The sequence below is a fragment of the Orcinus orca genome, chromosome 20, assembly GCF_937001465.1.
Source record: "Orcinus orca chromosome 20, mOrcOrc1.1, whole genome shotgun sequence".
NCBI classification, from domain to species: domain Eukaryota; kingdom Metazoa; phylum Chordata; class Mammalia; order Artiodactyla; family Delphinidae; genus Orcinus; species Orcinus orca.
Genome location: NC_064578.1, coordinates 19,442,463 through 19,711,970, shown reverse-complemented (window position 1 = coordinate 19,711,970; position 269,508 = coordinate 19,442,463). Strand labels below are relative to the sequence as shown.

Below are 269,508 nucleotides of genomic sequence, written 5' to 3'. Positions count from 1 at the left end.
TGCCATGCCCTAAAGAAAAGTAACCTTGCAATAACCAACTTCCTTGTTCTCGCTCCCTTCTGCCTATAAAAGTCTTTCATTTTGTACAGCTCTTCAGAGCTCCTTTCTATGTTAGATTGGGTGTGACACTTAGCAGGATCCTGTGGGGCTCCTGGGCACAAAAGCCTTTCTATGTGCCCCATCTCTTTGATTACAGGAAATAGGCTTCATTCAGCCTCTATGACCTTCCCTAAATTCCATCTGGCATATTCAAGCAGCTGCTAATTAGGGAAGGGAGGGGATGCAAGACAAAGGAGAAACAAACAGTCAAGAGAAACAATAAAAGAAAAAGAGAGAGAGAGAGACAATTAAAAAAAGAGAGAGAGGGAGAGAGAAACAATAGTGCAGACTTGGGGCAAGGTCCTGGCTCCCCATCAAGCGATATACACGACAGTATCTTTGAGCTGTTTTGCAGATACTGAAACCCCCATCAGATGGGAGAAGTCAATGGTTAAGGACGGTATGCTGCCCACAAGCACGCAGACCCCAGACACCTTGGAACCAGAAGGTTGATGATGCTGACTCCCACTTACCACCAACCAATCAGAAGAATGTCCAGGAGCTGATCACGCCCTCTTTGAACAATTACTGTAAACCTTCTGACTAACCTCTCCAAGTTGGGACACACAGTTTTGAGGGCATTAGCGAGCTGTGGCCCCCTTTGCCTGGCAAAGCAATAAAACTTTTCTACTTCACCCAAAACTCTGTCTCCGAGATTAATTCGGTGGCAGGGTACAGAGGCCGGATTCAACTTCAGATGCCACCCGATTTGAATCCATTTTTGTTCAAATAAAATCTTAAAATTTTTAATATGCCTCAATTTATCTTTTAACAAAGGCACAACCAACGTTCCCACTGGACAGACAACTAGGGTGTGGGGAGGAGCTGGCCTGCTTGGCTCCCCTCTAGGTCTGAGGAAACGCTGCGCGCGAACCCTGGCTTTCCGCATACCGGGGGCCACCAGTAGGTGGCGGCGGACAGGGTCAGGGTGGCTGCCGCATGTACCCAAGTGCGGGCCGAGGTGAACTGCGCATGCGCGCCGCGATGGCGGGACGCCTTCAAGAGCGGCTCGAGGCCACAGTGGCCGTTGCAGCTGTGGCGTGAGGCCTGGCAGAGCTGTCCGCTGAGGAGGGGAACTGACGGAGAAGTGCTGCTGCTGGGTCTTTAGGCGAGATGCCGACGGTGAAGCTGAAACCGAGGCACCGCCCCTTCTGCTTCAGCGTGAATGGCCACGTGAAGATGCTGCGGCTGGTGAGGGCGGGGCCTCGGGGTGAGGGACGGTGTCCCAGCGCGCTCCCCCGCAGGGAGGTAGGGCTGCAAAGCAGGAAGCCGATGCCCTGTCCTCTCTTTCAACCTTGTTGAACCTCTGTCAAGGCCTTCCTAGAGGCAAGGCATTTCGCTCTGCACCCTGAGGGTAGGAGGAGAGAAATAGGGCGCTGTCCTCCCCCATCAGGGGCTTTACGGACTCACTCATAAAGCAAAATCCGCACACCTACATGAATGGCCCACACTTGGACCCACAAACCAGGTACCCAGGTTACCAGGGGAGGCAGCTGCAGTTGTACCACTCAGATGCCAACAAGATTAAAAACAAAAACAAAAGCACCGAGGGGTTTCAGTGGATGCTGTGTTTACTTGCTAGAACTCAGTAGTTTTGATGTGTGAGCTCAAGGCTGATATAGTCCAGAGCAAGGACGGTGGAACTCCTGGTTCCTGGGGTGTCAGACATGCCAGGAGCATTGCAGCCAGTTCTGGCAGAGGTTGGGAGAGAATGAATCGTCATTTGGAGGAAGGCGACCTGGCTAGTTAGAGAAGAGGAAATTATCATAAGAGAATATGTTGAAGGAATTCAAGAAGAGAAAAGGGGAAGGAAAAAAATAATTCTTAAAATTTAAAGAGGCGACATATAAGGAGAGGAGGTGGAAAGTTAGAGGTTACAGGGAAACATTCCTGCTTATTATGAGGAAGAATTTTTTATTGGGAAAGTTGCCAAAATTAAGTGGCCACTTGGGAAGGCAGTACATTCCCAGACAGAAAAGGTAGCAGGCGCAGATGAGCACTTCGCATGTTGTGATGGCGATTTCAGCTTCAGGTGAGTGGGCAGAACAAACTGCATGCAAGGTCCTTCTCACACCAAAGTCTGTGATTCTGAGAAATAACTATGACGTAATGCAAGTCAGAATGCATGAAAGAAGTTTAGAAAACTACTCTGGAGTTCAGAAAACGGAGAGATTAGCTTGGGTTGGAAGTAAATAATCAGGAAAGAAGTGACCTGAGGGTCTGGGGTTTTATGCCAGGTACTGAAAGCTTTGGAACACTGGAGGAGAAATGGGATTTTGTGAGAAAGGTTCCATTTTTTTTAATATAATTATAAATCTTTATTATCATTTGTATATGCTTCAAAGTATTCTATAGTGTGAATGAAACACATTTATCATTCTTCTATTTCTGGTTTTATAGTCTCCAGAAAGGTTTCATTTTTGATATATTAATTCCCTCAACAAAACTTTGAATACTTAATGTATTCCCAGCCCTGAGTTAGGACTTGAAACAACAAAGACACCCAAGACAAAAGTTCCTGACTATGGAGTCCTTCAGTTTAGTCAGAGAGAGGCACACAAGCAGATAGCTGTGATGTGTGACAGGATGAAGTTAGAGCACAGAGTGAGGCATCTAAACAAGGAGGTGTCAGGAAACGTCCTAGGGGGACATTGGGTAGGGTTTAAGGGACAGCCACCTGAGCAAAGGCGTGGAGGCAAAAAAAAAAAAAAAAAAACCCAGCATGATTTATGAGCAAACCATAAGAAGTTGAGTTTTACCTTATTTTTTTCAGCCAACAGATATTTATTGAAAGCCTGCCATGTGCCAGGCACTGTTCCAGGCTCTTGGGAGATATCAGGGGACAAAGCAAAGATCCCTGTCCACATGGAGTTTACATATTGGGGTGGGAGGGCAGGGAAGACAAACAATAAACACAATAAATAAATAAATGGTGTAATATTCTAGAAGGGAGTAAGTGCTGTGGAACAAAGAAAACTAAAGCCAGCTAAGAGAGTGTAAGGGAAGGTAGGGTTGGAGAGGAAGATTGCAGGAATAGAATGGTCAAGTTAGGCCTTGTTGAGGTGACTTCTGAGCAAAGCGTTGAGTGAGATGAGGGAGTTAAGCTATGAATATCTGAAGGAAGAGTGTTTTAGGCAAAGGAAAATCCAGTACAATGACCCTATGGCAGGAGTGTACCTGAAGGGTTCAAGGAAAAGCAAGGAAACCAGTATAGCGGGAGTGGACTGACATAGGGGCACAGTGGGAGATGAAGAAGGTTTTGAGTAAAGTTGTATATGATCTGACTAACATTTTTAAAAACTACACCAGCTGATATGTTGACAATAGATTGGGAGGTGGGGGCTGGTGGGGACAGGAGGATTCCTGCAGAGGCAAGGGTAGAAAAAAAGGAGATGAGTTGGGGCTATTGCAGTAATCTGGGCAAGAGATGATAGCGGCTCAGACCAGGCTGTTAGTGGAGTAGGCGATAAGAAATGATCACATTTCGGATATATTTTGAAAGTAACCCCAACAAGATTTGCTGATGAACCAGATGTGGTGTGAGAGAGGGAGGAGTCCAACATCACTCCAAAGTTTTTGGCCTAAGTAGCTGGAAGAATGGAGTTGCCATCCACTGAAAGCCTGTGGGTGAAGTAAATGTAGGCAGAGGATCAGAAGTTCAACTTTGGATTTCACTTTAGAGATGTCTATTAGACATTCAAGTGGCAATACTGAACAGGCATTTGGAATATACAAGACTGGATTTTAGGAGAGAGATTGGCACTGCAGAAATAGAAGTACTTAAAGTCACAAGACTGATGAGATCATCAAGAGATGAGTGTACATAGAGTGGAGAAGAGGACCATGGATGGAGCCCCAGAACACTTCAACATTAAGAGATTGGGGAGGGACTTCCCTCGTGGCGCAGTGGTTAAGAATCCGCCTGCCAATGCAGGGGACACGGGTTCGAGCCCTAGTCCGGGAAGATCCCACATGCCACGGAGCAACTAAGCCCGTGCGCCACAACTACTGAGCCTGCGCTCTAGAGCCCGTGAGCCACAACTACTGAGCCCACGTGCCACAACTACTGAAGCCCGCGTGCCTAGAGCCCGTGCTCCACAACAAGAGAAGCCACCGCAATGAGAAGCCCAGACACCGAAACGAAGAGTAGCCCCCGCTCACTATAACTAGAGAAAGCCCGCGCGCAGCCAAAAATATAAATTAATTAATTAAAAAAAAAGAGAGATTGGAGAGAGAAGGAGGAATCAGCAAAGAAGAATGAGAAAGCACAATTAGGGAGGCAGGAGAAACTAAAAGTATGGTGTCCTAGAAGCCAAATGAAAACTCTCTCGATGGAATGATCAACTGTGTCAAATACTGATGATAGTTCAAGTAAGATGAGGACTGAGAATTGAGCATTGGAATTATCCTGTGGATAAATTGTGAACAACTCTTTGTTAGAGAAGTAGACAGGAGCTGAGTCATGGAAGACTTTGAATACCATGGTGAAGGTGGGCTCTATTCTAAAAACCATGGGGAGCCATTGAAGGGTTTTAAATAGGTGAAGAATTGCACACATTTTTATTTTAGAAATTTTACTGTAACATCTTTGTCATGGTAATTCAAGGAAAAGATACTGAAGGGCAGTGGTTTTAGGGACAAAGTGGATTCCCAAAATGCTTAAGCATTAAGTCAGCAGGACCCGATGATTGGTCAGTTGTAAGGAGTAAGTTGGAGCGGTGACCTTAGGTTTCCAGGGGCAGGTGAAAAGATAGATGGTCATATCACCAATTAAGATAGTGAATACAGGAGGAAGGAGCAAGGTGACAGTTTTGCACACGGTGAATTAAAGATTCTAAATGGCTATTTATGTGTGAGATGTTGAGGATAGACCTGGGACAGAGACCCAGATTTGTTGAGTGGGTTGTGGACAGAATCTAAAGGAATGCCATCATTTTAAAGAGATGGGCAAAAGGAAACCCACCGAGAGAATAGTTTCAGAGGTATAAGAACTAGAAAAGGTGACATGGGAGCCAAGGAGTAGAAAAGTAGGAAAAAGCCAATGGCAAATAAGTCATGGGGGTCTAGTAGGATAAGGATTGAAAAATGTTTGTTAAATTTAGTAATTTTGCAATCATTGATGATCTTGGCAAAAGCAGTCTACATAGAGTGGTGAAGAAATGTTTGAGGTATTAGTGGAATATTTAAAAGCTAACTGAAAACAAAAGCCAGGAGTTAGGAAAGATATGAGCTGTTAGTATGGATTAGGGGAGAACCCAGTGTGACTGAAATCGTGGGAACTGTTAAGAAAATGGATTGATCACCAGTGCCAAATTCCAAGGTTACAGAAGATGGGGACTGAAAAAGTGACCCTTGATTTCATAACCCATGAACTCAAGACCCTGGTTCAGTAAAGTAAATGAAGTGATTTGAGATGACATGTTGCTGATGGTAATTATATTAATTATAAAGAATGAGTTATTTAGTAACTAGTTATATTTACTGTGTAAGCAAACTAACCAATTTAGAAGTTTAAAGGTAAGCTACTTTTATACTAATAAAGTAATTGAAAGAATTATTAATAAGTAGCCTATATAGATCTAAGGTTAAAAAGAGAATGTGGATGCTGACAGACTGATCATAAAAGTCTAGCCAGGGAAGACTCTTGACAAAACCATTTTCCAAGAACACAGAGACTTTGGATAGAGCTGTATCTCCTAAGAACATCATGACATTGACAGACCCCCAGCTTATTTTTTCCTTTAAGTCACTTTTCATTTCTGTTTTCTATATCTTCATTTGGAAATGAGGAGATTGGATTAGATTAATAATCTTCAAGGGTTTTTTTTCCACTTAAGTTTTTGTTAATTCTGATTGCATTATGTTTAGATAAGAGGAAGTGTGTTAAAAAGTGAAGCATCAGAATTGTTGGGGTTTTTTTTTTTCTTTTCTTCCTCACAGGATTCTTTAGAGAATTGTTTTTCTCTGACAATTTGTTTTCAACTTTCCTCCCCAGTATTTTTCATGGCAACATTCTAAGTTTAAATTTGACAGCAGATTCCAGATTGGTAAGAGTTAAGGAGTGATGAGTGGATGATAAGGAATTATATCAGCCAGTATACAGACTTTTTGGAGAAGCATTACAGGGCGAAGTAGAAAATGGGAATTTCTGTGGGGAGCAGGGTGAAAGGAAGGTATGTGTGTTTTAAGAGAAGATAACCTTAGATATGTTTAGAGGATGATGAGGAAAGGAACTAGTGGAGGAGGAGAGATTGAAGGTGCGAGAGGGAAAAGGAGATATTTAGTGGAAAAAGATCAAGGGAACAGATGTGGGAAGTGATGGTATTAGGTATACAAGCGGAGTAATAGACTTAAAACAGAGAGGGATACCTAGTTCTCTAAAACACAAAGAGACGTCAACATCCATACATTTTAGTCTTCCTCTTTTAGATGTGTGTGTATATGGAAGAAACCCATTTATTTCGTTATTTTAGAAATGATCATTTTTACAGCTTAAACTTGTATTCAATAATCACTGAATAAATCATGTTTTTTTTTCCTATAGGCGCTAACTGTGACATCTATGACCCTTTTTATCATCGCACAAGCCCCAGAGCCATACCTTGTTGTCACTGGATTTGAAGTCACTGTTACTTTCTTTTTCATAGTTTTATATATACTCAGACTTGATCAATTAATTGACTGTATATTTTGGCCTTTGCTTGTAAGTGTTCAGTTTCACTGTTAAAGTTAACTACTTTTTCCTGCCATAGAAAGACATTTTAATAAACTCTGTTCTTTAGTTTTCTTAAGCCTTTAAGGAATCTCTGACAGGCTTAGGAAGAAGGAACTCTACCCACTGCTAACGTGCTCTGGGGAGATTCTCAGGGAACCAGGGCAGCCACGGAGCATAAATTCTCCTCTGAGCTCTATCTATCAGTAGATGTGGCTGACCTTTCAGACCTTTCTTTCTAAGGAGAATTCACGTAGGTGTAGATCTTCAAAAGAAATTTAAATTCAAGGTCATGGTTAATGAAATTATACGGCATTCTTAATCTTTACCTCCTTTTTAAATGCACGTTGATATGACCTCAAAATTGGGGAACAGAAATGGAGACAGATACACAAGTATCTACATCTTACACATCCCTGATCACTAACTGGAAAATCAAAATAATTTAGAGGCTAAATAAAACACAACATTTTCTTACTTCAAAATGTCTGTTGGGCCTCCCTGGTGGCGCAGTGGTTGAGAGTCCGCCTGCCGATGCAGGGGACACAGGTTCATGCCCCGGTCCGGGAGGATCCCACATGCCGCGGAGCGGCTGGGCCCGTGAGCCATGGCCGCTGAGCCTGTGGGTCCAGAGCCTGTGCTCCGCAACGGGAGAGGCCACAACAGTGAGAGGCCCGCGTACCGCAAAAAATGTCTGTAATCATTAATGCCACATAATTTTTAACTCATCTTGTAGAACCTTATTTAGTAGCATATGGACTTTACCTGCCATACTCACAGCATTAGGAATAACTGCCCAGTGGAATGCCCAGATGGCCTGGAAACTTTCAAAAAAGGCAAGTTGAAGATACTAACTAAGGGATACTTGGCCCTTCAGCCTGGACCATAAGCTGGTTCTAGGAAGGACTGAGTGACTTCACTGCTCCTCTTTCAAGTCTTATCCCCAGAATCCTATGTCCATAGGTCTCCTTTCTGAGACCCCTGCTGCCCTTCCACCCTTTGGCTGGACTGGTGAAAGCACTTGTCTCATCCTCTTGGATTCCAGAGTGCTGATATCCAAGCTGATAACCCGTATTAAGAAGGGAGGACTTTAGAGCTATTCTCAAATCATAAGCATCCCTTAACGTGGTGCCTCCTGGAACCACTTTTGAAGACCAACGATGAGCATTTCAGACTAATCACAAGCTGAGCAAGCCCCCAGAGTGGAAGGCTGGGAAATGGATAGGATCTTCATGGTGCCTCTCCAAAATCCTCCTTGATCTACACTTTGGAGCTGGACCTGACTGAAGTATAAGGTCTGGGACAAGAGATTACAAAGCCTTCCTCAGTTGGCCCTCAGGGTATGTAATACCATTTAGTGGCAGAAAGGACGAAGCTAAATTGTCCCAAGGATTTCTTCAAGGAGATGATGAACATGGTCCACATCCTGTTAATCTTGTACCCAAAAAGTCGCATAGTTGCTCTTCACACTCTGCTTTTCCAAAGTTAATGAAACTAACACATTTTAGCATTTATTTTTCCTCAAACTGTAGTAATTCTCTGCAGCTTCTTACACGTCCCAGTAATAAACTTGGAGTCCTAAAGTTAACAGAACACACTGAGAAGGAGCGTGGCCTATGTATAGCATGTCTCCAAATCTCTGAGGCTCACACCTGGCTGATACTGTACTCTTAGAAATGGTGCTATATTGGTCAACTAAGTTATTACTCCATCATGAAACCCAGATTCCTCTATGCTCTTGATCTCATGAAATCATTTATTCAACAAATATTAAGTATCTGCTAATCCCAGATTCTATACTAGCTTCTTCGATAAAACAAGACACAAATCTTGCACCTTAGAAACTTTCAATGTAGCCAGAAAGTAAGATAGGTGAGCAATCCGGTATAACAGGTGCTGTGACAGGTGTATACCCGGATGGTGTGGAAGGGAAGGGGACCAAGTCATAACAGGCTTGCCTGAGGAAAACTACGCCTGCGTTGAGGGCTGGAGGATGAAAAGTAGTTAGCCAACTGATAGGGGCTGAGAGAGCTTTCCCAGTACAGGGAGCAGTGTGTGTGAGGGTCTAGGGGGAGAAAGAGCTGGACCCTCAAGGACCTGCAGGAGTTCTGAGTGGCTGTGAAGAAGAGAGGGGCAAGAGTGGAGGTTTGAAAGGCAGTAGGAGGTCAGAGCATGCAAGGCTTTGAATGCCCTGAGTTTTAATCCAAAGGCTGCTGGAAGCTTTGGGAGGTTTTTAAGTAGGAGAGTGATATGATTAGCTCATATCTGAGGAGATCGCTGGTGGCAGTGTCGATAATGGCTTGAAGAGGAGCAAAACTAGAGTTAGGTCTCAGAGACCGCTTAAAAGTCTCTTATCCTAATCCAGACATGGAAATGAGAAAGGCCTAAATTAAGGTTAAAACGGTAGCTGGTGAGAAAAAGTGTTGATGAAAACTGATAGGACTGGGTAACAGGAAAATCAAGGATAACTGCCATTTAAAGAACTGTCTTAAGAGGGTAATGAGACAGGAAGTATAGGAGGAAGGACAGCTTTAAGGAAGGGCCAAGGAGAGTGGTATGTAATGAGTTCAGTTTGAGAAATAGAAGGTTTTAGTTGCTTATGGGGTATTCAGATGGAAACGTTCAGGTCTGAGGCTTAGGGGAGAGAAGTCAGAGCTGCAGCTTTGGGAGTCATCACCTCGTGATGGTAAATGAGCTCTGGGAGAATGACTTGGAGGGAGAGTAGAGGACGATAAGGCAAGACTGGGAAATACCAACATCTGGCATGGAAAGGAGGAGTGGCCTGAGAAGGACAGGAGAGGACCCAAGGGAGACCCACGTCCCAGAAGCCAAGAGAAGAGAGCATTTCAAGAAGAAAGAAGTGGTGAATAATGTCACAGGTAAAGGAAGAAAGCCCAGAAGAAAAAAAAATCTATATTTACTGACTGTATTAATAGAGGCCCCCAGCGGCCTTTCCCAGAGTGGTTTGCCTTGAATGGACAGGTGACAGCAAAGCAGTGGGATTGTTAGACTGAGCAGGGAAGGACACAGCTGTAACTAGAGGGGCCACCACTGAGTTGAGGAAACCTGGCCAGGGACAAAGGAGGGTAATAAACAGTGAGGTCCCAGCAGAGTGGTTGATGGGAATGGGGCCAGAGCACAGCTGGAGAAGTTGTCGGTGGCTCTTTCACTATAACAAAAGTGAAGGACACAAAGATGCCTGAAGATTCCAATTAATCTGTAGGTGGGGAAAAGGTAACCTGCAAATACTTCTATCTGATGGCCACTGTCTTCACTGATTGGGAAAGAGCTTGGTCATCTGCACACAGATGTGTGATACGTGTCATTGTCGCAGAGTTGCAGTAACTAACACAGTTTGTAGAGCAGGCTTCCTCTGACTGTTCCCCTCAAGTGCTCCAGGGACAGAAAACACACAAAGTGAGCCAACCCAGGGCTTTGTGGTGATATGGAAGTACAGGTTCAAAATTTCTGTGAAATCTCCATTTTTGTAATTAAATTTATATTCTACTCCATGGCATACTGATGTTTGGTTTTAAAAGAAAAGCAATGCTTTAAACCACCATTAAGGATCACTGATGTTCTGGGGCAGGTGCATCCTTTTTGTCCCCCCCCCCGTGATTCTCTGCACTCCCTAGAACACCATTTTTATCTGAAGCCATTCACATACACTTAGCCAAATTACTAACAGGAGGCAGGGCTGCCTGTCTGAAGCAGAGGTGTGGTCTATTGCCTTGAAGCAGAGAAAAATACCCAGCACAGAGGAGCATTAACCTAGAACTCACTATCTCCTGCAAATGAGGACTTTTTTTCTGCCTAAATGTATCTAATCTTACCCTGTCCCTGTTGAACCTCTTCCTATTTTCTTTGTAATAACCGCTTTCCTAAGTTACCAGAGTTTTGAAGTTTGATATTTCTGTGTTAACAATTCCTTCTTGCTACCGTTATCTGCAAATATACATAAACCTTTCCAGAATAAAGACAATTTAACTTTCCCACAGTTTACATCCATTCAAAATGTAAGCTGCACCTCTTAAAGCCACAGTTCAGAATGAAAATGCTTCATTTCAGGAAATTATTAAATGAATGAGCTACATCATCAAAAAATAATTGCATACTTGGCCAGCTGTTGCATACAGATATATGGGAGCTTTTTCCCGAAAATTACCACTTTCTCCAGCTCTAAGTTTTATTAATTGCATTTGGAGTAACATTATAAAGTTGTTTATTGTATGGTGTAGAGCACTCCACACTTTCTCTTATATTATTAAAATTCAGCATCCTGACTTCCCAGTGTACCATTCTACTTTAAACGTTCCGCATAATACGTCATCCACTCCTAACCAGATGAGTTCTCCCTCCAACTACATTTAAATAAAAAAGACATAAGCCTGTTAAGGAGTTAAATGATTGGTGTATCATAGGATAAGAGACCCATTAGGCATCATTACAGGCCAAATACAATATATGTGATATTTTACTGCAGCAGTTTGACTTCCTAAAACTAAATAAAACTATTTAAACTAAATAAATTTGTTTAATAAAATGGAACTTTCGAAATCTTTAGGGAGCTGATTCATTTTGTTGGTGATCTTCATGTAAAGCTGACCTTTCTATTCTGTGTTTTCAGGATATTATCAACTCAGTGGTTACAGCAGTATTCATGATAGTTATATCTGTGTTGGCACTGATCCCAGAAACCACAACATATATAGTCCTTGGAGGGGTAAGTGGAGGTCTTTCTGGTTTCTTCCTTCAGGTTCGATCAGAATTCAAATGTACTTGAAGAATAAATACAAGAACAGAAAGCTAGACTGTATTCATCCTTGAGGCTTCTATACCAGTACACAGTACCTAATGGCTTAATACTTCTCTGTGTGAACACGTGCCCTGATTAATGTCAAGGAAGATGATTTCACGCTAAAATTGAAGTTAACCAAATAAAGAGATTCCTCCATATTTCTCATAGATAGGTAGGGCTAGACTAGACTGAGAAAAGCTACTGGAATCAGTTACAGTACTAAACTCTCAGAAACCTGATGTCAAGAATAAAACAAACCATGGATGGATTTCAGAGCTCTCCCTTTTCAAGAAGAGGATACATCCCACTTGCTAATGTGAGACAGACTGTTCTGAGCTCAGTTACTTCTTGTCCAGATCCTGCTTCAGATGGAATTTAATAGAAGATGTGTCATCGTAAGGGAATGGTGGTAGGAAGCCTTGTAACTGAAGGATTATTTTGAACACTGCTTGAAGAGAAGCAAATCGGTTTAATTTGGAAGGCAAGCCCAAACAAACGAAGAGTCAAGTAATTTAGTTACAGTTCCATCTGATATTCTTTTTAGATTTCTTACAGGGGGTTCAAAATCATTTGGCTTTTCTAGGTTCTGATCTAGAGAAGTGAATTATTAAGTTCTTCTTAAATAAATCTCCCTCCTACTTCCTTGTCTTTTCAAAGTATGGGCCACTTAGGAGAACTGGCCACATATGTCAGAACCCATGGCTTTTCAACTCCTTCATTAGGCCCAAAGCAACTTCATGAGGGATGGGAATTACTCTAGAAATGACATAGTGCTGTAATAGCAATCTCTCCTAGTTGTCTTTAAAGATAATTATGGAGAAAGAGGGATGAGGCATAGAGTTTACTTTCACTCACTTATTTACTCATTCACTCATTGATTCATTCTTTAAGTGCACTTCGGTAGGTGCTGACAAAGTATAGAGCCACAAGCCACAGGTGGCTATTGGGCACTGGAAATGCGGCTGGTCTGAACTGAGATGAGTTGTAAGTGTGAAATACACACTGGATTTCAAAGACTTGCTACCCCCAAAAGAGTGTAGAATTTACAATTTTATTATATTGATGACATGTTAAAATTACATTCTTTTGGATGTATCAGGCTAAATAAAATATATTATTAAAATTAATTTCACTTGTTTTTTTCTTTACTTTTTAATGTGGCAATTAGAAAATTTTAAGTTAATTATGTGGCTTACATTGGTGACTCACATTATATTTCGTTTAGACAGCTCTGGACTAGAATGTAAGCCCTACCCTCAAGTTGCTTAGAGCCTAATACAGGAGACAAAAGTGCAAGCAGCTGTGTCTGAGCTGTTAACAGAGTACTGTGGGGCACAGAGAAGAGGAAGCCCCTACCTCTCTCCAGCAGTGGAATTGTGGTTTGCCAGAACTAAAGGGGAGGAAACGGGGATGGTTCCAGGTGGAGGAACCAGCCACATGCTGTGTACCAGAGTCATGAAAGCACCGGTAGGAGGTATGTAGCGTGGTCAGAACCTAGGAAGCTGCGTTTGAGATTCAGGATGGAAAAGGAACAGTGTCTGAAGCCAGAAAGCCAGATTTCTTGGCAGTTGGATGGAGCTGGTGAAATAACACTGACATCCCCTTTCTCCAGCCCCGGCACCAGTTCTCAAACAGCCATCAGAGTACCTAAAGACCATGTTCTAGTTTATTCCCTTTACTTCAGTTTTGTTTTCCTGAGGCCTATTTAGAATCCCACCCCTTAAGTGGATGTAGCCCGGCCTTTGAGAGTTCACTTTGGGTCATCTTATCACTCCATTTCTCCAAATCTCTTATCACAGCTACTATCACCATGGTTAAAGCTTGAGCTGGTGTTAACCTGACCTTTTCTCCAGTACAGTTTGCAATAGGAAAGTCAAACAGTTGATCATTGGGTATAGAAATGTTGATTAGTAACTAAGTATCATCGGCAGGGCTTTAAACAGTATATCCAGGAGCATGTCAAGAGATCCAGACAAGTATTGGTTTCAGAGCCCACACCACCTCAGTATTGTTTCTGCTCACTTAAATTACCTTTCCCTTTCTCTAGGAAGGTACTGGGAAAACTTGGGAATGAGAATAAAATGATCTCTGAAGTCTCTTCCCATTTTAGTATTAGGTGACAGCGTAGGGAGCAATCCTGGTGCCCTCGCAGGAGAGGAAGCCAGTGGGCAGACCACTTAAAACCTGTGTGACCATGGCCACAGCAGTGACACTGTGTCTTTGTTTCAGGTGTTTGGACTCGTGGCCTCGGTGCTCTCTATTGCCGACGGGGCCCTCATTTACCGGAAGCTGCTGTTTAATCCAAGTGGTCCTTATCAGAAAAGTGCTGTTGATGACAAACTATAAGTTTTGTAAATTTATATTCCTTTTTAGTTGATGCTAATTATTAAACATATCTCTTTATTCTAACACATATTTTCTGCAGTTCTCATTTTAATCTCTATATGGGAGCTGGAAGAAGAGATTTAGGAGCTGTGGGCCCAGCGCTGAACTTTCAAGGGAGCGCTCGAGCGCCTCAATCTTATGGGATCTGGTTTTCCTGTTCCTGGGCCCGGGAGGCAGAGGAGAAAGCGCCGGGAGCGCCCGAAATGGTCTTCAGAGCCCGCTCCCCGGCTGGCTGGCAGCACGGAGGTGGTGGCGTTGAGGGGACCTTGAGTGCCCAGGCTAGGCAGCGGCGTCGCATCCCAGTGGCTACGAGGGCGGCTGAAGGGCTTGGTTTGTCTGCCGGCAGCCAGAGCTGAGTGCGCGCGAGGGAGAGGCGGCCGGCAGCCGCTGGGGCGCGACGCTGGCTCCCCGGGGAGAGCCGGCCGCCGCCGTGCAGGCTCAGAGCCGAGGGGCCCGTCAGACACCACCAGGCCCGGGGGTCCACCATGAATCCTGAAGACGACAACGCACGTTCGGGGGACTCGAAATCCGGGGGGCGTCCCTCCCGCTCACTAAACGTCGCCCGTGCGGCGCATCCCGAGCGCTCGGCGCCATCCACAAGCTCGGTGCGGGACACAAGCGCGGCGCCCTCAGCATCCCGGGGGCGCACTGCACCCACACTCAAGCCCACTGCACAACCCGCGATCCCCAGCCAGCGAGAGAAGAAGGCCATACAAAAGCGTGCTGAGGGCCGCGCCAAACTCCCGCCCAAATTCAGGGACGGCCTCAAGCGATTTCTCTTCTCGCCCACAAGAATCTTGAAGATCATTAGGCTGGTGAGCAGAGAGAGCTGATTGCCCCTGGGCGGATGCAAGGGCGGATGCAGGCCGGCTTCGGCCTCAGGGAATGAGTGATTCCCAGGGGCGCCACCTGGGGGAAACTTCCCTAATTCCCTTTGCCGGTCCACATTGTTTCGCCTCCCCTTTCTTCCTCCTCTCCCTTTGCTCCTCCCACACACTCTACCCTTGCTACTAAATTTGGCACGCTTCCCTCCACCCCTCACTTTTATATTCCTCAGGTTTCCCCTCACAAAGGGAACTAGGGAAGCAATGGAGATAATAACAGAAATGTGTACATTAGCAAACAAGAATAATAGACTTGACCAATAAAGTTGATAAACCACTGGCCAATATAACAGGAAAAAATGGGGTAAAAGAGGACGTATATTTAAAGTTAGAAACCAGAAAGGGAAAATAATGCAAACCCCGAAGAAACTGAAAGGATTCACAGGAGCACTTTGCAAAACAAATAAATGTGAATAATTGGATCAAAGAGTTGATTTTCTGGGAAACTATAAATTACCAAAACTGATCCCAGAACAGAGAAAAACCTGAACAGACCAATATAAGCACCGGGGGGGTGGGGGTGGGGGGTGGGGGGGTGGGGAATGAGAGTATCTTTCAGAAATGTGTCAGGCCCAGACTTTTTCACAGGTTAACTCTTTTCAAACCTTCATGGGATGCAATTCTGATACTATTCAAACTTTTTCAAAGAATAGAGAAAGAAGAAACATTTCTGAGCTATTTTTACAAAGTCAGTGTAACACTGATATCAAAACCTGACCAAGTTCAGAAAAAGAAAACTAAATAGAAATCTCACTTGTATCAAAGCAGCAGTATTAATATATTAACAGAAAATGCTCATCAGTGCTTCTTCAAAACACACCATGAAGAAGAAACATAAGGATGATCCAATATTAGGACTCTATTAAACTAATCCACCATAAGTAAAAGAAGAAAAAATTAGGACACTATCAAATAGGGTACAGAACACATTTGACAAAATTCAACTTTCATCTCTGAGTGAAAAAAAAAGTGAACAAGGGAAGAAGAGAGAGACCAGTTAAATAGGAATACACAGATATTTCACTGACATTATAAAAATAAACCCCAAAGTCAGCATCATATATAATTAAACCTCAGAAGTATTCCCATTAAAATGAGGAACAAAGAGGATGCCCACTAGTCACCACAATCAGACAGGAAAAAGGAATAAGTATGACTATTTGAAAAGAAGAGGCAAAATATATCATTTCTTACAGCTGATATGATCAAAGATCTAAAAAATAAAATCAACTGGGAAACAATTTAGAACAAGATAAATTCTACTAACTCATTAGTAGAAATGAGCAAACAAGAACTTAAAATAGAAGAAAATATTTCTCTTTGCAATAGCAATCAAGATGACAAAATATCTAAGATTAAATGAAATAAATTTGAAAGACCTATATGAAGAAAACTTTAGAACTCTATTGAGAGATATTTTAAAAACCACTAAAATAACCGGAAAGATATACTTTGTTCTTAGAGTTAAGACTAAATTTTGTAATCTTTCCATATTATAAGTTAAAGGAAATCCCAATTAAAATACCAACAGGCTTAGCTTCGGGAACTTGACCAAGACAAAAATGAGAAACATAACCTGAGAATGAGTACTGAAAGGGGGACTAAGTCAGACAATAATACAACATAAAATGAGTTGCTTGTAATTTCAGAAGTACTAGAAAAGAAATCAGCAACTCAATAGAAGAAAAGAGTTTCAAAAGCATCCCGAATACACACGAAAATTTAGTATATGATAAAGGTTGGATTTCAGATCAGTGGTGTTTCCCAATAAATGATGTTGGGATAATCAACAGCTGTTCAGAAAGAAAGAAAGCTGGGACTCTACCTCACTCTTTCTATCAAAATCAATATATATTTACTTTACTTGACCTGTATATACACAATTCTTTCTGGTATGAAATATACACTGTTAACAGTGATTACTTTTAAGGAGATAGACTAGGGTTGGGATGAGGGAGGAGAAAGAAGCTTCTGTACTGTGTGCAATTTTTGTCTGTGTTATTTCATTTCTTAAACATGTAAGGAATTTTTTAAATAATATATATGTGCAAAACAATACAGGCAATTGCAATATAATCAGATTTACAGTCTGATCATCTATTTTATTTTGTTTTTTAATAGCTCATTTGCATTAAAACAAATCCTGTTTCTTTTACTGCAGGGCCTTCTCATAGGGGCACTAGTTTGTTTCATCATTGCTGAAGCCCAGGAGTCCTATATAGCAATCACAGTCCTGGAAACCTGCATCGTTCTTTTTTTTCATTCTAATATATATGCTAACCCTTCACCACTCGATGACTTATTTACATTGGCCCTTACTTGTAAGTGTTCATTTTCATAATTTTCATATAAGCTTTGCCCTCAGCCCCACAGTAAAGGCTCTCTTCAAGGGAGCACAACAGAGAGATCTCTCTGGACAAGGACATAGCTGAGCTATGACAGAGTGTCACCCTAATCCCAGAGAGGAAACTAGCCTAAAGCTCAGAAAGATTCCTTGAACCCCTCCATCTATAGGACAACCAACACACACACCTGCTTCCATCTCATTACGGCCCTAAACACGTGGTACTTTTCAGCTGGTCCTAAAGAAAATTTTACTCAGTGTATTCAGTAGTATATTGCTTGTAAAACGGCACGTGCTTCTTCTACTTGTCAAACAGCACCCTCTCTAACAGATTACAAACGTCCCTCCGAAAAAGCATGTTTCTACAACATGGCTAAGTGGCAGAAGACTGTCACGTGTGCCCTGAAGGAGTTCAAGAGTCAAACGTCTCATGTGTCAAGGGTCCAGCTTTTCCAAAGGGGTGCCGTGCGGTGGAGTATTCAGGAAAAGACACTGCATGGCCTTCTTCAATAGCTTTTTCCAGAATTTCATACTCTTTACCAACTGAAAAATTCCCAAAGCTAATTCCTCAGGTCACAGAAAAATCCTTCTCATTCCGGACTCTGAGGCTCTGTATCCTCACAGACTGGACAGGAAGCATAGTTTTGTCCAGATACAGACATGGGCCCCGTTCCTGGCCCTGCCACCTTACTAGCTGTGAGAACTTTAGCCTCAGTTTCCCCATCTGGGAAATTCAGAGAAGGAAAAGCGTGATGATAAGAGCTGTCTATAGGGGTCCTGTAACATTTAAATGTGTTTAAAGCAAAGATCACAAAAGGCTTGCCACAAAGTAAATATATTCGCTACAAAGTGTGGGTCGGACCCCCTGAGGCAGTTGGGTGGCTTTTACCCTTTTATCTTTTGCACCGTGAACCATCCTAACTCCGAGCCCATGCCTCTTCCACATCATACATTTTTATGGTACCTTTTTTTAAACTGTAAGGTAGGATGGGTTGCTATTGAACTAAAACTCAAAATACTTTCTCCAAGCGTCTGAGGGATTTTCTGGAAAGGCTGCTGAGCTCTCTCAGCAGCAGAAAGCACAGGAAGCAATCTCTGAGCAGCTTTAATTGGACACGTGGAAGACCCTCTCAGTTCTGGAGAGCTACAACCACGGAGAGGTTTCTGAGCGGAAACTAAAATCTGTCCATGGAAGTTTTCAAGAGCGGAAGGTAAAATAACTGTTTTTGAGCACATGCCACACACCAGGTACTTCTTCATATAGATTACCTCATTTAATCCTCACAACAACCCAGTGAGGTTGTGGTCGTCCCCCACTCCCCCTTTAACAGATGAGAAAATTGGATTAAAGAGACTGTGTTGCCCGTGGTTGTATCTAGGCACATGGAAACTCAGATTTGAGCCCAGGTCTGTCTGACTCTAAAGCCCAGACTCTTTCCAGACTTTATGCCCTATAGCCTTGTGCTGGTTTATCTTCACCCTCCCTACATCTTTGTCTCCCTCACGTTCTCAAAATCTTACCTTCTCTGAATCCGCTCCCATTTTCTCATGGTTTCCTTAAAATGTGCGACGAACGGTGAACTGATTTTCCTGGAGTGGAGGGCAGGGTACAAGCCTTTGGGGGTCGGCGACTGAGGTCTGCACCAAGGTCAGCAGCTGTGGTCAGGAGGACCGGAGCCCTCCAAAGGCCCATGGCCATAAAGCTGGAGAGCTGGAGAGAGCCTCAAGGCCCCGTGCTTTGCTGGAGGGTCCAGGGGGAGCGTCCAGGAAGAGCCTCAGGGAGAGGCAGGAGCCAGGGTCTCCTAAGCATGAAGCAGGTGCTGCGAGAGGAGCTGTTCCCAGTCACGGGCAGCTCAGGCCAGCTTGTGGAGAGCTGCAGGCCTCTGGGCGACTCTGGTAAAGCCAGGCCCCCTTTTGCTACCTCTGTCCTTGGGGGAGAGCATCCTCTTTTCTTTGGATAGCTATGGGAGCCCAGAGCGTGATACAAAGCCCCTGCCTTTTTCTTGTTTCTGTCCTCCAGGGTGTGGCCAGCTTTCTTCACCCCACCTGTGGTGGGGTCACTGTCTTCATTGCTAGATTTCATTATCAACTTTACCCACCCTAGTCTTATGTCACCAGCGTACCCAAGAAAAGTATGAAGTATAATTATTGTCTTCTGAATAGCCCATATTTTCAACACTTCTACACTGTAAAGAAGGTATTTCCCCATACAGTCCGAGAAACTGAGTTCTGGTCAAGCTGATGTCTTTTCCAATAGAAAGCAATCTAGAAGAAAGAACATAATAAACATATTTAACTAGAACTCTATTGAAGGGATGATTCCAAGACTACCAGCAATATCTTTACATTTACAAGTAAAAGGTATCAGCTTCAGAATGTCCCCTTCAGATTCTGGTGATGACTGATCAGGTTCTGCCATGTGTTTGGAGAACCCCAAGGCACAAATACCACATAATGTTTATTGTATATACATCCTTCTTACAAATACCACGTTTTGTGAAACAAAGTGTAAAGGTTTGACTTCTTCCTAATATTCAGTGATTTAAAAAAATAAAAAAAAGCATTCACCCTCAAAGCATCTTTTTCTTTCCCAATTTTAATTCTATACAATTTTGTTTATCTCAGGGAACGGTTTGGGGGCTTTATAAAAAAATAATAGTCAAGTCACAAACCCATCTCTCACTGTGTCAGAGGCAGGTACTTGAGTCAATAAGGTATTTAGTCAAAAGGAGAAAGAAAAAGATGATGAGTAAGGATGACATTTATGGGGAAACCAGAAGTGCTTTTGCACATGGCAAGACTCAGCTGTAGTTTTACCCATCTGGGAGAACGTATCTTTCTCTTTGTCAAAGATGAGGCCAACAAGAGGGTCTGTGTCTAAGGCAAAAGGGAGGGGGTGTTAGTCAGGAGAAGACCCTTGGGCTCTCAAGTCAGACTGAGGAGGGTCATAACCACTTACTGGCTGAGCAACCCCAGGCAAGTTGCTTACCCATCTGTAAATTGGGGATAATGAGAGTTTGTTGTGAGAATCAAATGAGATCACATATGAACACCTTGGCACCGTATGTGACAGATAGTAAGTGCTCAAGATATGTGAGCTACAATAGAAATGTTAGGTACGAAGAAAGCATTACTTCCAAGGGACAGTTCAGAAGAGCACTTCCTTGTAAGTAAGGACCACAGTAAACTATAATGTCCAATAGTCCAGCGAGGAGATGGAATTCTGACAGGGAGTCAACAATTGGCTAGGGAGACCGAGTCTGCATTTGTTTTGTTACTGTTATCATTATTAGTGTGCATTCGTCCAAATTCTCAATGATCTAGACTGCAGTTAGTTAATTTTTAATTTTATAAGTTTACACTCCGCTTGGGTCCTTGTTCACATTTTTTGATATCTTGGTTTACACAATCCTCAGATCCTACGCTTCCTGCAAAGCTGAAAACCATTGTACCTGCCCCAGTGTGGGCAGACCTCTCACTCAGCCTACAGAACCCAACTGGAGCTGACTTCCAACCCTCACCAGCCCTGCACCACGTGCCCCCTCCAGTGTTACTCACCAGGCGCCCAAATAACAGACATTAGTGCCTCTCCAAGAGGCAAGTCCCATTCCACAACAGGGCTCCTTGCTCAACAGTCTCAACAGGAAGAACACCAGAAGTTCACAGAAAAGTTTACTATCTTGAAGGCAGATATCAGGAATCTACACTTTGATGCATTCCCACTACACCTCATGTGATGCTTTCAGATTCATTGTGCCATTTAATCCTCAGATGAACGCAATGAATCCCAATCATTATCCCCATATTAAAAATTAGCCTCACTCCCTAACACCATACACAAAAATAAGCTCAAAATGGATTAAAGACCTAAATGTAAGGCCAGAAACCATCAAACTCTTAGGGGAAAACATAGGCAGGACACTCTATGACATAAATCACAGCAAGATCCTTTTTGACCCACCTCCTAGAGAAATGGAAATAAAAACAAAAATAAACAAATGGGACCTAATGAAACTTCAAAGCTTTTGCACAGCAAAGGAAACCATAAACAAGACCAAAAGACAACCCTCAGAATGGGAGAAAATATTTGCAAATGAACCAACTGACAAAGGATTAATCTCCAAAATTTATAAGCAGCTCATGCAGCTTAATAACAAAAAAACAAACAACCCAATCCAAAAATGGGCAGAAGACCTAAATAGACATCTCTCCAAAGAAGATATACAGACTGCCAACAAACACATGAAAGAATGCTCAACATCACCAATCATTAGAGAAATTCAAATCAAAACTACAATGAGATATCATCTCACACCAGTCAGAATGGCCATAATCAAAAAATCTAGAAACAATAAATGCTGGAGAGGGTGTGGAGAAAAGGGAACCCTCTTGCACTGCTGGTGGGAATGTAAATTGATACAGCCACTACGGAGAACAGTATGCAAGTTCCTTAAAAACTACAAATAGAACTACCATACGACCCAGCAATCCCACTACCGGGCATATACCCTGAGAAAACCATAATTCAAAAAGAGTCATGTACCACAATGTTCACTGCAGCTCTATTTACAATAGCCCGGAGATGGAAACAACCGAAGTGTCCATCATCGGATGAATGGATAAAGAAGATGTGGCACATATGTACAATGGAATATTACTCAGCCATAAAAAGAAACGAAATTGAGCTATTTGTAATGAGGTGGATAGACCTAGAGTCTGTCATACAGAGTGAAGTAAGTCAGAAAGAGAGAGACAAATACTGTATGCTAACACATATATATGGAATTTAAGGAAAAAAATGTCATGAAGAACCTAGGGGTAAGACGGGAATAAAGACACAGACCTACTAGAGAATGGACTTGAGGATATGGGGAGGGGGAAGGGTAAGCTGTGACGAAGTGAGAGAGAGGCATGGACATATATACACTACCAAACGTAAGGTAGATAGCTAGTGGGAAGCAGACGCATAGCACAGGGAGATCAGCTCCGTGCTTTGTGACCGCCTGGAGGGGTGGGATAGGGAGGGTGGGAGGGAGGGAGACGCAAGAGGGAAGAGATATGGGAACATATATATATATATATATATAACTGATTCATTTTGTTGTAAAGCAGAAACTAACACACCATTGTAAAGCAATTATACTCCAATAAAGATGTTTAAAAAAAAAAGCCTGTTGGGGGAACTCCCTGGTGGTCCAGTGGTTAAGACTCCGCACTTCCACTGCAGGGGGCACACATTCATTCACTGGTCAGGGAACTAAGATCCTAGCCTGTTGGCACAGAGGGGTGATAAAACACACCCCAGGTCATACATCTAGGACTTGGCAGGCCAATTATTTGTCCTTATTTGTCCCATACCATTTTGACCCTCCATTACCCGTTCCACAGAAAATGCCAAAGATGGGTGCTGCACTGCCAACCTTGGGGGATAGATCATTTCCTCCTTATTTGGGTGTCCCTGATGGGAGGCAATAGTGAGTTGAGTTCTGACTCCACTCCTTGCCAGATATTCAATCATAGTCAATTTAATGAACTTCTCTAAGCCTCTGTTACATCTTCTTAAAATGGGGATCCTAGCCATACTGACTTTGGAGGGTGTTTGTGAGGGTTAAATGAGGTAATAAGAGGGGAAACACTCGGCACGCTGAGGAGCTCCACTTAGACCCATTATGATCAGACAGCAGGGCTCTTCGCTGTGTTTGGGCAAGTGCACCAGCCAAGCTGACACTACCAAGTCATGCCACCAAGACGTAAAAACTTAAAATGTTCAGATTAGTTACCTGGGCCGTATGGAGGTTAAAGGACCCCGGGGTTTTACTCATCCTCCAACGCTGGTGCCGCTGACTCAGTGAGAACCTTCTCTTTCATTATCACTGTGCTACCAAAGCCCAGGCTGTGCTTATCCTCAGGAGTGTGCCCCCTCCCACTCATCCTCATCCTTTATTTAGCACATGAAGAAACAGATTGGGCCAGCATTTGAAGAACCCAGTATCAATGTCCAAAAAGAAGGACACAGATAGCCTATAGATGTCAAGGCAGACTCAATTCTGGCCGTTTTAGGAAAGAGAGAAAGTCATTTTCACTCCAGAACATCAGGCTAGCTCCTCAGATGGGTTCCTGCTTCTTGGGATGTGGGACCCTAAAGAATAAATATGATCCAACTTCCAAAGTATCAGTTCTACTGATTTGCAGATTTGGAAGTAGAATTAAATCAGTAAAGTGTTCATCTAAATTTTTATTTTTATATTAAAACAAATGTATTATGGAATAGAACGCAGAATTTACATTAATTTAAAATACAAAACTTCAATAAGATCATATTTATGGAGGGTCAATATGGGTGAGGCCCCTAGACCTCTAGGTTTTTTTCTTGCCCATTTTCCTATGACCTTTAAAAAGTCTGATGGAAAAGTTGTCAGCTTTTTTTTTTTTTAAGAGTGTTCTTTAATGAAGTTAAACCCATTTCTACTGACGATCCTATCCAGAACCTTATAATCACATAAACTCATGTCTCTGGAAGATATAAGAATTATGCTGCTGAGAGTTCCTCTTAATATTAATCAAATGGAAAGTTTACTTTGGATTTTTTTTTGTTTTTTAATAGATCTTTATTGGAGTATAATTGCTTCACAATACTGTGTTAGTTTCTGTTGCACAACAAAGCAAATCAGCCATATGCATACACTTGTCCTCATATCCCCTCCCTCTTGAGCCTCCCTCCCATCCTCCCTATCCCCACCCCTGTAGGTCGTTGCAAAGCACAGAATCTCCCTGTGCTATGCTGCTGCTTCCCACTAGCTATCTATTTTACATTTGGTAGTGTATATATGTCGATGCCACTCTCACTTCGCCCCCCTCCCACCCCAAGTCCTCAAGTCCATTCTCTGTGTCTACCTCTTTATTCCTGCCCTGCAACCAGGTTCATCAGAACCTTTTTTTTTTTTTTTAGATTCTATACATATGTGTTAGCATATGGTATTTGTTTTTCTCTTTCTGACTTACTTCACTCTGTATGACAGTCTCTAGGTCCAACCACGTCTCTACAAATGACCCAATTTCGTTCCTTTTTATGGCTGAGTAATATACCATTGTATATATGTACCACAGCTTCTTTATCCATTCGTCTGTTGATGGGCATTTAGGTTGCTTCCATGTCCTGGCTATTGTAAATAGTGCTGCAATGAACATTGTGGTGCATGACTCTTTTTGAATGATGGTTTTCTCAGGGTATATGCCCAGTAGTGGGATTGCTGGGTCATATGGTAGTTCTATTTTTAGTTTTTTAAGGAACCTCCATACTGTTCTCCATAGTGGCTGTATCAATTTACATTCCCACCAACAGTGCAGGAGGGTTCCTCAAAGGGAAAGTTTTTAAAAGGCATCCATCCTTAGATGGGTAACTGACCAATTTAAATATTTTATGAAATTACATTTTCATGTGAAGTTGACAATTTTCAATTCTGTATTGCAGGATCTTATCAACAGTTTCATTACTGCTGTGTTCCTTTTCGTAGTTGCCGTCTTGGCGATGGAAGAAAAGGAAAGAAGTCATTTATTCTACGTTGGAGGGTTAAGTAGAGGCCTTCATGACTCCATTTAAGATCAGTATTTCAAGACTCTTTGGAAAAGGGAAACTGGCAGACTATCATTATTTCATTTATAGAACACCATCGCCACCACCCTTTCTCTTTCTTGTGCTGACTTCTTCAGAAGATTTGAGGTTGCACAAACTCTAAGCTCATTCTCCAAATAGGTACGAAAACAAATCTACAGAATCTCTTTTGAAAATCATACACACTATTTTTTTAAATGTTGCAACAAGATGTTCTTTTTATCTATAAGTAGGACTTTGACTTTTCTGGACTAGAAAATTATACTTTAAATCACAAGAAAAAAAATGATTGTAGAAAAGAAAAAGTGCATTGTCAAAAGTGAGTGACTCAGCCTGGTTGAGGAAGGAAAAGAAGTTCCCACACCAGGCTAGGCACGTTCTGTTTTAATCTTTATAACTCTCATTTTTACAGATATGGGAACTGAGGTTAAATACCTTACCCTGGCTCACAAGGCTGGGACAAATCCTCATCATATGAAGACCACAAGAAATGGCAGATTAAATGCTTGGAAGATAGGGGGTGTGGAACGGGGTGGTGAGACTTTGATTCAAGAAGTTAAGCTATGGGAACAGAAATTAATCCAGAAAAAAAAAAGTTTAAGTTCTTTGAATTCATTCTATGATCAGTAAATGTTTGTCGATCCCATTGGACTGCGCCTGAGCTCAGTGTTGGAGATAGAGTCCCTTCCCCCTTAGGGAGCTCACAGATTAGCTAGAGCAAGACCTATCTGGGAAAAGTTCATGAAGGCAGCCAGGGATTAAGTGACAGTAAAGAGAAACATACAAGGTAGACAGGAGCTGGGGAGCACTTGGAATCTAGTGTGCTGTAGCCCGCTGACCCCCATCTGCTAACTCAGCCACCAAGCCTTCTCCTACCTGCCAGGAGCTCCCACGCCCTGGTCTCCATCAGTCTCCATCAATCCTTACCTGGATGGCAGGGGCTCCTACCACCCTCCACTGGTCTCCCTGCCGCCAGCCTGGTTCGCTTTCCATTCATCTTGCGACAAGTGGGCTTTCTGAATCGGGAACCTCCCCTCCCCTCTTGATGAAGTCCCAGATCCTGCACCTCCCCAGCCTCAACTCTGCCCCCACCCTCACCGGCTCCATACGTCTCAGCCACACCAGATTCCTTGGAGACCCCTGTCCAGTACCTGGAGTTCTCCTCCCAGTTGGTCCCCTTGGAAACTCCTTCCTGCCTTTTCAAACATAGCCCAAGAGTCCTTTCCACTGAGGGGCCTTCTCGGGAGGCCCACAGCCACCCGGAGCCTCCTAGGATCAGTGCCCTACTCTCGTCCTGGTGCCTCAGACCTTAGGCAAGGCCGTCACTGGCAGAAAAGCCTATTTCCAAAAACCCTTTCTCTGGGAATGCCAGAATGGGCTGCAGCAGCCGACTGGGCAGACACCAGGAAGGTAGTGGAGGGTCAGAGGGGGACAGGAGGCTGCACGCCCGCCGCCCGGATAGGGAGGACAGGCTGCTAAGAAGCTGCAGAATAACCCCGCCTTTCCTTCCCGCATATGGTCTTGTGTCTGACAGTCCCTGTGTCTCACAGCGGCAATCGTGTGTCTCATCGATGCGACTGTGGTCACCAAGACGATGAGGAATACCATGAAAAAAGCTCTGGGAATCGAAAACAAAACCGGTGCCTCCCCCACCCAGGAACCCATCTCACCCACAAGGGTACCCCCAAGGGGAAGCCCAAGGGCACCTACAAGGGCAACCATGAAGCAACGCGGCCTGTCGGAGCCACCCTCGGAAGCACCCTCTCGGGCACCGTCGCGGGCACCTTCGCAAGCACCATCGTCTTCTCCCTCCCGCCGCTGAGTTCGCACGCTGTCACCCATTTCAGCCCACATGTGATCGTAAAATCAGGGCTGCTAAACCCGGAACACTTCTGCTTGCTCGTGCTGCCTTGTGTAAAAGTCGCGTTACATTTTCAAACGAGTGCCAATGCGCCCTCGGGGCTCTGGGCGCGACTGCCCCAGGCGGCCACAGTTTCAGCCAACCCGACCCGAAGGCGGGAGCAGCGGCTACAGCCCCCGGCACCCCCAGAGGCCTCGCGTGGGGAGCGCTCCGCGTGGAGGCGGGACCACCACCGGAGCCGGCGTGGGGGCGGGGGCTCCCGCGCAGGGTCTGGGCGGCCGCGGACACTCGAGGCGCTTGCTGCCGGGCGCGGGGGCGCGGCTGGGCGGAGGGGACTCGCGTGCAGAGACTAGGTGCGCGTCGAGAGGGCGCTAAGCGCTGGCCTTCGCTCGTCGTTCCCGGCCGTTGGCTGAGCGCGGCCTCCAAGCAGGTCGGTGGGCATTCGGCTCGCTCAAAGGCCAGGCCTGGCCGGGAACAGCAAAAATTGGGCAGGCCGTGAGAAGCTGAGAACTCCACGGCAAGATGGCTGACAAAGGCAAAAAGGGCAAACCCGGGGCCACCGCAGCCGCAGCCGCAGCCGCAGCCGCGCCGGGGGCGGCCCCTCCTCCGGGCGATGAAGTGGGAAGGTGGAAGGGGTGGTGTCGCCGTTACAAGTGGGAAGTCAAGAACAGCAATAGAGAGTTCTGGCTTAATGGGTACGCTGAGGTCAAGCTCATTATCTTGGTAAGTGGGCCCGTATCCCTGGGTGGGGCTGGGGGGGGGGTAGGGAGTGCCCAAAGACGGGCAGAGGGAGGAGCGGGCTCCCCGAGGCCTCCTCTGGCCCGAGCCCTCTGCCGTGGCTCAAAGGGCATGTCTCCCGGCAGGGCTGCCTAATAGGTTCACTGATGATGTTCAAGGGGACCACTGTGCACCCCCACGTGACACTCATCATCACCATGGAGTTGTCCATCTTAATCTTCTTCATCATTATCTACACCTTCGCCATCCAGAGATACGCATTCTTCATCCTGTGGCCCATTTCTGTAAGTGAGGGGCGGTGGGGAGTGCCTGAGCCTGGTGTGCGTTCACGCGTATATCCTGGCACCTGGAAAGCGACTGAACAGAGAGATATGCCTCATCTCCCTTATTTGTGCTCCGGGCATGGGCTCAGACCTTACAGTGGGGCCAGAGCAGGGGCAGCTGAAGTTAGGTAGAAAAGGCTTCCAGAAAGCCCAACTTGGGGGTGGAGGACCTCTTTCCTACCTGGTGGTCAAAGGAAGGAGTCTTTGCCTTCCTGAGGCTTTGCTCTCCTTGGGAGCAGGGGAGGTGTAGCAACCAGCGGTTCCTTCCATCCCCTGTGCCAGCTCACACTTGACTGGAAAGACCACTCTGACGGTACCCCATCCCCAGAATTCAAAGAAAAAAATCAGTAATATAAAATGAGAATTAAAAAAAAAAAAGTCACATCTAAAGCAGCCTCAGATCTCCAGTGACTATCCCTGCAAGGGATGTTAAGCCCAGAAGGATGTTCAGCCCAAAGCAGTCATCCACTGGAATGGGACTGAGCTGGGCAAGTTACCACCCACTCCCAGACTCTGTTTCCTCATCTGTAACATGAAGACAGTAATCATCTTGTGTGAGATTGTTCCTCAGGAGTAAAAGTAAAGCCCCAGCTGCTGTGCCTGAAGACTCATGGACTTGAATCCCTGCCCATTACCTGTGTAATCACAAAGCTTACCTGCCTAACTCCCAGCTAACCCAAGGCCCCTTGTTCATTGCACATTCACAGCATGCCTCCAGAGCCTATGCTCACTGTTTCACTCACTTTACACATGAAATGGGTTCAGAATGGCTAAGTAACTTGCCCCCAGGTAAATCAGGCAGTAAGTGGCAGAAAAAGGACTCAAACCCAGCTTTATCAGTAGAGTCTTGAGTCCCTAACTACACTGTGTCCTGCCTACTTATTAAAAGTTATTAGGGTCCAGGGATCCATAGGTCTCAGGGGGGTAGATGAGGACTCCCAGTATCAGGAGAAAGGAAAAGAGGGCCATATAAGACTCTTGGGAGATGGATACGCAGAGGACAAAGTAAAGGGACAGGCAGAGGACACATTCCCAGCCAAGGTGCTTGAGAAGATACTTTTAGTTCCAGCAAGATGAAAAATCACTGAACCCTGAAAATCCTCCTGCTGTACTTACCTAAAACTACCAGGGGAAATGTAAACACTATTGCTTTAACTGAATGGCTGAGCTGGCAAAAAAAAAGAAGAGGAAACACAGAGGTGCTAGAAATGGAAAACAGGAGCAGTGACAAATCAGCTGCTTCAGTGTGGGTGGAAATGACCCACGAGATATTATCCCAGGAACCTAGAATATGGATTCTCATATACTTTCAAGTTAGGACTTGAGGCCTTGGTCCCAAGCAAAGTGGGAATTTAGAACTGAGAATCCTGCATAAGGCCAGCACCCTGCAAAGACTGCACCCTAAGGGAAAAGACAGAGACGATACCTTTCACCCACACAGAGGAACAAGAAAGCATGTTCATCTCTGCCCGAGTTTTGAGTGGGGAAAAGCAAAAAAGACCACCTTGAGAAATACGAACCTTGAGCCTACACTTTGTACAGATTTGGTATAAGTTTTTCCTACCTTCAGCCTAGAAACCTTCATGCAGCTTAGAAAATGTAGTGCCTGGGAACTGGCATAAAAATCGATCCCAATTTGATGGTATTCTGAAGAAATCCATGGAACTCCTGAAAAACAAATGCAAAATCATAATCAAAGCATAAAGAGATTCTCACAGGACAGATATGGGGGGGGGGGGCGGTGTACAAAAATCAACTCACAGTTCAAAACTACAAAACACCTGATTTTTAAATCCCCAGGACTAAGAATCAAGAACCAGCAAAAACAAGAAATGGGAGGATTAGAACCCTGAGAATATGAGATAATAAAAGAACTGTCTGAAAATAATTTAAAATACACTTAAATTATAAAGACATAAATAAAAGCCCTAAGAAAAGAATAAGACATTATTAGGATGGAACAGACAGATTTTTTTTTAAGTACAAGATATAATGTCTAGAATTGAACATATAGTTATTGAAATAAAAATGTCAATAAATGGGTTAAAAAGCATATCAGACAAAAGCTGGGGAAGTAATGAGCTGAAGGATGTGGGGAAATTACCCAGATAATAGTACTGACAGATAAAGAGAGAAAATGTGAAAGAGAGAAGTTGAAACATAGAATATGGAATGAGAAATTTCATCATAAGCCTAATAGGAGTTCCAGAAGAAGACACTCAAGATAATAGAGAAGAAATATTCAAAGTGATAGTGACTGAGAACCTGCCAGATTTAATAAGAGTGACATCACTAAAAATGGCAGAGTAGGGAACTCCAAATCTCTGTCCTTCCACTAAAGCAATGATTAGGTTCTCAAAAACTGTCAGAATCGACTTTTTCAGAACTCTGGAATCTAATTCAAAACAAAATAAAACAGGAGAATGCTCAATGAAGAAAGAGGCTGTTGAATTTTGGTAAGAGAATGTTGTAGCATTTTACTTAACCTGCCTGCCATCCCTTAATCCCCAGCTGGTCAGTGGCCATGAAGACAGCCCACATTCCTGGCCACATTCCTTGCTGGTGGCAGACGGAACAATAAAAACCTTGTTCCTGGGCTTCCCTGGTGGCGCAGTGGTTGAGAGTCCGCCTGCCGATGCAGGGGACACGGGTTCATTCCCTGGTCCGGGAAGATCCCGCATGCCACGGAGCAGCTGGGCCCGTGAACCATGGCCGCTGAGCCTGCGCGTCCGGAGCCTGTGCTCCACAACGGGAGAGGCCACAGCAGTGAGAGGCCCACGTACCGCAAAAAAACACAAAAAAACCTTGTTCCCAAAGAATTAGAGTTGTGTGCTTGACCTGTCTGGTGGCTCCCTGAGGGATTAGCCAGGGACTTGCCTTTGTTTCACCTGCCTCAGAGTTTTCTCAGGGCTGAAGCAGTCTCCTAGATAGCATTTGTTAAAGCATTTAAAGACGTATATACTAACCATAGCCACCCGGGGCAAGGTTTCCCAAGCAGTAGACAGACCAGAAGTTTGGGAAGCAGATGCTTGGGAGAATAAGAGCTTTGAAAAGCTCCCACCTATACCAGGGAATCTAGAAGGACTGCACATGGCCAGAGCTGGACACATGCCCAGAAAAAAACCCTAAGCTTTCACCTTTGGCTGACCTTTAGGCCCTGCACAAGCAGCAAGTAAAAACTAAGAGCTCTAAACATCCTGGAGAGGTGTTGAAGGAGTGCCCCAACACAAAGGCAATCTGCAAAGACTTGTTTCCAAATATTTAAGGAAATCTCTGTCAAATCACTACCTGACCATTAAGCTAGTGAAAAACAAAGACTTCACTGGCCACACAAGAGAAAGAATAGTCTTTCAAAACATAGTTTAGGAAAAATCATTAAACATACAAATGACTTTAACTCACAACAAGCAACAACAACAAACTCTGGGGAGGAGAGGCAATATGATTTCCAGAGTAACTATATTATAATATTCAAAATGTACAGTTTTCAAAGAATTATAAGGCACACAAAGAAAGAAGTATGGCCCATTCACAGGAAAAAATTGTTAATAGAGACTGTCCTTGAGGAAGCCCAGATATTAGACTTACTGGACAAAGACTTTAAATCAACTGTCTCTAAAATGCTCAAAGAACTAAAGGAAACCAGGAGAACAATTCATGAACAAATACAGAATGTCAGTAAAGAGAAGTTTAAAAAGAAACCAAATAGAAATTCTGGAGCTGAAAAGTAATATAACTGAAGTGAAAAATTCACTAGAGTTGTTTAACAGCAGATTTGAGCAGGCAGAAGAATGAATCAGTGAACCTGAAGACAGGTCAATTGAGATTATTCAGTCTGAGGAACAGAAAGAAAAAAAGAATGAAGGAAAAAAATGAACAGAGCCTAAGAGACCCATGGGACACCATCAAGCATACTAGCATAGGCAGAGCCCCAAAAGAAGAGAGAGAGAAAGGAACAGAAAGAATATTCAAAGAAATAATGGCCAAAAAACTTTCCAAATTTGGTAAAAGATAGGAGTCTACACATCCAAAAAAACACCAAGTAGAATAAACTCAAAGTGATCCACACTGAGACACATTATAATAACTGTCCAAAGACAAAGACAAGGAGAAAGTCTTGAAAGTTGTAAGAGAGAAGCAACTTATCTTGTACAAGGGACACTTGATAAGATTAACAGCCAATTTCTCATCAGACACCATGGAGGCCTGAGGGAGTGGAATGATATGCTTAAAGTCCTTAAAGGAAAACAAACTGTCCACCAAGAAGTCTATCTTTTAAACTTGCTATCTGTTATGAGTTGAATTATGTACCCCCCAAATATGTTGATGTCCTGACTCCCAGTATCTGTGAATATGACCTTATTTGGAAATAAGCTGTTTGCAGATGGTCAAGTAAAGATGAGGTTATCAGAGTGGAGATAGAGTTGTAAAGAGGACAACATGCCAGTCCTGAAAATGGAGAAAAGACAGTCTCTTCAATAAGTGGTGCTGGGAAAACAGGACAGCTACATGTAAAAGAATGAAATTAGAACACTCCCTAACACCATACACAAAAATAAACTCAAAATGGATTAGAGACCTAAATGTAAGACTGGACAATATAAAACTCTTAGAGGAAAACATAGGAAGAACACTCTTTGACATAAATCACAGCAAGATCTTTTTTGATCCACCTCCTAGAGTAATGGAAATAAAAACGAAAATAAACAAATGGGACCTAATGAAACTTAAAAGCTTTTGCAAAGCAAAGGAAACTACAAACAAGATGAAAAGACAACCCTCAGAATGGGAGAAAATATTTGCAAATGAAGCAACTGACAAAGGATTAATCTCCAAAATATATAAACAGCTCATGCAACTCAATATCAAAAAAACAAACAACCCAATCCAAAAATGGACAGAAGACCTAAATAGACATTTCTCCAAAGAAGACATACAGATGGCCAAGAATCACATGAAAAGCTGCTCAGCATCACTAATTATTAGAGAAATGCAAGTCAAAACTACAATGAAGTATCACCTCACACCAGTTAGAATGGGCATCCTCAGAAAATCTACAAACAACAAATGCTGGAGAGGGTGTAGAGAAAAGGGAACCCTCTCGCACTGTTGGTGGGAATGTAAATTGATACAGCCACTATGGAGAACAGTATGGAGGTTCCTTAAAAAACTAAAAATAGAATTACCATATGACCCAGCAATCCCACTACTGGGCATATACCCAGAGAAAACAATAATTCAAAAAGACACATGCACCCCAAAGTTCATTGCAGCACTATTTACAACAGCCAGGACATGGAAGCAACCTAAATGCCCATCGACAGACGAATGGATAAAGAAGATGTGGCACATATATACAATGGAATATTACTCAGCCAATTTATTACAGCGAAATTGGGTCATTTGTAGAGACGTGGATGGACCTAGAGACTGTCATACAGAGTGAAGTAAGTCAGAAAGAGTAAAACAAATATTGTATATTAACGCATACACGTGGAACCTAGAAAAATGGTACAGATGAACCAGTTTGCAGGGCAGAAATTGAGACACAGATGTAGAGAACAAATGTATGGACACCAAGGGGGGAAAGTGGGGCGAGGAGGGGCCTTGGGGTGGTGATGGTGGTGGGATGAATTGGGAGATTGGGATTGACATGTATACACTAATAAGTCTAAAATGGATAACTAATAAGAACCTGCTGTATAAAAAAAAAAATAAAATTTTTTTAAAAAGAGGTACCAAAACAAAACAAAAAAAGGAATTAAGAAAGCAATGTCAAAGAGTTAAAATTAATAAAATAGGAAACAAAGATTCATAGTGATGACTAATAAAACCAAAATCTAGTTCTTTGAAAAGACTAATAAAGTAGATAAACCATAAGAAAAAAAGAGAACAAAGAAAAATATTAGTATAAAGAAGAGGTTTTAAAGATCACAGGGAAAATATGAACTTTTATGCCAATAAATTATAATATAATATCCCAGAAAAACATATGATGTACAAAAATTGACTAAAAAAGAAATAGAAAAACAGGGTATAAAATAATTCATCCATGTTTTCATCTGGCACTTGTTTCATTTTTTACATTTAAATCTTTTATTTGGAGTCCTTTTGGTATATGGTGTGAACCATGGCTCCAGCTTTGTATCCCGATGGCTCTCCAGCTGTTCCACCCTATCACTCAGTTTATTCATTTACTGACTAGTACAACTTCCCCCCACTGATTTGAAATGGCATTTTTGTTAAATGCTAATATCCCATACGTGGGACTTCCTTGGCAGTCCAGTGGTTAAGAATCCACGCTTCCACTGCAGGGGGCACTGGTTTGATCCCTGGTTGGAGAACTAAAATCCCCCATGCCACGTCGTGTGGCAAAAAAAAAAATAAAAGAATAAAATCCCATATGCAGTTCATTTCTAGATTCATATTCAGTTCTACTTGTCTGTCCCTTTTTCTCTTAAAAAAAAGGGGGGGGGGTTATAATATGTTGTACCATCTGGTAAAGCTTTGATCTTAAAACCAGACATAATAAGGAAAGTAAACTATAGGCCTATATTATTTGAATACAGCCATAAAAATTCTCAATAAAATACTAGCAAACTAAATCAAGCAATATATAAGCAAGCAATGCATCAGGATCAAGCAGGGCATCTGCAAGGAATGTAAAGGTGGTTTTGTCTCAAAATTCTGTTAACATAATTCACCATCTTTTATTTAAAGGAGAAAACCATTTAATCATCTCATAAGCAGTAGGAAAACTATTTAGTAATATTCAATACTAATTTTTGGAAGACTCTTGGCAAACTAGGAAAAAAGGGAACCTCCTTAACTTAATAACAGAAAACCACCCAAACCTAAAATGAACATTGCATTTCATGGTAAAATGTTAGAAGCGTTTCCTTAGAGATGCCTATTATCCCCACTTCTATTTGACATTGTGCTAAAGATCTTAGTACAATGTGACAAGAAAAACAAAGGGTATATGGATTGGGAAGGAGAAAAAAACTAGCATTACTCACTGATAATATGATTCTCTACACAGAGAATCTAAGAATCTACAGTCAAATTACTAGAACGGATTGAGTTCCACAAGGTTACAAAAAACAAAAATAGTGTTCCTGAATACCAGCAACAAATAATGAGAAAATATGGCTTTTCAAAGAAACCATTTAAAACAGAAACAGAAACTACAGGTGTCTGAGAATACACCCGTCCAAAGATTGTAAAACTTTACATAGAGATTATGACATTTTGTTAATGGACATAGAAGAAAAATCTAAGTAAGAGAAGAAATATACCACATTCACAGATGTGAAGAGCTACTATCATAAAGATGTCAATTTCATTCCAAAGCAATCTCCACATTAAATGAAATTTTATAACAGAGGTTGTTTGTGGAACTTTGCAAGGTGATTCTAAAATTCTTATGGGGCTTCCCTGGTGGCGCAGTGGCTGAGAATCTGCCTGCCAATGCAGGGGACACGGGTTCGAGCCCTGGTCTGGGAAGATCCCACATGCCGTGGAGCAACTGGACCCGTGAGCCACAACTATTGAGCCTGCGTGTCTGGAGCCTGTGCTCCGCAACAAGAGAGGCCGCCATAGTGAGAGGCCCGCGCACTGCGATGAAGAGTGGCCCCCGCTTGCCACAACTAGAGAAAGCCCTCGCACAGAAACGAAGACCCAACACAGCTAAAAATAAATAAATAAATGTATTTTAAAAATAAATAAATAAAATTCTTATGGAAGAATGAAAAGAATTATAAGGATGGACTCACCCAACGACATATTGGAATTACTATAAAGCTTTGGTACTAGCTCAGGGGTTGACAAAGACTAATGGACTGAATGTTTGTGTACCCCCAAAATTCATATGCTGAAATCCTAATCCCCAGTGTGGCTATACTTGCATATGGGGCCTCCAGAGTGGTAATTAAGATTAAATGAGATCCTAAGGGTCTGATAGGATTAATGTCCCTATAAAAAAAGACAACAGAGACCTCCCTCCCCCTTCCTCTCCCCTATCCCTCCCCCTACCTCCTCTCCATGGAAAGGCCATATGAGAAAATGGTGAGAAGGCAGCCAGGCAAACCAGGAAGAGAGTCCTCACCAGAAACTGAATTCGCTGGTGCCTTGATCATGGACTCCTGGCTTCCAGAACTGTGGGAAAATAAATGTCTGTTGTTTAAGCCACGCAGTCTGTGGCATTTTGTTATGGCAGCCTGAGCAGACTAATATAGGAATAAAAAAGAGAACCCAGAAATAGACCTACATACATATGGCAACTTGGCATATGACAGAGGTGGCATAACACAGCTGAATGGAGTATTTAATAAATGTTCTTGGGACCATAAGAAAGAGAAAGAAAGAGAAACTATGCATACCATTAAAATTAAAACTTTACAACAGAAGACATCGTAAACAAAATTTTTAAAACAAGCCAATAGAAAAATGGGGTAAGGGATATGAATAGACAGGAAACCCAACTGCCTAAAACATGTTTTTAAAAATGCTTCATTAGTAACCAGCGATCAGAAAATTAAAACAACAATGAGGTACCATTTCAACTCACCAGATGGGCAGAAATAAATGAGCATGGTAATCCTGGGCTTTGGCAAGGACATGGGAAACAGGAGCCCCTATACATTTGCGGGCATGAGTGGACACTGGCACAAGCCCTTTAGAGAGAAACTTGGCAATACCTCAACAAGGAAAAGATGTGCATGGGAGGCACAGACAAGAGTGTTCACTGCAGGCACAGTTGGCAATAATAATTTCCTAAAAGGGAGAAACACCCTAACGTCTCCAGTTTGGTTTATTCATACATCAGCTAAAATCAATGAATTCAATCTCATTAAGCTCAATCTCATATATTTCTCAAAATGGGTAAATCTCAAAAAAAGGTTTTTAAGTTTAAAAAGCACATGCTATAATATATATCTTTTTATTTAAATTTTTGAAACACAAAATAATATATATTGTTTATGAATATATAATATGGAGGAAAATACTACTGTGCACTTGGGAAGACTACCCATAGACTTGGAACACATGCAGAAGGCAGGGAAAGGGATGGAATGGTAAGACTGTAGCTCATTCCACAAAGTTTTTTTGTTTATGGTTTGTTTTTGTTTTGAGAGCCCTGAGGCAAATATTGCAAGACATTAACATCTGTTTAATCTCAGTGGGTCACGGCTGGTGGAGGTGGGATTGGGGATGGGATGTTCTATTATTTTCTGTATGTTTGAAGTGTGTTAAAATCCAGAACAAGGAGGAAAAGAAAAGGCCTGAGACAAAGTGGCCAGGGAAGTACAACCCCAGAAAATGGCATCAGAGAAATCAAGGGGAAAGATGGGCGTCACCCAGCACTGCAGGGTCAGCTGCTGCCCATGGGATTAAGAGGATGCGCAAGCTCTGGGCCAGCATCACCCCAGGAGTGATGGGGGAGGAAGCCGGCTTGCTGTGGCCATGGTTTGGCCAACTTTGAGTTAAGTTTGGCTGTGCCAGGGAGTGACAGTGGGTGGTACTTGAGAGGAAGGCAGCATGGGAGGCAGCCCTTTTGCCCAGTCTGGGAACATCTGGACCTTGTCAGTATAGGGTAAGGGAAACAAATATGGAGCTAGGGCAGGACTGTGGCCGCAAGGGACGGGAAGGAGAGTGGATGATGGAGGAAGTGACGTGGCCTTGCAAAGGCGGGGTGGGGGGGAGGGGGGGTCGGTGTCTAAGAAGTAAGGTGGGGGAAGGGATGAGTAGGGGGGGAAGAGGCAGCTGCCAGGCTCCCAGTGAAGGACCAGAGTCCAACAGAACCTCCTGCCAGCAACACAGCCCACCCTGGATTCAGAAAGAGGAGCTGGCCTTCAGAGTAGAAAGATGCTGTGAGGTGGTACCCAAGCGGGACATCGATTAGTTGGAGAGCCATGCATTTATTTAAGTGGGCACTGGAAGGGGGGAAAACATAGCCACCAAATGTGTGATTTCACAGACGGGATGGTAGCCGAGGCAGCCCGTAAAGGCAGTTAAGCATCCTGGATTTTGTGTCTCAACTCAAAGAGTCCAGCTGGTAGGCCACAGGTATGTCCACCTAGCCCAGTAAATATTCATCTTCCTATATATACTTTTTAAATCAGGCAGAAGTTTGAAAACCATTCCCTTTGGAGGAAGCTAGGCCAGGTCTGGTGTTGACGGGGCCTCGGCTCTAAGGCCGACTCATCTCTCCCATGCTTTCAGGACCTTCTCAACGACCTGTCCTCCAGTGCTTTCCTCGTGGGGGCCGCCCTCTCTGCCGTGAAAACTCGGCAAACCATGCCAATGCACTACATTTATGGTGTGGTGAGTCTTTCATGTTGGGCTGTTTACTTGTTCAGAAATCACCTCATTTGGAGAATGGTTATTTCCCCCTAAGGAAAAGGGTCTCTTTTCACAAAATCTTAGGATCCAAGCAAAGTTTAAAGGTAACTTGGGTCAACGTTTCCGGGGAAGAAGCCATTGAAAGGAAGATGATGTCCAGGGAGCCCACCCAGCTAAGAGCTTCCCCCCAGAAGCTTGCCTGCCGGCCCCAGAGCAAAGGGCCCCACCCGGGCAGGGTCCAAAGAGAGAAAGAAAATGTGGTGAGGTGACCGGCTACAGGGATGGGGATCAGAATCGGGGAGCTGAGGCCAGGGGAGGGGCAAACCCAAAGTCTCTCTGGGGTCTGGCAGGTTGAGGGGTCAAGGGAAGGGGTTAAACAGCACCTACGGACAATCACGAGCCGGGAAGGAACTGTGACAGCTTTGGAAGGAAAAGCACAAGTAACGAGGATTCTTTTGTTTCCCAGATCCTTATCGGTGTGGCTGCACTTGTTGCTTTAATAGATGTTTGTCTTCAAATGACACACTTCAAAGGCAAGAAGGTCAAAGCGCGTGTGCGGATTCTTCCACGAAAGGATAAAAAGGGCAAAAAGCCAAAGGAAGGAGAAAAACCAGAGGAAGCAGGCAAGGGGAGGGCAGCGGTACCGCCACCTGCCAAGGGCGGCAAAGGTGGCGGTAAGAAGTGAGGCCGAGGCGCCTGGGGTCGGAAGTGGCTGTGTATCTTACTGCAAAACATGTTTCCACTGTCTAACTTGTCTTTTCTCTAGAATGGTCTTCTTTTCCATTTCAACGACTCTACCTTTGCTTGGAAAGGAAGTTTCTCCTTAAATGAATTTTAAAAGCTTAAAGTTGACGTAAACGTTATCTTGTTCATTCAACAAGAGTAGCCGAAGGTTTTGGCGCAGAGGGCGAGGCTGGAGCGGGGCCTCTGGAGGTGTTCGCAGGGCACGGAGGGTTTGGGGGAACAGAAGCGTGGGTGATACCAGCTGTCAACACCGACCAGGCAAAGGGGCCAAAGGAAAACGAGAGACTGGAAAAGAAAAGGCTGCATTTTGTTCACATTGACATTTTCATGTTACATTTCTATACATTTCAAGAACAGGGGAAAACAGACATATCACTCTCCAGGGTCTCTGCACAGACAGGAAATAGAAAGCAAGAGGCATTGGCACAAAACAGTTAGAAACCTCTGGAGGTCGTCTTGCTCTCCTGGTGTCAAAATGTCAGGAAATCCAGACCAAGCAAAAAATAAGATTTTCAAGGTCAACATAAAAAGAACCTGATTTCTTAGTACTTGAAAACATAACTAAAGCATAAGTGCCTGGAAGGAGATGAAGATGGCAGAGGAGGAGGACGCTGAGCTCACCTCCCCCTAGGAATACATCAAACCTACATCTACAGGTGGAGCAATTCTCACTGAAAACAAGTTGGACACTGGCACAAAGACTTACACAACCAAAGCTGTAAAGATAGATCCATACAGAGTTGGGTAGAAGGGAAGAGAAGCGAACAGGTTGGGACCTATACCCCTGGGAGGGGACACAGAAGAGGAGGGGGATTACACAGGCTCAGAGATCCTCCCTGGGGAGTGAGCAGTTCAAACCACATATGGGAACACCCCACCCCCGGGCTCTGACACCAGGAGTCTCCTTAGCTGGTTTGAAAACTACTGAGGCTAACAGGAAGGGTGTAAGAAACCTAGACTCGGCTCGTGAAGAGCATACATCTGCTTCCTTACTCCCGAGAGCAAGACAGAGGAAGCAGATTGAAATTGCCCAGAGCTCTAGCCAGTTTCCCACAACTGCCCCTGCGTGTGCCCCAGTCCACGACGAGCGCCTGCTCCAGCCTCTCTTGCTTCAGCATTCCTCCCCTCTGGGGTGAAGGTGTCAATACTGGGATGGAGGAGAGTGTGCACTTAGAGGGAACCTGAACTTCAGGGCTTCTGCTCTAGTACCTTGGGACCCTCCCCGACCCTGTATAGGGCAGTGTCAGCCACTGTGCAGAGGAGAAGCAGTCGCTCACACCAGGCTCTGGCTCTAGCTCCTTCATCTCCAGCCCCACCTCCGACCTCCCAGCCCCATCTCCAGCTGTGTGTGACAGCTGCCAGCACACCCTGGGGAAAGACGTGACCCATGCTCATTTCAAATCCCGCTTTCCCACCAAAGCCACTGGGCACATGTAGTCTGCATAGGGACGCTCCCACACAAGGACACCCCTTCAAGACCAGAATAGGTAACTGTTTCACCTAATTTCATAGAGAGAAAGTTAAGCAAAATGAGAGACAGAGGAATTTGTTTCAAATGAAAGAATAAGAAAAAAAAAGCCTGCTGTGTAGCACAGGAAACTCTACTCAATACTCCGTAATGGCCTATATGGGAAAAGAATCTAAAAAGAAAAAAGTGTATATACGTATATGTATAACTGATTCACTTTGCTGTACACCTGAAACTAACACAACACTGTAAATCAACTATACTCCAAAAAAGTTTTTAAACTGAAAAAAACAATGAATGATACAGGGATAATTTACCAGTTAAAGAGTTCAAAGCATTTGTAACAAGAATGCTAACTGAATCAGGGAAAAGAACAGATGAACACAGTGAGAATTTTAACAAGGAACTAGAAAATATAAAAAAGAACCAGTCCCTGGTGGTCCAGTGGGAAAGAATCCGCCTTCCAATGCAGGGGACACGGGTTTGATCCCTGGTTGGGTAACTAAGATCCCACATGCCACGGGGCAACTAAGCCCGTGCGCCACAACTACTGAGCTCGCACACCTCAATGAGAGAGCCAGCGTGCTGCAGACTACAGAGCCCACGTGCCCTAGAGCCCACGCACCACAACTGGAGAGAGAAAACCCGTGCACCACAACTAGAGAGAAGCCTGAGCGCTGCAACAAAGAGACGGCGCACCACAACAAAAGATCCCTCATGCCTCAGTGAAGATCCCTAATGCCGCAACTAAGACCCAACACAGCCAAAAAAACAAATAAATAAATAAGTATATATATAAAAAAAAGAACCAGTCAGAGCTGAAGAATAAAATAACTGAAATGGAAAACACACTAGAAAGAATTAACAGCAGACTAGGTGATACAGAAGAACACATAAGTGATCTGGAAGGTAGAAAAATGGAAATCAGAACAGCAAAAAGAAAATTTTTTAAAGATGAGAATAATTTAAGGGAACTCTGGGACAAGATCAAGCATACTAACATTCACAGGAGGAAAAGAGAGAGGGAAAAGAGTAAAAAAAAAATTTTGATGAAACTATGGCTGAAAACTTCCCAAACCTGAAGAAAAAGATATCCAGTACAGGAATCACAGAGAGTTCCAAACAAGATGATCCCAAAGAGACCCACACCAAGATATATCACAATTAAAATGTCAAAAGTTAAAGAGAAAATTCTAAAGGCAGCAAGAGAAAAACAAAGAATCACACACAAGGGAACCCCCCATAAGGCTATCAGCTGATTTTTCTGTAGAAACTTTGCAGGCCAGAAGGGAAGTGGCATAATATATTGAAAGAGCTGAAAGGGAAAAACCTACAATCTAGGATACTCTATCCAGCAAGATTATCATTCAGAATTGAAATTAGAACATTTTCTCACACCACATACAAAAATAAACTCAAAATAGATTAAAGACCTAAATGTAAGACTGGAAACCATAAAACTAGAAGAAAACATATGCAGAACACTACGACATAAATCATAGCAACATTTTTTTGGGGGGGATCTGTCTCCTAAGGCAAAGGAAACGAAAGCAAAAACAAATAAGAATTAAACTTAAAAGCTTTTGCACAGCAGAGAAAACCATCAACAAAATGAAAGGACAACCTACTGAATGGGAGAAAATATTTGCAAATGATATGACCAATAAGGGGCTAATATCTGAAATATATAAACAGCTCATACAACTCATATCAAAAAAAAACCTGATTAAAAACTGGGCAAAAGACCTAAAATAGACATTTATGTACACACACACACATACATACATACATACACACACACACACACACACATATACATACAATGGAATATTACTCGGCCATAAAAAAGAATGAAATTTTGCCATTTGCAACAACATGTTAGACCTGGAGGATATTGTGCTTAGTAAAATAAGTCAGACAGAGAAAGACAAACACTGTATGTTATCACTTATCTGTGGAATCTAAAAAATAAAACAAATGAATGACAGAAACAGACTCACAATATAGAAAACAAACTAGTGGTTACCAGTGGGGTGTGGGAAGTGGCAAGGGGCAAGATAGAGGTAGGGGATTTAAGTTTATAAAATAAATAAGCTACAAGCATATATTTTATAGCACAGGGAATATAGCCAATATTTTATAATAATTTTAAATGGAATATAATCTATAAAAATATTAAGTCACTATATCATACACCTGAAATGAATATAATATTGTAAGTCAACTATACTTCAAGAAAAAAAATGAACAAGGAAAAATATTGTGAAAGAAATGGAAACAGTAGTTGCCTCAGGAGGTGGAGAATGGGCAGGAAGGAGCTTATGGGAGTAAGAAAGTTTTATATCTTAGTTGGGGGAACTGGTTACAAAGGTGTATACATTTGTCAAAACATCCAGCTGTATCCTTGAGATCTGTGTGTTTCATCATAGGTAAATTTTATCAAAAAGCATAAGCTAAATATGACTGTGCTCAGAATCCAGTGGAAAAGGGTGGACCTTGCTAAACTCCTTTGTGTAGCCACTCCTCTCAATCCCTGGGGGTGGCTCTCTGAAGCAGGAAGTTTCTCCACACCCAATCAGAGAAGTCGTGATGTGCTGATAGCCACTTGTCCTGCTGAGAAGGGGACTCCCGGTCAGGGACATGGTCACCAGAGACTACAGGAAGATGCCCCTTCAGAGCAAAACTACACCAGGTGAGTATCTGCCAGGAACAGCCTGCGAGTGGGCATATCACCTATGGATCTAGTAGAAATGCAGATTCTGAAAAATCCTAACTAGTACATTCAGAATAAAGATGGATGCTGTGTCCTTAAAACAAGAAAGACTGTAAAAAAGGGCAATAAGCTAACAATAGTTTTTTGGGGGGAGTGGTGGGGGGAACATGACAAAGATTTAAAAATTTAACAGAAAGTTTGAATACAGCGGAAAATCAGTGCTCTGGAAGATAAAGTCCAGGAAAGCTCCCAGAAAGTAAAGCAAAGAAGGCAAGGAGATTATTTTAGAAGAACTTAAGAGAGACAGGGAGGATAAATCCAAGAGGTTCAACAACCATCTCAAAGGGATCCCATAATGCGAGAACAGAAAAAAAGGGAGGGAAGGAAATAACCTAAGAAACAACTGGAAAACATTCAGCTATAGAAAAACTAAAGTGCTCTGATGTAAAGGGGCCACCTAGTGGTGAGCAAGTTTACTGGAAAAGGATCCTCACGTCCACATTTCTTGGTGAAATACGGGAACTCTAAAGATAAAGAGAAAATCCTAAAAGTTTTCAGAGAGAGAGAAACAGCAAAAAGATGTTACTGACAAGAGAACAACACCAAACATCAAAGGCCACCCTGGATATTAGAAAACAGTGAAGCAGTAGCTTCAAAGTTTGGAGGGAACTAGCAATTAAGTGGAAAAGCAAATAAAAGACTTCCCCGCCCCTGCCCCTGCAACCAGTAATGACTCCAAGATTACCACTGACAAATACTTGCTAAAAAAAATAAATAAAAATCATAATACAACCAAAAAGGTAGGTTGTTTTGGTTTTTTTGTTTGTTTTTTTAATTGTAAGGGGAACTCCCTTTGTCAAACCCTTTATTTGGCTATAAAAAAGCAAAAGAAGAAAATGAAAAAAGAACTGCACCTCAGTTCAACTTGAAATTTATGGTAAAATATCAGACGTATCAACTTGAAATTTATGGTAAAATACACATAAAATATACCATTAGTGACATCTAGTACATTCACAATGTTCTGCAACCATCACCACCCATCCGGTTCCAGAACATTTTCATTACTCCAAAAAGAAGCCCTGTATCCACTAAGAAATCACTCCCCATTCCTTCCTCTCCCCAGCCCCTGGCAACCGGTAACTTCCTTTCTGTGTCTGTGGATTTGACTACTTTGGGTACTTCATGTAAATGGAGTCATACAATATGTGGACTTTTGTGTCTGGCTTCTTTCACTTAGCATGTTTTCAACTTCTATGAACATATAGTGTGTATCAGTACTTTGTTACTTTTTAAAAAGGGATAATTAAACATTTTATTGAGGTAAAATTTACATAATATAAAATGAACCATTCTAAAGTGAACAATTCAGTGGCATTTGTTACATTCACATACTTGATGTATGAAGGACCAGACAATGTCTCATGAAGGAAAAGACAGACAACAGAAAGTAATCCCAAGAATATCACAAATGTTAGGATGATTAAACAGATTTGAAAGAGAACATTATAACCATGCTCTAAGAATACATGAAATAAATGGAAAGATAGAAAGTCTCAGAGGAGAAATAGAAGATAATTTTTTAAAAAAGAATCAAGTGGGAATTTAAAAACTGCTAACAATAACCAAAATACAAAACTCATTGGATGGGGCTTCCCTGGTGGCGCAGTGGTTGAGAGTCCGCCTGCCGATGCAGGGGACACGGGTTCGTGCCCTAGGTCCAGGAAGATCCCACATGCCGCGGAGCGGCTGGGCCAGTGAGCCATGGCCGCTGAGCCTGCGCGTCCGGAGCCTGTGCTCCGCGGCGGGAGAGGCCACAACAGTGAGAGGACCGCGTACCGCAAAAAAAAAAAAACTCATTGGATGGGCTTAATGGCAGAATGGAGATGACAGAAGAAAAGAGTTAGTGAACTTGAAAGATCAATAGAAATTATCCAATCTCAACAAAAGATCAAAACAAAATGAACAGAGTCTTGGGGACTTTAGAGATAATTCCAAAAGGTCTAACATTTGTATAAATAGATACTTAGAGGAGAAAGAGTGTGGGAAAAAAATTGAAAAAATGATGGCTGACAACTTCCCCAAACTGGCAAAAGACATAAATTTATAGTTTCAAGTTCAGTAAATTCCAAATAGAATAAATTCAAAAAATCCATGCCCAGATACATCATAATCAAATTTTTAAAAACTAAAAATGAAGAAAAAACTCTTGAAAGCAGCCAGAGGAAAATGATGCATTACTTATAGAGAAACAGCAATTTGAATAATTGAGGATTTCTTATCACAGACCGTGGAACACAGAAGGAAGTGGCACATTTTTCAAGTGCTGAAAGAAATTAACTGTCAATCCAGAATTCTATATCCAGTGAAATTACCTTTCATCAAGGAAGGCAAAATAAAGACATTCTTGAAAAGAGTAAAACTAAGAGAAAGCATTCCCAGCATATCTACTCTGAAAGAACTGCCAAAGGAAGTTCTTCAGACAGAAGGGAAATGATACCAGAGGAAAATATGGAATTTCAAAGATTAAGGATGAGCAACAGAAATAGTAAATATCTGTGTAAACAGAATATCCTTCTCCTTGAGTTCTTTAAAATGATTTTTGAAAGCAAAAATCATAACATTATCTGATGGGATTTCCAATGTATGTAGATGTAATATGTAGATGTAATATGTATGACAACTATAGCATAAAGAGGGGAGGACAAAAGAACAAATATGGTGGTCAGGTTTCTATACTGTATTTGAAGTGGTAACAAGTTAATTCTATGTAGACTGAAAAGTTAAACATGTATTTGCAATACCTATAGAAAGCACTAAAAAAACTGGACAAAGAGATAGAGTAAAAAACCTCAGTTTTTAAGGTAGGTAAGTTATAATGGAATACTAAAAAATATTCAAATAATCCAAAATGAGGCAGAAGGTGAGAAATGAGAACAAAAAGAAGGAACAAACGGACAGAAAAATGGTAGATCTAAATCCAAATATACAAATAATTATATTAAATATAAATGGTCTAAATACACCAGTCAAAATAGATAAATTGCCAGATGGATAAAAAATTTTTTAAAAAGACCCAACTATATGCCATCTGCAGGAAACCCACTTTAAATATAGTGCTATAGTTAGATTAAAAATAAAATGATGGGAAAAGATATTCCATGAAAACACCAATCAAAAGAAAACTGGAATGGCAATATTAATATCAGACAAAGTATAAAGCAAAGAAAATCACCAGGGATGAAAGGGTCAATTTGCTTTATGAAGGAGATATAACAATACTAAATGTTCCTAACAACAGAGCCTCAAAATGTATAAAGGAAAAACTGATTGAACTGAAAAGAAAAATGGACAAATCCACAGTTATTGTTGAAGATGTCAACTCTTCTCTCAATAACTGATAGAACAGGTACGGAGAAAATCATCAAGGATATAGAAGAACTAAACCACCACCAATCAATTGGATCTAATTGACATTTACAGAACATTTCACTCAACAAATACACTTTCTTTTCAAGCATACATAGAGAATTCACCAAGATGGACTATATCCTGAATCACAAAACAAATCTCAATACATTTAAAAGAACTGAAATTATACAAAGTATGTTCTCTGACCATAACAGAATTAAACTGGAAATTAATAACATAAAGATAAGTAGAAAACCTCCAAATGTTTAGAAATTAAACAACACACTGCCAAATAATCTGTGGGTCAAAGATAAAGCCTCAAGAGAAATTAGAAAATATTTTGAAGTAAGCAAAAATGAAAACACAACATATTAAAATTTGTGAGATGAAACTAAAGTAGTACTTAGAGATTTATTGCATCAAATACTTATATGAGAAATGTATAAACAAGAATGCCAGGAACTTCCCTGGTGGTCCAGTGGCTAAGACTCCATGCTCCCAATGCAGGGGGCCCCGGTTCGATTCCTGGTCAGGGAGCTAGATCCCACATGCCACAACTAAGAGTTTGCATGCCACAACTAAAGATCCCACATGCCACAGCTAAGACCTGGTGCAGCCAAATAAATAAATATTTAAAAAAAAAAACAAGAATGTCAGATAAATGCTACCAAAAAGAAAGTAGGGGTGGTGAACTTAATATTAAATGAAACAGAATTCAAAGTTAAAGGCATTCACTAGGAAAAAGAAAGATGTTTTATTAAGATAATATCTAATAAAAATGACTATATGCTAGGCACTGTTCTAAGATACATTAACACATTTCATCCCTATAGTAGTCATATGACTTAGGTAATATTATTCTCCTCATCTTGCAGATGGAGAAACTGAGAACAGAGAAGTAAAGAAAGTGGTAGAACCAGTGCTTATGCTCTTAATTGCTATACTCCACTGAACAAAATTATGTTAACATTTGTTCATCTAACATCATATCTTAAAAAAAAAAAGCTCAAAAACTATTAGAAATGCAAGGACAGAGTAATAAACCTAAAACCTTAGTGAGGGCTTCCTTGGTGGTGCAGTGGTTAAGAATCTGCCTGCCAATGCAGGGGACATGGGTTTGAGCCCTGGTCTGAGAAGATCCCATGAGAAGATACATGCCATGGAGGAACTAAGCCCAGGCGCCACAACTACTGAAGCCCGCACACCTAGAGCCCGTGCTCCGCAACAAGAGAAGCCACTGCAATGAGAAGCCCGCGCACCACAACAAAGAGTAACGCCCCCTCGCCACAACTACAGAAAGCCTGTGCGCAGCAATGAAGACCCAACACAGCCAAAAATAAATAAATAAAACCTTAGTGAGTAGCTTTAATATACCTGTTTTAATAAGTCAAATATATCAAGTAAAAAAGGGTAAGTATACAGAGGGTTAAAATTACATACTTAATAAGATATATAATGGATACATAGATAAATTTTGTACCCAACAAATAAAAGAAAACATTCAGTCTTTTTAAACACACATGGAACATTTACAAAAATTGACTCTGTTTATTAGGACACAAATCTTAACAAATTCCAGAAAGCAGAACATATAGAACTATTCTCTGAATAAAATACATAAATTAGAAACTAACCACAATGTACAGTCCAAAATTTATCTAATTAAAAATGTAAAAATACCTTTTTAAAATTATTCTTGGGGGACTTCCCTGATGGCGCAGTGGATAAGACTCTGCGCTCCCAATGCAGGGGGCCCAGGTTTGATCCCTGGTCAGGGAACTAGATCCCGCATGCATGCCGCAACTAAGACTTTGCATGCCACAACTAAGAGTTTGCACACCACAACTAAGAGTTCGCATGCTGCAACTAAGGAGCCCGCCTGCCGCAACTAAGACCAGATGCAACCAAATAAATAAATATTTTTAATAAAATAAAATAATTCTTGGATTAAAGAGGAGCTTGAAACTGAAACAACCAGCTAATTAGAAATGGATACAAACTAGAGCAATATTTTGGGGATGTGTATGAAGTGATCCCCAGAGAAAAATTTATAGCTTTAAATGCATTCATTAGGAAACAATAAAGAATAACACAAAAAATAAAATGAAATAAAAACAAGAGGTCAATTCTATTTATGAAAATCAAGGCCAAAATCCCAAATAAAATACTAATAAAATGAATCCAGAGGTTTATCAAAAGATCAAAACACCATGACCAAGAAAGGCACATCCCACTACATCTAAGAATGGTGAGCATCATAGACCCTGCTACTGTCATTCACTACATTTATATTTTCAAGGAGAAAAACAGCAGGTTCTAAAAGGAAAATCTGTATGGCAAAAAAGCAAAGCAAAAGACAAATGACAAACCAGAAAAAAAATTCAGAACTCACATTTCAAGATTAATTTCCTGAATATATGTATTCTTAGATATTAATTTTTAAAAATCAACAATAGAAAAAATATGTGAAGGACGTGAAAAGTCAGTTCTCAGAAAAGGAAATGCAAATGGCTCTTACACATGCAAAAAACCCAAGTTTGATTCACTCATAACTAGAGAAATGCAAATTAAAAGTGTCCAGAGGGGGCTTCCCTCATGGCTCAGTGGTTAAGAATCCACCTGCCGGGCTTCCCTGGTGGCGCAGTGGTTGAGAGTCCACCTGCCGATGAAGGGGACACAGGTTCGTTTCCCGGTCCGGGAAGATCCCACATGCTGCGGAGCGGCTGGGCCCGTGCGCCATGGCCGCTGAGCCTGTGCTCCGCAACGGGAGAGGCCACAACAGTGAGAGGCCCGCGTACCGCAAAAAAAAAAAAGCATTCGCCTGCCAACGCAGGGGACAGGGGTTCAAGCCCCGGTCCAGGAAGATCTCACATGCCATGGAGCAACTAAGCCCGTGTGCCACAACTACTGAGACTGCGTTCCCGCGAGCCACAATTCCTGAAGCCCACGCGCCACTACTGAAGCCCACGCACCTAGAGCCCGTGCTCTGCAACAAGAGAAGCCACCGCAATGAGAAGCCCGCGCACTGCAACAAAGAGCAGCCCCCCGCTCACCGCAGCTAGAGAAAGCCCACGTGCACCAACGAAGACCCAACTCAGCCATAAATAGATTAACAAATTAATTAATTAAAAAAAAAACTGCCCCAAGGGACTTTCCTGCTGGTCCAGTGGTTAAGACTCCACGCTCCCAATGCAGGGGGCCCGGGTTCCATCCCAGTTCAGGGAACTAGAGAACTAGATCCCGCATGCCGCACCTAAAATAGCCCGCATGCCGCACCTAAAATAGCCCGCATGCCGCACCTAAAATAGCCCGCATGCTGCAATGAAGATCCCATGTGCTGCAACTAAGACCCAGAGCAGCCTAATTAATTAATTAATTAAAAAAACAACTGTGCGGAGAGATCTTGGTTGCTAAACACCATTCTCCAGTAAAAAGCACTGGAGCTCCTTGGAAGAACAGCTTATCCTAGGGCTGGGATGGGGAGAATATAATATGAACCTGAAGCATCTTACAGTGTCAGAAAATAAGGAAATGTATGGGAACTCCCTGGCAGTCCAGTGGTTAGGACTTCACGCTTCCACTGCGGAGGGCAAGGGTTCGATCCCTCATCGGGGAACTAAGATCCGCATGCCGCATGGCCAAAAAAAAAAAAAACACGGAAAAAAGACAAAAAGACGGGGCATGTTAGGTACAGAGGCACCCACCTGAAGGAGGTCCTAATGGCCAAAGATGGAACTACTTAACCAACAAAATTAAGCACAATAGTACATAATTATAACCCAAAGAATAAGATAAATAAGTAAGTGGAGGAGAACAGAAAATATTCCTTACACAAAGAATGTAAAAGGAAAAGGGCCACCCCGCTTCACCCCACAGCAGACATGTCTTGGTGCCATCCTGTGTGACGGGTTCTGGGATGGGGCGGGCCATGGACAGGCCCCTAGGGAGCGCAGAGCCTGCCGGGGAATGCACAGTCGTCACGGGTCTCCAGTCACCTCATACGAGGGTACCCACCCGGATCGGCCTGCCCTCTCCTAGGCCCTCTCAGCCACTCTAGTCAGTCACTGTATTTTCTTTTTTCTCAGAACCCTTTCAGTAGCAGAGAGATAAATTACATGAACTACTACGCACCCCTTTTAAGTGCACAGTTTGATGTGTTTTGACAAACGTACGTCCCTGTAAAACCATCACCCCAGTCGAAATAAAGAACATTTCCAGCGCCCAGAAAGCTTCCTCCCGCCCCCAGGCAACCACTGATCTGACTTCTCTCACCACAGCTTAGTTTCGCCTGTACTAGAATTTCACAAAAGTGGACTCATACAGTATCATCCTTTTGAGTCTGACTTTCTTCATTCAACATAGTATCTGCCAAATGCATCCATGTTGCTACGTGTGTCAAAGATTTATTTCTTTTTATTGCTGAGAAGTACTCCACTGTATAAATGTCCCACAGTTAGTTTATCCCTTTACCTGTTGATGGACTGTGGGTGGTTTCCAGGGGGAGCTATTAAAAATAGGGCTGCTATAAACATCTGCCTACAAGCCTTTGTAAAGACACGTGCTTTCATTTCTCTTGGGTAAACACCCAGGAGTAAAATGGCTGGGTCATATGGTAGGTCTCTGTTTAACTTTCTGAGAAACTGCCATTAAGACAGGAATAAAGACACAGACCTGCTAGAGAACGGACTTGAGTATATGGGGAAGGGGAAGGGTGAGCTGTGACAAAGCGAGAGAGAGGCATGGACATATATACACTACCAAACGTAAGGTAGATAGCTAGTGGGAAGCAGCCGCATAGCACAGGGAGATCAGCTCGGTGCTTTGTGACCACCTAGAGGGGTGGGATAGGGAGGGTGGGAGGGAGGGAGACGCAAGAGGGAAGAGATATGGGGATATATGTATATGTATAACTGATTCACTTTGTTATAAGGCAGAAACTAACACACCATTGTAAAGCAATTATACTCCAATAAAGATGTAAAAAAAAAAAAAAAAAAGGAACTGCCGAACTGTCTTCCCAAGGGGTGGTAACAATTTCCACCCCGTCAGTGGTGTCTGAGAGTTCTGGTAGCTCCACGTCCTCAGGAGCACTTACTCAGCAGCATCCCCTTTTTACGAAGCCACTCTGATAGGTGTAGAGTACAATATGATTTCATGGCGGCTTTAATTCACATTCTTAGATGTCTAATGATATTGAACATCTTTCCACATGCTTCTTGGATGTTCATATATCTTTGTTGAATCGTCTGTTCAGATCTTTGGCCCATTCTTTAAATTGGCTTGTTTTCTTCTTATTATTGAGTTATAGTTTTGAGGCATGTTTTACTTAACACAGATCAGAACCAGGTCATTCTCTGTTCTAATCTTCACCGGGCCTCCTCCCAGGGAATTTGGAGTAAAATCCAAACACCAAGGCCTGGTCCTCCACAATGTGGCTCCGCCCCTTGTCTGATTTATCTTCTCCCCCAGCCCTTAGCTCAGTCCTCTCATCCACACAGGCTGCCTGGCTGCACTCTGAACCAGCCAGACATCTATTACCAGGAATCATCTTATTCAGGATTCTCTGGACATGCTTAGTGTTTACCCACCCAGCCTCCCCGCAAACAAAGCTGGGGTTTCCCTGCATCCTGGGCTTCTAGCACTGCTGTAGAATGAATAAATAAATGAGTGAATGAATGTCTCTTACCTAGCTGGAAAGGTTGGGGAAGTCTCCTCTGAGAAAGTGACAATGCAGTATGATCACAGAAGAAAAGGAGGAGTTAATCAGATAACACGGTGGAGAAAGAGCATTCCAGGTAGAGGGATCAGCATGTACAAAGGCCCTGTGGCAAGAGGGAGCATGGAGGAGATAAGAAGCTCTACAGGTGGGAGAGACAGAGGAAAGGATAGCAAGGGGCTGTTTTTACTCTCTATACCCAGACCCTGAGCAAGATGGAAGCTCCCAAGGTTTTTCCAGGTGAGGAGAATGGAGGTGACTGTGACTGATGATTTAAGCATCCCTCTGGCTGCCAAGAGAGGAAGCAGAGAGGCCTCCTAAAGACACCATCACAACAGTCCAGGAAGGAGACAGCAGTGGTCTGAGATCTAATGGAGAATGTGGTGATGAGATGGACAGAGATCTAAGAAAGCTTTAGGAGGCGAAGATGTGTGGGCCTTGGTGATAGATGGGGGGTGAAGGTGAGGGTGGGGTCAGGGAGAACGAGGCCAATCCCCAGGTCTCTGGCTCTTGGGGGTGGAAGGGCAGATGGCAGTGCCCTTGGCAGAGGCTCAGGCATAGTGAGAATGTCATGGGCTGGGTATTGGTCACACTGAACTCCAGACGCCCTGGAGACATGTGTGTGTTGTGTAAGGGCTGGGGCTCCGAGGTCTCTATCTGGGAGTCCTCCTGGGATGAAGATGGGGGTGGTGCCGAACCCAGGGCTGGGGCAGACAACAAAGAGGCCGCAGGAGGCTGGGCTGGCCAAAGATGGGAGGGGTGGTCAGGGGAGAAAGAGAGAAGAAGTGGGGCAGGGAGCTGACAGTGGGGTGAAAGCCGCAGGAAGACAACAGAGAGGTCTCGCTGTTTGAAGGCCTAGGTTCCTGGATGCCCGACGCGAGCTAGGGCAGTAAGCTAGACTGGAGACAGCGAATGCAGACAATCTTCTGGGCAAGGAGAGATGGGTGGGAGCTCCGACGGGGGGCGGCAATAAAAAGGTCTCCAGCCGCCAGGACAAGGGTGAGGGGAGAATGCGGGGGTGAGCCTGAGGAAGCCCCAAGCCAGCATCACTGCCAGTCGGACCAGCGAGGGCCTAAGCAGCCCCGACAGCCAAAGTCCGAGGGGGAGGAGGAGAGGGGAAGAGGAGGAAGGCGGGCGGAAGAGGGGAGAGAGGAGAGGAGCGGGGAGAGAGGAGAGGAGGGGGCAGGAGGGGGGAGGAGGGGAGAGGGCGGGAGGCGAAGAGGGGAGGAAAGGGCAGGAGAGGGCAAGAAGCGAGGAGGGGCGGAGCGCGGGCGGGGCGGGGCGGAGCGCGGGCGGGGCGGGGCGGGGCGGGGCGGGGCGGGGCGGGATGAGCCCCCGCGCCCAACTGGTCTGGCTCGATCCTCCTTCCGCACAGTCAGGGTTTCCGTTTCCCTCCTGTACGCAGAGTAAGGGGGAGCGAGGCCGAGCCGCGGCCGTCGCCGCCGCCATGTGGCCCCCAGACCCGGAGCCCGACCCAGACCGCGAGCCTGCCGGCCGCTCCCAGCCCCACGCGGCCCTTCCCGGGCTCCGCGCCCTCCTGCCGGCGCGCGCCTTCCTCTGCTCGCTCAAAGGCCGCCTCCTGCTGGCGGAGACGGTGAGTGCGGGCCCCTGGCCCCCTCCCGGCGGCGCGGAGACCCCTGCGGCAGCTCCCGCCTGCAGCTCCCGGGCGTAGGGCTAGGGGCGCCGCCTTCTGTACGGCCGGGTCCTGGCGCCCTGTACGGCCGGGTCCTGGCGCCCCGCCCGGCCGGTGCCCCTCGCAGCCCCGCGAAGTTGGGCTGAGATCGGCAAACTTCCGCGGTTTGGGACGGGCTCGCTGAAGCTCAGCCGCGGGTCGGAGGCGAGGCGGGAGCCGCAGGGAAGCTTGGGGAGGAGGCCCCCGACGCGGCGGCCGGGCCCCTGGGAGCTCGGCCCAGCGCTGTGTGACCTCCGGCGCCTCCGCCCTCTCTGGGCCTCTGGGACGGGCTGCGTCCCCGCATCTTCTGGCCTCCATCGGGGGCACCCCGCTCCGCATAGCCTCTCGCCACGCCCGGGCCGGGCCTAGGAGGAATCGGCCGTTCGCGAACCCCAGGTCGTTTCTCTGCTCCATGGCCCGCTTTCTTGGGCTCAGGGAGGACCGACCGGGCCTCGAGCTGCAGGGCGGAAGCCAGAGTGGAGTCCAGCCAGCTGGGAGGGGGGACCCCCGGGATTGGGTGAGGCCCGGGCCACACAGTGGGGGGCGCGCAGGGAGCCCACCCCCACCCAGGCTGCTGAGGGGCGGCCCAGCGGGGTGACTTCATCCCCCTCCTCCCCTCCCTCGCTAGGATCCAGCCGTCCCGCCCCCGCTGAGCTCCTTCCTCCTTCCCGCCCCCGCCCCCCACCCCAGGCCCGTCAAGAGGCCTTTGTCCTCGGGACACTCGGAAAACTCCTGCACTGTCAGCCTGTGGGGTTGGGGTTTGGTGCTGGGCCTCTGTGGAGGGAAGGGGAGGAAGAGGCCAAGCGGAGGGGAGGCGGGATAAGAGTGGAGCACTTGTTACTTAGATCTCCAGCAATTTGATAATCTGTCATTACTCCCACTTTGCAGACAAGAAAGCTGAGGCCCGAGCCTCTAGGGGATTTGACATGGGTCAGTTGAGGGCCAGGGGACAGCAGGGATCAGAGAGAGGAGGGTTCTGCCGCAGCCTCTCCTTTGTACCACCCAGAGCTGATAGCAGGAGGCCGTCCTACCACCTCCTCTGCCTCTGGGGTCAGCCCAGAGGTCACCAGCCTGGCACCTGCCGGACTCCCAGATGAGGCATCACGGTCCAGGACTCGCAGCTCACACTCCAGGGAGTTGCCTCCTGGTTGGCCACGCAGCCCCACTTTGGAGATTGATGGGAGCCGCTTTTTTGGAGAAGCCTTGAATCCACCATCCCCTGAGGGGACCCCAACCACACCCCACTCAGGCCCACCTCATGGATGGGGGGGATGCTGGCCAGAGCCTAGAGGAGGCCCTCGGCAAAGCTGGGCGCCAAGAATCTAGGTCTAGGAGGATTAAGTGCGGAGGAGGGACGGATGAGGAGTGGGCACTGAAGACGCAAGGGGAGCCACTGGAGGTCACTCCTGCCCCCTCAGGTCACCTCTGGCTGCCCCTAGGCCCAAGCAAGTGGGGAGGCTGACGTGGGCAGGAAGGGGGAGGAAGTTGCCACCAGGAATCAGGGACTGAGGAAACAGAATCGAGAGAGGGATCCCCAGAATCAGGCTTTGGGGGTAGGGGACAGGAAAAGGAGGGACAGAACAGCCTTTGGCAGAGGAAGTAGAGGATAGGGCCAGGCCAGGCCAGAGTCCTGTGGCCTTGCCTTCCTGGGAGGCCCTAGCAGCCTCTCAGCCCATCTCTACGCCTTAGTTTCCCATCTGTTCAAGTTGGGCTCAGCTACCTCCATTGTCATGTTCAGACCAGATACGGGTGCTCTTCAGCTCATTTGTCTGAAGCTACCACAGGGCCTCCTGTAGGGCATCTGGGTGTCATCCCCACATAGCCCCCTGGCCCACTCTGAGCTACTCAGCCATGGACCTGCTCAAACCCAGCCAGAGTGACCAAAACCAGGACAGATAAAGGCCAGCAACCACAGGGCAGTGTTGCTTAAGAACTCCAGATGTGGAGTCAGCCAAGCCAGAGTTCAAATTCTGATGCCCTCTTCTTAGCTGTATGACACTGAGCACACCACTTCATCTCCCTGAACCTCACTCTTCTCATCTGCAAAGTGGGCTGTGCAGGGCACCTGGTGCCTGGGTGGTGGTGAGGAGCTGAGGAGGCCCCACAAGCCTCAGCAGGCACTGGTCCAGTGAACAGCCCCGTCATCCCCGTCTGCTCTTCAGAGCACACGGGTCTGCAGAACTAACCAGGGGCCTCGGCATCCTCACGCATCAGTTGCCGCCCACAGTGTGTGGACAGGGCTGCAGAAAACACTTTAATTCTTAATCAGTTCCTCATTACAGTTCACCCCACCTTTCACAAAGGCTGAACAAATGATGCAGCAGGGCATGAAGTGTCAGTGTCACCACTCCCTCTCCTGGATGTTTTCGCCTTATTGTGAAAATTTGCAAATATACCAAGAAAAAACCCCATATACCCACCACCTAGGTTATACTATTTGCTTTATCACATATCTATCTGTCCATCAAAACGTTTTATTTTTTGATGCATTCAAAGTAAATTGCAGACATCAGTACCTTTCAACTCTGAATACTTCAGCATGTGTATCATTAACTAAAGCACCACATTTGTGTAGTTTTTCAGGTAAATTTTTCATTCAAGCACAAATCTTGGGTGTAATTTTCTGAAACTGGCTCCTGCTTAGTGGACTGCCTTTGAGACGGCTTGGGTTTGATTTTCCCGTTGGGCACCATCTGAGTTGGTGGATTCTGCCGTAGAGCCTCTGGGGTGGGTGGGAGTGGCACAGCCCCAGGAGGCAGCTTCCTGGGGGGCTGGACGCAGGAGAGGCTGGGGCTTCCTGACTGGGTCCCGGCAGGGAGCTGGCCTGAGGTCAGGATGCAGAGCCATGCCCAGAGGCACTGGGGGCAGCACAGGTGTGCATCTGATGGAGTTCTAATCCTGCAGCTGCAGGACTGGGCAGGTCACTTCACCTGCTGGAGCCTCCTCTAGTCCTGCCTGCAGGGAGGGGCTGTGCACAGGCTCTGACTTCTCCCTCCACCACCTCCCAGGGTCTCTCTTTCATCACCTTCGTCTGCTATGTGGCGTCCTCAGCATCCGCCTTCCTCACAGCGCCCCTGCTGGAGTTCCTGCTGGCCCTCTGCTTCCTCTTTGCTGATGCCATGCAGCTGAACGACAAGTGGCAGGGCTTGTGCTGGCCCATGATGGTGAGGGCTGGGGCCCCGGGAGGAAGGGGTTGACCGGCTATCACGGAGAGTTGTGCATTTCGGCCCTCACCCTTTCTTCAATGCACTGGAGGGGGCGTTTGCAGTTGGTTGAGCCTGGTGGGTAGGCCTGGCCTCGGATGACCCAGGCCACATGACCCAGGGCAGGTTGCCGTGCCTCCAGGGCCTCCAGTGTCCCTCTGTGAGGCTACGAACCCCAGACGGCATCCTCCCCCCTCGCCATCAGGTGGCGCTGGTGTTCCCAACTGGGCCCATCGGCATGAGTCTTAGCCGCAGGAATTCTAGCCATTTCCACACGGGGCAGGGCAGGTTAACTGAGGACTTGCAGGGCTTACCCAGATCTCAGCTGCCTGACAACTCTTTTTATCACCTGGGAGGGCCCAGAACCCCATCCCGGACTTTGCTGTATGAAATGGGTAAGAGAGAAGGTACAGCAAAGGCTGCACTTGAACTCTGGTCTCCTGACTTCATACCCAGCGTTCTTCCTGATGGGCTGCACCCCCTGTCCCCATTTTAGGGACCAGTAGACAGAAACCATGATACATAAATGATCTGCCACAAGTATGTGGCAAAGCAAGGTCCGGGGCCAGATCTCCCTATTGGAGAGCCAGAGGGAGCAGTGACAAGATTTCCAACTTCTCCCTGCCCGCCAAACGGGGAAGTCTGCATCTGGGCCAACCCACAGGGAGAGCTGCAGCCTGGTCCGTACCCTGTTGTCCACCTGGCAGAGGACGGCAGCCTACAGGGGGCCACTGGGCAGGGGCGGGGTGGAGGTTGGGGGAGGACCAGGGAGTGCAGGTGGGGCCAGGAAGAGCGGGAGCGCCGTGGACGCTGGACCTGGGGGCCGCATGTGTCCAGGCTGCCAGGCCCATCCTCCTCTGACGGTGGGATTCCGGCCCTGTTCTTGGCACACAGTGCCTTTCTGAGCCCCTCTCCCCTGCCTCGGCTCCCAGCGGCCCCCTTCCCATGCTGTGCCCCACTCCAGGGAGCTCACGGCGCTGTGACCATGCCCCTCTCTCCCCAGGACTTCCTACGCTGTGTCACAGCGGCCCTCATCTACTTCGCCATCTCCATCACAGCTGTGGCCAAATACTCGGACGGAGCTTCCAAAGCAGCCGGAGTGAGTAGCCACTCTACCCCTGGGAGGGGGCGATGCCCAGTGATGCCCCACTCAAGTTCACCCCACTCCTAAGTGGGTGCCCCTCTTAGCTTCTTGGGCATATTCTGCCTCTGCCTCGGTACCTTGGACTTTGACGTGGATCTCAGCGACTCCACTGTCCTCTTATTGGAGATTTACTCTGCCCAGTGTTCAAAAAGGCTGTTTGCCAAACCAAGTTAACAGCTCGTTTTTCTATCTGTCATTAACAGGAGGGGTCTGTGTCCGCCAATCTGAGCTACTTATCCAAGCAGATAAAAACAAAGCTATGAGGATGGGGCAGCGGCTGCTCCGGCTGCCCCCCCCCCATTCCCAGGCTCCCAGCTCCTGATGACACGTCCCATCCTCCCTGTCCCCTGTATCCCACAGGTGTTTGGCTTCTTTGCCACCATCGTGTTTGCAATTGACTTCTACCTGATCTTTAACGATGTGGCCAAATTCCTCAAACAAGGGGACTCCGCAGGTGAGACCGCAGCTGACAAGGCAGAAGGTAGGTAGCCACCCTGTGGGTCCCACCAGGGAACCCAGCGCATCACCTAGAACGGTTGATGCAGGGGCCCTGCTCTCCCCTGGGGACACTCGGCTAGTTTGAGGCTGGGGTAAGAGCATTTCCTCTCTCCCCATGGGCAGGAAGTGTTTTCACAGCCTGGTTCTCCTATCCCTTCATGCGGCACTGATCATAAAGCCCGCCGATCCCCTCTGGGGAGCACAGGATTCCCCAGGGCCTCAGCCTTTCCAGGAAGGGCAAGCTGAGGGCACGCCCGGCACCTCCTCCTCATGAAACCTTCCCTGACGAGCCCCCAGCGCGGCCAGTCACTCGCCTTCAACTCCCTGGACGCCGTCCACTGGGCTGCAGCGTGGCCGCCTGTCCCACAGCAGCGCCCCCGCTCCCCAGTCTCGCCTACCCCCAGCTTAAGGGCCAGCGAACCAAGCTCTCATGCTTATCCGCAGCACCCAGGCAAACACAGTCAAGCTCGGGCTTGTTTCACTTTTTAGACCCAAAGAAAGTGCCACAGACTTTTTGGTCCCTCAAGCCATCCTTCAGCTCAGAATGGCTGTTGTGCCGTTACCTGATTTAAAAAACAAAAACAAAAAACCCCTGCAAGTTAGACGGCTGGTTTTTCCATCCGTGACAGCAGCCATACCAACGTGTTGCATCCTCGGGGTGCATGTGCCCAGCTGGGGGCCCTACAGGGGTGCATCCAAGCTCCAAGCTGGTTTGGAACTTGTGATCTCCCTCAGGCCCTCCTCAGTCACAGCCCAGGGCTCTCCCGCCCGGGGAGGCCACCAGACGAGGTGGAGGTCCCTGCCCAGGGGGCAGGAGTTACAGGGGCGGTGGAGGCTCCAGCACAGAAATGCTGGGAAGCCCAGGAGCTGACCCGGAACGGAGGGCCCAGGCCATTTACCTGCCCCTTCCTCTCCACACCCCCAGGCAGGCTTTAAATGGAGAAGCAGGTGTCAGCTCCCTGCAACTGAGTAAATCGGATGTTTGGCTCAGCACCAAACTCCCCCAGCCTGGTGTCCCATGATCCCTTGCGGCCCTTCTGTCAGCCTCTGTTGATCCAAACACCTACAGAGGCTGCCATGTGCTGGGCCCTAGGGATGTGCAGACGGGCAAGGCCAACTACCTGCCCTCAGGGAATTCAGCCCAGACAGGAATTAGATCCAGAGACAAAGTGGTGATGTACACACACGGCACAAACGGGGCACGAGGAGCCCAGAGTAGATGTCAACCATAACAGCACAACGAGAGCTAACAGAGGTAGGGATGAAGCAGCTGAGGGAGCACCCACCCTATGTGCCAGCTAGGAGGCTGTGGAGGTGACCCCATTGCTGGGTTTTGATGGATGTATAGGAGTGTGCAGGCAGAAAAAAATGGGACAGGTGGAGGGAAGACAACAGAGTATAAAGGGCAGGTGAGGTGTTTCTCTGGAACAGGTGGTCGTGTCCAGTGAGGATCAGCAGTGACATGTGGCTGGACAGAAGGACAAGGGGGGGCTTTTGAGGGGCCTGTAGGCCCCGCCTTGGAGTTGGCATCTCTCCACTGAGTGCCTGCTGTCCCCAGGCAAGTGACATCGAAACTCCTGGGGCAGGGGAGACTGAAACTATGAAATGGCTAAAAAGAAGCTTCCTGATTTTCCAGTATGTTTTAGTGTCTTGGGCAATAGCTAGCCCCATTTTGACCTGCTGAACTGCGGGTTGGGGGGCAGATATACAACCCTGACACCTCCAGGTAAGAACGGCCCAGGCAGATTTGGGAGGGCCTGGAGCCCCAGAGCAAGGGGCATCTGGGCTCCCCACCTCCATTCGACTGCACCCAGAGGCTCCCAAGCACTCGATGGTCCTCGCGCCAAGCAGACGCCACCCACGGCACCATCAGCTGCAGGAGCGGCCTGAGCCCCGGGTTCCAGCTGACAGTGCCTCCCCGGAGATGGCTCCCAGGCACCGCTGGCCCCGAAACTCCTGCCAGGCATCCTCTTTGCTTTCCTTTCAGAAGAGAATTCCGACTCTGACTCCGACTGAAGACCCGACCTGCCCTGGCAGCCTGAGCCACGCAGGCCTCCGCTCCTGCACCTCCTGACCGTGCTGGCCGGAGTGTGGCCAGGGGACCGTGCATGTTGGGAGGGAGGCTGTGACTTCTCGCCCAGCAGCGGAAGTTGCTGACGGAGCAGGCCTCCTCACAGCCCCAGGGTGACGTTCCTGAGCCTGGCATACACGATGACACCCCTTGGCGCTTAGCACTCTCCAGCCTCTCTCTTCGTGAGGGCGTCGTTCCGCCACTTCTCATTTCTGTCCCACAGACCTTAAGCCCTTGAACCTCTGCCAAAAATCAGCACAAGGGGACAAAGCAGATAGAGCCTTGTTATACCACTGCAGGAAGCACGTCATGCTGTGGTGAGTGTGGGGGAGAGACAAGACAGAAACCGGCAGAGGGCCATCCCTGGGCCCCAGCGGCTTCTGTCTGCATCTGGTGCCCCTGCTCACGGCAGGCATTTTGTTGAGAACGACGCTTCCAAGATTCTTTTGTTCAAGGAGCAACAGTTCCCTCTTCATTCTTTTTTTTTTTTTTTTTTTTTTGCGTTACGTGGGCCTCTCACTGTTGTGGCCTCTCCCGTTGTGGAGCACAGGCTCCAGACGCGCAGGCTCAGCGGCCATGGCTCACGGGACCAGCCGCTCCGCGGCATGTGGGATCTTCCCGGGCCGGGGCACGAACCCGTGTCCCCTGCATCGGCAGGCGGACTCTCAACCACTGCACCGCCAGGGAAGTCCCCCTCTTCATTCTTGAAGCAGGGAGAAAACTGGCCTTTGCTGTGTGATCTAGGAGAGAGTGGGTCCCAGTGCCCATGAGTGATACTTTACACCCCTGGAGACCATATCTTCTTCAGATGACATGCCTATTCTGGGTCTAAGACTGTTTCAAGAAGAGCTCGTAGACTAGCTTACCAGGTCCAAGAGATCGAGGGCTCCACACGACAAAGTGGCAGTGACAGCCCCCAGGGCAGCTGGGCAGGCCCAGCCAAACCCTGTCTTTCCTTGGGCCGTCAGCAGGCCAGAGGCTCTCGGGCCCTCAGGACAATGTGCTTCTGAACACCTGACCCTCACGAGGGGCGAGACGTGCCTTCTGTGTTCACCTAAGGACCTTATTATGCTGTGCATGTATCTTCAATGGGATTTTGTAACTTTATAATTTTTTTTTTTTTACACAAAAGCAGCTTCTTACATGGCATTTCCTGTGACCCAAGAGGCCTTGTGAACGAGCCAGAGCTCTGGACTCATGTTTTGGACATTTGTAATCTTTGTTCTTCTCTTGCATGTGAATCTCCTACCCTGAAAAAAGCCATAATGGATTAAATCAGACTGACTTCCTGCTTGGAGTGTGTGTGTTTGAAAAAAACCTTACACACCCGGAGCAACGCTGCCGGGTGTCATGCGTCAGCAGAGTGGTCCCACGCGCTGTGTAGATCCTGGCAGCTCCAGGTTACAGCAGTGATGCACGCGCACTTGTTCCCCACCAGGCCCCCGCTAGGCGTCGGCACGTTTACTCTACACCTCACACAATCCTCTTTCACAGTTCAGGAAACTGATGGAAGGTTCGGTGACTTGCCCAGGTCCTCACAAGAGGCCCAGGGTCTCACCCACGCATCAGGCTCACGTCCCATGGTAAGTCAGTGCTTTGGCCCCGGCGATGGAAAAGGATCGAGGCATTCTGCCCCAACTTTCACACACAGTGTGTTCTGAAAACACGTATGAAAGTCGACTGTGCAGAAGCCAACGGGCCTGTGGGTGTGGCCCCACCTCGCCAGGCCCAGCCAGGCCCAGCCAAGCCGCCTGTGGACAGCGACACTGCAGAGTCCTCACCCCCAACTGTGGCTGTGTTCAACCCCCGCCCTACGGGCCTGTTTCAGGATCCGGGCCACAGCCTTTGAAGGGGCGGGAGGCAAGGCAGAGCGAAGAAAGAGATGACACTGTTTTTACATGTCCGTTTATTTATTAAACAAGAACTCCTTCATGACAATTTAATACAGTATTAGCGATTAGTGTTGAGAAAATTATTTCCCTCTACATACAAAAATACAGATTTGAACACTATGAAAACAATCAGGACAAGTACCATGAAAAATTGGTCCTTCAAAAGAAATAAAGAGGGAAAACTGAGGGCAGCACAAGGCTTTGTCTGCTGTCAGGGACAAACCAACAGGAACAAAGGCTTTGGGGCCCCCAAACCACTCCAAATGAATAGAGTCAAACGTGGGAGCCTGTGGGAGCCGGGTGGTGCCCACCCCAGGGCATCCACACCAGCTTCAAAAGCCAGGATGGGAGCTCTGACCTACCAACAGCGTAAACCAAAGTTTGCCAACCAGGCGTCACCTCAGGTCGCCCTGCAGCTGTGTCTACACTGTTAAAGGAAATAGACTTTTAAGAAGCAAAGTGTAGTAGTTGTTAAATTAACATTGCCCCTCTCCCAAGTATCACTGGGCCAAGTACCGAGTAATCACATGGGAATTATCAGCCATCTGACTCGACTTCCTTTGTTAGAAAATGACACATTCCGACCCTTCAAAGCGACGCACACACACACACAAAAGCTACAGTTGTATGTTTTAATAAATCCATTCCTTCATTTTAAATGGGCTCAGCGAGTTTACTCAAGACTTTTCTTGACCAGACATAACTCAGTCCTGCAGGGGTGGGAAAGCAAAAAGAGCAGCCGGCACGTCCTCTGTGTCTTAATTTCATCAAGCTTGTCACAGCAGGGGATCTATTACGTTTGGGCGGGAAACCAGGAAGGGCCACGGAACCTACCCAGGGCATCCACAAACCAATCTGAGATCCGAGTAGAAGGTGAGCCCGAGACCAGCAGAGATTCCCCCCCCCGCCCCCCAGCACGTCTCACGCGGGCAGAGGGAGGCTGGCCAAGGCGGAGGACGGCGGCCTGAGCTGATCTGGAAGACAGACACCAGCCAGAGAAAGGGCTTTTTTCACCGTTTTAGACCCAAAGAAGGGGAAGTCAGAGCACCGAGAATGTTCTGTTCTTTTTTTATGGAACCACTTTCCTCTTACTGTTTGAGATGAGCAGTGGCTGTTCAAACTGAAAAAGGGGTTAAAAAATGCCAAATGCAGTTATACTGATTAATAACTATTTCACAGAAATATATTCTTACTCTCAGACTGTTTAAATAAGCAGAAACGAGATGTTGGGGAGAAAGCAGCAGAAAACAAGACAGGAAAAGCCGGCGGGTTGGGGTTTTTTTTTTCTTCTTTTTTAAGATATATAATGAAGTTTAAAGGGAAAACGACCAAACCTCAAAACCAACATTGCTGGAAGCAATATTAAAAGGACAAAATCTAAAATCATGCTACAAAAATAGTGTTATCTTGTTTAACTAAATGTACATCTTTTTTTTCTTCAATTCCATGATTGACAAGAGTGTTCATGTGACTGACACACGGAAGGCACCAAAGGTGAAGTGATTATTATTTGTCTTAAAATACACAAGACATAATTACCTACTTTGGGAAAAGAAAAAATACAGTCATACCTGTAATAAATAGTTAAGTGTTTTTGCCACGGGTTCCTGAACCCCTACAAATTTCAACATATACAAATAGTTTCGACCCCTAGCATTCTTTTAGAGGAAACTACATCAGAATCAAGTTATGAAAAGCACTGGTTTTATCCACATACGTCAGTTTCATCATGAGGCAGGATTTGAAAACTCGGTTTTAAACGGGTTACGGAGTGACAGTTGGAAGCAGGCGAGAGGCCTTAGCGGCCTGGGCCAGTCCCGGGAGGCGGCACAGGCATCCTGCCCTCCCGCTCCCCCAGGAACCCTTGGACCAGCCAGTTCTCCCTCCAAGCACTGAGTATCTGCCTTCCTCACATCTGCAGAAAGGAGAACAGAGTTGAAACTTGCAAAACCATTCTGGAACATGCAGGAAAGCAAAACGGCCCACGAAGGGAAGCAGACAGACCCGGCCCTGCCTGCGTGGACACCAGGCCCCCATGCTGTCCTCGTTTCCTGACCGTCCCTTCAGGTGGCTTTCCTGATAAAAGGGGTGCTTCCTACCGGGTTTCAGCAGTGTCCTCCAAAGACGACTCAGATTGGATAGTTCCAGGCTACTACTGAAACCCGTACAAACCACTGTCAGATCAATTGTGTCACGCGTTCTCTCCTCTGAGGTGCAGTTATAAAAAGAAACTTTGGGCCTCTCCCTAATCCCACCAACAAAGCTGATTAAGGTCATTTGAGACAAGTTCCTACTCTAAATTAGAACCATGAAAGTTCTGATGTAGCTCACTAGAGTCCAGGCTATTAACCCCTTAATGAAGGCTCTCGGCCTTGTGTAGAACGCATCCCAAAGAAAACACAACACTCCAGGGTGTCTAGATAGCAAGTCACCCAAATTAAAGTCTTGGCATAAAAACTAGACAACAGACTAACCCTGTGAAAAAGAGACGATTCAAGGACCCATAAACTAAACTTTATTCTAGGCAAGTCGCCACTGATTTACTCAGCGGACTTACGGGTAATTTTTTTTCTTTACTTTTATGTTTATAGAATAATCAAAACTAGAAAGGAAAAAATAAATCCCCAAGGTTGAGAAATTATATCCAAATGGAAAAAGAATCTAGACCAAACGAAGGGAAACTATATCAGAACCCACCCCTCTGTGTCAAGCCTAAAAGTATATAAATGCCATTTACTGGTGTGAAGAAAAGTTAAACAAACATTCAACTTTGAGAAGAAAATTCTTCTAGATCTAACAGATATCGAGGGTATTTTCTTTCAGAGACAGTTTCTAAATAAAAGAAATGTAAACAGCCAGATATTTCAAATGACCTTCTCAACCGACAGTTATGATTTCAGAGATATCTGCTGAGAAGAGAAGAAACAGGAGATTTCATAAAGAGCCAGGAGCGTTTACAAAGCCACGGCAGGCGGTGTCAGGCCTGCGTCCTCTCTGAGGGGCACCCAAATCAGAATCCGAGTCACCTGTCCAGACCTGTGAGTCCCCAAACTCACACCAAGAGCCCGGCGCCAAGGCACGCTGTTCCCCACGCTGGCTCCTGCTCTCCGGTGGGCTCCAGAACACAAGACCTCGCTTTTCCAAAGAGGGCAGGAAGCACCCTGGGTGGGTAACCACGTCCAGTGCTCTTGACAGGCCCACGGCAGACATTCTGAGCCTCCCCCTCCTCCCTCTCCCCTCCCAGACCCGCCCCTGCTCCCACTTCACCGGCTGTCACCTAGCTGGTCCTGGGAATGGTTGCTGATGAAATAAGAGGGAGCCCCTGAGTTCTGCGAACTTCACTAGGAGCCAGAAAACTGTCTGGAGACCTCACACGCTAATGGCAGTCGCTGGAGCAGGAAGCAACTTTTTATTTCACTTGAGACAGTCAATCGGCAGCAGCCTAGAAGGTGTTTTCACCTTTTGCTACCTGTGTAACGTCATATTTTCCTGTAAACCAGAGGTGGAGAAAATGAAAATCTGGCACTGGCACAAAGACTTCATGGTTGCTTTGTTTTGAACATGGATGGCACAACGGGACCCACTTCAGTCGTCACGGCCTCCCAGAATCACTACAGGGGCCGCACGTTGTCTCCACACTTTATTCATCCGTTAGGACAGATTCTAAGAACGACCCACAGAACATCTTGTACAGCCCGAGATTAGGAACTTGGTCCGCCTCTTAAACACGTGGGTTTCTTCCCAAACAGCACATGCGAGTCAACAAGAAAAGGTGAGCTTGGGCCACACACACATGAAACTGGGAGGGGATATTCAAGGGTCATTCGCTGCAAGCAAGAATTCACATACACATGCAGACAAAAGGGTTAGTGCTTCATCTCCTCAGAGGCCGCATGTGGCTTAACCCAAGATTGAATCACTAAGAAACCTTCGAAGAAAGGCAGATGAAACTGCAAACTTTAAAAGAGTAGGAAAGTTTTCAACTGAGTCACAAAGCTCTCTCCAGAAGCATCCGACACAGGGTGGGGTCGGACACACTCCATGCCTGCCCATGGGCATGAGCCTTTAGCCAAAGGGCAGTGATGGTGCCCGAAGGGCAGGGGGTGGCATCCACCTTCCAGAGCCGAGCCCTCAGAACCAGGCTGTGTCCTTGGCTTCCCTGGGGCCAGGCCGGGCTTCATCCACGCTGGCATCTTGGTTCAAGTTGCCATGGAAGACATGGCCATTGGGACTGGGCAGGCTACTACATTCTTGCCTTTCTGTGGACAAAGGGAATCTCTTGGACGACTGTTGCTGTAGAGTGAAAATCTATTTTCTTTGCTTTAAATCGAACTTCTGTTGTGAGATTTTAATCTGTAACTGGCTTTGTCTTTCCCTGGCTTTATATGGAGCCAACAAGTATCTTTAGGCTCTCGTGATTAGAATCTCCCTGTATGAAAGGGAAAAGGTACTTCCCCCCGCCCCACCCCGTGCCTTCAGCAGTGTGAAGGGAGGCTAAAGGAGAATCAGAGAAAAGAAAAAATACCGCATCGACCAAATTGATGCCAGGATAAACTTTCTCTGAAGACGTCAGTGTTTGCATCCATCTAAAACCACCAGAGTTTCCACCAAATGCTTGAGGGTTTCAACCATCCAGTCTCCAGGAACAAATTCAAACATACACAAGTCTGGCACCAACTATGAAAGCCAATATCATCCCACCAGAAAACTGAGAAACACTAAGATTGCCTCAGCCTCAAAAATGCCCCAAACCAAACTGACATGGGTCCATATTGGAACTATTAAATGCAAAAATAAGCTTCCTTCAGTCTGCAAAAAACAGTCCTTTTAAGCCCCCCAAATCTAGATTGTCTTGTTTGTACACACAGACAACATACAGAAAATGCAGGCGTCTTTCCATTCACACTGGACAACCATATTCCTTCCTTCTCACCACACTGCCACGTGTGACAGGACTTATGACTCTGCATCACACCAATTTGCATACCTGGCCACTTCTGGTTGTAGTGGGAGCTTATTAAATATAAAGAAATATATTTACAAAAACCATGGGAGAGTCTCATGGCACAAAGGACATTAAATAGTTACAGGGGAATAAATAATTCCAAGATTCTAACACTAAGATGCAAATTATTCAATAATTCCTAAGTGGCCTATGGCACAAGGTGTCACCACTTTTTATCATCTATCAGCGTTTACAACTGCGATGGGCTTCAGAACCGTTCCTTGCAGCTGACAACACATCCTCAGGAGGCCAATAGGCTCCTTTCAACCAGATGATAAACTGGTTTTACTGAAGTGACTTGGGAAAATTGGGGCAACAACCCTGCCTGAACAGTCTTCTATTTTTCAATCTCACTTCAAAGGCGGCTTTTTTATTGAGGCCAAGTAACATGAGTCCCAGCAGGAGGTTTCTGATACAGTTCAGGGTGGTCCTTCTAAGTGGGCCCCATTTAATGCAAGGCTGAGTCTTTGTGACCCTGTTTTTAAATGGAACTCTCAAAGGGAGAGAAGCCCCATTTTGACTAAGCATATACACTCAACAAATGCAAAATAAATATATAAAATGAACAGATAAAATCCAGATGTCATAATCTCCTCAAAAATCACTACACATAATAGGTATGGAGTTTGTGAAGCATGGTTTGTACGGCCTCACAACATCCACGGGAAGAGGGCTCCGTCAGACCCGCTGTGACCAGGCCTGGCTGCCCTCTGCGGGAACAGAGGGAGGGGAATTACCGCCTGATGAGCTGGGTCTGCACCTGCAGCCCAAGGCCCCTGAGCAGACCAGGGGTTTGAACAGGTGACCTGGGTCACGGCCCTGGAAAGGAACTGCGGCAGAACTGGGATTGTATGGGATGTTCAGTTCAGGGAGCCCTAACCCCGACCCTTCAGAGACAGCACAGTACCGTTTCCTGCGGAATCCCCAGGCAAGCAGCGCTACCTGATCAATCCACCCGCGCAGGGAAATCAGACGCTGCTCTGCTCTGCAGAACGTGATGCCGTGTGTGCACAGCTGAACACTTCTCACACAGGCTCTGCTCGCCCCACCCCCAGACCCAGACCCTCTCTCTCGTTACACCGCACGCTGCTGAAGCTGTAAACACTCACTAGGACAAGATCCTGGGGACTCTCCACGTTAATGCAAAATCTTCCCACCAGCAGTAAGCGTTTTTTTCCTCGGTCAGGGAGAAACACAAAATATTAGAGCTAGAGTGAGGTTTGTAAACATTAAAAACAGTTCAGAGTGAAAACCTGACACGTTAAAACAATTTTTCCATAAAAGATACAATTAGTCTCCAACAGAAAAAAAATAAAAAACTACAGCATCGTAGGGGCTCATTTAACTCAGTCACCACAATAATCGTCACTTTATCGAGAATCAGTTCAAAACCTTACATAACTGGAACTTTCCCCTACAGATTCCAAGATCGACATTCATGGTTACGACCCTGAGGCACAGGGACGACCGTTCCTCTGAAACATCAGTGAAAGGGTGTGTCATGGTGCAGATTCAAGTATTTTCAAATCCTAGACAGATCTACTCAGAATCACTCTAGAACTCTTCTCAGGCATTTGAAAATCAGTGCACACCCCTAAAACAGAGGTGTGTCCCCACCTGTGGTCCATGATGCCAGCAAATGGGCAAGGTTTCGGGCTGGGGGAATGGACTGTATTTCTTTCATGGCTTTTACCTGGGAAGGTAAAATGACAGAGAATCTGCAGTCCAGCCTCAAAGTATTCAGGAAAGGGAGGAAACTGGAAAAAAGATGGTCCCCACATTCCTGGAGGAGAATCTGAGATTCAGGGAGGTGATTCATTTGAGGAAGCATCAGGGGATTTCTCAGCAGGGTAGGAAACAAATGGTGACCCTCCCACAGGTCAGCAGTGCCGCGGCACTGTGCCAAGAGGATGCCAGCTTTTCCCACCCGCCTCAAACCCCAGACCCAGCGAAAAGCTCCGCCAGCACACCCACCGCCAAGACCCTCAGTGTCTCATGTGGCTTTCCAGGCTTGTGCTGGTGTCTCGATGCCCCGGGCATGGAAAACAACGGGGAGAGGGGGATCCTGGCAGCGAGACTAAAGCTGACCTGGGGCAGCTATGGGAGCTGCCCCGGAATCACTGCTCACCGACTGTTCCAACCATGTACCTTCATTCCTTGATTTCCCCCCCCCCACTCCTAGCAGCCCCCATTTAATCCAAAGTCCTGACTTGTCACAAATACATATGACAGGTGGCTCAGAGTCAGACGTGAAGCCTGTGCTCAGGGACAGTGAAGTGGACATGGCAGCCTGTGAGGCCAGCGGCTCCCAGGGCCACCAAACCAGGGGATCTGGGGACCTGTCCCGCCCACCTCTTTCTGAACAGCTGGGCACGGGACTCCCTGCCTCAGGCACCCGCCACGAGGGCCACTGTGAAAACCCTTTCCCAAAATGAACTTTTACCGAGGAGGACAAAATTCAACTTAGTCACATGAAAATCTGACGTGATGAGGGACAGAAAAACTTGATTGAAAGGACGGGCACGAGGAGCAGAGGGAAGAGGACTCTGGCGCGTCCTCACGTGTCCAGGCGCTGGATCTCGGGCCGGCTGTCCACGTCTCTGGACTCCGTGCGGGCGCGGATGTAGTCACTGGCGCTCTGCTGGCGGAGGCTGACTCTCCACTTCTGCGCGGCCAGGAACGCGCTCACCGCGTGCGCCGCGGTTGCCAAGAAGCCAAATATCTACGAGACACAAACCCAGTTAGTCCACGGGCACGTCAGCCGTCTGAGGGGTCTCTGGGCAGCTTACAATGAGCCGAGCTGCAGCAGCTCTCCCAGCTCTAACCCCAACACGCAGCCCCGCTGAATGTTCAGCTTGTCATGGCCAAGTTCATAGTCGTGTGACCCACAGAAAGGCAGGCTAAGGTCTCTTTTAAAGCAATTAGTCTCCAGCAGAAGTGGTTCTACAAGGAAGCAGAAGTGCCTCTTTCACAGACCTTCATGACACTGGTACTCGGAGGAAAATACAATGTAGATGAAACACCATGAGATGAAAAATCAGGGTCCCGCTGTGTGAGCCCCAAATCAAACCGCAAGACCTGACGTTCCAAATCACAGCCCCCAACCCCCACCTGCTATCCAGCTGCCACTCACCTGGGCAGCTCTGGGTGGGCAGCTCCAGGCTGAGAAGCAGTGGAGTTTTAATGATAAGATAATGACTGATGAATCTACTGACTAAAACCTTGGAGAGCTAACAGTTTAGCATTTTTAATAAACCTTTTAACCATCCCCCCCCCCCCAATTACAAAAGTGCTACATATCCTTTGCAAATACAGAACAATAAGGAAATGCAGAACACAGAGGGAGAAACTCTTTCATTGTCTGGCCCCATCCTCCCCAACCCCACCCTGACGGCAGGCATCTGCTTCATTAACACCCCATCTCGGCAGGGAAGGCCCTTAAAAGCAACACCACTAACAGACATCCAGGGCTCCACTGGGAAGAGACTAAAGCAGGAGTTCGCAAACCTGAGTGTGCATCTGAGAGCTTGTTAAAACACGTTTCTGACTCGGCAGCTCTGGGGGAGGCCGAGAAGGGCATTTCTAACACGTTCTCGGGTGATGCTGAGGCTGCTGTTCCAGGGACCACACTTTAAGAACCGCAGCACTGAAGGAACTGGGACCTCCGTTGGCCCAGTAACAGTATCATTAGCAAAGAAAAAGCTAAAGGAGAAGGAGTAGTACACAGGCCAGGGGACCAGAGGAGCAAGGCACAGAAAGTGTACAAATCAGCCCTGTTTCAACCCGTTGAGTTCACTTACCACGGCAGCAATTTCTGCTCCGGTTTTGTGGTTTAAAGCAGCCAGTACAATGGAAGCAATAAAGAAAAAGAAAGTGCTGAGTCCAGTGTTGACCAAATCCTAAAGAATAAGACAAAATAAAATCACTTGAAAAGAAGCATTTCATGCCTTGCCCTAAACGCAACTGAAGAACTTTCAAAATAAAAAGCACAACACCCCGCCTCTCTGCTGCCTCCATATTTTAGTCTTGATGGCCCACGGGTATTGGTCACACAGAGGAAGGCAAAGAGGATAACAGTTAATGATGCTATTTGATATATCACCACAGCAAAATCCACATTTTAACCAACCACGTCATGTTACCATTTCTTTTTTTATTTTTTATGTTTTTTTAGATGATGTTGGGGGTAGGAGTTTATTAATTAATTAATTTATTTTTGCTGTGTTGCATCTTCGTTTCTGTGCGAGGGCTTTCTCTAGTTGTGGCAAGCGGGGGCCACTCTTCATCGCGGTGCGCGGGCGTCTCACTATGGCGGCCTCTCTTGTTGCGGAGCACAGGCTCCAGATGCGCAGGCTCAGTAGTTGTGGCTCACGGGCCTAGTTGCTCCGTGGCATGTGGGATCCTCCCAGACCAGGGCATGAACCCGTGTCCCCTGCATTAGCAGGCAGATTCTCAACCACTGCGCCACCAGGGAAGCCCACTTACAAGCTTTTATGTAGACATATGTTTTCATTTCTCTTGGGTCATCACATGATTTTATTTTTCCTTTATTATCTGTATCTTCCACTTTTTCTATAACAAACACTTACTACTTGCACAGTTTAAAAGGCTTAAAACTGGAATACTGCAGAAGTTAGTCAGCATCAATATCTTGAGTTCCTTGGCCATGAAACAAAATTAAGGCTTGTAGATTCACCCTTCATATTAGGGAGCAGACACAGGCATGCCTTCAGATGTGGATTTGGGGATGGGTTGGGTTTAGTCAACACTGGTGCTTTTTGGTTTTGTTCGTTTTAATGCTTTTAATGGGGCATGTACTCATCGGTCACGTGCTTCATGTCTGCCGCTGTGGTAGCTCCCCTCCCTGCAGTCTCACACCCAGCCAAATTGCTTCCTGGGGTGGGGGGGCCCAGAACACCCAAGGTTGCAGCCCCTTCTTAGGCCAGGAGATGAGGAGGAAGGGCACCCTCATATACACATGCTTTCTGGTCTCTCCTTCATTAACACACCAATAAGCACAGGTGGGAGCCGAAGTAACTCCAATAACTGATCATCGGGATCCGGCCCACAGAGAGGTTTGACTTGTACACTGTTCAAAATAGATTTGAACAAGCCAGCATTTAAACATCAGAAGACTGCACATAATAAACTTCTAAAAAAAACAAACAAAATCCATCTTTCAGCTGCTCTTGAAAAACTGTCCTGAAGGCCCATGAAGTAACACAATTGGCTGTGACTGAGTAGGAGAACAACCTCTCCGTCTCCCAGACCCCTGGCCCATCTTCTCACTTGCCCATTTCCGCCACATGCGCAGCCCCAGGGGACCCTGAGTCTATGACCCTGATCCAATCCTAGAGAGTGGGCCATCCTACAACGTATCCCACCCTTCCATACTCTGTGCCCAGCGAGCACCTGTTCATCCCTCAAGGCTCAGCTGGAATCTGGCGTTTTCTCCGAATTTCCCTGACTGACCTGCTCCAGGCCCCCTGCCCCGAGGAATCCATTGTGTTCTCCCAGGCCTCACACCAAACGGGATCACCCAGAGCACACATACCACAGTAGAGTGGCATCTACCTACCCTGCGCTTTCAGTTCCCAAAACCTGGCCCAAAGCAGGTGTTCAATACCACTGGGCTCTGTGGTTAGCTCGAGTCAGCCCTACACATGGACAAGAGAAGAAGTTTACAACCACTCGGACCATACAGTGCACTGACTTGTGCTCAGATGGCCCCAGTATCAAAGGGATGATCGTAGTACTGATGACAGGGGCAGCTACCATCTACAGAGAGCCCACTGTGCCAAGCATATAACTCCCAGTGTCTCACTGAGCCCTAACCTAATTACCATCCAAAATACCTATAATAAAGGGCCTTTAGAGATGAGGAAATTGAGCCCTAGAAAGGATGAGTTTGACATAATGAAAAATATATATTTGGTCTTTGTCCCAGATTCCTTGGAATTTCCTGAGTGATAGGAGTGTCTTTCGTCATTCTTTTTTTTTTTTTTTTTTAATTTACTTTTGGCTGTGTTGGGTCTTCGTTTCTGTGCGAGGGCTTTCCCTGATTGTGGCAAGTGGGGGCCACTCTTCATCGCGGTGCGCGGGCCTCTCACTACCGCGGCCTCTCTTGTTGTGGAGCACAGGTTCCAGACGCACAGGCTCAGTAGTTGTGGCTCACAGGCCCAGGTGCTCCGTGGCATGTGGGATCCTCCCAGACTAGGGCTCAAACCCATGACCCCCAGGCAGACTCTCAACCACCGCCCACCAGGGAAGCCCCATCTTTTGTCATTCTTAACGAGGCCCTTTCAACCATCCTGGAGTTTATGCTAATGAAGTGACTCTCAAGCCCCTAGATAATTTCTGGATGGGGGTTGGTTATCAGAAAAACCAGCCAGGTGATTAGAGTGTTGGAACTTTCAGCTCCACAGCCCCTGTGGGCGGGAGGGGGGCTGGAGATTGAGTTCAACCTCCAAATGGCCAAAGATTTTAATCAACCACGCCTACGTAATGAAATCTCCATAAAAGCCTGAATGACATGACGGGGTTCCACGTGCCAAGAGGGTGCTGCCCCCCAACTCCATGGGGACAGAGACTCCTCTGGACCCTGCCCTATGCATCTCTTCCTTTTGGCTACTCCTGAGTTGTATCCCTTAGAACAAGCCAGAAATCATAAATAAAGCACTTTTCCAAGTTCTTTAAGTTGTTCTAGAAAATTATCGAACCTGAGGAGGGGCTTGTGGGAACTCCTGAATCTGCAGCTGGCCAAGCAGAAGTGCAGGTCACCTGGGACCCCATCTGTGTCGGGGGCAGTCTCACGGGACTGAGCCCTTTAACCTGTGGGGTCTGCACTAACTCTGGGAGTTAGTGTCAGAACGGAATTGAATTGCTGGACACCCAGTTGGTCTTGGAGAATTAGAGAAGTACTCAGTGTGGAAAAACTACACAGATTTGGTGTCAGAAAAAACCACATACTTGGTGTCAAAAGTGGTGTCAGAAAACACTACACAATGAGTCGTGGCAAAAGCCTCAGAAGTCTGCAAGTGGCCCTTCTGGGGGACTGTTCTCAACTCACCACAGCACCCAGCCTGGGTTCTCAGGTCGGGAGACATCTGTGGGAGGAGCAGGGGCCACAGAGGCCACTAAGAAGGAACACCAAAGAGAAAGAAGAGAGACTGAGATTGTGGTGTCATCAGAGGCAAGAGGAGAGAGTAGGGCAGGAGGGACTGAGCTGAGCGTATTCCAGCGCTGAAACGGTTGGGGGCGGCGGGGAGGGCTGGGGAGCAACCATAGGATCCAGGAGAACAGAGGCCCCCAGTGATGCTGACCAGAGGACTTTCAAGGACAAAGTCAGGGGAGTGGATGGGGGAGGGGAAGAGGCAGTCCTCCTGTTCGGGAAGGACACAGGGAAGGCTTTTTGGGGTGTTGACACTATCCTATCTGTTGACCCATGTTATGGCTACACAGTCTTTTATCATTCTTCACTAAACTGTACATTTACTTTTACAAGTTTTTCTGAATATGCTGTATTTGACGATAAACGCTGAGACAAGAGATCAGGAAGCAGCGAAGCAGAGAAGGCGTGTGCGGACCTCCGTCTGCTTTAAAAAGTTTGGCTGCGCTTACAGGGCTTGAGGGCTCTGAGTGCCGGCTAAGGAGAGTGGGAGCGCCCGGGGTCAATGGTAGGAAGAGGATGGAAGGAGAGAGGGACGGGGTGGCAGAGGAGGCCAGGGGCACCAATCAAGGTGAACACAGGTAGAACACATGGGCCTGTGAGCTCCCAATATACAGAGAAAAACACACATCACAGAATAAGTCCCATAGAGTCACTAAAAAAAACAAACAAAAAAACAAGCTGATATTAACACACTCTTTCTGATTGCATCAAATAATGCTTGTATAAAATATATACTTTGCATTGTCCTCCTTATGTACCATTTTTCATGCATATGTGAGTCAACTTATCTCCCGAAATGGCCCAGTTTTCTAAATCTATACCAATCACACCCTACGTCACTCATCAACTGGCTCTCTTGGGGTCAAGAATACTCCTACCACCTTGTTAGGGAAACACACACACCCAAGGCCAACCCACTGTGATGATTCCAGCCGGATCAGCTCTAAGAAATCACTTTTGCTCCCGTCCCTGAGAACAGATGACCTGGGCTCCCATCAGTAAGTACCATCTCGAGTCCATGAAACTTACATACTCTTTTGTTGGATAAGCAGACACCTTCACCTGCTCTAAAAGGGTGGGAATCCTGCAAAGGATCCCAAAGGACAGAAAGTGTTCTCAAGTGACCACATCACCACCCGGTCATCGGCCCTAGCCAACACCATCCGAAAGGACAGGAGGGATGTTAACTTTCCAGTGAAAAAGATGCACTTCGATATAACCCCAAAAATGTGGTTGTCAACCAGTGAAAGTCTTTCACGGTTAAAATAGAAAAATCAGGATTTAAGAAAGCTCAACAAATAGGTATTTCTGGAGATAAGATAAAGGCCAGTATGAATTAGTCAGAAATCTGAAGTATGAAGTCTTTTTTGCTGTTGTTATGGTGATCTGTGATCCTTTTTTAATTAATTAATTACCTAACTAACTGATTATTTTTTTGGCTGCGCCACACAGCTTGTGGAATCTTAGTTCCCCAACTAGGAATTGAACCTGGGCTCGTGGCAGTGAAAGCGCAGAGTCCTAACCACTGGACTGCCAGGGAATTCCCAGTGATCCTTTTTTTTTAAATTGAAATGTAGTTGATTTACAATATTATATTAGTTTCAGGTGTACAGTACAGTGATTCAGTATTTTTGCAGATTACACTCCATTATAAATTATTACAAGCTAATGGTTATAAATGCCTATGTTAATATAATATAGTGAAGTATAAAGTCTTCTAACAGATTTATGGCTGTCAAATAAGTAGGTAAGACAGAATTAAGGGAGTGAAGTCAAAGCTGGTGGAAGTTTACAGGAGAATGATGTGGCTGACAGACACCAAGGGCCTCTGACTCACAGTAAGGTTAATATTTCTCATACTGGCAACAGCACCCACTGCTTTGGAGCCTATATACACACTGTCTCATTTCATTCTTAAAACAGCCCTGTAAGAAAAATATTATCATCTCAACTTGGGGCTCTAAGTGACTTGCCCAGGGTCATACCCAGCTCTTAAGATCCACCTTGGACTTGAATGCAGACAGGTTGGCCTAACTTAAAGCCAGTGGGGTTTTTTGATTTTTTTTTTTTTTTGGCTGCATCGGGTCTTAGTTGCGGCATGCGGGCTCTTGCCCCGCAGCATGTGGGATCTTAGTTCCCCAACCAGGGATCAAACCTGCGTCCTCTGCATTAGAAGGCGGATTCTTAACCACTGGACCGCCACAGAAGTCCCGCCCCTGGGTCTTAACCATCCTAGCAGCTGCTTCTTTGTCAAACAGGATCTCCAGCATGGTTTCATTCACAGCCCGGTCCAGCCCCTCCCTCAGAAAGTATTTATTGTGGCCTTAGAAACTCCCGGGGACCTGGGTTTCCAACGTACCTTGCCCCACAACAATGACCTTGCCCCCATGGAGCCTGTGTGTGAGTTGGTGGGGGGGCGGTTTGTGAGGTTCTCTTGCGCTACCTGTTCATTACACTATCAGTTTAGAGCACAACTCTGTAAGCATTTTCTTATGGATAACACAGACTTCATCTTAAAAAGAGCTGAGACATTAAAATCTGTCACCAAAAACTGACAAAATGCCTCCAGTATCTTGAGGTTTTAGAGCTTTTTTCTTAGTTTTCGATGCCAGGACAAAACCATCTGAGTTTGCAACTGACAACTTTTCTAGTCCAATTGTCTTTTTATTTTTCCTCCTAAAAGAGTTTGAACAACACAGAGAGAACTCTGTCAGGAAAACCATCTCCTCTTGGTCCCCCACATGAACACCATGGGAGTGGCCCCACCAGGCAAGGTGACCAGCCCAGGCCTCCTCCTCCTGGGCTCCTGCACTCGGACCACACTTTCCACGGTGCTGCATACACCCAGCACCGGCCGCCAAGAGAGGAGCCTGCATGAGGGCAGGTGGTCTCAGAGCCCCCCACCCACCCCCAGGCACAGAAGGAGAGGCAGCTGATAGTGCTTGCCTGTGTCTCCCTAACTGGTTCCCTGTGAGCTCCTGCACGTGCTGATCTGCAAAGAAATATCAAGAAAACCGAGGGCTGTGAAGTTCCCTTTTCCGTTTGGCACAGTAAGGACAAGTTACACAAGCCCAGGAAAAGGGGCCTGGGAGTGACCGGCCCTGAGATGCCTATGCCGGTCAGAAGGTAAGGCTGTCAAACAGAGTTAAGACCCCCAAACCACAGAGGGAAGAGGACACATTTCCTCAAGACTCTCTGATCAAACCAGCAAACCGTCTGGGACCTCCCAGCTGCTTTGAATTTCATAATATTCCTAGGTTTCACAAGTTAATGGCAATTTCATTCATATTTTCAATTCTTCCTGAATCAATATTTTTGCAAACAGCTTTCGGGTCCAGTGTGAAAAATATGCAAACGTATTAATTCCATGTTCTCTTTCCCATATTCTATAAATATCAACATAACCAATCTTCTCAGAGGACCCCAAAATCGAAATGACATCTTTAAAGGGGTCAGAATAATTGTTATGTTTCTATCATTAGTGAAGATTCCATTAATTTTGTAGTCATTTTATTCAACCCAGTAAGGAAATTTAAAATTTCACAGTTGCATTACAATGGAATATTTAAGTATCAAAAAGAGCTGGAACCAAACATGCCATGGACTGATTCCTGCTTTCCCTGGGAGCCGTGCAGTACCCGATGCTTTCCTAATCTGAGAGCGTGATTTCTACTCACTGTCAGGTTCCAGTTGATCTGGGGGATCCTCATGTGAAGGTTGAGACTGAACAGAATCAGCAAGACTCCAGTCACCACAAACGCACTGCAGCTCACAAACTCAAAAAAGTAGAGGCCTTCACACGGGGAGCACTCCATGATGGTCTCTATGCAGATGAACGCGATCAGGGCCAAAATCTGGGAAGAAAATTACAAACACACATGTACGTGTACGTTCAGCACACATCTGTGGACACACATGTCCGCAGCATTTAAATAAAACTCAACCACCGCCGCCACATACAGCCCCGGAGTTTTTCCCCTGGGGACAGCAGTATCACAGTCAGGGATGTGACCTGATCCAATTCTTACCCAAGAACAGGTATAGGGGGCTTAATGAAAGGATCAGATTCCTCATGGGAACAACCAAGCCCCACCACAGGACACTGACACCAGGCTGGTGCCGTGCAGCTCCTCGTGAGGAAGCAAACAGGAACATGCCCTCAGTGGTTTCAGTCTGCCTCTGCCACGAGTAAGTGGACACTGCCTACACACGCTTCTCATGTATAGTCTCCACCACAAGGATGCCAAACATCAAGAGAGCAGGGTCCTGGTGGGATCTGCAACTACCTTGCTGGTTCAGCTGAGGTCACACAGGCTGACTGAGACCCTTGATGGCTTTAGGAGAAGGATTTGTATAACCTCCTTCCCCCATTTAGAAGTCCCACCCCAAAATAAGGCCCATCTAATTAACTCATGAGCCATGCTTTTTAAAAGTTTATCATTGGACTTGATGATGAAGAGACAGCCTGGCAGTTTATAAAAACATTTTAAATCTACAAACAATAGAATCAATTTCTTTCGGAAGGACCAAAGTAACACTCGCAGTATGTCCCAAGCGATGAGAGATCATGAAAGCAAACAGGTATCAATGGAAATCACCAGTTTCAAAGGGAGATTTCAGGAACAGGAGGCGGCAGAGGGGCTGAGTTAGTGGCCCTGTGATCAAGGAAAAGTCAGGTGGTCTTACACCTAAAACCACCCCAGTCTTGGGCTCCTGGTCTGTACCCCACTTCCGCAACCGAGCGCCTCGCCGCCCACTACCTGTCAAGCCTGTGCCAGAGCTTCCAGGCCGGACCTCCCCAAAAGTCAAGGAAGCACAGGCAGGCAGCTCTGTGGTTCCAGATTTGTCCTTAGAACCAGCAACGTCAGCATCACCAGGGAGCTTGTTAGAAATGCAGAATCTCTGCCTCCCCTCCTTGACCTCCAGAGTCACAGTCTGCTTTTTGGACAACAACCCTAGATGACAGAAGTGTGGGAAGCATAGGAGGCACAGGCTGCTCTGGGGCCCTTCTCCACCTCCAGGAGTCCCACTCATGCCTTTCAGTGCCACGCTCAGCTCACATCTTCCCCACGCCCTTCCTGATTGCACCTCTCCCCGCCAGACGTGACTGATCCTACCCTCTCCCAGGAAAGCTTGCACGTCTGTGGTTGCATTCCATCTATCACACTTGCCACCATGGATCTCTCTGCCTCCTGAGCTCTTTGAGGGTAGGGGCCAGTCCATCTCCCTCCACTCCCAAGGCACCAAGCTCACTAACCTGTACAAAGCCAGCGAATGGGGGCCCGGGGAGCCTCTTCAAACCCACCCCAACAATTCCTGATGGACTTGTCAGTCTCCACATGAAAGGAAGGGAGGCTCTGCTTTTTCCATGCCTTTCTAACAATATGTGGTCTTTCCATATTTCTATTCTAAGTCAACACGTAACAATTATGGGCCTTACAGCATACTTTGTGCTTCTCCTAATGGCTCTCCTTATAATTCTCTACAGAACCAGACACTTTCATTCTCAATCTGAATTACATGCCTGACTTGCAATTAATTCACAAAGAAAGAGTTCATATAAGGGAAACTCCTAAAAAAAATTTTTCTTTTTTTTTTACCCCTGTAATTGGACCTAGTAATCTTGGGCAAGAAATAACACACATCAGTATAGAGTTACAAATGTCTCTGGTATGCTAACTTCAACCGTATTTGTGTGGGAAGGTAACATCTACATTCTTAAATATTAAAATTAAAATGGTTTCAAGAATATGCAAATCCAATAGGCAATTCAATAAATACAGACAAAATTCCCTGCTCTCTAGCTCATATGCTAATGAAGGAGTTTTTAAAAAGCAGATTAATAATGTAGCGTGTTACACAGTGATAAATACAAAGAAGAAAAATCAAAGTAGGGAAGGAGAATGAAACGTAACCAGGCAAGGGTGTTCGAAATTTTAGGCAGAGTGACCACGGAAGGTCTAAGAAGGTTCTAGATTTATTACAAAGGATATTAAAGTATACGACTGAAGAGCCAGATGAAGAGATACACAGGGCAAGGTCCAGAAGGGTCTCAAACACAGGAACTTCCGTCCCCTTGGAGTTTGGAGTGCACACCCCGCCCCCCATCACCTGGATGCGTTTTTGGTTCACCAACCTGGAAGATCAATCCTCGAGTTCAAGACTTTTCACAGAGCTTAATCTGGAGCCCCTCCCCTTTTCAGAGGTCAGTGGCTAAGGTTGAAAGTTCCAACCCTCTCATCACCTGGTTGGTTCCCCTGGCAACCAGCCCCCATCCTTAGGAGCTTTCCAAAAGTCATCTCATTAACACAAACTCAGGTGTGGCTGGAAGGGATCTGTTAAGAATATCAAAAATAGGGGACTTCCCTGGTCGCACAGTGGTTAAGAATCTGCCTGCCAATGCAGGGGACACAGGTTCAATCCCAGGTCCAGGAAGATCCACATGCTGCGGAGCAACTAAGCCCGTGCACCACAACTACTGAGCCTGCGCTCTAGAGCCCAGGAGACACAACTACTGAGCCCGTGCGCCTAGAGCCTATGCTCCGCAACAAGAGAAGCCCCTGCTCGCCACAACTAGAGAAAGCCCACATGCAGCAACAAAGACCCAATGCAGCCAAAAATTAAAAAAAAAAAAAAAAAGAATATCATTATCAAACACCTCGTATCACTTAGGAAATTCCAAGGGTTTTAAGAGCTCTGTACCAGAAATGGAATGAAGACGAAACATATATTTCATTATTATAAACCACAATATCACAAGTATTCCCATGTATAAAGATACAGATACATAAATACATACATATGCACAACTATATACATACAATTTAATCAATCCCCCACTGATAGGTAATTAGGTGGTTTGTAATTAATAAGCTGTACACTTTTTATAAAATTTATTATATTGAAGTATAGTTGATAATGTACTGATTTCTACTGGCAAAGTGATTCAGTTATACATATATTTCCCTGTGCTAAACAGTAGAACCTTGTTGTTTATCCATTCTATATATAATAGTTTGCATCTACTAATCCCAAACTCCCAGTCCATCCCTCCCCTATCCCCCCCTCCCCCTTGGCAACCACAAGTCTGTTCTCTATGTCTGTGAGTCTGTTTCTGTTTCATAGATAAGTTTACTTGTGTCATATTTTAGATTCCACATATAAGTGTCAAGAGTGTTCTGCCTATGTTTTCCTCTAAGAGTTTTATAGTGTCCAGTCTTACATTTAGGTCTCTAATCCATTTTGAGTTTATTTTTGTGTATGGTGTTAGGGAGTGTTCTAATTTCATTCTTTTACATGTAGCTGTCCAGTTTTCCCAGCACCACTTATTGAAGAGACTGTCTTTTCTCCATTGTATATTCTTGCCCCCTTTGTCATAGATGAATTGACCATAAGTTCTAGTAAGCAGTATACTTTTTATTTGCCTGCACTTTGGCACAGCAAATCAAATTTCTTCCAGCACATTGAAATCTAACAATCACTGCTGAAGCAAAACCTATCAATTGGCCAATAAGAAAATAGGGACTGGGGGAATTCCCTGGTGGCCCAGTGGTTAGGACTCCATGCTCTCACTGCTGAGGGCCTGGATTCAATCCCTGGTTGGGGAACTATGATCCCACAAGCCACGTGGTATGGGGAAGGAGGGAAGGAGGGAAGGAGGGAAGGAGGGAAGGAGGGAGGGAGGGAGGGAGGGAGGGAGGGAGGGAGAAATAGGGACTCAAAGTTATACTGGAAGCCAACAACTTCAAAGCACCTAAAGAATCAAAAGTAATTCAACTTATAACAATTCTGCAGTAGACAAATACACAAGGCAAATTGCACAGAGATGTTCAAAAAGATGTAAATAAGGAATAGCTATTGCAGTTGCTAATCGGGAGATCACGGGTGTGCCCTTGAAGAGAGCCCTTTCCGTGTAGCATCTACCAACTGACCAGGAGCAAATATTTGCACAGTTGATAAGTAAACTGATATTAAAACATTGTCAGATTTCCACAACTATGGCTAATTATGATTGGCAACATCAAAAAGCGGGGGGTGGGGGGGATATAGCTGGCTGATTAAGGTAACATAAAACTTTAAAAAAATTCATAACCCCCCTGTTACCAGTGGTGGGAGTGAAAACCACCAGGACCCTTCTGAAGGGCTGTGTTAATAACAGCATGGTTCACAGTACATCCCGTTCTCCTCCCTCAGGGCACACTGTAGGGTTGGAGATTTGTGCCCAGTTTCCTGGGGCAGATTTACTCTCAAGATGATGAAGCTTATGCTCCAACATCCCATCCATCACAACTCCTTTTCCCAGGTGGTGATGGAGTAACAGTGGGCGTTTTGGGGATTCAGCAAACTGGAAGTTTTGGGGGTTTAGGATTTTTAAAAAATTATTATTTATTTTTTGGCTGTGTCGGTTCTTAGTTGCGGCATGCGGGCTCCTTGTTGAGGCAGGCAGGATCTTTCACTGCGGCACACGGGCTTCTCTCCAGTTGTGGCGTGCAAATTTTCTCTTCTCTAGTCGTGGCACACAGGCTCCAGGGCGTGTGGGCTCTGTAGTTGCAGCACACAGGTTCCACAGTGCATGGCCTCTGTATTTGCAGAACGCGGGCTCTAGCTGAGGCACCAGAGCTCAGTAGTTGCAGCACGCGGGTTTAGTTGCCCCGAGACATGTGCTGTCTGAGTCCCCGACCAGGGATCAAACCCACGTCCCCTGCACTGTAAGGCGGATTCTTTACCACTGGACCACCAGGAAAGTCCCGGCTAACTGAAAGCTGAGTGAGAGAGACGGTGAGTTTGGGTTTGGTGGTCACTTTCATGTACGGCTATTGTTAGCCTTCCCTCTGATCTGACATCATGAGGAAGAAAAAGGTGCTAAAATTCACAAGATCAGTGTGCCTGACAGTACCAAACTAAAAGTGTGGGTGGTGAAGGGGGAATGGGGTTTGAAACATATGGAGCCAGAAGTTAGCATTCTTTAGAAGGAGAATTCTTCAGATCATCAAACGCCCAAAACAGTAAGTGGACAATTCTGTTTTCACTGGTGCCTAAATGGAAGTTGTGCCCTATCAGGAATATATCCAATAATGCAGAGTATGCAATTATAAACGCACTATATACCTTTCCTCCCTTTTCGGTGGGAATCACATGAAATAGAATCTATCATTATTCTGGGGTTCAGGGAATTCCCTGGTGGTCCAGTGGTTAGGACTCCGCAATCTCACTGCCGAGGGTCTGAGTTCAATCCCTGGTTGGGGAACTTAGATCCCACAAGCCATGCGATGCGGCCAAAAGAAAAAAAAAAAAAAAAAACACATTAAAAGAAGAAATTCCAGCAGTGATACTATAAAGAGCAACTACATATATGTGGGAGATTATTACAATTTATGCATCCCCATGTATCAGATCACATCATAAAGTACCTGACAAATCTTGAACTGATAAAGTCTGACAGTCCCCAATAAAATGGCACACAAAGTTGCCTCCAACGAATGGAAATAGCCTGAAGAAACAAATGTTCCAATGACAACCTCCTACACACATTCATCAATAAGTTGATGTATGCAGTGTAAGAGTATATTGATTGTGTAATGATGGTGCTCAATACAATGGAGTGGCAAACTAAAACTTGAGTTGTTCTAGATTTCAGATCGATTTTGTCTACTTTTTCAGAATTAACTGATCATACTAAAATTCAAATACCATCGATCTTAGTGGAGGCCAAAAGTAAAAACAGAAAGAAAACACTTTTAGAATTTGTAATTTTGTATGCTTCTCATTCTTAAATAGTCATTATTGCACCCAGTTTTATATTTTTAATTTCCTATCTTTTTCCTTAGAGTGGGTCTCCAAAGTCATATGAGTCTCCAGCCTCTCAAAACCTGGCTCTGCTTCTGACTGTGGGCAATCAAAGGTGAGTGGATAAGATACGTTACTTCTGGCAGCAGCCTTCAGGAACTGTGAGCCATTTCACCACGCTCCCTCCCCCGCCAGCCAGCAGTGCTCCTGGTCGGGGGGGCCTCTGAGTAAGGTTGATGGGCAGCCAGCTCCCAACTGACCTGAGATGAGTGTGTAACATAGGGGAGAAGGAAACCTCCCTTGGGTTAAGTCATGGAGATTTTAGGTTTGTTTGTTACTTCGGCATAATCCAGCTCATGCCGACTAGGAAGGGCACCTTGGCACAATGTTAAATTTGCACAACAGGTCCTGGGTATTTAGTACAAAACTGCAAATTTTTACAGGATGAATGTTACCACGCCACTCACTCTTAAAGACACCCGATCCAAATGGCTTTACAGACCAATTCTTAACAGACTGTCAAGGTAAAGATACTGCCTATGTTATTTATATATTTATTTATTTATTTATTTTTGGCTGCATTGGGTCTTCATTGCTGCACGCAGGCTTTCTCTAGTTGCGGTGAGCAGGGGCCACTCTTTGTTGCGGTGCACGGACTTCTCATTGCAGTGGCTTCTCTCGTTGTGGAGCACGGACTCTAGGCGCGTGGGCTTCAGTAGTTGTGGCTCACGGGCTCAGTAGTTGTGGCACGCGGGCTCAGTAGTTGTGGCGCACGGGCTTAGTTGCTCCGTGGCATGTAGGATCTTCCTGGACCTGGGATTGAACCTGTGTCTCCTGCATTGGCAGGCGGATTCTTAACCACTGCACCACCAGGGAAGTCCATGCCTGTGCTATTTAAACTAACAAAGAAAAGCATAAAATATTTGGAATTTCTGGGATTTATCTGTGTGGTAGGACTGTGGATAGATTTTTTTTTTAACTTAGGCTTCTATTATTTTCCAAAAATTCTACGAGTACATGTTTTTATTTTAAAAATGAAATAATTTTATGTATATAAACACTTTGGGGAAACATCCAGATTTATTATGAGTTACGTGTTAGTGACCTCTAAGAATCATTCCTTATTTGTTTTGAAACCATTCATGAATATTTTAAAATGACATTATATACTTTAATGGAAAATGAAAGTCGCTCTCCAAATCCATGTCAGTCCCATTTCTTTATCAGAAGAGTTCATCATCTCCAAGGCCTCCCTGACCTCAGACCATCCTGTTTCCTGGCCACCATTGCACTTTTAGTGCAGGGAGTGGGCACGTAAGAAACAGGGCAGCCTTCTATATATATATAAAATAGATAAACAACAAGGATGTACTGTTTAACACAGGGAACTATAGTCAATATCTTATAATAACCTATAATGGAAAAGAATCTGAAAAAGAATATATATACATATCTGAACCACTTTGCTGTACACCTGAAACTCACACAATATTGTTTGCTTAATTTAAAATAAATAATTCACACTGTATTTATTTCAGTAAAAAAAAACAGTGTCACTTTTTCCAACTTCTGAAATACTGTCCATTGTTTTTTTTGTTGTTGTTCTCACTTACAAATAAATCAAACTGTATTTCAGTAAAAAAGAAAAAAACAATTAAATATAAATTTCTTTTAACAAAAAAAAAAGGAAAAGAAAAAGGGCAGCCTTACTCTCACCAATGGGATGGCAAGGACCCTCCCCGCATGCCTCCCAAGTGAACAGTACTGTCCTGGGTATCTATGAAGGCATCTTGGAAGGTTAGACAAAATCCTAACCTTCCTTGATCACCAGTCTATCAAAGGATTTAATGAAGCTCATTTAAAAATACACCTGCAAACAAAACTCACAGTATTTAAAAACAATTTTCAGGGGACTTCCCTGGTGACGCAGTGGTTAAGAATCCGCCTGCCAATGCAGGGGACATGGGCTCAAGCCCTGCTCCGGGAAGACCCCACATGCCACGGAGCAACTAAGCCCGTGTGCCACAACTACTGAGCCTGCGCTCTAGAGCCCACGAGCCACAACTACTGAGCCTGCGTGCCACAACTACTGAAGCCCACGTGCCTAGAGCCTGTGCTCCACAACAAGAGAAGCCACCGCAATGAGAAGCCCGTGCACCACAACGAAGAGTAGGCCCCGCTGACCGCAACTAGAGAAAGCCCGCACACAGCAACGAAGACCTAATGCAGACAAAAATAAATAAATAAATTGGGGGGAAATAAATAAAATAAAAACAATTTTCAGGACTCTTAAAAACCACCAGGTGCAAAAATGACTCTCCACTTGAAGATGTCTGTCACAACGTGAATCCGTGGTGGCTCCTATGCAGCCAGACAACTTCTTCAGTGACCCTGACAGCTCGGTGGCACCTGGGGGCTTGCTGTGCTCAAAGTCTGTTCCAACCCAGCCAACACACCCCATGATACACGCACAGACAGGTAACTAACCAGGTACCAGGAGCTCAGGGAAGGGTTGAGGTTTGGAAGGCAGAGGGTCACTGAGGGTTTGGGGAACAGCAGAAGGCTCTAGAAGGCTTCCTGGAGAGCACTGGACTCAGTGATGTTAGAGAAAAAGCAGGAGAGGAACATTTGTGCATGGTAGTGCCTAGCTTTCCAACTGAGCTCCTTGGTTGGGGGTGAGGAGGAGGGTAGGGACAGAACCCAGCCCCTCACCCAAGTACCTTTGTTTTAGAGGTTCTTAAACTCTTCTGACCAAAGAACAGGACACCTGTTAACAGTCTCCTGAACCAACACTACAGGAAGCATAGCTTGCAAATCAGCAGTCTGGTTTATACACTGGGAAAATATTTCTGTTGTGCTTTTTAAAAAGAAACTTTTTTTAAGTTTGAAAACTGTGGCAGTCTGACCCTTCCAGTTGCAGAGAAGCAGTCCTGAATTTGCACAGTGTGCTTCGGTGTGGTCCCCATGGCCACCCACCTTTGGGTTTTCTCACGCTAAGCCCCATGCTGTTTCCATCATAACAACATCCCTCCTGGTCTTGGGGTCCTCACAGCACATCGGCATATTAACAGTTCTGAAAAGGCTCATAGTAAAAAAAAAAACCTGTTTACCTTTATTTGATGTGCGGATTATGTTACCTGAACACAGAATGTTTTCATTCCTCAGCACACCTATTAATACTACATAGCGGAAAAAAGAAACTACTACATAGTGGTGTTTGGAGAGAAATGAGTTAGGGAAACACAAAAAGCATGTGCTGGTCAGTATTCAACTTTGTCAGGTCATACACAATTTAAACTCACAGACTAAAATACAGAAGCTCATTTACTCAGCAGGGTAGCAACTAGTAAGGACCCTGTTAACTGAGTGATACACACACACACACACACACACACACACACAGAGCAAGGTCCAAAGTACCTTCAGAATCAGACCAAACTCTAATCAGCTCTAGCACGTTCAAAATTAAAATGTCTCTCTTCCACCAGTACTGAAAAATTATTTGAGAGATGAGACATGGCTTGTATTTAGCCACAAAGATCCAACAGGCAAGTTGTTAAAATGCCACTTCTGGAAGACCCCACGATGTGCAGAAGAGAGAACCCAGAGAGGGCAGCAGAGCGCACTTCAGGAAGCAGCTCCGTTCTTATCCCTCACAGTGGATGCTTAGACTGGGTCCTGGGGCCAGAACTGCAGAAGAGGCACAGGAGCCCTTTCCCTTCCATCTTTCTGAGTCTGGAGGCCAAGGAATTGAAGTTGCTCTATATAGGGCCAAACAACAGATCACCTTAAAGCGTAAGCTCCCAGGCCAGAAGCCATGCGGCCTGATCTGCAAAGGGTCTCAAATAACTAGCTGTGCAGTGCCAGGCACCTCAGATTGACAACGGCTTGCATTTAGGGAGCATCACTAATGTAATTAGGATGCTCTCAGGCCCTGTGCTGGGCACGGTCCATTTGTCATCTCTGATGCTCATGACCACACCTCCATGGTGTGGCCCAGAAGCTCTGTCCCAGGCCCCAAAGGTAGTTTCTCCACATACCTCGTTCTTCTATACCAGATGCCTAATGGTTGATTTATCCAGGGTCTAGAACCTCCCCACACCCTTGGCCATGGGAAAAAGCATCAGTGTATAATTTCTCTTCAATGAACACAGCAGGAGACCCGGGGAGCCAGTGTCACGCAGGTCTCTGACAAAGCACACAACTTGATTACTCAAAGGGATCTAACAACAGTAACGTCTTTTTTTAAGCAAAATAATCCATGAGTTGCTCCGCTCAAGGGACGCCATCCCATGAGGAAGGGAGATTTAAGGTATTACCCTCCTCTCCCCTGAGACAATAGAGCAATGAGCAAATATTTTTTAGTTCTGAAACAAAGGAGCTAATTACAGGTGTAAGTTATTTAACCTTCAATCAATACTTTTTGCCATGATCTTTGGTTCCATTGTTTTTCTCCAGCTAAGTAAACAGTGTCCAAGGTACGGATTTGAGAGATGCAGAGAATTAAAAGAAAACTACCTGCTCTGGAAATGCAGGGACGCCCCCAGGAGCTACAGCCACCCAGGCCGGCAGGGAACACTAATTAGGCAGTAGTTAAGCAAAGGAGCCAAGGGGCAGAGGCAAATACGTTCCTGATTGTTGAGAAGGAAGAGATGAGGACAAAAGAGAGGGAGGCTGCCAAGGGCTCCGGGCAGTCAGAAGAAAAGAGGGGACCAGAGAGGCCAGTTCTGCCAGCCACACTCCAGGCTGTGGTCACTTCAAACCTCTGAGGGCTTTGTTTTTGACTGAGGACAGAAGGACTCAGGCTGTTGCTGCTCCAGGGAGCTGTCTGTTGGTTGGTCTGAGCGTGGCCCAATGTCACAAGGCCCACTTCAGCCAGTGCTCTGACATGTTTTTCAAGCTGGGTTCTCCTGTGTAAATAATTTTGCTATTTTGGAATCCTAAAGCCATATGTAAGTTAGGAGCTGAACTCAGCAGACTGCATTTCGATTTCTTTTTCTGGCAAGACTCTCACCTTTCACATAAATTATTATACTTAACAGCATAAGCGAGCTCTAATGCACACGTATTAAACCCCCACGTTACTTGTTGGCAACGGCTGGCCATAGCCTATGACCGTCTCAGACAAATTAAAATAGGCTTATTTGGGGACATCCAACAACTTAAAGCACACACACAGTATTATCCAATGAAGTGCAAAACACATTTCCTTGTTTTTTTAAAAAAAAAAAAAAGTCTTGAAAACTTTATTATGTGGTTGATGATATAACTGCACATGATTTCAGAAAACCACAGGACGGTCAGCATCTTTTTTGCCAAAAGAATGCCCACAACATTCTACTGCAAATGCCATCCTGGCCAAAAAGCTACATTTTCAGACCATTTAAATTAGTAATGGAGCAAAAAAAATGCACATGTAGAGGACACAGGAAACAAGCGCCTTCAAACCATACACATCTGAAGATGTTTAACTACACTGCTGGCATTTGGACTTTCTTCTCCCCCTTCCTTTCTCATATCCTAGCTTCATGCATGAAGCTGAAATCCCGGGAAGCAGTGTCACATCCCCAAAGTGATTCAAAAGCAGAACGCAACCCCCACCCCCACCCCCCCACACACACCCCCGCTCCTTGCTCTCTCTGCTTTAATTCCCGGGCGTCTCCCAGCCCCAACATCTCTGACAAACCACCTTGACAGATGGGAAAAAGGGGACAGCTTTTCTCAGTGAATGAGAAACCAGCAGGCCATGAGCAGCTTTTTGCTAAAGATTAATTTAGGCCAAAATAGCGACCTGCATAATTTAAGAGGCCAGGAGGACGTGCGCCTAGAAAACCCAACTCAGCCTTAAGATCTACAGCCGTAAAGGCCCCCAGCACCTCAGCATCATCCAACTGAGGAAGGGTCCCACAGGAGAGGAGGCAACTTAAGTGGCCGAAGCCCAGGGCCCTGCGCACAGATTCAGAGACTTAAGAGACTCAGGTTACCTTCCTCCACACCTTAGCACACAAATCAAGGCACTACGGTTCAGCAGAGTCTTTGTAAACTGGTGTCCCTAGCGCCACAGACAATAAGGACAGTGCCCCTAGAATGTGTGATCCGGTGGCCCTCCTAAAAAAAAAACAACATTTGCTGAGTCCTTTTACTGTGGGTCAAATGCTGTGCTGGGCACTGTCACAAGATTCTCCCCTTTTATTTAACCTCCATCCAATCCTGGGAGGAACATGGTTGGTTTGCTTGGTTATTTTTTTTGTTTGTTTGTTTTGCGGTACTCGAGCCTCTCACTGTTGTGGCCTCCCCCGTTGCAGGGCACAGGCTTGCACAGGACGCGCAGGCTCAGCGGCCATGGCTCACGGGCCCAGCCGCTCCGCGGCATGTGGGATCTTCCCGGACCGGGGCACAAGCCTGTGTCCCCTGCATCGGCAGGCGGACTCTCAACCACTGCGCCACCAGGGAAGCCCCGGTTTGCTTGTTTTTAATTGAGATGTAATTCACCCATATCATAAAAATCATCCATTTAAAGTGTACATACAATTCAGTGGTTTTTTAGCATATTCAAAGTTATGCAACCATCACCATTATATAATTGCAGGACATTTTCATCACCTCAAGAGAAAAATCCTTTTTTGTTTGCTTGTTTGTTTTTTATTTATTTTATTTATTTTTGGCTGCGTTGGGTCTTCGTTGCTGCACGCGGGCTTTCTCTAGTTGTGGCGAGTGGGGGCTACTCTTCATTGCGGTGCGCGGGCTTCTCATTGTGGTGGCTTCTTTTGTTGCGGAGCACGGGCTCTAGGCGCGCGGGCTTCAGTAGTTGTGGCACATGGGCTCACCAGCTGTGGCTCACGGGCTCTAGAGCACAGGCTTCAGTAGCTGTGGCACACAGGCTTAGTTGCTCCACAGCATGTGGGATCTTCCCAGACCAGGGCTCGAACCTGTGTCCCCTGCATTGGCAGGTGGATTCTTAACCACTGTGCCACCAGGAAAGTCTCAGGAGCATCGTTTTTAATCCCCATGCTATTGATGAGGAAAATGAGGGAACCATGTTAAGCACCCCATCCAGAATCACAAAGTCTCCAGCAGAGCTGAGGTGAAACCCAGTCCTTGAAGCCCTCACAGCACTGGCTGCCACAGCACTGATCACCCCTCCATCCACCCGTGGCTTCCGCCACTCCCTTCCCGTCCTACCAGCCCGCAATCGGTGGGTGCTCCCCAGGGCTTTCCCTCTGCTGCTTCCTCACCAGATAAGTGTACCCAACAGATTTCCCTGATCCTGACTCCCACTCCCAAATCTACTTCTCTAGTCTGAGCCCCGGATCCAGGCTGCAATACTGTCCCACTGGGCATCTCCACCTAAATGCTCCCAGGCACCCACAAATGTGAGAGCAGAAATCTCCTTCCCTGATGCAGTCAATGGCACCACCAGCCATTAGCAATAGCACTCAGCATAGTAGTTAAAGAGCTGGGACTCTGGAGTCTCACAATCCTGAGTTCTGATTTCAGCTCTGCCACTTATTAGCTCTGTGCCCTGGGCACACTGCTTCTCTTCTCTGGGCCTCTATGGCTGCTTCGAGGATCAAACGTAAGACACTTAGCGCCACGCCCAGCACACAGTGAGTGTTAAGTAAATGGTAGCTGTTGTCATTACTATGTGAAAGGTCCAGCAGAACTCAGATACAGCCTCTGTCTTCACCAAGCTGACTCTTGTGGGGAAATGTGTCCATGTTGTAACATATGTCAGAATTTCCTTGTGAAGGCTGAATGATATTCTATTACATGTATATACCACACTCTGTTTATTCATTCATCTGTTGATGGACACTTGGGTTGCTTTTACCTCTTGGCTACTGTGAATAATGCTGCTATGAACATGGCTGTAGAAATATCCATTTGAGTCCCTGCTTTCAATTCTTTTGAGTACATACCCAGAAGTAGAACTGCTGGATCACACAGTAATTCTACATCTAATTTTTAGGAGTCAAAAATTTAAGCTCAGGGCTTCCCTGGTGGTGCAGTGGTTGAGAATCTGCCTGCCAATACAGGGGACACAGGTTCGAGCCCTGGTCTGGGAAGATCCCACATGCCACGGAGCAACTAGGCCCGGGAGCCACAACTACTGAGCCTGTGCGTCTGGAGCTTGTCCGCAACAAAAGAGGCCGCGACAGTGAGAGGCCCATGCACCGCAATGAAGAGTGGCCCCCGCTCGCCGCAACTAGAGAAAGCCCTCGCACAGAAACGAAGACCCAACACAGCCAAAAACAAACGAATAAATAAATAAAAATTTAAGCTCAACATCACTAATTATTAGAGAAATGCAAATCAAAATTACAATGAGGTATCACCTCACACCAGTCAGAATGGCCATCATCAAAAAATATACAAACAATAAATGCTAGAGAGGGTGTGGAGAAAAGGGAACCCTCTTGCACTGTTGGTGGGAATGTAAATTGATACAGCCACTATGGAGAACAGTATGGAGGTTTCTTAAAAAACTACAAATAGAACTACCATATGACCCAGCAATCCCACTACTGGGCATATACCCTGAGAAAACCATAATTCAAAAAAACACATGCACCCCAATGTTCATAGTAGCATTATTTACAATAGCCAGGGCATGGAAGCAACCTAAATGTCCATCAACAGAGGAATGGATAAAGAAGATGTCGTACACATATACAATGGAATATTACTCAGCCATAAAAAGGAATGAAATTGGGTCATTTGTAGATACATGGATGAACCTAGAGAATGCCATACACAGTGAAGTAAGTCAGAAAGAGAAAAGCAAATATATAATGCATATGTATGGAATCTAGAAAAATGGTATAGATGATCTTATTTGCAAAGCAGAAATAGAGACACAGACGTGGAGAACAAATGTATGGATACCAAGGGGGAAAGGGGTGGGGTGGGAGGAACTGGGAGACTGGGATTGACACATATACATTATTGATACTATGCATAAAATAGACAACTGACAGGAACATATTGTATAGCACAGGGAACTTTACCTAATGCACTGTGGTGACCTAAATGGGAGGGAAGTCCAAAAGGGAGGCTGATTGTATGGCTGATTCATTTTGTTGTGCAGTGGAGGCTAACACAACATTGTAAAGCAACCACACTCCAATAAAAATTAATAACATAAATAATTAAAAATAAAAACAGCTGTATCCATTGAAAAGGGCTAGAAACAATAACTCAATAACAATGAGCACCTCAAGTGCCCAGAACAAGGTCCTAAATATTATTTCCCACTAACGAACGGAAACTTCTTGGAGAAATGACTGATTCCAGGTCTGGGACAGGACGTACACAAGACAAGCATATCAGAAAGTGAGGATGCTATTAAAGACTACTGAGACTGAGTCAGAAGGACACAAGTGAACTCGAAGGGGCTGCCAATGGCCAACAAGAGGACAATATAAGCATCAAAGTATTTATTTATTTATTTATTCATTTATTTATTTAATTAAAATAACATCCAAATCTTGGTTTCTAAATACCATTCTTTTTCACTGAAAGGAACCAGGGCTCCTTGGAGAATTGCAGGGCTGAGGAAGAAGAGTCTGAGCTTGGAAACCTTGTGTTAGAGAATGAAGGGAACATGTGTAAAAGACATTGGAGCCAGTTCAAAGGGGCTCTCATTGGCCAAATCCAGGACAATTCAATCATCAAAATAAATAATGATAATTAAGTACTAAAACCCACGACTAAAATATGAACTCATGAGTCCACACTGATATAAACAAACAGGGAAGAAGGGAAAACTCTTCTGTAAGACTGAAAATCCTGTTAATAAATACAGAAAGAACAATGGATTTATAAAATTGCCATTTGGCAACCATCATAACAATACTTGATTCAAGCAAGAATCATCAATGGATATTAAAACCACTGAGTGAAATGCTGGAGAAATTACAGGATATTTACATGGTCTAAAAGTATCTCTCCACAAAAATACTTACTAATTACATAGGAAAAAACAGTAACCTCACAGTAGGGAAGCCTGGAAGACATCATTTTACCTGAGTTAAGATCACCAGCGAAGGAACGAATCTGTATCATTTGCTTCTAATACCATGGACTGAAAAGAATACCTCTGTGGTATTCCTGACAATACTACAAAACAAACAGAATCTAAACAGGAGAATACGTCAGACAAACCCAAATTAAGGGACATTCTACAAAATAATTGGCCTGTATTCTTCCAAAATGTCGATGTCATGAAACACAAAGGCTCCAGACCAAAGGAGATTAAAGAGACATGACAAGTGAATGCAACACCAATCCAGGACTTTCTTGTACTATAAAGAACAGTTTTGAGACAACCAGGGGAAAAGACTAAGGTGTATAGTTTAGCAATAGTATTGTATCAACGTTAATTTCCTGACTTCTATCATTGTACTACGTTTACTTAAAAAGTGGTCTTGTCTTTAAGGATTCTGAAGTATTTAGGCATAAAGAGCCATCAAGTCTGCAACATATTCTCAAAAGACTTAAAATATTATAAAAATATACATATGGGGCTTTCCCTGGTGGTGCAGTGGTTGAGAGTCCGCCTGCCGATGCAGGGGACACGGGTTCTTGCCCCGGTCCGGGAAGATCCCACATGCCGCTGAGCGGCTGGGCCCGTGAGCCATGGCCGCTGGACCTGCGCGTCCAGAGCCTGTGCTCCGCAACGGGAGAGGCCACAACAGTGAGAGGCCCGCATACCGCAAACAAACAAACAAACAAACAAAAAACAACATATACACATGTGTACATACATAAACAGGAAAATAGAAAGGATGAAGCAAATGTGGTAAAAAGTTAACATTTGGAGAATCTAGGTAAGAGTATACATCATTCTGTACTCTTGCAACCTTTATGTAGTACTGAAATTATTTCAAAATAAAGTATTTTTAGATGACCACAAAATACTGAGATATATTAACTACATAAAAATTCACAAGTTTGTATGGACATTACCAGGGGGAAAAGCCCATTGTTCATTCACCTTTGGAAGTTGCTAAAGCATCAGCTTGTTATTACGAAAACTGATAAATAAAGGAAAAGAATCAAGCATGTACCTTGCCTTTCCTGTACAAACTGTATTTCAGGGTAATCAAATGTATAATGAGGGAAAGTTCCTTACAGAATTCCAGCTAATAAATGCAGAAGGATGGATAGATTTAGAAAATCACCATTTTGTAATGGACAAAGGCCAGAGTTTCTCAATCCATTTGAAAACTAGAAGATGTTAACTTTGCTGGACTCAACCAAAAAGTTTTTTTTTCTGTCTGTTCACTTATCAAAATCATTCTTCTATCTTCCATTTGAGTCATCCTCCACGAAAGCTTTCTCTGGCTCTTTCTTCCGCCCAAACCAGTCTTCTCTCTCTCTCTGATTTCCTGTAGCTCTTGGTCTATACCAGTGGTTCACATCCTTGGTGCATTGGGGGATCGTTTCAAAATTCTGATACCCACACTGTACCCACCCTGTACTCCAGTACAAGGTTTTTGCAAACTCAGCACTACTGACACTGTGGGCCAGATCATTTGTTGTAGGGATGGTCCTGTGCACTACAGATGTATAAGCAGCATCCCTGGCCTCTACCCTCTAGATGCCAGTACTCACTCCAACCCCAGTGGTGACAACCAAAAACTGTCTCCAGATATTGTCAAATGTCCCCTGGGGGATGGGGGCAAAACCTCCTCCCACCTCCAATGGGGACCAGTGACCTAGGCCATGCTCATTAATGGCTGTTAGGCTACTAGGTAAAAGGATGATGAGGAATTTTAAATAGATAGATCAGACATCAGACTCACAACACTTGCATCTGAAACCAAGTCCCCCTAAAACTGAGTTCCCCTGCAGAGTTTATGATTAACCTCTCTATCCAAAACTTTATGCCCTTTCTTGTCTCGTCCCTGTTCCCCTCGGGACTGAGGAGTGTCAGAGAAAAGGGGGGACTGAAACCAAGCAGGACTCTGCAGGACTTTCCTGGGTACAAAAGTCCCTCTGTGCCCCTGGTTCTTGTTTGTAGAAGAAGGCTTTAGTCTCCTAGGTCTTCTGAAGAGCAGACTCAACAGTTACTAATTAGAGAAAAGAGGGAATGCAGAAACAAAGGACAAGCAGTTAAGCAAGAAAGTAATGATGGCTTTTTTTTTTTTTTTTTTTGGCTGTACCACATGGCTTATGGGATCTTAGTTCCCTGACCAGGGACGGAACCCACGCCCTCAGCCGTGAAAGCGGGGAGTCCTAACCACTGGACCGCCAGGGAATTCCCAATCATGACTTAAACAATAGTTCAGCGGTAAAACAGAGTCTTCCTCAAGGGATATAGATAACAATCTGATGCATACCTTTGAGTTAGTCTGCAGAAAACTAAGATCCATACCCAGGTGGAGTTTGGTGACTACATGTAGTTCACAAGCACGGAGCCCCCAGACTGGCTGACGATTAAGATTTCCAAAACATCACCCTGTTACCACCAACTAATCAGAAGAAAGTCCATGAGCTGATCATGCATCCTGCAACCCTCACCCCTAATGTAAGCAGATAGGGTGGGGGATGGGGGTCTCCGGAGAAAGAAAACAAGGCATGGTTTTCTTGACATAAGAGAAGCCGTTTTTGACCTAAGCCATTCTGTGGTCTAAGCCTGGGCACAATGCTTGCCCTTGAACAGGTCTCATTATTAATGATCTTAAGGGAACAAAAGAATGCAGAAACATGCAACTGTTAGCTGGCAAGAGAAGTAACAGTAGCAAAGATAATTTACCAGTTGTAAACACTCCCAGTTTTGTTTCAATGATAAAGATTAGCCTGAAGTGCTCAAGCACCAGATGGGCTGGAACCTAAGGGATGATGAGGTTGACCTTTTCTGACCCTTGAGATTTCAATCAACTAAAGCTTGGACTCTGTCTACCACCCAAGCCCATTCATGAATATGCATGAACCCTTAGCTTAAAACTTCCCCAGTTATGTTGTTGGAGGGGGAAATACTGCTTTGGGAAAGATCCCTGGTGTTCTCCCTATTTGCTGCAAATAATAATGAATCCTTCTTTCTCCCAGTCTTGGCTTGGCTGTGTCTTTTGGTTTGACACCCACCAAGAGGCAAACCCAGTTTTTCGGGTAACACTAATGTTGCTTTTTAAAACCCTTCCTGAAAGCCACTGGGGAGTTTGGGTCTTTTGAGGATGAGCTGCCCGTTCTCCTTGCTTGGCACCCTGCTATAAATGTTGTACTTTCCTTCACCACAACCCGGTGTCAACAGATTGGCTTTGCTTGGTGTTGGTTCCGTAACACACCCACCAATCAGCCTCTTGTCTCTAAAAAGTGAGGCAGTGAGACCCTACTGCCTTCTGATGTGGAGGCAGTAGGCCATACACAGCAGTACCTATAAAGCTTTCTTGCAGGCCCCCTCCCCCCAAATCAAGCCTCTAGAGTCAACCAGCTTACAGGAAATAGAAGAGTTAGAGAAACGTGTTAAAACTGCACTAGAGGGGCCATCAGCCAAATCCAAAATGTGGGAAATTCTACATAACAAATTAGCTTATTTCATCAACAAATAAACAGCATAAAAGGAGAGGGAAGCTGTTGCAGACTAAGAGAATTAAAAGTACAAAGCAGGGGCTCCCCTGGTGGCACAGTGGTTGAGAGTCCGCCTGCCAATGCAGGGGACACGGGTTCGTGCCCTGGTCCGGGAAGATCCCACATGCCGTGGAGTGGCTGGGCCCGTGAGCCATGGCCGCTGAGCCTGCACGTCCGGAGCCTGTGCTCTGCAACGGGAGAGGCCACAACAGGGAGAGGCCCGCATACCGCAAAAAAAAAAAAAACAAAAACAAAGCAACAGAAGCAATGTGTGGATCTTGTTTAGATCCTAATTCATTCAAACCAAAAAGGCATTTTTGAGACCACTGGAGAAGAATGTACACATACTGGATATTAAATGATACTAAGGAATTATTAAGATTATTAATTATTTAGATGTGATAACTGTGAATGTATCATTTGGGGAAAAGCATCTTTAACTGTTAGGGACGCATACTAAGCATTTACAGTTGAAATGCTATGGTATCTGAGACTTGCTTTAAAATACTACAGCCAAAAAAAGGAGAGGAGTTGAAGAAACAAAAATGCAAAATGTTGATAGCTGTTGAGGCTGGGTGAAAGGTATACTAGCTGATGGTTAATTTTATGTGTCAACTTGAGTGAGTCACAGGGCGCGAGTCACAGGGCAGTCACAGGGCGCCCAAATTAAACATTGTTTCTGGGTGTGTCTGTGAGGGTGTTTCTAGGTGAGATTAGCATTCGAATCAACTGAGTAAAGCAGACTGCCTTCCCCAGAGTGGTTGAGCACCATCCAGTCTGTTGAGGGCCTGTATAGAATAAAAGAGGAAGGGGGATTTGTCTCTTTTTCCTGCCTCACTGTTGAGCTGGGACATCTCATCACATCTTTTCCTGCCCTTGGATTCATCATCAGCCCCGCTGGTTCTCAGGCCTTCAGACTCGGAGTAAATGACACCACTGGCTTTCTTGGGTCTTTAGCTTGCAGATGACAGATCAAGGAACTTCTCGGCCTCCATAACCACATGAACCAACTCCTCATAATAAATCTTTTATATGCTATTGGTTCTGTTTCTCTGGAGAACCCCGATTAATACTAGTAAATGTTTGAAAGTTTCCATAATAAAAAGTTAAATTTTAAAAGAATATTGAGGGACTTCCCTGGTGGCGCAGTGGTTGAGAATCTGCCTGCCAATGCAGGGGACACGGGTTCAAGCCCTGGTCTGGGAAGATCCCACATGCCGTGGAGCAACTAGGCCCGTGAGCCACAATTACTGAGCCTGCGCGTCTGGAGCTTGTGCTCCGCAACAAGAGAGGCCGCGACAGTGAGAGGCCCACGCACCGCGATGAAGAGTGGCCCCCGCTCGCCGCAACTAGAGAAAGTCCTCGCACAGAAACGAAGACCCAACACAGCCAAAAATAAATAAATAAATAATATATATATAAAATAAATTAAATTAAAATTTAAAAAAATAAAAAGAATATTGAAGGACTTATATCCAGAATATATAGAGGACTCTCAAATCTTTACAATAAGAAAACAATCCATGGGAGTTCCCTGGTGGTCTAGTGGTTAGGATTTGGCACTTTCAGTGTTGCGGGCTGGGTTCAGTCCCTGGTCAGGAAACTGAGATCCCACAAGCCAAGCAGCGTGGCCAAAAAATAAATAAATAAATAAAATAGAAAGAAAGAAAGGGAGGGAGGGAGAAACGGAGAGAGAGAGAAAGAGACAGAGAAAGGAAGAGATGAAAGAAAGGAAAGAAAGGAAAGGAAAGGAAAGGAAGGGAGGGAGGGAGGGGGGTAGGGAGGGAGGGAGGCAGAAAGGAAGAAAGAAAGGAAGAGAGAGAGAAAGGAAACAACCCAATTAAAAGGTGGGTAGAAGGGACTTCCCTGGTGGTCCAGTGGGTAAGACTTTGTGCTCCCAATGCAGGGGGCCTGGGTTCAATCCCTGGTCAGGGAACTAGATCCTGCATGTATGCCACAACTAAGAGTTCGTATGCTGCAACTAAGAAGTCTGCATGCTGCAACTAAGACCCGGTGCAGCCAAAGTAAATAAATAAATATTAAAAAAAAAAAAAGTGGGTAGAAGATATGAACAGACACTTCATGAAAGAAGATACCAAGATGGCAAATAAGCACAAGAAAAGATCCTTAGCATAATTAGCCACTAGGGAAATAGAAACTAAAATCTCAATGACATGCCACTTCACACTCACTACAATGGCTATAATTTTTAAAAATTTTAAGTCAATATCCAGTGATGGTAAGGTGCAAAAGTGACTAGCACTCTCATACACTACTGGTAAGGATGTAAAATAGTACATCCTACTGGTACATCCACTACTGGTAATAGTACATCCACTACTGGTAAGGATGTAAAATAGTACGAAAATGGCTTGGCCGTTTCTTATAAAGTCAAACATACACTTGCCATATGGCCCAATAACCCCCCTCCTAGGTAACTGCCCTAGAGAAATGGAAATTATGATCTTATACCTAAATGTAAATGTTTATAGCAGCTCTATTTATAATCGCCCCCAAACTGGAAACAATCCAAATGTCCTTCAGTGGGCAAATGGATAAGCAAACAGTGGTACGTCCATAAAATGGAACACTACTCAGCAATAAAAAGGATCAAACCGGGCTTCCCTGGTGGCGCAGTGGTTGGGAGTCTGCCTGCCGATGCAGGGGATGCGAGTTCGTGCCCGGGTCCTGGAGGATCCCGCATGCCGCAGAGCGGCTGGGCCCGTGAACCATGGCTGCTTAGCCTGCGCATCCTGCGCGTCCCGAGCCTGTGCTCCGCAACGGGAGAGGCCACAACAATGAGAGGCCCGCGTACCGCAAAAAAAAAAAAAAGGATCAAACCATTGATACGTGTAGCAACATGGAAGAATATCTCAAATACACGATGCTAAGTGAAAAAAGCCAGGCTCAAAAGGCTACACACTGTATGATTCTATTTACGTGACATTCTGGAAAAGGCAAAACTACAGGGATCGAAAAAAGATCACTGGTTGCCACGGCTTGGATCGAAGTAGAGAGAGGGACTGACAACAAAACTGCAGCATGAGACAATTTTGAGGGGTGATGAAAGCATTCTGAGCTATGCAGTGATGGACACATGGATATATGTTTGCCAAAATCAGAACTGTACACTATAAAAAGTGAATTTATTGTATGTAAATTAAAAATAAAGAAAAACAGAAAAAAGAAAATGCTATGAAGCCTGTTGGTAAAGAGAGGCATGTATAAAATTGTTGTGTTATAAATCAATTTGTAGTTAGTGTGCATGTATTTGTGCATGTGTATGTACACACCCATATTTACACGTTAATAAATACACACACAGACAAAAGTATTATATGTGCAATGTGAATAATGCTCATCTCTGATTAGCCAGATTCCAGGAAACTTGTTTTCTTCTTTTAACTTACTGATGTTTTCTGATTTTTTTTCTAAAATAAATTAGTATTGCTTTTATTATTTCTTTCTTTTTTTCTTTTTTTTTTTTTTTTTTGCTGTACGCGTGCCTCTCACTGCTGTGGCCTCTCCTGCTGCGGAGCACAGGCTCCAGACGCGCAGGCTCAGTGGCCATGGCCCACGGGCCCAGCCGCTCCGCGGCATGCGGGATCTTCCCGGACCGGGGCACGAACCCACGTCCCCTGCATCGGCAGGCGGACTCTCAACCACTGCGCCGCCAGGGAAGCCCTATTTCTTTCTTTTTTAAAAAATAAATTTATTTGTTTTTATCTTTGGCTGTGTTGGGTCTTCATTGCTTCACAAGGGCTGTCTCTAGTTGCGGTGAGCAGGGGCTACTCTTTGTTGCAGTGCACGGGCATCTCACTGTGGTGGCTTCTCTTGTTGTGGAGCACAGGTTCTAGGCACGTGCGCTCAGTAGTTGTGGCTCGTGGGCTCTAGAGCGCAGGCTCAGTAGTTGTGGTGCAAGGGCTTAGTTGCTCCGCGGCATGTGGGATATTCCCGGACCAGGGATCGAACCTGCGCCCCCTGCATTGGCAGGCAGATTCTTAACCACTGCATCACCAGGGAAGCCCCTATGATTTCTTTAAAAAGTAATTTTAAGACAAGCAGATAAAAAGAAAAATGCAAGCTCCTCTGAGATGCTTTTCCTGATTCCTCCACAACTAACCTTTTGCCTTGCAGGCCTCCCCTCCATCTCCTCCAAGCACCTACCACAGGCTGCCCTGCAGCCTCAATTCTCTCTGTAGCCTCAGCCTCCCCTGTTGATGAGCTAAAGTGCCTCATCACCCACCTTGTTCCTGTGTTCTCTCCAGTTTACTCCAGGGGGGCGCCTGTCTCAGGAATCATATCCATCTGGTTCCTTGCTCTATCCCAACAGCCACCCCCAACAGGCACTCAGTAAAGAGCTGGTCAGTGACTGACCAAGCAACTGGGAATGAACATGCATCTAATGACCAGTAAACCATATCTACAGGTAACTGGACACAATCCAAAGGGTGATAATTAATGTTTCAAGTCAGCTTAGAATATGGACTCAGGTGAAGGGCCTTTGGGATGACGCCTGCCCACTTAAGTTTCTAGAAATTATTTGGGAGAAAACATACAAGCCTAGCTTATCACTTACCATACTTGTGGATAAGAGGCTTGGAACTGTTAATACTTAAAATGAAAACTTTCAGAATCATCCCAACATGTGATAAGGTGGACTCTAACTGGTGCATATTTGAGGTTCAAAGAGTCAGCTGTAGGAATACAGAAGAGCAGAAATCAGACTTGATAAAAGAGGTCAAGTGAAAACAGACCTGGTGACTTGACGTGACATTAGTCTTGCTGAAGCTAAGAAGAAGTAAATGACAAATTTTGGTGGCAGGGGTTGAGCTGAGTGCTCACAAATCTTTTCTCATCTAGGACCCTCCATTTTCACATCTACAGGCTGAAGTCTATTCATTAGTTTGAAAAGATATTAAGTCCAAAACTTATTACAATGGATATTTTTATGATTCCCTTCACATGCCAGGAATATCCAGAGTGATATTTTAAACGTCCTTACTTCAAAAATAAACAACAACATAAACAAACCAAAATATCACAGCATTCTAACTTCTCCCTAGCCTAAGCAGACCAAGGTCCTAACAGCCTGCAAGCCAGTAACCTATCTGCTAAATAAAAACATATCAGGGCTTCCCTGGTGGCGCAGTGGTTGGGAGTCCGCCTGCCGATGCGGGGGACGCGGGTTCGTGCCCCAGTCCGGGAAGATCCCACATGCCGCGGAGCAGCTGGGTCCGTGAGCCATGGCCGCTGTGCTTGGGCGTCCGGAGCCTGTGCTCCGCAACGGGAGAGGCCACAACAGTGAGAGGCCCATGTACCGCAAAAAAATAAATAAATAAATAAATAAATAAATAAAAATAAAAACATATCAGAAAGCTTCCAAATATCACAACTTTGGAATTCCAGTTGCAGTTAATGGAGTAAGTACACTCTACCCTGAATGCTGCTATAATATCCGGAAACAATGCATGGAGCAGCTATTTCAGGATTCTGAAAAATAAATAGTAGTAGGTAAATGGGGGAAGAAGACCGAATTCAAAGTTCCACTGAGCCGGCAGTCAGTTTCCTATTTTTCCTCCAAGATTGCCCAGCTTAGACTCAAAGCAGCCTCAAATCCAGAAAAGGGAACCAGGTGTGGACAGAGAGAGCCCCAGGACAATCCCTCCTATTCTGGCTGGAGATGTGGGCAAGGGGATTCTTAACACTATAAACACTGGAGGAAATTCTGTTTTTTGTTTTGTTTTATTTTTTTCCCCTTCATTCTCTCCTATTTCAGACCCCAGGCAAGCCTGAAGTGGCATGAGCAGCTGCAGCAACAGAAGCCTGAAGATGCCTGAAACTGATGGAGGGGACTCTTCCTGTATGATCAAGAGGAAGGAGAATTCCAAGAGAATGGGTGAACCCCCACTGCTTTTTTCTATCCCTGTCTTCCCACTGCTTGGCCCCAGACAAACAGTAGTGATAGTAATTACAATAGTAACTAAAGTGGCAGCTTTCTGGACACAGACCTGAAAGGGGAGTTACAGAGAACTGGAAAGTACCAAGGAGACAGCAGAAAGAGAAAGCGAATCCATAAAGCTGCTTATAAACGCGGGGCCCACTCCAAGCTGTACATGCAAAGATCTGATTCTAAACAGCATAATAAAGACTTTAAGAATTGAACTATGGGACAGGTCACCACACAGGTCCCAGATCGGCCACTGGGCGGCACACACAAAGGAAAAATCCAATTAGCAGTGCAACGGCTTTGAAACAATTGACACTGAATTCTCAACCCACAGAAGACTGGCCACAACTTGCCACCTGAACCCAATCAGGCTGACTGCCTTATAGAACAAAACAAAACAAAAATCAGCATTCTTCACAGGATTTAAACAAGACCAGAGTTTCAAAATATAATAATCAAATGTCTGTGATATAATCCAAAATTACTTGAAATACAGAAACTAGGAAAATCCCAGCTCACATGGAAAAAGACAATCAACAGATGCCAATGCTGAGATGACAGTTGTTGGAATTATCAGACTGTAAAGTAGCTGTAACAAGAATAATCCAAGAAAAAAAGATGGACACTCTTGAAAAGAATGGAAAGAAAGTCTCAGCAAAGAAATTGAGATATAAAGAAGAACCAAATGGAAATTTTAGAACTATAAAATGCAATATCCAAAATAAAAAACTCAATGTATGAGCTTAATAGCAGAACGGAGCTGACAGAGGAAAATAATCAGTGAACCTGAAGATAAATCAATAGAAATTACCAAATCTAAACAACAAAGAGAAAAAAATGAACAGAGCCTCAGGGAACTATGCAATAATACCAAAAGGTCTACTGTTTGTGTCACTGGAGTCCCAAAAGTAGAGGAGAAAGAATGTGGAATGGAAAAAAAGTATTTGAAGAAACAATCGCAGACAACTTCCCATATTTGGCAAAAAAACATAAATTCAAAGATTCAAGAAACTCATCAAACCCCAAACAGAAAAAACTCAAAGAAATTTATGCCCAGATGCATCATAAACTGCTGAAAACTGAAAAAGAAAAAGTCCTAAAAGTAGCCAGAGAAAAATGATGCATTATACATAACAAAACAATGATTCAAATGATGCAGATTTATCATCAGAAACCACAGAGGCCACAAAGAAGTGGAATAACGTTTTTAAAGTGCTGAGAAACAAACTGACAACCCAGAATTCTACATCCAGCAAAACTATCCTTTAAGAATAAAGGTGAGGGGGCTTCCCTGGTGGCACAGTGGTTGAGAGTCTGCCTGCTGATGCAGGGGACATGGGTTCGTGCCCCGGTCCAGGAAGATCCCACATGCCGTGGAGCGGCTGGGCCTGTGAGCCATGGCCACTGAGCCTGCATGTCCAGAGCCTGTGCTCTGCAATGGGAGAGGCCACAGCAGTGAGAGGCCTGCGTACCGCAAAAAAAAAAGAATAAAGGTGAGGACTTCCCTGGTGGTACAGTGGTTAAGAATCCGCCTGCCAATGCAGGGGACACGAGTTCGAGCCCTGGTACGGGAAGATCCCACATGCCGCGAAGCCACTAAGCCCATGCGCCAAAACTACTGAGCGTGCGCTCTAGAGCCCACAAGCCACAACTACTGAGCCCACGTGCCACAACTACTGAAGCAAGAGCACCTAGAGCCCATGCTCTGCAACAAAGAAAGCCACTGCAGTGAGAAGCCCGAGAACTGCAACAAAGAGTAGCCCCCACTCCCCACAGCTAGAGAAAGCCTGCCTGCAGCACCAAAGACCCAAAAATAAAATACATAAATAAATTTATTTTTAAAAAAAGAAGAAAGGTAAAATAAAGACATTCTCAGACAAAAGAAAATTAAGACAATTCATAGCCAGTAGAGGAACTCTAAATGAAATGATAAAATTTCAAATCTTCAGATAGAATAAAAATTATACCAGAAAGAAACTTGGAACATCAGGAAGAGGAGCAACAGAAATGGTAAAAAGCTGAGTAAATAGACAATTTTTCTCCTTTTGAGTTCTTTAAAATATGCATGATGGTTGAGAGCAAAATTTATAACATAGTCTGATGGGATTTTCAATGTATATGACAACGAAAACAAGGGAGGAGGGTAAAGAGGTAAAGAAACCTACGTACTGGTAATGTTTCTATATTTTACCTTAAGTAGTATAATAGTAATTATAATTAGACTGTAAAATGTTAATGTTAGTGTTCTGTTAATTATGTATTATGTAATTTCTAGAGCAAATACTGAAAAACCCTATGTAAAGGGATATAGTCAAAACTCAGTAAATTAATTCTAATGGAATACTGGCAAATATTCAAATAAGCTAAAAGAAGAGAGTAAGGGAAAACAGAGGAACAAAGCACAGAGGGAACAAGTAGGAAATAAATTATAAAGCTGTAGGCCTAAATACAAATGTAATAACAACAACATTAAATGTAAATGGTCTAAACACACACCAACTAAAAGATGGAGATTGTCAGAATGGATTTAAAAAACAGGACCCAACTATAATGCTATCTATAAGAAACTTCAAATAGAATGATTTAAGTAGGTTAGAAGAAAATGATGGAAACAAACAAACATCAATAAGAGAAAGCTGGAGTGGCTGTATTAATATCTGATAAAAGATACTTCATAAGTCAGAAAGAGAAAAACAAATATCGTATATTAACACATATATGTGGAACCTAGAAAAATGGTACAGATGAACTGGTTTGCAGGGCAGAAATAGAGACACAGATGCAGAGAACAAACATATGGACACCAAGGGGGGAAAGTGGCGGGGGGGGGGGGGTGGGATGAATTGGGAGATTGAGATTGTCATATATACATTAATATGCATACAATAGATAACTAATAAGAACCTGCTGTATAAAAATAAAAAGATTCTTCAGAGCATACAAAATTACCAGGGATAAAAAAAGAGATTACATAAAAATAAGTTTCAATTCACTAAGAAGGTATAATACAACCAATAACAGAGCCTCAAAATACATGAAGCAAAACTGATCAAACTGAAAGAAATGGGCAAATATAGTCGAAGACTTCAACATTCCTCTCTCCAAAGAACTAGGAGACAGAAAATCGGCAAGAATACAGAAGTACTGATGGATCAAACACTGAAACATAAGATCTAAAATAATAAAACTCTTATAAGAAAACATAGGGGAAAAGTTTCATGACATTGGATTTGGTAATAATTTTTTGGATATGATACCAAAGCACAGGGTAAAAAAGTAAAAATAGATAAACTGAACTACACCAAAATTTAAACTCTGTACACCAGGGGACACAATCAACAGAGTAAAAAGACAACTAGAGAATAGGAGAAAGTATCTGCAAATCATATATCTAGTAGGAGTTAATATCCAGAATATATGAAGTACTTCTACAGTTCAACAACAAAAAAAACAAACAGGTCTTCCCTGGTGGCGCAGTGGTTGAGAATCCGCCTGCCGATGCAGGGGACGCGGGCTCGTGCCCCGGTCCGGGAAGATCCCACATGCCGCGGAGCGGCTGCGCCCGTGAGCCATGGCCGCTGAGCATGCGTGTCCGGAGCCTGGGCTCCGCAACGGGAGAGGCCACAACAGTGAGAGGCCCGCGTACCGCAAAAATAAATAAATAAATAAATAAATAAAATGCTTAAAACAGTAATTTTTACATTATGTATATTTTATCGCAATTTAAAAAAGAATACAGACGTACTGAACAATATCATCAACCACCTGTATCTAACTGATATTTATAAAACGCTTCACCTATCAAAAGGAGAAAACACATCCTTCACAAGTACACATGGAACATCACCAAGATAAATAATATCTTTGATGAGAAAACATACGTTTTTTTTTGGCCGCACCATGTGGCATGTGGGATCTCAACCAGGGATGGAACCCGTACCCCCTGCAATGGAACCGGAGTCTTAACCACTGTACAGCCAGGGAAGTCCTGAAAACATACTTTAATAAATTTAAAAGAAAATCACATAAAGTGTGTGCTCTGATCATAATGGAACTAAACTAGAATAATGTAAAGAAAATTGGAAAAATCTCCAATCTCTTGGCAATTAAACAACATGTTATTAAATAACTGATGAGTTAAAGAGCAAGTTTCAAGAGAAATTAGAAAATATTTTGAACTGAATGAAAATGAGAATACAACTTAGGAAAAACTTGTGAGATATAGCTGAACCAGTACTCACTGGGAAAGTTATAACACTGAATGCTTACATTAGAAAAGAGCAGGGGCTTCCCTGGTGGCTCAGTGGTTGAGAATCTGCCTGCTAATGCAGGGGACACGGGCTCGAGCCCTGGTGTGGGAGGATCCCACATGCCGCGGAGCAACTAGGCCCGTGAGCCACAACTACTGAGCCTGCGCATCTGGAGCCTGTGCTCCACAACAAGAGAGGCCACGACAGTGAGAGGCCCGCGCACCGCGATGAAGAGTGGCCCCCGCTTGCCACAACTAGAGAGAGCCCTCGCACAGAAACGAAGACGCAACACAGCAAAAATTAATTAATTAATTAATAAACTCCTACCCCCAACATCTTAGGGAAAAAAAGAGCAAAGATCTCAAATCAACAATCTAAATTTCCACCTTAAGAAACTAGAAAAAAAAGTAATCCTAAAATAAGTAGAAGAAAGGAAATAATAAAGAGCTAAAATCAATAAAATGGGAAAAAATAGAGAAATGTCAACGAAACAAAAAACTGGTTTAGAAAAAAAAAAACTGGTTTACTTCTGTAGCCAGATGGCCACAGGAAAAAAAAGAAAAAAATTTACCAATTATCAGGAATAAGAAGATATACCAACAGACCCTCACAAACATTAAAAGGATAATAGAGAAATACTGCAAACAACTCTACACACATAAATTTGACAATGATAGGGACCAATTTCTTGAAAGCCACAAACTACCAAAACTCACCCAAGAAGTAAAAGATAACTAAATCTATATTCCTCATGAACAAAGACACAAACATCCTCAACAAAATACTAGGAAATCTAATCCAGTGATATTATGTAAAAAGAATAGTACCCCCACAATCATTGGGATTCATCCCAGGAACAAAAGGCTGCTTCAGTTTTCCAAAATCAGTAAATGTAATCCACCATAAAACACTTCATTATGTCAATGGATGCAGAAAAAAACATTTGACAAAATTCAACATTCATTCATGATAAATGTTGCCAGCAAACTAGGAAGGGAACTTCCTCAACCCAAGAAAAGGGCATCTACCAAAAATCTACAGCTAATATCATACTTTCTGAAGAAAATGAATACTTTCCCCCTAGGATGGGGAACAAAGCAATGACCTCTATTCTCATCACTGATATTCCACATCCCACTGGAAGTGCTAGCCAGTGCAAGAAAAACAGATAGAAGGCATACAGATCGGAAAGAAAGAACAGCTGTCCCTATTCACAGACGGCATGATTGTCTATGTAGTTCCACGGGAATCTATAAAAAAGCTCCAAGGACTAATGTCTGAGTTAGCCAGGTGGCAGGATCCCAGGTTAACACACAAAAATCTACTGTATTTCTGTATCCTAGCAATAAATCATCAAAAATTGAAATTTTAAAAATATATATCAGTTACAATAGATTTGAAAAGAATAAAACACATATAAATCTAACAAAACAGGTACAGGACCTGCACAGTGAAAAGTACAAAATATTGAAGAAAGAAATAAAAAACCACCTAAATAGGTAGACAGACATACTGTGTTCATGGACTGGAAGACTCAATACAGTTGCAATACCAATTCTCTACAAATCGATCTGTAGGTTTAACACAATCCCAAAATCCCAGCAAGATTTTTCTATAGACAGAAACAAGTTGATTGTAAAATTTATATGGAAAGTCAAAGGAATGATCAAAATTTTGAAGAACTAAGTTGAAGGATTCTTTCTACCTGATTTGAGAAGTACTATAAAGCTACAGTAGGGGACTTGCCTGGTGGCACAGTGGTTGACTCTGCACTCCCAGTGCAGGGGGCCCCAGGTTCAATCCCTGGTCAGAGAACTAGATCTCACATGCATGCCACAACTAAGAGTTCGCATGCCACAACTAAGGAGCCCACATGCTGTGACTAAGGGGCCCGCCTGCCACAACTAAGACCCAGCACAACCAAATAAATAAATAAATATTTTTTTTAAAAAGCTACAGTAATCAAGACAGTATAACAGCAATCAAAGGATGGACACATAGATCTACGGAACAGAATAGAGTCCAGAAACAGACATACACAAATATGGCCAACTGATTTTTGACAAAGGTGGAAAGGCAATTCAATAGAGAAAGGATAGCCTTTTCAACAGTGTTGGAACAACTAGATGTCAGCAAGTATATAAACCTCAAGCTAAATTTTCCAACTTGTATAAAAACGAACTAAATCTAGATCTAAATTAATATAAAACATGAAACTATAATTCTTAGAAGAAAACATGGAAAATTTTTCATGACCTGAGATTAGTTCTTAGATATGACTCAAAGAGCAGAATCCATGAGAAAAAAAAAAGATAAACTGATTTTCGTCAAAACTAAAAACTTGTTCTGCAAGACATGGTTAAGAGAATGAAAAGACAAACCACAAAATGAGTTTAAAATATTTTCAAGTCATGTACCTGGCAAAGCTCTTATATCCAAAGTATATAAAGAATTCTTAAAACGCAACAGTAAAAAACAAACTGTCTAACAAAAAAACAGGCAAAAGACTCAAATTCTTCACCAAAGAGAATATACAGATAGCAAATAAGCGCAAAATGCTTACATCATTAGCCATTTAGGGAAATGCAAATTAAAACCACTATGAGATGCCACTGCACACCTATTACATTGGCTTTAAAAAAAAAAAAAAGGGCTTCCCTGGTGGTGGCAGTGGTTAAGAATCCGCCTGCCAATGCAGGAGACATGAATTTGAGCCCTGGTCCGGGAAGATCCCACATGCCACAGAGCAACTAAGCCCGTGCGCAACAACTACTAAAGCCCACGCGCCTAGAGCCCCTGCTCTGTAACAAGAGAAGCCACCGCAATGAGAAGCCCACGCACCGCAACGAAGAATAGCCCCCGCTCATGGCAACTACAGAAAGCCCACGTGGAGCAACGAAGACCCAACGGAGCCAAAATTAAATAAATAAAATTTATTTTAAAAAAAGATAACACCAAGTGCTATAGCCAGGATGCAGAGCAACTGGAACTCTCATATACTGATGGTAAAATGCAAAATAGTGCAGACACTCTGGAAAACTATTCAGCAGCTTCTTATACATTTAAACATACACTTACCAGGCACCTCCCTGGTGGTCCAGTGGTTAAGACTCTGCGCTCCCAATGCAGGGGGCCAGGTTCTATCCCTAGTCAGGGAACTAGATACCGCATGGCTCAACGAAAAGATCCCACGTGTTGCAATGAACATCCCACACACAGCAACGAAGATCCCACGTGCCGCAACTAAGACCCGGTTCAGCCAAATAAATAAATATTCAAAAAAATAAACAAACAGACACTTACCATATAATCCAGCAATTTCAGTCCTAGGTTTAACCCCAGTGAAATAAAAACCTATGTTCACACAAAAATTGTATATGAATGTTTATAGCAGCTCCATTCATAATCACTAAAAATTGGAAACAACCCCAAATGTCCTTCAACAGTAAATGATTATAAAGAAACTGTAGTACATACCTACAGTACTCAGCAATAAAAAGGAATGAACTACTGATAAAACACAACATGAATGAATCTCAAATGCATCACCTTAAGTGAAAGACAAAACCAAAAGGTTGCATACTCTGTGATGCTCTGCAAAAGACACAACTATAGTGATGGGGAACAGATGAGTGGTTGTCAAAGGGTGGGTATGACCACAAAGGAGAAGAATGAGGAAGTTTTGTGGGTTGATGAAACTGTTCTGTATCCTGATTGAGGTAGTGGTTATGTGAATGTATATCTGTGTTAAAACTCATAGACCTGAATGCCAAAAAAAGTCAATTTTATTGTATTTCAATTTAAAAAATAGAGCATGTGGAGACCACCAACATCCTTAGCATGTCCCCAACCTCTAGAGCTCAAATTTCTGTCAGTTTTCTTATGCTCTCGGAAAGAAAATGGTGTGAACTCCCTTATTAAATTTTTTTCTTGTTGGTTTAACTCAAAACCACAATGTGACGAATTTCAAATTAGCTTTTAAATGCTGTTTTTCCAGAATTCAAAATATAGAATAAAAGCCCTTCAATTTTGCCACTCAGTCATGAAACAAAACAAAAATAATCTAAAGAAAGAAACAGATCAATTTCCAAAACGGGAACCAAAACAACAGCAAGACTGAGTCTACTGGATGGGGCCGACCAGCTAGCGTCTAAAACATAATGAATCATAATGTTCAGACATTAGCTGTGCATTTAAGACTTGTGCACTCCGCAACAAGAGAAGCCACCGCAATGAGAAGCCCGTGCACCGCAACGAAGAGTAGCCCCCGCTCACCGCAACTAGAGAAAGCCAGTGTGCAGCAACGAAGACCCAACTCAGCCAAAAACAAATAAATAAATGAAATAAATTTTTTAAAAAAGATGTGCAGTTTTCTAAATATATACTATACTTCCATAAAAAGTCCTTAAAAGCAATAACATAAATCTACAGTTATAACTCCAAAAAAAAAAAACAAAACCCACCACTCTGTGCCATACCCAAAAGCAAGTTATAGAACAGCATGTACAATATCCCATGTTTACAAATATGCACACACAGCAACAAAGTCTAAAACAACAGATACCTGTTAACAGAAGTTCTCCCTAGCTGATGAGAATACGGGTGATTTTTACTTCTTTCTTCATTTTTCTATAGTAGTCTTTTTTTTTTTTTTAACCACAGAGACAAATACTTTTATAATCAGAAAAATTTTTTTCTCTTTTTGGAAAATAGCATTCAAGTTAAAAATGTGATATTTATACTACAGATCAATCTATATATGACTTAGGCTGTGGGCTCCTTGACATAAAGGAGCTTTGTAAGCCTCATACAGTACCAGATTCCCAAAAGACATTTTACCAGATGTGTGTCTGGAGAAGGAAGAATAAATATGCAAGGCTTCTCACGAGAAGTGGTAACTTCTCTGGCATCTCTGAATAAAAAGAGGGGAAGAAATCAGGCAAGTGGCAAAGGTAGGTCTGGATGGAGGGAGACCTGTCAGTGATGGCAAAGAGGCAGAATAGATCCTGACACGGAAGGAAGGCAGGGAAGCAGACCGAGAGGGAGACCAGGAAATCTGGAAGAGGTGTGAAGCAAAAGACCAGTGTGCTCACTAAAAATCAGAGAGCTAACTATTCCATCCCTCTCCCCTCCCCTGCCTTCCCACCCCTAAGAGAAGTGACCCCGAGGCTGTTCCTTGCACAGGGGTGCCATGCTCAGGACCCCAAGTGCCTAACGGGGGCGGGTCCCTGACCCAAGGGCAGCCAACCCACAGGATGGCGAAGCACCTCTAATTTGGCCTGGCTAGGAAAGCTCCACCCAAATAGAGACAGTGGTAATCAGGCCAATCAGACACTCTCTGGAATTCAACCGCAGTCAGCAAGTTAGCGTCAGAGAGAGCAGACAGACCTGGGATGAACATTTTAAATAATCTATCAGAATATACTTATAAGATGTACATCAGAAAACGTAACGCCTGCAACTTTGTCTAAGCGTTCTTTTACGACTCCTCTGACCTTTTAGGAGTTGCTTTTTGGTTTATACTGTCATTTACATAAAATACCTAAGTGCACACACTGCAGAGCCTGAAAATGCCGTCCTGCACTTTTGTGCTGCTACTTAACAGTGAAATGTGGTTTGTTCCATAGGGCCTCTTACTATGGCAATTCCTTACAACAGGAGATTGTGTTTCCCACTGCTAACAAGTTAGGCAGCAATGTTTTTAACATACTCCCCTTTGCAGTCTTTTCCTCAGCCAGTTTTCTCTTCTTGGAAGTAACCAAGCAGAAGGTTCACATTTTATTAAGAAAACTGCCTTCCTCTGCGTAGTTTTCAACCTCCACTCAGGTCCGTGTCCAGACTTGCTGATGGGATTCTTTCAGGTTAACAGCACCCAGTCCTTGGCTACCTGAGACAGACACCCTGCCACGTGCTGCCCTCCACAGTGGGGCATGGCCCCTGTGCCCCTCCAGCCAGTTCTCGTCCCCAAGTTCTCAGACCAAGGCAGTCAGTGCTCACAAGCCCCTGCCAGATAAGCCCAACGGACAGATCCCCGTCCCTAAGCAGGCCCAGCTGGCAGCGGATGAGGCACTTGGCTGGCCTCGGGCTAGAACGGGGCCAGCACAGAGCTGAGCAGAGCCCAATCCTCTTTCAGATGTGATGAGGTCACAGGCTGGGCTATGAAGAGAGGACATGGGCCCTCTGTGGCCCAGGAGCCATGGGCTGCCCTTAATCCAGCAGCTAGAAAGAAAAACTGAGTCCTGCTGAGTGAAGCACTGACTCGAGTCCAAGATTCATGAGGCCCAGCTGCTTGGCCCTTCCAGGGTTCCCTCCAAGGCCTGGTGTACCTGGTCCTGCAGTCAACCCAAAGCAACCCACGTGTCTCTCTGTTCCTGGCAACTCAGAGCTGACCGACACTGCAGGGATGGGCTCAGCCTTGGGAGCAGCCCACCCAGTCAGAGGCGCCTCAGTGCTCACACCCAGACAGGAGCTCCTGGGGCGGAAAGTGTGTCAGGATATCTGCCCCGGCCTCGACTACCCAAGCACACATCATCAGTTGTTTGACGGATGTTCTAACAATAATTTAGGTTCGGCGCGGGACCGAAAGTTTAATTTCAACAACGTGGGAGCTCGTGTTTAAATGAGTCAGAAAGTTAACTTTTTATCTGTGTTCATCCATTCGGTCATGCAGTACTGACTTCATCTTCATGCACACACCTCACAGAGGACCACACAAAAGGCCAGAAGGCCCTGCACATGCTTACCAATCTAAAAAAAATCTGTTTTAAATACCGTATCTGGAAAACAAAATTTAAAGTTCACATTTTTGTTTTATTTGGTCTTATTTTAAAAATGCACTCCCCTATCTAGCTTAATATCATGGCTAAGCCACGCCTCTAAAATAAGTTTCCCAATTAAATAATCAAGACAGAAGCTGCTTCACATGGCACCCGTGTGCCAGTTAGAAACATTCCAGTCTGGGTGGCAGCTTGGCTTGGCAAGAGGATAGCAAATTAAAAACAGCACCTGCTCTGGACTGATGAATTGGGACGCTGCCTAGTACCAGGGCATGTGCCTTGGCAAGCAGAGCATGCAGGCTGGATCTCAGCCTCCCTCACCCTCTCGGTTAGACCCACGGTGCAGTGCACAATCTGCCCAACTGTACAAAGTAGCCTTGGACAATAGAGATTTAGAGCAGGAGCTCAGGAACTTTCTTTGTTCCTCTATGACAATAATAATAATAATACGGCTAAACTAATCTTGCTAAATCCTCTACTTGGCCGGTCTTGATGATCTGATTGTCAAATATTAAGAAGTTTACAAACCGGTAGAATTTTAAAATATTGTTTTACTTTGTTTTCATTTATATTGATCTGGTCTGAGACTCAATGATAGATTTCACAGTCCATTAAAAAAAAAAACAAAGGGACTTCCCTGGTGGTCCAGTGGTTAAGACTCCGAGCTCCCAATGCAGGGGGTCCGGGTTCTATCCCTGGTCGGGGAACTAAGATCCCACACGCTGCACGGCACAGCCAAAAAGAAAAAAACAAAAACAAAACTGCAGGTCTCCTACAGAACTCCATGGAGCTAAACACAGAGGAGACCCTTTACAAACTACTGGGCTCCCCCAGGCTTCCCTCAACCTGGCAATTCATCATTCTCTGTGGATTTCACTCATCTAACTAGCTTCGCAACCCCTAGGCCTGCAAAGTCTCAGACCAACAGCTGAAGCTTTCCCAAAGCGTCTAGTGAGGCAGGTGCAGTATCTCCCCAGCTGCCTCACCAAAACCACCTCTGAGCACAACGCCAGTTACATCCTCATCACCACCTTGGCCACCATGGCACATCTCGGGACCATGCAAACAGCCATGTGAATGAGTTCACCTGTGACAAGTGGGGGGTCTGTCTCCCTAGCTTCAGCTCCAAAACCATACTTGAAAGGAATACAGATCGATTTGCTGGCAAATTATCCTGATGTCAATTTATTATCAGAGAAATTAAGGAACTAAAAGGCAAATTCTATCTACCAATATCAGGCTTTTGTTACAATCCAAACTTTGAGGGCTCCCAAGTCCGCTGCCTGCCCCAGTACATTCACTTGGGCCATTTGTCTGGGCTGAGTAAACACCTGAACTTTTTTATTTTTTTAATGTTTATTTATTTATTTACTTAGGCTGCGCCAGGTCTTAGTTTTGGCACGCGGGCTTCTTAGTTGCAGCATGCCTGCGGGATCTAGTTCCCCGACCAGGGATTGAACCTGGGCCCCCTGCTTTGGAAGCGCAGAGTCTTACCCACTGGACCACCAGGGAGGTCCCAACACCTGCACTTTAAACAGAGTATCACAGGGGAATCCCCTGGCGATCCCAGTGGTTAGGACTCCCCGCTTTTACTGCCGAGGGCCTGGGGTTCAATCCCTGGTCGGGGAACCAAGATCCCCCAAGCCGTGTGGCGCGGCCAAAATAAATAAATAAACAGAGTATCACAGGCAAAGACTTGATTTATCATACACAGGCTTTCCTAAAACTACTATCCTAGAAAATGTCTGAGGATGTTAACTATTCATGTCTTCCCCGTAATCACATAAAGGGTAAGGAAGATTATCAGAATTCACAGAGCTATCCCACATCTGGCTTCACCGAAAGGAATCAAACTGTCACCCTAGAGCAGGAGCCAGTCACAGGGGAAAGAACGCCAGCCTGAGGCCCAGGTTCCAAGATGACCAACAAACTGGACAGCCATAGGTAAGTCACAACTTCTCTAGGGTCAGATTCCTCACGTGTCAAAGTGCCATAAACGTTAGCTTCAGTATCTCTTTGATGGAGAAATAAACAATGAAAAATAAAAACAAGGAATATAATAAACCTAACTGCCACCTCTTTACTCCCACTTGCCACGGTCCTTCCCGTCCCCAATCCTCACCTGGACTCCTCAGAGTCTCTTAGCAGGCTTTGGATCATCTCATCCTTCTCAAAGCCAGTCCTCACACCCTCTAACCCAGCGACAGCCAACAAAAACACGTGAGCCGTGTAAGTAATTTTAAATTTTCTAAGAGCCATATTTTAAAAAGTAAAAGGTAGAGTTCACTTTAATAGTAAATTTATTTATCCTGATATAGCCAAAATACCACCATTTCAACATGTAATTTTACATTCTGCTTTTTTCCTATTACCTCTTTGAACTCCAGCATGTTTTTTACACCTATGCACGCCTGAAAATTCATACTAGCCACACTGCTCAACAGCCACAGCTCTGACTGTTCCTCATCTCCTTCAGAAAATCCAAATTCATTAGCCTAACAAGTCAGGCCCAAACCGGGTCCCCCTCATCCCTCCCCTTCCATACCTCTGCCTGGTGAACCATACCTGGTACTTCCTTCCCACCCGTTTCCTGGGCTTGCCCTCAACTCCCAGGACCTGGTATACTCCTTCTCCACAGGACACACCACACCTCCTAGCCAAGCCCACTGTCCCCACCCCTATTACAGCACTTGGCTCCGGTGATCAGGAAGGTTGTGTACTTTCTCTGCCTCATACCAAACCCTCCTCCAAATGGACTGTGAACCCCTTGGAGGCAGGGACTTTTGTCCTATTTATGTATGTCTAACAGTATCTGGCCCAGCCTCGACGTTCACACACATATGAAGTAGAGATTTTTTTTTTTAAGGGGGAAAATACGTTAGAATTTTTACCAACATCTAGCTACTGACCTTGATCTAACTCTAAAGTTATCTAGCCAACTCTTAACCTGAAATTATACACATGTGTAGGGTTTGGACCAAAAATGGTTGAGAGAAAGTAGACAAGCTAAAGAAGCAACTACTGCTGGAAGAGCCGCTGCTCCTTGGGGTTTGTTTTTTTTCCACTGGCACAAAAAACTTTTAGCCTTAAACTGTTTTTCATAGCTGTGCTGGAATAAACGGGAAACCACAAAAATGAAGGCTTCCCTTGCACCAGTCATCAAATTGTAGTGGCAAGAAAGAAACCATTCAAAACTATCCACGTTTGATGAAACTCTGAACATTTTAAGTGTTTATTAACCCATTTAATTCCCAAATTTAACCAATCATTTGAAATGTTCAGAGACAAAATTCTGGATTCCAGTATTTCCTACAGACCTCTCCAATCTTCACTGGAGATGAAGGCCTCCCTTCTCAGGCCTCACAGAACGGCTGTTCTTTTATTTTCATCAGAGAGGTCCATAAAAACAAGCACAAGGACCCTCAGCCTCAATCCCAGTTGTGACTTCTTTACACATGTTAAGTGTCTGCTCTAAGGATTCTCAAAATACTGACGTGGCAGATCCTCAGTGACCCTCTCCCCCAACATGTTAATCAGAAAGCAGACAACTTTAGTAATAATTACAGAACCCCTGGTTTTCATTTTATACGTTCCTAAGCAAAAAGCTTGGCAAAGCCTCTTATGGTTTCCCCTCTTACAAAAATCTGTCTCCTAAGCAAAAGCTTCTGTTTCCTAGTAGCACTAGATACACTTAAAACTCACGGTTAAAAAATGAAAAAAATCATTACAATGGCATTTTATTTCCATACTTTCTCCCCAATATTTTCCACTTACAACAGAGTCCAGAAGCTTATTTGCTTATAAATATATAAATGTTATTGTTCCCTTGTAGATCCCATGTTTTCAAATAATTTGACCTTACAAACTATGTTAAATAATACATAAACTGTTATTTTTTTTCTTTCTCCTGTGAAACAGATATGTGTATTCACCTGTTCATTCGGTGCCTCACTATGGGCCAGGCACTGTTTTAGACACTGAGGATACCTCAGGGAACTCAAAACACAAAGCCTCTGCTCTCGTGGAGTTGGTATTCTCGTTGGGTGGTAAATGCTGAGAAGAAAAGTAAAGCAGGATGAGGGGGATAAAGAGCAGGGATGGGGGAGTGTCCTACTTTTGGCAGGTGGTCGGGGAAGGTCTCTTGAGCAGAAGAGAAGAACAGCAGTTCTGAAGAACAGAGCCAAGTGGGCATTTCTGGGAAGGGGTGGAGGGGATGGAAGAATAAACCTCAGATGCAAAGACTCTAAGGCAGGAGTATGTTATTCAAAAAGTTAATCAAAGCTTCTGGTCAAGTGAAATAAATAATCAGTACCTTAAAACCCCAGTCAAAAAAGAAACTGGGCTTACTCTGTTTAATGCAGTTTATATTAGACTTTCTGAAACACAGTTGGTACCCAGCCCCTCAGTCTGATTCTCAACCCCCACTTCTAAATTAATAAACTCAGGGCTCCCAGGGGACCCCCCACACACTCTGAAAACCAGTGGCAGACCCCACCATTCTATGTGAGGACACAAGGCCACACACGAGAGGTGCTGAGAGGAGGGCTGGGCGCCACCCCGCCTTTAAGTGAGAATTTTTCACACAAAAATCCCCCCCATCAAGAAGTTAAACCGCTTCAAAATAAGACAGTTTCCAAATGCTAAAAAGGCAAGATCTTCTCCCGAAGGAGGTGTCACTTTCTGACCTCCGTACCCTTCTACTCATCTGTCCCCTCTTCAGCCAGCTGCAGGCCTGTTCCCAGCTCTGGACCACTTTGAACTGAGCCTTTGAAAGTTTAAACTGGCTCTTCGCCACCAGACAAGATGCTGAGGCCATCCCCTCGTCCGGAGGTGCCCTGCTCTCTTACTCTTTGCCTTTCCTCCTCCTTCTAGACTCTCTGAAGTCTCACCCTGCTAATGAATCCAAATCCCAGTTCATCTCGCCCTGCCTTTTACCTCTCTTGCACACACAGGAATCATCTTATTTTCCAAACAAAAACCTCAGGACTCACTGTCAATATATGGTACTTGCTGCTCTAATTTCAATGCTTGGAATATTTCATAATTTAAAAGTACAGTAATTTTTTAAAACTTAGGATGTACTTATATATGGTCTGAGACAGCACAGAAAATTGAGACTGGGGAAATTTAGGCTCTGTGATCACAGTTACAGGCCTTTGACTATTGCGCTATGCTCTAACAAACAACTTTATTTTCCAAAGAAATACGACATCACCCTACAAAAGGATTCGGAGCTACTTCCAGGAATGAGGATAAAGAGGCAGTGAGTGATAGCTGTGGGTTGAAGGCCAGACTGCTGCTATTTCCAGGTCATTTCAACAGCTGAGGGAGCTAAATGGACCATCATGGAAAATAATCAGCTTTGGCAGCCATACAGACCTCAGCCCTTAATGGGGTGGATCACATATGTGCTGCATCTCAGGTAAATCCAGCACTACCTCTAGGCTGGAAACATGCCTCTCTCCAGCACGCAGGTAAGCATCCATTCATTCTACCAGGAGGGAGAAGCATCATGGATTGGGCAGGGCATGTACACTGCCTTTGCCCCCTCTAAGCATCCGATTAAGTGCCATGACCTGGGAAAGGCTCTTAGTACTTTGTAATTAAGAAAAAAAGTCATCAGGGACTTGCCTGGTGGTCGAATGGTTAAGAATCCGCCTTCCAATGCAGGGGACACAGGTTCGATCCCTGGCTGGGGAACTAAGATCCCACATGCCACAGGGCAACGAAGCCCCGTGCGCCGCAACAAAAGATCCCGCAGGCCGCAACTAAGATCCGACGCAGCCAAATAAATAAATATTTCTTAAAAAGAAAGAAAAGATAGGGCTTCCCTGGTGGCGCAGTGGTTGAGAGTCCGCCTGCCGATTCAGGGGACACGGGTTCGTGCCCCCGTCCGGGAAGATCCCGCATGCCACAGAGCGGCTGGGCCCGTGAGCCATGACCGCTGAGCCTGCGCGTCCGGAGCCTGTGCTCCACAACGGAGAGGCCACAACAGTGAGAGGCCCGCATACCGCAGAAAAAAAAAAAAAAAAGAAAGAAAAGATAAAAGGTCATCACAATGATCATTTTGAGGTGTACAGAAATATCAAATCGCTATGCTGTATAACAAGAACTAACGTAGTGTTGTAGGTCAATTATACTTCAACATCAAACTCATAGAAAAAGAGATCAGAATTGTGGTTACCAGAGGCGGCACGTAGGGGAGAGGGGGATGGATGAGGGTGGTCACAAGGTACAAACTTCCAGGTACAAGATAAATAAGTACTAGGGATGTGATGCACAACATGGTGAGTATAATAAACACTGCTGCTGTTATATATGAAAGTTAAGCGAGTAAATCCTAAGAGTTATTCTCATCACAAGGAAAAGAACTTTTTTTTCTATTTCTTTAATTTTGTAACTATCTGAGATGGTGGATGTTCACTAAACTTATAGTGGTAATCATTTCATGATGTATGTAAATCAAATCATTATGCTGTACACCTTAAACTTATACAGTGTCTATGTCAAATATATCTCAATAAAACTGGAAGAGAAAAAATAATTTTTTTAAAAAAAGAAAGAACAAAGGTTTCCAGGGCTATCAAGAAAGAAAAATTTTTTTTTTTTAATTTTGGCTGCACCAGGTCTTATGGTATGCAGGATCTTTTAGCTGCTGCATGTGAACTCTTAGTTGCGGTATGTGGGATCTAGTTCCCTGACCAAGGATTGAACCCAGGTCCCCTGCATTGGGGGCATGGAGTCTTAGCCACTGGACCACCAGGGAAGTCCCAAGAAAAAATTAATTTGGCCCTATGACCCAGGAGGAGTCCTGAAGGTCTTACTGAACTCAGCATTTCCCAGTGGTAAGTTCTTGTGGGTAAGCACACTGTTAACTTGGGATAAAGTGAGACCTTTACGTATGTTGTAGGACCAAGTCCATATATTTTTTTTAATGTTCAGAAATGTAATGATATTGCCCTTTGATCTAGTAATAGCACTCCCTGAAATTTAACAAAAAATAGTCACAATTCAAAAGAAGAATGAAGGACATTTACTGAAGGATCCTTCCTAATAGCAAAATATTGGAAACCATGATCAGGGGATCTTATGCAGCCTTTGGAAGGGAAAAATTCCAAAGTGGTTTTCATTTGACTAAGATTTTTTTCCCTAATTTCCTTCAATGTTACAATTTTTTTTAATTGAGATATAACTGGAATATAACATTACATTAGTTTCAGGTGTACAACATAATGATTCAGTATTTCTATATATCAATATTTGTATCAATAATGATATACACATTATCACCACAATAAGTCTTATTTAACATGCATCACCATATATAGTTTAAAAAAATTTTTTTCTTGTGATGAGAGCTTATCAGATCTATTCTCTTAGCAACTTTCAATTACAACTGCAATACAGTATTATTAACTATAGTAGCCAGCCCTATAGGGTAGATTCCTTTCAAATGGGAGAAATTTTTTCATTAGCATCAACAAATTTATTAAGCACCCACAATTGTGCAGAAGGTTTCTTTTTAAAAAAAAAAAAAACAGGAAAATAGATTGAAAAAACTTTTAAGCTTCAAGTTTCTTCAAGATGTCTGTACTGTATTATCTAAATCATTCTCCCTAAAAGAGCCTCCAAATTACAAAGTAAGAAAGTAATAAAAGGTTAACTAAAGATTATGATTGGTATAATAGCTTTAAGGCTAACCTATACTAAGGTAGAGCTAGTAACAGCTGATGCTTTGGGAATTTTTGAATAGAAGATATCTGCATGTGGTATACAATTCAAATACAGTGAAAAATAAATCTCCCTTCCACCCTGACCCTTGGTCACCCAGTTTCCCAATTTGTACCATTCCAGAGATATTCGATAGTGGTAACAGGTTGGTGTGACTTCCATGTGAGAGACACTTTGCTAAGGACTTTGTATGGAAGGCTCACAGGTGCCAGTAACACTCTCATCAGCCCTGATTTACAAATAAGGAGACCTGCTTGTGTCCTGAAGTGAACAAGCAACTGGCCAAAAGTCTCATGGTGATAAGAGACATAAAGTCCATACTCTCAGAGCCCCTCCCCATCCCAGCCCCCAACACACACACACACACCCCTAAACTCCATGTTCTATCTTCATGTTGTGTTGTTCCCTCTGCCCTCAAAACCAATCCTTCATCATCCCTCTGCCTGGCTAACCTGACTTTCCATATCAATTTTAGAATCATCTTCTCTATCTAAAAAAGTCTTGCTGGGATTTTGGGATAGTGTTAAACCTACAGATCAATCTGTGGAGAAGCGATACATATTTTTTTAATTTATTTTTTAAAGCTTTTATATATTTTTTAAAATTTATTTTTGGCTGCATTGGGTCTTCGTTGCTGCATGCGGGCTTTCTCTAGTCGCGGTGAGTGGGGGCTACTCTTCGTTGCGGTGTGCGGGCTTCTCACTGTGGCGGCTTCTCTTGTTGCGGAGCACAGGCTCTAGGCGCATGGGCTCAGTAGTTGCAGCACGCAGGCTCAGTAGTTGTGGCTCGCGGGCTCTAGAGCACAGGCTCGGTAGTTGTGGCGCGGCATGTGGGATTTTTCCCGACCAGGGTCAAACGCATGTCCCCTGCATTGGTAGGTGGATTCTCAACCACTGCGCCACCAGGGAAGCCCAAGAAGTGATATTTTAATAACTATATTGAATCTTCCAATCCATGAGCACAGTATGTCTGCCCACTTATTTCAGTGGTCTTTGATTTCCTTCTTCGGTGTTTTGTAGTTTTCAGCATGTAGATCCTGTACATGTTTTGTTAGATTTAGCCCTAAGTATTTCATTCTTTTTAGAGCTATCATAACTGATATGGGTTGCTTTTTTTTTTTCAATTTCAGTTTCCAATGATTGATTGCTAGGACATAAAAATATGATTGATTTTTGTGTGTTGACCTTGTATGCTACCACCTTGCTGACTCACACATTAGTCCTAGGAGCTTTTTTATAGATTTCCATGGGATTGTCTACATAGACAATCATGCCATCTGCAAATAGGGAGTTTTTCTTTCTTTCCAGTCTGAATGCCTTCTATTTATTTTTCTTGCACTGGCTAGCACTTCCAGTAGGATGCGGAAGACAGAAGAGACATGTGGTGAGAACAGACATCATTGCCTTGCTCCCCATCTTAAGGGGAAAGTATTTTCACCACTAAGTATGTTAGCTGTAGATTTCTGGCAGATGCCCTTTTCCAGGTTGAGGCAGTTCCCTTATTTTACTAGTCTTCTTGGCCACATTTATCGTGAATGAATGTTGAATTCTCTCAAAAGTTCTTTTCTGCATCCCCTGACATAATCAAGTGCTTTTTGTGCTTTAAACTGTTAGTATGGCAGATTATATCTCCTGATTTTGGAAAACTGAACCAGCCTTTTCTTCCTGGGGTAAGTCACAATGATTGTCCTGTACTATTCTTTTTACATAACATTGCTGGATTCGATTTCCTAGATTTCCTAGTAGTTCGTTGAGGATTTTTGTGCCTGTGTTCATGAGGATGATGTTCATGAGGATGAGGTCTGAAGCGTTTTCTTGAACCATCTTTGTCTGGTTTTATAAAACAGATGTGTACTAGACACTTTCCTGAGGTCTTGGATGATAATTTTACTATTTTTAATCATCATAAAAACTTAAGAGTGGTTTTAATCTTTGCTTAAATTCTGCTAGAATTTATTTGACTTCAAGTTTTTGACCAGGAAGACAACTCCCAAAGATAACAATCTGCCCAAGGGAAAATGGGACTGTTTTATAAGGAGCCACCTTAAGGTAGAAGTGAGAATCCAATGCAGTGAAACTACTTCACTGGCCATTCTCTGCACGCCCCTTCCCTGCTTCTGTATAGCCCAAGAAAGCCAGAAAGGTGAGGGAAGTGCTCACCAGCATGGGATGAAACACTGACAGTTTCCATCAAATAAAAGATACTTATCACCCAACCCTGAAATGCAAACGCTCACATCTGTCTTTGAGTTACCTAAGAAAGCACCTGTCAAACATTAACCGTTTAGTTCTTACAATTCCTAAAATGCTCAGTCATTACCACTCACATTCTACTACGGAGGAAGCCAAGAAACAATGTGGTTAAGAGATTTCAAGGAGATCAGCAGAGCTAAAATTTGAATTTAAACATCACCTATTACCCAACTTTGTTTAAAAAATAGCCCTAGGGCTTCCCTGGTGGTGCAGTGGTTGAGAGTCCACCTGACGATGCAGAGGACGCGGGTTTGTGCCCCGGTCTGGGAAGATCCCACATGCCGCGGAGCGGCTGGGCCCGTGAGCCATGGCCTCTGAGCCTGCGCGTCCGGAGCCTGTGCTCTGCAATGGGAGAGGCCACAAAAAAAAAAAAAAAAAAAAATAGTCCTAAACAAATGCAATGCAATGTCAGAAGGTCAATCAGTTGTGGGAGGGGCTCACGAAAGGGATCCAGGGACTTCCCTGGTGGTCCAGTGGTTAGGACTCTGAACTCCCACTGCAGGGGACTCAGGTTCGATCCCTGGTCGGGGATCTAAGATCCCACATGCCACGGGGCGCGGCCAAAAAATAAAATAAAATAAAATAAATGTAAACAAAAAAGAAAAAAAAAAGAAAGGGATCAGAAGCAAAAGAGCTCCTTGAGAGGTGTTTTTGGATCTTAAAAGCTGATTCTGCTCTTGGCTCTTTTGAGAAGGCCTATCCCCTCAAGGCAGAAAGTGGCAGTTCTGCTGGGTGAGGAACAGGAACTGCACACCTAGGGACAGCGCAATGGCCACTGAGAAATCAAAACCCTTGTTAAGTGTATCACTTCAGCACGTAAAAGTCACCCAAAAAGTCACCAGGCTGACCAAAGACCTCAGAAATGTCCTTGGACTCAAAGTCTCCTCTGCTCTGTGGAACAACTCAAAATGATGTGTTCAGGAGGCAGGAAAGAGCACACCACCTGGGTTCAAATCCCAGCTCTACCAACCACTAGCCACGTGACCTTAAACGAGTCATGACCTCGGTGCCTCTAACTTTCTCAACCATAAAATAAAGGTGATAACAGTAGAGTAAGCACTCATTAATGATGCCTGCTGTTGTGATTCAGAAAGTTGTCCCATCTAGGTCCTGTCCTCTTCTGACACTGTCCTAATATCATGGTATAAGCGATAGTACGCCCCACCCCCATCCCAAGAGCAAAATTCTTCTTTCAACCAAGTGCTTTGGAAAAAAAATCAAAACAAAAGGCCCCTGGGCTTCCCTGGTGGCGCAGTGGTTGGGAGTCCGCCTGCCGATGCAGGGGACGCGGGTTCGTGCCCCAGTCCGGGAGGATCCCACATGCCGCGTAGTGGCTGGGCCCGTGAGCCACGGCTGCTGGGCCTGCGCTGCGCAACGGGAGAGGCCACAGCAGTGAGAGGCCCGCGTACCGCAAAAAAAAAAAAAAAAAAAAAAAAAGGCCCACATTAACTATTTCATTAAATGATGTCTGAGAGCTAAAAACCAATAAGCGCTCACAGAATCCACATTCGAAAGAAAGAAGAAGGTATTTAAATCAATAGCTTAAACCAACTCTTTTCCTACAAAAAGTACATTTATATTGTTTGAAATAACCACAGGAGATACTCTCCCCAACTAAGAAATAGGTATGAGTTTCTTTTCTTTTTTTTTGCGGTACGCGGGCCTCTCACTGTTGTGGCCTCTCCCGTTGCAGAGCACAGGCTCCGGACGCGCAGGCTCAGCGGCCATGGCTCACGGGCCCAGCCGCTCCGCGGCACGCGGGACCCTCCCGGACCGGGGCACAAACCCGTGTTCCCTGAATCGGCAGGCGGACTCTCAACCACTGCGCCACCAGGGAAGCCCCGAGTTTCATTTTTAAAACATATAATCTAGGACTTCCCTGGTGAAGCAGTGGTTAAGAATCCGCCTGCCAATGCAGGGGACACGGGTTCGAGCCCACATGCCTCGGGGCAACTAAGGCTGTGCGCCACAACTACTGAGCCTGCGCCCTAGAGACCGCGAGCCACAACTACTGAAGCCCATGCGCCTAGAGCCCATGCTCGGCAACAAGAGAAGCCCCCACAGTGAGAAGCCCGTGCACCTCAACAAAGAGTAGCCCCCGCTCGCCACAACTAGAGAAAGGCCACGCACAGCAACGAAGACCCAACGCAACCAAAAATAAATTAATTTTAAAAAAGATATTATCTATGAAAATGCATTAATTTCCATAATATTTCAGATTAGTTTTACTATCAAATAGCATTCCATTTACAATATCGATTTAACTTTTAAATCACTAGGAAGTAAACTATCTTTAATTCAAATATATATAATTATAAAATTATAATTATAAAATATATAATTATAATTTTGGGGTGGCATTTTCACCAAGTTTCTTTAAAGGCAGGAAGTATTACTTAGCAACAGTGACAACTAACGTTTTATTACACACTAACTAAGCGCCTAATAAACTAGGCGCTAATTTCTACATACTACCTCATTCTCTTAATCCTTTTTGAGAGATATAGGCTCATTTTACAGAAAAACCTCAGCCTTGAGGTTGACTATTTACAGGTCTGATAGAGAACTGATTGCTAGTACTGTGTAAGGTTTTAACACTAAAATGATACAGAAAGGTAAGTCTCAAACTTTAATGTGCACGAGAATCTCCCAGAGAATCTTGCTAAACTGCAGATTATGATTCAGAAAGTCTGGGGTTAGGCCTCTGATTCTGCATTTCTAATAAGCTCTCAGGTGCTGGCAATGCAGCTGACCACACTTGGAGCAAGGACCTGCAGGTGGCAATAGGCCACAAACCACAAAAAACGTCTCTAAAACCTAAAACGAAAAAAAGTCAAATTTTTTCTCAAAAACTTATATTAGAATTAGAACTTATATTAGACATATTTCTTGATGGGATTCTGAGCTTTGTAACATCTTAGAAATATCTTCAGGGACTTCCCTGGCGGTGCAGTGGACAGGACTCCATGCTTCCGAGGCAAGGGGCACGGATTTGATCCCTGGTTGGAGAACTAAGATGCCCCACGGCATGGCCAAAAACAAAAAGAAATATCTTCATAACGACTCTTGTCTTCTTTTCCAGTTTAAGTTGAGAGTCCACTATCTTGAAGTTTTGTGGCGGTTTTTCCCCCTAAAAACCCTGATTTTTTTTTTTAACAAGGCTGAAAAGCTAAATGCATGGAACTGTTTCACGTTGCCATACCCTTCAAGCAGGTCCCCATCCTTCACTCACCCACACATAACATAACCTCTCGCTGTTTAAATTCTAGAGATTAGACAAAAGACAAGAGTTAGGCGAGATTTTAGGGGCTGGGCCCCAAAGTTCTTCCAGATGAAAAGTAAAGCTCTACAAAAACAAAAACAAAAAACAGCACCTTACGAAAAGGCAGTGATAAATACCACTGGCTTCCATTTCTGGCTTTAGGTGACAAAATTCCAGCAATGAGGTGATATCTAACATTTTATATAAACTACTGGATTTCATTCTTTTATCAGATCTTTTGAATGGCAAGCTCTATGTACTTTCAAAAGTCCAGAGTAGGGCTTCCCTGGTGGCGCAGTGGTTGAGAGTCCGCCTGCCGATGCAGGGGACAAGGGTTCGTGCCCCGGTCCGGGAAGATCCCACATGTCACGGAGCAGCTGGGCCCGTGAGCCATGGCCGCTGAGCCTGCGCGTCCGGAGCCTGTGCTCCGCAACGGGAGAGGCCACAACGGTGAGAGGCCCGCGTACCGCAAAAAAAAAAAAAAAAAAAAAGTCCAGAGTAAACAAAACAAGGTACTTAACAAGGCCCTAAATTCCACCTGGGCCCAGGTTCCCTCCCATCCTGCTCTTTAATTCACTTCTGATTATCAGTGCTGTCTGTACTCAAACATCAGCTAGCTGCCTCTTTTTAAAGGCAGTTATACACCTCCCCCACTCCTCCATTCACTTTGCTAATAACAATGCCTAACTACAGAACAAATATATCTCTTGGAACATTCCACTTTACCAGATAAGGTCAGTTTAAAATTCTAGAGAGGAATAACCTGCTCCGTTTGTCTTTCCTGAGAGCCCTTCAAAAATACCCTCCTGCAATCAGCAGAACAAGCCTTTCACCCGAGCGAGAGAGCGAGAGAGCGAGAGAGCGAGAGAGCGAGAGAGCGAGAGAGCGAGAGAGCGAGAGAGCGAGAGAGCGAGAGAGCGAGAACAGTCTATGATTCTGCAATTTACAAACACTGAGACCTTTATTTAAAGGATATCCACACATTAAATGATTCCCAAGGAACCTTTATCTATGTACTCAAGTAAGCACAAGACCAATGCTTGGAAGAAACAAAATGCACATACATTGCACCTCTGTGCAAATGGCTTCTCTAGATGAGAAGTCGCTGCCAGGCCTCAGAGAAAGGCCTACCTGTGTCAGGGGATATAGGGACAGTTTTTTCCGAACTGGAGTATGCTCTATCCACAGCAGAGCTAAGTAACAAACCAAAGAGGCCTGTTAGAAAACCACAAAAGAGGGGCAGAGGGGACAGGCCCCTGCCCTGAACACCCTGAAAGCTAAAAATAAGAATTCTGAGAAATGAGCTCTACCATAGACAAGCCCAAAAGAAAGTTCTCTGTTTCTGTTACCTCCAAAACTGGCTGCCCTCCCATAGTGATTTAACTCTGGGTACCAACTGGGCAATGCCAGCCACCGTGCTGGGGCGGAGGATTCAGGGATGCCGGTTCTACCTTCTGGGCTAATTAGAAGGAATCAAAACCTCTGCAGCAGGGACTTCCCTGGTGGCCAGTGGTTAAGAATCCGCCTGCCAATGCAGGGGACACTGGTTCGAGCCCTGGTCCAGTAAGATCCCACATGCCGTAGAGCAACTAAGCCCGTGCACCACAACTACTGAGCCTGCACTCTAGAGCCCGGGAGCCACAACTATCGAGCCCACGTGCCACAACTACTGAAGCCCGAGTGCCTGGAGCCCGTGCTCCGCAACAAGAGAAGCCACCGCAATGAGAAGCCCGTGAAAGGCAACAAAGAGTAGCTCCCACTCGCTGCAACTAGAGAAAGCCCCCGTGCAGCAACGAAGACCCAATGCAGCCATAAATAAATAAATAACAAAAAACAAACAAACAAAACCTCTGCAGCATAAACTGGAGACTCTGGGCAGATCTGGGCTCCCCCAATGCATCTGGACTACATGCCTCCATTCAACATTTATTTGAGCGTCTACCATATGCCCAGCACTGTGCTGGGCGCCGGGGAAGAAACCGAGCCACAGTCCCCAGTGGTGGAAGCCGAGACAAACGACGACCATCCGGAGGAGTGGAGGATGTGCGGGCCCCGAACACCTAACACAAGTTGCTATGACCAGCAGTACCCAGGGGACAGCATGACCCCGGCCGGGTTTCGCGCACCACCAAACCCAACAGTGAAAGACGCTCGCGAGAGCGAAGGCTGGAGTGGACAGGAAGGCCCGGGGGCAGGTGTTCAGGTAGAAGGCGCACACCTGAGGCGGCAGGGTCCCCAGGGGAGGCGGGAGGGCGGCACGGGGACCCAGCGAAGGAGAGGGAGCGCAAGGACTGGGGCCATGGGAAGCGAGTGCGCGGTGGAGGCCGGCCGGGCCTGCGCCCCCGAAGCGGGAGCAGGGAGGGAAGGCGCGCGGCTAGGCCGCCCGCCGGCACCTGGGGCCCCGCCCGGCACCTACCACTTGGGCGACCTTGAGGCAGCCAAACGCGCCGCGCAGGTAGTCCGGGTCGCAGCGCAGGCCAGCCAGCCCGCGGCGCTGGCTCACCGGCTCGGTGGTGGGCTGGTACGGACTGCTGGCGCCCGAGATCATGGAGGTGCTCGAGGCCTCGCCCTCGAAGCCGTCCAGCTCCTCGCCGCTCCGCATGCTGCCGCCCGGCCCGGGCCGCCTTGCGCGGCTGGCCTCAGGCGCCCGGAGCTAGCGGGCTCAGCGGGGCCGCCGCATCGCCGCCGCCGCCGCCGACGACGACGACTAACTGCCCGCACTGCCGCCGCCGCCGCCGCCGCCGCCTCTGCGCCCGCCGCCCGGCTGCGGCCGTGGCTCGGTCCGCTCGGGCTCGGCTCCCGCCGCCTCGGCAGCGGAAAGGGAGGGAGGCGGGAGCTGGCGGAGAGGGAAGGAGGCGGGAGCCGGCGCGGCCAGCCGGGAGGGGGCGGAGCGAGTGCCCGCCCGCCGGCCGCTCGGCGGCGCTCCGCGGCTCCCGCGGGTGGAGGTGGCTGCCCGCGCTGCGGGGCCTCGGGAGGGCGGGGCGGAGCGGGGCGGAGCGCCAGGGCCTCTGGCTCCGCCCTCACCTGAGTACGCGCAGGGGTCGGGGCCGCGGCTGCGCGCCAGGCGATCATAGTGTGGGAGGGCGAAGGTCGGGGAAAGAGGGGTTGTGGGGAGCAGGGAAAATGGGGGTTGACGGAGGGTCGAGGTGGACCTAGGGGGCACGGAGCTGCTTTCCCAGAGCGCTGTCTCCGTTTCTTCCCTGGAGGAAGTGGGGTCTTCTTCAGGTAGGCCAGGGGACTTATCGGTGAAGACCAAGGTGTGCTGTGCGACCCCCGTGCTGGAAACAGTACGGGGCCCAGGGTGGGCCTGACTTGGACTGTTTGACAAGAGGGGGCTAAGTGTCTGGGCTCCCACACTGGGCAACAAACCAGTACCGAAGTCAGGGACTGAACGGGACAGGGGTGAGAAGTCGGGGTGAGTGAGGTCGCTTAATACTGGGTCTGTAAGACAGACAGGCGGCAGTATTTGTGAATAACTCCCAATGTACGCTCTGGATTCACCGGCCTGACCGAGAATGGGAGCTAGCCCACAGGAGACCCTCGGTGACTAACATTAGTTTCCTCTCTTAGCTGAAAAGGTTTTGCAATCTCTGCCTAATCACCAAGGCAGGTGAAACACAGATTTTTGCACTGAAGGGCATTAATTAGGGACCAATTTGCAATTCAAGTGTAAAGGATAATTTTAAGCTTAAGTAAAACACCGACTTTCTAAGAATTGTCCCTTTGGTATTGAACCCTCCCACACCACAAATATCTAGAGCTTACCATGCTTTAGACACTGAGGAAGGCACTTGAAAGTGTTATTCCCATTTTACAGAAGACCAGACTAAGGTTTCAGACTGGTAGTCCCAGGCCACACAATTGGTGAGCAGAGCCCACTCACTTCCAAATTTTTTCACTACACAGTGTTGCCTAGTATATAATTCAGATGGGCTTGTGAACTTAGGAAGTGAGAAGCAGTAAATGTCATAACTCAGGAGATCTCAATTTTTAAAGGGCTCTCACCTTTTGGTTACCAAAGATGGGAACGACAATGACTCTAACACTCCATTCAGCCCACAAATATTTATTGGGCACTTATATGCTAAAGAATATGCTAGGACCTGGAGGTTGCCAATGAAAGATAACAAGTTGAATGGTTGGATGCAGACTCTGGCCTCTGCTTTCTCCCCAAATCCCAGTGAAATGACAGTTACAGAGACATCTTTTAAGGGCATAAAACCACAGGGACAAAGAATGGGAAAGGAGACAATGGCAACAAAATGTTGGAAGCAGAAAAGCAAATGGGCAAGTGGTAGCTAACTTAGCAGATCCAAGAAAGCTAAACCCTAAGTTGGCACAGGGGAAGGCTGAAATGCAACCTAGGTCATATCACAGGAAAAAAGGCTCAGGAATGGGCAGCACCAAGCACATCTAGAAGTGGGGGGGTAAAAGCAGGAATTAAAAAAAAAGACCAAATGAAAGTCTTTTTAAGAAGCAAATGGGGAGGGCTTCCCTGGTGGTGCAGTGGTTAAGAATCCGCCTGCCAATGCACGCAACAGGTTCGAACCCTGGTCTGGGAAGATCCCACATGCCACGGAGCAACTAAGCCTGTGAGCCACAAATATTGAGCCTGCGCTCTAGAGCCCACGAGCCACACAAGAGAAGCCACCGCAATGAGAAGCCTGCACACTGCAACAAGAGTAGCCCCCGCTCACTGCAACTAGAGAAAGCCCACGCGCAGCAATGACGACCCAAGGCAGCCAAAAATTAATTAATTAAATTAAAAAAAAAAAAAGAAGCAAATGGATCCCTGGATCCCCACCCATGACCATCCCCCAAGACTGGAATCTTTTTTCTCTGGAGAAGGTAAAACAGAGGGTCCCTTAGCTAGGGATCACTAGGCACAGTTGAGGGCAGGAGTACCATACTAAAGATTATATATATTTATGTGTGTGTGTCCTCGGATACTAAATAAAATGAAAGCAAAAAAATTTTTTTTTTTTTTGCGGTACGCAGGCCTCTCACTGTTGTGGCCTCTCCCGTTGCGGAGCACAGGCTCCGGCCACACAGGCTCAGCGGCCATGGCTCACAGGCCCAGCTGTTCTGCGGCATGCAGGATCTTCCCGGACTGGGGCACGAACCCGTGTCCCCTGCAGCGGCAGGCGAACTCTCTACCACTGCACCACCAGGGAAGCCCTGCAAAAAGGTTTTTAATTCAATATAAGAGTTAAAGAGAATCTCACAGGAAATAGAACCAAAAGACAAAGAGATGGAAAATGAGAGAAAAGATAAGAATATTAGAGGTATAGTCCAAGAGAATAATAGAATAATAAGACTCTAATAAAGTTAGAACAGAGAATATAGAGGGAAGAAAACAAAAAATAATAATTAAAAAAAAATTCAGTAACACTTTCCAGAACCAAAGGACATGAGTTTTGGATTTAAAAGACTCACCAGTGCCCAGCACAATGAATGAACATGAATCAGCACCAGGTACACCAGACGACTGGGGGCAAAGAGAAGATCCTCAAGGTTCCAGAGAAGAACAGAGCATGTTTCGTTATAAAGGATCAGGAATCAGACTTTTCCACAGCAACTTTGGGAATGGAGTAAACCATTCCACATCCTGAGGAAAAATGATCCCCACTTAGAAGTCTGGTTCCAGCTGGAGTATCAATCGGGTATGAGGATTGATGAAGGACTCTTTTGGACATGCAAAGACTCCCTCTGTCTCTTCTTAGGAGGCTGCTGGAGGAGGACACCACCAGAACAAGGATTTAAACCAAGGAAGCAGAGGACATGGGAGCCAGGAAAGGGTGAGAGAGAGAGATGATAAGGGTCCTATGGTGAAGGGGACAGAGGCCCCTGTGCAGCAGGGCTGGGGGTTAAGCAGCCCAGATTGGAGCAGCCGGAGCTTCGAGAGATGTCTTCAAGATGAAATTAAGAACGTGTTTAGGGCTTCCCTGGTGGTGCAGTGGTTGAGAGTCTGCCTGCCGATGCAGGGGACACGGGTTTGTGCCTTGGTCCGGGAAGATCCCACATGCCGCGGAGCGCCTGGGCCCGTGAGCCATGGCCGCTGAGCCTGCGCGTCCGGAGCCTGTGCTGCGCAACAGGAGAGGCCACAACAGTGAGAGGCCCGCGTGCCGCAAAAAAAAAAAAAAAAAAAAAAAAAAGAATGTGTTTAAATACACAGAAAAGAAAGGCTCATAGTTTCTGGAAAGTTTTGAGATAAATTAGTGATAAATGCATAGAAAATTAAGCAAATATTCATAGATGAACTGCAGGAAATAAAATGATATATAGAAAAGAAGTATGCTAAATTACATGTGAATAACATTTGCATAATTATAACAATGTAAACAATGAGTGCAGATCTAACCAAAAGTACCTGACCCTATTAGGAGGAAAGGATAGAGGGACAGGATGTGTGCATGTATGATAGGGAGAAGGGGAAGGTGGGCAAGAGAACTAAATACTCATCATCCATCATGGGAGATCAGTAGATGCTTAAAACTGAGAACTCAACAGGAAGCAGTATATGCATGTTAATTAAATATATAAAGGTAAAGGGACTTCCCTGGTGGTTCAGTGGTTAAGACTCTGCGCTTCCACTTCAGGGGGCACGGGTTTGATCCCTGGTCGAGGAACTAAGATCCCACATGCCACGTGGTGAGGCCAAAAAAAAAAACCATATATATATATGTGTGTGTATATATATATATATGTAAATATAAAAATAATTGGTTAAAAGTAAAAAAATGTCAATTCTGGGGAGCAGGATATGTAATGGGGGTTATAGGCCTTGTAGAACTATTTGATTCTCTCAACTATGTGCTCATATAATTTTAATAAAAGCTAAATTTAAAATGATTTTTTTAAAAAGGAACTTGAGAGTCAGATATAGTCCCTGCCAGGACAGACATGGAGACCAAGCATTGAAACCAGTAAATATACAATAGAGCATGTGCTGAGTATTGTTCATGGTGGTATGGGAATTTCCAGGAAGGATTTCATTGAGTCTGTGGGTCAGAATTTCAGCTGAGGTCTGAAATACGAAGAGCAGTTAGCAAGGCAAAGAGATGGTAAGGGTTGGTAGAAGAGCATTCCCGGAAGAGGCAACAACATGTGCAAAGGCCAAGAGATAAGAAAGCGAAGTACAGTGAAGAGGCTCAAGTGCAGACTTCAAGGGTGAAAGGTGGCCTTGGGTGTCCCTGCAGGGCCTCAGGGACCATGTGAGAGGGTAGATTCTCGACTGAAGCGTGTTAAGCAGGAGAGTGGCCCAGTGAGGCCTCCTTTTAGAATGCTCTCTTTGGCTTCATCGAAGGAAGTAGATTGAGCGGAAGCAAGATAGGAGGCTCCTCTCCAGTACTTGTTAACTGTTCCCTGTTCCTGGACACTAGCCTACGTTTATTTTTAGTTCCGGGGAAAGACTCGAAATTTTTCCTTCTAGTTTTTAACAGAAGTTCACAGACTTCCAACGGGTGTTATTGGGAATCCCACATATTAAGAGTAGATAAAACTTGGTATTGTGCCTTCCTCAAGTGTTCGGTCATAATACAGCATGAGTCTGTGGCTATAGCTGTGCCTCCAGGTGTCTTCAAGTGCTGAAGACAAAATGAGGGTGATAAATGACAGAGAAGTGGGTCGCCTCAGGTCCCTGGCTCCAGGGTCTGGTCCACATATCCAGGGCTGACTCAAGGAAACCAGACTCAGAAGAGACTGATGAAGAAACCAGATGCTGCTTTGTTAATTGTTGCCAGTGGATAGGCTTTGCCAGCAACCATAATGCTGATCCTTATCTCAGTCCCTGAACTCATCCTGAAAAAAAACTGCTCAGAGTATAGCATCCTTAGATACATGCTAAGCCCCAGTATATGCCGCTTCACCTACATCGGGCTGGCCTCTTCCCAAGCCTCTCAGCCTCTCATTTAGCGGAAGGGCAACGACCTCCAAGCCTGGGGGATTCCCCACTCTAGCCCCCCTCCCCCCTCCTCCTCCTCCTCCTTCTCCCCAAGCACACTGATTCCATAAAGCATTGGTCCTACAAGGACTTTAGAATCTGAATTCCATGAAGGGCTGGGAGCAAAACACCTTCCCAAACTGGGGTCCCTGCGTGTTCTGTCCCTGGAGGCAGTGCCTGATAACGTTGAGGAGGGAGGAAGTTCCAGTTTCACTTTGTTTCTTACTGAGGCCCCTCCCCAGGGCAACCCTTAGTGTTGGGGGTAGGGCTGCTTTTCCTGTAACTTCAATTAAGCAATAGTGCTCATCTACTACTTTTAATAAGGTCAGTAATTAGGAGGTCCCTAGAGACTCCTACTTCAAACAGAAAAATACCGTAGTTAAGGAGAACATCGCAAGCATAAAGCATGCAGTGGGAAGACTGAGTTTATCACGAACAACTATCAATGTTAAGCATGAACCAAACATCCAAGAAAATCATGTTTAATGTTTCAAGACTAACAGCTTGGTCTGAAATGATTCTCTACCTTTAAAGGGGCTTTTAAAGAAAGGTACTGGTATAAACTCCTAATGTCTGAGGATTGTAGTCAAAGATGTGAAAAACAAACAACCTCTTTTTGTGTTTGAAAGGACCAAATGTCCCTCTCCTCCTCCCGCAGTGTTCCCACGAGCCTGGAGGGAGAGGCCGGGCCTGGGCAGATTCCAGGCGGGAGCGGTTCAGGGGTTAGAGTTAACTGCTGCTTCTGAAAGAACTCGTCCCTTCAGCTGGAAAAATGCTCTCCAAGTCGTCTCTAAAAATAGTGCTCGCCGGGATTTTCCAGTTTGACATTCCTTCGGTTCCTATGACCAAGGACAACCCCGGGCCAAACCATCTGCGCCCCTTACTGGGTCCTCCGGTGGAATCCCACCCTCCGTGGGACCCCAGTTTGTTGTTCCCGCTGCCTCCAAACCCCGCTGGCACTTGATTCAGGGGAAGATTCGCCTGCTCAGCAGCTGCCTGGCTTCTCCCTGGCTGCCCTGCTCTGCTTTCTCTTCCCAGGGCAGGGGATGGGGAATGGTTTTCTGGGGAAGAAGGCAGAAAGTGTGGCTACAAGGGAATGTGGACATTGCCTACACTTACCTCCGATACCCGTGGCCATGCCGGCCTGGGCTGGCTAAACTAGCCTGTGAGCCTCTGGGAGCTGCCCAGGTAGCCAGGAGGCAACGTACATACACCAAACATTTGCTGATGGCCCACCCCCCTGTGCCAGGCACCGAGCCACATTGTGGGGCCTCAAGGCTCTCTGAAAAGAACTGTGGAACTGTAGCAGACATGCTTGCTTCTCTCTGCCTAGCACCATCTGCTGCTTTTAATAACAGCAGCCCTCCTTGTTCTGGGGCTGCTCCTCTTCTACGCCAACACCTGCCTTCCTCCTCCCAAGTGATGCCCACCTAGGAAGAGTCGGCAGCTGACCCAAGAATGACCAGTTATGGTTCTCTTCCACCCTAGATTGGCTCAGGGTGGGCATGGGACCCAAGCTGAGCCAATGAGAATCCTACCCTGGGTTTTTTCTCTCTAGAATACTGGCATCTGCAAACTTTAATGTGCATAGGACTCACTCAAGGGGTAGATTTTCAGGACCTCCCCCAAGAGTCTGATGCTTAGGCCTCAGGTGGGGTACAGGAATCTGCTGCTACAATATTTACAGGACTACAAGGCCAGTACAATTGCCCAGGGTGGGAGAGGCCAGGGAAAGCTTCGAGGAGCTAAACTGGGTCTTGAAGGCTAAGTAGGAGTTCACCCAACAGCATGTGATCCTGCCAACTGCTTCTGCCTTCTTGTGACGGTCTCCTTGCGTGGCACAGATGGCCCCAGGCACTCCAGATTTTCCTCCCACCTCTCTGGTTGCTCTTTTCAGTCATTTTTATGGGCTTAGCCCCTAGAGTTCAGTGTTCCTCAGGGTGCTACCTTCATCCCCTTTCCCATGACCTTTCTCCCCCTAGACGTCACCCTTGGGCGTCCTGAATTCCATTAGGCCAGAACATAACTCATACTCCTACCTGCTGTTCCCTCTCCCACAATAAAAACATCCATTCCTTTATAAGGCCAAGAGGAGGAGGAGGAGGGAAGAGGAGGCAAAGGAGGCGGCGGTCCTTTTTTTTTTTTTTGCGGTACGTGGGCCTCTCACTGTTGTGGCCTCTCCCGTTGCGCAGCACAGGCTCCAGACGCACAGGCTCAGTGGCCATGGCTCACGGGCCCAGCCGCTCCGCGGCATGTGGGAATCTTCCCAGACCAGGGCACGAACCTGTGTCCCCTGCATCGGCAGGCGGACTCTCAACCACTGCGCCACCAGGGAAGCCCGGCGGCGGCAGTACTTTTATCATGCTTCCTACATGCCAGAACCTGATCTACTTGGTTTTCACATATTAACACATTTAATCCTCAAAACAGCCCAGTGTGGATGGCTAGCTCCTGCATATCAGGAACACCTTCCTGAGTTCCCAGACTGGGTCAGGTATTCCTGCCCTGGCTTCCATGGCCCCTTGTATCAAAGTGTTTATTACACTCTGTTATGACTCACTGTTTACCCATCAGTCTCAGACCATGAGCTCTGAGAGGGCAAAGGCCACATTTATCTCTGTTGTACCCTCTGGGCCTGGCTCAGGGCCAGACACGGGGTAGACATGCAAGAAAGCATTTGTGCAACACAGGTTTGTATTCACCGGCTGTATGACCTCAGACAAGTTGTGAACATCTGTGGGCCTCAGTTTCCCCATCTGTAAATTGTAAAGGGTTTAGAATTGCGTTCGAGACAAAGTAGACACTCAGCAAATGTTTACTCATTATTGTTGCCATTATTCTCAACAAGCAAGGCAGGGCAAAGCATTCTGGAAAAAGGACCCAGCCTAAGCAAAGTCCTTGATGGAAAGGCTTGAGAGGTTCAGAAAGAGATGAGCAGTCTGTGTTCTTGCTCAGGCAGAAAGGGGTTAGAAGGCACGCGAAGGCAGGGGCAGGGACAGATTCTGAAGGCCCCTGTAGTCAGGGGAGCCATCAGGGCTGCACTATGCTCTTTAAGAAGCAGGGTGCTGACATGATTGGATTTGGGTGAAAGTAAAGTGCAGATGAATAATTCAGTCTTATCTCCACTGTAGCAAATGGGTAGTAGAGATTGTTGTCTTGAAAAATGTACAGAGCCCTTTATTTTTATTTTAAAATTTATTTATTTTTGGCTGTATTGGGTCTTCGTTGCTGTGTGCGGGCTTTCCCTAGTTGCGGCGAGCGGGGGCTACTCTGTTGTCCTGCGCGGGCTTCTCATTGCGGTGGCTTTTGTTGCACAGCATGGGCTCTAGGTGTGCGGGCTTCAGTAGTTGTAGCATGCAGGCTTCAGTAGTTGTGGCTCGCGGGCTCTAGATTGCAGGCTCAGTAGTTGTGGCGCATGGGCTTAGTTGCTCTGCGGCATGTGGGATCTTCCCAGATCAGGGCTCGAACCCATTTCCCCTGCATTGGCAGATGGATTCTTAACCACTGCGCCACCAGGGAAGTCCTACAGAGCCCTTTAAAAGAAGAAAAGTCGGGCTTCCCTGGTGGCGCAGTGGTTGAGAATCTGCTTGCCAATGCAGGGGACACAGGTTCGAGCCCTGGTCTGGGAAGATCCCACATGCCGCGGAGCAACTAGGCCTGTGAGCCACAACTACTGAGCCTGCGCGTCTGGAGCTTGTGCTCCGCAAGACAGTGAGAGGCCCACGCGCCGTGATGAAGAGTGGCCGCAACTAGAGAAAGCCCTCACACAGAAACGAAGACCCAACACAGTCAAAAATAGATAAATAAATAAAATTAAAAAAAAAAAAAAGAAGAAGAAAAGTCTCAGAGCCCCCAAGAGTGTATCTGTGGATGCCTAGGGGGTCCCCAGACCTATTCAGGGAAAGCCTGGGACAGCCATAAAAGCCCCAGGAGTTCAACAACCTGGTTCTTGGAGCGGGCATGGAGGCCCCCTGGATCAATGGGCACCTGAGCTAAGCGTCAAAAAACAGACAGGACTTAGGTAAGTGATCAGAGTGGGCAGGAAAGCATGATGGTAGGACACACCAAGGGTCAAGTCTGGGAAGCCAGGAGACTAGGGGAGCAAGAATGAAATACGAGCTGAGAAAAACACAAGGAAGTCATGACAGTGGAAAGGTTTTAGGAGTTACTGTGAGTGGCCTGAATGTCACACCACCTGGCTCTTCAGTCCATATGCATGGGTAGACTCGAAGGTGGTTGGTTTGTTTTAATTAAATGTATTTATTTGGAAACAGTCTCAAAAAAACAGTTTTAAGTGCAGAATGAAGAACTTTTTTCCTCTAAACTATTTGAGAGTAAGTTGCCAACCTAATACTGCATCACCCCAAATACTTTAGTATTTATGCTTCTGTTCTATCCTCCTAAAGGAAGATGTTCTCCTCCTTTACCAGAATACGACCATCAAAACCCAGAAGTTATTCATGTTGCATTACTACCATCTAACCATTGGATCCCATTCAAGTTTTGCCAAATGTCCCTGTCTTTGTAAGAAAATGGTCCCATTGAGAATCACGTTACCTTTAGTCGTCATGCTTCTTTAGTCTCCTTCAGATTGGAAGAGGTCCTCACACTCACCTTGACTTTCACAACCTTCACACTTTGGAAGATTACAGCCAATTATCTTGCAGAACGTCCCTCAGTTTGGCTTGTCTGATGTCTCCTCACCATTAGATTCCGATTATACACTTTTGGCAGAAATACCCTACATGTGATGTTGTATTCTTCTCAGTACAGCCTATCAGGAGGCACAAGATTTCTGTTTGTCCTATTGCTAATGGCATTCACTTTTCGGGATTAGGCTTGTGTCTCCCAGGCTTCTCCATTACTCTTTTTTCCCCCTTGTGATGAACAAACCTGGGACAAAGTGAGCAATCAAATAAGTATTGACTGTAATGGATTATAACCCATCAAAGAAATCACATCAACTGAAATTTTGATGAGGCGGGGAATGCTGTTTCTCATTAAACTTTCAATTTATTTCATTATATCAATATAGACTCACGACTTTCTTTTCTTTTAATGGGCTGTAATCCATTACAATCTTTTTTTTTTTTTAATGCTCAAATTGTTCCTCAAATCTGGCCACTGGGCTGCTGTGTTTTTTTGACATGTTTCCATTGTTCTCTGAGCCCTTACTTTCTAACAGACATTCCAAGCTTACTTATACTGTCCCTGGCCCAGCCCTGGAATCAGCCATTTCTCCAAGGAGCCCTGATTTATTTTATTGGAGAATGGTACCTAGAAACTAAGTCTAGGCATGAGGTGTGTTCAATGGGCCGTTGCTGCTCCTAGGCCTGAGCTCTCAGTGCAAACAGCTAGGGAATATATGTATATAAACACACACTTATACATACACATATTTACATCTACATATTTTTTCTCTCTGTGTGTGTACTGAAAATCATGAGTTCACACTGATACCTCCAACTCCAATTCAACGTTCCAGTTTTCTCTCTTTCCATTCTTTGTAACTCCCTTCTAGGGCAGTGAGAAACCTGGCTACTGTCTTTCATACAGTAATTTGCTTGATCAATGCCTCTGTATTAATCCCTTTTCCATCTCCACCATCACCCCATCCCTGCACAGATGCCCCCCTACCACATGACCCCAAACTGGGCCACCCCTCTCTTGTGGAGGCTCTCTTCACCTAACTCAGGTTCTGACACCCCCTCTGGATGCCTTCCTCAGCCCACCCAGGCTGATAGCCTGAGTCAGGTCAGCCCTCTATGGGTTTGCTCTCTTCACCCGACTTGGGCTCTGACACCCTGTGTCCCCGCCCCCCTCCTAACCCCTGCCCTGTACAGGAAGCTGCCCTCTTCACCCTGCTTGGGTTAACACTCCATGCCAGGCCATTCGCTCATCCCTACCCATAGCTGGGATTCTCTTCACCCAGCTCAGTTTCCAAAAACCAGCTCTGGGTCACCACAGCTCCCCACCCCACCCCAACCTATCATGTTCTGCCCACCTAAAGGGTTTAGGGCCAGATCGGTGGGGAAGAGGAAGAGCCAGCACAAAGACCTCTTCTTTTAATTTGTGCAGAGCTGATTGTGGTGTTAGGGACAGCAGTTGGCTTGTCTCTTGCTCCCGGAAGACTACAAGCCCTGCAGGGGAGGACCCACCTGGTTCACCTATCACCAGCATCTTGAATGTCACCCACTCCTGCCCACAGTTCCTTGGAAGAGGACAGTGGTTGCTGAGGAGAGGCAGGGAGGAGGCCGCAGGAGGCCCCATACCTCAACCATGTATTCGGATGCCCACGCATGCAGATAGTGGAGAGCTGCCTTGTCCAAGAAATCAGGCAGTTGCCCAGGTGATGGAGTTTATGGTGTGCTGAAAGCCTGTCTGCCCTAAAATAGCTCTTGCTCACAGTCTAAACTAGCAATTTCTTTCTTCAGATTTAAGACCTGGTGTTTAGCACTCCCCGGGCTGGGGAAGGGTATGCAGATTAGGTAGCAGAAGGCAGGGAAGGAGCAGCAATGACACTTGGATTCTCAGTCCCAACTGCTCCTTTCTGTGTAACCTTCATAAGTAATTTCCCTCCCTGGCCTTATTTCCCCATCTTGAAAGTGGCGATTTCTAAGATCCTTTCAAACACTAAGGTCTGTCTCTCACACAATTAGTTCCGGGTTGGTTCGGTTTCAGGACTGTCTGCACACCAGGCACTGTGCCGTGCACCCATCTCAATGCATCCAGCCTCCCTGTGAGGTAGGTGAGATTGTCCTCACCACTTTCCAGATGAAGATGCTAGGATTCAGAGGTTAAGTTACTTATTTGTCACCCAAGTCCACTAGACTCGAGGTTCTCAGCTGAGTCAGCCCAGGCGTCTGGGCTGGAACTGTGGGCAATGGTTTTCCCTTTTATGTTAGAGCAGTTCTAGTTCAGCTCAATGCCAGAAACTCTTCTGGTTCCAAGTGTGGGCAGACTGGCTGGTTTGAAGCTGTGTTTGGTGATGCCTCCCTTAAGGACCCAGAGCCAGCAGCAGGGCGGTGTTTGCTGGCCTCCTTTGTGTCTAGGACCAAGCCACCCATGGGAGTCACTGGAGAAACCTGCTCTCAGGGGCAAAACCTCCTAGGGGTTGTCCTAGTTATGGCAAACCCACCAATTTGAAGCTGATTTCCCCTGAGGTAGCGAGAGGGAAGAGAAGGCAGGGACAGGAGAGAGGATACTGAGAGGCTATACGCGAAGATCACCAGAGTCCACATTCCAAGAGTCATGAAAACATGGACCTTGACCAAGCCTTAGAAACCCTGTGTGTGGATGTTCTCAAAGGGCATTCTGTGGAACCTAGAGGATGTCCACAGTCACAGTCGGCTGGGAAAGCCCACACTTGAGCCTTTCTGAAGACTCACACCAACGCAGTCACCCATAAAACAAATCAAAACAAAAACCTGTTTCATTTAGTTAAAACTTGAGTCTTCTAATCCTTCTTAACCACCTATATGATATGCCCAGAACACACTTTGGGAAACGTAGATTTAGGCTTCGACAAATGCGAAGAGGAATGTCAAGAGCAAGGCTGCTGGAGAGGGGCAGAGCCTGCCCAGAACCAGGGGGTGTGCTGGCGCAGCTGCTTTACTACAAAGCAAAGCCTTGCAGTTTGCTCATCTCCTGTAGCTCTGCTGTAAGAGAGAACAGATCCTCTCAGATGGGTCTTCAGGGTGCAAAGCCACCTAACATTAACTGGAACCTCTGAAATACCTCAACATGCACATATCATCTGTATACATAGTTTAAACAATTACAGTGTTTAGTTTCCCATGTACTCCAAAGTCTAATTCCAGGCTAGCATTTGTTAGATGATTGAGTAGGTCAAAATGGATTCACAGTAAAATGGCGCCAAATATTTTAAATATCAAGGACAGATGTACCACGCCATGGGCTGCTGACAGATGAACAAAGCACCCCACTCTTTAAAATCAATAACTGCCTTAAAATGGGACATAGTTAAAATCTTTAAATTTTTCCCCAAATGAAACTTAAGATCTTATAATCTGAAGTTCATATCTTGTTTGTCTAGAACGTTAAAACAGTTCCATGAAGAAGCTGATTGGGTGAGGTGGGTTTGTGGGGAGGCAGGGTGAGGAAGACAGTGGAGGCTGATGATCACTTAGGAATGTTAACTCGGTTCTACACAAAAAAGTTCAATTATATGTTCTAGGAAAACATCATACAATTGAATACCTCATATCACTCTTGAGATCTATCTTGAGTTGATTGATGAAAACAATCAAGATGGAACACAAAGTTAAACGTTCACATTACTGGAAAAAATTTTTACCTTTACCCACATAGGAATTTCTTAACAAGATCAGAAACACTTGGCAGGCTAGGCTCCTCTTGTCTGAAATGCTGCCCAAGGCTGGGGAAAAGATATCATGACCTCTCAATCCTCCCACACAGAACCCTGGCACCCAGTGATCTGGTGACCACCCCACGCCCCATTCCTAGCCTCTCAAACCCCTGCCATCTCAGCAGTGTCTCCTCTCCCTTCAAGCTGTTGAGTCCCTCAGAGCCCAGGGAGAGGCTTCTGAGCTGTCTCAACTGCGGCCTGGCTCTCTGCACCCGTGGGGGGCAATGTCCACCCACAGTGGGAGCTCTGGCTTCTTCCTCCTGCTCCCAACAACACTGCCACAGGCCTGTCATGTCCATCTCCCCCTAGTCAGAACTCACCATCTGCGCCTCATCAACCAAGTCCGAAGGAGCATCCAGACAGCACTCTGCATCCTCGTGGCTATCTGCAGGCCTTTACAGGGTAAGGAATACAGTACTAAGTAACAAGCACTGTCCTTGCCTCTGGAATCCAGGGCTCAGGCGTGGGATCCCATGGGAACTTCACCAGGTGAACGGTTACAGGAGGATATCCATCCCTCTAACCTCTATTTTCTTTAGAGATGAGATGATATTTAGACCACTAACTGTGAAATGCCATAAATGGAAAGGGTAGATTCTACAGGGGTACAAATGGGGTTGCCGGGACTTCCCTGGTGGCCCAGTGGTTAAGAATCCGCCTGCCAATGCAGGGAACATGGGTTCGAACCCTGGTCTGGGAAGATCCCACATGCCACAGAGCAATTGAGCCCGTGTGCCACAACTGCTGAGCCAGTGCTCTGGAACCCGTGAGCCACAACTACTGAGGCCCGCAAGCCTGGAGGCCATGCTTCACAGCAAGAGACGCCACTGCTGTGAGAAGCCCGCGCACCGCAACGAAGAGTAGCCCCCTCTCGCCGCAACTAGAAAAAGCCTGGGCGCAACAAAGACCCAACACAGCCAAAAATAAATAATAAATAAATAAATTTATTTAAAACAAACAAACAAAAAAAAACAAATGGGCTTGCTGGAACAACATTAACTGAAGAGTTTCCTACAGGGTCAACCATCACACTGAAGACCTACTATATGCCGGGCACACGTGCACCTCCTCTAATGTTCACAATGACAGGAAAGAAATTTTATCCCCACTTTACAAAGAAAGGAGGCCTAAGAGAAGTGAAGTTCCCCAATTTTGACTGTTTTCTTGTTCTACTTCTTGATCAATTTCTCATCTGTCTAAACTGTACTTTCCTGATTCAAAAGTAATGAGACTTCCGTAGGTCAAAGAAAGCACCAGGATTGGAACCCACTGGAGCCCATGCCCTCCCCCTTACTTGTATATTCAGGAGTATTTGTACTGATGAAGGTCTACATCTCAGGCCAAGAGCCCTTACCACAGATGACCCCCAAAGCCATTCATGCCTTAAGAGGCAGAGATCCTTCCAAGAAGCAGAGTGGCAGGCATCCCAACCTGCCTTTCTCAGCAAAGTAACTGACTGCAATCCCATCCCCCTTTGCCTAGGTGATTGTACACCTTCCCTTTGGGTACATTCTCTGCCATTTTTCTTCCGCCTAACAAGAATGTCTCCTTCATCCCCAACAGAAAGGGGAAAAGGTTGAACAGGAGCACCATGTGTGCTTAAGACCACAGATGAAACACTTCCAATTGCTTTTATTTCCCCCCATCTGCTTTAAAAATGAGTACAATGAATACGAGCACAGCACCGCTGACTGGGTTCAAATTCTGGCTCTGACCCTGGTAGCTGCCTCACCTATCCATCTTTAGTTTGCCTCACAGGGTCTTTATAAAGATTAAATCAATTTACATACAACATCTAGAGGAGTCACTGACTCCTCCTTGCTAATAGATGAGATAGCAATCTCTAATATAAATATCTGCCATGACAATGTTACTGCTAGTATCACCAAATTAAGTAATCCCTAAAGTAAGTATTCACAAAATTTCCTAAACTCAATTTTAAGGCAATATATAACAAGTTAATAATTTCCACAACTGCTGATAGGTGTACAGAATGATGTGATCTTTATGGAAGGGATTTTGAAAACATCTAACAAATAGATGTTTCCTAAAAATAGGACTACCATATGACCCAGCAATCCCACTCCTGGGCATATACCCGGAGAAAACCATAATTTGAAAAGATTCATGCAGCACTATTTACAATAGCCAAGACGTGGAAGCAACCTAAATGTCCATTGGCAGATAAACGGATAAAGAAGATGTGGTATATATATATATACACACAATAGAATACTAGTCAGTCATAAAAAATAATAATGCCATCTGCAGCAACATGGATGGACCTAGAGATTATCATACTAAGTAAGCCAGACAGAGACAAATACATGATATTGCTTACATGTGGGATCTTAAAAAATGATACAAATGAACTTATTTACAAACAGACTCAAAGATACAGAAAACAAACTTATCGTTACCAGGGTGTAAGAGGGGTGGGGAGGGATAGATTGGGAGATTGGGATTGACATATACACATTACTATACATAAAATAGATAAGGAAAAAAAAATAGATAAGGATCTACTGTATAGCACAGGGACTCTACTCAATATTTTGTAATGGCCTATATGAGAAAATAATCTAAAAAAGAGTGGATATATGTATATGTATAACTGATTCACTTTGCTGTACAGCAGAAAGTAACACAACATTGTAAATCAACTATACTCCAATTAAAACAACAAAAAAAAGGGAGGACTTCCCTGGTGGTGCAGTGGTTAAGAATCCGCCTGCCAACGCAGGGGACACGGGTTCAATCCCTGGTTTGGGAAGATCTCACATGCCGTGGAGCAACTAAGCCCATGCGCCACAACTACTGAGCCTGTGCTCTAGAGCCTGCGAGCCACAACTACTGAGCCTGCGTGCCACAACTACCGAAGCCCACGCACTCTAGGGCCCTCATGCCACAACTACTGAGCCCACGTGTTGCAACTACTGAAGCTTGTGCACCTAGAGCCCATGCTCTGCAACAAGAGAAGCCACCACAATAAGACAACACGCACCACAACAAAGAGTAGCCCCTGCTCACCACAACTAGAGAAGCCCGTGCGCAGCAATGAAGACTGAATGCAGCCAAAAACAACAACAACAAAGGGAGTATTGCAATAAAGGAATTCACACGAAATTAAAAAACAAAACAAAACAAACTACATTTATCTTTTGACAAGGAAGACCCATGGCTAGGAATTTACCCTGAAGGTGCATCTCCAGAAATAAAAGCAACACACACACAAGGTTATTCATTGCAGCATTATGTAAAAACAAAAGACTGGAAATGTCTTAAATGTCTATCTATAAGAGACTGGTTGAATAAACTATGGTACATCCACATAATCAAGTACTATGCAGCCATAAACAAGAATACTATACAGCCATAAACAAGAATAGTAAACTGAACTGATATATAACTTTTAGGCAATGTTCAGTGAAATTGCATGTCCACCGAAAGGGCCTAGATGCAACAGCACCCAGTAACACTAAGCATGCCTACAGTCCAGATCTTGGTTTCTAAATACCAATCCCCACTAAAAGAAACCAGGACTCGCTGGGAAAATGGCTCATTCCAGGTCAGAGGCAGGGGAAATGCAAGGTGGGCCTGGAACATCTTTTTGTGCCAGGAAGTAGGGAAATGTTCAAAGAACGATGGGGGCGAGTCAAAAGGACACAGCTGTATCTGTAAGAGTCTAGTATCCAGAATATATAAAGAACTCTTACAATTATGCAGTAAGACAAATAATTTTAAAGTGGGCAAAGGATATGAATAGACATCTCTCCTAAGAAGCTATGTAAATAGCCAATAACAACATGAAAAGATGCTCAACATCATTAGTCACTAAGGTACCATTTCACTCACTAGGATAACTATAGTTAAACAAACAAAAAACTCCCAGAAAACAAGTGTTGGCCAAGATATGGAGAAAGAACATTATACATTGCTAGCAGGAACATAAAATGGTTCAGTTGCTATGGAAAAGTTTGGTGATTTTCTGCTAAAATAGAATTATCATATGACCCAGCACTTCCACTTCTAGGTATCTGCCAAAAGAACATATGTTTACACAAAAACTTATATATGAATGTTCACAGCAGCCTCATTCATAGTAACAATTGGAAATAACCCAAATATACATCAACAGATGAATGGATAAACTAAATATGGTTTTCCATGCAGTGGGACATTATTCAGCTACAAAAAGGAATGAAGCACTGACACAATGCTACAACATGGATGAACCTAGAAAACATGCTAAATGAAAGAAGCCAGATACAAAAAGGCCACATATTGTATGATTCCACTTATGTAAAATATCCAGAATAGGCAAATCCATAGACAGAAAGATTCGTGGTTGCTAGGAATGGTGGGAGGGAAGAAATGGGACTAATAGGTATGGAGTTTCTTTTTGGGGTGATGGAAATGCTCTGGAATTTGATGGTGGCAATGGGTGCACAACAGAGTGAATATACATACTAAAAACCCCTGAAATGAACTTTTTTTTTTTTGCAGTCCGCGGGCCCCTCACCGCTGCGGCCCCTCCCGTCCCGGAGCACAGGCTCTGGACGCGCAGGCCCAGCGGCCACGGCCCACGGGCCTAACCGCTCCACGGGATGCAAGATCCTCCCGGACCAGGGCACGAACCCGCATCCCCTGCATAGGCAGGCGGACCCTCAACCACTGCGCCACCAGGGAAGCCCTGAAATGAACAGTTTAAAATGATGAATTTTATATTGTGAATTGTATCTCAATAAAAGGGAAAAAAAAGGGGCTTCCCTGGTGGCGCAGTGGTTGAGAACCTGCCTGCCAATGCAGGGGACACGGGTTCGAGCCCTGGTCTGGGAAGATCCCACATGCCGCAGAGCAACTAGGCCCATGAGCCACAACTACTGAGCCTGTGCGTCTGGAGCCTGTGCTCAGCAACAAGAGAAGCCGCGATAGTGAGAGGCCTGCACACTGCAATGAAGAGTGGCCCCCGCTTGCCACAACTAGAGAAAGCCCTTGCACAGAAACGAAGACCCAACACAGCCAAAAATAAATAAATAATAAAAATAAAGGAATTCCCTTAAAAAAAATTTTTTTTTTAAAAAAGGGAAAAAAAGGACACAACTGGTTGAAGAGGCTCCCACTCATCAAATCTGGAACAATTTGAGCATTAAAAAGTATGAGTTATTAGATTATAACACTTTGAATTAAAAAAACAAAACTGTAAATTCATAGTGAAAATAACTACCCAAAAAGGGTAGAGGAAAGAAAACTCTTCTTTATAGATGAATGCCAGCTAATACATGTAGGGGAATGATGGGATAAGAAAATTACCATTTAAGAACTCCTAATGTGGTAACTGATTTAGGTAAGATCATCAGTGGATGTCATAAAAATGATGTGTAAAAAGGTGGCTGAAATCCAACATCTTCAATGGTATCACCCCACTTTGATAGACATAGGGGACACTACCTTAAACAAGGCATCGAACCCAGCATCACCAATACAGGGACAACCTGATGTGCAATACTGGAACATACACAATCTCACTTATAGCATTCTTACAAAAAATGTTTAACCTAAATGAAATCATGAGGAAACAATAAGACAAATCCAGACTGTGGGATATTCTATAAGACAACTGGCCTGGACTCAGCTAATATATTTAGGGGTGAAATGCCCTGGTGTTTAAAACTTATTTTAAATGACTCGGGGAAAAAAGTATATGTGTGTGTATTGAGACAGATATAGGGAAGGAGGGAGGGAGGAAGAGAGGGACAGAGAAAGCAAATATGGCAAAAAGTTAGTAACTGGTGAATCTATGTAAAAGAACATGGGTATTCAATATATCCTCTTCCAACTTTTCTGTAGGTTTACAATTTTTCAAAATAAAAAGTTGGGGAGAAAAGCTGTGTAATAAATCAGCTTTAAAGAACAGAAAATTCAACATGCTTAAAGTGTAATAATCAGAAACACAATTCATCTCTAATATAAAGTGTCCGATTTTCTTAAACATACTTTACTGTTGCCCATTTCAGCAGGTGAGAAGCATTATGGTACAGCTGCTCTGAAATTCCTCTATGAATCCTCAAGGCTTCTAAATTAGTTAAGTGAAAATTTCTTACCCAATTCAGATAATCAAAAACTTATCTAATAGACAAGAAAATATGTTGGACAACTCACACCCCTTGCACTTTACTTACAGCCTGGAACTCCACATATATCAAAATATGGTTTTAAAATATTCTTTAACAGAATTTCTGATAATTTCAAATGAGAGAGGTATACATTTTTAGCTACATGGTAGATACCTTATATGACTAGCAGACAATTCAGTGTATCTCCAGTGGGACGATTTATCATAAAGAAAGTCACCAAAAATTGTAAGCAGTCTGGATTCGTGTTTATTGAAGCCAGTAATTAGAGACATCTTCTTTTCCAGCACTAGAAAGCAAGGTTCCACATGACTGCATACTGCATCTGGACAGAGCCACACCCCTGGACTAAGGCTGGTGGGGGAATAATCTGCAGTCCTAATTTTAAGTTAAAAACACCAATAAACCTAGTATAGAGACAACAGTGAACTTTCACATACAGCATCAACATTGTTAAGGTCATGATGTACAGAGCAGTCACTTTCAACTTTGTTAAACTAATAAAACACATCTTCAGTTTAAATACTGGTTTAAAAATGCCAATCCAAAAAAAAAAGTGCAAACAAAATTAAATAATTCTAGCAGCATACCCGTTGCATTTTTAGGAAAGACCAATTCATGGCCTTTATCGTGGCCTTATCTTCAAGGTTGGGCTTATTTCTTTGATTTTTCCATTTTAAAGACAAAGAGCAGATGTAACCACTACAATGTACATAAATAGTCATAAAATTATCTTTAACAGTCTACCATACAAGTGTATTCTGCAAATGAAATGAATTTTACTTTAAAAAGTAAAGGCTGTTTATTGTTTGGCCTTTGGTTCCAATGCATGAAAATCCCAAAATAACAAAAAATATGCTCCCTCCTCCCACCCCCCCTAAAAAGAACCCTGCAGCTCCCCAAAGTTGGTAGACTTTGGCAACCACTGAGCACATGACACTATACATCAGTTTCTTCTGATCCTAGGAGTATCCACTTGTTATGAGAAACTAAAGTGATCTCCAAGAAACCTTCCTTCACAAGACAGGTGTCTTAGCATTTCTTCGGTTTTAGTACATTTTATATTGACACAAAAAGTGCTTATCAGTTTAAATGATAAAAAATAAACAAAAAGTAAAGTTTTGCATTAAAATTTAAAATCACACTGTATCCCTCTTAGGCATGTGCCATTCGAAGAATTCTTTCTTATTTCTGAGGTCACTCATTTTGTGCTCCCTGCCCCTGCCAGCCGCTATGGAGGGATTAAGTGACCCCATCGTTCGTGTGGCCACAAGCTGTTTGGCATCTATTGGTCATTACACCACAACCATCATTCCAAGTCAGTTTACTGTCATTACCTGGAAAATCTGGTAACTGGAAGCCAGAACACATTAAAAAAAAAAAAAACTGAATTAAAAAGGGGGGAAAAAAGTGTATTTTCAACAATAAGACTGGCACAAGAAACACATTTTTATGTTTGTCAGAAAGGCAAGTAAATACTCAGCTTTCTCCTTAACAGTGTTCAGACCTTTACAGAAAAGCAACTCAAGACAGTCTTAGAGTCTTGTTATATAACATACGATATTAAGTTATGTCCAGTATGGTTAGTGGTCAGTCAAATCTGGTATGTAAAAGTAATGACATTAGGGAAGTTATGCTTAGACACAGTACAACAAACATTCATATAAAAAAAGTAAATTCCACATAAGTGAACTGTAGTTTTTCCCTTGATTTGACAACAAACGTTTTATATATTAAATTAATGGTAGTGTTTGCATTTTAATGTTCTGTGTCATGTATAAAATTAAAAGTGCCATTTTAAATCCATAGAAGTCACTTCCAGGATGATGGTGTGGCATGACAATGTGCATGAATTTGCCCTAAATGGAGACACTTGAAACACTTATTTCCATAAGAAAAAAATGCTACAGTTTATGAAAAACATAAAACAAGAGAAATTTCCATTTTCAATATAAAACATTCACACTTATTTGTCCATCTGATAGCACTGATGAGACCAGGGAGCTAGGACAAAACCCTTTTGCATCAAAGGAACTCCACTAAGGTTTCCAATGACCATTAAGGCAGGGACTGGTGTAAGCCAATTAACTGGAGTGTATTTACATTGAAAACCTCCTTCAAACTTTCTGTAGCACACTGCATTATGGTAAAATGAGAGGTTGGTCACCCATTCTCTACTAGTAGGCCAGCCTGTGGTAGTTAAAAAAAAAAATTTTTTTTAAAACAAAGCAGAAGCTATTTAGAAAACACAATTCAAAGTAAACTAAATTTGTAACTGCTGACCTTAAACATACCCCACAGTGACTGCCCCACGACACACACGCGTGGAGCCCAACACCTCCCACAAGGACATGGCCTGGGCTAAGCACGTGAGTCCTGGGCAGCTGCCATCTTCCCCACCCCCATACCGGCTCCACCTGACTCAGGCATCCCCACACTTAACACATCTTTCATAAGTTAAAGATGCATTCAGAACAAGTCCAATTCCCATTTTGCTTAGTGTTTAGTTTGGAAATGCTTCTGATTTTAAGTCTTAAAAATGATTATTCGACTTCTACTGAACACACAGTATTTACTAACACTGCTCATCTCCTCCTCCTCCACTTCCTGCAACATTCAGCTTCCCTACCAACACTTCTCTCATTCCTCCTTTCAGTCTTTCTCTTTCCTGGACTTTCTGCTACTTAATCTGCTTCCCAAGAACAAGTGAATCTGTTAACATGCAACTGGTCAGACTAGCCACCATCTGATCAATGACTTCCTGGTCTCATTGGCTCCACCCTGAAAGTAAGTGGGCCCTCTTTCTCTCCATCTACCTTCCCCTCCCCAAGAAGCCCAGCTGCACTTGCTGCCCATGAGAGAGCCACATGCCTGAGAGTCCAAGGGTTATCCTTCACAAAGGGGTCTGACACATAACCTTCCTAAAGGTGCATTTCACACTCGGACAAGCCAATGAAGTATTTTTTTTTTTTAAGTTCATCTCCCCTGCCCCAAAAAACTGATAGCATGTGCCATATCAGAAAAATCCTGGTCTTAGAGCAGATCAATATAGTTATTTGGTCATTTTACATATGCACTTTTTAAGGAGGATCAGGCTTCATTTTCTGTTGAAGAGTTTGTTACCATGGAGTCTGGTTTTCGAGTCATTCTATCCAGTTCTTCCTGAACATTTGTCAACACAGTCTTTTGTCCTTTAAAGAAAAAAAAAAAAGCAGCAGTGATGAGAGAAGAAAAAAAAATTTTTTTTAAGTAACATTTAAAATTATACAGATTTAAAAAAAAACCTATACAGATTTCTATAATCATTTTTGGTGATAATAACTCCAATAAGAATGAGGAAAGTCTTTTTTCATTGCAATGGTTATAAGGAGACAGACTCTAATTCAGCCCTTCTTAATTCCAAATGCCACAGGTCTGGGCTCCCCAACTACATTACTGCCCCCTGCCTGGGGATGCCTTTGTGCCAAACACAAAGGCCTTTCTGAAAACCCTCTCACCCCTATGCTCTCTCATCACCATCTTCCTAGAGGTGGTATTTGAGTTTCTGGCATGCAGCAAACGACTTTCTGTACCTCAGACAGAACAGGTGTTTATGTTTTGTTACTAATTACAACTGATTCACATGGATATCCTGGAACACCATATTTCAATAAGAATATAAGACTAAGGTTGGCCATTTCGATACAGCACAAAGTTGGTGCACATACTTTTTGTTGTTGAACATTAACTGGGGCCTAGAAGTGACCCCTATTTCCTCCCAGGGAATACCAGTTTATAGCCTGGGCCAACAGATCAGACAGATTCTGAGTCTTCAAGAACTCCAGAGCACCTGAAAGCACAGGCTGACCTGACGATGGAGTGATTTCTTGAGGGTTTCCTTTGATTGGAAAACATCAATTAAGGAAAATACTCTATTAATATTACTTACAGCCAATGGAAAATTAAAACCCTTTGGAAATGGCCTCAAGCTTTCTGGGAAAATTTGTAATTCCCAAGGAACCTGTTTCTTTTGTTTCAGAGACCAAAAAGACATAGACTTGCCCTATGTGCCCACATGGAAGAACAGATGGGTGGGCTGTCACAGAGATGTCTATGTGTGACAAGGGTGGGGAGCTTCATGGAGGAGAAAATGACGACCCTCCAGTGAGACAGTGAGGGTTCACAGGCAGCTGACGGCAAGACTGGAGGCAGTAGAGTGAGCAAAATCCTTGTAAAGCAACGCAGAATATTAAAGACTAAATAAAATGTCAATGGTACACTCTAGACCATGACTTCCAATGGACAGAACTTCTACACCTGGCCCATGTACTGGGCTGACCAAAAAGTTCGTTACGTAAGATGTTACAGAAAAACCCGAACGAACTTTTTGGCCAGCCCAATATTTAGGATCTACCTCAACTCAGCCAACAGTCAGTTCTTGAGAACCTGAATATACATAAATCCCACCTTAAATGTACCAAGAAACATGCATGGTAATAAGGTAATCCTACTGTAAAGTATACTGCTCAGTGTAAGGTGGAAATCTGTTCAGAACATCAAGGGGTCCGCAGGTCAGTGAAAGCAGACACTCCTGTCCACCACCCCACCTTCCAGCACTCCTTGATCACAAGGGTCCTAAGTCTTTGGGGGCCCTTCAGTACCTGACTTCTTGGCTGTGCCCTGCACCCCACCAGCACCAGGACTTCCAGGAGAGCCTGTTTTTTTACTCAACAGACTATTGAAGAAGCTGGCCAACACCCCTTCACTTGCTGCATTATCTAAGGAAACATTAAGGAAAAAAGCATCACACAAACTGAATGACCCAATTAAACAGCAACAAACTATTTTTCAGCTTGGAATTATCCATTTGTGGTTATGATCTTCCTGGGATACTGAGCAGATTCATTCACTATGATGCCTTATACATTGCCACTGCTAAGGCTGATTATGTGTTAGCATAATTAGTAAGTGGAAACCTGTTTAGATTTCCCACCTGTTCAGAGGCATAATAGATAACCTGTGCTCCATATCATCTCCCTGTCCATGAGGCAGTGTTTTTCAAAGTTTTATAAGCCCGTAACGTTCCAAAGCTGCTGTGAAAAGTTCTCATTCAGAATAGAAGACAGTCATCGAACATGCAAGAACTAAATATAATTTGAGGGTTTTACTGCAGCCAACACCTTGGGGTGTTATTAAGTCACTGGGGTAAGGGCTACTTAAACTAGTAAGTAACTGAGCTTGACAAAACAAGTGACAATTCATAAATGGTAATAATATAAACCTAATAAGCAACAAAACCGAGAACTCAAAATATACATTTTAAAGTGACTTCTTATGCTGTATTCTTCTCTGAATATAGAGGCCTAACCAAGGTCTTAAACAAAGCCAGGTGCAAGGGCCACCAATTCCAACAAAGGAAGAGGCCTTGGTCTCTGCCAACCATGAACTCCCTCTCTCAGAGAGAGGAAGTGGGAAGCAGCCCTTCTTGGGAAAGAAAACAGCTCAGCTGCCTTGAGTCTCCACCTTCCAAACCCAGCTACTCAGCCCCTAAAGTAGGAACGAGGCCTAGGACTAAACCACTCTCCAAAGAGACAGGATACATACTTTTGATGTTTGGGTCCGGCTTCTTTACTGATGTGCCTGGGGAGGCACTAGGCATGCTGGCTGGCCCTCCCCGGCCCTGGGTTCTTGGAGAGCCAGAGGGTCCTCTTGCAGGGGATTCCTAAGTCCAAAACCAGCCCAAGTCACACACAGGCATAAAAATAACAGAAGGTACATATTCCAAAAATGAAGACATGCTTCTGCAGGGTATTTTTCACAGTCTAGGGAGAAGGGTGGCAGGAATGGGAGTTTGTGCCCAGCTCAGTCCCTTTTTTAGATCCCAATTTCTCCTGAGAGAAGAGATACCAAGATAACAAAACCCGTTCACTCTAATTCCCAGAGCTGTATTCCTTCATTAGACATTTTCTGAGTTCCTACCATGTTCCTGGCCCTGGGCTTTTAGAGGGACCAAATTCCCTCCGAATATACAAAAGCTCACACAAATGTAAGCTCTCACAAATAATGGTATAAAGTTTGAAGACATGACATTGGGTCTTGACCCTCTGTTTAGTTTAAGGTACTCACGGAGGCTCTCGTGGGTGTGGCTGGCTGCTTGGCAAGGAGTGACTGCAAAGAGAGGGACACACCGATCATTAACCAAGGCCTGCAGAGTGTACTGAAGGTCCGGAGAAACACTTCCAAGTATTCCACTAGAGGGCACCATTAACAACAACCAAGTCAGAGGTTCTACACTATAAATGCAAAATATTTAAATTGAGCAATTTGGTATATGGTGAACAAAAAATATTCCCAGTAACCAGTTTTGAAACTAAAGAAGCAATGAGAGCACAAAAGGAAAAGTTGGTAAAAAAAAAAACATCAACACCCCCTGCTGACCTGCCTGCATCATCAGGCAAACCCGTGATGTGTCTAACACCACTCTCAGTGAAACAGAAAGGTGGGACTGGGTCTGCATTCTGAACTGTCAGCTTGGGTTTACTCTCCTCACCTACATAATGTGTATATCAGCTCACCTGCCTTCACGCACAGGGCTCTGTGGGACTATGTGAACTAACGGAAGTGAGGTCAGGGCGTCTGGTAAACTGTCAACATGGGAAATACTACGCCAGAAAATCTACATTTGCAGACAGAGCAGGTACTTAATAAGATACTAAGCCTATCACTGTAGGAGAATCTGCAAGGCAGGAAGGGGATCCCCTGAGGGGCCCCCTACCCTGTACCAATCCTAGAAATGGGAGAGAACAAGAACTGGTGGCAACCCCTTTGTCCCTGCAAGCTCTTTGTGATACCCCCACTTCATGCCAGGGAGCTGGTTTCATTCATGAGAAGGCCTCTGCTCTGGCCTCACTGGTCTTCTTACCTGTTGCTTCATTAGGAACACCTGCTCATCCTCCGCTGCCAACTCTTTGTCGTGGACCAGCTGTGAAGTGAAGTGACACACTCATTTGTGGTCATAGACCAAGAACACCCCCAACTACTTGTCAAAATTCATGCTGAAAGGAGAATCTTGTGCTCATGTCTCAACATGGGTTTGGGGAGTCCCTGCGGAGACTGCAGAGGTCAAGTCTTTCTAGCCTGGCAAAGACCCTGTTCCAAGACCAGCCTTGGCATATGGCCAAATGACATTTTTAAGTCTGGCAGGTTCTAAACAATACCTCCCAGATCCGGGTCTGCAGGTGATCACAGGAGCAAGTGGGATCTACTAACAGTAATCCAGAGGCAGCAGTGGCAGTCCATCACTCATGCTGTGCCACCCAGAGCCAATTACATAACACGATTTCATCTAAAGACTTTTTTTAAAAGGCCCTTGGATTATTTCTTTTTACCCCCCCAAATGGTTCAATGTGTAAGACTTGTTTATGTTTCTTTTCCCATGAAAAAAACCTACAACTATTTCTTTTTTTTTTTTTGGTGGTTGAGGGGGGAGGCCACACTGCGCAGCTTGTGGGATCTTAGTTCCCTGACCAGGGATCGAACCCAGTCACTCGGCAGTGAAAGCGCAGAGTCCCAACCACTGAGCCGCTGGGGAATTCCCCACCTGCAACTCTTAAAGTGATTGATTTTGGTACCTTTCTCACAGGAGGTTTCACAATAAAGTCTTCATATGCATCTTCTGGCTTCACAGTTGTGAAATTTTCATGTAAAATAGCTATTTTCTTTTCATTGTCCCAGCCTGCAGGTCTAAAGGCAAAGACACAGAGACTGACTTGCTTTTTCTGGGACTGCCTTATGGAATACTCAGCACACCGGGTTAGAGAGGACTCCTGGCTGAGATCCTTTCCCACAAGTTCTGGTCTGCAGTTGCTGGGCCGGCTTGTAGCTTTTGGCAGACAAGCCAATATTCACTGCAAGTGTAGTCCATCAGCTCAACCTCACAGGTCCTGCTCCATACTGAGTTCATGAGGCCCAAGGCCTAAGGAGCCAGAGCGAGATCTTACTGACTATACATGCTGACCCACAGGAAGTGTTCAGAGCTTTTCCACAACTCTGCTGAGAAGAACAAGGACCCAATGGGGCCCTGTTCTGACAGAGTGGAGAATACAGAGCAACACATAGGATAGAGCTCAGGATAGGGCTGTTTCTCTGGGCTTTGGTATGAAGACACCCCTGTGAGCTGTTTCTCTGAGAACTCTTCTGACAACAGTTTTCTTATGGATTGGTTAATTTTACTGATGTGTGAATATGTACCCTGGAGCCAAGGGGAGTAGCAGGACCTGCACTATCCTGGGCCTCAAACCAGAGGGACACAAGTTCTTGAGGATCCTATGTGGGAGCTGCCCAGCTTGACATCGCAGGGCAGGATGGCACCCAGGTTCCATTAAGCTAAGCTGCAGCCTAGGATAAGGAACAATTGTAAAATGCCCTATATGACATACTTTTATCTAGAAGCTCTAAAAGATGGCAACTGATTGTTCCCACAGGCTTCTCATTCTCCATCCAACTCCTGCTCCACAGCTCTAGAACCAAGAAGGTGCTTAGCCAGGGCTCTCCACCCCAATGGCTCCGACGACTTCACTGGCTCCCCAACAGGCAACTACCAACAGGACCAAAGGTGCAAAGGGACAGAGCATGACCAAGATACTGCCATGACCTGTGTCACCTTCAGAAGCTCTGAGCTTCTTCTCCACTCCAGACCAGCCCTGAACACATCCAGTCTCCCTGATCCTCCCTCTCCTCAGGATCACAAGTGATTTGGGTACTGACTGACTCCAAAAGCATACCACTCACTGAGAGCTTGTGGCTTTGGTGCTGGCCTGACTGCTCTAGACAACAATTCTCTAAAATCAGTCTAAGTCTCTTGTCTGCTGTCTGGGAAGAGCCCAAGTGAGGCTCTCCCTAAATGTTGAGGAGGCAGCCTATTCGGTCCCGAGAGCTCTCAGCTTTCACACCTTCAGTCTTCTCCCAGACTCTCCCACCCTTCCACTCCTTCTGGCCTGCCTGGGACGCACCACTCACCCTCCCAGCATTACTCCTCTGCTCTCCCTGCCACATTGTCTCTACTACCCCAGTACTGCCCTACCCCTCCTCGGCTGTGTGTGTCCATTAAAGTGCCATGTGCAGGGACCACATCTCATTCATTTCTGCCCTCAGCATAGAACCTGGTCTCCGAGGAAGTGCTCAGTATTTGTTGAACGAACTGTAATTCTTTCTTAAGAGGATATCTAAGCCTAAAAGCATGATACTAGCACAAGTCCTCTCAGGGACCACACCTTCAACATTTACTTATGCATGAACAACACCCACCATTCTCCACTGAGAGAATGACACAAATTAGGACTAACAGGTATCCAAGTCTCTGCCCAGGACAATCAGCCCCAGTGGCTCCTCAAATGTGAAACACCAGAAACACAACAGGCGTTCAGTACAGCCAAAGCCCAAGCTGATGGGATGCGAAGGAGGGCGTAGGCAGTCATCCCTGCCAATGGATGCCAATAAACCAGATGCTTCAACGGAAAACGTTCAGAATCCTCAAAGCACCAATTCCCTATACTGCAACTCCCTCACTCAGCCGGTATTCTACCAGAGTTGACAGTAAGTGGCAAAAATGTTTTAGCAACTTGCTCTCGATGAAGAAAGGCAGCACCCCTAACCTCACTCCACCCAGTTCCCCCAGACTGGAAGCAGAATGGCAACTAATCTGGAAAAGAGCAGAGATGGAAAGGTGGGTGTATATATCCCCTGTGAGGTCCAACTCCAAGCACTTTGCCCCAAGGTAGTAGAAAGCTGGCTGTATAAGAGAGAGACAGAGCCATCTTACTTGGAAGGACAGAATGTAAAGAGCAAATGTACCAGGAAGAGAAGCGTTTGAAAGCATCACCTATAAAGAACTCACATAAAAACTGCTTCCTTTTCCACAACTAAGGCAGGCGTGGTAAAGTGGAAACCATATGTTTTATGAACTATGTACTTATACAACAAGTCGAGGTTTTTCTCTTCCTTCACTGATGTGTAAATCAAGGCCGCTCCATCTAATCAATCTGCTTAAGGAAAACCAATTCACTGCAAGAGGAGACAAAAGCAAATACATACAAGCACAATCCTCAAAGTACTAGTCACAGGATACTCAGTTTTTGATCAACACACAATTAATAGAAAATGTTAAAATGTTAAGAACTAAAAAGGTAATAGTAGCAGAAGAAGCAGGTCAAAAGCATAAAGCATGTTGATGATAGCGGGCCACGTAGTTCATTTCTGAACATGTAAACTGTTGTCTTCTGACCCATCAGGTTGCGTCCCAGTCAACTTAATGGTTCTGAGGGTAGCCCAGGAAAACCCTCAGCATATCCAGGGTACACAGATTCTTTCCTAGACAGATGCCCACATGTGATCAAGTTGGTCATTAAGCATACAAGAGTTGGGTACCTACATGTTATTGGCACCCTCCACTGAGCTGGACAAGCTTAAGAGCCCAAAGGAAGTAGTGGAGCCCACCCTTACCCTCCCCCGCCCAGGAGGTGGGATGATGGCACCAACTGCTATTGGATTTTTACAGAAACAAGACTCAAAAGTCTGCTGACACAGCACCTCTCTCACGGACAGCACAAAACATAAACATAAAGGAAACCCTGTAGCAGCCAAAACACTATCATGTTGGATAATTAACCTCTTCTATAAAAAAAGCAAAGTTTAAAAATATTTCCAAGATATGATAAAAATAATTTGCAATAAAAGTATCACATATCAGCTTTCTTCTTAATACAAAAGCCTATCAAATGTACACCATTAAAAATAAAAAGTAATCAAAAATAGGCAAAAATTATTAAGTCTCAAATTCCAACACAGTAAACTTTTAGAAAGTAAAATGATGTATACCACGGGTTCCCAACCCCGGGTCCACAGACCAGTATTGGTCCTCAGCCTGTTAGGAACCGGGCCACAAAGCAGGAGGCGAGTGGTGGGCAAGTGAGTGAAGTTTCATCTGCCGCTCCCCATCGCTCGCATTACTGCCTGAACCCTCCCCTGCCCCCCATGGTCCGTGGAAAAACTGTCTTCCACGAAACCGGTCTCTGGTGCCCAAAAGGTTGGGGACCGCTGATGTACACAATTTCACCCTGGCAAAAAACTATTCTGGATTCAGGAAGTACTTTATCTCTTTGAAGATGCCCCATCTGGAGGAAGCCTGGATTAGCACACACAGAAGGGAGCCTGTGCCCCTGGGCCCCAACACAGCGCCCCAAGGATACACTGGAGGCAGAACCTCCGTAGGTGTGACTGGATGAAGTCAAAGTGCTCGTCCCTGTAATCATGCTCCTTCTCCAGGACACTCACCGCATCACACTGCAGGTAAGATAGAAAGAGAAAGGAGTCATCTTTTTGCCTCTCTGCCTGCTAAGGATGGGAACACTGTCTTTGTTAGTAATAAAGTATCATGGATGGCTTCAAAGGCGGCGGCCATGGGACTTCCCTGGTGGTGCAATGGTTAAGACTCCGCGCTCCCAATGCAGGGGGCCCGGGTTCAATCTCTGGTCAGGGAAATAGATCGTACATCCATGCTGCAACTAAGAGTTTGCATGCCACAACTAAGGAGCCCGCCAACCACAACTAAGATCCAGAGCAACCAAAATAAATAAATTAATTAAAAAAAAAAAAAAGGCGGCAGCCACAGCCCAAAGTCCAAGCATTAATTAAATAAATAGACAAGAGTGAAAAGCCACTGGAGATTCTTCTTTCATCCTGGGCCTCGGTTTCCACATCTATAAAGTAGGGATATGATAGCCCTGATCACCTCACAGTTGCTCTAAGCATCAAACAAGGTCACATCAAGAAACAGGCCCACTGGACATGGCTGTGCACTGCACACTCCACAGGGCTCCATTCTCACAGAATATGATGTGAATGGCACATGCTGCAGTTGGGCAACCTAGTGGCTCTGACTAGGATCAAAGAACTTTTGAAACCCCCCATTTTTTTGTTTGTTCTTTATTGGATTTTTTTTCTTAATGCATTTTATTTGCTGCACTGCCAAACCCAGCCAAGCGTACAATTCCCTGGCACACACCTTTGTGCACACCACCAACACTGGGATCCCCAGGTTATGAGTCAGCACGTTGTTACCAAGAGGCAGGGCAACATTTTCTTCATCAGGACCTGAGGTCAGAGGCCCTCTTCTCTGTGGGGAACCTTGACAACCTTCCTCAGGCTCAACATAGTCTTGAAAATCTTTCACAACTACAGGTGAAAAAGAAAAAGAAAATTACACACACACACACAATAAAAAATGCACACGCCAGCTTTAGAAAACTGAAGCAGGTAGTAATAAGCACAAAACATAAAGAGTTGTGACAAACTTCCTAACTGCATCTGACTTAACTGCAATATTAGGGATTTAGGGATGGTGATACAAAACCGCAATTCTGACATTTTCAGTCAGTCTGAGCAGTATAACTTCAGAGCAGTAAAGATATTCCCCCGGTCATCTTTAATTGTATCTAACTCTTAACAATTAAACAGGTTTTTAAAAACTCCTAAGGCTTCAATAGTTCCTACTATGAAAATCAAAACAAAACACTTTTTTTGGACCACGCTGCAAGGCTTGCAGGATCTTAGTCCCGCTACCAGGGATTGAACCCAGGCCCTGGCAGTGAAAGAGCCAAGTCCTAATCACTGGACCGCCAGGGAATTCCCAACACTTTTCCTATATATTTTACATTTTCAAATATTAGGGTAGTCGAACTGTGTTACTTCAACAGACGCGACCACTAGAATACGTTACAACTTATAAAACTCCTCAGAGTTCTCATCAGAACCACCTGAATTACCAAGAACATGCTGTTTCCATACAGCTGAGGTGCGTCCGTGCTAAAGAGCGAGGCTGGACTTACCAGCACCATCTGCATCTCATCATCCTCACTCTTGTGGACTCAGTTTCATCTTTAGGAGATCCTGAGTCACATGTGTCACGGACCTGTTCCTGCCTAACACAATAAGGGGTGAGTGATATAACATCTACTTCTTGGCACTATTTTGGCCATGGGTGCAACCCCACAGGAGGGCCTTCAAGCTGAGTGGTCCATGGTCTTGGTTAAGGCAAGTGAACACAAAGTCCACAGACCTGCACCTTTTCCTGGGTGCTTCAAGGTTATATGTCAGGCCAGAGAACAAGGACATGGTGATTAAAGCTACTTCGAGCCGGCAGCTCTACTCTTCTACACACAACATGACTAAAGGACCAAAAGGACTTTTACTCTCATCCACAACATGCTCACTGAGGAAAACACAGACAACTAGATTAAAGAGAATCTAGAGAAAAGTGCATGTACTCTTCTTCAACCACAGAACAGGTTTCGAATATTTTAAAACAGTGAGTCCTCATTTACAAAGACTTTAGGTTATTGTTATATAAGCTTCTGGAATTATCTGGGAGCACAATATCTTTCATATAATACTGGGAAAAAACCACTGCCTAAACCCTAAAGCACAGATATAACATTTCATCTCTACAACTTCTCTTTAATTAAGCTCATTCATATAATTTCATTGCCAATATAAATAATCTACTCATGGGACTTCCCTGGAAGTCCAGTGGTTAAGACTCCATGCTTCCAATGCAGGGGGCGCAGGTTCAATCCCTGGTCAGGGAACTAGGATCCTGCATGCCGCGTGGCCAAAAACAAAAAAAAACGCACAAAAACAATCTACTCAAGAGATTTTTTTTTTTTAACCATCAGTGCAGTTTATTTCTTCAGATTCAATAAATGAATACTCAAGAGATCTTTACTGCATTGCACTTTGGACAAAAACAGAGAAGCATTTTCTGATGACTGTTGAAGGCTCTTAAGAAATCAAAGGCTCCCACATTTTCTCTCTCTTTTTTTTTTTTAAATCTGCTTTACTTTAGCTTTATGGAGCCAAGATTGACACACAAGAAACTGCGCATGTTTAAAATGTAAATCTTATTTTTTTTTTCTTTCTGGCATGGCTCACGGCTTGCAGGATCTTAGTTCTCCGACAGGGATTGAATCCGGGCCACGGCAGTGAGAGCCTGGAATCCTAACCACTAGGCCACCAGGGGACTCCCTAAATTTGGTACTTTTGACATATGAATACACTCATGAGTCAGTACCACAATCAAGACAGTGCATTCGGGGGCTTCCCTGGTTGTGCAGTGGTTGAGAGTCCACCTGCCGATGCAGGGGACATGGGTTCGTGCCCCGGTCCGGGAAGATCCCACATGCCGCAGAGCGGCTGGGCCCATGAGCCATGGCCGCTGAGCCTGCGCGTCCGGAGCCTGTGCTCCGCAACGGGAGAGGCCACAACAGTGAGAGGCCCGCGTACCGCAAAAAAAAAAAAAGTGCATTTATCTATCACCCCCAGAAGTTTCCTTGTACCTTTTGGTAATCTATCTTCCCCACCTGTCCTCAACACCATCCCTAACTCCAGGCAACCACTGATCTGCTTTTTTTTTCAATACAGATTAGTTTGCATTTTCTAGAGTTATAAATGTAATTTATATGTATGTAATTAATTTACATATGTAATTACATTTAAAATATAAATATAATTGAGAATATGTACTCTTTTTAGTCTTCCCACATTTTCTCTTTAAAAGCATTTTAACAAATCTTCAAGTCAATGAAAAATACAATGGCTTAACTGTCTGGGTAATATCTATAATTGCCCAAGGTCACGTGAGGCACTCAACCGGGCTTCCAAGACAGTGAGCATGGCAGAGCCTGGAACAGGTTACAGGTAAGCTAAGTGACTGTGGGAAGGAAGGCAGGGATGGGGCAGCTCCAGCAGTCTGCTCCACGAACCTCCACTACCCAGCATGCTGTATAAACTCTGCTGTATTCTACACAGGCCATGATATGAAAATGGTTGGGAAACCCTGGGCTAGGCTATTCTCTGAAGGAATGACTGAATTATGGCTATCCAAAAACAGTAGGAAACGCACATGTGTTTTTAATAACTCAGCATTTTAGAAAATAAGCTGGAAGGCAGAGCAAATATTCATAATGGGGGTGGTGAAAAGGAATGATAAAAACATAGTGAGGACTGTGTAATTTGGATAATAAAATGTGCATTTCCCTTAGGGTACACACATACCACAGTATTAGCAGTTTCTCTCTAGGTGGTGGGATGGCCAGTATTTCACAGCAGGGGCCATCAGCCCACCAGGGGCTCCCCTTTAGCATCAGATGGGAGTGGCTATGGGAAGGAGACTGCAGAGTGCCGCCTCTTTCTCTTCTTTTCCCTCCTACCTCATTGATCACCCGTTAGTTCCACAGTTCTGAGAAGACCCAAGAGACTGCACCTAATCTTTTTCCTCTACTTGATAAGCAACTGAAACCCCAGACACAAAGCAGGAAAGACAAGACTAACCTACACACAAGCACCACCTTCTGGCAGCTTTAGGGGTTGCTCTGCCCTCCCCCTCAGACAAAGCCTGCAGCCAAGCAGCTGCCACAGATTCAGGACCACTGAGGAACCTAATCCAGAAAGAGACTGGCTGGCCATGGAGCACTTTCCAAACTCAGCAGATTGGAGACTGGTGTTGGATCAGAAAGCAGGTTGGGTGCAGCCCTTTGCTCATTCAATACAATACCTAGAGTCCAATTAATCTGGAAAGTGGGAGTCCTCTAAGCAAGAGGATGGCCAACCACTTTATTAAAATATAACCTAAAACTAGCACTAACAAAGGCACTCCTTCAACGGGTAACAGAAAGGCGTGAGTACCATTCCAAACACCTCAGAGGAAAAGTGGTGAACACACGAGAGGCTCTCAGAAGGTTAGCCAGAGCCATGAGGCACGGTTGTGGTTCCAGCAATCGCCAGCCGCCCTCCAGTGTCCTCTCCTCTTCCTCCTTACAACCAAACCGAGCACTGATACTTAGAACACACGGCCACACAGACTACATTTCCTTAGGAAATGTCTCCTTAGGAAGACAGCAGGCACACACCCTTCAGCCCTTCTTTGCGTTTCCTCCATCCTGCTGCCTGCAACACAGATGTGAAGGCTGGAGCTCTGGTTGCCAAGAGGAAGAGAACCACACCCTAAAGATGACAAAGCAGTTAAGTACAAAGGAGCCAGGGTCCTTGACTTGTCTTCCTCAAGATGCTTTCCAGGCCTGAACTGCCTCTGGATTTCATTCACAGGAGAGAGAAATAAAACCCAGTCTTGTTTAGGCCACTGTTATTTTGGGCTTGTGTCACAAAGCAGCTCAATCTAATCCTAAGCAACACAGACATCAATGACCAAGACCACAAAATAAATTCAGTGTGTCATGGGAGCACAAGCTCCCCAGGAGCGGGCACCTTGTCTGCTGTATGTATCCCCAATGCCTTGAACAGATCTGGCACCAGGCAGACAGTCTCCCTATTTGGGAAAGAAAAACATCCTTGGCTCAATCTCTTCCTTTTTTTGTTTTAACAAATCTTTACAAGGTTATAACTCTAGGAAAACAGGTTCAGAAACTGAAATCTCCTGTGCATTAACCCACTAGTCTGGGTACGATGGTAAATGCGTAGCGAAAGGAGAACAGCTCTTCAGGCTCTGAACTATTCTCAGAAGTTGTCTTTAGGGTCTCTATTTCAGGGGAAAAATAGGCTTTATCTAGAAAGGTCAGTGTTTGAGGACAGATGTGCTGAGCTGCATAACAATCACTGCAGCACACGTGGGTGTCCCAGGAAACACACATGCACACAGTAAACTAAAGAATTCTATGTTAAACTCCCTGTTTTAGCTAATGTAGTCAGGAGCAAGTGAAGTTATGACAGGAAGACACACAGCAAGAAATCTGATTTGAAAAGCACATCAAAATTTCTGAACCCTTCTGCCAGTACGTTTGAAGATCCTGTGTGCCATGCTCCAGAAGCCCTCATTAATTCACTAAAGGGAATGATGTCATCCCGTGGAAATAAGCCAGGCTAAGCCAAGACTGCCCTGGCCAAGACAGCACTGCTGATGCCACAGCTCCAGCCCCTGCCCCTCCCATTTCCCTGGCAAGTAAACAGAAGCTGATGTAACTGCACAGAAGCAACGAAAAGGAAAAACAAGCTTCTGAACCACATTAAGGAAAACAAAACAAAACAAAAAGAACTTCCTTTAAAGTTCTCTGTTCTCAAAAGGGCTTGGATGCCTTGAGTCTTAAAATATCCTTTCATTTTAATGAAAAAAAAAAGAATTTCTTATTGCTAACTAAAATCGTATTTGCTGGATCCCCAAAGGAACTAAGGTAGGAACTCAAAGATTTATCTTTTGTGGGTCTTCCTTTAAACTTGTCAACAAGAGGGTCCATAGGACCTCAATGGAAATACAGGGAAATGGACTCAAGCTGCAGAGATCCCAGTAAATCTCTACACCCACTGATACTAACTCAGCAGACCACGAGTTAACAGAACAGCAAAAAGACTCACAGAACTGATCACATTTTGGGGGTGAAGGAAGAACCCTTATTATAAAAGAGAACCAATGAAAATAATAAGGAATACTGATTTACTTTCTTCAACTGTGACAGCTGAGATAAAGACTGCTTTGAAGACTTTCTGACTACTGAATCTACAAAAGCAAATCTGAAATAAATGGTGCAAACAAAACACAAACACTCTGTAAGGGAAGCTTTGCAGCCTCTTGACACTGTGAAAAGGAAGGTGGCTGGAACCATCCAAAAAGACGAGTGAATTTTCCAATTAAGAAAATCCTGTTTTACTTACACTTCCGTTCCAGCTCCCTCATTTCTTCTGGTGGAATTTTCATTTTATCAATGTGCTCACGTAAAACACTAGCCCATTTCTGTAGAGATTCCATCATAGTCCAAGGCCTAGACATGTCTGCAACAAAAATCACCAGGGTCTCCGGCAAGAATTCAGCAGAAACTGCAAATTTCAGCAGACCTTTGTGATACAAGTCTCCATCCAGAATCCACACATTGCAGCGTGTGTGATCTAAGAAAAGAAGTGAAGCTAAGTTACTGACAATGACCATCAGCACAGCTCAAAGAGCCACATAAGGAAGAACTTAAAGGTGACAGCCACAGAATTCCACACAGAACAGAGACAGAAATCCTAACCAGAAAAGGGTCCAAGTGCTCAGTGGACAGCAACTCTTCATCAAGGTGCCTTGTGAACTGTTTAAACTATAAAATTTTTTAACAACCATAATATACTGTGTCCACATCCAAAAAGATTCCAGCAATGTCTGAGGAGTAAAGAGTGAAGGACATTTTATCTTTCAATAAGAATCAAAAGATACTAATAAAAGCTACAAATGTTCCCCGGACGACTGTGCCATAGTCTAAATAATCCATTCTTCTAAGATATCAGCAATCTGTGAGGCAGCAAGCTGTGCCGAAGAGCCTGTGGTTAAACAAGCTCTTCTTGTGTCAGTCACACTAAACAGTGTGCTCACATACCACAAAGGGTGCCAAAGAGACAGGACCTTTGTATTTAAATGCCAAGATAAACTCATTACTTATATAAACTGAGATATGAATTACGGGGTGCCTGATAATATTAAGGAATTACACTTATTTTTGATATGATAATATGATTATTTTTTTTAAATCCTAATCTTTTAGACATACATATGGAAGTAGTTACAGATAAAAAGATATAATGCCTGAAATTTGTTTTAATAATCAAATGTGGAGTGAAAAGAGAAGAGGGTGAGAATACAGCTGAAATAAAATTGACCTAGAACTTTTAACCCGAAGGCAGGTGACAGATATATTGGGGTTCATCAAAATGATCTATGCTTTTATGTAGTTTTGTTTTCCACAGTAAAGTTAAAAACATATACAGACAAATGTGCAAGTGCTGACATTTAATGAAGCATGTGATTCTAAAATTATATCTGGAAGATCAAACTGTAGAAGATAGTTCTCCAAATTAATAATATACTTTTTAAAAAATTTTAGACATGTTTTTGAGAATTTTTTTTAATAAAAGCACCATGAGGGAGAAATCCTACTATCAAAAAATCATTTCATTAATTTCTTCCCCAATAAATTGCAACTTACGCTTTAAAAACCTGTCTTCTGTTAGCTACCTTTTTTTGGGTATAATCAATTCACTAACATGCTGTGAAAAATTTTATATTCATGACTTTATTTCAACAGTACAACAAAGGTATCTACATCTAGCTATACTTTCAACACTCTAATGCATTTCAGATAGCGGTTTTGATTTGGATTCTACGAATGCCTTCAAAAATACTGCACTGTTGGGACTTCCCTGTCGGTCCAGTGGTTAAGACTCTGTGCTCCCAACGCAGGGGACACGGGTTCGATCTCTCGTTGGGAAACTAAGCTCCCGCATGCTGCACGACGTGGCCAAAATACAAACAAACAAACAAACTGTACCTGAAGTCTACAGATTTTAATGTCTGCCCCTCACCAGACACGGTTCTTTTTTTTAGCCTTTCTTCCCACTGCCCACTACATATAACTCACCCATGTGCATGGAATTACACATACCACATGTGGCATTAAATGGATGCCCCCAACCCTTAAGTCAGAGGTCCTTTGACATGCCATGTCCTACCACAAAACAAGGACAAGCCAGAACCTATTTTCTCTACCTGGGTGATTCCTTGCAAAATGTATATTTATAACCTAGTCACACCACACAATAAAAAATACTGGGGCTAAAAGATGTTTAATTAACCACAAGTAAGGGCAACTCTTTCATCAAAGAGGAACTTGCAAGTAGGCAGCTTAAAAAAAATCCCGTAAATGCAGAGATCTAAGTTTTTAAGGCAACCTTAAGGAATCTGAAATAAAAATTAACATGTATTTTAACTCAAAGGTAAGTGAATATAGTTACTTTGATCCTTGGCATGAAATATGTTTATGCCCCTTTGAAACAAGCAGCTATAGCAATGTCAGAGTATCTACACCATGTTTCATATACTTTCAAAAGGGTACTAGACCTACCACCTGTCTCAAGCACTCAGCTACACTTGACACATGCCACCTCTCATTCTGTCAACCTACAAACTGGTACCATTGCCCAATACTACAAATAAGGAAACTGAGGTGTAGAGTGGTTAAGTCAGTCACAACTAGTAACTACCGGAGTGGATTCTGAACCAGTTCTGCCTGGCTCCAAAGCCCAAGTTCTTTCCACAATAATCATCAAAGACAGGAAGCAAAACACTCAGACATATGAGGCCCCCTAGCCCAGCTCGGTGACCCCTGAGTCCCAACCCTACCTACACAAACTCCGGTGGGCCTAGGTGGGCACTGGAAAGCCTCTGCTCTCCTTACACAAGGAGAGCCCTTAACACCAGGTCTACCTCCTACCTTTCTTTCACATCCTTCAGAGAATGTTCAGTATGGCAAAGGAAGCCAGGGAAGAAGGAGCAAGAATAAAATCTTGGGGTTCTAAGGTGACTACTAAGTTAAGATTAAAGGGTTTTCCCCCTCTATTTAAATGATTCTTGGATCTCGAAGAATTAAGGTGCAAGGAAGGACCTGGGTTCAGCTTCTTCATTTTAGCAATAAGGAAATGGGGAACCAGAGGTGGTGGGGTTTGCCCCCTTATATAATCACCCCTACATCATGGTCCTTATTGTACAAATGGGTAAACGCAATTTTAAGAAAGTAATTTAATGAAGATATTTCATCCTTACACGGTAACTTTTCTACAAATAAAAAAATCTAGGCATTAATAATTATTTACTTTAGAGCCATCCAAGATCTAACACAAAGCCTAAAATTTTACAAAGGAGGTATTAGTGACTAGTGGTAACCAAAAACCATTATTCCAATCCAACTCACAATCGTACTTATCACAATTTTAAATGATATCTAATCCTTATAATAGGGCTTACCACGCACTTTTTTTTTTTTTTTTACCATGCACTTTTAACCATCCCAATTACCCAGAAGGTAGAAAACTATTATTATCCACATTCTAGACGTGAGAAATTAAGAGAACATTATTACCTCTGAGCCTCTATTCTCTCCACTGGGGGAAAAAACAAAACAAAACAAAACAAAAACACACAAGCAATCAGCATTTCTACACTGTCACAAAAAGACTCAAAACTCTCTTGTGGATATCTGTTAAGCTTTTATACTCTAAACCACATCAATTTCAGATTCTCCACTAAAACCAGGCAGAGTAACAATGGTGCCCAGATCAGTCTGCCAAGTGTTTCTCTCATAGAAAAGTCCAAAGCACTTAAAAACTTCTTGGTTTCTTAATAAATTTTATCTATCTATCTATCTATGGCCATGCTGGGTCTTCGTTGCTGCACGCGGGCTTTCTCTACTTGTGGCGAGCAGGCGGCTGCTCTTCATTGCGGTGCACTGGCTTCTCATTGTGGTGGCTTCTCCTGTTGTAGGGCACGGGCTTTAGGCGCGCGGGCTTCAGTAGTTGTGGTGCACGGGCTTAGCTGCTCTGCGGCATGTGGGAGCTTACTGGACCAGGGCTCGAACCCGTGTCCCCTGCGTTGGCAGGTGGATTCTTAACCACTGAGCCACCAGGGAAGTCCAAAAACTTCTCAGTTTCTTACTTTTATGTGCATTTGAAACTTTACCCTCAGTCTCTCCTCTTAAGTAAGGGCTACCCAGAGCAGCAGGTAACAGGCCCATTCCCCATTTTGCTAACATACTCTGTAAAGAAAAATAGGTAAAGTCCTACAAAGAGATACACTTCATCTATTCCCCTGTGACTAATTCTCTTAGCCCTAAAGAGAAAATTGAGAATGCCTGGGCATGTTGCAGGAGTGGCAACCGAGGAGTCAGAGACTTGCATGGATCAATGCTTCACTCACCATCTCGGTCCTCGTCGTGGACACTGAGGTAGAGATACTCTAGGCCTCTTCCTTTTTTGCCATGCTCAGCTCCTTGAAGTTTAGTCATGAGGGTTGTTTTACCAGAACCATCTTCACCTATAAGTGATGCACGTAAGACAAAGCGTACCGCTTATTCTAGGCAAGGATGGGGAGTCTGGACATTCACACAAGGAACTTTCATGTAGAGCTTGCTATTGAGGTCTCACCTGTATTCATAAACAAAGTAGGACCTGCTGTAAGAGTGGTCAGGGTGGGGAGAGGTGATAAAGGTGGCAATTTCCAAGATCTAAAATGACAATCTACTGCAGTCATCCTTACCTCACAAGGAAAGGAAGAAGGCAGGCCCGCAGGCCCTACCTATAATTTATAAGACACGCATCTGGAAAAGTGAAAGTAAAAGGAGGGGCTAGTTTCTCACAAAATAAACTTTTACCATAAGGAAAGCAAGAAATCTTCAGAATATAATTAACCTTAAAACCTAGGGACTCTGAACTGAAAAAGTCTGATCCTGCCTCATAATCATAAAGAATGAAGCTGTTATTCACCTTTGATTTTAGTACATTTCTTTCATAAGCACCCTGAAGACTAGGAAACTGATGAAAATAATTACAGACCTAAGCAAAACTCTTAAGCACTACCTTAGTAATGACCAAGCGCCTCCTCATCCCCCTCCACCCAGCTAACAACTCTCCCTCCCCCCAAAAGAAACCTTAAACATCAGCAAGAGCCACCACCAAAACACACTACTAAGCACCCCTGGGATTTAGTAATATGGAATTACAGAACATGAGAACTGAAAGGCATCCCACAGGTCCAAGTCCTCCTTTCCACCGCCAATGCCACTACCTTACTCAGGCCCTCCACATCCCATCTGGACACGGTGAGCACTCAGTCTGACTTCAGTACCTGCTCATTTTGAGCCACCTGCCACTCTGCTGCCAGCACCCCCTTTCTAAACACACATCTGGTGCCCTTGATCCCCCAATTCGTGATGACCTCTAAGGGTCTTCTGTTACCCACTGCAGTGGTCATCAACTAAAGACCAGCCACTCACCTCAAAAACAGTGGGAAAACCACCCTCACAGTGATTCCCGTGAGAATCAGAGGATGGAGGTAAAATAAAAGGCCCTTGAGAATCGGGTGCCTTCAGGAAAAAGCATCGACTCTTCAGCCTTCCACCATCTGCCTCGAACTTACCTCATCAGACACCTTCCACAAGGAGGCTGTGGTAACTTCCAACACCCCCGCCTCGCCTTGTCACCTCTGTATTCCTCCAAACACTAACCCTCTGGGCCCCTACACGTTAACACCTACCCTTCAAAACACCTAACTCCAAACAGCAACAAGCCATATGATGTGCCCCAAATCATCTGTCTATACCCAACATGGTGTAGTGCAATCACCAACACATCTATCTGTGTCTCACTAAACTGACATTCTTGTGTAGTGTCTGAGGAATGTCTGTGCTGTCCCAGTGCCCAAACCGACAGTAAACGACCCACTCAACAAATGGGTCTGCTGTATAAATGAACCCAGCCAAACTCCCTTACTTGTATGAGGAAAGGAGACCAGAGACGCTGAGAGACCTAACCCAGGTAACCCAGCAGTGAAGGCTAAAATAATGTAGGAAAAGTCCCTGGGGAGGACTCCAAGGCCTGCTGTCCTTTGCAGCGCCCCTCCCACCGTGCACCGCTCATCAAGATAGAGAAATGGCTCCTGTGGCATCTCCCCACAGCCCGATGACCCCCAGTCACCTCGTTCGCCCGCCTCCTCCGCTAACTTCATCTACTCTCTCCCCTCTCTACGCCCGCAGTTCGGTGAACTTCGAGGCTATGAGCGCAGGAAGTCAGGGACATTTAAAGCAAAGCTGATGTTGCGGCCAAAAGACTATGGAATGTGCCGACGAGCCCTTGCCAGCATCCCTGGGCTCTCGAAAAGGGGCAACGTCCTGACCTCGGCCGTGGTGGACTTGGCCACTCTCAGGCTGTCCAGCCAGGGTCTCCAGGCTCTCCCGGGCAGGAGGCAGGGGAGAGGAAGGCTGGCACCAGTGAGAGGGCGCCCGCCTCGCCCACCCCAGCTCCCCGGGCAACGCCCCGCCACCGGCGCTCACCGAAAACCAGGATGTTCTTGCCGGACGGCAGCTTGGACCTGGCGCGGGTGGACACCTCGCTCAGGATCGAGGACCTGTGGGGACAATGGCACAGCGGTCGGCCCTGGGGCCAGCCTGAACCTGACTGGCCCGCGACGGCCCGTTAAGTCTGTCCGACGGTCCGGCCCGGCCCGGCCAGCCCAGCCCGGCCGCCTCGCGGTCTCACCATAGGCTCTGGCCCTCCTCCTCCTCAGTGGTCAGGTCGCCGGCGGCCGCCACCGCGGGCCCGTTAGGGCCCAGCAGCAGCTTCTTCTCCACCCCCACCGGCGCCATCTTGCCAACTGCAGCCACAAAGAGGGCCCTCCCCCGGGCCCGCCGAGGACCCGCGAGGACCCCGCCGGCCCGCCCGCGCCTGCCGCTCCCCCAGCCGCCCGCCCCGCAGGGTCCGCGCCGCCCGCCGCGCTCCGCCGGGCTTGCGATGTCCGCGGCTCCCGCAGGGTCTTGAGGCCAACGCGGTGGCGGGAGGTGGGCGGCGGTCAGGCGGCCGCCGGGGCAGCCCTGCTCGGGGAGGCGGCGGCGCGAGCGGGAGCCACCCGGGTGGAGGGCGCGCTAGCGGCCTCTGCCGGCCGAGGGGCGCAAAGACACCCGTTCCCGGTCCTCCGTCAGCTGGCCGCTCCAGCTGCGCCGTCTGGGGCCGAGGCACCCGACGGACTGAAGCGAAAAGCTCAGGCCTTGGGATGAGATCAGTACAGGATATCTCACTAAATCTTGTCTAACTCTTTTACGGGTGAGGAACTTGAAGCTCATAAATCTTGAGAAACCTGACCAAGGATCCAGTGCTTTCTGGCTATCTTCTGATAGCATCCCGGTACTTCCAATTTTACCGATCTTAACCTGTTCTATCATGAACTTTGCTTAATCCTAATCGAACCACGAATTGAAAGACCGGCCTTAAACTAGACCCCCAAATCCTCACAAATATCCTGCTTTTCACCTCCTCCTTCCTTGACCCTATTAAGACCACGAGGTAGTGATCTTTACTGTAGTGAGTAATTCGCTTGATTTTACTTATAAACAGGTGTTTGGTTTTTCTTAATGATATTTTCTGGGAGCCAGCATTTGACACCAGAAATAGGAGGCTTTAATTTCCTTTCTTCAGGAAAAAAGAAAGAAAAAGAGAAAGAAAGGAAGGAAGGAAGGGAGGAAGGAAGGAAGGAAAAAAGAGATATGAAGGGGGAAGGGAGGGGAGAGAAGGGGAAGGAAGAGGGTATTGGAAGAAAAGGAAGGAAAAAATACATTTCACCTATCGAGTTTCACTTTAGGTCTGGCCGCTACCTGAGGGCTCTTGCTAGCCTCTGCGGAAGCAGAGGCATTTTACAAGGCATTTCTAAATATCACAAGAAAGTAGGATATGTCAGAAAAGCAACCATGTATGTGGGATGCAGATGAGTAGGATTCTGATCCTGACTCTGCCAGAATTTTGGCAGCATGAATTATGGCAGATCCAACAAATGGGCATATCATCTGCCAACCTGAATATAAGGTTCAAACAAGACAATGGGAGTGAAAACCTATTAAGAATTATACCCTGGAAATCTAGGAAGAGCAGGAAAAGTGCTCTAAGTCATAAAAAGGTAAGCAGTGTCTGAATTTTCACAGGACAAAAGATGGAGTTGAAAACTACAGGCTAGTGAACTTCATCAGCCCTAGGTGAAATTCTCTAATGCGACCAGTTGGAAAAGGAAAAGACAGCACCAGATTTACACAGTTTCTATTTTGCAGGAATAGCAGGTAGGAGGATGCTGCAGACCTTGAAAATTCAGATTTCAATGGGGCATTTGCCGATGCACGTCATAGACAAGAAAGTGAAATGTAGGCTGGATGATAGTGTTGAGGCTTGTTAAAGACCAGGCCCAGAGGGGGCTGATGAGGAAGGACCACCAGAGGAGGCTGCTAGGGACCCGGCCCAATCTCCTGCCCTGACCCAGCCAATTCAGGGTGCCATCCATGACTTGGATGAGAATGCAGCAGCACACTCACAGAAGCTGTGGATGACCTGAAGCAGGAAGGGAGGCCTAACACACTGGATGACAAACTGAGTACAAACTAATTCTAACAAGATTAAATTTAACAGGGGCCACTGAAGTCCTGTAGTGGAGTTAAAAATAAATGTGTAAGAACAAGATAGAAATTAATAAAAATTATAAGTCTTAACTATATCAACTATAATCGGAGAGTTGGTCATGTAGAATGCCAAGAAGTATCTTAGGTAAGGTCCATAAAACCTCTTTGGTCCTAGCAAAGAAGTTGATCCCCCTACTCTGCCAGTCAGGCCACATTTCTTTCTGGACACAGTTTATAAACAAAAAGGTATCCAGTGGTCAGTGACTACGCTCATAAGGGGACATGACACTGTTCAGCTGAAACAGGAAGTAGCTGGGGCTCATCAGCATGAAGGATAAAGGATGTAGAGGAGAAAGTGATAGATATCTATCTGTAACTCTCTCAAGGGCTGGTATGTGGAAAAGAGATTCAACTTTTGTGGTTCTGCAGGAGGTACTCCAGAAAAGTATATTTCATTTTAGCATAATGAAGAACTGACCATCAATTATCACCCTGTGAAACAGTAAATTCCAGGTTTCTGAGGATATATGCAAAACTAAAGTTAGCCAATGTCCAGATCGTTGTACAGCAGTTTATGCCTCCGGCAGGGAACTATAACTGAGGTCAGCCCCAACTCCAAGGGTCTGACATTATTGCAATCCCTTTTTATTCCCTGTTGAACTGGCCAGGTCTGAGTCCCTAAAGTCAAACAGTCCTCTAATATGTGATCATTCTTTGGCTTTCCTTTTGATGTGTATTCACTTACTTTACTACCAAATTCTATTTGAGGGAAAAAAGCAGTTCACATTAACCAAAAGTTAGCCAAGGGTTAGGATAAAATTTCAAGGTTTCAGAAGGCAGTATAGGTTATTTTAAATATAGTGTCAGTGACTGACACAAAACAGTGTCCCAGCTACAGTATGTCATACTCTTGGGGATGCTCTGTAAGTAGTATTTGATTTCCTGTTACATAGATAATTTCCAATCAATCAAAAAAAAAAAACTATTGCCAGTAAGGCTGAGGCAACAGACAAAATATTTTCCCCTTTGACCTAAAACAACATTCATACATCTTGAAAAATATACATCAAAATAACCCAGCAGACCATTTAAATCATCCCCATAGTGCTTAGGAAATACTGACAGATAATGGACTAGAGTCATTCACACTTTAAATGATACAAAGAATTTTCCTAATTGTAAATTATTCTCAAGCTTAAAATTTTTCTGCTTATTAAACCTCTGGAATTTTCATTGTGTATCAGAATAAAAGATATTTAATAAAAATTCTGCTTTATCTAAGTAAACATGGTCATGATCTGAAAGGGTGAAAGAATACATGCTTATAGGGAAATACCCTTTGGTATTTATATGAATGACATGAAGCAGTGACCCAATGAGTACATAAGCACAACTGAGCTTTAATGCCCTGATACTTGATCACTTTGCCATAGCAACAGCATTTTAGGTATAATGGAGGATGCATCAGCATGATGGAATATAAAAAGAGTAAGAAAAATAGAAGTTTGAGATCTAACAGTTTGGTTTCCAACTAGAAGAAAACTAACTTAAAAGCAAACAATAAAAAGTTGTTTTAAACAATTTTTGTTGTTGTTATTGTTGTTGCTTTGGCCGTGCTGCGAGGCATGTGGGATCTTAGTTCCCTGACCGGGGATCAAACCCATGTCCCCTGCATTGGAAGTGTGGAGTCTTAACCACTGGATCACCAGGGAAATCCAAAAGTGTATTTGTTTTATAAATTATTTTAATAGTTTGATGAGCTACAGCATCACAAAAAGTAATTAAAACAGTATCCCCATTGCCACATTTCCTGCCTCATAAGAGTTTATAAGAATATTTTAAATTTTGTATTTTCAACACACTGTTTTTTAAGATATCAAACTAAAAACTGACAAGTCTTCCAATCAAGGAGCCACACACTTGGGGTGTTTGGTCAGCTTGTGGTATTTGTGAGCAAGGTCCACAGCCTTCCGTCCTTGCTGAAAGGGGAAAGACCACAAAATTAAATTCCAGTGATTTCCCATTTTCTTAACTCCACTGAAAAGGTAATTTACTTCTTCTTCAGTAAAGTTTTTACGAATTCTTCTTTTTTCTGCAATTAATGAGAATTGTAGAATACATTAGTACTTGCTGAAAAAAGAGTTCTTGAGACCCAAATAAATGCTTAACTTATTCTAAGGATATGGATTACACAGTGAGAAAAATTCATGCCTGGACTACTCATCATTTAGAAATCCACTTCAATTAAAACAAAACAAAACTGAGTGCTTACTATTAAACTAGATGCTATCACTGTGATCTCTTCAATAATTGTAACAATCCTATTGCGATAATATTCTCAAAATCCTTCAATCAAGAAACACAAAATTTTATAAACATTTGATTGTTAATTCTCTCAACATTCCTGTGAGGACAGTTAACAAACAGCTTACCTATCTTACAGATACAGTCTTCCCAAAGGGCTCCATAACTTCATAGAATAGAATCCGCGTCCCCTGCGTTGGAAGGTGGATTCTTAACCACCGGACCACCAGGGAAGTCCCTTAAGCTTTTTAATTCACTGTTAATGCACATTATCATTGTGGGTAGATGCAGATGAGGAAGAGTTTTTGTATTTCCAATTAAGTCTGCTATTTACTTTAGTAGGACCTTGAATAGCTATGCTGGGACATCCTTCGAAAATCTTGCCTTTGCATGTTATGACTGTTAGTCCATCTCTCCTCAGATAGGAGCCATAGTTCAGATCTTTTAAAGCAGGAGGGAAAAATCTTACCAGCAGAAGGCCAAGAAATCAATGAAAATAATGTCTAAATATTACTTAATGGTATTCCTTAGAATGCAGGCTCCATGAAAACTGGGATTTTTGTCTGTTTTACTCCCCATGTGTCCCCAGTGCCTAAGACAGTGTCTGACACATAGTAGGTGATCAATAAATATTTGTTGATGGAAAAATGTTACTACCAGTAAAAACTTTTAAAACTTATCAATGAAGTTAATTCTTACTTGGGTCTACTGGAAAACTGTGGTTATCCGAGAAACATGATTTCAACTTCACTTGCTAAATGATTTGAACTCATTATAATCAGGACCAGATGGGTTATTATAACATTCAAGATATTGGGTCCTGGGGGTGTTCATGTAGAGCCAATCCCCACTTTTCCCCTGCAGTTGCCATCTCACTGACTTCTACACTTAAATTAGCATCTGTGCCAAATACCTCAATGGTTACCACAGCAGCATAGTTGACAGACTAGAAGAAGGAAACAGCTCTCTACACCACAAGACTCTCTTCTGTGACTTCTTTAGTGCTCCTCCTAATACTGACTGGGCATTAGAAAAAAGCAGGGAAAAATAGGCAAGAGGGCTCAGTCCTAGAGACTCTTGTTTTTCAAACCCTCTCAAGATATCAATCCATCCTAAAAGAGAGCCTTGCCCCCAAGGCTCTTTAAATACTTAGATACTGCAAATGGTCCCTTCTCAAAAGAAGAGTCTCAAATTTGAGTGTAACCTATAACCAAATGAAAGGTGATGAATGTCTCTAGTATGAAAGGGAAATTTATTAAGAGGGGGAAAAATGGCAGTACATCAAATATTCCTGGCCTGCTTGTAAAAGAGATATAAGACCAATCTAATCACTACCTCCTCAAGATGCCTTTCTAAATTTGAAAAAAGCAGGCCAACTTATTAACTATTGGATTTTAGCTAAGCAACTCGAACCTACAAAAAAGATGTAGGTATTTACGAGCTGAAAGTGACTTAAAAATATTTAGGATCCCTCTGTATAATCAATATATAACCATAATTATGTATATTTCATGATGCTCTGCAAATGATTTTACTATGAAAAATGATTATAGAATACTTTTAGTTGTTATATATTTGCTTTTAAGACATGCTGCTCAAGAAATTCTATTATTGGGCTTCCCTGGTGGCGCAGTGGTTGACAGTCGCCTGACGATGCAGGGGACATGGGTTTGTGCCCCGGTCTGGGAAGATCCCACGTGTCGCGGAGCGGCTGGGCCCATGAGCCATGGCCACTGAGCCTGCGCGTCCGGAGCACCTGTGCTCCGCAACGGGAGAGGCCACAACAGTGAGAGGCCCGTGTACTGCAAAAAAAAAAAAAAGAAAAAAAAAAAAAGAAATTCTATTATTTGATGCCAACTCCTTGTCAAAAAGATTTCCAACTGCAACGTTTCTATGGAAAAATACCCATTTTCTAACAGTTTCTACAGAAAATATTACTTCAAAAAGTGGGCTACCCTGTAGTGGTACTGCACTTAATTTTAATTTGTATGCAGAAATTTTAACCTAGAAAAAGACCTAGTTATAAAAAGTAAATTTGAAATTTCTTTCAAGGTTTTGGCAGTGAAAATGGCCAAACAAAAGTATGTGGCAAAATGTTTCCTGGATGGATCAAGTCCAAATGTCTTCACAATAAATAACTGAATGGCTCTACAGATATTACTAATTTCAAGGTGACTTTGACAAGGAGTGTACTCAACTGCTTAGTCTTACTCTGCACATACTAATTCCATATGAACAGAAGATAATGGTAATGTTCTTTAAGTCTTGTGATAAATTTGAAATGGTGATTAACCCTGTAGTTAAAGAAAAACTCCTGTAAATTAACTCATAGTTTAGAAATATTTTAATTTTTAAACAGGGCTCTAAGGTTTATACTATTTGTCTCTTCAATTTTGATTGTTCAAAGTGCTACAGATGTGAACCAAAATCTTCCACAAAATTTGTCTGAAGCACTTGTGCATAGAATAATTTTGCTCTTAAAACAGAAAAGTGATCCGGAGGATAGAAAAGGGGATTCTGGAGAAAGACAGGCTTGCATTTGAATCTAAGTTGTGCCATTTGCCAACTCATTGGCAAATTTCAGCTATTTTCCTACTGCTATGCAACCTAAAAGAAAACAAATTAAAGTGGGAATAAAATAATACCTTATCTTACAATGTTATTATATCAAATAAAGCAAATAACATGTATAAAACACCTAACACATAGGAGGTTCTTAATAAATGTTAGTTTTCTCCTGCCCCTTCCCCAGACGGAAAGTAATAGATGAGCAAGCAACATGAAAAAGGGAAGAGGGAAGCCTCTTTTGTCAGGAAGTATGACCCTCATCAGAAGCAAGGGTTATCATTTAAAAGCCATTAATGATGTGACTGAGAACAATCATTCAGCTGTTCTTTTTCAGGAATATATGAAATTTATATTTATTTAAAAATTAAATATATTCACTTATTCCTCCAGGGGTAGTAGATTCATTATTGAGTTTTCCTCTTCTACGTGGGGTCAGCAGAATTTCTGAAAAATACAGAAAACATTTAGTGTACTTAGAGTATCAATCTGAGTAGTATCACATCAATTCCATTAGTATGATATTCCCTTTTTCCCTCTTCTAATGGGAATCCTTAGGTGGATTAGGAAGAATTTTTAAATTACTAGAGACTAAACCTACTCCCTGGGAACATTTTAAATCACAGTTGCTCAGAGACAGATTTTCTTTTTTTTTTTTTATTAATTAATTAATTTATTTTTGGCTGTGTTGGGTCTTCGTTTCTGTGTGAGGGCTTTCTCTAGTTGTGGCGAGCGGGGGCTACTCTTCATCGCCGTGCGCGGGCCTCTCACTATCGTGGCCTCGCGGCCTCTCTTGTTGTGGAGCACAGGCTCCAGACGCGCAGGCTCAGTAATTGTCGGGCCTGGTTGCTCCGCGGCATGTGGGATCTTCCCAGGCCAGAGCTCAAACCTGTGTCCCCTGCATTGGCAGGCAGATTCTCAGCCACTGCGCCACCAGGGAAGCCCCAGATTTTCTTTTCAACATTATTTTACCCTTTATCTTTTAATATACTTAATGTTCTAGATCATAGTTCAGAAGGTATGGTTATAATTACAGTTTTGGGTTTTTTTTAACATCTTTATTGGAGTATAATTGCTTTACATTGTTGTGTTAGTTGTTGCTGTATAACAAAGTGAATCAGCTATACATATACATATATCCCCATATCTCCTCCCTCTTGCGTCTCCCTCCCATCTTCCCTATCCCACTCCTCTAGGTGGTCACAAAGTACCGAGCTGATCTCCCTGTGCTATGCAGCTGCTTCCCACTAGCTATCTATTTTACATTTGGTAGTGTATATATGTCCATGCAGCTTGCTCACTTCATTCCAGCTTACCCTTCCCCCTCCCCGTGTCCTCAACTGCATTCTCTATGTCTGCGTCTTTATTCCTGTCCTGCCCCTAGGTTCCTCAGAACCATTTTTTTTTTTTAGATTCTATATACATGTGTGTTAGCATATGGTATTTGTTTTTCTCTTTCTCACTTACTATAATTACAGTTTTAAAATTGCTGAATTAATTACTTTTGTTACAGATAAGTGATTTCCTTAGTCCATTTTTATATCTGTCTTCAGCTTCCACAATGACTTTGTGACGATCACATTGGTATGGGCAAGAGTGTAAGAGCTTGCTAAAGGTTCGGCTATTCAGGGATTTTCCTACTGCTATGCAACCTAAAAGAAAACAAATTTAAGTGATGTATAGATGTTACAAAAAATCTAATAACAAATTTATGAAAGCAAATATCTTTATGATGGTAACTGAAGTGAAATCAGCAACTTAATTATAAATACATCAAGAAACTCCAAGTCATGTCATGTGAGAGAGTAAAGACACCAAATATAATACAGTGAAATAAGTGTTGCCATAGTGGTGTGAACAGAGTTATGGTGATATAGAAAAGCAGCATCTACCTTGGCCTAATTCTGAGCAGGAGTCACTATCAGGGAAGATATCCAAAGGAAGTGACCCTTATGCCCAGTCGTCTTTTTTTTCTTCTTCTTTTTTTTAATGTTTTACTATGGAACATTTCAAACACACGAGAATAAAGAGAAAAGTATAATTACCCACCACGTATCCATCATCCAGCTTCAACAATTATTAACTCATGGTCTGTCATATTTTATCTTCCCCCACCTACTCAGCTCTGCCCCCCATGTACACACTGGATTATGAAGGCTGCAATTTGCATTCTAGTATCATTTCATCTGTAAATACTTCATATGCATTCTTAACAGATAAGAACTCTTTTTAAAAAAAAACCACTTACTTTGTTTTATTTTTTTAATGGCAAAACCACTATCACACCTAGGAAAATTATGCTTAATATCATCTAATATCCAGTCAGTGTTCAAATTTCCCCATCATTTCAAAACTTTCTCTTTACAGTTGGTTTATTTGAATCATGATCCAAACAAGGTCCACCATTACATTCAGCTGGTATGTCTCTTGAGTTTCTTTTAATCTACCAATTCTCCTCTCTTCCTCTTTGTCATTTACTTGTTGTAGACCCTGGGTCATTTGTAATGTGCAGTTTCCCAAAGGCTGAGTTTTGCTGATTACATCCTAGCTGCATCCTTTAAAATATTCCTGTGTGCCCAAGAAACTTGTAATTAGATCTAGATGATTGATCAGATTCAGGTTCAATTGTTTTTTTTGTGTGTTTTTGTTTTTTTGCTTTTTCGATACACGAGCCTCTCACTGTTGTGGCCTCTCCCGTTGCGGAGCACAGGCTCCGGACGCGCAGCCTCAGCAGCCATGGCTCACGGGCCCAGCCGCTCCGCGGCATGTGGGATCTTCCCCGACCAGGGCACGAACTCGTGTCCCCTGCATCGGCAGGCGGACTCTCAACCACTGCGCCACCAGGGAAGCCCAAGTTCAATTGTTTTTAGCAGAACTCCTCACAGGTAGTATTGTGTACTTCTTACTGCATCACATTAACAGGAACATAAAGTTTGACTATCTCTCTTTTTATATTAAGATTGATCGGTAGGTTCAGGTAATGTTAGCCACATCCATCCATTATAAAGTTCTCTATCCACCTGTCACCTACAGGAAAAGTTAGCCAGGCAGAAAGTTGGCAAGGATGAGGACATTTCAAGTACAAAGAACATGTCAAAAGCACAGAAGAGTAAAAAAGCATAGTATGTTCAGAGAATCACAGTACTATGTGTGGCTGGAGTATAAGGTATGAGAGAACTGTGGGAGAAAAGTTGAGGTTGGTAAGGGTTGCAAGGGGCCAGGTCAAAAACGGTCTTGAAAGTCATCTTAAGGATTTTTAACTACTATCTTCAAGTCAATGGGAAGAACTGATGGATATTTATTAAGCAGGGAAATGACAAGATTTGTCTACAGAAAGCTCAACTGAAGGTAAGAGGATCAGTTGAGGGGTAACTTAAACAGTCCAGATAAATAAGGAGATTCTGAAACACAGCATTTGCAGGGAGAATGCAGAGATTTCTGAGGTAAAATTGGTGAATAATGAGCTGTCGGGGTAAGGGAGACATTTAGGACAATTCGATTGTAATGGATCAAATGGCAAAGTTTGGAATAAGCATGGCACATTTCTGGTGGACTTAAACAGAACAAATTGCAGTAAAATTTAACAAGTGGAAGCAGGACAAAATTCCACACAATTCTGAAAGCCAGGCAGAGAGTTTGATTTAGTGAGTTACAGAGAAGCGCTGAGGGTTATTTAGCATGGTGACATGATACAAAGCACATATGAGGAAGAGAAGTTAATAGCAATACACGTTACTTGGGGGTTGGTGAGACTTGAGACTGAAAGACTGCTAGTAATTTAGGCATGAAGGAAAAGGGGCCTGTGTGGGAAAGAAAGAAAGAACCAAATATGATAGACTAGAAATAGGGGATGTAAGGAGAAAAGATAGTTATAGATGATTCAAGGTTTGAAATCTGGGGGGCCAGAAGAATAATGGCAACACTAATAAAAATGGAGTGGCTGGAGGGGGGGGCAGTTTAAGAGGGAGAAAGATGTTTTGTTTTGAATACATTAAGCTTGAAATAACAAAATATTAAAGTGAGTATGTCCTAGGTACAGCTGGATATGGAAGAATGAGGCTATAACCCGAAGTAGAAGTGAAGTGTGGAGATACAGATTTGAAAATCATTGGTAAAATGATAGATGATGCTAGCTGCATCTATGATGCTGCAGCAGAGTTGAGTAAGTGCTGTAGACTATATATTGGGGGGAGTATCTGTAGAAATTTGGCAGGAAGATAAGATAAAGGAATAAAGGTAATAAAACGGAGAGCTTTATAGACTGTAAACTTCCTGAAGTGAGGACTGAGTTCTATTCATCTCTGATTCCAGTGCCTGCTGCAGAATAAGCACTCCCTAAGTGTCTGCAAAATGAATGGTCACTGAGGGAGCAAAGCAACTAGGAAGGAACTATCTCAAACAAACTAAGGGATGAAAGGGAGTTAACAGTTATAGAGCATCCATTCTACGAACTGGAATATTTTTGACCAGAGGTTCCCAACTGTCTCACTCTGTGGCATCTTTAAGAGCTTGGTGATTGGGACTTCCCTGGTGGCGCAGTGCTTAAGAATCCACCTGCCAATGCAGAAGATACGGGTTCGATCCCTGGTCCAGGAAGATCCCACATGCTGCGGAGCAACTAAGCCTGTGCACCACAACTACTGAGCCCACATGCCGCAACTACTGAAGCCCCTGCACCTAGAGCGCGTGCTCTGCAGCAAGAGAAGCCCGCGCACTGCAACAAAGGGTAGCCCCCACTCACTGCAACTAGAGAAAGCCCGCGCGCAACAATGAAGACCCAACACAGCCAAAAAAAAATTAAAAAAAAAAGATCTTGGTGATTTTTTCACAGCACCCTTAGGCCAAAAGAAATACCAAATGTTCTGTTAGGTCCAAAACAACTCAATACGTATTTATGTTCTAACAACTTGGTAGCCATTTAAAAAAATAATAGACCTAAATTTGAAATATATATATATATTTGTATTTCATTCTTATTAATTACGATTACTTCCTAATGGGATTTGTGCAACAATTGGGTACAGCACAAGTTCTCAAAACTTGTAATCAGACTGGACACTGCCACCCTCATTTCCTGTTCCACAGATTTTCACGTGGTGCTTGCTTTTTAAAAATCACAACAACTGGGACTTCCCTGGTGGTGCAATGGTTAAGAATCCGCCTGCCAATGCAAGGGACACGGGTTCGAACCCTGGTCTGGGAATATCCCACATGCCACAGAGCAACTAAGCCCGTGCACCACAACTACTGAGCCTGTGCTCTAGAGCCCGCGTGTCACAACTACTGATGCCCACAATGAGAAGCCACCGCAGTAAGAAGCCTGCACACCACAACGAAGAGTAGCCCCCGCTCGCCACAACTAGAGAAAGCCTGCGTGCAGCAACAAAGACCCAACACAGCCAAAAATAAATAAATTAATAAATTAATTAATTAAAAAATCACAACAACCACTGAAAACCCAGCTTCACAAAGATGTGACATCATCAAAAGAGATGTAGTACAATCTAATGGTGAAACTGTGAACTACTTTGAGCTAGTAGTTTACGTGGTGTCCAGAAGATGTTGACCATTTTGTGTTTCACTTATAAAATTTTAAATATTGTGTAGTGCCCTTGTGAGTTCACTGCAGAGCCCCAGGGAGCTCGGGTGGACAGTTTGGGAACTATGGTTTTCAAATGAGAGGAGAGGATTTCAAGGAATGGTAGTTGACAGTGCAGAAATACTAAAGACAATAAGAATCTTTTAAAAAGTCATTGGTTTGGGGGTTAAAAAAGAGGTTTTTTAACATTAAAGTTTAGTAGAATGGCAATAAAAGAAGCTAGACTGCAGGGAGTTAAGAAGGGAAAGAATACGCTGAAAGAGAAGGGAACAAGAGCAGGAATCTGGTAATAGATGGTGGAAGAAAGAACAGATGAATACTTGAAGGGACAGCAAATCACATAAAGTATTTGGGTATTTTTTAAGATGAGGAGAAATGAACATAGTTTAAGGTGGGACAAATGGAGGTAACGAATAGAAAGGGACTAAAGAGAAAGCCTACACAAGTATTATTATAAAATGGGGAGAAAACATAGATGGGATTTGGATTATAGCTAGATATTAGTTTTAGAGTAAAAGAGATAAACCCTTCATCTAAGACAGAAGAATAGTAATATTTTGAGCCTAGTGTGGAATAGCCTCAGTTTTCTCCAAAGAGCAGGGTGCAACAGTAAGAGTAAACGAAGAGCAAATACTGGGATATGAAGGAGAAGAAGGGAGGGAATAAGCACTGTGGAATTCTGGATTATTTATAATCCAGAACATATACCTATTTATTGGCTCTCTGAAAATATAAAAAATGTTTACCTTACTCAGTAAAGTTAAACTTATAGATGGTGACAGAAAGAGAATAATAAAGTAATTTTTTAAGAGTATTAGCTGCTGAACCGGCTTGCAGGGCAGAAATTGAGACACAGATGTAGAGAACAAACGTATGGACACGAAGGGGGAAAGCGCTGGAGGGGGGTGGTGGTGCTGTGATGAACTGGGAGATTGGGATTGACATATATATATACTAATATGTATAAAATGGATAACTAATAAGAACCTGCTGTATAAAAAAATAAATAAAATAAAATTCAAAAAAAGAAAAAAGAGTATTAGCTGCATTGATTCATATGAGCAAATACTGGGAACACAGACTAATGCAGATAGAAGGTATTAATTCGAGTGTTTTATGAGACCCCAGATTGTTATTTCTCCAAAGGGAATGAACTTTAAATCACACAGGTAGAACTATTACAAATTCTAGTTAATTATCATCATATAAAGCTTTAATTATGAAACAACTACAATTAAAAAAATATTTACCTGAGCATCTATACTTCAATATTTTGGAACAATTGTCTGTTGCTAGAAAACCAATGACTTCTTTATTTATTATATCTGAACATAATGTCAATGGATCTGGGGAAAAAAATTGCAAAATGAAAGATATTTTTGATTAGTGAAAAGGACCTGACATTTATAAGATTTATTAATTCTCAAGAGTTTCATAAACTGTAGCCCAGTACTCCACTTCCAGTCATCCTAGTGGATATACGGAAAGGATATCAATAAAAGGTGACTAAGGCGTTTAGACCAGAAAGAGAGTCAAAGGCATGGCTTATATGTTAGAGGGAAGATATTACTTTTAGCTATATTAATCACCTAAATATGTTTTCTTGAACAATCAAAGAAGAAACATTTTTAGTCATACCTGTTACTGGTAACTGTTGCTTTGTGTTTTTGCCAATAGGAGTTGGATGTTTAAAAATATGGTCGCTAAAAGAAAATAGACACCAGATTAATAAAAGTAAACATATTGTTTGGTATGTGAACAAATCTTTCCATAAGCAGTAGTGTGATTCTGATGTTTGACAGGCAGAAAGAGCTGGAGTCAGGATCTACCAAAATCTACCAAATTCTGCCAAAGTATGGTATGCAATGGTTATAGCCTTGTTTCTAAAAGTGGAGTTAACTACTATATATAATAAAAAATAGATAAACAATAAGGACCTATAGTATAGAACAGGGAACTTTATTCAATATCTTGTAATAATGTATAATGGAAAAGAATCTGATAAAGTATGTATGTGTGTGTGTGTGTGTGTGTGTGTGTGTGTGTGTATATAACTGAATCACTTTGCTGTACACCTGAAACATTGTAAATCAACTCTACTTCAATTAAAAAAAAAAAAAGTGGAGTTAAACAAGACTCCAGAGGTCAATAATACTGATGCCAGCAGAAACATGGAAAAAAAAGTTATAAGAGGAAAACAGGAAGGAAGGAGAGCAAAAAAGAGGAAATAACAAATTCATTGGGCCAGAGGGCAAGAAGGTTGGCCCAAGAGCATATCCCACTACTTCCCAATTCTATATCCCTGAGAAATCGGGTTAAAATTACATGAAGAATGGTTTTGAAAAGGAAAAAGGGGGTGTGATGATGTAATCCATCTGTCTAACACTTAGTTTACCCTGCAGCCTCCCCAGAACATAGCACCATTCTCTTCAGTTTCCCTCCTAGTCCAATAACTATCAGAAGAGCAGAACACAAGAAAGGCTTTAGGAAGAAAAGCTGCAATTCCAGGTCCAGCCCCACAGGCTACCCATGAGCGAGAAAGGACATACACTGGAGGTGAGGTACAGGGAACAAATGAAAAGACAAGCCTAAACCAGATTTTCATCACTCCTTACTCCCTTTTATCAAGTTAAACTTACAAACTGGCTTTTGCTAAATTACTGATGGATTATCAATACGTGCATTGTTATTTCAGCTACAGAGGTTCAGTTTAAGTTTTCTGAGTATCCCTTCTAAAATTCAAATCTGATCGTGCCACTCAATTTAAAATCGTCAGCGGCTCCCTATACTCTATAAGTTATAACAGAAAATCTTGAGTAGTATTACATGCAAGGCCCTAGATAAACTGGCCCATACTGGCCCATCCAAACTCCTTTCCCAACATTTCCTACATTAGGCTCCTCCTAAAACCATGCTTATCATTTCTATATCCCAGTGTTTAAGAGTATGGCACATAGTACTACACACACACACACAAATGCTGAATAAATAAAAGTTAGAAACAATTATTAAACTATACCTTGATTGAGAAACAAAATTCTTTTTTTCAAAGGTTGTTTCTTCATGTAAGTTTTGATTGCAGCTTGAATTGGCTTTACATAAAGTCTTATTTTGCTCACTCTCCCTATAACAAGCATTAACTGGATTTGCACTCTTTAACAGGGTCTTCATTTGATCATCATTTGTACATGCTTTGGACATGACTTCATGGGACTTATAACTCTGAAGCTTTCTAGACTGGCTTTTATCCCTATCTTCTGCTTTGGAACCTCCACCACTGCTATCTGCATGGAGGTGTTTCAATGTATTTTGAATATTTATGTTCATAGATGAAACATAATCCTTATAGTTTTCTCTTTGTACTCTTTCCTGTAATGTAAAAATAAGTAAATAATTTCAAAATAATCATTTGCTTTATAATTCAATTTACACTCCCTTTAAATAATGCAGAAAAAGTTTATGATTGTCAATAGAATATACATTATAAAGGGGGTAGTTTACATTAGGAAGGAAGGGGAGAATATTCTTTAAATGATTTGGGGACATTGGGTAGTCAACTTGGGAAAAAGATAAACTGAATACATATCTCACAATTTACACAAAAATAAAGTAAAAATTAACTAAATATTTAAATATAAAAAAATGAAATTATATATGTTCTAAAAGAAACCATGATGTTTTAATATTCTCAATGGGAGGAATACCTTTCCAAGTATTACAAAAAAATCAATAAATCATAAAAGAAAAACCTATACTTTACCACATAAAAATTTTTTTTAAGTTCTGCTAGAGATGAAGAATATTGGGGGGTGGGGACCCAGAGGAAAAAAGGGTCAAAAGCAAAATCAAATACAAATCAAAACAGCTAGAAAGAATATGTATGTCATATCTTGAGTTACAGTAGAATTTTTCTAGTAACATTTATAAAAAGCTACTACAATGAACTATGAAAAAGATCAGTAACAGTGTAGAAACATAGGAAAGGAGATGAACAGTTCACAAGAAAGGAAATATAAATAAATAGCTCTTACACATATGAAAAATGCTCCATCTCACTTTAATAAGAGAAATAAACATTAAAGGTAAATGAGATATCTTTCTTTATTTTATTTTTTTTACATTTTGGCCCCACCGCACAGCATGTGGGATCTTAGTTCCCCGACCAGGGATCGAACCCGCGCCCCCTGCATTGGAAGTTCGGAGTCTTAACCACTGGACTGCCAGGGAAGTGCCATAGACATCTTTTTTTTCTTTTTTTTGCGATACGCGGGCTTCTCACTGTTGTGGCTTCTCCCGTTGCGGAGCACAGGCTCCGGATGCGCAGGCTCAGAGGCCATGGCTCACGGGCCCAGCCGCTCCGCGACATGCGGGATCTTTCCGGACCGGGGCACAAACCCGTGTCCCTTGCATCAGCAAGCAGACTCTCAACCACTGCACCACCAGGGAAGTCCCTAGACATCTTTCTTCATCTATGACATTGGCAAAGACCAAAAGGGTATAGGGAAACATTCTGTACATTATGGGGGAGAGTGTAAACTGGTACACCTCTATGGAGAAACAATTTGACAGTATCTTTCATAATAAAAACTGTGGGACTTCCCTGGTGGCACAGTGGTTAAGAATCCGCCTGCCAATGCAGGGGACACCGGTTTGATCCCTGGTCTGAGAAGATCTCACATGCCACGGAGCAACTAAGCCTGTGTGCCACAACTATTGAGCCTGAGCTCTAGAGCCCATGAGCCACAACTACTGAAGTCCGTGCGTTCTAGGGCCCACGTACCGTAACTACTAAGCCCATGTGCTACAACTACTGAAGCCCGCGCACCTAGAGCCTGTGCTCCGCAACAAGAGAAACCACCGAAATGAGAAGCCCACGCACTGCAACGAAGAGTAGCCCCCGCTGGCCACAACTAGAGCGAGAAAAGCCCAAGTGCAGCAACGAAGACCCAACGCAGCACAAAACAAACAAACAAAAACATTGTGTATATCTTTTAAAAAAATCCTATAGATATACTTTTACATGTGCAAAATGTTAATGTTATTAACTGCAGTATGGTTTGTAATAGCTAAAAGTTGGAATCTGAAAGTTCATCTCAAGGGGAACTAGCATATCCATCAGTGGAATACTCTGCAATTGTAAGATATATAGGTAGACAGATAGATAGATAGGACTTCCAGGTAAAGATGATGACTTTAACACCCATATTTATTTTCGTTCCTTCCAGAAAAACAATTAGAACAACAGTTCTTAAAAAGGCATAGGTGGACTTCCCTGGTGGCGCAGCAACAAAGACCCAACACAGCTAAAAATAAATAAATAAACAAATTTATTAAAATAAATAAATAAATAATAAAAAGGCATAGGGATTTCCCTGGTGGCACAGTGGTTAAGAATCTGCCTGCCAATGCAGGGGACACGGGTTTGATCCCTGATCCGGGAAGATCCCACACACCGCGGAGCAACTAAGCCCATGTGCCACAACTACTGAGGCTGCGCTCTAGAGCCCGCAAGCCACAACTACTGAGCCCGCGTGCACCTAGAGCCCGTGCTCTGTGACAAAAGAAGCCACCGCAATGAGAAGCCCACGCACCGTAATCAAGAGTAGCTCCCACCTGCCGCAACTAGAGAAAAGTCCTTGTGCAGCAATGAAGACCCAACGCAGTCAAAAAAAAAAAAAAAAAAAAGGCATAAACCCACAAGGAGAAGCATAAATTCCACAAGGAAAAATGGAAGAAGATACAAATGCAACAAAATTTTGGAATTGGAAAGCAGATAGGTGAATGACAGCCTATTTAGCAGACTTGATAAAGTTGAATTTAAATAAATGAAGCAGGGCTTCCCTGGTGGCACAGTGGTTAGGAATCCGCCTGCCAATGCAGGGGACACAGGTTCGAGCCCTGGTCTGGGAAGATCGCACATGCCACAGAGCAACTAAGCCCGTGCGCCACAACTACTGAAGCCCACGCGCCTAGAGTCCGTGCTCCACAACAAGAGAAGCCACCACAATGAGAAGCCTGCACACTGCAACGAAGAGTAGCCCCTGCTCACTGCAACTAGAGAAAGCCCGCACACAGCAACAAAGACCCAACGTAGCCAAAATAAATATAAATAAATAAATAAAGCAGACTTAAGGCTTCCCTGGTGGTGCAGTGGTTGAGAATCTGCCTTCCAATGCAGGGGACATGGGTTCGATCCCTGGTCCGGGAAGATCCCACATGCCGCGGAGCAACTAAGCCTGTGTGCCACAACTACTGAGCCTGTGCTCTAGAGCCCGTGAACCACAACTACTGAAGCCCGCACAACTAGAGCCCGTGCTCCACAATGAGAGAAGCCACCGCAATAAGAAGCCCGAGCACTGCAATAAAGAGTAGCCCCCGCTCGCCGCAACTAGAGAAAACACCTTGTTTTAGATGCAGGGCCTCCCCATCCCCAGGTCTGCCCAATAAACTCTTTGGGAAAACCAGGATAAAAAATTAGAATTGTCATTGATATATTTAAAAGAAGAATGCCTGTTAAGTCTTAAGTCCATGAAATGAGAATAAGATAATTGAAAAGGAGTAAAAAAGAGGCTTTGGTAACTAAAAACATAATAGCAGAAGTGAAAAACTCAATAGGTTAGCTTAAAAAGTAAATATGAGAACATTTCCCAGAATGTAGAACAAAAAAAGAGAAGAAAATAAGAGAGAAATGATAAGAAGGAAGACCAGCTCAAGAAGTCCAACAAATAAATAATAGGAGTCTCAGAAAACAAGGAAAGAGAAAACAGGGAAGCAATCATCACAGCATAATGCTATAAACTTTCCCAGAACTGAAGGACATAAGTCGACAGATTGAAAGGGCCCACTATGTATATAACACAATGAATGAAAAGAGACTGACACCACACTGTAAAATTTTAAAACACTGGGGATAAAAATTATATAAGCTTCCAGAAGGAGAACACAGGTCACACCAAAGGATCAGAATGGCTTTGGACCTCAAGAGTAACACTGGAAACTACAAGACTATGGAGCAACACGTTTAATATACTGAGGTGATTTCCAATCTAGAATATTTTGTCCAACCAAACTATCAATTAATTCTGAAGGCAAAATAAAATTATTTTCATATTTACAAGGTCTCAAAAAAATTACATACTATGTACCCTTTTTCAGAAAGCTAAAGAAGAATGTAGCCCACCAAATGGGAAACTAAACCAAAAAAGAGAGAATGACACAGGATCCAGGAAATCAGGAATCAAGGAAAGATACAAAGAGAATCATTAAGATGATGGTAAAGGAGTATCCCAGGGTAACAGCTGTGTACATGACATAAAGGATGTACCAGTTCTTAATTTATTGCTCCTCAACTCCAAACCTATCCTCCTTTGTCCTGCATTGTAAAACTTAAACTAGACTCTATAGACCACTATTCTAGGGCTAGCCAGTGTTAGACTCTGACATCAGAATGTGCTAGAGGGGCAATACAAGGATGGAATAAAAAGAAGGGACTTTTTCTTCTTTTGGTGCCGTGTTGTTTTGAGTGGTGGCAAGTGGAGGCAGACTTGTATTATAGGAAATGCTAAAAGAGGTTCGTAGGGCTTCCCTGGTGGCGCAGTGGTTGGGAGTCCGCCTGCTGATGCGGGGGATACGGGTTCGTGCCCCGGTCTGGGAGGATCCCACGTGCCGTGGAGCGGCTGGGCCCGTGAGCCATGGCCGCTGCGCCTGCGCGTCCGGAGCCTGTGCTCCGCAACGGGAGAGGCCGCAGCGGTGAGGGGCCCGTGTACCGCAAAAAAAAAAAAAAAAAAAAAAAAAAAGAGGTTCGTAATTTCTGGGACTTCCTTGGAGGTCCAGTGGTTAAGACTCCACGCTTCCACTGCAGGGGGCATGGGTTCGATCCCTGGTGGGGGAACTAAGATCTTGCATGTCGCACAGTGTGGCCCAATAGAAAAAAAAAAAAAAGAGGTTCATAATTTCTTTAAAATATAATTGTCCAGTGATTTTGCTCTTAGGTATTTATCGAAGAGAAATTAAAATGTACACTACAGGCACAGAAGTGTACACCAATGTTCACATAACATTATTGCTAGTAGCCAAGATCTAGAAGCAACCCAAATGTCTATCAGTTGGTGACTGGATACACAAGTTGTGGTGTGTCCATACTATGGAATATTACTCAGCAGTAAAAAGGAACAAAATATTAATAAAACAACATTGGTGAATCTAAAAAACATTATATATTAAGTGAAATAAATCAAACACAAAATATTATATAATATATGATTCCATTTACATGAAATTATAGAAACGGACACTAATGACAGAAAGCAGATCAGTGAATTGCCTAGGCTGAGGATGGGGAATGGGACTGTCTATAAAGGGACACAAGGAAACATTTTAGGGTGAGTGGACTGTTCTATATCTTGACTGTCCTGATAGTTACACAACTGTATAAAATTATCATAACTCGGGGACTTCCCTGACAGTCCAGTGGTTAAGACTTTGCCTTCCAGTGCAGGGGGTAATGGTTCGATCCCTGGTTGGGAAGCTAAGATCCCATATGCCTCACAGCCAAAAAAACAAAACATAAAACAGAAGCAATATTGTAACAAATTCAATAAAGACTTTAAAAATGGTCCACATCAAAAAAAAAAAAAAGAAATAGAAATATGAACAGAACAATCACAAGTAACGAAATTGAAACTGTGATTTAAAATATTCCAACAAGCAAAAGTCCAGGACCAGATGGCTTCACAGATGAATTCTATCAAACATTTAGAGAAGAGCTAACACCCATCCTTCTCAAACTCTTCCAAAAAATTGCAGAGGAAGGAACACCCCCAAACTCATTCTATGAGGCCACCATCACCCTGATACGAAAACCAGACAAAGATACTACAAAAAAAGAAAATTACAGACCAATATCACTGATGAATATAGATGCAAAAATCCTCAACAAAATACTAGCAAACAGAATCCAACAACACATTACAAGGATCATACACCATGATCAAGTGGGATTTACCCCAGGGATGCAAGGATTCTTCAATATACGCAAATCAATCAATGTAATACACCATATTAACAAATTGAAGAAGAAAAACCATATGATCATCTCAATAGATGCAGAAAAAGCTTTTGACAAAATTCAACACCATTTATGATAAAAACTCTCCAGAAAGTGGGCATAGAGGGAACCTACCTCAACATAATAAAGGCCATTTATGACAAATGCACAGCAAACGTCATTCTCAATGGTGAAAACTGAAAGCACTGCCTCTAAGATCAGGAACAAGACAAAAGGAATACAATTGGAAAAGAAGTAAAACTGTCACTGTTTGCAGATGACATGATACTATATATAGAGAATCCTAAAGACGCCACCAGAAAACTACTAGAGCTAATCAATAAATTTGGTAAAGTTGCAGGATACAAAATTAATGTACAGAAATCTCTTGCACTCCTATACACTAATGATGAAAAATCTGAAAGAGAAATTAAGGAAACACTTCCATTTACCACTGCAACAAAAAGAATAAAATACCTAGGTATAAACCTACCTAGGAAGACAAAAGACCTGTATGCAGAAAACTATAAGACAGTGATGAGAGAAATTAAAGATGATACAAACAGATGGAGAGATATACCATGTTCTTGGATTGAAAGAATCAATACTGTGAAAATGACTATACTACCCAAAGCAATCTACAGATTCAATGCAATCCCTATCAAATTACCAATGGCAGGCTTCTCTGGTGGCGCAGTGGTTGAGAGTCTGCCTGCCGCTGCAGGCGACACGGGTTCGTGCCCCGGTCAGGGAAGATCCCACGTGCTGCGCAGCGGCTGGGTCCATGAGCCACAACTACTGAGCCTGCGCATCGGGAGCCTGTGCTCCGCAACGAGAGGGGTCGCAATAGTGAGAGGCCTGCGCACCGCGATGAAGAGTGGCCCCCGCTTACCACAACTAGAGAAAGCCCTCGCACAGAAAAGAAGACCCAACACAGCAAAAATAAATAAATTAATTAATAAACTCCTACCCCCAACATCTTAAAAAAAAAAAAAATTACCAATGGCATTTTTTACAGAACTAGAACAAAAAATCTTAAAATTTGTATGGAGACACGAAAGACCCCAAATAGCCAAAGCAGTCTTGAGGGAAAAAAAGGGAGCTGGAGGAATCAGACTCCCTGACTTCAGACTATACTACAAAGCTACAGTAATCAACACAATATGGTACTGACACAAAAACAGAAATATATATCAATGGAACAGGATAGAAAGCCAGAGATAAACCCACACACCTATGGTCAACTACTCTATGACAAAGGAGGCAAGGATATACAATGGGGAAAAGACAGTCTCTTCAATTCAATAAGTGGTGCTGAGAAAACTGGACAGCTACATGTAAAAGAATGAAATTAGAACACTCCCTAACACCATACACAAAAATAAACTCCAAATGGATTAAAGACCTAAATGTAAGACTGGACACTATAAAACTCTTAGAGGAAAACATAGGAAGAACACTCTTTGACATAAATCACAGCAATATCTTTTTTGATCCATCTCCTAGAGTAACGGAAGTAAAAACAAAAATAAACAAATGGGACCCAATGAAACTTAAAAGCTTTTTCAAAGCAAAGGAAACTACAAACAAGATGAAAAGACAACCCTCAGAATGGGAGAAAATATTTGCAAACAAATCAACGAACAAAGGATTAATCTCCAAAATATATAAGCAGCTCATGCAGCTCAGTATTAAAAAACCAAACAACCCAATCCAAAAATGGGCAGAAGACCTAAATAGACATTTCTCCAAAGACATACAGATGTCCAAGAAGCACATGAAAAGCTACTCAACATCACTAATTATTAGAGAAATGCAAATCAAAACTGCAATGAAGTATCACCTCACACCAGTTAGAATGGGCATCCTCAGAAAATCTACGAACAACAAATGCTGGAGAGGGTGTGGAGAAAAGGAAATCCTCTTGCACTGTTGGTGGGAATGTAAATTGATACAGCCACTATGGAGAACAGTATGGAGGTTCCTTAAAAAACTAAAAATAGAATTACCATATGACCCAGCAATCCCACTACTGGGCATATACCCAGAGAAAACCATAATTCAAAAAGACACATGCACCCCAGTGTTCATTGCAGCACTATTTACAATAGCCAGGTCATGGAAGCAACCTAAATGCCCATCAACAGACAAATGGATAAAGAAGATGTGGTACATATATACAATGGAATATTACTCAGCCATAAAAAGGAACGAAACTGGGTCATTTGTAGAGACGTGGATGGACCCAGAGACTGTCATACAGAGTGAAGTAAGTCAGAAAGAGAAAAACAAATATCATATATTAATGCATATATGTGGAACCTAGAAAAATGGTACAGATGAACCGGTTTGCAGGGCAGAAATAGAGACCCAGATGTAGAGAACAAATGTATGGACACCAAGGTGGGAAAGTGGCGCGGGGGGGGGGCAGTGGTGGTGGGATGAATTGGGAGATTGGGATTGACATATACACACTAATATGTATAAAATGGATAACTAATAAGAACCTGCTGTATAAAAAAATAAATAAAATTTTAAAATTCTAAATAAATAAATAAAACTTAAAAGATTATCTCTTGTGGAATAAAAAAAATTATTATAGGGCTTCCCTGGTGGCGCAGCGGTTGAGAGACCGCCTGCTGATGCAGGGGACGCGGGTTCGTGCCCCGGTCCAGGAGGATCCCGCATGCCGCGCAGTGGCTGGGCCCGTGAGCCATGGCCGCTGGGTCTGCACGTCCGGAGCCTGTGCTCCGCAACGGGAGAGGCCACAGCGGTGAGAGGCCCGCGTACGGCAAAAAAAAAAAAAAATTATTAAAAGAAAATATATCATAAGTCAAACTGAATGCTTAAAATGTGTGATTACCATTGTATGTAAATATTATTTTATTAAACATTAAAATATTTTTAGAAAAAAGATACCTGTTTAAAGCAAAAATAATATTACTGGGCAGTTTATGACAAATGTAGCAGTAAAACGTATGCCAATAGCACAAAGAACAAATGGAAATGTAAGCACACTATTGCAAAGGTCTTACAATATTACATGAGTGGAATGATATTATTTGAATATAGACCATGATGAGTTAAAGATGTGTATTATAAATCCTAAAGCAATCCCTTAAAAAACCAAGAATATTTAGCCAATAATCTAACATGAAATATAAAAGAATATTTAAAAATAATATAAAAGGTGGCAGGAGAGCAGGAATAAAAGGAACAAAGAACAAATGGGACAAACAGGAAGCAAATAGCAATATGGTAGACTTAAACCCAAATATATCAGTAATTACATTAAATGGTAATGAAATGATCACATCAATTAAAAAGCAGAAATACACAGAATAATAAAGACCAAACTATATACTGAAACCCATGCTAACTATAAAGACATAGGCTATAGGTAAAAGTATGTCCAGGGACTTCCCTGGTGGCACAGTAGTTAAGAATTCACCTGCCAATGCAGGGGATATGGGTTCAATCCCTGGTCCAGCAAGATCCCACATGCCGCGGAGCAACTAAGTCCATGCACCACAACTACTGAGCCTGTGCTCTAGAGCCCACAAGCCACAACTACTGAAACCCCCGCGTCTAGAGCCTGTGCTCCGCAACAAGAGAAGCCCGCACACCGCAACAGAGTAGCCCCTGCTCGCCGCAACTAGAGAAAGCCCATGCACAGCAACGAAGACCCAATGTAGCCAAAAATATATAAATTAAAAATAAATTTAAAAAAATAGAGTATGTCCATCAACTGATAAATGGATAAGTAAAATGTAGTACACACAATGGAAAACTCTTTGGCCATAAAAAGCAATGAAATACTGATACATGCTGAAAGATGAATGAGCCTTGAAAACATGCTAAGTGAAAGAAGCCAGTCACAAAAGACCACATACTATGTGATTCCATTCTTATGAAATACCCAGAATAGGCAAATCTGTAGAGTTAGAATAGAAGATTGGTGGTTGCTTATGGCTGCGGATCAGAGTGTTCAGGGAAATAGCTAAAGGGTACAGAGTTTCTTTTTGAAGGAATAAAAATATTCTAAAGTTGACTTTGGTGATTATTGCACATATCTGTGAATAAAAACTACTGAACTGTACACTTTAAATAGGCAAATGGTATATGAATTACATCTCAATAAATCTATTTTTTTAAAAAAGGAAAGAAGTACTGATATATACTACAACATGGATGAACCTTGAAAATGCACTAAATGAAAGAAGTCAGTCACAAAAGACCACATATTATATAATTCAATTTATATAAAAAGTCCAGAATAGACAAATACAGAGAGACAAAAAATAGATCAGTGGTTGCCTAGGGTTGGGGGAGGATGGATGGGGGAATACAGAGGGTGACTGCTAAATGGTATGGAGTTTCTTTTTTGGGGTGATAAAAATGTTTTAAAATTAAATGTGGTAATGGTCACACAATTCTGTGAGTATACTAAAAACCAATGAAATGTATACTTCAACTGGGTCAATTGTATGGAATGTGATTTATATCTCAATAAAGCTCTTACAAAGATATAAATGTAGCAGGATACTTACTCTAGAGTTGGTTACACTGGTGAGAGATTAAATATTTTCTAAATGTCCATCAATAAAAGACTAGTTAAATCAAATATGGTAATCTATGATATTGAATACTACTCAGTCATTTAAAAGAATAAAATTACTATACTAAATTAGATACTGTGTTTTTATTTTTTTAAATGCATGCACATACAAAGACACAAAGCATACATACATAGTAAAAATATGGAAATGGGGTTTCCTTGGTGGCTCAGTGGTTAAGAATCTGCCTGCCAATGCAGGGGACATGGGTTTGAGCCCTGGTCTGGAAGATCCCACATGCTGTGGAGCAACTGGGCCTGTGAGCCACAACTACAGAGCCTGCACTCTAGAGCCCGCGAGCCACAATTATTGAGGCAGCATGCCACAACTACTGAAGCCCGCATGCCTAGAGCCTGTGCTCGGCAACAAGAGAAGCCACTGCAATGAGAAGCCCACACATGGCAACGAAGAGTAGTCCCCGCTCGCCTCAACTAAAGAAACCCTGGGGGCAGCAACGAAGACCCAACGCAGCCAAAAATAAATAAATTAATTATTTTTTTAAAATATGGAAATGTGTGTATGTGTATATATACATACATAAACATGTGTATATATACAGTTGACCCTTGAACAACATGGGGCAGTTGAAAATCCACATATAACTTTACAGTCAGCCCTTCATATCCACAGTTCCACATCCATTGAATCAACCAACCTGAGAGCCTGAGACTGTGTAGTGCTGTAGTACATATTCACTGAAAAAAATCCATGTATGAGTGGATTCAAGCAGTTCAAACACCTGTTCAAGGGTCAACTGTATGTGTGTGTATATATATAAACACACATACAGAGAGAGAGAGATTATTACTTCTCCATTCTTTCTCCTTCTTGAACGCTTATTATACAAATGATAGATCTCTTGGCTCTATCTTCCATGTCTCTTATTTTTTCAGTCATCATTTCCACTTTTTAAAAATATTTTTTCTGTGTTCAAGGATGATTCCTCAAGTATTACTAATGAATTTTAAATTTAAAACCATTAAAATAAAAAGTAACTTGGCAAGAAAAATATTTTACCCTCCAATCTGTATTATTAAAAAATATTTGAAAGAAGTTCTACATTCTTTGAAACAAAGAAGCCAACCTCATTTCCTTCTCTTTCAAGCTGTTCTATTCTGTGTAGAATTTCCTTCGCTTTCTTCCAGTAATCTTCAAGATTCTTCTCTTTCATATTTATGTCCTTTAATTGTTCTTCATTTTCATCAAAAGAATATTCTCCGAGACTTAGAGATAACTTCTCAGCTTTATAATATGGGAAAAAATAGGAGTTTATCCATTACTAGAAATGTTATTTTAACACTTTTAATAAAGACAAACTCATACCCCATACCCCCTTCTCTAAATTTTGCACATCCAAACCATCTTAACTGCCTAAGTGGTACTGAAAATAAGTGGAAAGCAAGTGCTTGGCAGAGGCTGAGGACACAAAGAGTCATAAATTAGATTTTACTCTTCAGAATTATAGAGAACAGAAAATAGCAAGAAAACATGTTATGCTAGGCATACAAACACCCTCAGGTTTATGGCTACTGGTTTTAGTTTTTTTCTTTTAACACAGTTTCCATAAAGTGGTTCCTTCCTATATTCTTTTAAATTCTCTTTTTACATATTGTGGCAGCAGTTTTCTCCCAAAAGACCAAAATCCTTTTCATGGCCACTTTCTCTATGCTTCAGCCATCAATTCCTTCAATGCACCAGGCTCCCTCCTCTCACAGGACATTTGTGCCTCACTGTTGCGTATGCCTGAGACACTGGACCATAACAAACTCCCTTCTTTTCACCTAATTAACTCTCTACATTCAGATTTCAGATGAAGAATCACTTCCTCCCAAAGCCTTTTCTGCTCCAAGTCTAGGTCACAGTCCCTGTTACAGGTTAAGATCTGTGCTCCATCCATTCTTAACCTGTACGTTAATTTATAATAACACATTCATTTTTGGGATTATTCAATTACTACCTATTTCTGTAGTTACACTAACCTCTGTAAACACATAGACTATTGTTTCTTATCACTGTATCCCTAATGCCTAGCACAGTGCCTGGCAAATAAGAGACACTCAAACATTTTTTAAATAAATAAATTAAGGTATTTTATGTTATGATTTAATCATAAGTCACTTGTAGCCCTCAAATTTAAGTCCTACAGCTAAATCTGTCCACACTGCATTAAATAAGTGAATTATCTATACTGTTGTTCTCTTCCATATAAGTTTTTTACACGCTGTAGTACTCTAGTTGTCACGTCAAAATTATATAATCTGCTTTTCAAATGTAAGAAGAGCTTGGGAGCTAAAGGGGCTTGGTTCATCAAAGCAGATATAATTCTCTTGCATAAAGTTTGGTTAGTATTTTTTTAAAGTAATAGTAAACTTACTAATTTTTTTGCAGTTGTGAAGCACAAAAGTGGCAGCTTTGTTTAGTTCCTCGTCCTGAGATTCAGTTAAGACTTGTATCATGAGTGGAAGCCCATTGCTTTTAAAAAGGTCATACTGATTTTCCTCTGGAAAACACATCAAAGATTAAAGCAGAAGATAGTTACTTTATTTATTTATTTATTTATTTACTTATTGGCCACACTGCGCGGCTTGCAGGATCTTAGTTCCCTGACCAGAGATTGAATCCCGGCCCCGGCAGTGGAAGTGCAGAGTCCTAGCCGCTGGACCACCAGGGAATTCCCAATAGTTATTTTATCTTAAACTATATGCATGAGGTCATAATTCTTCCTTGTGATAATTATGAACATAGTTCAAATTTTAAGATACAGAAAAACAAAGTTTAAAGGTATTTTCAATTTAGAAAATAATCTACTTATATAAGATACCTAAGTCTCATAAGTGATAATCTCTTAAACACAGTGATAAACACAGCCACAGAGCAGTGTCACACCTCATAAGAGTAAAGAAACTGCCCTCACTTGGTTTAAAAAAAGGTTTTGTTGTCAATTATACCTCAATAAAAAAATAAAAATTAAATTAAAATTTTAAAGGTATAGTGAATCCTAAATTATACAGAGGTGAAGAGAAAGTATAGAGAAATAAACGAATGGAGAGAATGGAAAATGAGGGAAGAGAGAGCAGAAGAAGCAAGAGAGAATAAAAAGAGGGAAGTGGAAAAGTGGGAGGAGGAGAGAGAGGAGATTGGAGGAAGGGAGAAAGGAGAGAGGAAAGTGAAAAGTGTTGGGGGACTTCCCTGGTGGCGCAGTGGTTAAGATCCGCCTGCCAATACATGGGACACGGGTTCAAGCCCTGGTCTGGGGAGATCACACATGCCACGGAGCAACTAAGCCCGTGCGCCACAACTACTGAAGCCCGCATGCCTAGAGCCCGTGCTCTCCAACAGAGAAGCCACCGCAACAGAGAAGCCACCACAACAAGAGAAGCTACTGCAATGAGAAGCCCATGCACCACAACGAAGAGTAGCCCCCTCTTGCTGCAACTAGAGAAACCCCACATACAGCAATAAAGACCCAATGCAAAAATAAAATAAATAAATTTATTTAAAAAAAAAGTGAAGAGGGTTGGAAAGGAGGAAAGTGGAAAGAGGAAGAATGGCAGGAAAGTGGAGAGAAGGAGAAAATGGATGGGGAAGAGAAAAAAGAGAGAGAGGAGAGAATGATAAGTAGAGAAAGAAAGAACTTTCTAAGGTTTTCAACAAGGAAAAACAGGATCGTATCTGTGCAGCAGTGTGAAGAGTGGATTGAAAAATGGAGATAGAAGGAAGAGGACACAGGGAGGAATCTATTGTAATAATATTGGTGAAAGATGTTGAGGGGCTGAGGGCTTAAATGGGGAAAATAGCACTGGAATTGAGCAGAAGGGAATAAGGAGGGGTAAACAGAAGTAGAGCCACAGGTCTTAGGGACTGACTGAATACCACGGCTGAAGAAGGATGAGGAGCAAAATGACTGGTTTGGGGATTAGGAGAAAGGCAATACTTTTAAGCTGGGTGGGTGGGAAGGAATAGTGTATTTCCACTCCACCGTTTTAACTAACACACAAAATAAATCCAATACTTACCACAATCCTCTGTACAATGACCAACAGTAAGTATGATACTAAATTTTTCTCCTGAATCCAGACTTTCATGAAGCAGTAATGCTAGAAGTTTTGAAACAATGTGGTACTTGGATAGTACTACCCCAAAAGTAGCTAAAACAGGAAAAAAAGAACAAGTACAAACTTAAAACGTATAGCTATACATATAGTATTTTCCAGATATTACATTATACTATTTTTCAGATATTATCCTGGGAGAATGACATTATGTAACTACATACTATCTAAAATTCACATCTCATATAACATCTAATATATATGTATATATATGTGTGACTATAAACAAATTCATTGTAATAAAATGGTGGCTTATATAGCCCTCATTAATTCCTCTTCCCATACTAAAGACATTACACTAAAGCAAGTTTTTTGAAGAATGCTTTCTTCTAAGTTGTCCTGCATAATGTTGTGAATATGAAGTAATAATACTACCTTCCTAAAAGCTACTTACTCTCACCTTACATTCCTCCTCTTATCTAGATCGACAGTAAAGACCTTCCTATGAAATCGATTCCTGCCTGTCATTGAAATACACTATTAACTGGCCACGGTTCTACTGACGTTAATGATGCAGTGGAGCATACCTGAAGCTATACCGAGATGTGAAAAATTCAAGAAGTCCACCAATTTAAGCTACACTTCTCACGGTTTTGTTCTTCGTGTGTATGTGTGGTGTTTTTTTTTCTTTTGTAACAGAGTTCAGAGTCTAACTACTGACAGCAACAAAAAGGTTGTGAATTCCTCAGCAGACTACATCTTAATAATTTTTGTATCTCTAGAGCTCACATAGAGCCCAGCACATAGCAGGCCCTAAATAACTGATTTTTTAAAAAATGATCTATTTTTTTCAGTTATTTGTGAATGTCGAGAGTTACAGAGATTTATAGACTATCATTCCTCAGTATCTGTACATGTGAGAAGCAGCCATGAGTTCAAGTGTGGTTCTGTTACTCACTGGTTACAGTAGGGTAAGTCTATCTCACACTTATCAGATAGAGGCATACCTTAATTCTTTATCTCACTTTTTAAAATCTATAAATTGGGCTTTCCATTCCCTATGTCTCCAAAATGTCCCTTGATTTCTCATCTAAAATTTTTTTTTTATCACAAGTTGCCAACAGCACTTTATTTTTTCTTTTCAACATCCTGTTCTGCGGCTTCCTTGGCCCTTTTTGCCCGGATGCCAAAGAGCCGGGCATTGGCACGGGCCATGTGGAGTAAACTTTTTCATTTAATGCAGCTTTTTAAGTGAAACAAAGGTTTAGGACTGACAGACTCTTATCTTGATTCTATCATCAAACCTGAACTCAGAAGACCTAGATTTGAATTCTTAGGGAAGTCATAACCTCCATGAGAAAATAAGGAGTTGGATTAGATAATTTCTAAGTTTCTCTCCCACTTATGAGAAACTGGAAGTCCAATCCATGTTAGCGTTCAATCTATCATTTTAACATTCACCATGCTGAATTGAAGCAAAATGCAATTGCAGAAAAATTACTAAGTGTTTTCACTCACGATTATCAGCAATACATGCATCCACTGTCTTTGTCACCACCACTGCAAGCTTAGCACTGGAAAGAGTCTTGTGTGAATCAGATTCCAACTGCACAAGAACTTGAGACAATATATCCAGTCCACCCACAGATATAAAGTATTTCTGCACGTATGCTTAAGGAATAAAGTAGCAGAACTATTATACTTCAAACAAGTATATGGTTTCATTAAATTAATTTGCACTAAATATAACATTAACTTGACTTTTTAAAATACTTACTAAAAATCCCGAAATGAAAAATCCAATCTTTACCTGTGCATATACATAATCACAAGATTGATTTTATTTACTTACATAAGAAACTCACTTTGACATAGTACAACTACATGTATAGTACAGTACTTCTTTCTTGTATGTTAGATATCTTGTTTCATTTAGCAAGAACTGGTATATTTTGCAAGAATGACATTAAATTCAAGTCCTTCAAGAGCTATAAAGAATAGATTCATTCATTTAGCTTGGTATTACAATTAGCAGGCTGACTACTTTCTGAATTCCAACATAACTCATTCCTCAAATCTGAATCAACAAAGGGCAGAGAAAATTAACTGTTTCAAAAAAACCACATATTTCATCCATCTTATTTAAGCCTAATTCTTTTACTTCTTGGAGCATAAAAGTATAACATATTGTTGAGAGTCATAACAACTATTCCAAGCAAAGATTGGATGACAGATACATTTTTAAAAAGCATTTAGTCTTTTGTTCCCCTGTAGGAAATGATTCTGATGGCAAAGTACCCCACAGGTCTGTGAATTCAACAGCCCCTATCCCAGCAATGGGCATATATCAAATGGATATATGGGCTAGTGATTATAATTCTGTCACAAACCTTCTTCCCAGTCTACCCTAGTACCACAAATTGAGCCAGGATGATTTAAACACAAAAATTACTTTTTGTATTGTTCAATAAAACACAAAAATCTTAATCTAAAAAAATCATGTTCAAAAATTTCTACATCAGAACAGAACTGTTAGGAAATGTTATTTAAGGATAAGCAAACATTTTCAATATTATGGAGACTCCAAAATAGGCTTCTTTACTACAAAGTATTTTCATTAAAAAAATCTTTAAAAAAGGAAGTATCTTAAAATTCTTAGATGAAATTGGGCACTATGTTACCACAAAGATTTTCATTTATAGTCTATGTAATGAAAATTCAGGCTTATAAGCAGAAGAACATCCTAGTCTACACCTGTGCACTGAATATTTCAAATTACCTCTAATGTATTTCATGTCAGTTTGCTGAGAGTAATAAGGTCCTATAAGTAGGACACAGCAGTGTTACTCATCTAAGTTGGTACTTAAAGAAAGAGGAAATGTCAAAGCATCATGGAAATAGATTTCAATTTTTGAAATTATAGAGATATGTTCCTTTGCATGTGAAACATGACTATTTGCTTTAAACATCTGGATATAGATACACACCAGGAACGTGTGAGAAGGTTCTAGTTGTTCCACATCCTCATCACTATTTAATATCACTAGCCTTTCTACTTTTAGCCATGCTAGTGGGTGTATAGGGCTATCTCCTTGGGGTTTTCCTGGGTACAAGTTCTTTATCAGATGTACATTTCACAAATATTTTCTCCCACTCTATGGCTTGCCTTTTCACCTTAACAGGATCTTTTGAAGAGTAAAAGATTTTAATTTCAGTGCAGTCCGATTTATAATTTTTTCTTTAGTGGCTCATGCTTTTTGTGTCCTAAGAAATCTGTCTACTCCCAAATTATAAAGATATGTTTTTGTCTAGATGTTTTATAGTTTTAGTTCTTACATTAAGGTGTAGGGATCATTTCAAGTTAATTTGTGTATACTGTGTAAGGTAAGGGTTGAGCTTCATATTTCACAGATAGATAAGTACTTTTTCCAGCACCATTTGTTTCTACCTTTTCCAACACAGAGTTACTGTGGCACCTTTATAGAAAATCAACATTCGTAGAAAATCAATCATATATATATGTCTATTTCTAGGTTCTCTACTTTTTCCATTGATCTATGTCTACACTTACACCAATGCTACACTCTTGATTACTGTATAGTAAGTATTGAAATCAGGTAATATAAACCCTACAATTTTGTCCTTTTTCAAAATAATTTTGACTATCCTAGCCCCTTTGCATTTCCATGTAAATTTTAGAATCAGCTTGTCAATTTCTGCAGAAAAGCCCGTTGAGATTTTGATGGGGAATGCCAAGAATCTAGAGGTGAATTTGAGAAGTGACAGTATAACAATATTGAATCTTACAATCCATGAATATGATATCTCTCCCATTAATTTAAAGTTCTATCTCAGCAATGTTTTATAGTTTTCAGCATATAGATATAGCAGATGAAATCATTAAATGTACCCCTAAGTATTTTGTTTTTTTAATATTATTGTAAATGGCAGTTACTTTAAGTTCCCAAGTGTTGCTAGTATTTCTGTATATGACCTTGTATCCTGCAACCTTGCTAAAATTGCTTATTAGCTCTGTAGCTTTTTGTAGATTCTTCGGACAATCATGTCATCTATGAATAAATACTATATTTTCTTCTTCCTTTTCAATCTCTATGCCTTTTATTTCATTTTTGTGCCTTACTGCACTGACTTGGATGTCTAGTCAAATAATGAGAGTGGCCATCCTTGTCTTTTTTACAATCTTAGGGGGAAAGCATTAAGTCTTTCACCATTTAAGTATGTTAGCTGTAGTACTTTGTAGAAGCCCTTCATCACATTGAGGAAGTTCCCTTCTATTCCTGGCTTACCAAAATCTTCTGTCATGAATGTATGTTGAATTATGTGAAAAGCTTTTCCTGCATCTTTGGAGATCATATAGTTTTTCTTTTCTAGTCTATGTATATTGTGAATTTCCTAATGTTAAACCAATCTTGCATGCCTAAAGTGAATGCCACTTGGTCAGAATATATTATCCTTTCTATATATTGCTGGATTGATTTGTTAATATTTTGTTATGGATGTTTGCATCTATGATCATAAAGGATATTGGGTTACAGTTTTCTTGTAATGTCTTTTTCAAGATTTAGTGTGGAAATAATGCTGCCCTTAAAAGTTTGTTGGGAAGTGTTTCTTCTACTTGTATTTCCTGGAATAATTTATGTAGAATTTTTTTTCCTTAAATGTTTGGTAGAATGCACCAGTGAAGCCTTTTTTCTTTTCTTTTATTTATTTTTGGCTGCGTTTGGTCTTTGTTGCTGCGTGCAGGCTTTCTCTAGTTGTGGCGAGTTGGGGCTACTCTTCGTTGCAGTGCACGGGTTTCTCATTGTGGTGGCTTCTCTTGTTGTGGAGCACAAGTTCTAGGCACGTGGGCTTCAGTAGTTGTGGCATGTGGGCTCATAGTTGTGGCTTGCAGGCTCATAGTTGTGGCTCGTGGGCTCTAGAGCACAGGCTTCAGCAGTTGTGGCGCACGGGCTTCGTTGCTCTGAAGCATGTGGGATCCTCCCGGACCAGGCCTCAAACCCATGTCCCCTGCACTGGTAGGCGAATTCTTAACCACTGTGCCACCAGGGAAGCCCCAGTGAAGCCTTTATGACCTGGAATTTCCTGTGTTAAGGTTTTAAACTACAAATTCAATTTCACTATTAGATATAGGAATATTCAGGTTATCTATTTCTTCTTGAGTGAGCTTTTGTAGTTTGTGTCTTTCAAAGAATTTGTCCAGTTCATTTAAGTTATCAAATTTAATGGCATAAGGTTGTTTCTACTATTCCTTTGTTATCCTGTTAATATCTGTTAAGATATAGAGATGTCATCTCTCATCTCTTATAATTTGGGCCTTCTATTTCGTGGTTAGTCTGGGTAAAGGATCCATTTTAGTGATCTTTTCAAAGAACTAGCTTTTGGTTTAATTGATTACTCTGTTCTTTTTCTATTTCATTGATTGCTAATCTTCTCTTTGTTATTTCCTTTGTTATGCTTACTTTGAGTTTAACTTGCTCTGATTTCTAGTTTCTTAGGTGGAAACTAATATAATTGATTTGAGACCTTCCTTCTTTCCTATGCAAGCCTTATTGCTATAAATTTCCATCTAAACACTGATTTTGCAGCATCCCACTGTTTAATTTTGTGTTTTCATTACCATTAAGTTAAAAACATTTCTAATTTCCTTTATGATTTGTGATTCAGAGGTTTGTATTTTTATTTTGATGTGGGTTTTTTTAGTACTGTGTTGCTTAATTTCTAGATATTAGGGACTTTTCTAGATGTTTTACTTTTATTAATTTCTAATTTAATTCTATGTGGTCAGAGAACACTCTCTGTGGGTTTTTACAGTTTTGCTGTGTAGGTGTTCTGTTTTGTGAGGATATATGGGAAGACTCAAAACTATGCTGCCACCACCATCTTCCCATATCTTCTTAACAACATCTATTTTTAAGATTTTCTATGTATAAGATTTTAACTTATACAATAGTATAAATGGATCCAAAATGACACAACTTACTGGAATTCATTAATTCAATAGGTTTTTGTTATGCTTTAAAATATGTTTTTTAAAGTATAACCTAGAGAATAATGAATACTTACTGTTATTTGCAAGAGTGAGTCCAATAAATGAGCAAATAGGGCGAATTATCTCAGGTTTCGTGCAATTTATTAGCCAGTCATTAGCATGTGGAAAAAGTGAAGAGCAAAGCATTTGATTTTCATCTGAAAGGAGAAAAAGGCAATCATATTTTAATATACTTGGAAAATATCAGTTTTTTATTTGTTTTTATCTTTATTTTTATATGTAAATATTTGAGATAATTACCATTTTGAGGATTGTTGACACAGACACACAGAGTACTACACACTGAAGACCACAACTGATAACTCTGGAAAACATTTTCATCTGACAAATTCAACTCATATTTTGAAAGGACTGTCCTATTAGGTTAAATAGAAAAGGAAGTAATTAATACAAATGTGTTAAGGTCTTAAGAAATCAATAATTAATAACAAGAAATGTATATTTACTTACTTGAACAACTGTGATAGAACTGAAATACAACCTGTTTCTCTCACAAGCGTCTGTCCAGTCCCTTAAAAAAATAGCCATATATTACATGAATATGACTTCTGTTTAGAAAATAATTTTGTAGAAATGGAGAACAACATTTAAGTAGTATTTTTTTAAGTAGCTTTTTTTTTTTTTTTTTTTGCGGTACGCGGGCCTCTCACTGTTGTGGCCTCTCCCATTGCAGAGCAACAGGCTCCGGACGCGCAGGCCCAGCGGCCATGGCTCACGGGCCCAGCCGCACCGCGGCATGTGGGATCTTCCCGGACCGGGGTACGAACCCGTGTCCCCTGCATCGGCAGGCGGACTCTCAACCACTGCACCACCAGGGAAGCCCAGTAGTATTTTTAATAAATAACTTTCAGTCACTTTAAAGTATTATAAAGTACAATAGAGAATTACAGTAGGTAAAAATCTGTAATCAAGATTATTACGGAAAATACATTACTTACGTTTAGAGAATGATAGTATTCAAATTTCCTCTAAAAATTGCAAAACACTTATTTTGCATGGTTCTGTGTTACAATACCAAAATATGCTCCAAAATAGAAAAAAAATTAATTCAAAACATAAAAATAGAAAAAATAAAATCTAGAAGCATTTAAAATGCATATAATATTTCTAACAATTTGAAGATTTAAATAAGCAATGTTAATAAAATAACCTTAGCCTGGGCAATAGGTATACAGGAACACTCTATACACTACCCTTGCAACTTTTCTGTAAATCTAAGATTGTTCCAAAATAAAAACTAAAACAACAACAACAAAAACAAAGTAAAACTTTCGCCAAGAGATACATGAAATTTAACACCATTGCTGACTGATAAAATGACCTTAAATACAATGATAATTAAATGGCCAATTCAGTGGAAAATCAACCAAACTAATTCATTAAACGCTCCCCTTTTGCTTTTAAAGCTGTTTCTTTTCAATGTTAATTAAATAATGCAAATCACTTTAGTATTTTTTAAAATACTAAATTAATAAATATCAAACAATTAAATGCATGCTATTAATTCTCTTTTCTTTAAAGCTGTAGTTCTCAGAAGTTAGTAAGATTAAAAAAGGTACTGACATAAAGACTAGAATAAAAGGACTAATAATGACTGTTCCAATTTATTATTTTAAAAATATTTCCATAACAAGAGAATGTACTTACTATTATTTGAAACTAGAACCAAAATAACATAGACAGACATTCTTTTCAAATTTGTGTTTGAATCATTGTTAGATAAGAACCAAGTTAAGTCTTCAAACAATTCTGAAGTGCACAAAGTCTGCTGACAGTAAACTGAAATATGAAAATATAATTTTAATTTCTATGTATTAGCACAGACAAGTTTTAAAATATGCTGAACAAAATATAAAATTGCCATATGGACAATTCTCAACCAATTCTCATTTCACTGACATTTATTAGTCATAAAACAAATTCTGACAAACTTATGTGCTTACTCAATTAACAGACCAAAGAAGCAATATTTTAATCAGAAGTAGTTGACTAGGTTCTAAACATGTATTGCAATCTCACACAATTTCCAATAAAAGCCTAACTGAACAAAAATTTAAAATAAAACATGACCAAAAAATTGACGATAAGTAACAAAACATAGCCAAAGAAAAATTTAAGAAAATTCAGAAACCTGCTTTAGAAAAGAAGGACAAATGATACTTGTGGTATTTTTAAAGACTTTTCTAGATATAAAAATATCTTTCCCAGAGACAAAAATGATACCTACACGACAGGAGAGGCTTTTTGGTGATAATCATGCAATAAGCAGAATTTTTAAAAAATAATTTGAACACATATATCCAGTGTCTAGAATAGCTTTTAGACACTCTCAAAGGCAAAGGCAATGTCTTATTTATCCCCAATGCCTAGCACACAGCTTGGTTCTCAACAAGTGGTGAAGAAATATTTAACGGTTGAAAATATAAGAATATAAAGTTATTTGACAAACTAATAGTTTAGATTTAACCTCATTTCAGGTATGCTACAGAAACATGTTTTTGTTGGCCATACAGAAAGCATATTTATACACATGTAAGATGGCTGTAAGTTATCTTCATATTTTGATTCAAGTACCTGGATATATAGATAATGAACAGAATAGAAAAACTAGAAATAGACTCATTAAGTGATAATGGTAGCATCTCAAATCAATGTGAAAAAGATCTACTTTTAATAAGAAGTGTTGGGATAGCTGGATTGCCATATTAAAAAAAAGATAAAACTGGAACCTTCACCACATCATATCCCAGGAAAATTCAAAAAGAATAAAACATGTATAACTAAAAAATAAAATCATACAAGTACCAAAAGAAAACATGGGTGGATTCCCCTGTAATCTGGGAGTATGGAAAATTTTCTTATGATTCAAAATCCAAAAGCAAAAAAGAGAAAGAATGATGAATTTTTATTTTTATAAAAATAAAAAACATTCATATGGCAAAAAAAAGCATAGTAAAAGACAAAGTAAAAAAAATGTTTCCAACTAATGGCAAGAAAAATTGTGAAAGATTTTGAAATGGATGATAACAATTACTGAATGTCCTGTCTAGCACACCCTTCTAGATTATTTGTCTTTTACTGTCTTTGGGCTATTTTATAACTCTGTAAATTGTAGAAAACTGATATTAATGCAAGTTATTCTTGTCCACAGAAATGCAAAACATTTCGACTGGTAGAACATAATTGATTTTTAACCTGCAGACACTGACCAGTTATGTGCCTATTCCTAAATTTCAGCTTTCCCAAATGCCTATAGTATTGTTTTTTGCCATTACTTTTGAAACAGTTGTAACATTTCACTCGTTCCCTCATTAGTTAATAAGATAAATAAAATCTTTGGTATGCATTAATTTAAATAAAATACCTGGAAAAAACTATCCAGACATGTAAAAAAGGAATTGAATTCTAAAATTATTTTTTAGTAGTTTGTTGAAGTATAACACAATGATTAAAGGATAGTGAAATAAAGTTTTCTTATTTTACCATTTTGTTCTGCAATAGCTCCTAATGTATATAATGCTGCTTCTTTTACCATACTATGTTCACTTGACTTTGCAAGATCTTTTACAAACATCAAACCACCAATTTCCCGAAAATAAAGACCTGCATTACCTGTAGAGTGTGCAGACAAAACAAAGAAGAATATTTATTGTAATTATTATTTTAAGGACAATAAATCACATGAACCCAGTAACATAATATGTAAAATAACTGAGTAGAAGAGAAAGAACTATGCATATTTCATACATCACACTACTAAACAACTAGAATCACAAATAAAAATTCACTATCATGTCTTACTGTTTTGTTGGCAAATTGAATGAATAGTGACCAGAGCTTCCTTTTGCGAAAAAGCATTGTCCATTTGATACTTCAGACACTCCAATAATAAGTTCAGGTCAGTCTTCATTCCTAAAGAACAAAAATTTCATTATTTTAAACCAAACATTTCCTTTCAAAATTTAACCATTTAAATTTCACACTCTAAATACATATCTTTGTATTTGCTTTTTAAATAATATGTATTACTTTTTAAAATCTAATAAGCAGGGGCTTCCCTGGTGGCGCAGTGGTTGAGAATCTGCCTGCCATTGCAGGGGACACGGGTTCGAGCCCTAGTCTGGGAAGATCCCACATGCCGCGGAGCAACTAGGCCCATGAGACACAACTACTGAGCCTGCGCGTATGGAGCTTGTGCTCCGCAACAAGAGAGGCCGCGACAGTGAGAGGCCCGTGCACCGCAATGAAGAGCGGCCCACGCTCACTGAAACTAGAGAAAGCCCACGCACAGAAACGAAGACCCAACACAGCAAAAAACAAATAAATAAATAAAATTTTTTAAAAATCTAATAAGCAATAAAGATATGTAAAAGAAAGATGTTCCTTAGATAATATAACTTGAAATGAACTTCTTATAATTATTTGATTTTCCCTTTGCATGAAATATATGAAAAGAAAATCCAAATATTATTCTCTTTAATTAAAGCCACATTGGTTTAAATATCTGCTATTTAGAATGAACTGAATGAAAATGAAAATACACTATATTAGGGGCTTCCCTGGTGGCACAGTGGTTAGGAATCCGCCTGCCAATGCAGGGGACACGGGTTCAATCCCTGGCTCAGGAAGATCCCACATGCCATGAAGCAACGAAGCCCGTGCACCACAACTACTGAGCCTGCTCTCCAGAGCCCGCGAGCCACAACTCCTGAAGCCTGGGCGCCTAGAGCCCATGCTCTGCAACAAGAGAAGCCACCACAATGAGAAGCCCACGCACTGCAATGAAAAGTAGCCCCGACTCCCCACAGCTAGAGAAAGCCCGCGCACAGCAACAAAGACCCAATGCAGCCAAAAATAAATACAATAAATAAATTTTTAAAATACCTTTAAAATAAAAGTAGTGTTTTCTGAAGTGAAGATAAGCCACAAATGGAGAAAATACTTGTAAAGCACATATCTGATAAAAACATATCCAGAAAACATATAGACCTTTCAAAACTCAACGAGAGCAATAAAACAATGAGCAAAAGATTTGAACAGACAAAAAAGATACACAGATAGCAAATGAGCACATGAAAAGCTGCTCAACATCATTAATCATTAGGAAAATGCAAATTAAAACCGTAAGGAGACATTATTACATGCCCACTAGAATGACTAAAATTTAAAAGACTGACCACAACATATTTTGACAAGGATACAAAGGAACTATAACTCTCATATACTGCTGGTGGACACATAAAATAGTACAACCACTTTGAAAGTTTAGCAGTTTCATAAATTGTTAAACATACACCTAAAATTTGATGCAGTCATTCTACTCCTAAGTACTTACTCAAAATAAAAGGAGATATATGTACATACAAAGACTTGTACACAAATGTTCATGGTGACATTATATGTAATAACCAAAAATTGTAAACAACTGAAATGTCCATCAGCAGATGAATGGATAAAGAAGTTGTGGTATAACCATACAATGGAATACTATTTAGCGATAAAAAGGAACTAAGTATTCATACATACAACCACATGGATAAATCTCAAAATACTTATGCTGAGTGAAATAAACTACACACAAAGAAGAGTATACGATAGTATACTGTACAATTCCACATACTGAAAAAACACAAACTAGTCTACAGTAATGGAAGGCACATCAGTGGTTGCTTGGGGAAAGGAGGTCCAGGAAGGCATAGAAGGGAAGTATTACAAAGGGACATGAGGCTATATTCACTATACTGATTATGCTGATGTTTACACAATGCTGGGTATATACACATGTTAAAATTTATCAAAATACAAAGTTTAAATATTTATTTACGGGCTTCCCTGGTGGCACAGTGGTTGGGGGTCCGTCTGCCGATGCGGGGGACGTGGATTTGTGCCCCGGTCCAGGAGGATCCCGCGTGCCGCGGAGCACCTGGGCCCGTGGGCCGTGGCCGCTGGGCCTGAGCGTCCGGAGCCTGTGCTCCGCAGCGGGAGAGGCTGCAGCGGTGAGAGGCCCACGTACCGCAAAAAAAACAAAAAAACAAAAAAAAAACATATTTATTTACAACTAAAAGGAAACAACAGACAATCATTTCCCTATAAAATTCTTTACAATAGCCTTTAAACAATTTCTTGTCTTGGTTTTAAGGATTTAAATAAAATTGTACATAGACTTTGACATAATGCTTGAATTAATATTTAAAGTTTTCAAAGATATAGGATGAAAGGAGGAAAAAAATATAGAGAAGCACACTAAAAAAAAACAACTAAGATCTATTGTGAATCAATTAGTCTTCCTCTTGACAGAAATTCAACTGGCAATTTGGTTCAATGAAATAATTCATGACTCAATTTGTTAGTAAAATATCATAGTACAAAGGTTATCACTGAGTTGTCTTGGAGTAACAGCAAACTTTTATTGATCATGTTCTACATTAATAGAAACCATAAGAAGGTTAGTGTGACTGTACAGATATCAATAAGCCATTCATCATCAATAACAAGCCAAAGAGGATTTTTGATGGGGCATGGTGATTTTCAATTCTAGGCACAGAAACTTTTTATGTACTTTTCTTAATTCCTTCTGTACTTCTTTTTCATACTTTAATATTTCCTATCATAATCCCTCCCTTCCCAGACAAAGCACCTACTGATAACTACAACTGGGTTTTTATCTTCTCCAGGCTATGCAAGCTAGCTCCTTCAATAACTCCTGAAGAAAATAAACAAGCAAACAAAAACTGAAGTGTTTACAATACCAAAACCACAAGCAATAAAAGCAAATTCAATAAATTGGACTTAAAACTGAAAATTTCTGAGCTTCAAAAGGTATCATTAAGAATGTAAAAAGACAACGCACAGACTGAAAGAAAGTATCTGCAAATCAGATATATCCAATAAGGAAGGGGCTTGTGTTCAGAATACATAAGGAACTCCTAAAACTCAACAGTAAAAGACAACCCAATTAAAAAGCATGCAAAGGATTTAAATAGACATTTCTCCAAAGTACATATACAAATGGTCAATAAGTATATGAAAAGATGCTCAATATCATTAGTTCTTAGGGAAGTACAAACTAAAGCCACAATTAGATACCACTTCACAACCACTAGGATGGCTATAATCAAAAATAGTCTAACATTCTGACCAAAGATTTGGAGAAATTGGAACCCTTATACATTGCTGTGGGAATGTAAAATGGTACAGCTGCTTTGGTAAACAGTCTAGCAGTTCCTCAAAAGGTTAAACATAAATTTACCATAGATTCAGCAATTCCACTCCTGGGTATATACCCAAAAGAAATGAAAACATATGTCTACCCCAAAACTTATACATGGATATTCATAGCAGCGCTATTCATAATAGCCAAACAGTGGAGACCCAAATGTCCATCAACTCTTGAATGGATAAATAAAATATGATATATCCATTCAATGGAATCATTCCACAAAAAAGAGGAATGAAGATACTGAGACAACATGGATGATCCTTGAAAACATTATGCTAAGTGAAAGAAGCTAGTCAAAAAGGCCCACATATTATATGATTCCATTTATATAAAATGTCCTGAATAGGCAAATTTAGAGACATAGAACAGCTTAGTGGTTGTCTAGGGTTAACAGGGGTGTGTGTGTGGGGGGTGTGACTGCTAAAGGGTACAGGTTTCTTTGAGGGTGATGAAAATGTTCTAAAATTGATTGTGGTGATGGTTGTACAACACTGTGAATATATGGAAACAAGTGAACTGTATATTTTAAATGCGTAAATTATGTGGTATGTCAATTACATCTTAATAAATTTGTAGGTATATGTATATATTTTTTTAATTACTGGTATGCTCTGCAGTTGACCTAATGACTGAAGTGGCCCCAATCACAGTTCTTTTGGGTGATTGATATGGATGCTGGGAAAGACACAGTCTCTCTCCTTTGCAAGTCGCAAACTGTATGTAAATTTGGCTATTCACTTCCAAGGCCAAATCTGGACCCTTGTCATTCATTAGTCAGAACAGCTCTACCACTGATATTTTCAACTCCATTATTTCATTTTCTGAATATTACTCCTAATTCTTTCAACTGGCTTACTTCCTTATTCTTATATTTACTCCTTGACCCCTATGATCTCTACTTCCTTTACTCATGTTCTCAGAGACTTGGTTTCATTTCCTTCCCTCTTCATCCCAGATCCCATGATTCATCACCTCAACCATTATCTTGCTAGGATTCCTTGGACCCCTTCTCCTTCTACCAAACATGTTTTATAATCCTAATTGTGACTCAAAACAGTTTCTTTTCTCTGTTCTTTCAGCTCAAATTTAGGCATTGCTAAAAGGAAAAAAAAATTAAGCAGTTATGCCATTGCAGATATTTGGTATGCATTCCAGGTTACACCCCCCAACTCTACTCAGCAACCCCACATGGTCAGCTCCATCTCCAATTCCCTTCTGTTGATTCTCCCATTTTCCTCAATGGCTACTCCAAATCTTCAGCTCTCTTCAAACCTCATCTCTTTCTCTTCCACTTCATGTTTTAATTTCAGGCCTCCCAGAAGTAGACCATGAAACAAAAATTTGAGTGCAAGTACTTTTTTGAAAAGATGAAACAGAAAGGGAAGGTAGACACAAGCAACCCCACCAGGAAACTCTGGGAGCTAGGGTAGAGCCATGTGTCTCAGAGTCATCCCAGTGAAAGTGTGAAGAGTATTTATCTATCAGCTCCCGTCAGTTGTTTAGGGCTGATTCCAGAGAATAAGCCGTTAATTATTTGTCATCTCTGTCTCGGCCTTGCTCTCTGGGCAAAGCAGGTTATAAATGCTATAATAAACTCTCAGTCAAAAAGACACAGATGTTAGGCCTTCACAGAATTCCCAGAACACTTTCCACAACACAGAATTCCTACAAAAATATCTGCAGCCACACCCATTCTTACCTCTTCCTCTACAATATCACACCAGGACCCAGCTCCCATCCTGTTCATGGTTAACACATTCACCTGTGTTTTGGGATCCTGCAATGACTACAACTACAGTTGGCCCATGAACAACACGGGGATTAAGGGCACCGACCCTCCACTCAGTTGAAAACCCACATATAATTTGTAATCCGCCCTCCATATTTGTGGTTCCACATCCTCATATTCAACCAACCTCAGATCATGTAGTACTATCAAAAAAAATCTGAATATAAGTGGACCCACACAGTTCAAACCCATGTTGTTCAAGGTTCAACTGTACTATGGTTTTTTTCTTGCCCAGAATGATTTCCCTCTTCCTTCTTGTGGTTCCTTCGGAGAACATTTCCTCACAACTCTGAGTTTCCCAGTTGTATGAACTGATACGTTTCCTTTTTTTTCTTGAACTAGTTTGAGTTGTATTTCTCTCGCATACAACTCAAAAGGCACTATTACAGGCCTATGACCTTCTTTAAAATATATTCATATAACAAATCTTTATTGAATGTCTACTATGCATCCACTCTGTATCAGATAGGGATTCTGATTCCAAGGAACTCACAATCTGGTGATAGAGACAGAAGAGGATGTAAGTAATTCCCATAGTGTGATAAATGATCTGAGAGGAGCATCTCCAGCAATTATCCCGTCTTTCCAGTTTCTTCAATTTCTCCCTCTCCATAATCCCCACTCCCTCTTCACATATTCTCTTATCTCTATACCTCTTATAAGACTCCTTAACATTACATCCTCCCTCTAGTTAATGCCATATATCTTCAGACAAGCTTTTAAGAAGAGTAAGCTATTCATACTGTCTCCAGACTATTTCCCACCCAGACCTCAATATACTGCAATCTGGCTGAAATCTATTAAATTTACTATTAATAAAACAAAAGACCTCCTAAATGAAAAATCCAGTGGATACTTCAGTCTTCATCTGTGATACTTAACACTGAGGCTCTTGGGTAATCTTTCTCAAAGCATTCTCCTAAGGCTGATTTCCAAAATACCACATTCCTGACCTTTCTGAAATGTTTTTCTCGGTCTTTTTTTGAGGGTCCTCTTCCTCAGTCAAACCCTGATGTGATGGGGCCCATTAGGGAATACTATTCCCCATCCTTTTCTATTTTAATATTTCCTCTCTGGTTAACCTCCTTTATGCCCATGAATTAAATTTCCATTTTTCTGAGGACAGCTCTGAAATTTGATGGTGGTCCTCTCAGGTTTCCACTGTTCTTATATATACCTCCATTAAATCAGCTATCATATGATATTCTAATTATCAACATGCCATCTCCCATTAGAATGTCAGTTTCCTGAAGTCAGTGTGACAGGCACAGAGTAGATGCTTAATAAATATTCATGTAAATTGCTGAATAATTCTTTTATTTCCTGGAGCCTGTCAGATAATCTGCAGTATATCCCACAAATACACTATAAAACAAATTCCAGATATATGATCCATAAATTTCTCACCTTGTATTTTCTTTGTGTCCTCACTTTCCATGCTTGTCTGCATTCTTTTACCTATATTTCATCTATAAGATAAAGGTATTTTCTCAATTTAAATCAATTTTGAGAATTCCAGAATTATATATGCAAAGGGGTAGGAAAAGAATAGTTTTCTCAAACCAGAAGAGCAAAGATTGAATCTGAAACTTATTAGGTGTGTGGTATTAGGTATGCTTAAGTTCTCTAAGGCTCAGTTTCCTCATCTGTAAAATATAAATTTCCAACTTCATAGAGTTGTTACAAGAATTAAATTTGAAAACATACATAAATGCACCTCGCACTCAAGTACTACAGGCATTCAACACATTTTATTAAACAAACACAGGAATGATTGGTTGACTGAATCTAGTTGCTCCACTTCTGGTTCTCCTTCCTTATTTTCTTTTCTGTAAATTTTTATCCCATGATTTCAGATTGGGCACTCCTCCATGAACCAGAGGTTTAAAACACAAATATGCACACACTCTTTAGATGTGCATTTCTCTTCACAAGCTTAGCTTAATACTAAAATTTTTTCTAACAACTCATGGTTATTTTCAAGCTTAAACCTCTGTTTATATTCATTAGATGAATTTTAAAAATAACTGGCAACCCTGATACGGCCTCTCACATTCTTTAAAATGCTAAACTGATTTTTTAGAAAAATACATCAGAGTCCAATTAATTTCTTAGAGCTATAATTCAGGACTCACAAAACTCTAAAATTCTTATTTACTAAAGCACTGGGTGGTTAAAGAGAGATAGTTAATTATCCTTTCTTTCATTTTAACTCTCAAACTGAAAATTCCCAAACAAAAAATTTAATGATAAATATGAGAATCTTTTATAAAGTAATATACAAATATTTACTAGTTTTGTCATTTTTTTAACCTAAATATTCCATTTAAAAAGGAATGGGTAGGTACATCATAGTATATCCACAGGACAGGATATTGTTACAAGAATATTGACATTTACTTGAAATGTTTGACAGTATGGAAAAATGCTTATGATACAACGTAATCAAGGGCTTCCCTGGTGGCGCAGTGGTTGGGAGTCCACCTGCCGATGCGGGGGATGCGGGTTCGTGCCCCGGTCCGGGAGGATCCCACATTACGCGGAGCGGGTAGGTCCGTGAGCCATGGCCGCTGAGCCTGTGCGTCCGGAGCCTGTGCTCCGCAACGGGAGAGGCCACAACAGTGATAGGCCTGTGTACCGCCAAAAAAAAAAAAAAACAACAACAACAAAAACAATGTAATCAAAAGAGCAAGACTCAAAATTTTATCTACAGTATGACCCCAATTATGTAGAGGCAAACATAAAATAAAACTTGATGGAAAAGAGCAACATATTAACACTTGTTGTCTTTAGCTGGTGGTGTTTTATTTCACTGTTTTTCATTTTTCACGAGTTTTATAATAGAAGCTTCTAATGTTCAGCAAGCCCAATGATAGACCAGGCTCTATAAACCCCTATAAACCTTATAAATACTATCTTTTTAATCTTTACAATAACCCTACAAGGGAGCTGTAAGGATAAAGATAGATGAGGAGAAAGTAAACAATTTGCTCAAGTTCAAACAGCTAGTAAGTGCCAGAGCTAGAATGGGAACCAAGAAAATCTGAGGCAAGGGCTACACTCTTATCTTGTTATACTGCCTCCTACATATAATTTGGAGACATATTATAAACAAACATACTATATGTCTGTTTCATTTATACTATATATAAATGAAAATTTACAGGAAAATTTACATCCTTTTTTAAAGGCTGTATTATCTTTGAGCAAATGGGTTAGGATTTGGAAAAAGACTAGATTAAAAAACAGCCTGTTAAAAAAAAAAGACGTACCACACATGGAGGTTTTTGCTTTGTGAGGGAGTTTAAGGACTATCTCCTTAATTTTAATTAGTCAATCTATTCTGCTTTTTAATATAATTTTCATATTTAAAGAGGGATATGTTTTAAATTGAAGCTGACAACACAAACTACCTTCTGTTCCCCTTTGCCTGTCTTTCTTATACTGTTTTCTAATAAATGGTTACTTTGCACAGTAAAATAAGATAAAGTTTGCCAAATATCTAGTAGCATTAATACAAGTCATCTATTTACCTGCTACATGCTTAAAAACATCCACAGCAAAGGACAAGTTATGACTTCTAAGGGAGGGATAACTATAAAATTATATTTAAAAGTATAAAATATAGTATAATCCCAAGAACAAAATCATCTGCCCAATAAAACATATTATTAAGTATTTTCAGTAACTTAGTGAATAGATGCAGACTGCCATGAACAAGATTTCAAAATTATTTACTGTATTCTCACAGGGGGAAAAAGGGATTTTTTTTCCCGGTAACAGGAAGAAACTATCCTACTTACAGTTTGCGCTCAATCAATTCCCCAAAACACAACTGTTAAATTCAAATTTAAGCAAGAAAATGAGCTGAACATTCCTCTTTTACGTGGCCTAGAAAATGTTAACATGAAAAGCCTTTTGAAATCTAAATAGCACCCTCAAAATATCTGAAAGATAAATGACATCTTTCTGTGCATAAGGTTGGCAGGGCTGAAAATCCCACCATATCTGCCACCACTAAGTTGTTGACAGTGGATCCCCAGCTTGGGCTCATACCAAGTGGAAACTTTCCCCTAAAGTAGGAGAGGCAAGGGAGAAACGGCCAAGATGCAAGTAATGTAACGTAAACTTTCTGTTACAATAGTTTAGACTGAGAAAAAACAGTCGATCAGGTCCAGAAACAGGCTGAGGGTACCAGGAGCCATTTCACTACAACATCAACACTCCCGGCCTCAGGAGACTGGAGCAGCCGTTCCGCATTCATCCTCATCACCTCATCCCAGTTTCCACAGGTAACCGATAGACATCTTTCCCAGGAGAGAAGACTAACTCCACCCTGTTTCGTCCATTTGCGCTCATTAACACCACGACCTGGCTCACCTAAAGAGCTGGAGGAACTCCTTTTGAAGAGCACAGGTGGTCCCTCGGGCCCTTCCCTCCTAGACCAGGGTTCTCCAACTCCTGCAGGGACGTGGCCGCTCGTTAGCGACCCGAGGCCGGCTCCACCACGGGCGATTCACCGGCAGGGCAGCGGGTGGGTCTGAATGTCCGTCCCGTTAACGTGCCCTCCCCCTCAGGTGATGCGGAACACAGGTTCCCACCCCCCGATCTGAGAAACAACTGCCCCAGCAGCGCCCACCCACTTCATACATCAGAACCACCTAGGGAGGAGCCCGAGAATTCTGGAGTACAATCGGCCAGGCTCTAGCCGCCTAAGTGGTACGTGACAATTCTCTTTTTCCCTGTGCGGGCCTCAGCCCGGGGCAACCGCCTCCTCAGAAAGGCCTCATCGCCCCATCCCCTCATGTGGGTCGGTTAAGAAGGTTAGAGCGGGGCGTTCTGCAGCCCAGACCTTCCACAGGAGGCGACGGGCGGGTTCCGAGGCGGGGCTGAGGCAGGACCCAAACGCGCAGGGAGTGGAGGCTGTGGCCTTTACCCTTAAGTCGCAGCGCCCTGGGATTCGCCCTTTCTCCCTCGCCGCCCGCCTCGCACGACGCCCGACCTGGTTTCCCGCCGAGAATACCCGGCGCACTTCGGTGGGGCGGGACTTCCGGTCGCACCGCCCCCACGCCGAGTCTCTCGCCGGCCACTGCTCACCCACATTCCAAAGGGCAGCGGATAGCAAGTGTGCGCCTGTTTAAGTAGTGGAAAGTCGCAATATGAAGGGGAAATCCTCTAAACTCACTGCTCCCTGTGTAAAGGGCTTTCTTTGCTCAAAGGGGCATTCGCCCGAAGGAGTTAGAACGGGCTCTGGGGTCGCTGAGGCCGGCATCGTGGCCTCGGGTAGGTGTGCGCAGGCGTGGGGAGGAGGCCGTCTGAACCCCAAGCACTGCCATCATTAATCTTTTACAACCTTCCCTCCTCTTTGTATCCTGTTCTTGTTTTCTGATAAAACTATACATATGAAACATGTCTTTTTAAAATTGTATTTAAAAATAATTTTTTACAATTTATTTTTATTTTTGGCCATGTGCGGGCTCTCTCTAGTGTGGCTACACTTCGTTGCGGTGCGTGGGCTTCTCACTGCAGTGGCTTCTCGTTGCAGAGTGCGGGTTCTAGGCGCACAGGCTTCAGAAGTTGTGGCACATGGGCTCAGTAGTTGTGGCTTGCGGGCTCTAGAGCGCAGGCTCAGTAGCTTGTGGCACACGGGCTTAGTTGCTCTGCAGCATGTGGGATCTTTCTGGACCAGGGCTCGAACCTGTGTCCCCTTCATTGGCAGGTGGATTCTTAACCACTGTGCCACCAGGGAAAGCCCCTTTTATTTTTTTTTAACATCTTTATTGGAGTATAATTGCTTTACAATGTTGTGTTAGTTGCTGCTGTAAAACAAAGTGAATCAGCTATATGTATACACATATCCCCATATCCCCTCCCTCTTGCATCTCCCTCCCACCCTCCCTATCCTATCCCTTTAGGTGCACACAAAGCACCAGCTGATCTCCCTGTGCTATGCAGCTGCTTCCCACTAGCTAGCTATTTTACATTTGGTAGTGTATATATGTCTATGCCACTCTCACTTCCTCCCAGCTTACCCTTCCCCCTCCCTGTGTCCTCAAGTCCATGCTCTACATCTGCATTTTTATTCTCTACATCTGCATCTTTATTCCTGTCCTGCCCCTAGGTTCTTCAGAACCTTTTTTTTTAAGGTTCCGTATTTATGTGTTAGCATACAGTATTTGTTTCTCTTTCTGACTTACTTTACTCTGTATGACAGTCTCTAGGTCTATCCACCTCACTACAAATAACAATTTCATTTCTTTTTACGGCTGAGTAATATTCCATTTTATATATGTGCCATATCTTCTTTATCCATTCATCTGTTGATGGGCACTGGTTGCTTCCATGTCCTGGGGGAAGCCCCTTTTAAATTGTATTTTAACAAACAGTGACGGTATTAAGATGTCCACAGCTAAAATCTGCACGTGCCTTAAATTCATTAAGATTATAAGAAAAAATATTTTAAGCTATTTCTAATGTAACACAAGAACTTTTTTTAAAATTTTTTAATTTATTTTTGGCTGCATTGGGTCTTCATTGCTGTCTGTGGGCTTTTCTCTAGTTGTGGTGAGCAGGGGCTACTCTTCGTTGCGGTGTGCGGGCTGTGCGGGCTTCTCATTGCGGTGGCTTCCCTTGTTGCGGAGCACAGGCTCTAGGCACGTGGGCTTCAGTAGTTGTGGCACACGGGCTCAGTAGTTGTCGCTCACAAGCTCTAGAGTGTAGGCTCAGTAGTTGTGGTGCACGGGCTTAGTTGCTCCACGGCATGTGGGATCTTCCTGGACCAGGGATCGAACCCATGTCCCCTGCATTGGCAGACGGATTCTTATCCGCTGCACCACCAGGGAAGTCCATACAAGACATTTCTATGTTAAGTAACTTTGAAATAGCAAGCCAGAAATAATGAGCTCAGTTAGAAATGGATAGCTTTTATTCTCTGAGAAAACCGTTTCCTTCCTCCCTCCACCTCAGCTCCCCAAAGAACAAGACTACATTATTACAAATGAGAAAAATGTTTATTAAGGAAACAACTTAACAGTTCTCCCTTAGCAGAACTTTACAGACTGGAGCACAACCTGAAGGCAATTACAGTTTCAATCACTAACACACTATAGGGTACTTATTCTACAACTGGAAAGTTGCTGAAGTTTGTGACATGCCACTATAAATGTAAGTATTATTAAAAATTACAAATTGTTTGGTGATTACTTTGATAACCTCTTGAGCAGCAGCTCCTGCAAGGAAAAAGGAGAAAAGCAAATCTTTGAAAAAGGTAAATTTCAAGAGTTCTATAAAAATATTCAATTCTGTACAGAAAACCTTTCCTTTCCAAAACCAAAGATGTTTAAAAGCAATCCAAAACAGACATAACTTACTGAGTCATATCAAAACAAAGGACTACAATTTTTTATAACTATGTTATTAAAGGAAATAAAAATTTTGTTATATACATTCACACCCTGGCATATTATGCCACAGTTTAAAAGAAGTATTTTTAATTATGGTGGTTTAAAAAGACTGGCAAAATATATTAAGCAAGAAAAAGTCAAAACAATAGTATGGATGACTGCACTTTTTTTAAAGGCTAAATATAGGCAGAAAGGATTCTCAAAGGATACCCTTCTGTTGCATTTGAATTTTACCCTGTGCATGTTTTATAATAAAAAGGGGGGGGGGCGTTTCCCTGGTGGCGCAGTGGTTGAGAGTCCGCCTGCCGATGCAGGGGACGCGGGTTCGTGCCCCGGTCCGGGAGGATCCTGCATGCTGTGGAGCGGCTGGGCCCGTGAGCCATGGCCGCTGGGCCTGCACGTCCAGAGCCTGTGCTCCGCAACGGGAGAGGCCACAACAGTGAGGCCCGCGTACCGCAAAAAAAAAAAAAAAAAAAAAAAGAGGGGATAAAGGGGCTTCCCTGGTAGTGCAGTGGTTAAGAATCTGCCTGCCTGCCAATGCAGGGGACACGGGTTTGACCCCTGGTCCAGGAAGATCTCACATGCCACGGAGCAACGAAGCCCGTGTGCCACAACTACTGAGCCTGCGCTCCAGAGCGCGTGAGCCACACTCCAGAAGCCCGGGCGCCTAGAGCCCGTGCTCTGCAACAGGAGAAGCCACCACAATGAGAAGCCCGCACACCACAACTAGAGAAAGCCCGCGTGCAGCAACAAAGACCCAATGCAGCCAAAAATAAATAAATAAATATTTTTAAAAAGGGAGGGTAAAGGAATATCTGTAATTTGGAAAGGATCTATATTAGATACCCAGACTGCTATACTCAGTAACAGTCTGAGTATATAGTAACAGTAACAAGTTTTAAAGTTACTATTCAAAACAAAACAACAGAAAAAAAAAAAAAACGACCAAGAAAACAATTTTTCATCTTTTATAATCTGAAGCTTCCGCTTTCACATTCACTGATTCAATAAAATTTGAGACTCTACTGTGTACCAGATACTGTCCTAGGCACTAGGGATACAGCAGGGAACAAAAGACAAAAATCCTTATCCTCATGGATCTTACTTTTCAGTAGTGAGGGAGAGAGAATTTACAAATAAGTAAAACGTCAAGTGACTAAGTGCTAAGGAGAAAAAGCAAGGAAGGGGGATATGATGCAAGAGGAGGGACTGTTTTAAATGAATCAGGGATGGCCTCACAGGGAAGATAATATTTTTAAAAAGACCTGAAAGAAATGACTTGTGCAGAATGATTATAGAATGCACATGTTATAGACCGAATTCATGTCCCCCAAAATTCATATGTTAAAGCCTTAACCCCCAGTGTTACCATATTTGGAGATGGAGTTGAAGTCTTTGGGAGGTAATTAGGTAATTGAGGTCATGGGGGTGGGGCCCTCGTGATGGGATTAGTATACTTATAAGAAGAGACACCAGAGAGCCTCCTCACCTTCCTGCACAAAGAAGAGGTTATGGCACACAGCAAGATTGTGACTGCCTACAAGCCACAAAGAGAGGCCTCACCAGAAACCAACTATGCTGGCCCTGACCTCAAACTTCCAGGCTCCAAGGAGTTTTATTTAAGAGATGGTATTGTTGAGTTGGGTCCTGAAGAACAGGTAGATTTTAGACATGCAGGCAAGAGGGAAACTTAAGGCAAATGGGCCCAGATTGGGGTAAAGATTCAAGGAGCGGGAAATCAAAGGGCATGTCTAGGGGAAAAGCAAGTAACTTGAAAAAACCAAGGCCAGAAAGGCTGGGTAAAACCAGAACACAGAATTTTTTTTTTTTTTTTTGTGGTACGCGGGCCTCTCACTGTTGTGGCCTCTCCCGTTGCGGAGCACAGGCTCCGGACGCGCAGGCTCAGCGGCCATGGCTCACGGGCCCAGCCGCTCCGCGGCATGTGGGATCTTCCCGGACCGGGGCACGAACCCGTGTCCCCTGCATCGGCAGGCGGACTCTCAACCACTGCGCCACCAGGGAAGCCCAACACAGAATGTTTTAAATGTCAAATGAAAGACTCTGGATTTATTTTCCGAGGACTACTGTAGTGTATATGTGTGTACTGCCAGGTGAGAGGGTTAAGTGAGAGACACAATCAGAGCTATGCTTTAGAAAGATTAATTACTCTTCAGGAGTTTAAAATGGACAGCAGTGGGAGAGATGGAAAGCAGGGAGACCAGTTTGGGGGGTACCAAAATAATCTAAACTCAATATTAACATTGTGCTTCACTGACCTCCCTGGTTAAAACAGCTGGGAAAACAAAACTTCATGACTGTACTATATAACAACAGGTGACAGTCTTCTCATCTCTGGAACTCACCCCCTAAGAATGCAGCAATGGTGTGTGGTTCAGCAGCTCCGTATCTGCAACTACAGGAAAGGATGGAGACATGAACACAGATTAGCCTTATGACAGGACAGTATTGTCTCTTGCATTCCCTAAAAAAATACTCACAATTCATGGACATAATCATCTTTCACTATTATGGATAATCCATATTCCTGAAGGAAGCCAGTGAGACAAGACTTCAACTTGCCTATATCTTCTTCAACTTGATAGTTAGATACCCCTAAAATATATATATGCAAATTAATTTTCATTAAATATGTGACTCAAAATTATTGGCTATCTCCTTTATTTAATCCAGTTTTAGGTATTCTAGTCAAAACATTAAGGTGTAAAACTGAATTAAGAACAAAAATAATGGAAAGTATGAGACAAATATTTGCAGCTATCACAAACCTGTAACAATCAAAGAAACCGTCTAAAATCTATTAAAAATTTGAGTTTGACAAATCTGCTTTGTTCAGTGCTCCTTACCCAGTATCTAGAAGAGTATCTGACACGTAGTGGTGCTCAGTAATTATTTGATAGAACTGAATGAATGAGAAAGTAATGTCCTATTTATACCCTTTATAAAACTTATAGCGTTTACTACCCATTTCCAGGAGATTAAATGACATATATAAAACTATAATAATAGATAACACTTACGGAGCATTAATAGATGCTGGACATTGTTCTAAACACCATCTAAAATATTAATTCATTTAATCCTTACAGCAACCCTACGAAGTAGGCACTGTTATTATCTTCATTTTACAGATAAGGAAACTGAGGCACAGACAGATTAAGTTATTTGCCCGAGTTACTTAGCTCATAAGTAGCAAAACTGTGATATGAGCCCAGGCAGTTCTTAATGATGAAACTATGATGTCTCCAAAGGTAAGCTATTATTATTATTACTGCTGGAAGGAAAAATGTAATTGCCATAATATCCAGGTATTACTAAAACCCTCTAGTTTATTTTTTAACCCCTCTAGTTTAAAAACTATCATTGGGACTTCCCTGGTGGCACAGTGGTTAAGAATCCACCTGCCAATGCAGGAGACACGGGTTTGAGCCCTGGTCTGGGAAGATGCCACATGCCGCGGAGCAACGAAGCCCGTGCGCCACAACTACTGAGCCTGCGCTCTAGAGCCTGCGAGCCACAACTACTAAGCCCGCATGCCACAACTACTGAAGCCTGCACACCTAGAGCCCGTGCTCTGCAACAAGAGAAGCCACCACAACGGGAAGCCCGCACACCGCAATGAAGAGTAGCCCCCACTTGCCGCAACTAGAGAAAGCCCGTGTGCAGTAACGAAGACCCAATGCAGCCAAAAATAAAAATTAATTAATAAAAAAAAAAAACCTATCATCACTCCTCCTCAAAATAGTAGCATCTACCCTTTATTGAGTACTTAAAAAAAGCTAAGCAGTATGTTAAGTGATTTTCATACATCACGTATCTAACCCTTACAATCTAATAGAGTAGTTATTATTATCACCTTTCCATACTGAGAGAACTGAGACTTGGAGGGAAATAGTGACTCACCCAAGATCAAGAGATAATAAGTGATAGATAGAACTTGGATTTGGACCTAGGTTTAACTCCAAAGCCTATGCTCTATGTAATAGCTAATCTCCCATGATGGCTCCCCCATGAACACCTCTTCGTGCCCTTGTGTGGTCCCCCTTCTGCTCTTAATCTAATGTGACCCTGTGAAGCCAACAGAACATGACATAAGTGATGCTGTGACTTCCAAGGCCAAGTCATAAAAAGGCTTGTACCTTCCACCTGGGTCTTTTGGAATGTTAACTCTGGGGAAGGCAGCCACTATGTAAGAAATCTAGGACTCCCATGCTAAAAGGAAGCCCCAAGTAGCCATGTGGAGAGAGAGGCCTGACCAGCACCCGCCCGCTTCCCCCACAGCAGTTCCGGATATCCCAACTAAAGTGCCACACACGTGAGTGAGCATGTCTTCTTGGATGACTCCAGCCCCAGGCGTCATGCAACTCCATGAGATCCCCTTCCCCCAGTGAAAACTGCCTAACCGAGCCCAGCCCATCCACAAAGCAATGAGACAGAAAAATCGACTGTTTTAAACTACTAAATTTGGGGATGGTTGGTTATGCAAGAGATAACCAAAAATACATTCTAAGCAAACAATACAAATAAAGCAATACATATTTGGTGTTTATTCCTTTTCCTTTTCTGGTAAGCTTGCTCATTAAGATTATAACTCAGTGGGTATACTACGTCAGTTGGGGCAACAGGTTTTATGACACACCCAGAATGTGCTGCTATGCAATAATCCTGCACAATTAAAATTACAATCTTAATAAAGATACCCTGGGCAACTGAAGACCTTTGAGCCAATATGCCAATTCCCCAATTACTACATTAACATATAACAAAAAATAGATACTGAGCAAAGAAACATCTTCAGAGTTCTGAGCTGAGAAATCACAGGCATACTTCTTGTGGTTTTCTCATTCCACTAAATCAAACTCAGTGTGAGTCTTAGAAGTAAACTGTACAAAGTGACAGGAAAAAATTTTATCCTATATGCAATCAACCAACAGTCCCCTGTGTTGAATCAAACACTACTTGCAACTGGTTACACTTAAAAAACAAATGGTATTTCCTCACTGAGACGAACCAGGTGTAAATTGTTTACAGTGTGACTTCAAGCATCACTACTGCAAACACCCCAAGAATCCTTTAAGATTTCATTCTATTTAAGTATTTATTTAAGATTTTATTGGGGACTTCCCTGGTGGCGCAGTGGTTAAGAATCTGCCTGCCAATGCAGGGGTCATGGGTTCGAGCCCTGGTCCGGGGAGATCCCACATGCCGCGGAGCAACTAAGCCCATATGCCACAACTACTGAGCCATGTGCCACAACTACTGAAACTTGCATGCCTAGAGCCCGTGCTCTGCAACACAGACAAGCCACTGCAATGAGAAGCCCGCACACCGCAAGAAAAGTAGCCCCCGCTCACTGCAACTAGAGAAAGCCTGCGTGCAGCAACAAAGACCCAACGCAGACAAAAATAAATTAATTAATTTAAAAAAAAAAGATTTTATTGGGAATTCCCTGGTGGTCCAGTGGTTAGGACTTGGAGCTTTCACTGCTGTGGCCTGGGTTCAATCCCTGGTCAGGGAACTAAGATCCCACAAGCCATGCTGTGCGGCCAAAAAACAAGATTTTATTGTATTTGATAATTTGATTGCTATTCTTACCTGGATATCTACCATGTTGTTTATGAAATCTATCAACAGCCCGTAACATTAAGTATAATACTATCTCATTATCTGGATTGTCCATGCTGGAAACTGAAAGGAAAAAAATTTCAGTATAATTTGTGTAATTCATGACATAAAAACAAGGAAGGACTGAATTTACTATATACTCAAGTTTCAGAATACAAGGCAATTCTATCATAAAATTTAAATATTTTGTGACAATAAAATAGAAAATGATAAATAACTATAAAATAAAGGGAGATACGTTACTGAGATAAAACCCAAAGGTCTTATAGACTATTAGCTATGGTCACATAACCTCTACTATGGTAGTAGTATGCTCACTTTAGCTCTTCTACATATCACACAACTTACTCAGTGACCTAAATAGGATTTTATGTATGTATATATTAAGTTTTATATTTGAAATTATGACTTCTTGGATAGGTTTATAGAATAAAATTTAGAGTATAAATATTTACATTATCCTTTATGTTATCACCATACACTCTACTATACATTCTGTTATACACAAAATATTTATATCCTTAGAATTAATTAATAACCTAGCATCAAAAGGTTATTACTGGGGCTTCCCTGGTGGCGCAGTGGTCGAGAGTCTGCCTGCCAATGCAGGGGACACGGGTTCGAGCCCTGGTCTGGGAGGATCCCACATGCCGCAGAGCAACTGGGCCCGTGAGCCACAACTACTGAGCCTGCGCGTCTGGAGCCTGTGCTCCGCAACAAGAGAGGCCGCGACAGTGAGAGGCCTGCGCACCACGATGAAGGCTGGCCCCCCCTCGCCGCAACTAGAGAAAGCCCTCGCACAGAAACGAAGACCCAACACAGCCAAAAATAAATAAATAAATAAATTTTAAAAAGAAAAAAACCTCACTTTAAAAAAAAAAAAGGTTATTACTTACTAATTTCATCCTTGTTAACTGTATGCAAGCCATATTCTTCAGCTAAGGATCGACATCTCACCACTCGAAGAAATGCAGAATTGCTGCCTGAACACAGAAAAGACATTATGGAAGTAAATGGTTAAGATATATGACTATCCCAATTAAGAAGAGGAAATTCTGTGTATCCTCTTCACAGACATGGAAGTATGAAGAAAAGGTTCTAATAGTTAGCAGAGATGGCACCAGAACACAAGTTATCTTAAATTCATGTCCTTGGCATTACAACCAGTTCAGCACTGACTACACAGGTGATGGCACTTCTCTGAGCCTCAGTTTTCACTTGTGAAATGGAGATATACTGTTTACCTTTGAGCTGTTCTGTGGATCAAAAGTGTAACTGTGTACAGTACGTACCAAGCAGAATGCCTGATAGGGCTCAATGAATGGTAGTTTTTATCATTATTATGGATAAGCAGTACTGAAGGAGAGTGTTATACATACTGTGCTCTGAGAATATGTAAGGCTTTAAAAAAAAAAAAAAAAATTTGTATTATGGAAATTTTCAAACATATTCCAATAGAGACCAAAATAATAAACTCTCAAATACCCAACACATCCAGCTTTTAATCTGGTATCATATAATCTAGTAGCACAAACACTAATGCATAAACACGGTGTAAGATTAGTAATGGAACAAAACATTGAAACTAAGCCTAAACAAACATGTTGAAGAGTCTTAAAATGAATAATTTGGATAAATAATTTTAAGGATGGGTAACACACAAAATGTAGACTTTTGCAGAAACTAGGGGTCATAGCTACAGGGAAAAATCCTCAGATGGCATGTAAAATAGATTTTATTACTCTTAAACTAACTCTTAAATTCTCTGGGCCTACTCAGGAGTTATCAAGAAGACCCCGGGAGCCTAGCCACTCTGAAACTAGATGGCAAAATTCTTAATTCTATCACAGTCATTTAACACTGATCGAAGTTAGTATTTAAACCAATACTGTCAATGTACATGTGACTCAAGACTTCACACCCAAAGTCTTCAGATAAAACTTTCCCAAGTTATTTAAAATGAGTAAGCTGAAAATAACTGTGTTACTGATAATTTTCAATTAATTGATCTTCATGTCTTTTTAGCATTAGATAAATATGCTCTACCTCTGACCAGTCTTAGAATACCCTCTCCATTTATTATGAGAAAAAAAAACCTTACCCAATAATTACCTATGTCAATACCACTGAGACCATGGAAAATTTTTAATTTCAACCATTTAAAATTGCTGGGAACATTTCCCATGGCACATTTTTATCAAACAAAATAAGGAAATTAAGTCAAGGTGACTTACAGAGTAATTTTAATTCTTTCTCTGAAATGGACTCTGGTGCCTGTAAAGAGATAAATGCAGATTTTGCTCCAGTATAAAAGCAGATTAACAGAGGGTGCAGCACAAAGCCCATCACTATGACAGGCCTTTTCATTAGCAGGTAAGTGAGGACACCTCTAAAGAAGCTTTGAGGCAGTGCCACACCTTCTCTCTAAGCCTTTTCTGGCTGGAGTTACATGATGCAATCAGTCCTATATGGAGCTGGACTGTCCATCAAAGGCAGTGTGCCCGGCAGCTTACCTGGCCTATAGACTGAAGCAATTTGGCAACGTGATTACCCACAGCAGCAGCATCTTTCTTTGCTTTTTCACGGTAACTGGAAAAGAACAACAAAAAGCTACTATTAACGAATATTTAAATTACCAAATTTGGGGACTTCCCTGGTGGCGCAGTGGTTAAGAATCTGCCTGCCAGTGCAGGGGACACGGGTTCGAGCCCTGGGCTGGGAAGATCCCACATGCCGCGGAGCAACTAAGCCCATGTGCCACAACTACTGAGCCTGAGCTCTAGAGCCCATGAGCCACAACTACTGAGCCCACGTGCCACAACTACTGAAGCCCGCGTGCCTAGAGCCCATGCTCCGCAACAAGAGAAGCCACGGCAATGAGAAAACCGTGCACCGCAACAAAGAGTAGCCCCCACTCGGCACAACTGGAGAAAGCCCGTGCGCAGCAACAAAGACCCAACGCAGCCAAATATAAATAAATAAATAAATAATTACAAATTTAAATCTCACCATGAATCAAACAAAAAATGTCTTTCCCTTTCATGAAAAAATACTGATCTGAAAACACATCAAATGTGACAATGCCATGGAAATTCTACCAGCACCTGTTAGTGGTTGGTGATGGATTCTTGGACTGCACTAATAACCTAGGCTCCCTCAATACTAACTTAAAAACTGCCCTTCTAGAGAGATCCATGATCCATGCTTCTCTGACAGAGGACCTAACAACATATGTTGCAAAAGAACACAATCTCCTTGAAGTCAAGTCCAAGGAAAGTTAAATACTTCAAAACTGTCCATCTACAAATTCATGTAAAACTTTTAAGTCTATTTACATTTTCACCCTCTAGAGATGATCAGTGTTAAGCTGACTACCTCTGATATGAGGTCATAATTCTTTTGTCCTCAACTGACTTTTCCCAAGTTTTAGGTAGTTGAACTTTTAGGCTAGGGCAATAAAGATGTGTTAGAGAATGACTGAGATGAAGCGTACAATCTGTCTAGGGAAGAGAGACCTTCTCTGTGTGTCATTATCTGGCCCCTGAAGAAACAAGGCCAGTGGCCCTGGATTCATCAGCACCATGCCCAAAGTACACAAGGGTAATATCCATTGAGACCTGTCCTTATGACAATCTACCTGGGTTCAGGCTAGTGATACCTGGATAGCAGGTGTCTATCTATAGTCATGAACTCTTTAAATTATGAAAATTAATGACAAAAAATTCATCAAAACTAAAGACTTCAAAGTTTTAAATTACAGATAAAAGAGAGTATAGGGCCATGGTTAAGAGTATAGAGGTGAGTTGCATAGATTCAAATCTTGGTTTTGCCATTTCCCAGTTGTCAGACCCTGAAAAAATTACCTCTACTATGTCTTAGTTTTCTCACCTGTAAAACTGGGACAATAATAGTATCTCTCTCATAGGGCTATTGTGAATACTAAATTAGTTAATACATAGAACAGTTGACAGCACAGAGTTAAGTGCTCAAATGTTAGGTTTTATCTTGAAATATGAAAAACAAAATCTGACCCTTCAGGGGGTATATGGGAACTCTATACTTTCTGCCCAATTTTGCTGTGAACTTAAAACTATTCTTAAAATTAAAATATGGGCTTCCCTGGTGGCGCAGTGGTTGAGAGTCTGCCTGCCGATGCAGGGGACACGGGTTCGTGCCCCGGTCTGGGAAGATCCCACATGCCGTGGAGCGGCTGGGCCCGTGAGCCATGGCCGCTGGGCCTGCGCGTCCGGAGCCTGTGCTCCGCAACGGGAGAGGCCACAACAGTGAGAGGCCCATGTACCGCCAAAAATATAAATATATATATATATATATATATATTTTAAAAATCTGCCCCCTAAATTTTTTAGCTTATTTTTATAAATTTATTTATTTATTTTTGGCTGCATTGGGTCTTCGTTGTTGCACATGGGCTTTCTCTAGCTGTGGCGAGCGGGGGCTACTCTGTCGTGGTGTGCAGGCTTCTCATTGCAGTGGCTTCTCTTGTTGTGGAGCACGGGCTCTAGGCGTGCAGGCTTCCATAGCTGTGGTTCGCAGGCTCTAGAGCACAGGCTCAGTAGTTGTGACGCACGGGCTTAGTTACTCCGCGGCATGTGGAATCTTCCCGGACCAGGGATAGAACCTGTGTCCCCGCATTGGCAGGGGGATTCTTAACCACTACACCCCTAGGGAAGTCTCTTAGATTATTTTTAAAGTGATAAGATTATAACAGGTTTCCATTTGATTTCTGATTTCTGGTAGACTGATAAAATATGTTCATCTCTAATATAAACAGATTGATTTTTCTACTACACAGTTTGAAAACAGGTGACTTACACATTTTGCAGTTTTATATATTTGCCTGAATCTGCAATCATATCAGGAATTGTGCCTCGAACAGGTAAATTTCCTTGACCCTCTTTGGCCACAAATTCCTTTAAGGCACGAGCTAAAATCCAAAATGTCGGAGTCTAAAAGAAGCAAAAAAAATTAATATTAAGTGACATCTGAATTTGACCCAAAGGTTAAGGTGGCATTATTTTTACTTTTTTTGTTATTGTTACCTGTTTGGTGATATTTATGCAGCGATCATCATTAAATATATCTTCAATACTGCTTGGGATCTAACAAAGGAACAGGAAACATTTACTTATAATAAGAATTAATATAAGTTCACTTTTATTTTCACTGCCCACTTTAACTTCCACTGCAATTTTCCAAACAAGTTCAAATACAAACTTAGACTTTTATTCAGAATCACCACCAGATGGATTTATTAGCGAAAGAGCGAATGGAAGAAAGTCCCCTCCTGCCCACTGCTGTTAGCATTAAAGACTGACCTATTCTCTTACATCATAAATAGAGTAAAGAAGGAGCCTAAGTAAATCTTTTTATAGTCATATTTGAAGACAGAACAAAGATAACAGACATTAATACCAAGCTAGATTTGTAGTCCTTCATGTTTTTCCATCTTGCCAAAAATCTGAAACCCTTACACCCTAATTAGTGACTGCTGAAAGAGACAACCACTCTGACAGAAATAAGGTAGTTAAATTAAGGACGTTTAATGCTAGCAAGAACATCATACATTAATAAAAACTATAGAAATCTTAGGCTTTGATTCTACTGTTGTGTGGAAAATAGAACTTTCTTACTGGTAATTCCTAACTGCTCTCTCTGCTTCCACTCCCAGTCCCCTACAGTCTTTTGACCTCACAAGAGCCAGAATAATTTTTTTAGAAATATAAATCAGGTCACTCCATTCCCCTGCTCAAAACACTTCAGTGGCCTGCAGTGCCTTTATGATCAGGCCCTTTCTGCCTCTCCAAACTTAAATCCCTCCCACCTCTTTCCCCTTTGTTTACTTCATTCCAATCACAGTGGCTTTCATACTGATCCTTGAACAAATGCCAAGCATCATCCCACTTCTGGGCCTTTGCACATGTGCTTCCTTGGCCTGAAAAGTTCTTCCTCCAGACCTCTGCATGACACTTCACTTAGGCTTCTGCTTAAACACATCTCTTTGAGAGTCTCCCTGGCCCCTCCTGATCCCAGACCTCCTCTCCATCATACTCTACCCCTTTGTTCTACTCTAATTTTGTTCACAGCACCTGGTACATTTGTCTGTTTGCTTAGTTCACTGTCCCCCAACCATGAGAACCTTGTTTTTTTTAATTGGGGTAAATCTTACATTCAGCAAAATGTAGAAATCTTTTTTGTTTTGGGGTTTTTTTTTTTTTTTTTTGTGGTACGCGGGCCTCTCACTGTTTTTTTGTTTTTTTGTTGTGTCCATTATAACTTTTTCATTTCTAATTTTATTGATTTGAGTCCTCCCTTTTTTCCTTGATGAGTCTGGCTAAAGTTTTATCAATTTTGTTTATCTTTTCAAAGAACCAGCTTTTAGTTTTTTTTGTTTCTGTTTTTGTTTTTGTTTTTTGCGGTACACGGGCCTCTCACTGTTGTGGCCTCTCCCGTTGCGGAGCACAGGCTCCGGATGCGCAGGCTCAGAGGCCATGGCTTACGGGCCTAGCTGATCAGCGGCATGTGGGATCTTCCTGGACCGGGACACGAACCCATGTCCCCTGCATCGGCAGGCAGACTCTCAACCACTGCGTCACCAGGGAAGCCCCAAATATACAAATCTTAAATGTAAAATTCAATGATTTTTGATAACTATACACATACTTCTAACCATCACCCCAACTGAGACCCAGAAAATTTTCATTACCCCAGAAAACTGTGTGATTCACAGAGCACACACTTTTAATCACTCAGCAACACTACCTCATTGTCTCCAAAAAGTATGTAATGACACCTTGAGTGCTTTCCTAACTTGAAAGGTAGCATTTTTTCCTGTTTTAAATTATAAGAAAATTCTGGGAATTCCCTGGTGGTCCAGTGGTTAGGATTCCACACTGCTAACTGTTAGGCCCTCACTGCTGAGGGCCCAGGTTCAATCCCTGTCAGGGAACTAAGATCCCACAATCTGTGTGGTGCAGCCAAAAAAAAGATTAAAAAAAAAAAAAAGGATTAAAAAAATTATAAGAAAATTCTAACTTATACTACCAGTTGTATTATTCCAAAGTTCCCCAAAAAACTCACTGGCCAGAATTCAAAAACAAAACAACAACAAAACAAAGGGCATCTAAACTAGGTTATCCTCCAAGTAATTTTTAAGGTATACAATGTCATTAAGAACATCTTCCAATATATCCAAATAATTACTATCAAAAGCAAAGCAGGGTTAAGATTTAACTTTTCAGGCAACACTATTTTGGACCAGCAAAATACCACCTTCATTATATAATTCCTACCCCAAAACACTTATTATTCACAAATCATGTACTTCAAACAATTAATTTATATAAATCACTGTATCAAATTATATGCTGAAGCACTGAGATCCATTTTAACAAGGACAATACAGAATCTTATTAAAAGAATATTCAAGCTGTATTATAGATATTAACTTCTAACCAACTCTACAGTTTGAGAAATATTAAATTAAAATTAAAATCAACTATTTCACGTATGAGGACTTCAGAAAACACCTTTCATTTGTGAATACCTCATCAGCTCTTAATACCTGAGTTGTATTTAGTGCTGTGTTCACATTTTTAATAGCTTCTTCAAAATTCTCTTCATCTTCCGGAGCCCCATTTTCATTCTTTAGAATTCCTATTAAAATAGAAATTGATTAGCAAACAACAGCCCTTTTCTTTTCACTCTTTCTCCCCCCCCGCCAGCATTATGGAGATAACCTTGTCAGATTCTGAAGGGAGGACTGGATATTGAACCTTAAGAAGAAATATGGCTAATCACTAGTCATTCTTTTTTTTTTTTTTTGCGGTACGCGGGCCTCTCACTGTTGTGGCCTCTCCCGTTGTATAGCATAGGCTCCTGACGCGCAGGCTCAGCGGCCATGGCTCACGGGCCTAGCTGCACCGTGGCATGTGGGATCTTCCCAGACCGGGACACGAACCCGTGTCCCCTGCATCGGCAGGCGGACTCTCAACCACTGCGCCACCAGGGAAGTCCACTGGTCATTCTTAAAACTACACAAGGAGTGTCTCCTTAACCTCACGAGGAAAATAAAATAAAAGCTCATGATGGGGGCTTCCCTGGTAGCACAGTGGTTAAGAATCCGCCTGCCAATGCAGCGGACACCAGTTCAAGCCCTGGTCCAGGAAGATCCCACATGCCGCGAAGCAACTAAGCCCGTGCGCCAAAACTACTGAGCCTGCACTCTAGAGCCCACGAGCCACAACTACTGAAGCCCGCGCGCTTAGAGCCCGCGCGCCTAGAACCCGTGCTCCTCAACAAGAGAAGCCACCGCAATGAGAAGCCCGTGCACCGAACCGAAGAGTAGCCCCCGCTCACCGCAAGTAAAGAAAGCCCATGTGCAGCAACGAAGAACCAATGCAGCCAAAAATAAACAAATTAAAAAAAAAAAATCTCATGATAGCATCATCTGACAAAGGTGTTGACAGAAATTCAATAAACATTAGCTTCAAGCAATATGCTTTTCAAACTTTATACATTTAATCACATCCCATATTACCTTGTCTAATCAAATCTCTGAAGTCTTCTTTTTCTTTATACGTTTTAGGTATTCGTCCATTTGTCTAAATTGGGTTAAAAAAATTTTTAATCTAGTTGTAAAAACTCAAAATATGGAAACTGAAAGTCCAGTTTCCCCCTATCCACATGAGATTTCATCAGCAAATCTATACCTTGGTGAAATCAGCTGACTTGATAGAAAACAGAAACTGTGGGCCATTTCTCTACATTCATTCCCCACTGCCAGTTTCAGAATGACATTTGTTCAAATTTCATTTTGTTAATAAAAATGTCAGTATCAAAAGAGAAACTGCTAGATTTAAACTAGCAGTTTAAATCAGCTGCCCTATAACCACATAAGGAAAAAAAATCAATGTCCCACCCCCTCCAATGAAATTCTTTATAATAAACTGAAAAAATACAGTCATATATGGAATTTCTTTTTTCAAGAAAGGACATACTTCATTATACCACTGTGCTAAATATTTAGCTATGATCACAATCCATGGAGTGTGGCTATGGTCCTAAAAATAAAAGAATCAAAGGAAATATCAGTATTAGTTAACATTAATTAGTTAACATTTATTTTTCACTATACCATATCATTTTCAACAAATTCAACAATATTTATTAAATTCAATTATTCAACAATGTTTACATCTCTCAGTATATGTGGAATAATGAACTAAGAAAAATGAACTGGGTTAACAAAAACTGCTTTACAAAGATTTTGAAGGCAGTGTCCAATTTAATTCTAATAAGGCAGGTATATACTATGATTGTCCCCATTCTACCATTAAGAAAACTGTCTCAGGGACTGCCACCCAAAAATAAAGCTCAAGTATCCTGATTTCAGATACCAATCCTAGACTAAGGAAAAGGGATCCTTTCTGTGTTTTCTGATGAACCAAATACCTGCATTTAATTAATGGGTAGTCAGGGGGAAAAAAATATATGTGTGTGTGTGTGTGTGTGTGTGTGTGTGTGTGTATGCCTTAAATTACATGGCCTGTTATAAATATCATTATTTCTATAATGAAATATGCAGTTGCCTTGGTAATTCTCAAACACTAAAGTTTTAAGAGGAGTCAATTTCAACAAACACCACCCCAAATTCAAACTGTTTTAAAAAGGACATCTATTTGTTTAGGAAAGAGCCATGAAGAGGGCTTCTGGGATATGTTAATGTCCAATTTCTTGATCTGGGTGTTGATTACACAGATATGTTCAGTTAATGTACTTTTCTTCAATAAAAAAGTTTTTAAATTTTGGGGAAAAATAGATTTATTTAAAACAAATTAGGTACAATGTTGTTACTATGTGACCTGGATGACAGGACTATGGAGGTTTATAGTATTTCCTCACTTTGTAATTCAAAAACCTTAGGTTAAAAACAAAGTGTTAAGTATACCTATAAATGGAAGGTCACACACACTACCAACCTTTTTTTCCATATGATCCAAATCATAAGACTGAAAATGTTCTCTCAGTTCAGGAAATGGCTTATCCAGTCGTAGATCCTCTAATGCATTATCTGGATGAGATTCTATTACTGTGAAACAAATAATCCCAAAAGATAAACTTACTTCTTTAGCAATACTGCTGGCAGTACATACATTATAGGAACTTAAGAAATCTGTAATTTTTTTTTTTTTGTCGTGGTACGCGGGCCTCTCACTGTTGTGGCCTCTCCCGTTGTGGAGCACAGGCTCCGGACGCGCAGGCTCAGCGGCCATGGCTCACAGGCCCAGCCACTCTGCGGCATGTGGGATCTTCCCGGACCAGGGCACGAACCCGTGTCCCCTGCATCGGCAGGTGGACTCTCAACCACTGCGCCACCAGGGAAGCCCGGAAATCTGTAATTTTTAAATAGGCATAGGGCCTACAGGTTTTTCTCATTGTTTTGTTCATTATTGAGTTAAATTTACATATACATATAAATTTGTATTTTACTAAATGCACAAATTTTAAGTGGACTATAGTTTTTTTTTTTTTTTGGACTATAGTTTTAATAAAAGTAAAACCAAGATTCCTTTAGTGAAGAATTTTCTTATTACAATTGGAAAAGATCAAAATAGGTAAAATTTGCACTCCGATAGCACCCAACAACCTACCCTTCCTCCGCCTGTGGTCTTCAACAGACAGCATCACCATCCACCTAGACCTCTTCCCTAGAAATGTGATGGTCTTCCCTGACTTCGAGCTTCCTTGGCCCAGTATCAGTCCCTCCCCACATCCTGATGTCACTTCATACACAGCTCTCCACATAGGGGAGCGTGGGAAAGTGTGTAGTTTCAGTGAGTGTTTAGAGCTAGGCTCCATTCTGCCACTTGCTAGCTGTGTGACCTTAGGCAAATAGCTTAATCTCTCTATGCCTCAGCATCCTTATCTGTAAAAAGCAGATAAAACAGTATCAGCCTTACAAGGATGTTGGAAAGATTAAATGAAATAATCCACATAAAGGCAGGCACACAGCTAGCAATGTTAACCTTCATTACCATCTACCCCCTCTTCCCTATCCTTATAACATCTGCCCTCAGTCAGGGGCTCTCTCTCTGTCTCTCTCTTTCTCGCACCTAGACCACTGAAAATCTCCTAAAAGCAACCCTTGTCTCCAATCTTTACCCCTTCAAATCCATTCATTCTCCACCGGGTTTCAGAGTGACCGGTTTAAAACAAAATGTTTGCCTCGTCACTTTCCTACTTACAACTCTTAAATGACCCAGCACCACTGCTAAAAACTTATCCTCAAAAGCCACTCCTTAGCTGCCCAGGCAGATACCACTTTTCAGTGATGCTACCAATGCCAATGACTGTCATTACACTAGCAGAGTACCTGGCTCAGAGCAATGCAGGAGTACTGAACGAAAACTTTATATGATGATTTAAGATTAAAATTTTCTAAATAAAGGGACTTGAACTGATGCAAGCCTGCCTATGGATGAGTTCAGTCTCCTATAAACACTGTTTCCTTGGAACAGTAGTTAGGTAAATGCCTTGCTTGCTGTGTGCAATTACACCTGAACTGGGGAAGCCTAATGCCTGTATGAGAATGGAATAGAATACTGGTGGGGGAAAAGGTGGCATATCCTTTCTGTGTCAGTGTAACCCACATACCTTGGCTCTTACCTGTGCCAAACATACATGCCCTATGTAGGTTAGGAGGCAAAAAAAGCTAGGTATTTGCATAGCTGCTGGGCCTCCTAATAAGATGAAGCAGCTGCACCTGTTGTATCTCCTGCTTTGTATCCTTCTATAATGCTAAGTAAAGGAAATACAAAGATTAAAGCCTACTGATTCTGACTGCCACTTTGAACGTGTAACCAGAGTTGAGCTGCTACAAATTTACTCTGTGATTTAAAATTGACTTTCTAAATTGTCAAGTTCCTAAAATTATAGCTAAAGCAACCAATAGGAAGCCCCATATGTGCAACAATTTTACCTGGATGTTCTTTTATAATGATCCTCATATAACCAACTAGTCCATATGTCCTACAGATCAAAAGAGGGATTTGGGAACTCCAGAGGACATCTGCTAAACGTAGTAATGTACTGTAAAAGAAGGCACAAAAGATAAGAACATAAGCAAATGGAAACATGCCAAATGTGAAAATGCTTTAAAATAAAGCAACTTTCTTACTAAATAATAAATGCAAAGGTATATCTATTGAATTTACATAAACAGCATATTTACATAAACATATGCTGAAAAGCAAGAAATTCCACAAGGTTGCAGTCTCAAAGAAAGTATAGACTAGAGAGATATGAAAACCTAGTCCTTTGTATTAGGGAGAATGCTACTGAAAGACATCTCCTAAACATTTCCATAATAAAGAAGAAAATATTTATAAAACCTTTGTATACAGTGCCAAGCACTCCCTATAATTAATTCTAACTAGTTTTTTTTTCACTAAAAAAATAACCAATGTTCAATTTAACTGTTCTAAATATATTTTTTTTAAAGTTTCACATCTCTGTATTTTTCTCTTCCCTATCTTTTTAGTGCTGGAGATCTATAAGCACTTCTAATTAAAGATTTCTATGGAGTTTAAGAATTTTAAGGACCACAAACTCTGCAGTGAAAACAAAACCATGCAAATCTAATAAGAGATTAAAATAAAAACAAATTAACTTAAAAATTTACCTTTCAGGAAGCTGAGTTGCAACCACAATGGTAAACCTACAGAAAAATGAAGGATCATTGTCTAGAAGGTTTTCTGGACTCTAAATAGGACAGGGGAAAGAAAATCCAACAATTTGACAATCATATTAAAGATGACAGAAACAGTTAAGCTACTTTAGAACAAGTGAGGTAAATGCTAGACTCCAATGTTAAAATAATTCAACTCTCAACATAAATATACAAAGATTCAAAATTCTAAATTCCTAGGGCTCTGAATTACTAAAAAATTAAATTTCTGACCAGAAATAATAATGTGTATATATATACATATATATATATACCTCTTCCACAAAATTCCCAGAGACATCGTTATTTAATTCTTGTAAGAATTCCATGGCGGCTTGAGCTCGGTTCTTTTTAAAAACAAAACATTTTACTTGAATTAGAAAAAAATTTGGTTAAAATTAACCCCTTAATTTACAGATCAGGCAAAAACACTGTAAAACAACCCAAATTCCATGCACAGATATGACAACTCTGCTTTACATATTGTGTTTAAACTGGGACTAAACCAGAGTATTACTTAAAACAGAGCTTAACCATCATTATTCAGAATTCTTAAATGCTTACATGACTTGCACTCTACTTTTCTGATTAGGCAAATGACCAGAAAACCCTGGGGAGCAGGTAGGGAGATTCTGAGTCAAGTTGAGACTTACTCTAACCTCCCACATTTACAGTCCTGCACATGAGAGGTCAGTCATTAAAGAAACAGTCATTTCTATTCAGAATACTACACTAAGTTGACCCATATGGTTTTGTAAGATTTTTAATATGAAATACAAAACTAAGACACATTCTGACTAACTCTTGGTAAAAAAAAATCTTCTTAACCAAAATACTCCAACCTCTGAACATTAACATCACTGAATATTTAACTTTAATACAGGATAATAAAAACACGAATAGTACTTCTAAGTTCTTAAACTACCAAGCATATAAAGATTTACGAGATCAGGAAAAAAATGAGATAATTAGCTTTTTTCTCAGAGGAATAGTAAGCTCTTTTAAAGTAAAGCTTTTCAAACAATCGAAACACAGTGGCATCACTAGATGTTCAAATACAACTATATTCTATAACAAACTGATTTTTTACCTTGCCAATACTGCTTCTCTGAAGGAAAAAACTAAAACAGAATAAAAACAAATTTAATGGCTTCTCTGACTATAAAGGAAAGGTTATTTGTAATACCAGGTGCATTTCATTCACAGTTTAAAACAAACTATATTTTAATTTCAGACTGTAACAGCCTTCCTGGAGGAAGAAAGCTGGATGAAACTTGTAACCAAAGACAGGCTAATAAATCAATGTTACCCAAAGTATGTACCACAGAACATGAATTTCACAAAATGCTCTGAGAAAAGGGTTCCCGGGCTTTAAAAAGTTTGGGAAACAACATATGTTATATTCTCTCTTGGAAATTCATAATATATGTAATACGCATGATGTTGAAGTCTTACACTAAAGAAATGTTTAGTTTCATTTGACCCATTTCCCAAACTCATTTGACCATGGAATCCATTTGCCCATTTAACAGCTACTGACCACACTTGGGAAATGCTGCATTGAATAGTCTGCTTTTGCAGGTAACTATAACAGATTTATTCAGGCTTCCTCCCACACATACCCTTGTTGTGCCCCAAGGTCCAGATCTGAGTCTGCTGATCAGAGTCAGGGTACCCCTGGAGCACAAGCTCAGCAGCTCCACAAGAGAAAGAAACCTCATTCTGTTCTAATCAACCAAGCAAGCAAAGATAAAAGGACTTTTTCTTTATAGATACCAATAAAAGGGTGTTGTGGTAGTGAAACTTGTATTACCACCCAGAGAAAAGATAACAAAGCTCAATGTGAACCAAATTCTGATTTCCCTTCTATTTACTCATTGTTGTTGTTTACTGACAAATATAATGAGAGACCCCAGACTCCAAGTCCCTGAAAAGGCAAGCATGAAATCCAAATTGGGGAATGCTCTGAAAGCCTAAATATGATCATCTTTAAAGAATGATATGCAGGCCATCTTTAAAACAGCATTTTTAGGGCTTCCCTGGTGGTGCAGTGGTTAAGAATCCACCTGCCAAAGCAGGGGACACGGGTTTGAGCCCTGGCCCGGGAAGATCCCACATGCCGCAGAGCAACTAAGCCCGTGCACCACAACTGGTGAGCCTGCGCTCTAGAGCCCGCGGGCTGCAACTAGTGAAGCCCACGCACCTAGAGCCTGTGCTGCGCAACCAGAGAAGCCACCGCAATGAGAAGCCTGCACACCGCAACAAAGAGTAATGCCTGCTCGCCGCAACTAGAGAAAACCTGTGCACAGTAACGAAGACCCAATACAGCCAAAAAAATAAAATAAATTAAATAAATAAATTTATTAAAAAAAAAACGAACAGCATTTTTACAGACAGTGTAGTGTAGAAAGAGATATACCTGGACTAAGCTTAGAAGACACCACAAACAAAAGGTAGCTTTTACTATCTTATAATCCGAAAATACAATTATTGTTAATTATATACTAACATCTAGGAATCAATATAAGGACTCAGGAAGGATCCAGATTTCACAAATAAAGTAATAATGACTACCCTTTTTCATTAATAACAACAATAAAGACAGTAATGATGGGTATCTTTTACTAAAGGCCTATTTGCCAGACACTGTGCTAGCACTTTACCTATATTAACTCACTTCATCCTTGCCATGATCCTAAGCATAGGGACTATTTCCACCTGGAAGTTAAGTCACCCTGATTGAGGAGTTGAAGCTGGAATTCAGGCCTTGCTCTCCCATGACAAGGCACTGCCTTCCCTAACATGCAGGTATTTGAAAAGAATAGAACATACTTATTTCCAGCATCTTCTCCGCTGACCTGATTTCCATCAATAATTGTAAATGAACCAATACCTGGGAGACAAAACAAGAGTCAATCAAGAATATATATTTCTAGCTCAAAACCTTAAAGAAGTAAATTTACAACAACAAAAGTATAATACCTGGTAGCACCAAGTTTTTAAGAATTTCAGTTCCTGTAGCTGTTGCATTTATTAGGCAAACATGAGCAGATTCTAAAGCCTCTTGCCCATGATCACCCCACAACCTACAAAAGAACACACAAATTTAACGTTTTCAAAGCTTTCATGAAAACACAACTTTATTTGAATCATGATCTTTGATCTTTAAAGTGTTCTCGTATAGAATAACTGATGTGACAACCACGGCAAATATGCGAGACAGGAACAGCAGGAGGTGTTACGGGGATTATATAGCTGACTAACCTGAGACTCAAACAGGTTGATGCCTGGCATGGTTAAAGGGGGGGTTAAATCAGAACTAAAAATTTGGTCTTCCAGCTCCTAGTCCATTATTCTTTTCAAGCCAGATAACTTACAGAACAGAAAGTCTTTGTAGTCATTAACATTAGAGAAGAACCTTAGATTTATTTATTATTATTCTTTTTTTTGGCCGTGTCACGTGGCATGTGGGCCATGTGGGATCTTGGTTCTCCTCCCAGGGATTGAACCTGCGCCCCCTGCAGTGGAAGTGTGGAATCTTAACCACTGGACCGCCAGGAAAGTCCCGAGAAGTACCTTAGATTTAAAACCTATTATTCTCTATTTCATTTCTCCTTAAGTTATAGGGATCCAGAATATTTAAGATCTTGACATAGGACTTATCACCATGACGTCTGCCAAGAGTGAGAAAAGCTTTACCAAGAAAACTGAATTATCATCTGAAAAGCCTTCACACTGACTTCAATAAGAGTGCTTTAAAATGTAATTCCCAATGAACATTCTAATAGCATGATTAATAAATGCATATATTAAAAAACAGAAAGATGTAATAAGGATTAGAAATATATGTTATAACCTGAAATATATGTTATATCCTGTCACACCAGCATATCATCAACATGGCAAGGTACATGATCAAATAAGCATCATGACAGCTGATCCAACCTGGTTACCTTCGCCCAGAAAGCCTATTAACTAATGTATCTTTTCTTGTCAGTATAGGAACTAGTATAGGGGGAGCCCAAGTCATTAGAAAAGTTTCATAGCCTGGAGGACTGATAGACTTTAAGGTGCTTTCCCTGTCACCTGATCTAAAGCAGATTCCCTCTTTTTATGTAGCCCATATGTCCTCCAGAGCGTATCACAACTGTAACTGCCTCATTTGGGGTTCTTTTCTTTAATTAATTTATTTTATTTATTTATTTTTGGCTGTGCTTGGTCTTCGTGGCCGTGCCTGGGCTTTCTCTAGTTGCAGTGAGCTGGGGCTACTCTTCGTTGCAGTGCGGTGGCTTCTCTTGCTGCAGAGCACGGGCTCTAGGCGCGCAGGCTTCGGTAGTTGTGGCTCGTGGGCTCCAGAGCGCAGGCTCAGTAGTTGTGGCGCACGGGCTTAGTTACTCCACAGCATGTGGGATCTTCCCAGACCAGGGATCGAACCCGTGTCCCCTGCATTGGCAGGCAGATTCTTAACCACTGCGCCACCAGGGAAGCCCTCATTTGGTGTTTTATTTGCTGAACACCCATCTCTCCATTCCACTCTAAGCTCCATAAGGGTCCAGACCACTCCCACTGTTCACCACTGGAACCCCAATGCCCGATACAGTGCTCTGCCCAGGATAAGTGATCACTGAATAACTGTCAAATGCATGGAGGAATAGCCTAGAAGAACCAGACAGACTGGAAATGTCTGTTTTTTCTGTGAAAGTAGGGCATACAGAAGACACCTGACATATTTGGTTGATGGATACCCGGGTAGTTGGAAAGTAAGCCTAAAAGAATACTGGTGCATCTCTAGGTAATATATTTCAAGAAACGGCCCAAACAAGAAATCAATCCTCTCTATTCTCTTGCTGGCCTAAGGAAAGCAGGGCCTGCTGACTGCTAGCTGGCTCAACAGCTTTGCTGCTTTGCTTGTAACCGCTTCCCTCTGACACTTCAAAGCCAATAAACAGTTCTCACGGTGAAAGGTAAAGTTTGGTCCTTAAATGGACTGGACTCAGCAAAAATGCTTTTTTGTCACAGTTACTTAGTAATCTAAAATATCTTCTCAGCTCTGTCATGTATGGTTACACCTGCATTCAAAACACAAGGATCTCCAAGAATTTACAAGAGAACACAAGTTGGTTACAAGGGCTCTGCCACCTTGCTTCTTTCCCCAGAAGCTCAGGAGCAGATAGTACCAGCTCTGAAAAAGCCAGAAGGACCTGAGTTTACATCTTGGTTCAAATACATGGGAAACTGGGCAGGTTACAGAACTTCTCTAAGACTCAGTTTCCCCATCTATAAAGCAGAGAGAATATCTACCTTCAAGGCTGGTCTCCGAATTGAGTGCATAAAGCCCCTAACACAGCGCTAAGCTATAGGTACAAATGGGTTCCAGTCCTTAGGGACACACTGTAACTTCTGGCTTGGGGGCTCCAGAAAGGAAGCGGGCCAAACATTTGTGTTACTTCTGTTGCCTTAACACACAGAAGATGATCAATAAATAAGGAATGGGGAGTGTTAGGAGAAAAGGCATGGGAGAGGAAGTAGTCAAGAACCAGCCCGATGGCTTAGACCTGCAGTGTCCATTAAGGTAGCCATTAGCCACATGTGGCTAATGAATAAGGCTAGTCCAAACTGAGATGTGCTATAAGTGTAAAGTGCTGGATTTCAAGGAATGGAAAAAAATGTTAAATATCTCGAATAACTTTTTATACTGATTATGCATTAAAATGGTAATACTTTGGATATATTGGGTTAAATAAAATAAACTGCATTATTAAAATTATTTTCACCTGTTTATTTTTCCTTTCTTAATGTGGCTACCAAAAAATATACATAACTACACAGGTGGTTTACATGAGACTAGCATTATATTTCTAGTGGACAGCTCCGGCTTAGAACAATACCTAAGACTCGGTGCTGCTCTCTGCGGCCGGGATGGGGTATTCCCGATCCCCTCATTCTGCAAAACGAGAAGCCTGAGCACAGCGAGGTGGAACTGGCAGCCGCCCCGGTGACCCGGCTGACGCTGGGACGGTGCACCTCGACCTGCACACAGCGTGGCGAGCGGGCGGGCGCGCCCCTCGGGGAAGGCGAGTCCCGGCCCTCGAGAAGCACCGCCGGCCCCAGGCCGGAACCCTGAGCGCCGGCTGCACGGCCCGGCCCAGCCCGGTGGGAGGCCTGAGGGAGGCCCAACCACGCCGCCCGCCCGCTTAGCCCCGGCCCGGACGCAGAGGAACCCGCTGGCTCGCCCGACTCGGTGAGCCCTGGCTCACCTCAGCTGCCGGTCGTACTTCTGCTCCTTAAGCAGCTTTCCCGGCTGCGCCATGGCCGCGCCCGCCGCGCGGAGAACCGCCGGGCCACTACCGAGAACAGCCACCACCTCCACGAGCGCGCAGGCGCACTAAGCTCCCTTCACTGCAGCTGCCTCCTGCGCGCTGCCCGCAGGGGGCGCTGCCACTGCACTGCGCACGCGTCGCCTGTACGCCAGGCGTGTGCGGCCAAAGCTCAGACTCCGGGCTGGTAATCTCGTCCTCCCCAGTGCACCAGCCCCTCTAGTCCGCCAGTCCGAGAATATGTACGCAGTAGCTGTGGGGAACTCGAGCTTTGGAATCAGGCAGATTTAGATTTTAACCACTTACTGGTTGTGAGATCTGCTCTTTACCGCTCATATCCTCAGTTTGTTCCTCTGTGCAATGGGGATAAATGAGCCTCCTTCACAGAGTTCTATTAGTCTTTAATGAGATTTTGAATACACAGAACAAGACTCACAAAAAATCATGTCTGAATAATAACTTTCATTATTATGATCATTATTATTCACCCATTTCTTCCATCCTGTCATTCAACAAGCTCACACTAGGGCAGGTTTCCAATCACAAAGCTAGCTGCTCCTGGATGCAGATGCAAAGAGGAATAAGTCTGGGGCTCTGTTCTAGGGGAGTTCATTGTCCCAAGACAGGAGAGGGACAGTAAACGAGTACTCACCAGACAATGTGAAGCTGGGGAGCTGAGAGGTGGGCAGAGGAACTCCACCCACTCCCCCTCTCCAGGAATGTTTCACGTGGTGTGGGCAAAATAGAATGTTTTAAGCAGAAGGAACAGCAGGTGTCATCCCTGGGAGGCAGAGAAGGCATGACAGGCTGAAGCACTAAACTTTGGTGTGGTGTGGAGTTAGGTGAAGGGTAGGGAGTGGTCAGGGGAAGTTTGAGGGACAGCAGGGGCCAGGTCACGAGGACTGAGAAGAGAACATAAAAGCAAGGTGGAATTTAAAGCCCTCCACTTCCTGAAAAGAAACATCCCTTTGGGGATGGGTGCCAAAGAAGGGGATTACCCCGTGAGGAAGGGGGAGAGAAAGGAGACTGGAGGGACATGAGGATTCCTTCCTCTCTATCTCCCAAACTCTACAGGCATCTTCAGGTTAATAATTACCTGAAATAAGGTGAAAATGGGCACAGATCTCCACCCCAACCCACCCTGGAATGGGAACAGGGGAAGGGGCACAGTTTGACAGTAATGATGCAGCGATGATGGATGTAATTCCCCCTAGGTGCTGTCTCCAGGATCAGGTGGGGGCACACCCACTCATGACTTCCCTGATCCCTACATAGCACCCATGGAACACAACTGATGGGAAACAGAGGCATGAGACTCTCCCAGTTTGTCATGTGCTTATGCTGTCACATGTCCTCCTTTCGATTGGACAGGTGAAATATAAGGGATAATAAAATACAACCACGGAATGTGGGAAGGTCAAAAGGTGACAGGTGAGGGTTCAGTGCAATCATGGACTGCATGAATGAAAACATCCCCAAATTTGGCAGAGGGGAGTCATACTGCCTATGAAGAAATATAGGATTTTGAAAAAGGTTTGTGTTGGTGGTGTCCCATAAAAAAGATACTTCAGTGTATTATTTTCCTAAAGCGGCTGCAACAAAGTACCACAGACTGGTACAAACTATAGAAATTCATTGTTTCACAGTTCTGAAAGCTGGAAGTCCAAAATTAAAGTGTGCGCAGTATGCTCCTTCTGAAGCTTAAAGGGAAGAATCTGTCCTGGCCTTCCTAGCTTCTGGTGGTTTGCTAGTACTCCTTGGCTTACAGCTGTATGTAGCTCTTCAGTCTCTGCCTGCATCATCATGGATATTCTCCCCTCATGTCTCTGTATTTCTTCTCTTCTTATAAGTCACGTTGGATCAGGGCCCGCCCTAATGACCTCATCTTAACTTGATTATATCTACAAAAACCATATTTCCAAATAAGATTACATTCAAAAGTCCTGGGGGTTAGGACTTCAACAACTTTTGGGGGATCTAATTCAACCCATAACAGCATGTAAAGGTGCCTGTGATGGAGCCATGGCGGTTGACCAGACACAAACCCTGCCATCTGGGAACTCAGGGCACCTCACAAGTTCTTCCTATTATAGAAGACAGGGAATCAAAGGTATCAGACCAGGAAACAAAGGCTGCATTCATTTAGACCATTGGTTTTCTAAGTGAGGCCCTGGACCAGAAGCATCAATATCACCTGTGAACTTGTTAGAAGTGCAAATTCTCAGGCCCCATTCCAGACCTGCTGAAACAGAAACTCTGGAGTGAGGCCTCGGAAACTTTTAAGAAGCTCTCCTGGTGATTCTGATGCATGCTCAAGTTTGAGAACCACCAACCTAGGCCAATCTCCCACTGAACAGGTGGGAAAACTGAGCCCCCAAATCCCTATACAACCCCTGTTTACTGAGTACTCATATGCCAGGCAGGCCCTTAACACGCATCACCATTCTGTGCTCATTGTACTCACCCAATGCAATAGATACTACTGTTTACCCCATTTTATACCCAAGAGAGCAGACACTTGGAGAGGTGAGTAAAATTCCAAATTCTCACAGCTATTATAAGGTGGCACAGGGATTAGAAACAAACACCCCTACAGATCCAGCCAGACCCAGCTTAGGTCTATTATTTTACCCATCCTGGTTGGTCTCAGCTGGAGCAGACAGGATACTTGGGCTTCCAGGAAGTTTGGGGCTACCTCTGCCCTGGAAGAGGTTATAATCTGTGGGAAACCAGCCAGGAAGAATGAATCACAACCTAGGACACACTCCCAGGCCTTAGCCACTAGCCCTCCCTACCTGACCTTATCTATCCCAGCCCTTCTCATCCTGGTGCTCATTGGCCAATCTCTTGCCTCTTTCCTCCACCCCTCGGCTGAGAAAACTGTGGGTCTGTAATGTTCACAATTGTATCACCCATGCCTGGCTCAGCCCTTCGCATCTAATAAGTCTTCAATAAATGCTTTGAATGAAAGAATAAATTTCTAAAACTATTTCCACCATACCTTCTACATTTTAAAATGCCTTACCCACAATGTGTACCTCATCTTATTTGGTTATACCACTTTCCCAGGGAAATCATCAGACACACACACAAAGATGGATAAATAAGGATGTCCACTGCAGTGCATTTACAATTGTGAAAACTGGAAATAATCCACATACTAGAGCACTGTGCAATTAGTAAGTGTCAAGTTCTCCAAGACTGATGACACAGGGAAATGCTTATCATAGGGCATGAAGTGAAAAAAAAAAAAACTGGTCCCAAAGCTACACATATGATTCCGATTGTCTTTTAAGTACTACTGATACATATGGAAAAAGCCCGGCAGCATGGTCACTACAATGTTAACAGCGGTGATTCTTGGGTGGTAATATGACCAGTGATTTTAGTTTTCTTTACTATGCTTTTCTGATTCTCCCAAATTTTCTACAATAAATAGGTGCTACCACTGTAACTGGAAAAGGAATGTTCGGTTTAAATGTGCCCAAACAAGCTAAGGAGAAGGGGAAAGAACAGAGGTCTGAGAGTACATGCTTGGTTCCAGGACACTCACAGATATCACCTCACCTGACCATCCTATTAGCCCTCTCGATTCTCTATTCCCATCTGATAGATCGGAAAACGGGTGCAGGACTTCCCTGGTGGTGCAGTGGTTGAGAATCCGCCTGCCAATGCAGGGGACACGGGTTCGATCCCTAGTCCGGGAAGATCCCACATGCCGCGGAGCAACTAAGCCCGTGCGCCACACACAACTACTGAGCCTGTGCTCTAGAGCCCGCGAGCCACAACGACTGAAGCCCGCGCACCTAGAGCCCGTGCTCCACAACAAGAGAAGCCACCGCAATGCGAAGCCCGTGCACCCCAATGAAGAGTAGCTCCTGCTCTCCACAGCTAGAGAAAGCCCACGTGCAGCAATGAAGACCCAATGCAGCCAAAAATAAATAAATTTTTTAAAAAACAAAAAACAACCCACAATAAGCTGTAATTTTGATCTTAGAGTCTCTAGGTCTGCGGTCTGGCCCGTTGGCCATGTGCACAACACACAGTGAAGAGCAGGCAAGATTCTGCCTGTTGGTGCAGCACTGGACAACTGTTGTCTCAACCAATGTTCACAGGGATCCCATGAGGTGGTCAGGGCTGGGATGATGCCCTAATCACCTCATTGTTATAGAGAAGAGAGACTTGTAACTTTGAGAGGGGAAGTGAGATCTGGTCAAGTTCGCAATGAATGAGGTGTGGCTGTGCAATCTGCTCCTGCCCTCCTTCCCCAGCCCTTCCTTATGGCTCACACATCCCTACCCTCCCTCTCCGCCAGAAACAGCAAAATCCAGGAGGCCACTGATGCCAGTGAGACCAAAGAGTAAACTCCAGAGCAGTGAAATCAATTCAGCTTTAAAGACGGCACGTAATTGAGACAGGAGGTGCCTGAATGGGGGCACAGTCTTTCCCAAGTTGACCTGAGTGGGCTGCGGGGAAACTGGAGCTTCACCTGAGACAGGCAGACTCCAACAGCTCCTCTTACCTACCTGAGTTCCCAGTTCTCCAGCACCCAGAGAAAATTGCCAAAGACAGGATATAGGAAGGAAAGAATTGGATCAACTTTTATCTGGTTGTTAAAGAGGCAATACTTTAATTCTTTCAAAAGGAGTAGGCAGTAAAGAGTGTCCCTCCCACCCCCATTCCGCACCCTCCCCCACCCTTCGGGGCTCCCAGTCTCCACCCTGGAGGCAAACACTCTCCCTAGCTTCTCTTAAGTCATTGTGAAGAGAGTCTTGCATATATACACAAATGACAATCAAATTTAAAATCCACTTCCTCCCCCCTGCTGGTGATTTTAGACATGCTGAATAAGGGACTCAGCAGCCCTGGGTTTTCATTCTTGCTCAGTTGCTCACAGCACAGCCTAACTCAACTTCTCTGAGCCTTGCTTTCCTCATCTGTAAAGTGGGGTTGCTGTGCGGATGAAACTGGATTCAAAACTAAGTAATCCCAACTTTTTTAGCACTATAAATAAACATGGAAATGTCTTCTGGGTCACAGTGAGGGGGAAGTAGGTCAACGAAGTAGACACATTTGGGCCCATCCCCAGGCCCTGAAAGTGTTGCAACTCCCCCAGGAGAAGAGTGGCTGGCTCTTCTGGGAGATGAACAGAGACTGCAGTCCTCACTCTGAAGCTAGTCTTTGTCTTCTTGGTCTAAGGATGACATTTCTGGTTTGGAGACCTGGGACCTTGACAAGGTTGCATGCCCTGTCACATGCCAGTCTTGGGGGCCACCCCCTACATGCTTATTATGATGCCCTGCCCCCCTGCCCTAGGGTCAGATTTCTATTAAGGGCCCCTTCCAGCTCTTGGGTCAGGGAGGAGCATCTAGGCAGTGTTGGGAAGTCACTGACTGACCTTGGCCCAGCGACCAGTTGTCCCTTGATCTCCACAACTCTACTTGGGGACCTGAGGGGTTCAGGGCCTGGGAGAGGGAAACCAAGACAGCCACACAGATATAGGGGAGCCTGGCAGACAAGATGGTACATTCCTTCACAAGGTCAGCCAACAACAGGGCCTGAAATAGTCTCCTCTGGTAGAGGTCAGACCAGCAGACATTTCACAAATGGCCCTTCAACTCTGGTTGGGTACAAGCCCCTGGGTGGGATCAGTTGTCTGTCCTTCTATCCACTCATCTGTTTGTCTTCCCAAAACTGCCTGCTGCGGCCTAGCCAGAGACAAGCCCTATCCTTGGCATAAGGCCACATCCTCAGATGAGTCGGATTGGGCCGGCTGGAACCCGTGGGTGGAAGACAGAGGACGTCCCAGGTGGAGGGCACAGCAAGGACCAGGCCTTGTGGGTGGGAAAATGTTGGGCCAAGGCAGATACTGAGATTGAGTGCAGGGTGGAGGCCCTGAGCTCCCAGCAGGTGTGCCAAAGGTCATGGAGAGGCAAGGAAAGGAGGGACAAACAGCGGGCTGTAGAGGAATAGGCAAAGAGACCCAGACAGAGGAGGAAGCCAGGAAGAGAAGGAGAGGGTGGAGGCAAGGCCTCAGACTTAGTTCCATGGGAAAGCCAGCTGGTGTCTGTGGGTCTGTCTGTCTTAATGACCAGTGGTTAAAGCCCAAACTCCCCCACTCCCCCTTTGAGGCTCCGGTTCTGCCTGAGGCCTCCTCCTAGCCCAGGGCTCCCAGATCCCAACCACAGGACCCCTTTGCCCCCAGCACCAAGGGGAAGTAGTAAAGAGCACAAGAGCCTAGGAGTGAGACAAACTAAGAGTAAATCCCTCACTCTCTGGCTAGATGACCTCGGGCAAGTCACTTCACCCCTCTGGGCCTCAGTCTCCTGTTCTGTGAAATAGGGCTAATGGAAGGACCACCCATTGTTGTAGGGAAGCTGAGAGGGTTAGATGACAGGAAGGACCCAAAGCTTGGCCCAGAACTTGCCAGTGTCTGGCAAACAGGGGAAGCTCCAGTTCTGGACACCTGATGGTCAGTGCAATCTGCAGTTTAAAAGGGTCCCAGTCCAAGAGGACTCAGGGCCCAGAGCCCAGGTCTCTGGTGGTGGGATTTACTGCCCAGTGACAAGCCTGGGGAATAGATGGGATGTGGAGAAACAGAGGCCGCCCTCAGCATTGGCCGTTTCTCCTGCCCCAGAGCCTGTACACGGGCTGGAGGTAAGGAGGGAGAGTGCTCCGACCAGGGCCAGGGTGGGGATGGGGCTGGGGTTTAGGTGCCCTTGACCGCCCCCCACCCACCCCCCGCATCTCGCATCTCAACTCGGGGCTCAACTGGCCTGAGGGCGGGTGGGCGAGGGCGGGGCAGGGCCGGCCCCTCTCGCCCTGCTGGGGGGGGGGGGGGGGCGGGTCGCCTGGGAACTGCTCCTCCCGCCTGCCGCCGCTTTAAGAGGCTGCTCCGCGGCAGCGAGCGGGGCCGGAGCCGCAGTCCGAGCGAGCAGAACTGAGCCGAGCCGGCAGGTGCACGGCTGCGGGGACGGCAACAGCATGACCGGCCACCACGGCTGGGGCTACGGCCACAACGACGGTAGGCGCAGACCCCGGCCGGCCCCCACCCGCTGGGACTCGCTCCTGACCCTCGCGCCCAGCCGGGTTTGCGGGACCCTCAAGCCCCCTATCCTCTAGGCGGGACCGGGATCCCTCTCCCATCCGTCCCCCAGAACCCGGCCCACCCGCCCGGCCCGAGCCCTGCCTCCCCCCGCACCTGGCGCAAAGTCCGCGCTGCACCCCGGCCGGCCCCGCCGCCGGCGAGCCACCCCGCGGCCGAACGCGTCCAGCCGCCTCTTCCGCGCAGCCCCTGACGGCCCCGCACGCTCTGACCCGGGCCGGGACACTCACTCATCGCCGGAGTGCGCAGCGGGTGAAGGTAGCCCAGGGCAGCGGGGGGCGGTCCCGGCGGAGCGCTGTGCGCGGTGTCTGTGCGGGGAGCGCGCACGCGTGTGTGCCGGGACCTCCGGCGAGCTGGGCTCCCCGTGGGCAAGGGCGCGGTGTTCTGCGCAGAGAGTTTCCCGGTCGAAGCGTCCGAGCTTTCGAGTCGGCAGGTATGTGAAGGAAGGGAGCATCTGGGGGCTCACGGATGTGTCTGGGTGTCTGCCTCGGGCAGGGTGTTTGAGCACGTCCAGGTGTGAGGCATGGGAGCCCGTGGCCCACGCCAGCCTCCTGGTCTGACCGGGAGAATAGCTCCTCGGTCCTGCCTCAGTTTACTTAAGATGCAGAGGAAGGGAGAAGAGGCAGACGGTGAGAGCCAGAAGGCTCGAGTGTGAGACTGGGGCAAGTCAGTTCCTTTTGGGCTATTTCTTACCAAACTGGGGTCGGGGTGTGGGATAAGGGTTTCTTGCTTTTCCCGAGATGAACAATGAGGAGCCAAGATCCAGGCTGCCAGGATGAAACCCAGGCAAGGCAGGTGGGGGTGGGGAGAAGCGGAAGTGCTGGTGGGAGGAACGCCCCCGTCCCACTCATCTGAGGAGAGACAGGCACTCTGTGAGGGTGGGCGGGGGTCCTAGGCTACAAAGTCTGGGGGTTTGGAGGTTACAATGGGCCAGAAGGAGTTAGGGAGGTGCTGTGGTGTCTCTGGCCCCTCTGGGACCCCAAGCACACAGGAGAATATTCTGGAGGGGAGAACCCCAAATCTAGACATGCAAAAGCTAGAAAGAGACTTTCAGAAAAAGGCAACAGAGATCAGCAGAGGTGTAGAGAGAGGCAGAGAAGGGGCAGGTTGACACGACCCACAGAAGATCCTCTTCCCCCCCAGCACCTGCTCCCAGCCAGTTTCAGGGTGCTTCCCCCTGACTCCAGCCTTCTTGCTGGTCCTGCCCACCAGCACTGCGTCCAGTATCCCAATAGGCCTGCCCCATAGCTGGCCACCCTGAAGCTGCTGCCCCTCGCCCAGTCCTGGGCCATCCAGTCTAGTTGCGATGAGGGAGGAAAAGACAGAGGATGAAGGTGCCGGCATGCAGCATGCTCACAGGACTTCAAAAATAACCCAGTGGGTCTGGGCCATGATTCTGAGTCATCCACTGGGGACACAGTTTTGTCGGCACCTGCTGCTGTTTTCTCAGGAAAACTTAAGAAGCCAAAAACGGGGAGAAGCACCAGCCGGCAATAGCTCTAAAAATAGGCTGCATCTCAGGATGTTCCCCGGGGAGATGCCGAGCCTCTCGGCTGCAGATGGAGTCTCTGGGAGGCAGGTGGTGGGTGCTCGTGGGTGTGCATGCAGGTGTATGTGCGTGTGTGTGTGTGTGTGTATGTGTGTGCACGAGCATGTGTTTTGCTGTAGTCTCTTAGTGCAGACCTGGGTTTGCAACAGGGGATAGCTGTGTGTGAGGGTGCATATGTGTGTGTCAGAGGTAGTTGGCAGGGCTATGTGTTTGTACACATGTGTTACTGGGCCTGATGGCTGTGGGTGCGGTGAGCTCAGGTCACTGTGCATATATGTGTGCACACGTGAAAGTCTCCCCGGACCTGCACATGTCTGGGGAGGGCAGCTGGGGGCAATGCATGCACACACTGTGTATTTATACCAGTGCCCAAGTGTGTGCGCGCACATGTGCCAGTGGCCCTCAGTTCCTTCATCTGTGAAATGGGGATCATGCTCGTTTCTACTTCACGAGGCTGGTATGAGGAGCAAATTCATGTCACAGAGCCAAAGCGAGGTTGATGTGAACTTTTGTTGTCATTTTCACAAACACCAACTCGAACTTGGCCAAAGTGCAGGAAGAGGCCAGATACCTGGTAGGGTCAGGTAAGGGAGTTCGGGAGCCCGGGGACCTCTCTAAGCAATACTGCCTGTCGGGGAGGACCCACTACCCCAAACTGCCCCTGAGCCTGTAGCTTTTTTGTGCTGCCTTCCATGCATTACCTCTCTGGGCCTCCTATCAGCTCTGGGTGGAGAGTTTTAGTGAGGCCATTTCGCAGACAAGGAAATGGAGGCTGAGAGGGGAAGTGGCAGAGCTGGGATTGGAGCTCCAGACTTCATGGCTCCAAAGCAGGGGCTAATCTCTGAAAGGACAGCACGGAGACCATCCCCTACAGGTGCCCTCAGTCTGCAGCCCAGAGATTCAGGTTGGCCTGAGTCCTTGCCCTCTCCCCATCTGCAGGCCCCTCACACTGGCACAAGCTGTATCCCATTGCCCGGGGAGACCGCCAGTCACCAATCAATATCGTATCCAGAAAGGCTGTGTACTCGCCCAGCCTGAGGACATTGGATCTTTCCTATGAGTCCTGCACGTCCCTCAGCATCGCCAACAATGGCCACTCTGTCCAAGTGGACTTCAATGACAGTGATGACCGAAGTGGTAAGTGGCCCTTATGGTGATGTTTGCCGGACCCTGGTACCCTTCCCCCTGGGATCCTAACCTGTTTCGGGCAGGCTCAGGAGGGGCAACGTGCTGTGGTAGGGAAGGAAGGCTCCACTTCTCCTCAGCTGTGAAGCCTTAGGCTGAGCCTCAGTCTCCTGATGCATAGGGTGGGAGCATTAAGACCCTATTTTCCTCCCTGGGATCATAGAGAGGAGAAACGAAAAACTGAAGTGATGTTTGTAGTGCTGGCATATAGCAGATGCTCAAGAAATGCTAATTCTCTTTCTTCTTTTTCAGTTGTGCTTTAGGTCAGGTTTGTTTTCACTCCCTGCCCCATCACTGAGCTGCTGTGTGGCCTAAGGCCAAACCCTCCTCTCTGTGTGATCTGGCCAAGCCCAGCAGAGAGAGAACGGAAATAAAATGTTCAGTGTGCCAGGCCCCTTGCCAAGGTCACAGGCAGTTCTTTTATTCTTCTCAAGAACCTACCTCTAAGTTGGGCAAGTAGAGACTCACTGAGCTGGGGAGGGCCAGAACCAGCCTGCTCCCACTCCGAAGGTCTTTTCTCCAACCCACCTACAGCCTCAAGATCCCAACCGTCCTGGACAAAAGAGAGGCCAGTGGGAACTTGTAGCAGCTCCTTCCAAGGTCTCTTTGCCCTGGGATTAGAGTTCGGGTTCCTTCATGATAAATTCTTGGACGGAAGCCTCGGGAGTGCTCCTTAATAAAGGGATTTTTGTCCTTATGACCAGGCCTGTGAGGGATGAAGTGGGGTAAGGAGGGAACCTGCTAAAGTTTCTTATGTAAGGAAGTGACTGGTACTTTGCCCCTCTGTCGCCTCCCCCAACCCCCCCATAGGCACAATGAAAGCACTCAGGGAAACTTAAGTTTCAAATAGAAAATCAAAGGGCAGAGAAGGGGAGGAAACCCAGATAGGAATGATCTTAGTTGCTTAACTCTGAGTTCCCTGGTAGGCTAGGGAAAAGGGGAAAGAGGATCAGTTATAGTTCTTGTTGCAGAAGGTAGGAAATCCAACAGATCCTCAGAAGAGAGACACAGCATTCTTGGTACTGAATTCTAAGAAAAGCCTCCCACCCAGAACTTTGGGGAGGGACATGGAGCTCTTGATGACCTTAGATCACAGTTTATGAAGGAGCAGTTTTCAAATGGTTGGATCTTCTGAACAGCCTTCAGAGGGCACTGAGGGCTCAATTCAGACATCAATAGCTCAGTGAAGGCCACTCTTGGCAGGCGAAGGCCCAAGGAAACATTCCTCTGGACCACTGATCCAGGGGCTCACTTTCTGACTTGGTTTGGGTTCCGTCCCCTATCAGAATGCCCAAGCCTGAGGGGTAGGGGACCAGTGGGAAGAAAGTAGGCTTGGGAGTGAGACAGTTGGGTCTCTGCCACTCCCCAGCTGTGTGACCTTGGGCAGGATACCTACCTTTCTGAGCCTCAGTCCCACGTCTGGCCAAGGGGGTAACAGGTAACAATGTGTCCCCCTCTAGGTCACTGTGGGGATTAATGTCTGCAGACTGCTGAACACATAGGAAGTACACAGTGAATGGCAGTGTGTTCTATGGTCAGGATGGAGAGAGGAGGCTAAGGGAGCCAAGCTCAAGGTTTAGGGAGGCAGTTCACTCCCTAAGAGACTGCACTGTGGAGTCCCAGGTGGGTCATGCTCAGAAGAGTGGGCCCTCCCAGCCCATAGCAGGGAGCTCAGCCTGCAGGTCTGTCTACTCCTGCCTCCCCAGGATGGAGCAGCCTGACTGGGCCTGTGGGCCCTGGCCCACAGCCATCACCCCCAGGCTCAGTCAACCACCCAGCATTGCCATGGACAGGCCCCGCTTCTCAGATGAGGCAGGACAGCAAGAATGGGCCTCTGGGCTGTCCCATGGTCCTCCTCCTTGAAGGGCCCACGGGGGGCAAGGCCCTGCCCTGGTCACCCGTCCTCAAGGGGCCTAGTGGAACTCTGAGCCCAGGGCCGTCACCTGATCCAGGAGCTCACATTCTGCCCTGGCTGGGGCTCCCTCCACTGCCAGATCTCTTTCAGCTGGAAATTCAATCAGTCCCAGGAGGCCTTGTGAGTGGCCCCAGCTCGCCAGGTATCAGAGTGGGAAATTCACAAAACCAGCATAAGTGGGGCTTGCCAAAGAGGGCATGAAGGAGGGACATTGGAGGTACCTGGGCCTGACCATCAGAGTGGGGACCCTTAGGAGCTGGCCTCTAGACATCAGGTCCTGGGGATCCTCCAGGTTCTGGGGAGGCAGCACGACCTGGTGATTAGGGCCTTGGGCTCTGAACTTATATGAAGTAGATGCAGGCTTATATCCTAGCTCAGTGCCTTGCTGTGTGACCTTGGGCAAATGCCTTGCCCTCTCTGTGCCTCAGTTCCTCCTTTATAAAATAGAAATAATAATAGGTTTTGTCTTTCATAAGCTACTATGAGGACTAAAGAAAAGAATTTTTCCGACCCAGTTCTGGGTCAGGGCTCCAGACCTGGGAGGTCTATTGTTAGTGATAATCGGGGCCTGAGAGGCAAAGTCCCAGCTTCCACTCGAAACTGGGCAAGAGTGGGGAGGATCCAGATGGAGAGATATACCCACTCAGTGTACCAGACTCCTCTGTCACCTACAGGGCTCCAGGATTTCTGCCCTGGCCCAGCTAAGGGCATAGGGAACTGGGCGGGGACTGATCCAAGTCCACTTAGAGCAAGGAATGTTGCAAATGAAAAGTTTATCCCTCTCCTGAGCACTGCCCTGATATTGGCGCTGCTGTCTGCAGGCGGTGTGGGCTCTCTCACAGCAATTGCTACACACCGCCCTTCTCCCCCGCAGTGGTGACTGGGGGCCCCCTGGATGGGCCCTACCGGCTCAGGCAGCTCCATTTCCACTGGGGCAAGAAGCACAGTGAGGGCTCAGAGCACACGGTGGACGGCAAGTCATTCCCCAGCGAAGTAAGACCCTCCTCTACCTGAATCCCTTTACCACTTGGGGAAGAGTTGGGGACTGGGGAGCCAGGGTCTTGACAGTTGCCTGGTGTGGGGTACTGGAGAGAGTGAAGTCACTCGGGGACCTTTGGGAGAGACGCCCTTCACCTGAAGTTCAGGTCTTCCACCTGAACTCTGCCTACTGTCGTCCTGATCTGTGTGTCCAGAAGGAATATTATGACGGACAAATCCAGTCCCACCACAGCCTTACTAACAACCCTTCAAGGATTAAGCCTGGCATTCAAGGCCCTGCATGAACTGGCCTTGCCTGGCCTCATCTCCCTTGACCTCTTCCCATACTGACCTGCATGTGATGAATCCCCTGCCCACACCTGGCTCTTTTGTATCTCCAGGCTGCTGTTCTTTCAGCCTGGAATACCTTGTCCCAAGAGTTCCATCTGATAACCCCCTTCTTATTCTTTGGACTCAGCTGCAGGCTTCACTTCCTCAGGGAGGTGTCACACTGGATAGTCATTATCTGTTTCACAGTTCACGGAGGGCAGGGCCTGATCTCTTTGGTCCCTTGGGGCTCAGAAAAGGGTCAGGCCCAGAACAGGGTAAATGCTATCTGTGGCCCGCCCCTCCCGCAGAGGGGCCAGGAGTCCGGTGGGAGTGAGGGAAGCCTGGCTCTGAGCTCCCATGGCCCCTGGGAGGCACTAAGCACTGGCCTGGCCTGTCGTTGCCCCTGTAGCTGCACCTGGTTCATTGGAATGCCAAGAAGTACAGCACCTTTGGGGAGGCGGCCTCAGCACCCGATGGCCTGGCTGTGGTTGGTGTCTTCCTGGAGGTGAGGGGGTTACCTGGGCCCAGAAGGCCGTGGGAGGCCTGGTACCACCCCTAGTTCCAGAACACAGTGAGATCTGGCCTCACACTACTTCTCCCTGACAGACGGGGGACGAGCACCCCAGCATGAACCGTCTGACAGATGCACTCTACATGGTTCGGTTTAAGGTGAGACCAGGGGTCCATGCTCTTGATCTACAGCAGCCTGGTGGGGAGGAAGGAAGAGGCTAGATCATGGAGTGGGCCCATCCACTCCTCCATCCTGGCAGCAAACCCTGGCAGAGGTGAAGGGTGCAGGTCAGCACCTGTGGTGCCCTGCAACTGACTCCTCGTCATCAGGGTCCATGGCCCCACTGAATGCCCAGCGTGAAGTCTGGTTGGGCATAGGATTGATAAGATGCCTGTCACATTAATGGTTCTCTGACCAGCAGCGCCATTAAGTTCTGGAAGGCAAGGGAGAGAACATGGTGCCCAAAGAGCTTTAGGAACCACAGCTTTTACATACAAGGGAATGGGTGGAGAGGGCCAGCCAGGCTGGAATATAGCCTCTGGGATCACAGACATCTGGCCACAATTTGCATCAATGGGCCAAGGAGAAGCCTAAATCCTATTGACAGAAATGGGTGGGGAGGGTGTTGGTCTCATCCTGTTGGGAGGTCTTTGCTGACTCCTGGGTCCCCCACCCTGCCCCAGGGCACCAAGGCCCAGTTCAGCTGCTTCAACCCCAAGTACCTCCTGCCTGCCAGCCGGCACTACTGGACCTACCCTGGCTCCCTGACAACACCCCCACTGACCGAGAGTGTCACCTGGATTGTGCTCCGGGAGCCCATCAGCATCTCTGAGAGGCAGGTGAGCCCTCCCAGAGTACCAGACGGAAGGATGCGACACTCAGGCACACCTGGGCAGTGTGACTCTCCCAACCAGCAGCCCACAGCCTGTGGTCCCACCGTCAAGGCTCCCATCTTTTGCTAATAAATGTTTCGATTCTTGGGTGGGAGTCAGCTTGGTTGTTAGTTATTAGGACCTGGACACAGACTAGGAGAGATCCCTGGATCCTGGGACCACCCCTAGTGTGTTAGAATCTGAATGCTGCATTTGCTGATGATTCTTAGCTAGACAGGAACTGGAACTAGGTGGAGCAGGGTCCAGGTTCAGAGGCTCTTTAGTGAGTAAGTAACTGAGGTTGGGTTCCCAAAGAAGAAATGAGTGGGGAGAAGTAGGGACAAGCCCTAGGGGGAAGAGGAGAGAGGGGCAGAACTGGCTGGGCAGGGTATGCCAGATGTTGTGTCTGGGATCAGAGAGGACCACAGCGCCCCCATTCTGCACTGAGTATCTCTTCTGCCTTAAGATGGAGAAATTCCGGAGCCTGCTTTTCACCACAGAGGAAGATGAGAGGATCCACATGGTGAACAACTTCCGGCCGCCACAGCCACTGAAGGGCCGTGTGGTCAAGGCCTCCTTCTGGGCCTGAGCTGCCTACCTGCCCAGCCGGCCACTGAAGCACCATCTTCCCAAGGGCTTCCATGTCAGCAGACACCAAACCATCCAAGGCTCCCTGCCTAGGGCTGCTGTGGACCCCACTTCAGCTGGCTTGCTCCTTGGCCACCTGGAGGCTTCTCGATGGGACCCTCAAGTCGGGGGACACCTTTCAGCTGCCCTGGGGACAGGAAGGACAGGAGCTGAGCATGGTCCAAGCCTAAGGCTGCCTCTGCTCTCCAACACCCAAAGGCCCCTGGGAACCTCCTCTTGTCTTCCCCGCTGGCAATGGCAGCAGCCCCACCCTGAGCTCACACTGTGATGGATGAGACCAAACTCTCCAGGGCAGGCAGCTGGCATTGCCAGAAAGACTCAAGCAATAATTAGAAGTGGGCAGAGCTGCCCTCTCGGTGTTACCTCTTCTGCAGGCCTCCGCCATGCACGCACCTCACTGCCAGGCCATTAAAATCAGGACCCAGCCTGCTGGAGGTGACATGACCTTCTCCCTCCAGCCACCTGCCGCCATAGGCAGGCACTGGCTACAGCTTACGGAGTATCTCCCTTCGTCCCCACCCAGCCACCAAAGCCACCTACATGACAGTCCATCCATGCACTGATTAATAAATTCATGCATTCATGCAACAAATACCCGTTGAGTGCCTGTGTTCTGTCAAGTGCTGTTCCAGGCATCGGGGAGGCCGTGGTGATGAGTCAAGCACAGGATGTTGAAAGGGCCGTGGGCACCGAACAGGTGAGGGTGATACAGACGGCGGGGCAGGGGCCGTGGGGGCAGAGAAAAGGGGGAGCCTACTTCCCCCACCCTGAGCTCACACTGTGATGTCCTCATCTGGTGAAGAAATTAAATTCCAACCGGTATTCCAAGGCAGAGAGAAGGGAACAGCATGTTTGAGCTCAGGGAAGAGCAGGTGTGCCGGCTCCCAGGTGAGAGCCCAGGGTGTCTGTGGAACAGAGAAGAACGAGTGGGGCTGGAGCCCTGGGGGAGGGCCTGGGACTCTCTCCCAAGGCTAATGAGAGTCAGGAAGGATCTGGAGTAGAGGAGGGGCAGGGGCAGATGTGCAAAGGCTGGGAGATCCCTGTAGAGTGTGAGTTGGCAGGTAGGACTGGCAGCAAGAGAAGGTGGTGGCCAGTGGCCAGGAGAAAGAATACAGGGTGGTGGAGGCCGGGAGAAGGGGGCTGGATGAGAGAGACCTAGGAGGTGGAGCCCAAAGATAGCATTTGGCTCTCTGTGAGGGTGGAGGGGAGTGCAGGGTGTGTCCCTGGGCGGAGACAGAGGACAGGAAAGCCTGGGCAGCAGCAGACCAGGATGGACACACAGCTTTTGTGGGGCCCTGAGAGGAATGCTAGGAAGCTCTGGGGTGTTGGCGTCTGAGCCGAGGAGAGAGGTGGAGGGTAGAGGGGGCTGCCTTGGAGCATCTTCACTCAAGGTGGTGGGTGAGGCCGAGGGGAGGGAGGGGGAGGGTGCTCAGCGAGAGAAGGGACCAGGATCTAGCACAGAACCAGCGCACGAACCTGCGGAGGATCTGCTCAGAGGGAAAGCCGCAGAGGGGCACCTGAGATACCTAGGTATCTAGGGGCACTGGGGGCTGCTGAGGAGTCTGAGGCAGGGCTGGGGCTGGGGTGAGGCAAGTGATCTCTTAGGGTGCAAAATTTAAGGAGGCACACACCCTCAGGCCCCGACCCTGCATTTGTATGACGCTGAGGGTGCGTGTCTCCTTAAATGTGCACCGTAAGTCGCTGGACTCACCCTAGTCCCAGCCCAAGTCCAGAAGGTTTAGAGACCCAGCCATCACTGTGCCCCATGAGCCAGGACAGGGGCAGGTGGTGGACAGTGAGGGGGCTGAGGAGTGAGGGGAAGTAAAACCGGGACAGCAAATGTATACGTGTGGTTGTGAAGGGGAAGAAAGTGATAGCTGAGGGGGCACAGGGTCGAGGCTTTTGGAAAGATGGGCCGGTGGTGTGTCTGAACATCCTCGGGAAGGAGGCCAAGCTGCAGGTACCAGCGGGGCTAGGGGCGCATCGGTCTACTCACTTTGGCCACAGCTCCTGTCATTGTCACTATACCAGAAGGGCACTCCAGGGTCATGGGATACTTCTGGGTTTTGGGTGAGGCCACGAGGAGAGGGTAGAATTAGGCCTTAGACTTCTAGCTTCGAGACCAGGGAGGCAGGCAAGGGAGAGGCTTGTTCTGTTGACTCCCCCCTTCCATTCTCATGCTCAGGGCAAAACTGTCCCCA

At 43.8% G+C, this 269,508-nt stretch overlaps 8 protein-coding genes and 1 long non-coding RNA gene across 28 annotated transcripts; 5 read left to right on the top strand and 4 right to left on the bottom strand.

Annotated features, from left to right (window-relative positions):
* The first annotated feature begins 882 nt into the window (after window positions 1–882).
* CKLF (chemokine like factor) lies at window positions 883–14,024 on the top strand. 2 transcript variants are annotated; one of them, XM_004280897.3, is made up of 4 exons: window positions 893–1,290; window positions 6,644–6,802; window positions 11,439–11,534; window positions 13,839–14,024. In XM_004280897.3, exons 1-4 carry the CDS (start codon window positions 1,213–1,215, stop codon window positions 13,953–13,955), a joined length of 450 nt encoding a protein of 149 aa, XP_004280945.1. In that variant the 5' UTR covers window positions 893–1,212; the 3' UTR covers window positions 13,956–14,024. The 2 variants fall into 2 exon arrangements, with proteins under 2 accessions (XP_049558853.1, XP_004280945.1); XM_049702896.1 differs by lacking the exon at window positions 6,644–6,802 and having other exon boundaries at window positions 883–1,290.
* A 12,927-nt stretch (window positions 14,025–26,951) lies between these two features.
* On the top strand, window positions 26,952–41,852 carry CMTM2 (CKLF like MARVEL transmembrane domain containing 2). Its single transcript, XM_004280909.3, has 4 exons — window positions 26,952–27,418; window positions 27,559–27,717; window positions 37,981–38,082; window positions 38,567–41,852. The coding sequence occupies exons 1-4, from the start codon at window positions 27,218–27,220 to the stop codon at window positions 38,783–38,785; spliced, it is 681 nt and encodes a 226-aa protein (XP_004280957.1). The 5' UTR covers window positions 26,952–27,217; the 3' UTR covers window positions 38,786–41,852.
* Window positions 41,853–53,507: 11,655 nt separating this feature from the next.
* On the top strand, window positions 53,508–62,031 carry CMTM3 (CKLF like MARVEL transmembrane domain containing 3). The gene is made up of 5 exons (XM_004280896.4): window positions 53,508–53,746; window positions 56,833–56,988; window positions 58,031–58,126; window positions 58,532–58,652; window positions 60,657–62,031. Exons 1-5 carry the CDS (start codon window positions 53,600–53,602, stop codon window positions 60,683–60,685), a joined length of 549 nt encoding a protein of 182 aa, XP_004280944.1. The 5' UTR covers window positions 53,508–53,599; the 3' UTR covers window positions 60,686–62,031.
* CMTM4 (CKLF like MARVEL transmembrane domain containing 4) lies at window positions 61,216–131,286 on the bottom strand. Its single transcript, XM_004280894.3, has 4 exons — window positions 130,804–131,286; window positions 78,486–78,662; window positions 71,438–71,536; window positions 61,216–70,359 (listed from the first exon to the last, which is right to left on the bottom strand). Exons 1-4 carry the CDS (start codon window positions 130,987–130,989, stop codon window positions 70,195–70,197), a joined length of 627 nt encoding a protein of 208 aa, XP_004280942.1. The 5' UTR covers window positions 130,990–131,286; the 3' UTR covers window positions 61,216–70,194.
* Window positions 131,287–145,642: 14,356 nt separating this feature from the next.
* On the bottom strand, window positions 145,643–175,106 carry DYNC1LI2 (dynein cytoplasmic 1 light intermediate chain 2). Of its 4 annotated transcripts, none has more exons than XM_004280893.3 (13): window positions 174,949–175,106; window positions 174,744–174,817; window positions 172,613–172,729; window positions 168,547–168,777; window positions 162,893–163,062; window positions 162,078–162,171; window positions 160,727–160,862; window positions 158,463–158,574; window positions 157,754–157,813; window positions 156,958–156,999; window positions 156,436–156,553; window positions 155,493–155,609; window positions 145,643–154,043 (listed from the first exon to the last, which is right to left on the bottom strand). In XM_004280893.3, exons 1-13 carry the CDS (start codon window positions 175,053–175,055, stop codon window positions 153,943–153,945), a joined length of 1,479 nt encoding a protein of 492 aa, XP_004280941.1. In that variant the 5' UTR covers window positions 175,056–175,106; the 3' UTR covers window positions 145,643–153,942. The 4 variants fall into 4 exon arrangements, with proteins under 4 accessions (XP_004280941.1, XP_049558846.1, XP_033263661.1 ...); XM_049702889.1 differs by having other exon boundaries at window positions 172,613–172,839; window positions 174,949–174,989; XM_033407770.2 differs by lacking the exon at window positions 155,493–155,609.
* A 3,364-nt stretch (window positions 175,107–178,470) lies between these two features.
* TERB1 (telomere repeat binding bouquet formation protein 1) lies at window positions 178,471–215,500 on the bottom strand. 9 transcript variants are annotated; one of them, XM_049703151.1, is made up of 17 exons: window positions 214,900–215,495; window positions 214,582–214,710; window positions 212,746–212,877; window positions 211,549–211,609; window positions 211,339–211,454; window positions 211,113–211,235; window positions 206,547–206,699; window positions 204,993–205,124; window positions 203,351–203,476; window positions 202,061–202,218; window positions 190,334–190,683; window positions 188,953–189,017; window positions 188,565–188,660; window positions 183,218–183,367; window positions 182,097–182,162; window positions 179,279–180,952; window positions 178,800–178,938 (listed from the first exon to the last, which is right to left on the bottom strand). In XM_049703151.1, exons 1-16 carry the CDS (start codon window positions 215,006–215,008, stop codon window positions 180,759–180,761), a joined length of 2,160 nt encoding a protein of 719 aa, XP_049559108.1. In that variant the 5' UTR covers window positions 215,009–215,495; the 3' UTR covers window positions 178,800–178,938; window positions 179,279–180,758. The 9 variants fall into 9 exon arrangements, with proteins under 9 accessions (XP_033263660.1, XP_049559111.1, XP_049559108.1 ...); XM_033407769.2 differs by lacking the exon at window positions 179,279–180,952 and having other exon boundaries at window positions 178,471–178,938; window positions 214,900–215,500; XM_049703150.1 differs by lacking the exon at window positions 178,800–178,938 and having other exon boundaries at window positions 178,968–180,952.
* On the top strand, window positions 191,984–231,252 carry LOC125962692 (uncharacterized). The gene is made up of 2 exons (XR_007474234.1): window positions 191,984–192,068; window positions 231,034–231,252. It is a non-coding gene; the product is annotated as an uncharacterized LOC125962692 (long non-coding RNA).
* Window positions 227,095–252,309, bottom strand: NAE1 (NEDD8 activating enzyme E1 subunit 1). Of its 8 annotated transcripts, none has more exons than XR_007474233.1 (20): window positions 252,155–252,309; window positions 248,880–248,983; window positions 248,730–248,790; window positions 246,988–247,018; window positions 246,173–246,244; window positions 245,853–245,932; window positions 245,151–245,260; window positions 243,151–243,260; window positions 242,170–242,232; window positions 241,710–241,773; window positions 240,735–240,826; window positions 238,213–238,272; window positions 237,986–238,119; window positions 235,666–235,741; window positions 235,387–235,426; window positions 234,049–234,135; window positions 233,123–233,215; window positions 230,008–230,122; window positions 229,786–229,922; window positions 227,095–227,335 (listed from the first exon to the last, which is right to left on the bottom strand). XR_007474233.1 is itself a non-coding variant. In XM_004280890.3 (20 exons), the coding sequence occupies exons 1-20, from the start codon at window positions 252,205–252,207 to the stop codon at window positions 227,226–227,228; spliced, it is 1,605 nt and encodes a 534-aa protein (XP_004280938.1). In that variant the 5' UTR covers window positions 252,208–252,309; the 3' UTR covers window positions 227,095–227,225. The 8 variants fall into 8 exon arrangements, 7 of the variants coding, with proteins under 7 accessions (XP_004280938.1, XP_033263657.1, XP_049559115.1 ...); XM_004280890.3 differs by having other exon boundaries at window positions 229,873–229,922; XM_033407766.2 differs by lacking the exon at window positions 246,173–246,244 and having other exon boundaries at window positions 229,873–229,922.
* A 6,784-nt stretch (window positions 252,310–259,093) lies between these two features.
* On the top strand, window positions 259,094–267,899 carry CA7 (carbonic anhydrase 7). Its single transcript, XM_049703553.1, has 7 exons — window positions 259,094–259,238; window positions 261,808–262,005; window positions 264,843–264,961; window positions 265,686–265,781; window positions 265,883–265,945; window positions 266,471–266,626; window positions 267,126–267,899. The coding sequence occupies exons 1-7, from the start codon at window positions 259,199–259,201 to the stop codon at window positions 267,246–267,248; spliced, it is 795 nt and encodes a 264-aa protein (XP_049559510.1). The 5' UTR covers window positions 259,094–259,198; the 3' UTR covers window positions 267,249–267,899.
* Window positions 267,900–269,508: the final 1,609 nt, after the last annotated feature.

Bases quoted from the DNA above. Each gene is read 5' to 3' on its own strand.
- CKLF (XM_004280897.3), top strand. From the start codon at position 1,213: ATGCCGACGGTGAAGCTGAAACCGAGGCACCGCCCCTTCTGCTTCAGC. The intron at 6,803-11,438 runs GTAAGTGTTCAG...CTGTGTTTTCAG, and splicing joins GTATATTTTGGCCTTTGCTT to GATATTATCAACTCAGTGGT. The intron at 11,535-13,838 runs GTAAGTGGAGGT...TCTTTGTTTCAG, and splicing joins CATATATAGTCCTTGGAGGG to GTGTTTGGACTCGTGGCCTC.
- CMTM2 (XM_004280909.3), top strand. From the start codon at position 27,218: ATGGCTGACAAAGGCAAAAAGGGCAAACCCGGGGCCACCGCAGCCGCA. The intron at 27,419-27,558 runs GTAAGTGGGCCC...GTCTCCCGGCAG, and splicing joins AGGTCAAGCTCATTATCTTG to GGCTGCCTAATAGGTTCACT. The intron at 38,083-38,566 runs GTGAGTCTTTCA...TTTGTTTCCCAG, and splicing joins TGCACTACATTTATGGTGTG to ATCCTTATCGGTGTGGCTGC.
- CMTM3 (XM_004280896.4), top strand. From the start codon at position 53,600: ATGTGGCCCCCAGACCCGGAGCCCGACCCAGACCGCGAGCCTGCCGGC. The intron at 56,989-58,030 runs GTGAGGGCTGGG...CTCTCTCCCCAG, and splicing joins GCTTGTGCTGGCCCATGATG to GACTTCCTACGCTGTGTCAC. The intron at 58,653-60,656 runs GTAGGTAGCCAC...CTTTCCTTTCAG, and splicing joins CGCAGCTGACAAGGCAGAAG to AAGAGAATTCCGACTCTGAC.
- CMTM4 (XM_004280894.3), bottom strand. From the start codon at position 130,989: ATGCGGAGCGGCGAGGAGCTGGACGGCTTCGAGGGCGAGGCCTCGAGC. The intron at 71,537-78,485 runs GTGAGTAGAAAT...CTTATTCTTTAG, and splicing joins AGATCAACTGGAACCTGACA to GATTTGGTCAACACTGGACT. The intron at 70,360-71,437 runs GTAAGTGAACTC...TGTGTCTCGTAG, and splicing joins GAGCAGAAATTGCTGCCGTG to ATATTTGGCTTCTTGGCAAC.
- DYNC1LI2 (XM_004280893.3), bottom strand. From the start codon at position 175,055: ATGGCGCCGGTGGGGGTGGAGAAGAAGCTGCTGCTGGGCCCTAACGGG. The intron at 162,172-162,892 runs GTGTGTGCCAGG...TCTTACCTGCAG, and splicing joins TGTTGGTGGTGTGCACAAAG to TGTGATGCGGTGAGTGTCCT. The intron at 157,000-157,753 runs GTAAGAAGACCA...CTCTCTTTGCAG, and splicing joins TGTTCCTAATGAAGCAACAG to TCACTCCTTGCCAAGCAGCC.
- TERB1 (XM_049703151.1), bottom strand. From the start codon at position 215,008: ATGAAGACTGACCTGAACTTATTATTGGAGTGTCTGAAGTATCAAATG. The intron at 205,125-206,546 runs GTGAGTGAAAAC...TTCCTGTTTTAG, and splicing joins TGCATGTATTGCTGATAATC to CTACTTTTGGGGTAGTACTA. The intron at 202,219-203,350 runs GTAAGTTTACTA...CATATTATAAAG, and splicing joins TCACAACTGCAAAAAAATTA to CTGAGAAGTTATCTCTAAGT.
- NAE1 (XM_004280890.3), bottom strand. From the start codon at position 252,207: ATGGCGCAGCCGGGAAAGCTGCTTAAGGAGCAGAAGTACGACCGGCAG. The intron at 247,019-248,729 runs GTATGTTCTATT...ATTCTGTTTTAG, and splicing joins GGAGAAGATGCTGGAAATAA to TTTTTTCCTTCAGAGAAGCA. The intron at 246,245-246,987 runs GTAAAAAATCAG...GTTTTTAAAAAG, and splicing joins AGAGAAGCAGTATTGGCAAG to AACCGAGCTCAAGCCGCCAT.
- CA7 (XM_049703553.1), top strand. From the start codon at position 259,199: ATGACCGGCCACCACGGCTGGGGCTACGGCCACAACGACG. The intron at 262,006-264,842 runs GTAAGTGGCCCT...TCTCCCCCGCAG, and splicing joins TGACAGTGATGACCGAAGTG to TGGTGACTGGGGGCCCCCTG. The intron at 264,962-265,685 runs GTAAGACCCTCC...TTGCCCCTGTAG, and splicing joins GCAAGTCATTCCCCAGCGAA to CTGCACCTGGTTCATTGGAA.